Below are 238,499 nucleotides of genomic sequence, written 5' to 3'. Positions count from 1 at the left end.
CTCTGTGTGAAAAAAATCCTCCTCAGCTCTGTCTAAATGAGCGACCCCTTATTTTTAAACAGTAATCCCTAGTTCTAGATTCTCCCACAAGAGGAAACATCCTCTCCACATCCACCCTGTCAAGACCCCTCAGGATCTTATATGTTCCAATCAAGTCACCTCTTACTCTTCTAAACTCCAGCAGATACAAGCCTAGCCTGTCCAACCTTTCCTCATAAGGCAACCCACCCATTCCTGGTATTAGTCTGGTAAACCTTCTCTGAACTGCTTCCAACGCATTTACATCTTTCCTTAAATAAGGAGACAGATGCTGTACACAGTATTCCAGATGTGGCCTAACCAGTGCCCTGTACAACTGAAGCATAACCAATAAAAAAAGGGAGACAGTCCCAAAATAAAAAAAATTGTGCCTTTTGCGCTCCCTTGTTTTCTGTGCAGGACAAGTCCCTGGATGAAGAAGGTAAAATAAACCAACCGTACAAGTGCAGCCATCTCCCCCTTGGCACCTGTCCAAAGGGCCCAAGGCTCATCAGGAACTGGAGTTCCCAAGCTCCGACTTCAGGCTAAGGGAAGTATTTGAGTTTCATCATCTACCATCCACTGGAGCCGAGGAGGTGATTGTAGATCTCTCAGCTCACTTTGAAGACAGGCTAGAAGGCAGGGAAACAAAGGCACTGAAGGAGATGGCGACCCATCCACTAGAGGAGCTTCTAGACCGAGGGTGGCTCTTTCCTGAAGAAGATCATGAGAAAGAGGCCATTGTAGCAATGAGTGATCCGTTGGAAGATGAGGTCCTAGAGATCAGTGTACTCTTTGAATCTACTGCCAAAGTACACAGAGTCTCTCTCGTCTTTTCTGAGGAATCGGTTGTGTTTGCAACTGAAGAACTGAATTCAATATTGGTCCCACCGAACCCGCCAATGAGATGCCATGTATATCGCTGGCTGACCACACTGAGCTGCCCAGAGAGAACAAAACATTTCATTCCAAATTGGATCAAACTACTAGAGTTTCTGCAGACCAAAAACAAAAATACCTGGAAAAGCTCAGCAGGTCTGACAGCATCTGCGGAGAGGAACACAGTTAACGTTTCGAGTCCATCATCAGAACTGAGGAAATATAGAAATGAGGTGTAATATAAGTTGGTTGAGGGGGTTGGGACAGGTGGAGCTGGATAGAGGGCCAGTGATAGGTGGAGGCAAAGAAGAGATTGCCAAAGATGTCATAGACAAAAGGACGAAGGGGTGTTGACGGTGGTGATATTAGCTGAGGAATGTGCTAATGGTGACATTAAGGGTAGAAAGCAGGATGAGCAAGTGACAGATAGCCCTAGTGGGGGTGGGGGGAAGGGATTGAAATAGGCTAAAAGGTGGAGATGAAACAATGGATGGAAATACATTTAAAAATAATGGAAATAGGTGGGAAAAGAAAAATATATTTAAAATTATAAATTATTGGAAAAAGGGGATCAGAAAGGGGGTGGGGATGGAGGGGAGAGTTCATGATCTGAAGTTGTTGAACTCAACATTCAGCCCGGAAGGCTGTAAAGTGCCTAGTCGGAAGATGAGGTGCTGTTCCTCCAGTTTGCGTTGAGCTTCACTGGAACAATGCAGCAGGCCAAGGACGGACATGTGGGCATGAGAGCAGGGTGGTGTGTTGAAATGGCAAGCGACAGGGAGGTCTGGGTAATGCTTGCGGACAGACCGAAGGTGTTCCGCAAAGCAGTCACCCAGTCTGCGTTTGGTCTCTCCAATGTAGAGGAGACCATGTTGGGAGCAGCGAATACAGTAGACTAAATTGAGGGAAGTGCCATTTTAACACTCCACCCTGCTCTCATGCCCACATGTCCGTCCTTGGCCTGTTGCATTGTTCCAGTGAAGCTCAACGCAAACTGGAGGAACAGCACCTCATCTTCCAACTAGGCACTTTACAGCCTTCTGGACTGAATATTGAGTTCAACAATTTCAGATCATGAATTCTCTCCTCCATCCCCACCCACTTTCCGATCCCCCTTTTTCCAATAATTTATCATTTTTTTTAATATATATTTTTCTTTTCGAACCTATTTCCATTATTTTTAAATGTATTTCCATCCATTGTTTTATCTCTACCTTTTAACCTATTTCAATCCCTTCCCCCCACCCCACCCCCACTAGGGCTATCTGTACCTTGCTCATCCTGCTTTCTACCCTTAATTAGCACATTCCTTTAGATAATATCACCACCTTCAACACCTCTTTGACCTTTTGTCTATGACGTCTTTGGCAATCTCCTCATTGTCTCCATCTATCACTGGCCCCTATCCAGCTCTACCTGTCCCACCCCCTCAACCAGCTTATATTTCACCACATTTCTATTTCTATTTAGTTCTGATGAAGAGTTGTACGGACTCGAAACGTTAACTGTGTTCCTCTCCGCAGATGCTGCCAGACCTGCTGAGTTTTTCCAGGTATTTTTGTTGTTGTTGCGGTAATGTTCCCAGTACCTACAGAAAGTGAAAGAAGCATGATAAGGCTGTTGTATTGACTTGCTGTCCTGCCATGTCTACAGGAGTTTTGTCAGTTTTCTGCTCACCTTCCAGGTATATTCAAATCTCCGAGATTGAATACTTTTCCCATGCTGAGTGCAGCAGTGAACGATCTGGCTGTGTCATTCTTCATCAAAGCTGAAGATGCTTCTTCTTCTCAGACCTTTCCCCAGTTTGCAAAGAGCAAGCAGAAGATTTCAGAGAGAACGTTATTTTGCCCTCTTCCTATTCAAGACATTGCCCATGTCCTGAGGTCTTCTCTCTCGAATCAGCCTTTCATTGAAAACATTTCCTGACCCTTACAGTTCAGTCATCTCAGAGATCCCAGCCCAGTGAGCAGCAATCATGGAAAGCTGCTATCCCACTCCACCATTGTGCTTATCTTTCAGGGAAAGGAGGAGCAGCTGCTCATGTCTACAACACCCCCCTCCCAGAGGGCCCAGAACACTGTGTCAGATTGAAGCCCTTTACCACAGTGACTTGCGGGGGGGAGAGGGTTGGAGGAAGGGGAGGAGTTGGATAGAACCTGTAACAGTGAAGGAGATTTACAGGAGTTTGAAAACGTAATGTAAATAGTTTAAGAAAATAATTTAAGATTGCCATGAAAAAAGGTGACATTATACTTTGGGGGATGTAGAGTAATGGGTTAATAGTTATGGTAATGAGATGGTCATGTGTATCATGATGTACCAATGACATCGACAGTAATGTGCTAGAGACTGAGAAGAGCAGTCTGAATAGTCTGTACAAGGGAGAGGTGTACTTACCTCAGTAAGAAGCTTTTGAAAAAGCCTAAATCACTCACAAGTAGTGGGAAACCTTCCCAATCCAGATCAGGCCACGAGTTACCCAAAGACAGATCCAAATACTACTCAAAGTGGAAACCAGGTCACAAACCACTCCCCCAACATAAACATCCACTTCCTCCATCACCAACGCACAGTAGCAGCAGTGTGTGTACCATCTACAAGATGCACTGCAGGACCTCACCAAGGCTCCTTAGACACCATCTTCCAAACCCACGACCACTATAATCTAGAAGGACAAGGGCAGCAGATAGATGGGAACACCACCACCTGGAAGTTCCCCTCCAAGTCACTCACCATCCTGACTTGGAAATATATCACCGTTCCTTCACTGTCGCTGGGTCAAAATAGTGTCCCAGATGAATCCAATTAATAAATCTATGTCGGACTATCTGAATATATTTATATATAATCAGCTATTGCAATAACAATCCTGTCCATTGCTGGTTAGTAATTGACATGTCGATATTATATCGCTTAGTAATCCCAGATTCAGGCTCTCCGTGTGACCAGCTATGGTGCCATCATTTCGAGGAACTCAGCAGTGTGGATGATCAGGGTCACTCTACCTGGCATGTGCGCCATCCGACAGTGGCATTTCCTGACCACAGCCTCCTTTTCACAGTGGATGCGACAGGCTGTAAGACTGTAGTCATCATATCCAGGGAGAAGGTGCCCCTTTAAACTTGAGCGGCAGTCACCCCACGGCTGGGGCAAATATGTCAACTGAATAGAAAGAATGAGAGAAAGAGATTTACAGGAAAAGTGCAACCATTCAAACACTCCCAGGACAGGTACAGCACGGGGTTAGATAGAGAGTAAAGCTCCCTCTACACTGTCCCCATCAAACACTCCCAGGACAGATACAGCACGGGGTTAGATACAGAGTAAAGCTCCCTCTACACCGTCCCCATCAAACACTCCCAGGAAAGGTACAGCACGGGGTTAGATACAGAGTAAAGCTCCCTCTACACCGTCCCCATCAAACACTCCCAGGACAGGTACAGCACGGGGTTAGATACCGAGTAAAGCTCCCTCTACACTGTCCCCATCAAACACTCCCAGGACAGGTACAGCACAGGGTTAGATACAGAGTAAAGCTCCCTCTACACTGTCCCCATCAAACACTCCCAGGACAGGTACAGCACGGGGTTAGATACAGAGTAAAGCTCCCTCTACACTTTCCCCATCAAACACTCCCAGGACAGGTACAGCACGGGGTTAGATACAGAGTAAATCTCCCTCTACACTGTCCCCATCAAACACTCCCAGGACAGGTACAGCATGGGGTTAGATATAGAGTAAAGCTCCCTCTACACTTTCCCCATCAAACACTCCCAGGACAGGTACAGCACGGGGTTAGATACAGAGTAAAGCTCCCTCTACACTGTCCCCATTCAAACACTCCCAGGACAGGTACAGCACGGGGTTAGATACAGAGTAAAGCTCCCTCTACATTGTCCCCATCAAACCCTCCCAGGACAGGTACAGCACGGGGTTAGATACAGAGTAAAGCTCCCTCTACACTTTCCCCATCAAACACTCCCAGGAAAGGTACAGCACGGGGTTAGATACAGAGTAAAGCTCCCTCTACACTTTCCCCATCAAACACTCCCAGGACAGGTACAGCACGGGGTTAGATACAGAGTAAAGCTCCCTCTACACTGTTCCCATCAAACACTTCCAGGACAGATACAACACGACGTTAGATACAGAGTAAAGCTACACCGTCCCCATCAAACACTCCCAGGACACGTAAAGCACGGAGTTAGATACAGAATAAAGCTCCATCTACACTGTCCCCATCAAACACTCCCAGGACAGGTACAGCACGGGGTCAGATACACAGTAAAGCTCCCTCTACCCTGTCCACGTCAAACACTCCCAAGACAGGTACAAAACGGGGTTATATACAGGTTAAAATTCCCTCTACACCGACCCCATCAAACACTCCCAGGACAGGTACAGCATGGAGTTAGATACAGAGTAAAGCTCCTTCTACACAGTCCCCATCAAACACTCCCAGGACAGATACAACACGAGGTTAGATACAGAGTAAAACTCCCTCTACACTGTCCCCATCAAACACTCCCAGGACAGGTACAGCATGGGGTTAGATACAGAGTAAAGCTCCCTCTACACTGTCCCCATCAAACACTTCCAGGACAGATACAACACGAGGTTAGATACAGAGTAAAACTCCCTCTACGCTGTCCCCATCAAACACTCCCAGGGCAGGTACAGCACAGGGTTAGATACAGAGTAAAGCTCCCTCTACACTGTCCCCATCAAACACTCCCAGGACAGGTACAGCACGGGGTTAGATACAGAGTAAAGCTCCCTCTACACTGTCCCCATCAAACACTCCCAGGACAGGTACAGCACGGTGTTAGATACAGAGTAAAGCTCCCTCTATCCAACCGTTACTGAGGTTAAGAAATTCAATTAAAGGGGTTGAACGCAAGTGATAAGTTTGAAATACCCTTTGTTCCTGACAGGATACGAAGGTTTGGAATCCAGGGGGTACTCCAAATCCCAGCTGATGGATGTAGGGTGGTTCCTTCTGACTGTGAATCTGGACTCGAATTCCAGCCTCAAAAGAGGTTTCATCTGAAATGGAATGAATTGCAATTATCAGAACTGAGAATCAATTCCACTTCCAAACCCCCACTCCAATTCTCACTGGGGTATAGTTCCCACACATGCTGGTTCTCACTGGGGAATGGGTCCCACACACACTGACTCTCACTGGGGAATGGGTCCCACACACACTGACTCTCACTAGGGTACAGTTCCACACACACTGACTCTCACTGGGGTGCAGTCCCACACACACTGACTCTCACTGGGGTACAGTTCCACACACACTGACTCTCATTGGGGAACATTTCCACACACACTGACTCTCACTGGGGTACAGTTCCACACACACTGACTCTCACTGGGGTACAGTTCCACACACACTGACTCTCACTGGGGTACGGGTTCCACACACACTGACTCTCACTGGGGTACAGTTCCACACACACTGACTCTCACTGGGGTACAGTTCCACACACACTGACTCTCACTGGGGTACAGTTCCACACACACTGACTCTCATTGGGGAACATTTCCACACACACTGACTCTCACTGGGGTACAGTTCCATACACACTGACTCTCACTGGGGTACAGCTCCACTCACACTGACTCTCACTGGGGTACAGCTCCACTCACACTGACTCTCACTGGGGAACATTTCCACTCACACTGACTCTCACTGGGGTACGGGTCCCACACACTGACTTTCACTGGGGTACAGTTCCACACACACTGACTCTCACTGGGGTACAGTTCCACATACACTGACTTTCACTGGGGAACAGTTCCACTCACACTGACTCTCACTGGGGTACGGGTCCCACACACTGACTCTCACTGGGGTACAGTTCCACACACACTGACTCTCACTGGGGTACAGTTCCACTCACACTGACTCTCACAGGGGTACAGTTCCACACACACTGACTCTCACAGGGGTACAGTTCCACACACACTGATTCTCACTGGGGTACAGTTCCACACACACTGACTCTCACTGGGGTACAGTTCCACACACACTGACTCTCACTGGGTTACAGTTCCACACTCAATGACTCTCACTGGGGTACAGTTCCACACACGCTGGAACTCACTGGGGTACAGTTCCAGACACACTGACTCTCACTGGGGTACAGTCCCACACATAATCTCTCTCACTGGGGTACAGTCCCACACATACTGTCTCTCACTGGGCTACAGTCCCACACACACTGACTCTCACTGGGGTACAGTTCCACACACACTGACTCTCACCGGGGTACGTGTTCCACACACACTGACTCACTGGGGTTCAGTTCCACACACACTGACTCTCACTGGGGTACAATTCCACACACACTGACTCTCACTGGGGTACAGACCACTCACACTGAATCTCACTGGTGCACGGTCCCAGACACACTGATTCTCACTGGGATACAGTCACACACACACTGTCTCTCTCTGGGGTACAGTTCCACACACACTGTCTCTCTCTGGGTTACAGTTCCACACAAACTGTCTCTCTCTGGGGTACAGTTCCACACACACTGACTCTCACTGGGGTTCGGGTCCCACACACACTGACTCTCACTGGGTTACAGTTCCACACACACTGTCCCTCACTGGGGTACAGTTCCACACACACTGACTCTCACTGGGTTACAGTTCCACACACACTGACTCTCACTGGGTTACAGTTCCACACACACTGTCTCTCTCTGGGGTACAGTTCCACACACACTGACTCTCACTGGGGTACAGTTCCACACACACTGACTCTCACTGGGGTACGGGTCCCACACACACTGACTCTCACTGGGGTACAGTTCCACACACACTGACTCTCACTGGGGTACAGTTCCACACACACTGACTCTCACTGGGTTACAGTTCCACACACACTGACTCTCACTGGGTTACAGTTCCACACACACTGTCTCTCTCTGGGGTACAGTTCCACACACACTGACTCTCACTGGGGTACAGTTCCACACACACTGACTCTCACTGGGGAACATTTCCACACACACTGACTCTCACTGGGGTACAGTTCCACACACACTGACTCTCACTGGGGTACAGTTCCACACTCACTGACTCTCATTGGGGAACATTTCCACACACACTGTCTCTCTCTGGGGTACAGTTCCTCACACACTGACTCTCACTGGGGAACATTTCCACACACACTGACTCTCACTGGGGTACAGTTCCACACACACTGACTCTCACTGGGGAACATTTCCACACACACTGACTCTCACTGGGGTACAGTTCCACACTCACTGACTCTCATTGGGGAACATTTCCACACACACTGAATCTCTGGGGTACATTTCCACACACACTGACTCTCTCTGGGGTACATTTCCACACACACTGACTCTCACTGGGGAACATTTCCACACACACTGACTCTGACTGGGGAACATTTCCACACAAACTGACTCTCACTGGGGTACAGTTCCATACACACTGACTCTCACTGGGGTACAGTTCCACACACACTGACTCTCACTGGGGTACAGTTCCACACACACTGACACTCACTGGGGTAGAGTCCCACACACACTGACTCTCACTGGGGTACATTTCCACACACACTGACTCTCACTGGGGTACATTTCCACACACACTGACTCTCACTGGGATACAGTCCCACACACACTGACTCTCACTGGGGTACATTTCCACACACACTGACTCTCACTGGGATACAGTTCCACACACACTGACTCTCAATGGGGTACAGTTCCACACACACTGACCCTCACTGGGATACAGTTCCACACTCACTGACTCTCACTGGGCTACAGTTCAACACACACTGACTCTCACTGGGGTACAGTTCCACACACGCTGGAACTCACTGGGGTACAGTTCCACACACACTGACTCTCACTGGGGTACAGTCCCACACATACTCTCTCTCACTGGGGTACAGTCCCACACATACTGTCTCTCACTGGGCTACAGTCCCACACACACTGACTCTCACTGGGGTACAGTTCCACACACACTGACTCTCACCGGGGTATGTGTTCCACACACACTGACTCACTGGGGTTCGGTTCCACACACACTGACTCTCACTGGGGTACAATTCCACACACACTGACTCTCACTGGGGTACAGACCACTCACACTGAATCTCACTGGTGCACAGTCCCAGACACACTGATTCTCACTGGGATACAGTTCCATACACACTGTCTCTCTCTGGGGTACAGTTCCACACACACTGTCTCTCTCTGGGTTACAGTTCCACACACACTGTCTCTCTCTGGGATACAGTTCCACACACACTGACTCTCACTGGGGTTCGGGTCCCACACACACTGACTCTCACTGGGTTACAGTTCCACACACACTGTCCCTCACTGGGGTACAGTTCCACACACACTGACTCTCACTGGGGTACAGTTCCACACACACTGACTCTCACTGGGTTACAGTTCCACACACACTGTCTCTCTCTGGGGTACAGTTCCACACACACTGACTCTCACTGGGGTACAGTTCCACACACACTGACTCTCACTGGGGTACGGGTCCCACACACACTGACTCTCACTGCGGTACAGTTCCACACACACTGACTATCACTGGGTTACAGTTCCACACACAGTGACTCTCACTGGGTTACAGTTCCACACACACTGTCTCTCGCTGGGGTACAGTTCCACACACACTGACTCTCACTGGGGTACAGTTCCACACTCACTGACTCTCATTGGGGAACATTTCCACACACACTGACTCTCACTGGTGTACAGTTCCACACACACTGACTCTCACTGGGGAACATTTCCACACACACTGACTCTCTCTGGGGTACATTTCCACACACACTGACTCTCTCTGGGGTACAGTTCCACACACACTGACTCTCACTGGGGAACACTTCCACACACACTGACTCTCACTGGGGTACAGTTCCATACACACTGACTCTCACTGGGGTACAGTTCCATACACACTGACTCTCACTGGGGTACAGTTCCATACACACTGACTCTCACTGGGGTACAGTTCCATACACACTGACTCTCACTGGGGTACAGTTCCACACACACTGACTCTCACTGGGGTACAGTTCCACACACACTGATTCTCACTGGGGTACAGTTCCACACACACTGATTCTCACTGGGGTACAGTTCCACACACACTGATTCTCACTGGGGTACAGTTCCACACGTTCTGAAAGTGATTTGCACATTTACCCTCTATGAATGTTGATTGAAAGCCGAGCTCATGGCCCAGATCGAGGTGTTCGGAGCAGCAGTGGGAGTGGAATAGAGATAAACTGGGGTTGAGCTTCCCTAGTGGAGATTCTTATTAATGGTCTGCGGGTTAAGGCTGAGATTGAGCTGGTTGGAGCAGCAGCTAACGCCACCAATTACCCTGACAGCAGTTTATCCCAACAGTTACCCAGACACCAGCTAATCCCAACAGTTACCCAGACACCAGCTAATCCCAACAGTTACCCAGACACCAGCTAATCCCAACAGTTACCCAGACACCAGCTAATCCCAACAGTTACCCAGACACCAGCTAATCCCAACAGTTACCCAGACACCAGCTAATCCCAACAGTTACCCAGACACCAGCTAATCCCAACAGTTACCCAGACACCAGCTAATCCCAACAGTTACCCAGACACCAGCTAATCCCAACAGTTACCCAGACACCAGCTAATCCCAACAGTTACCCAGACACCAGCTAATCCCAACAGTTACCCAGACACCAGCTAATCCCAACAGTTACCCAGACACCAGCTGATCCCAACAGTTACCCAGACACCAGCTAATCCCAACAGTTACCCAGACACCAGCTAATCCCAACAGTTACCCAGACACCAGCTAATCCCAACAGTTACCCAGACACCAGCTAATCCCAACAGTTACCCAGAGAGCAGCTAATCCCAACAGTTACCCAGAGTGCAGCTAATCCCAACAGTTACCCAGAGAGCAGCTAATCCCAACAGTTACCCAGAGAGCAGCTAATCCCAACAGTTACCCAGACACCAGCTAATCCCAACAGTTACCCAGACACCAGCTAATCCCAACAGTTACCCAGACAGGAGCTAATCCCAACAGTTACCCAGAGAGCAGCTAATCCCAACAGTTACCCAGAGAGCAGCTAATCCCAACAGTTACCCAGACACCAGCTAATCCCAACAGTTACCCAGACACCAGCTAATCCCAACAGTTACCCAACACCAGCTAATCCCAACAGTTACCCAGACACCAGCTAATCCCAACAGTTACCCAGACACCAGCTAATCCCAACAGTTACCCAGACACCAGCTAATCCCAACAGTTACCCAGACACCAGCTAATCCCAACAGTTACCCAGACACCAGCTAATCCCAACAGTTACCCAGACACCAGCTAATCCCAACAGTTACCCAGAGAGCAGCTAATCCCAACAGTTACCCAGAGAGCAGCTAATCCCAACAGTTACCCAGAGAGCAGCTAATCCCAACAGTTACCCAGACACCAGCTAATCCCAACAGTTACCCAGACACCAGCTAATCCCAACAGTTACCCAGACAGAATTCGACAAGGGTGACATTAGTGACGTCAGGACAAGGGAGAGAGCTGATTGGTAGGTCATGGGTAAGTTGTTTTTTTCTGTTTTTAAGCGACGTTACAGGTCAGAGTTTCAGCATTTGTTTTTTTTTTAAAGATAAACTAGTTTTCAACTTGGCTTTAGTTTAAGGAAATAATCTTTTAATTAAAAACAAACAAGCTGCCTGGCTGAGGAGCACTGAGAGATGGACCGGAAATAAAGGTTCTGAATTGGGGGAGGGCTGATTTCAATATGATAAGACAGGATCTGGCCAAAGTGGACTGGGAGCAGCTACTTGTAGGAAAGTCTACATCAGACCAGTGGGAGTCATTCAAAAAAGAAATAGAGAGTTCAGGGCCAACATGTTCCCCTAAAGGTGAAGGGTGGGACCAACAAGTCCAAGGAACCCTGGATGTTGAGGAATGCACAGGATTGGTTAAGGAAAAAAGGGAAATTTATGGTAGATACTGAGGGCCCAAAACAGCGGAAGCCCCAGAAAAGTCTAGAAAGTGCAGGGAGTTACTCAAAAAAGAGATTAGGAGAGTGAAAAGGGGGCATCAATAAACACTGGCAGATAAAATAAAGGAAAGCCCAAAGGTATTCAATATGTATATTAGGGGCAAGAGGATAACCACTTAGGCCCATTAGGGACCAAAGTGTCAATCTGTGTGTGGAGCTAGAGGATGGAGGTGAGGTTTTCAATGATTAAGTTGCATCTTTATTCACTATGGAGAAGGACGATGTAGGTGTAGAAATCAGGGAGGGGGACTGTGATATACTTAAACAAATTAGTGTTGAAAGGGAGGAGTATTAGCGATTTTAGCGGGCTTTAAGGTGGATAAATCCCCAGGCCCAGGTGAGATGTATCCCAGGCTGCTATGTGAGACAAGGGGGAGATTGCAGGATTTAAGGTTCTGACACTAATTTTCAAATCCTCTCTGGCCACAGGAGAGGTGCCAGAGGACTGGAGGACAGCGAGTGTGGTACCGTTATTCAAGAAGGGTAGTAGGGATAAACCAGGTAATTACAGGCCAGTGAGTCTAACATCAGTGGTAGGGAAACTATTGGAAAAAATTCTGAGGGACAGGGTTAATCTACACTTGGAGAGGCATGGATTATTCAGGGATAGTCAGCATGGCTTTGTCAGGGGGAGATCATGTCTAACAAATTTGATTGAATTTTTCGAGGAGGTGACTAGGTGTGTAGATGAGGGTAGTGTAGTTGATGTAGTCTACATGGACTTCAGTAAGGCTTTTGACAAAGCCCTGCATGGGAGATTGGTCAAGAAGGTAAGAGCCCATGGGATCCAGGGCAATTTGGCAAATTGGATCCAAAATTGGCTTAGTGGCAGGAGGCAGAAGGTGATGGTTGAAGGTTGTGTTTGCGATTGGAAGCCTGTGACGAGTGGCGTACCACAGGAATTGGTGCTGAGACCCTTGCTGTTTGTTGTGTATATAAATGATTTAGACGTGAATATAAGAGGTATGATCGGTAAGTTTGCAGATGACACAAAAATTGGTGGTGTTGTAAATAGTGAGGAGGAAAGCCTTAGATTACAGGACGATATAGATGGGCTGGTAAGATGGGCAGAGCAGTGGCAAATGGAATTTAATCCTGAGAAGTGTGAGGTGATGCATTTTGGGAGGATTAACACAGGTAGATAAGGTGGTTAAGAAGGCATATGGGATACTTACCGTTATTAGCTAAGGCATAGAATATAAGAGCAGGAAGGTTGTGACGGAGCTGTATAAAATGCTAGTTGGGCCACAGCTGGAGTACTGTGTGCAGTTCTGGTCGCCACACTATAGGAAGGATGTGATTGCACTGGAGGGGGTGCAGAGGAGATTCACCAGGATGTTGCCTGGGCTGGAGGGTTTCTGATATGAAGAGAGACTGGATAGGCTGGGGTTGTTTTCCTTAGAGCAGAGAAGGTTGAGGGGGGACCTGATAGACGTCTACAAAATTATGAAGGGTTTAGATAGGAAGAAACTTTCCCCTTTAGCGGTGGTGTCAATAAACAGGGGACATAGATTTAAGGTAAGGAGCAGGAGGTTTAGAGGGGATTTGAGGAGGGATTTTTTCACCCAGAGGGTGGTTGGAATCTGGAACACACTGACTGAGGGGGTGGTAGAGGCAGGAACCCTCACAACATTGAAGAAGTATTTAGATGAGCACTTGAAACACCAGAGCATACAGGGCTACAGGCCAAGTGCTGGGAAATGGGATTAGAATAGAAAGGTGCTTGATGGCTGGCACAGACACGATGGGCCGAAGGGTCTGTTTCTGTGCTGTATAACTCTATCACTCTATGACTCTGTGACTCTGTGATGTGTTTCTCACTGTGAAACAGATTCCAGGACATTGCACCATGACAATGGGTAATCCTGAGGTTAACTCTCTACAAACCCCACTGCCCCCAACCCCTGACCACTTCCTGCAATGCTGACTGGATCTGTCGTTGATAGTCCTCTCTCTGACCCAATGGAACTGAGACCAATTGTAGCCCATCCCCCTTCCAGATGTGGACCAGGAACCCTCTCCAGTCTCGCAGCAGCTTTAACAATTTAATATTAGTTTATTGTTTCAGGTCAGGACAATATTGGGCTAAAAACGAACAGATATTTGTTTGCCCTGTGTGACTAACGCTTCCTTGGAGCCTAGTGCAGATATCACCAGCTTATATTTCATCGATAACATTCATCCCTGTCCCTGCAGCCTCTCTCTGCCTCTCTGAGCTGCCCTGCTCTCACCCAGCTCCCTGGGCAGGACATGGCGATATTCCTGTGGCCGGGAATGGAACAGGGAGAACCCACAGAGTCACCTCACCTGTCTCCTGCCAGATGGGGAGGTATTCATCCTGCTGAATATCTAACATAATCTCCAGTCCATTCCCCATTCCGCCCTGTTTGCTTTTCTTGATGTTGGTCTTGTTAGCGTTGAAGGTGTAGCATTTCCCATACCTGGTGAAGACCTGTAGGAAGAGGGCACACGTTAGACTCCGTCACTAGAATTTCATCATCCACCTGGTGTGAGGAGCCCATTCAACTCATTCAGAACTTGGCTGCCTGTCTCCAAACCCTCACCGCGTCCTGTTTCCCTATCACCCCCGAGCTCACTGACCCAGTCAAGCAGCACCTCCATTTTCAAATTCTCATCCTTGTTTTCAATCCCCCCTTGGTCTCACCCCCCCTCCCTATCCCTGTAATCTCCTCCAGCCCCACAACTCTCCGAGATATCTGCACTCCTCTAATTCTGGCCTCTTGTGCACTCACAGTTAGAATCACTCCACCATTGGCGGCCGTGCCTTCAACTGCCTGGGCCCAGAGCTCTGGGATTCCCTCCCCTCCGCCTCTCTACCTCACTCTCCTCCCTTAAGATGCTCCTTAAAACCCACCTCATTGACCAAGCTTTTGGTCACCTGACTAATATCTCACTAAGTGGCTCGGGGTCAGATTTTGTTCATTCACACTCTTGTGAAGCACCTTGGGGTGTCTTAAAGGTGCTAGATAAATGCAAGTTGTTGTTGGCTCTGATTGTCGTGTGATCCAACGGCAACTTTTTACAATGTCTGCAGATTGATTTTCCTTATTCAATCCCCCCACCCACACTCCCGCCTCCTTCCTTTAAACCCCGTCTCTCCCGAATTTGCCCCCGGAGCCCGTTCCCATCAGTCCAGCTGCTCCTGTAACCCCCTCACTGACAGCTCATTATTTCGGTCGGTCGCCATATTAAGTGGCAGGGGGATATTTGGCCATGGGGTGCCTCACACTCCCGCATGAATCTCACCTTAACAACCTTCCCAAATGCTGACCGTACAGGGTCCGGCAGCACAGAAGGAGTCCATTTGGCCCATCGTCCCCATACTGTCTCTGTGAGGGAGTCCTGTCCTCTGTCTCATTCTGCTGCCTCCCTATTTCCCAGAGTCTCCGCTGGGTGACACTGCCCCTGATTTCCGACTGCAATGACCCGGAGCTGGGGATTCTGCCAGTTTGTGGTGTTTGTGATGATTTGCTGCCCTCTTGTGCTGTGTTTATGAAATGCTGTAATTCACCCGATGTTAAAGCCATTGATGGGAGAGCAATGGGACATTTGGAAAGTTAGAGTTTCCACTTTCTCATCGGGCCAGGACTGCCGAGCGAAGGCAATCGCAGCGGGATTGTCCCTCCGCTCCGTCAGGAGCTGCACCTTCCTGACCCAACCTTCCCACTCGGAGCAGGTGAGGAGTGTGGGGCGCAGCAGATTCCCGATACCTTCAGCCAAGGGCAGCTGAGTCGGAGTGAAGGGAGCCACTTGCCCTCCTTTAGGGCACGAGTTGCCGTGACCCAGGTTGGTTTAAAGTTCCGGCCCCTTCCAGAAGCCAAGGAGGAGGTAAGTGTGTCAGGTGAGTGGGTAGGATGGGGTTTGGGGGTGGGCGGTTGGGTGAGGGGTAGGGTTAGAATGTGTCAGGAAGTTGCATGGGGCGGTGGGGTGGGTCAGGGGAGTCAGGAGGGCAGTCGGGGGGTTGGAGGTAATTGGGGGGTGGGAGGTAGTTATGGGGTTGGGGGGGCGGAGGGGGTAATTGGGGATGTATGGGGTGTAGTTGGGGGTTACTGGGGGGGTATTCAGGAGGGAGAGGGTAGCTGAGAGGGTTGGAGGGTAGTCGGGGAGGGGTGACAGGGTGGGGGTCTGGTCGGGGTCATAGTCATGGGTCCTGTGGGGGGGGTGGGGAGGGGGTCAGTATTATCGTTACTCAGAAGTTAAAAGCGGTTTTAATTTGTCTGGTTTCTGATGGTGAATCATTGGGGAGAAGCAGGAACAGGTCAGGGTCACTGTCAATCGGACTGCGGGGAGTGTGAGGCAGGAGGTGTAGGGGGGACATGAGGAAGAACTTTTTTATGCAGAGGGTACTGGGTGTCTGGAATTCGCTGCCCAAGTTGGTGGTAGAGGCAGAAACTCTAAACTCTTTTAAAAAGTACCTGGATCTTCACCTAAAGTGCTGTAAGCTGCAGGGCTATGGGCCGGGTGCAGGAAGGTGGGATTAGAAAGGGCATCCGGGTCTCCTCAGGCTGGCATGGACAAGATGGGCCGAATGGCCTCCTGTGCTGTAACTTTTCTATGGTTCTATGGCTCAAGATCACTGTGAAGCAGACCAGGGTCACTGAGTGAGGCAGAAAACAATATCAAACTGGGACATCACAGGAAGGCCGTGAGTTAGGAACATAGAAAGAGAGAAACTAGGAGCAGGAGTAGGCCATTCGGCCCTTCGAGTTGCTCTGACATTCAATATGATCATGGCTGATCATCCAACTCAACGCCATACTCCCGCTTTCTCCCTATACCCCTCGACACCTTTAGAGTCTAGAAATCTATCTGCTTCCTTTTTAAATATATTCAGTGCTTGGCCTCCACAGCCTCTGTGGTAGAGAATTCCACAGGTTCACCACCATCTGAGTGAAGAAGTTTCTCCTCATCTCAGTCCTAAATGGCCCACCCCGTATCCTGAGACTGTGACCCCTTGTTCTAGATTCCTCCAGCCAGAGGAAACATCCTCCCTGCATCCAGTCTGTCCATCCCTGTCAGAATTTTATATGTTTCAATGAGATTCCCTCTCATTCTTCTAAACTCCAGTGAATACAGGGCATAGTCAACCCAATCTCTCCTCATAAAACAATCCTGCCATCCCAGGAATCAGTCTGGTGAACCTTCGCTGCACTCCCACTATGGCAAGTATATCCTTTCTTCAAAACTGCACACAATACTCCAGGTGTGGTCTCACCAAGGCCCTGTACAGCTGCAGTAAGACATCCTTGCTCCTGTACTCAAGTCCTCTCGCAATGAAGGCCAACATACCATTTGTCTTCTTAACTGCTTGCTGCACCTGCATGCTTGCCCTCACAATAAACGATAACATTCTATTAGCTTTCCTAATTACCTGCTGCACCTGCATTCTTGCTTTCAGTGATTGGTGTACAAGGACACCCAGGTCCCTTTGTACATTAACATTTCCCAATCTATCACCATTTAAATAATACTCTGCCATTCTGTTTTACCTACCAAAGTGGATAACTTCACACTTATCCACATTATACTGCATCTGCCATGTATTTTCCCACTCACTCAACCTGTCTAAATCGACTTGAAGCCTCTGAACCCCCTCCTCACCGCTCACATTCCCAACAAGTTTCATGTTCTCAGAAAACTTGGAAACATCACATTTGCTTCCCTCATCCAAACCACATCCTCTTGTTAATCCCCCACCTCCCAGATTAACCAAATCCTCCTCCCCTTGAAGATAGGGACACTTGTTCTTGCCCAGTGACATTTCAATGTCACAGTGAGAGCTGAGCTGTTGCAAATCCAGATGTGGATGTATCCTCCTCGTGTGTTCACTCCACATTCACACATTTCAAACTTGTCCTAGTGTCCCACTGTCTCCAGCCTCGGTCCCAGCTCACTAACATTCGGCCCCTCAGGAACAGAGGGGTTTATATTGTGAGTCTCTACACAGAATCTATTGAAGGATACACAGGGTCTGACCTGTTACAGCATTAGTGCCTGTTCTGTAAAACAAAGGGAAGGTTCACATTGTGTAAAGATGCAGCAGGAAAGCCGAACACTGGAGTTTTCAGACAAAGTCTCCAAACCCAACAGGGAGAGACTGAGGACACAGCCGTTCATATATAAACGCAATCAATCCCAAGCAGAGCAGCCCACCCCCTGCCCATCCCACTCCAGCAGGTATGGAGCCGTGATTGGAGATTTGGTTCCCTTTCACCAAAGTTAGAATCGAAAGAGCTGGGAAATTAAAAACTTCAATATTTTTGTTAATAAGAGTCAAGTAAAGCATTTGGATTAACCTCGCTCTAGTTAAATGAGAACAAGAGATGGGAAGTGAGAAGCTGATGTTTTTTAGGTAGTAAGTTTTATTATCTGAAAGATAGAGGAGTGACCTGTCAGCTCCAAGCCCTGGAGTGCACATCCTGTTCCATGTGGGACCTGTGGGGTATTTCTTGGGCCCTGGTTAACCCTGTGTGTGTGAAGTATCATCAGTTGCAGCAGCTTGAGCTCTGGGTTTTCGAGCTTGAGCAGCTGTTGGTGGCTCTGCGCCGCATCCGTGAAGTTGAGGGCTTTGTAGATAGCACATTTATAAATGTGGTCACTCTGTATCTTTAGAGTATGTAGGGAGCGAGGGAATGGTGACCACAGGCAGTCAAGGAGGAACAGGCAGGTAGTACAGGAGACCCCCAAGTGCATCCCACTCTCCAACTAACATTCAGTTCTGAATACTGAGGAGGGGAATGGTTCATCTGGGGAGTGCAGCCAGAGCCAACCCCATGGCAGCACAGGTGTCTTAGCTGCACAGAGGGATACAGGGAAATCTAGAAGAACAATAGTGGTCAGTGATTCGATAGGGGAGCAAACAGGCACTACTGCAGCCGCAAAGGTGAATCCAGGATGGTTTATTGCCTTTCTGGTGCCAGGGTCAAGGGAATCACTGAGCGGCTGCAGAGCACTCTGAGGGAGGAGGATGAACAGCCAGTAGTTAGAGTCCACGAGGTACCAACGACACAGGTAGGAAGTGGGCTGTGTTCCTCCAGTCAGAGAGAGTTAGGTACAAAATTAGCAAGCACGACCTCGAACGTAGTAATCTCCGGATCACTCCCAGTGCCACTCGCCAGTGAGGACAGAAATAGGGGGATAAGACAGAGGAATGTGTGGCTGGGAAAATGGTGGAAGAGGGAGGGGCTTTAGATTCCTGGGACACTGGGACTGGCTCTGGGGGAGATGGAATCTGTACAAACCAGATGGATCACACCTGAACAGGACTGAGACCCACTTCCCTCAGGGCCGGTTAGCTATCGTTATTGGGATGGTTTAAACTAACTTGGCAGGTGTGTGGAAACAGGAAGTACTACTAGAGACGGATACCAAAGCACAAATAATATTGGGAGAAACAGGTGTGAATTTGGGGAGTGTGTAAATAAGATTGGTGAGCTAAAGGCACAGATTGGCATGTGGGTTTCAATGCTGCAGCTATAACAGAGACCGGGCTCAAGGAAGGGCAGGGCTGGGTGTTAAATATTCCCAGGTACAAGGTATTCAGAGAGATAGGAAAGGAAGGAAAGTAGGAGGGGTGGCGGTATTGGTTAAGAAGAGCATTGCAGTGCTGGAGAAAGAGGATGTCCCAGAGGGTTCAAGGATAGAATCAATTTGGCTAGAGCTAAAGAGCATTAAAGGTGCAGTTACATTGCTCGGTGCAGTCTACAGACCACCAACTAGTGAAAAAATGTAGAGGAACAAATCTGCAAAGAAATTACAGAGAGGTATAAAAAATTAGAGTAGTTATAATGATGGACTTTAATATCTGGATCTAGACTGGGATAGTAACAGTCACTTGGTTATACAGAGTTTGACTATTGCTGAAAAGAGAGACTTGTTGCTGAAGCTTTTCATCCTGTACTCATCGGGACAAACACAAGAACAACAAATTTCAAACAATCACATCAATTTATTTACAGAAGAAAAGGCTCCTGATTGGTTGACAAGTTGACTCTGGTTGGCTGAGGCGCTGCCACAAAGAAAGCAAAAGGGGAATGATGGACTCCCCAGGCTCCTGGCTAATTTAAAAAAGGCACACAGTTTGAATATATTCCTTCTGTTTGCAGAGAACGGGTCCTTGTGCATGAATGTGCGGGTGCTTCTAACAAATGTAAAACAACCACGTTATGAGCTCAACTGATTATCTTACATGAGTTGTTTGTAGAGCTATTTGTGCACTCGGGATTGTTCAGCAAGTGCTGCCCAATCACATCTAAAGCAGACATTTTGCTTTGGGATTTGAGAGTGTGGGCTGGTTGAGTGAGGTCTGCACTCTGCTTATTATAAACAACCAAAGGAACAAGCTGTTTGATTCAATCAGCCAGTCACTGGGATGTCCGTATCCAGCATTGCACCAGTACTGAGATTCACACACCAAGTTGCTGAATTGTGTGACAGGCTGAACGTCTTTTTTGGGCTGATGGCAGTTTCCTGTTAGTGGAAAATCCCACTCACGATGCTGTTGCATTGTAGCAGTGTGACACAGCTCCTTTAACCTGTTTGTTCACATGTTTGAGAGACTTTGCCTTTCCAGGGTAATTTTGAGGTGGACTAGACACTTTCCAAGTCCGAGAGTGGTGGCCTTTTGCCCACTTGCAAGTTTATACGATACACGGTGAACAATGATCTCACCAGGATGGCCATTATCCCGCAGGATCGTTTTGACCCTCTCCATTCCTGTCTCAAGCTTACAAGGTGAGCAAATGACTAGGTCCTATTTACAGAATAGATGATTGGTCACAAGGTCAATCTTATCACACAACACGTATACCGAGCACTTCAGGTAGGTTTGTGGCAGACAGTAGCAGAGAGCCCATTGGTGCATTTCTCAACTAGCACATTGAGTAGAGAGATAGTGTTAAACTGCTCAACCTCAACGGTGTGTTTGTGCTCGGGGTGGAGGAGATCCTTACATGTGGCTACAGATTCAAAGACCACGCATGTATCATCCACATATCGGAAATATTCGTGGGGTAGGAGGTTAGGGGTTTTCCATCGAAAACACGTTTCTCATGGAACCTGACAAAAACATCAGCGAGAGCTGGGCCTAGAGGGGATCCCATAGCAACACCATCTATTTGGACATATACGGAGCCATTAAAACTGAACTCTTTAGTGCAAGTTGCTAATTTCATAAATTCAATGAACACAGATTCACGCAATGGCGGAGAGTCTGGATATAGTGACATGGTACAAAGTCTGAGTTTCACCATGCAACACAAATACCTGCTGCTCTCCAATGCCTCAGGGCCAACCCAGACATGTATGTTCCCAAGCCTAACAAGGGACCAGAGCAGTCATTCTAAATAAGCATGATTAAATTGCCAAAATGCACACTTTACTTAACGAGGGGTCCAAATTGATATTATTGGATCTTCCCAAGCTTGACCATACAACCCTGCTCAAAGGCAAGTTACAAAAACACTTGTTAGACTGGAGTAAGAGTAACAAGATACTTTGCAATGTACATGACATTACCTCCTGACTCACTGCATCCACGCTTTTATCAGCCACCGACCACACACAGAGCGATGTCGCATTGTGCCCTAGTTTAACAATGACCGGTTCTGTCCTCAATGAATTGGCCAAATGGTAAGTGAATTACTGGAGTCAGGTCTTAGTGAGTTTTCCACATGCACAGCGGAGGATTCTTCCACCTTTACAAAGACTATAGGCGACCTACACATTGATAGTAATCTTTGTGCTCATTCGACACTGAGAACTTATCAACAAATAAAGCCACTGAAGGAAGCCATCGACAATTAATTGTGCCCCATCACCTCATGTGACATCGTCAACCCGCAGGACACGTCTCCGAATCCCTCCCCATGTGACTTGTTGCTAAAAATAAATCTGGATACTGGTGATGAGATAATAACTGGATCTGAGGAAGCTGACACGAGAAGTGACGTTGTGTTTGGAAAGATGCAAAGGTCCGTTTGGGAACAGTGTAATTAGTGAGGACAAAGCTGCCTATTAGATTGTCATTAAGATGTTGCAGTAAATGATGAATCTGTGAGATGTATTAGCAATGGGGAAGCAGGATTATCTAATACTTGTCAAATCTCTGCTCACCTCTTCGAACCTAAAATATTCTGAAGAAAACTGTCAAGGTTTATGGAAAGGTGTGTCGCCAGGGTGAATTTCCTGCTCACTTCACTAAAAAAACAAACCCTGGAAAAGGATCAGCAGAATCCCCCTCTCCTCCAGGCTGAGTTAACCCCCAGGGACACTGTGCTGCATTGGGTCCAGTGGCTGTGAACATTCTCAGTTCTAGTGTCGTATATTGTAAGATCCGAGCATTTTGTTATTCTGCCCCACCCACCCCCCACCCACTACAGCCCTCTCTGTTGGGGAGGTATAAATAAAGTTATCTCAGTAATGGCTGGCTGAAGCTGAGAATGGGCAATACACAACACAAAGATGGTGAGGAGGCCACAACCTGCGTGACTGACTGAGATCCCAGGCTGATAAAAGCATTCGCTCAGCAGGGAGTCTGTTTTGGCAAGCGAAGTGAATTGCTGACTTTACTTGACTGCTGCCTTTAAGTGGTTATAATAAGTTGTTATTTCTGTAATCTCTTTTGTCAATGTCTCAATGTTTATTTGGACAGGATTACTAGGTGTGAAATGTCTCTGCTATTGAGGCTTTAATGGTCTGTCTGATTGACATTTATTTAGGGTTGTAGGAACTGGGTTTTTTGGCAGCTTTTTTCAAAACAAACCTTTGATTTTTTTTTCTCAGCGGCTGCACACTTGCCATTGTTATTACACAGCTCATTGATTATGTACATAGTGCACACTGGGTGACTGGGCATGAGCTGGCTTTGGGTTTCCAAGGAGGGTATGAGGGACCATGGGGAGTGTCTGGGTGGAACTCACCTTTTCAAATGCCCCTGAATCCAGTCTCTGGTTTATGACTTTCCTGAGGGGTCATGAACCATGAACCATGGATGAAGTTAGCCAGACTCCACCAGAATTATGGAGAGCTAGGAGATGTTTATCCCGACAATAGAGCTGGCCAGGTCAGGAGTGCAGGGTGCAGACTCTCTACCCCATCCTTATGGTGAAAACTTTTTTAAAAACTGCAAAAAAACCCAGTTCCTACAACCCTAAAATCGGACAGACCATTAAAGCCTCAATAACAGAGGCATTTCACACCTGGTAATGTGTTGGGAAGTTGAGGGAATTCCTGGAACTGGGTCCACCTCACCAGTTTTAAATGGCTCTGGAGTCATCTTGACTTGGTGAAAGTATAACCCCTCCTCTCAGTAATGGTGATCATGAGATTACCATCGATTGTTGTAAAAACCCATCTGGTTCATTAATGCCCTTGAGGGAAGGAAATCTGCCTTCCTTACCTGGCCTGGCCTACATGTGACTCCAGTCCCACTACAACGTGGTTGACTCTTAACTGACCTCTGTAATGGTTTATTAGCCACTCAGTTGTATTCAAGAAGGCAGCTCACCACCACCTCCACAAGGGCCATTAGGGACGGACAATAAATGATGGCCTTGCCAGTGATGCCCACATCCTGTGAGTAATGAAAGATATGTCACAGGGTGTAACCAAACAATATTTGACACTGAGACAATTAAGGAGATATTAGGGAACAGTGACATTGTATCATTAAGGCTGAGGTTGGCTATGGAAAAGGAGAAGGAACAATCCAGAGTAAGAATAATTAACTGGGCCAAATAAATTGAAGTCAAAGGATGGCAGTAAAAATGGTAACTAATCAATGGGCTACCTTCAAAGAAGAGATTGTCCAAGTAAAGTCGAGGTATATTCCCTCAAAGGGGAAAGGCAGGGCAAACAAATCCAGGGCTCCCGGAATGATAAAAGAGATGGAGAGTAAGATGAAGAAGAATAAATGTGTTATGACAGATGTCAAAATACAGTGGAGAACCTGGCTGAATGCAAAACGTTCAGAGGGACTGAAAAAGCAAATAAGAGAAACAAAGAGAGTGTGTGAGAAGAGTCTGGCAGCGAACATAAAAGGGAATCCCAAAGTTTTCTGTGGGGTGGTAAGAGGAGGATTGGGGCTGATTAGGTACCAAAAAGTGGATTTAGGTGTTGAGGCAGAGGGTATGTCCGAGATACTAAATAAATACTTTGCATCTGTCTTTACCAGGGAAGAAGATGCTACCCAAGTGATGGTGAAAGAGGAGGAAATTCAGACCTAGAAGGGTTTAAATTTGTTAAGGAGGAAGTATTGGATAAGCGGGTTCAATCGAAGCATTCAAAAGGAAGTTAGATTTTTCGATGAAAAGGAAGAATGTGCAGGGTCATGGGGAGGAGGCTGGGGAGTGGCACTAAGGGAAAAGCTCATACAGAGATCTGGTGCAGAAAGGATGGGCTGAATGGCCTCCTCCTGTGTTGTGACAGTTCTTCAATTTTGTGATGAGGACTAGCGACCAAAATTTCCATGAAAGAGACAGGTTTGCGGAGGGAAGAGGGATGGAGAGGGTTAGGGAGGGAATCACAGAGTTTAGGGTCTCGGCAATTGAAGGCACAGTCACCAATGAGAGGGAACGATTAAAATCGAGGGTTCTCAAGAGGTTAGGAATAGTTGCGGAGATCATGGAGGGTTGTAGGTTTGGAGGAGATTACAGAGATAGGGAGAGACAAGCCATGGAAAGATTCAAAACCAAAGCTAAAGAGTTTTAAATTATGAAATGACGGGACTGGCTTTATCAGTGAGAAGAGGAGTTGTAGGGAAACAGGACTCAATGGTTTCCAAGAACATCCTGCAGAGATTGAACCCTCTCACCAAGCCCGTCCACCTTTAACACTCGGGGTCAGCGATCCACCCCTTGACCTCGGAGAGTTCTCACTGAGCTGTGCCTGGACTGTGCATTCTGGGGGCGGGTCTTTGTTCTGAATTGTGTGTGAGGCAGGTGCAGTTATTGATTTCCATTTGAATAAATTTGCCTTTTTCTTCTCACTCAGCAGTTCCCAGGGATTGGAGAGACAGCAAAGTGATTGAAGAGGAGGCAATGAATGGGATGTTGGTGTGATGGATGGGAGATGCTCGGAGTTCCCTGGCTACTTGCTCTTCACAGCAACTATCCCAGTGCCAGAAGAAATATTCATCGCTCAACCACCGCTAATTAGAATGAGATCACAGATAAAAGCTCAGACATTTTTGTTCCTGCCACTAAATTCATCTCTCGGGTTGAATCCTTTGGTGGATGCAGTTGGTGGGAGCAGCGCTGCCTGCGGTCTGGTGGGTGAGCTTAAAAATGATGAGGGGGGGTTTCCACTCCCCTCACCTCACTCCCCACCGCTTTAACTCACTCGAGTTGAGACACAAAGGTGCTGAGGTTAAAGGACAATTCCTGATGATCTCACCATTCATTAAGGCTGACACCAGACTGAACCCTGACAGTCAGAGCCGAATCCTCCCAGCTCCCTCACACAGCTCTCCAAGGGGAGAGAGAAAGATAAAACAATGGCCAATTCTGAGCCTTAGCCCACAGGGCGGAATTTCCCGTGCCCATTGGCATGAGGTGTGTTCGGTGGCGTGAGGCGTGTTCGGTGGTGTGAGGCGTGTTCGGTGGCATCAGGCGTGTTCGGTGGCGTGAGGCGTGTTCGGTGGCGTGAGGCGTGTTCGGTGGTGTGTTCGGTGGTGTGAGGCGTGTTCGGTGGTGTGTTCGGTGGTGTGAGGCGTGTTCGGTGGTGTGAGACGTGTTCAGTGGTGTGAGGCGTGTTCGGTGGCATCAGGCGTGTTCGGTGGCGTGAGGCATGTTCAGTGGCGTGAGGCGTGTTCGGTGGCGTGAGGCGTGTTCGGTGGTGTGAGGCGTGTTCGGTGGTGTGAGGCGTGTTCGGTGGCGTGAGGCGTGTTCGGTGGCGTGAGGCGTGTTCGGTGGTGTGAGGCGTGTTCGGTGGCGTGAGGCGTGTTCGGTGGCGTGAGGCGTGTTCGGTGGTGTGAGGCGTGTTCGGTGGCGTGAGGCGTGTTCGGTGGCGTGAGGCGTGTTCGGTGGCATGAGGCGTGTTCGGTGGTGAAAGGCGTGTTCGGTGGTGAGAGGCGTGTTGGTGGTGTGCGGCGTGTTCGGTGGCGTGAGGTGTGTTCGGTGGCGTGTGGCGTGTTCGGTGGCGTGAGGTGTGTTCGGTGGCGTGAGGCGTGATCGGTGGCGTGAGGCATGTTCGGTGGCGTGAGGTGTGTTCGGTGGCGTGAGACGTGTTCGGTGGCGTGAGGTGTGTTCGGTGGCATGAGGCGTGATCGGTGGCGTGAGGCATGTTCGGTGGCGTGAGGTGTGTTCGGTGGTGTGAGGCGTGTTCGGTGGCGTGAGGCGTGTTCGGTGGTGTGAGGCATGTTCGGTGGCGTGAGGCGTGTTCGGTGGCGTGAGGCGTGTTCGGTGGCGTGAGGCATGTTCGGTGGCATGAGGCGTGTTCGGTGGTGAAAGGCGTGTTCGGTGGTGAGAGGCGTGTTGGTGGTGTGAGGCGTGTTCGGTGGTGTGCGACGTGTTCGGTGGCATGAGGTGTGTTCGGTGGCGTGAGGCGTGATCGGTGGCATGAGGCGTGTTTGGTGGCGTGAGGCATGTTCGGTGGCATGAGGTGTGTTCGGTGGCGTGAGGCATGTTTGGTGGCATGAGGCGTGTTTAGTGGCATGAGGCGTGTTCGGTGGCATCAGGCGTGTTTGGTGGCGTGAGGCGTGTTCGGTGGCGTGAGGCGTGTTTGGTGGCGTGAGGCGTGTTCGGTGGCGTGAGGCATGTTCGATGGCATGAGGCGTGTTCGATGGCATGAGGCGTGTTTGGTGGCGTGAGGCGTGTTTGGTGGCATGAGGCATGTTCGATGGCATGAGGCGTGTTCAGTGACGTGAGGTGTGTTCGGTGGCGTGAGGCGTGTTCAGTGGCGTGTTCGGTGGTGTGAGGCGTGTTTGGTGGCGTGAGGCATGTTCGGTGACGTGAGGTTTGTTCGGTGGTGTGAGACGTGTTCAGTGGTGTGAGGCGTGTTCGGTGGCATCAGGCGTGTTCGGTGGCGTGAGGCGTGTTCGGTGGCGTGAGGCGTGTTCGGTGGTGTGTTCGGTGGTGTGAGGCGTGTTCGGTGGTGTGAGACGTGTTCAGTGGTGTGAGGCGTGTTCGGTGGCATCAGGCGTGTTCGGTGGCGTGAGGCATGTTCGGTGGCATGAGGCGTGTTCGGTGGCGTGAGGCGTGTTCGGTGGCATGAGGCGTGATCGGTGGCGTGAGGCGTGTTCGGTGGCGTGAGGCGTGTTCGGTGGCATGAGGCGTGTTCGGTGGCGTGAGGCGTGTTCGGTGCAGTGAGGCATGTTCGGTGCAGTGAGGCATGTTCGGTGGCGTGAGGTGTGTTCGGTGGCGTGAGGCGTGTTCGGTGGCGTGAGGTGTGTTCGGTGGAGTGAGGCGTGTTCGGTGCAGTGAGGCATGTTCGGTGGCGTGAGGTGTGTTCGGTGGAGTGAGGCATGTTCGGTGCAGTGAGGCATGTTCGGTGCAGTGAGGCATGTTCGGTGGTGTGAGGCGTGTTCGGTGGCGTGAGGTGTGTTCGGTGGCGTGAGGCGTGTTCGGTGGCGTGAGGCGGGTTTGGTGGCGTGAGGCATGTTTGGTGGCGTGAGGCGTGTTCGGTGGTGAAAGGCGTGTTCGGTGGTGAGAGGCGTGTTGGTGGTGTGAGGCGTGTTTGGTGGTGTGCGGCGTGTTCGGTGGCATGAGTTGTGTTCGGTGGCGTGAGGCGTGTTCGGTGGCGTGAGGCATGTTCGGTGGCATGAGGCATGTTTGGTGGTGAGAGGCATGTTTGGTGGCGTGAGGCGTGTTTGGTGGCGTGAGGCATGTTCGGTGGCGTGAGGCGTGTTCGGTGGCGTGAGGCGTGTTCGGTGGCATGAGGCGTGTTCAGTGGCGTGAGGCATGTTCGGTGACGTGAGGCGTGTTTGGTGGCGTGAGGCGTGTTTGGTGGCGTGAGGCGTGTTCGGTGGCGTGAGGCGTGTTCGGTGGCATCAGGTGTGTTCGGTGGCGTGAGGCGTGTTCGGTGGCGTGAGGCGTGTTCGGTGGCGTGAGGCGTGTTTGGTGGCGTGAGGCATGTTCGGTGGTGAGAGGCGTGTTCGGTGGCGTGAGGCGTGTTCGGTGGTGTGAGGCGTGTTCTGTGGCGTGAGGCGTGTTCGGTGGCGTGAGGCGTGTTTGGTGGCGTGAGGCGTGTTTCGTGGCGTGAGGCGTGTTTGGTGGCGTGAGGTGTGTTTGGTGGTGTGAGGCGTGTTCGGTGGCATCAGGTGTGTTCGGTGGCGTGAGGCGTGTTCGGTGGCGTGAGGCGTGTTCGGTGGCGAGAGGCATGTTCGGTGGCGTGAGGCGTGTTCGGTGGCGTGAGGCATGTTCGGTGGCATGAGGTGTGTTCGGTGGCGTGAGGCATGTTCGGTGGTGTGAGGCGTGTTCTGTGGCGTGAGGCATGTTCAGTGGCATGAGGCGTGTTCGGTGGCGTGAGGCATGATCAGTGGCATGAGGCGTGTTCGGTGGCGTGAGGCGTGTTCGGTGGCATGAGGTGTGTTCGGTGGCGTGAGGCATGTTCGGTGGCATGAGGCGTGTTCGGTGGCATGAGGCGTGTTCAGTGGCATGAGGCGTGTTCGGTGGAGTGAGGCGTGTTCGGTGGTGAAAGGCGTGTTCGGTGGTGTGAAGCGTGTTCGGTGGCAAAAGGCGTGTTCGGTGGCGTGAGGCGTGTTCGGTGGCAAAAGGCGTGTTTGGTGGCGTGAGGCGTGTTCGGTGGAAAAAGGCGTGTTTGGTGGCGTGAGGCATGTTTGGTGGCGTGAGGCGTGTTTGGTGGCGTGAGGTGTGTTCAGTTGCATGAGGCGTGTTTGGTGGCGTGAGGTGTGTTCAGTGGCATGAGGTGTGTTCAGTGGTGTGAGGCGTGTTCGGTGCCATGAGGCGTGTTCGGTGGCGTGAGGCGTGTTCGGTGGCGTGAGGCATGTTCGGTGGTGTGAGGCGTGTTCTGTGGCGTGAGGCGTGTTCGGTGGCGTGAGGTGTGTTCAGTGACATGAGGCGTGTTTGGTGGCATGAGGCGTGTTCGGTGGCGTGAGGCATGTTCGGTGGTGTGAGGCGTGTTCTGTGGCGTGAGGAGTGTTCGGTGGCATGAGGTGTGTTCGGTGCAGTGAGGCGTGTTCGGCGGCGTGAGGCGTGTTCGGCGGCGTGAGGTGTGTTCAGTGGTGTGAGGCGTGTTCGGTGGCGTGAGGTGTGTTTGGTGGCGAGAGGCGTGTTTGGTGGCGTGAGGCGTGTTTGGTGGCATCAGGCGTGTTTAGTGGCATGAGGCGTGTTCGGTGGCATCAGGCGTGTTCAGTGGCGTGAGGTGTGTTCGGTGGTGTGAGGCGTGTTCGCTGGCGTGAGGCGTGTTTGGTGGCGTGAGTTGTGTTTGGTGGCGTGAGGCATGTTTGGTGGCGTGAGGCGTGTTCAATGGCATGAGGCGTGTTCAGTGACGTGAGGTGTGTTCGGTGGCGTGAGGCGTGTTCAGTGGCATGTGGCGTGTTCGGTGGCGTGAGGTGTGTTCGGTGGTGTGTTCGGTGGTGTGAGGCGTGTTCGATGGCGTGAGGCGTGTTTGGTGGCGTGAGGCGTGTTTGGTGGCGTAAGGTGTTTTCGGTGGTGTGAGGCGTGTTCGATGGCGTGAGGCGTGTTTGGTGGCATGAGGCGTGTTTGGTGGCGTAAGGTGTTTTCGATGGCGTGAGGCGTGTTCGATGGCGTGAGGCGTGTTTGGCGGCGTCAGGTGTGTTCGGTGGCGTGAGGTGTGTTCGGTGGTGTGAGGCGTGTTCGGTGGTGTGAGGCGTGTTCTGTGGCATGAGGTGTGTTCGGTGGCGTCAGGCATGTTCGGTGGCGTGAGGTGTGTTCGGTGGCATGAGGTGTGTTCGGTGGCGTGAGGTGTGTTCGGTGGTGTGAGGCGTGTTCTGTGGCATGAGGCGTGTTCGGTGGCATGAGGCGTGTTTGGTGGCGTGAGGCGTGTTCTGTGGCATGAGGCGTGTTCGGTGGCATGAGGCGTGTTTGGTGGCGTGAGGCGTGTTCTGTGGCATGAGGCGTGTTCGGTGGCATGAGGCGTGTTTGGTGGCGTGAGGCGTGTTCGGTGGCGTGAGGTGTGTTCGGTGGCGTGAGGTGTGTTCGGTGGCGTGAGGCGTGTTCAGTGGCGTGTGGCGTGTTCGGTGGCGTGAGGTGTGTTCGGTGGTGCGAGGCGTGTTCGGTGGCGTGAGGTGTGTTTGGTGGCGTGAGGCGTGTTCGGTGGCGTGAGGCGTGTTCGATGGCGTGAGGCGTGTTCAGTGACGTGAGGTGTGTTTGGTGGCGTGAGGCGTGTTCAGTGGCATGTGGCGTGTTCGGTGGTGTGAGGTGTGTTCGGTGGTGTGTTCGGTGGTGTGAGGCGTGTTCGATGGCGTGAGGCGTGTTTGGTGGCGTGAGGCGTGTTTGGTGGCGTAAGGTGTTTTCGGTGGTGTGAGGCGTGTTTGATGGCGTGAGGCGTGTTTGGTGGCGTCAGGTGTGTTCGGTGGCATGAGGTGTGTTCGGTGGCGTGAGGTGTGTTCGGTGGCGTGAGGTGTGTTCGGTGGTGTGAGGCGTGTTCGGTGGCGTGAGGCGTGTTCTGTGGCATGAGGTGTGTTCGGTGGCATCAGGCGTGTTCGGTGGCGTGAGGTGTGTTCGGTGGCATGAGGTGTGTTCGGTGGCGTGAGGTGTGTTCGGTGGCGTGAGGCGTGTTCTGTGGCATGAGGCGTGTTCGGTGGCATGAGGCGTGTTTGGTGGCGTGAGGCATGTTCTGTGGCATGAGGCGTGTTCGGTGGCATGAGGCGTGTTTGGTGGCGTGAGGCGTGTTCTGTGGCATGAGGCGTGTTCGGTGGCGTGAGGTGTGTTCGGTGGTGTGAGGCGTGTTCGGTGGCGTGAGGCGTGTTTGGTGGCGTGAGGCATGTTCGGTGGCGTAAGGTGTTTTCGGTGGTGTGAGGCGTGTTTGGTGGCGTGAGGCGTGTTCGGTGGTGTGAGGCGTGTTTGGTGGCGTGAGGCGTGTTCGGTGGTGTGAGGCGTGTTTGGTGGCGTGAGGTGTGTTCGGTGGTGTGTGGCGTGTTTGATGGCATGAGGCGTGTTCGGTGGTGTGTTCGGTGGTGTGAGGCGTGTTCGGTGGTGTGAGGCGTGTTCTGTGGCGTGAGGCATGTTCTGTGGCGTGAGGCATGTTCGGTGGCGTGAGACACGTTTGGTGGCATGAGCCGTGTTCTGTGGCGTGAGGCGTGTTCGGTGGCGTGAGGCGTGTTCTGTGGCGTGAAGCGTGTTCGGTGGCGTGAGTGGAAAATATGGCAGAAAGGCCACAAATCGGTTTCACGCCATCATGAAACCAGTTTGTGATCGTCCGCTCCCCCCGTCAATGTCAGACCCCGTTTCCCACCCCCGCATGTTGGGAACTTCATGTTAATACATCTGCAGAGCATGAAAACCCCAGCTCACCGGAATCGTCCATCCCACATCAAATTTACCGCTCACGTTGGTGGGAAGCCCGCCGGTGTAGGACGCGGTTTGATAAGTGTGATGCACCAGGACCTCGCGGACACCTGAGGACCAATGGGACACTGGAGGATTATCCATCACAGGCTGGGTGGATTCTCATGGCCATGACTCCAGTGTGAAGCAGCTCACAGAATGTGGAAGGTCACCATTGAGGGTCAGCTTCAGGACATCAGTGTGTTGGCCATGATCTGCTCTGGGTGATCATGGAGGAGGTGCAGAGGGAGGTATAGGTTTGACCGGGAGGGGAAGGTGTGCCAGCAAAGGGAGGGGGTGAGGGTGTGGGGGGGAAACGATGGTGTCTGGGGGTGGGGGTGAGGTTGAGGTGGGGGACGATGATGCCGGGGGGGGAGGTTAGGAGGTGGGGGAGGGAGTACAGTGGGCAGGAGGGTGGAAAGGGGAGAATACAGCAACTCGAGAGGTAGGTGTAAGGGGGGAGGAAGGAGTAAGGGGATATCCGGGTGAGTGTGCAAGGGAGGGGTCTGTGGAGTCAATGACTGTCTCCTGGGGAGGGAAATGAGGGGAGGTGTAGTAAGAGAGAGGGCAGAGTGAGGCAATAGGTAGGAGGTTGAGGGTTCGATGGTATCGGGAGAAGGGATGGCGAGGGTGGTTGGTGGGGACTCTGAGGCAGACACGGACCCTGGGGTTGGGAAGGAGGAGGGTGGGAAGGTCATTGTGGATGGGGGTGGGATTCTCAGGAAGGTGGGGAACGTACACGTTCACCTGGACATCTCAGAAAGCCAAGGGTTCTGGTTGATAGGTGGGGAGGTGGAAGGTGATACCAGGAGGGTCGACAGTGATGGGGGAAAGGACATGAGTGACTGGGGGAGGGGAAAGGACAGAGGAGCTGATAAGAACCTTGACTACGGCATGTCATTCAAATCGGGGGCAGGTTATGAATGCGAAGGTGATCAGTGGGTGGGTGGAGATGCAGCTCAGATGGACATCGGAAAGTGAACCCCAGCAGCAGCAGTGAAAATGCTCGGGACAGTGAGGTGAGGGTGATGGATGAAGGCTCCGTGTGTGTGGGAGAGGCTTGTACGAGGCTCCGGAAGGTTCTACCCCACACACTCTCCCTCCGGAATCACTCTGGGGCCGGCTGTGTGCAGGGGGGGTGGGGGGGAATGCAGGGGGAGGACTTGCAAAGCCTGTCAATGAAGCTGAAAGATAACATTACACATTTTTCAGTGGAAGTGAATATATTTTCAGATTATAAAGTTACAAAATGTGTTCACCTAATGCAGCCACTTGTCATCAGAATTTCTTAACTTTTCTAGGCCTATCACTTCTTCTAGGTGCTGCCCTGACATCCGCAGTAGGGGTGGAGACAGCCCGTGCAATGATTGGTCCTGTTGCCTCTGATGACTTTGGTGTGTGTCCTCTGAAGAACTGAAGCTTTGAAGGCCCCGGATTGCTTTGGCTGTTCTCCTGTAGGCTGGCTGCTCCCTCTGCAATGACGGAGAACAAGGTTGAGGGAGGTCACAGGCAAAGGGGACTCGGAGGGAGTGGACAGCCTCTGAGATTCCTGAGTGGATGACCCAGAGGTGTCCACCTGCCGTTCCTCCTCCTTTCCTGTGCTATGGGCTCTGGCCTGACACCTTGAGGGGAAGGAGCACCTGGAGAGACATCGAGTGCCCCGTTTCCCTCTCGTGTTGCCACTGCAGAAACCCCTCCATGGCTGCCGCGATGGAGTGCAGGTCTGCACGCATCTCCTCATTCTGCTGGACCAGGGTCTCCAGGGTGTCTGCCACCCTCCCCATGGGGACCTCCATACGAGCACATATGGGCACCATTTCATCAGAAAGCAAGCGGAAAAACTCCTCTGCACACATGCCACTCTGTTGAGGGCTTCCAACAGCTCTGTGTGATGTTTCCCCGCCTTCTGCTGACTCTCCATGATGAGTTGGAAGTCCAAATCCAGAGGCTCGTTATCTGATTCGGACCTCACAGATGCCTCTTCCCCAGCAGTCCCCCAAGCACTGGGGAGCTCGGCTGAACCTGCCTCCTCCTGCTACAGACCCATGTCCATGCGGTGACCATCAGATTTTGAACCCGAGCCTGCTCTAGATCTAGGTCCCACTGAGGTGTGTGTCTCTGAGCTGGTGGAGGGTGTGGGTAAGCGCTGTGACAGGTCTTCCAGGCTGCTTCAGTGAAGGAGGTGTCGTCTTCACTGGAGCTGAGGGACTGGTTTGCTGAGGGCGTCGGTCGCTTGACAGAGCTCCCTGTGAACCAAATTAGAGATGATTAGTGCAGGCAACAGAATCAAAAGCAGGAGAGAGAGCACTCACAGTTGCGTTGAGAGAGGGATGATGTGGTGCAGGATTTTCAGGTGGGTATTTGCCGCTGACCTCACCGTCACCGCAGGCAGTATCTACATCCTCACCAGTCAGCGCGATGGCACACTCCTCAAAGTGAGTGAGGGGCCTAATGTGGGCCACTCCGCCCCTGGTCTGGGAACTGCCTCCCCTGATGTGAACCAGCTTCTCCTGCATGAAAACAGATGGAGAGAGTGTGAGCAGGACATGTGGCACTGTGTGGAATGTTTGTGTGGTGAGCGGAGCCATGGACGGGATGAGGACACGAGCTCCAGAGGATATGAGCCTGGTGGAGATGTGCAGGTGTGTGTGAGAGTTAGTGGTGTTGTCCCTTGAGGTGTGAGATCCCTGTGGGTGTGTGATGGGTTTGTGAGTGTGAGTTGAGGGTGATGAGAAGAGTGAGTTACCCTGGCAGAATGGATGAGACCATTCATCCTGTAGCGGCACTGGGTGGCTGTCCTCTTTTGCAGGGTCTTGGCGGTGACCAGCACTGCCCCCGCCCCCCAGGCTGGGTTAGTGAGGTTGCTCGCTGGTCTCTGCCCAGATTGGGAGTAGAGGAGTTTGTGGCAGGCTGCCTCTGCGCCCGGTAAGCACTCGAGGGAGGCAACTCCTCTCCTGCCTTTGGCAGCCATGACTTTGCTGCAGCTTCTTCTCACCTGAAGAGCGTTAGCGCTGGCCCTGGCTCTGGCTCTGGCTCTGGCTCTGGCTCTGGCGCTGGCGCTGGCGCTGGCGCTGGCCCTGGCCCTGGCTCTGGCCCTGGCTCTGGCTCTGGCTCTGGCTCTGGCTCTGGCTCTGGCGCTGGCTCTGGCGCTGGCGCTGGCTCTGGCGCTGGCGCTGGCGCTGGCCCTGGCCCTGGCCCTGGCCCTGGCCCTGGCTCTGGCGCTGGCTCTGGCTCTGGCTCTGGCTCTGGCTCTGGCTCTGGCGCTGGCTCTGGCGCTGGCGCTGGCTCTGGCTCTGGCTCTGGCTCTGGCTCTGGCTCTGGCTCTGGCTCTGGCTCTGGCTCTGGCTCTGGCACTGGCGCTTGCGCTGGCGCTGGCGCTGGCTCTGTGCAGGGACGGCCTTTAGATATGGCGACCGGTTTAGTGAAGGTGACTGCTGGGCAGGCGAATGACAGCCCATCCCACCAGCGCCCCGGCGTCTTTCCCAGGAATGCACGATCAGGGAAGATACCGTGTGAACATCCACCATTGTGGCCGGTGAGGACCATGTTTCCTTCTCGCCTGCTACTGCACTTAGGGCAAATCTGGGACAATTCCACCCATCGCGTTTAGTCCAAAACTTTATCAAAAGCTTTTCTAAACCAACATCAACCCAATGGGGTTTCCACATCCCAGTTCAGAAACCACTCACCCAGCATGGAAGAGTTTAGTTAATAAACCCATGCTGTCTACAGCAGGCAATTGCCACTTTTACCCTCATCGAATGACACAGAATATACACACAGAAACAGGATATACACACAGAAACAGGATATACACACAGAAACAGGATATACACACAGAAAGAGGATATACACACAGAAACAGAATATACACACAGAAACAGGATATACACACAGAAACAGGATATACACACAGAAAGAGGATATACACACAGAAACAGGATATACACACAGAAACAGGATATACACACAGAAACAGAATATACACACAGAAACAGGATATACACACAGAAACAGGATATACACACAGAAACAGGATATACACACAGAAACAGGATATACACACAGAAACAGGACATACACACAGAAACAGGATATACACACAGAAACAGGATATACACACAAACAGAATAAACACACAGAAACAGGATATACACACAGAAACAGGATACACACACAAAAACAGGATATACACACAGAAACAGAATAAACACGCAGAAACAGGATATACACACAGAAACAGAATATACACACAGAAACAGGATATACACACAGAAACAGGATATACACACAGAAACAGGACATACACACAGAAACAGGATATACACACAGAAACAGGATATACACACAGAAACAGGACATACACACAGAAACAGGATATACACACAGAAACAGGATACACACACAGAAACAGGATATACACACAGAAACAGAATAAACACGCAGAAACAGGATATACACACAGAAACAGAATAAACACACAGAAACAGAATGTACACACAGAAACAGGATATACACACAGAAACATGATATACACACAGAAACATGATATACACACAGAAACAGGATATACACACAGAAACAGAATATTCACACAGAAACAGAATATACAAACAGAAAGAGGATATACACACAGAAACAGAATATACACACAGAAACAGGATATACACACAGAAACAGAATATACACACAGAAACAGAATAAACACACAGAAACAGGATATACACACAGAAACAGGATATACACACAGAAACAGAATATACACACAGAAACAGGATATACACACAGAAACAGGATATACACACAGAAACAGAATATACACACAGAAACAGGATATACACACAGAAACAGAATATACACACAGAAACAGGATATACACACAGAAACAGAATATACACACAGAAACAGAATATACACACAGAAACAGGATATACACACAGAAACATGATATACACACAGAAACAGAATATACACACAGAAACAGAATATTCACACAGAAACAGAATATACACACAGAAACAGAATATACAAACAGAAAGAGGATATACACACAGAAACAGAATATACACACAGAAACAGGATATACACACAGAAACAGGATATAGACACAGAAACAGAATATATACACAGAAACAGAATATACAAACAGAAAGAGGATATACACACAGAAACAGAATATACACGCAGAAAGAGGATATACACACAGAAACAGGATATACACACAGAAACAGAATATACACACAGAAATAGAATATACACGCAGAAAGAGGATATACACACAGAAACAGAATATACACGCAGAAAGAGGATATACACACAGAAACAGAATATACACACAGAAACAGAATATACACGCAGAAAGAGGATATACACACAGAAACAGAATATACACGCAGAAAGAGGATATACACACAGAAACAGAATATACACATAGAAACAGAATATACACACAGAAACAGAATATACACGCAGAAAGAGGATATACACACAGAAACAGAATATACACACAGAAACAGAATATACACACAGAAACAGAATATACGCACAGAAACAGGATATACACACAGAAACAGAATATACACACAGAAACAGAATATACACACAGAAACAGGATATACACACAGAAATCCGATATACACACAGAACCAGGATCTACACACAGAAACAGGATATACACACAGAAACAGGATCTACACACAGAAACAGAATATACACACAGAACCAGGATATACACACAGAAACAGGACATTCAGCCTGTCAGTATTTATGCTCCATACCAGTCTCCTCCCAGCTTCTACATCTCAACCCATCAATATCATTAATGATTCCACTCTTAGAATACTAATACCTTCATTTTCACCTTTAATTTGACACAGAAACTCAAATCAAGTTGCAGCAAAGGACAAGAGATGGGGAAACAATACAGCCACTCTCCAATTCTCAAAATTGCCACAGTAAAATTTCCAAATTTGCTGATGATCCCAAACTTGGAGGTGAGGCAAACAGTGAGGATGAGACCGATCGACTACAACAGGACATAGATAGTCTAGCAGAATGGGCAGACAAGTGGCAGGTGGAGTTGAATATAGGGAAGTGTGAGGTGATACATTTTAGCATAAGGGACAGGCAGAGGCAATATAGGCTGAATGGCACAGTTCTAAAGAGTGTGCAGGGTCAGAGGGACCTGGGGGTACATGTACATCGATCTTTGAAGGTGGCAGGACATATTGAGAGAGTGTTTTTTTTATTCATTCAAGCGATGCGGTTGTCGCTGGCTGGGCCAGTATTTATTGCCCATCCCCAATTACCCCTTGAGAAGGTGGTGGTGAGCTGCCTTCTTGAACCGCTGCAGTCCATGTGGTGTAGGTACACCCACAGTGCTGTTAGGGAGGGAGTTCCAGGATTTTGACCCAAGTTAGCAAAACATATGGGATCTTGGGTTTAAATATTGCTGAAAACAGAGACATGTCAATGCTTTTCATCTTACACTCATCAGGACACTTCACAAGAATATTAATATAAGGGGAAAATCAACAATTTATGCTGCATGAGAATAGGGTGCTGATTGGTTGGCAAGTGGGACCTGTTTTTCCCCTTATTTTGAAGTTCTTGTGAAGTGTCCTGATGAGTGTAAGATGAAAAGCTTTGACATGTCTCTGTTTTCAGCAATACTCAAGTCCTGCACTACCAAACGGCTATCTTGGGCCTCATAAATAGAGGCATCGAGTACAAAAAGAGTTACGCTGACCCTTTATAAAGCACTGGTTAGAGTATTGTGTCCCCTTCTGGTCACCACACTTTAGGAAGGATGTGAGGGTCCTTAAGAGGGTGCAGAGGAGGGGTCAGTGTTGGGACCCTTGCTTTTCCTGATATATATTAATCAGCTAGACCTTGGTGAACAGGGCACAATTTCAACATTTGCAGATGACATGAAACTTGGTAGCATTGTGAACGTGAGATGGATAGTGTAGAATTTCAAAAGGACACAGACAGGTTGGTGAAATGGGCAGACAGGTGGTGAATTAAGTTCAAAGTGGAGAAATGTGAAATGATTCATTTTGGCAGGAAGAACATGGAGAGACAATATAAAATACAGGGTACAACTCTAAAGGGATCAGAGGGACCTGGGTGTATATGTGCATAAGTCACAGATGGTAGTGGGACAGGTTGAGAGAGTGGTTAATACAATGCATAGTATCCTAGGCTTTATCAATAGGGGCATAGAGTTACAAGAGCAAAGAGGCTATGTTGAATTTGTATAAGTCACTAGTTCAAACTCAGCTGGAGTATTGTGCCCAGTTCTGGGGGCCCTACTTTAGGAAGGCATTGGAGAGAGTGTAGAAAAGATTCACGAGGATAGTTCCAGGGAGAAAAGCAGGTTGAGAGGAGATTCGAGAGAGATATTCAAAATCATGAGGGGTCTGGACAGAGTAGACGGGGAGAAACTGTTCCCATTGGTGGAAGGATCGAGAACCAGAGGAAACAGATTTAAAGTGATTGGTAAAAGAAGCAGAAGTGACATGAGGGAAAACTATTTCAGGCAGCGAGTGGTCAGGGTCTGGAATGCGCTGCCTGGAGTATGGTGGAGGCAGATTCAATCGAGTCTTTCAAGCGGGAATTGGATTATTATCTAAAAAGAAACAATATTCAGGGTTACAGGGGACAAGGCAGGAGAATGACGCTGGCTGAAATGTTCATTCAGAGTGTCAGTGCAATGGCTGGATGGCCTCCTTCTGCATTGGAACAATTCTTTGAGTCCATAGTTGAGGGGTAAATATGAGCCAGGACACAGGGGGCAACTGCTCTGCTCTTTTTCGAAATGGCACCGTGATATCTTTTGCAGCCACCTGTATGGGCGGACAGTTTAGAGTCACATCTGAGAGATGGCAAATGGTCAGTGGGTGAGATCAGTCCATGAAATGAATCCTAAGACAAACTGTGGCAGAATCAAGGTGAAAGGCTTCTATAAATAGGATGTGTTTAAATGTGTGCTGTGTGACTGGTGATGGTGGAGGGCTTTATAAATGTGGAGGAGGGGTGAGGGGAGAGAGATTGCTGCTAGCTGTTCCTACTAACCAGATTTGACTGTAATTGCTAGTTATTCATCTTGCCGGCTGTAGGCTGTATAGAAAGCTCTCATTCCTCCATCAAAGGTTAATACTCAAAAACGGATTTTTCACACACACAGAATAGGTTTTGCTTTATCATCTGTGAGAAATAGAACATCTGTGAAAGGCTTCATGAGGTGCTTTCCGATTAGCATATTGCTCACTGCAGGTACAATGTGATAACAAGTTCCGTGCCTGGCCAACCCATGACATCTCATTGATCTAGAAAATTACTGGAGGCCCAGCCTTGAAATTGCTTCCAATTGGCACACAGCAAAGTGTTATCAGTTGCATAAACGATTCCTGTCTCACCCCTGCCCTTAATCTCCAGACCCCAGCCATGTCAGGAATTCACAATTCATTAGCCACTGATGCAGGTCTCACTGTGTTTGTGAAGGAGAAGAGGGAGGGAGCAGGACATCTCCAGACACTACACCTAACACACCCTCCCTCTCCCCATATCCCTCAATCACACCGACTCATCCTTCCTCATCCCATATCCCTCAATCCCAGCGACCCGCCCTCTCCCCATATCCCTCAATCCCACCGACCCTCCCTCTCCCCATATCCCTCAATCCCACCGACCCTCCCTCTCCCCATATCCCTCAATCCCACCGACCCTCCCTCTCCCCATATCCCTCAATCCCAGTGACCCGCCCTCTCCCCGTATCCCTCAATCCCACCGACCCTCCCTCTCACCATATCCCTCAATCCCACCTACCCACCCTTCCTCATCCCATATCCCTCAATCCCAGCGACCCGCCCTCTCCCCGTATCCCTCAATCCAACCGACCCTCCCTCTCCCCATATCCCTCAATCCCACCTACCAACCCTCTCCCCATATCCCTCAATCCCACCTACCCACCCTCTCCCCATATCCGTCAATCCCACCTACCCACCCTCTCCCCATATCCCTCAATCCCACCTACCCACCCTCTCCCCATATCCCTCAATCCCACCTACCCACCCTCTCCCCATAAACCTCAATCCTACCTACCCACCCTCTCCCCATATCACTCAATTCCACCTACCCACCCTCTCCCCATATCCCTCAATCCCACCTACCCACCCTCTCCCCATATCCCTCAATCCCACCTACCCACCCTCTCCCCATATCACTCAATCCCACCTACCCACCCTCTCCCCATATCCCTCAATCCCACCTACCCACCCTCTCCCCATATCCCTCAATCCCACCTACCCACCCTCTCCCCATATCCCTCAATCCCACCTACCCACCCTCTCCCCATATCCCTCAATCCCACCTACCCACCCTTTTCCTATATCCCTCAATCCCACCTACCCACCCTCTCCCCATATCCCTCAATCCCACCTACCCTCCCTCTCCCCATATCCCTCAATCCCACCTACCCACCCTCTCCCCATAAACCTCAATCCCACCTACCCACCCTCTCCCCATATCCCTCAATCCCACCTACCCACCCTCTCCCCATATCCCTCAATCCCACCTACCCACCCTCTCCCCATAAACCTCAATCCCACCTACCCACCCTCTCCCCATATCCCTCAATCCCACCTACCCACCCTTTCCCCATATCCCTCAATCCCACCTAACCACCCTCTCCCCATAAACCTCAATCCCACCTACCCACCCTCTCCCCATAAACCTCAATCCCACCTACCCACCCTCTCCCCATATCCCTCAATCCCACCTACCCACCCTCTCCCCATATCCCTCAATCCCACCTATCCACCCTCTCCCCATATCCTTCAATCCCACCTACCCACCCTCTCCCCATAAACTTCAATCCCACCTACCCACCCTCTCCCCATATCCCTCAATCCCACCTACCCACCCTCTCCCCATATCCCTCAATCCCACCTACCCACACTCTCCCCATAAACCTCAATCCCACCTACCCACCCTCTCCCCATATCCCTCAATCCCACCTACCCACCCTCTCCCCATATCCCTCAATCCCACCTACCCACCCTCTCCCCATAAACCTCAATCCCACCTACCCACCCTCTCCCCATAAACCTCAATCCCACCTACCCACCCTCTCCCCTTATCCCTCAATCCCACCTACCCACCCTCTCCCCATATCCCTCAATCCCACCTACCCACCCTCTCCCCATAAACCTCAATCCCACCTACCTACCCTCTCCCCATAAACCTCAATCCCACCTACCCACCCTCTCCCCATATCCCTCAATCCCACCTACCCACCCTCTCCCCATATCCCTCAATCCCACCTACCCACCACCTCCCCATATCCCTCAACACCACCTACCCACCCTCTCTCCATATCCCTCAATCCCACCTACCCACCCTCTCCCCTTATCCCTCAATCCCACCTACCCACCCTCTCCCCATATCCCTCAATCCCACCTACCCACCCTCTCCCCATAAACCTCAATCCCACCTACCCACCCTCTCCCCATATACCTCAATCCCACCTACCCACCCTCTCCCCATATCCCTCAATCCCACCTACCCACCCTCTCCCCGTATCCCTCAATCCCACCTACCCACCCTCTCCCCGTATCCCTCAATCCCACCTACCCACCCTCTCCCCGTATCCCTCAATCCCACCTACCCACCCTCTCCCCGTATCCCTCAATCCCACCTACCCACCCTCTCCCCATAAACCTCAATCCCACCTACCCACCCTCTCCCCATATCCCTCAATCCCACCTACCCACCCTCTCCCCATAAACCTCAATCCCACCTACCCACCCTCTCCCCAAATCCCTCAATCCCACCAACCCACCCTCTCCCCATATCCCTCAATCCCACCTACCCACCCTCTCCCCATATCCCTCAATCCCACCTACCCACCCTCTCCCCATATCCCTCAATCCCACCTACCCACCCTCTCCCCATATCCCTCAATCCCACCTACCCACCCTCTCCCCATATCCCTCAATCCCACCTACCCACCCTCTCTCCATATCCCTCAATCCCACCTTCCCACCCTCTCCCCATATCCCTCAATCCCACCTTCCCACCCTCTCCCCATATCCCTCAATCCCACCTACCCGCCCTCTCCCCATATCCCTCAATCCCACCTTCCCACCCTCTCCCCATATCCCTCAATCCCACCTACCCACCCTCTCCCCATATCCCTCAATCCCACCTTCCCACCCTCTCCCCATATCCCTCAATCCCACCTACCCGCCCTCTCCCCATATCCCTCAATCCCACCTACCCGCCCTCTCCCCATATCCCTCAATCCCACCTACCCACCCTCTCCCCATATCCCTCAATCCCACCTACCCACCCTCTCCCCATATCCCTCAATCCCACCTACCCACCCTCTCCCCATATCCCTCAATCCCACCTACCCACCCTCTCCCCATATCCCTCAATCCCACCTAACCACCCTCTCCCCATAAACCTCAATCCCACCTACCCACCCTCTCCCCATATCCCTCAATCCCACCTTCCCACCCTCTCCCCATAAACCTCAATCCCACCTACCCACCCTCTCCCCATATCCCTCAATCCCACCTTCCCACCCTCTCCCCATAAACCTCAATCCCACCTACCCACCCTCTCCCCATATCCCTCAATCCCACCTTCCCACCCTCTCCCCATAAACCTCAATCCCACCTACCCGCCCTCTCCCCATATCCCTCAATCCCACCTTCCCACCCTCTCCCCATATCCCTCAATCCCACCTTCCCACCCTCTCCCCATATCCCTCAATCCCACCTACCCGCCCTCTCCCCATATCCCTCAATCCCACCTACCCACCCTCTCCCCATATCCCTCAATCCCACCTACCCACCCTCTCCCCATATCCCTCAACACCACCTACCCACCCTCTCCCCATATCCCTCAATCCCACCTACCCACCCTCTCCCCATATCCCTCAATCCCACCTACCCACCCTCTCCCCATATCCCTCAATCCCACCTACCCACCCTCTCCCCATATCCCTCAATCCCACCTACCCACCCTCTCTCCATATCCCTCAATCCCACCTACCCGCTTGTATTAGTTCAATTCCTGCAAATCCTGCACGTGCCAATCAATGGATTAAAACCTGCTCCCTCACCCTCCGACTTGCGGCCCCTCCCCCTCCCTGACCCTCCGACCTGCGGCCCCTCCCTGACCCTCTGATCTCCCCCTGTGCCTAAGCTACCAACTTGACAAACCTCCTATTCCCTGACTCACCCCCTTGCCATTTCCCTGTGTTTCCACTGACAATCGGATGAGATCCGATGCCAGTTGTCCTGGGCTGTGAAAGGGTGGGGGGCGGGTTGCCATGGTGCTGACCTGGGGCCGGTGAGCCCTGGAACTCTCCGTTCACTTCGGAGGCACAGGAAGATCCCGCCGGTCTGAGGGACGGGATAATTCCAGCCCGCCCATGTGTTATTTAAAATGATCCCGCTCACAGCTTCACTGTCTGAGCTCTGGCTCTGATAGGGAACCCGGGAGCAGAGCAGGTGAGAGGCAGGAGGAGGAGAAGCTTTGAAATTCTTTTGGAAAGAAAACATGGATTAGAACTGCTCCGACGTAACACTCTAGAACCTTCTGGAACCAGACTTCCACATTCCCGGAGCTCTGACACCCGGTCTGGATCTTGACCGGGAACACAGATTCAGGGGAGGGAAGCAGTGAGAGGATGGGTCAGGTGAGAGGATGGGTCAGGCACGGGGACAAGTGAGAGGTGGGGAGTTGGTGATGGAGTGTATTGTCGCTTGACTAGTAACCCAGAGGCCCAGGTTTCAAATCCCAGAACGGCAGCTGGAAGGTGAAGCGAGTCTCAGTAATGATGGCCATGAAACCATCATCGATTGTCATATAAACCCATCTGGTTCACTAATTCCTTTAGGGAAGGAAATCTGCTGTCCTTACCTGGTCTGGCCTACATGTGACTCCAGACCCACAGCAATGTGGTCGATTCTGAAATGCCCACTGAAATAGCCTAGGCAGCCACTCAGTTCAAGGGCAATTAGTGATGGGTAAAAAACACTGGCCTTTTCAGTGACGCCCACATCCCATGAAGGAATAAAGTGAAAGGCTGGGCTGCTCCAAAATGCTGCTAATCAGGTCACGTATGAGAAACGTTAGAACCAACCTTGTATCATTCAACACGATTACAGGCCTCAATAACTTACCAATGTTAACGCAAAACAGCATTAACTAGGGCTACGGGAAATGGGGACTTGCTGCACAGACATGTACAAACCCACACACACAGTCACCTGAGACACATTTACACAGAGCCAAACACAGGCACTCACTCCCACACATACTCACATACTCACATGCACAGACAGACTCACACACACACACTAAGACACAAAAATATTCAATCACACACACACACACTGACAGAAGATCTGACAGTTGTGTTCAAGTTGCACCTGTGTAAAGCAAAATTAAACCTCAAGTCGTATAAGGCATGATTCAGGACGATGACCAAAAGCTTGGTCAAATTGGTCAGTTTTAAGGATCATGGTAAAGGAGGAGGGAGAGGCAGAGAGGTTTTGGGAAGGAATCCCAGAGCTTAGGGCCCAGGCAGTTGAAGACGGGACCACCAATGTTGGAGTGATTAAAATCAGGGATGGCGAAAAGGCTGGAATTGGAGGAGTGCGGAGATCTCAGAGAGCTGTGGGACTGGGTGAGGTTACAGAGATAGGGAGGGGGCAAAGAGATTGGAGGGATTTGGAGAGAAGGAGAATTTTAAAATCAAGGTGTTTGTTGAGCAGGGGTTAAATTAGGTCAGTGAGCACAGGGGTGATGGGGGATGGGCTTTTCTGTGAGTTCAGTCAAGGGCCACAGAGTTTTAGATGATTTCAAGTTTACAAAGGGAGAATGTGGGAGACCAGACAGGGGGAGCATTGCTGAGTCTGGAGGTAACAAAGGCAGGGATGAGGGTTTCAGTAGGATGATGAGCTGAGATGGGACAGAGTCGGGTGGTGTTATAGGCAGTCTAGGCGATGGTGCAGATATGAGGTAGAAAGCAGTTGTGAAAAGTCTGGTTCTACCTCACAGAACTGCCAGAGAGAGGGATGGAGTTGGAAGCAAGTGCCATAGTGGTTATGTCACTGGACTAATATTCCAGAGGCCCAGGCTCTGCAAACATGGGTTCAAATCCCACCCCGGCAGCTGGGATTCGATTATAAATAAAAAGTTTGGAATCTAAAGCGAGTCTCAGTGATGGTGACCATGAAACTATCATACATTGATGCAAAAACACATCTGGGTCACTAATGCCTTTTAAGGAAAAAATCTGCCATCCTCACCTGGCCTGGCCGACATGTGGCTCTTAACTGCCCCCTGAAATGGCCGAGCGGTCACTCAGACCGCTACAACGTCACAAAGGAATGAAACCAGTCGGACCACCGGCATTGACTTAGGCACCAGAAATGACAATGGCAATCTCAGCCCTGTCGGCCCTGCAAAGACCATTTCCTCACTAACATCTGGAGCCAAGTGCCAAAATTTGTGTGCTATCTCACAGACGAGTCAAGCAACAGCCTGACATCTCAGAAGGACAAGGAAACCTCCTGCTGATTACCACGTACCGCCCTCCCTCAGCTGATGAATCAGTGCCTCCTCCATGTTGAACACCACTTGGAGGAAGCACTGAGGGTGGCAAGGGCACAGAATGTACTCTGGGTGGGGGACTTCAATGTCCATCACCAAGAGTGGCTCAGTAGCACCACTACTGACCGAGCTGGCCGAGTCCTAAAGGACATAGCTGCTAGACTGGGTCTGCGGCAGGTGGTGGGGGAACCAACAAGAGGGAAAAACATACTTGACCTCATCCTCACCAACCTGCCTGCCGCAGATGCGTCTGTCCATGACAGTATCGGTAGGAGTGACCACCACACAGTCCTTGTGGAGATGAAGTCCCACCTTCACATTGAGGATACCCTCCATCGTGTTGTGTGGCACTATCACTCTGCTAAATGGGATAGATTTTGAACAGATCTAGCAACTCAAGACTGGACATCCATGAGGTGCTGTGGGCCATCAGCAGCAGCAGAATTGTACTCCAACACAATCTGTAACCTCATGGCCCGGCATATCCCCCACTCTACCATTACCATCAAGCCAGGGGATCAACCCTGGTTCAATGAGGAGTGCAGGAGGGCATGCCAGGAACAGCACCAGGCATACCTAAAAATGAGGTGTCAACCTGGTGAAGCTATAACACAGGACTACTTGCGTGCCAAATAGCATAAGCAGCAAGTGATAGACAGAGCTAAGCAATCCCACAACCAATGGATCAGATCTAAGCTCTGCAGTCCTGCCACACCCAGTCGTGAATGGTGGTGGACAATTAAACAACTCACTGGAGGAGGAGGCTCCACAAATATCCCCATCCTCAATGATGGAGGAGCCCAGCACATCAGTGCAAAAGATAAGACTGAAGCATTCGCAACAATCTTCAGCCAGAAGTGCTGAGTGGATGATCCATCTCGACCACCTCCAGAGGTCTCCAGCATCACAGATGCCAGTCTTCAGCCAATTCGATTCACTCCATGTGATATCAAGAAACAGCTGAAGGCACTGGATACTGCAAAGGCTATGGGCCCTGACAATATTCCGGCAATAGTACTGAAGACTTGTGCTCCAGAATTTGCCGTGCCCCTAGCCAAGCCGTTCCAGTACAGCTACAACACTGGCATCTACCCGGCTATGTGGGAAATTGCCCAGGTATGTCCTGTACACAAAAAGCAGGACAAATCCAACCCGGCCAATTACCGCCCCATCAGTCTACTCTCCATCATCAGTAAAGTGATGGAAGGGGTCATCAACAGTGCTGTCATGCAGCACTTGCTTAGCAATAACCTGCTCACTGATGCCCAGTTTGGGTTCCGCCAGGGCCACTCAGCTCCTGACATTACAGCGTTGGTTAAAACATGGGCAAAAGAGCTGAACTCCCGAGGTGAGGTGAGAGTGACTGCCCTTGACATCAAGGACGCATTTGAGTGAGTGTGGCATCAAGGAGCTCGAGCAAAACTGGAATGAAAACTGGGGGAAAACTCTCCGCTGATTGAGGTCATACCCAGCACAAAGGAAGATGGTTGTGGTTGTTGGAGGTCAGTCATTTCAGCTCCAGGACATCACTGCAGGAGTTCCTCAGGGTAGTGTCCTCGGCCCAACCACCTTCAGCTGCTTCATCAATGACCTTCCTTCCATCATTAGGTCAGAAGTGGGGATGTTCGCTGATGATTGCACAATGTTCAGCACCATTCACAACTCCTCAGATACTGAAGCAGTCCATGTCCAAATGCAGCAAGACCTGGACAATATCCAGGCTTGGGCTGATAAGTGGCAAGTAACATTCGCACCACACAAGTGCCAGGCAATGACCGTCTCCAACAAGAGAGAATCTAACCATCACCCCTTGACATTCAATGGCATTACCATCACTGAATCCCCCACTATCAACATCCTGGGGGTTACCATTCACCAGAAACTGAGCTGGACTAGCCATGTAAATACTGTGACTACAAGAGCAGGTTAGAGTCTGGGAATTCTGTGGAGGGTAACTCACCTCCTGACTCCCCAAAGTCTGTCCACCATCTACAAGGCACCAGTCAAGAGTGTGATAGAATACTCCCCACTTGCCTGGATGAGTGCAGCTCCCACAACACTCAAGAAGCTCGACATCATCCAGGACAAAGCAGCCCCGCTTGATTGGCACCACATCCACAAACATTCACTCTCTCCACCATTGACACACAGTAGCAGCAGTGTGTGTACCATCAAAAGATACACTGCTGTAACCCACCAAAGCCCCTTAGACAGCATCTTCCAAACCCACGACCACTACCATCTAGAAGGACAAGGGCAGCAGATAGTTGGAAACACCACCACCTGGAAGTTCCCCTCCAAGTCACTTACCATCCTGACTTGGAAATATATCACCGTTCCTTACTGTCGCTGGGTCAAAATCCTGGAACTCCCTTCCTAACAGCACTGTGGGTGTACCTACATCACATGGACTGCAGCGGTTCAAGAAGGCAGCTCACCACCACCTTCTCAAGGGCAACTAGGGATGGGCAATAAATGCTGGCCTAGCCAGCGAAGCCCACATTCTGTGAATGAATAAAAACAATGTGAATGGAGCTTGTAACGATGATCAAAAACAAAGGCGTTAGTTTTCCCAATATTTAACTAGAGGAAATTTCTGCCTATCCAGCGCTGGATGTTGGATAAGCACGCTGATAATTTAGAGACAGTGAAGGAGCGGAGGGGGTGGTGGTGATGGCGAGCTGGGTGGTGGTAGAGGATAACTAAGGAAAGAATAGGGCCCATAAAATACCAAAAAAGTGATCTGTGAGTGGAGGTGGAGGATGTGGGTGTGGTTCTTAATGAATACTCTGTGTCTGTCTTCACAAAACAGGGGGGCAATGCAGATATTGTAGTTAAGGAGGAGGAGTGTGAAGTATTGGATGTGATAAACAGAAGGAGAGAGGAAGTATTAATGGGATTAGCATCCTTGAAAGTGGATAAATCACCAGGGCTGGATGAAATCTACCCCAGGCTGTTAAAAGAAGCCAGGGAGGAAATGGCAGAGGGTCTGACCATCATTTTCCAATCCTCACTGGATACAGGAGAGGTGCCGGAGGACTAGAGGTCTGATAACATTGTACCTTTGAGTAAAATGGGAGCGAGGGATAGACCGAATAATTACAGGCCAGTCAGTCTGACCTCGGTGTTGGTCAAAGTATTGAAATCAATTCTGAGGGACAGGATAAACTGTCATTTAGAAAGGCAAAGATTAATCAGGGCAGTCAGCATGGATTTGTTAAGGGGAATTTGTGTTTGACTAATTTGAATGAATTTTTTGAGGTTTTAAGAAGGAGGATTGATGAGGGGAGTGTGGTTGATGTGGTCTACATGGATTTTAACAAGGCTTTTGACAAGGTCCCACATGGCAGGCTGGTTAAAAAAGTAAAAGCCCATTTGACCCAGGGGAATGTAGTAAACTGGATACTAAACTGGCTCAACTGCAGCAAATGAAGATAATTGTTGACGGGTGTTTTTGTGACTGGAAAGCGGTTTCTAGTGGGGTTCCGCAGGGCTCAGTACTGGGTCTCCTGGTTTGTGTGGTATATATTAATGATTTGGATGTAAATGTACGGGGAATGATCAAGAAGTTTGCAGACAACACAAAAACTGGCTGTGCAGTAGGTAGTGAGGAGGATAGCTGGAGACGGCAGGAAGACATCAATGGACTGGTCAGGTGGGCAGAAAAGTGGCAAATGGAATTCAACCCAGGGAAGTGTGAGGTGATGCATTTGGGGAGGTCAAACAAGGCAAAGGATTACACAATAAATGGGAGGAGACTGAGAGGTGTAGAGGGAGCAAGAGACTCTGGAGTGAAAATGCACACATTCCTGTAGGTGGTGGGACAGGTTGATAAGGTGGTTAAGAAGGTCCATGGAATCCTTTCATTTAATAGCCGAGGTATAGAATATAAGAGCAGGGAGGTTACGCTGGAACTATATAAATCATTAGTTAGTCCTGTGTACAGTTCTAGTCACCTCATTACAGAAAGGATGTAGTTACTGGAGAGGGGACAGAGGAGATTTACGGGGATGTTGCCAGGACTGGAAAATTGCAGCTGTGAGGAGAGATTGGAGAGGCTGGGATTGTTCTCCCTGGGACAGAGGAGGCTGAGGGGAGATTTGATTGAGATAAACAAAATTGTGAGGGGCCTGGATAGAGTGGATGGGAAGGGCCTGTTTACTTTAGCAGAGAGGCCAGTGACTGGGGAAGAATAGGTTTAAAGTGATTGGTAGAAGAATTAGAGGGGAGATGAGGAAAGATTATTTTCACCCAGAGGGTTGTGGGGGTCTGGAACTCACTGTCTGAAAGGGAAGTAGAGGCAGAAACCCCCAACTCATTTAAAAGGTGTCTGGATATCACCTGAAATGCTGGAACCTGCAGAACCACGGACCAAATACAAGAAAGCGGGATGAGGCTGAGCGACTCGTTTCTCGGCCGGCACAGACATGATGGGCCGAGTGGTCTCTTTCTGTGCTGTAAACTTTCTATGATTTGTAACAAGCTGGGCTAGGATGGTAATCCTGAGGTGGGCAGTGTGAACCCAGGCTTATCACAGGTAGCCCTGTAAGCAGTGTTAGCAATACACAATCTCTCATCAATGCTCGAGCGGGAGAGAGAAAGAGAGAGAGATAAAAGATGGTGCAATGAAGGGAAAAATAACAGTGAGACACAAAAAAGCAAGAGAGAAAGTTTCCGCAAACAACAGGGAGAGAAACAATTGGAGAGAGCTAGAAGCAGATATACAGAGAAAATGAGAGTGACATACACACAGACACAGACACACGCACACAGACACACACACAGACACACAAACTCACACACACAGACACACACACACAGACACACACACACTCATTCACTCACACTCACTCACACATTCTCTCACACACACACATTTTCTCACACATACACACATACATACATACATACACTGTCTCACACACACTCACACCCACACCCACACTCACACAGACACACTCTCACACTCACACACACTCGCACACCCAAACACATATTCTCTCACATACACACATACACACACTCACATTACACACATGCACACATGCTTACACACACTCTCTCACACACACACATACAAACACACTCACAGACACACTCACACTCTCTCACACATACATACATACACTCTCACATACACACAATCACACACACACTCTTGTACACACACACACTCTCACATACACACATACATACATACACTCTCACACTGACACACACACACACAGACACACACACTCTCGCACACTCTCTCACATACACACATACATACAGACACTCTCACACTCACACAATGTAAAGTAACTACTTGCTGGAAAATTCCGATGTGGATTACACTTGACCAACCAGTCCGGAGAACAGAATGTCGCACCCAAAAAGGTGTCAAGACCTTCTTTAGACAGATACATTTCAAAGGAAAAGATGCAATGCAAAAACTGAAGTATAATCTCCCATGGTTGTGGGAATAATGGAGACTGGTTACTATCTCAGCAGAAAGTGCCTCGTGTTGAGTTATATCCCAGACTGTGGACATGATCTGAGTTGAAAGAGAGCAGTTTCTGGGTGAAAGACACCTTTGTTTTTTTTCCTTTCCAGGGAAGAAAAGGGATTAAAAATCCAACTGCAACCCGGGTCTCTGAGTGCTGGTCTGGTGCTCTGTTCTGGTTCTAATGTGTGCTGCAAAGGTCAGAAGAATATCAACTCGGTATCCCTGAGCCTGCAGGTTTAAAAAAATCCCTCTCTGATCACTGGAAGAAAGTCACAAGTCAGCAAAGCTACAGTCGAAAAGGGAACAGGACAACTCCTTTCAGCTAAACTGTAGAATCAAGAATTGTAGAAGTAGAAGATTTTCTTCTAACTGGGTGCATGATTTTTAATATATATATTTCCTAGAATGTGTGTAATTTGATTATATTTGATCAGTAATCTCACAGGGTAGAAAGATCAAATGACTCCTGAGCAACAACACGGAATGACTAAACAACATAGGTCTTCACTGTCAGTGAGAAGTGTTGGAACCCTTCGGTGTCTCTGTGTGACACAACTTTTAAGGAGCCAGGGGACAAAGACTGAATTGTTCACAATTGTATCTGTGTTTTCTTGATTAGTATGTCTGAACATTCTGCTGTTTGCTGGTTCCCACTACAATATATTTTCAATATCTGCTATGCAACAAAAACTTTATCATAATATTTCAATACATCAAAAATCTCATAAAAACCACCAAGTTAGAGTGGGATAATAGGTAAGTAGACATGAAGACAATACTGAAGTCAATGGAAGAGAGTCATGTGCCGTGTAGAACAAGTTACTGATTCACTATGAGCCTGTTATGCATTCCTGTCCTAGTAATCTCACCCCACAAATCCCGCTCACAGTAAACTTCCATTAGCAACAAAATAAACAGAACTCCAGCCATGATTCCATCCTCTGTTCGTAAGATAATTATGGATGACAGAGGCCATCTAGTCCAGCTCATCTCATTCATCCCAGAATGAAATAGGAATTTTTGTATTATAAGCAAGAGTAGGCCATTCGGCCCCTCGAGTCTTCTCCACCATTTGATAACATTGCCTACATTATATCAGTGACTACAACTCAAACGTACTTAATTAGCTATAAAGCGATTTGGGACATTATGAAAGGTGCTACATAAATGTAGGTTTTGTCTTTCTTTCATTACACCTGTATACATTAGGCAGAGTGACGATAGCAATGGTGAAATTGGGGGCCTGATGCTGATTCTTGAAGGATAGTTAATCACAGAGAAATCAATTGTTAGGAGAGTGGCTACAAATAAATCACTAAATTTACTAAACAATTCAATGCTGTAGCTAATACAACCTTACCATTCTGAATTATCGGGCACCAACTGACTGTTGTAAAGTGTGACAGTAAAATCTCGAGAGAAATCATTTCTAGAAAAATACTGAAGTCTTGGACAGGGATTCTATCTGGGCCCTTTCTGGGAAAATCCCTTTATGCTCTTTCTCTAGGGATTTCAATTGATTTTTGTTTTGCCAAAGTTACGATGGATGATCAGGAATTCCTCCCCTCCCCCCAACCCCAGAGAAATTTTAGTCCCACAATGTGACCACCTTCTGCCCGGTTTTAAACAGGCTGGTGCAGGATAGGGTGAGTCTAGGCTGGAGTGGAGATTTCTAAAACCTTTCTTTGATCAGTCCCTTAGTGACAAATAAGGATTGCATTCGAGAGTAATAACCCGAGGGGTAGTGAGTCCACACCCTGTTTAGCCTCATTCCCAGTTTTTAGTTTCTTGCTTTTGTTTTGATGAGTTCCAAGGTTCCCAAGTCTCTGCTACATCAGCACAGAGCGTCATCAGAATTGTTTCTACTTTAGGGTAAAATAAGATTTAGATTGTTATTTATATCCTGATTTAAATTCTTAAAGAGAATTTTGGGATGTGTACAGTGTTTAATTTTGTGGTACTAAACCTTAAAAGTGAACCCCCCCTCCCCCTCACCGGACTCCTAACTGCCCCCCTCACACCTCCCTGCAGCCTTCACCCAATGCCCCTTCCAAGCCCCTCCCTCAACCCCCCTCCAACTCACTCAACACACACGCACTATCCAATTGGTTCTAAAATGTACCACGTACCATTACTCAGCCGAGTGCTCTCTCCTGACAGCGGCTCTGCTGCTGATGGACCTTTAAGCAGCTCGGTGACTTTCTGCTGGGCTTTGAAAAAAACAGTCAGAGAGATGGAGCTGCCCAGGGGTCAGAAGCAGCAGCTCAGTCAGACTGACCAGACAGGCTGGTTTTTCAAAACTCTGAGCTCTCAGCCTGACAGTTCCCATTTTTGAAAGCGGGTCTTTCAGGGCCAAAGCTCTGACTGCTCAGTGTGGACAACTTGAGAGCTCAGTTTGAAACACTGAGCCCGGACCACCCTTAGCCCCTGGGCCCTGCTGTCTGGCACCGTCTGCATCCCCCTCTCCCTGGCCCTGCTTGCACACTCACATGCACACTCAGCTCACACTCTTACACACACATTTACACTCACACAGACATACACACACGCATGCACACTCACACACACACTCAGACACACATGCACAATCACTCAGACACACACATACTCAGACACACACACACTCACTCAGACACACACACACTCACTCGGACACACACACACTCAGACACACACACACTCACTCAGACACACACACACTCACTCGGACACACACTCACTCAGACACACACACACTCAGACACACACACACTCATTCAGACACACACACACACACTCAGACACACACACACTCACTCAGACACACACACACACTCAGACACACACACACTCATTCAGACACACACACACACACATACACACACACACACTCAGCTAGACACACACACACTCACTCAGACTCACTCGCACACACACTCAGACACACACACACTCAGATACACGCACACACTCACTCAGACTCACTCGCACACACACTCAGACACACACATACTCAGATACACGCACACACTCACTCAGACTCACTCGCACACACACTCAGACACACACATACTCAGATACACGCACACACTCACTCAGACACACACACACTCAGACACACACACTCAGTTAGACTCAGACACACACACACAGACACACACACACTGACCTGAATTTTTGCGCAAATGAAAAGACTCTCCATCTGCTTGAAAATACCAGCAGAGGTTCGAATCCTGAAATCCCGCTCTCAAACCTGGCCTCTGCCATGTTCACTGAGGGGAAATGGGGATGGGTTATAAATCACATATTCTTGGTTCATGGAAGCAGCTGCCCATATCAATCAGCTCCTGCCTGTATTCACGTGTGATTTTGGTGAGGTAGGTGTCTGAAACGCAAAGATTTGACTTGGGAGGAACAGGTCTGACTCTGGTGGATTTGTTTGTAAATGAGGGTACCGTTTTGAAGGGGTAAAGATACCCCTTTGGCTATGATCCTGGGACACCTTTGGGAGAGGTCAGGTGCCCACTGAGATTGTGAGAAGTAGACATGATTGTGCGTAAAAAGTGCAACAACTCATTGGAACTGTTAAAGTTCCAAGAGATTTAACTTTGCCGGGCTTTAAATTAAAAGTGTGGAGTGTAAAAGAATAAATACTTGACATTTCACTCTTTCTGTTTACATAAGCCTGAGGGATATCATTATAGGATTTGTGCTGCATGACTGATTTTACAACTTAACATTATTAGAGTGGGGTGTTTGTTAAGGTTGATTCCCAGCTCCAGGTGGTTACAGAGTAGAAATGTTTGTTTTTATAAGAGAGAGATTTCAATATATTGAATGCTTATTTTTAATCAATTAGTTTTTTTTAAATAGTGATGTTACCCATAGACAAATAACTTTATTTTATGTCAGCATCCTTCCTGAGGTTAGCCCAAGGTGGATATTGGGTGAGTTTATCTGCACAGGGTAAAGCCAAAGGACAGTGGTGGGGCAATGGGTTGGCAGAGGGGCTATAAAAGGCCATGGGGATGTGTGGGGGACATACACACAGACACACACACACAGACACAGACACACACAGAGACAGACACACACACAGACACACACACAGGGACACACAGACACACACACACACACAGACACACACACACAGGGACACACACACAAACACACAGACAGACACACACACAGGCACAGGGACATTCACAGACACGCAAACACACACACAGATTCACACACACAGACACACACACACAGACACACACACAGACAGGCACACACACACAGACACAGATTCACAGACACACACAGACACAGACAGACACACACACAGACACACACACACACACAAACACACACACACAGGCACAGGGACATTCACAGACACACAAACACACACACAGACACAGATTCACACACCCAGACACAGACACACACAGACACAGATTTACATACACACACACATGCACATACACACACACACACAGATTCACATACACACACAGACACACAACAGATTCATAGACAAAGACACACACACAGACACACACACAGACACAGACAGACACACACACAGACACAGACACACACACACACAGATTCACACAGACGCAGATTCACATACACACACACACACATAGACACACAGATTCATATACACACACACAGACACACACACAGATTCACACAGACACACAGATTCACATACACACACACAGACACACAGACACACACATGCAGTAGGAGTGTATCTGCTGAGCATGTCACTGAGAGTGTCAGGGGCAATGTCAGGACCCATTCACACCGATTCGCTATTCATCTCTTCCCACTGTGAGCTATTTTTCACTCTAATCTCTCTGCTATTCACTTGCCTACAATAGCCTTTCCCTGAAGTCAACATAATGGAAAAGAAATTCTGTAAAATTACTCAATTTAAAAATTATAACATGCAGAGTGAGCAAATTTGCTTCTGCAGAATGTAAGGTTCTGTCAGCAAAATGGAAAGATTCTATTTTTACAGAAACCATTTCATTTACCTGCAGAGAAAAGGAGTTAAAATCCAATAGGTAGCAAAATGGCTCCTCGATAGTTCCTTCATGCCAACCAAGTAAATTCTGTTTTCGGCCCCTCAATGACATCATCTTTCTCCAGTGCTAACAAGGCAGAACCAGCAGGAATTTGTTACGGGGAAATCACGTTTAACTAACTTGCTGGAGTTTTTTGAAGAGGTGACAGAGAGGGTCGATGAGGGTAATGCTGTTGATGTGGTGTACATGGAAAGGCATTTGATACAGTGCTGCATGTGGTAAGGTTGTTTGGTGTCTCACCAAGAGGTCCAGAGGCTTGTATGGTTGAACATAGACTGTTTACTGTTAACCCATAACCATGTACATCCCCAAGGTCCACCCAGCATTGGGAGCTGCCTCCATTCTGGCTTCATCAAAAACTCTACCACGCACAGTCTACCACCAAGTGACTCTCTACATCACACTGTGGGTATTGCTGTTCACCAGTCCCACATTAACCCTTGCTCTGCCTGAACACCCTATACTGTACCACGCAACAGAGATGTGAGCAAAGTTATAGCTATGGGATAAAAGGGACAGGAGCAATATGGGGCAGGAACATGCGCTGAGCGGGTGGGCGCATACCCGACCTGCCTGAGTGTAAAATGCTGCACGATGCCGTTGGGACGCTTGCCCGATATTGCGCGATATTTCGGTCGGAGGGCACACACGGGACTCAGCAGCGCGCCCACCAACAATTTAAAGGCCTATTAAGGCCATTAAAGTAATAATTGACCTTTGGATTTTTTAGGAAACCTCATCCAAGGGCAGGATGAGGTTTCCAACAGCAAATAAAAATAATATATAAATGGTTAAATTTCATTCATAACATGTCCCTGCTGATGTGACAGAGTCACATGAGGGGACCAGTTTTTAACAGTGGTAAATGATTTATTTCTGAGTTTTTAAATCTTCAGCTCCCTGTGACAGGCCTGAGGCAGCCCTGTGCCTCAGGGAGCTCTCACTGCGCGCACTTGGACATACTGGCAGGAGGTGATGGCGTAGTGGTATTGTCACTGGTCTAGTAATCCAGACACCCCAGGGTAACTCTGGAGATCCTGGGTTTGAATCCCACCACAGCAGGATTCAATAAAAATCTGGAATTAAAAGTCTAATGCTGACCGTGAAACCATTGTTGATTGTTGTACAATTATTCACTCATTTAAAAAAGGAATGAACCTGGACGGACCACCCAGCATTGACCGAGGCACCAGAAACAACAACGGAAAACTCAGCAACTCAGCCCTGTCAACCCTGCAAAGCCCTCTTTACTCACATCTGGGGGCTAGTGACAAAATTGGGAGAGCCTAACATAGTCATCCTCACGGAATCATACCTGACAGATAATGTCCTAGACACCATCATCACCATCCCTGGATATGTCCTGTGACAGCACAGTGGTATACAGTCAGGAGGGAGTTGCCCTGGGAAACCTCAACATCAACTCTGGACCCCATTAAGTCTCATGACACCAGGCCAAACATGGGCAAAGAAATCTCTTGCTGATTACCACGTACCACCCTCCCTTAGCTGATGAATTGTTGCTTCTCCATGAACATCACAAGGGTGCAGAATGTACTCTGGGTGGGGACTTCAATGTCTATCACCAAGAGTGGCTTGGTAGCACCACTACTGGCCGAATCCTAAATGACATAACTGCTGGTCTGTGGCAGGTGGTGAGGGAGAAACATACTTGACCTCATCCTCACCAACCTGCCTGCCACAGATGCATCTGTCCAAGACGGTATCGGTAGGAGTGACCACCACACTGTCCTTGCAGAGATGAAGAACCGCCTTCACATTAAGGGCACTACAACCGTGCTAAATGGGATAGATTTCAAAATGATCTAGCAACCTAAGATTGGGCCTCCATGAGGTGCTGTGGGTCATCAGCAGAATTGTACTCAGAACCCAATCTCAGCAAACCTCATGGCCTGGCATATCACAACAATCTTCAGCCAGAAGTGCTGAGTGGATGATCCATCTCGGCCTCCTCCAGAGGTCCCTAGCATCACAGATACCAGTCTTCAGCTAATTTAATTCAATTCACTCCACGTGATATCAAGAAATGACTGAAGGCACTGGATACTGCAAAGGCTATGGGCCCTGACAATAGTACTGAAGACTTGTGCTCCAGAACTTGCCGTGTGTCTAGCCAAGCTGTTCCAGTACAGCTACAACACTGGTATCTAACCGGCTGTGTGGAAAATTACACAAAAAGCAGGACAAATCCAACCCGGCCAATTACCGCCCCATCAGTCTACTCTCGATTATCAGTAAAGTAATGGAAGGGGTCATCAACAGTGTTATCAAGCAGCACTTGCTTAGCAATAACCTGCTCACTGATGCTGAGTTTGGGTTCTGCCAGGGCCACTCAGTTCCTGGCCTCATTACAGCCTTGGACCAAACATGGACAAAACAGCTGAACTCTCGAAGTGAGGTGAGAGTGACTGCCCTTGACATCAAGGCAGCATTTGACCGAGTGTGGCATCAAGGAGCCCTAGCGAAACTGGAATCAGGGGGAAAACTCTCTGCTGGTTGGAGTCATACCTAGCACAAAGGAAGATGGTTGTGGTTGTTGGAGGTCAGTCATCTCAGCTCCAGGACATCACTGCAGGAGTCCCTCAGGGTAGTGTCCTCAGCCCAACCATCTTCAGCTGCTTTATCAATGACCTTCCTTATATCATAAGGTCAGAAGTGGGGATGTTCGCTGATGATTGCACAATGTTCAGCACCATTCACAACTCCTCAGATACTGAAGCAGTCCATGTCCAAATGCAGCAAGACCTGGACAATATCCAGGCTTGGGCTGACAAGTGGCAAGTAATATTCGCGCCACACAAGTGCCGGGCAATGATCATCTCCAACAAGAGAGAATCCAGCCATCATCCCTTGATGTTCAATGGCATTCTGAGGAACAAAGGGACCTTGGCATATATGTCCATAGATCTCTGAAGGCGGAGGGTCATGTTAGTGGGGTGGTGAAAAAGGCATATGGGACACTTGCCTTTATCAATCGAGGCATAGATTACAAAAGTAGGGAGGTCATGTTGGAGTTGTATAGAACCTTGGTGAGGCCACAGCTGGAGTACTGTGTGCAGTTCTGGTCGCCACATTATAGGAAGGATGTGATTGCACTGGAGGGGGTGCAGAGGAGATTCACCAGGATGTTGGCTGGGATGAAACATTTAAGTTATGAAGAGAGGTTGGATAGATTTGGGTGGTTTTCATTGGAGCAGAGAAGACTGAGGGGCGACCTGATTGAAATGTACAAGATTATGAGGGGCATGGACAGGGTGGATAGGGAGCAGCTGTTCCCCTTAGTTGAAGGGTCAGTCACAAGGGGGCATAAGTTCAAGGTGAGGGGCAGGAGGTTTAGGGGGGATGTGAGGAAAAACCTTTTTACCCAGAGGGTGGTGACGGTTTGGAATGCGCTGCCTGGGAGGGTGGTGGAGGTGGGTTGCCTCACATCCTTTAAAAAGTACCTGGATGAGCACTTGGCACGTCATAACATTCAAGGCTATAGGCCAAGTGCTGGTAAATGGGATTAGGTAGGTAGGTCAGGTGTTTCTCACGTGTCGGTGCAGACTCGATGATCTGAAGGGCCTTTTCTGCACTGTGATTCCACAATTCTGTGATTACCATCATTGAATCCCCCACTATAAACATCCTGGGGGTTCCCATTGACTGAACTGGGACCAGCCATATAAATAATGTGGCTACAAGAGCAGGTCAGAGGCTGGGAATCCTGCGGTGAGTAACTCACCTCCTGACTCCCCAAAGCCTGTCCATTATCTACAAGGCACAAGTCAGGAGTGTGATGGAATACTCCCCACTTGCCTGGATGAGTGCAGCTTCCACAACAGTCAAGAAGTTTGACACCATCCAGGACAAAGCGGCCACTTGATTGGCAGCACATCCACAAACATTCACTCCCTCAACCACCGATGCACAGTAGCAGCAGTGTGTGTACCATCAAAAGATACACTCACCGTGCCCACCCACCATGCCCGCCCACCGTGCCCGCTCACCGTGCCCACTCACCGTGCCCACTCACTGTGCCCACTCACTGTGCCCACCCACTGTGCCCACTCACCATGCCCACTGTGTCTGTCCAACCTGGTAACAATCCTGCCCATGGATATGGAATTGGCTGAGTGACAGGAAGCGGAGAGCAGTGGTCAATGGATGTTTTTCAGGCTGGAGGAAGGTTTGTAGTGGAGTTCCCCAGGGATCAGTGTTGGGACTCTTGCTTTTCCTGATATATTTTAATGACCTAGACCGTGGTGTTCAGGGCACAATTTCAAAATTTGCAGACGACACAAAACTTGGGAGCGTTGTGAACTGTGAGGAAGATAGTGTTGAATTTGAAAAGGACACAGACAGGTTGGTGGAATGAGCGGACAGGTGAAATCTAATGCAGAGACCAGTGAGGTGATTCATTTTTGTAGGGAGACCATGGAGAGACAATATAAAATAAAGGGTATAATTCTGAAGGGGGTGGAGGAACAAAGGGCCCTGGGTGTATATGTGCATAAATCATTGAAGGTGTCAGGACAGGTTGAGAGAACAGTTAGTAAAGTATATAGTATCCTGGGCTTTATTAATATAGACAGAGAGCACAAGAGCAGGGAGGTTATGATGAACTTGCGTAAGATTGCGTAAGCGTTTGGCCTCAGCTGGAGTATTGTGTCCAGTTCTGGACGCCACATTTCAGGACGGATGTGAAGGCATTGGAGAGAGAGCAGAAAAGATTCACAGGGATGGTTCCAGGGATGAAGAACTTCATTTATGAAGAAAGCTTGGAGAGGTTGGGACTGTTCTCCTTGGAGAGATGAAGGCTAAGAGATTTGATAGAGATGTTCAAAATCATGAGGGTGCTGGACAGAGTAGACAGGGAGAAACTGTTCCCTGGAACAGGATCAAGAACGAGAGGGCACAGATTTAAAGTAGTTAGTAAAAGAAGGAATGGCGAAATGAGGAGACACTTTTTCACGCAGCGAGTGGTTAGGATCTGGAATGCGCTGCCAGAGAATGTGATGGAGGCAGAGTTAACTGAGGTTTTCAAAAGAGAATTGGGTCCTTATCTGAAAAGGAAGAAAGCGTGTGAGGTTGCAGGGAGAAGGCCGGGAGTGGCACTAGGTGTATTGCTGCTTCAGAGGGCCAGCACAGACATGATGGGCCAAATGGCCCCCTTCTGTGCTGTAACCAGTCGCTGACTTTCTGATTTGGTAGTTTAGCTCTGCCAGCCCTGCCCCTCTGTTTTCACAGCCCTATCCTTCCTCAATAATGGGAATATTAAATGCATAATCCTCCCTTTCTTGGAACCAGGCTCTGGTATTATTAATATATCACAATTGCATGTGATGACTTAGGCCTATAACTCCCCAACCTTATTCACCATGTTGTGTGCATTTATGCACTCCCAACTCCTCGTAGACTGCCTCACATTTACATCCTTTTGGAACGTTCCAGAATTCATGTTATTTGTCCCTCTCGGTGTTCTGTGCATCTTATTTCTCTTCACAGTTTCACCCTGGTGTTGACTATCATCTTCTCACCAAATTATGTTAAAACTTCCCCCAGAGTACTAGTTAACTTTACAGTTAACATACTGACTAATAGACTAACCAACTAGCTAACTAATCTATCTCTTGTTTATTTATTCCCTCTCCCAATAACTTGGTCAGACCTGAGACTGGGACTAGGCAGGACAGGACTGGGCCTTTCCCGCACTGTGTGTGGGGCGTCTCAGTACCACAGGCCAGAGCCTGGGCCTTTCCTGCACTGTGTGTGGGGCGTCTCAGTGCACAGGCCGGAGCCTGGGCCTTTCCTGCACTGTGTGTGGGGCGTCTCAGTACCACAGGCCAGAGCCTGGGCCTTTCCTGCACTGTGTGTGGGGCGTCTCAGTGCACAGGCCGGAGCCTGGGCCTTTCCTGCACTGTGTGTGGGGCGTCTCAGTACCACAGGCCAGAGCCTGGGCCTTTCCTGCACTGTGTGTGGGGCGTCTCAGTGCCACAGGCCGGAGCCTGGGCCTTTCCTGCACTGTGTGTGGGGCGTCTCAGTACCACAGGCCAGAGCCTGGGCCTTTCCTGCACTGTGTGTGGGGCGTCTCAGTGCCACAGGCCGGAGCCTAGGCCTTTCCTGCACTGTGTGTGGGGGGTTCAGTACCACAGGCCAGAACCTGGGCCTTTCCTGCACTGTGTGTGGGGGGTTCAGTACCACAGGCCGGAGCCTGGGCCTTTCCTGCACTGTGTGTGGGAGGCTCAGTACCACAGGCCGGAGCCTGGGCCTTTCCTGGACTGTGCTTGGGGGGGCTGAGAACCAGACTAGTTAAGATCAGATTACTCAACACAGGCTGGAGTCTCACTGGATGAACACTCAGTCCCCAGGGGTTGAACACTAACTGCAGATGAAACTCATCAATTATCTCTGGTCAATACGTTTGGAATGTATTAATTGTTCGTTCTTATGCAATGATGCATCTCATTGAAGATTTAATGGGAATGGATTCTGACTGTTACAGTGACCATATTGTGTCACTTGATACTGTGAAGATATTTAGTGACTGTTAGTCCCAGAGTCAATCGTGTGCCTGCTAAAATAAGCAGGAGTTTTTACAGATGAACAAAGTCTTTTTCTTCCCTCAACTCTGTGAGATTTCAGGATTTGTTGCTTGATTTACTTCACTCAAATGGGAAAAGCAAGTCAATGATATCAGCTTCAACAGACACACAGAGTTCAATATCATCAAGATTCTGTCCTTTATGTGTGACTCCATCACACGCCTGTCCTTAATGTGTGATTTCATTGGAAACACCTTCAGCATCTGTGACTCCCTCACACAAATGGTCATTACTCACATGGGCTCATTAGACACAAGGTGCAAGAAGAGAGAGACCTGGGGCATCTGTGCGCAAATCTCTGAAGGTGGCAGGACAGGTAAGCAAAGCGGCGAATAAAGCACCTGGGATCCTGGGCCTCATAAATACAGGAATAGAGTGAAAACACAAGGAATTTATGCTAAACCTTTATAAATCACTGGTTAGATCCCAGCTGGAGGATTGTGTCCCATTCTGGGTCCCACACTTTAGGAAGGACATCAAGGCCTTGGAGAGGGTGCGGAGGAGATTGACAAGGATGGGAGCAGGGATGAGGGACTTCAGTTAATGTGGAGAGACTGGAGAAGCTGGGGTTGTTCTCCTTAGAGCAGAGAAGGTTAAGGGGGAGATTTAATCGAGATGTTCAAAATCATGAGGGGTTTAGACAGAGTGAATAAGGAGAAACTGTTTCCAGTGGTAGGAGAGTCGGTAACCAGAGGGACACAGAGTGAAGAGAATCGGGAAAAGAACCAGGAAATAGGAGGAAAAGCTTTTTTTACAAATGAGTTTTGGGATTTGGAATATTTTGCCTGAAAGTTCAAAGTTATGGATTCAATAATATCCTTCAAAGTGAAATTGGCTAAATACTTGAAGCAGGAAGATTCCAGTGATATGGAGAAAGAATGGGGATGGACTCACTGGATGCAGTTTGATAGAGCCAGCACAGACTCGACGAGCTGAATGGCCTCCACTTGAGCTGTTCTATTAAATGAGGCCATCAAGAGGTTTAAACAACAGCAAATTGTATTTATATATATCCTTTAAAATGTAAAACACCCCAAGGAACTTTACAGGCCTGTCATGAAGACACAGGTTTGACCCTGAATTACATAAGGAGATACTAGGGACAGGTGATCAAAAGCTGGGTCAAGGAGGCAGGTTTTATGGGGGAGAGAGAAGTAGGAAAGTGGACAAGTTTGGAAGGAGATTGCAGAGTTTAGGGCCCAGGCAGCTGAATGCACAGCCACCAGTGCGGAGTGATGGGAACCAAGGATGCACAAGAGGCCAGAATAGAGGGGTGCAGATATCTCAGAGGGCTGTGAGACTGGAGGAGGTGCAGATAGGGAGGGATGAGGACATAGAGGGATTTGAACATGAGGGCCAAGCCAGTATTAAAAGTTGAGGTAAATGCTGTAAAGGTTCCCAGAAGGGAAAAGAAAAACCAATAAAAACTGGGAAATAACTGGTCTGAACTATTTTTTCCTTTCTGGGTGGGAATGGGTTAAAATGGGAGAGTGCAGCGAGACTCTGAAAAAACATCCATCAACCTGCTAATGTGAGAGAGAGCGATAAAGAGAAAAAAATAGGAAAGTAATAAAGGTAATCCAGGCATTAAATCTGCAGGAAACTGGATGTGCTGTTATCTGGCCTGCTCCCAGTCTCACACACACACACACACACACACAGCATATTCAGGAGCTCCTACCTCCCTGCTCTCTCATTACTGAGAGTGCACTGCCAACAAGCTCTCAATCAAGATTCGGGAGGATGTGGAGAGCTTTCCTTAACCTGATAGCGCAATCAGTCAAAACTATCGTGGCCGGGGAGGAGGGGCCTATACATCAATGATAGTCTTACAGTTAGTCCATAAGCAGCAGTGTCCTGCCCACACGAGAGACTCCTGTCGTCATATAGGCTATTGATCCATCATCAGAGAGAGGGAAAGATCCCTGATCTGATTTTATCTGGGAATAGGTTTCCAATGAAGACACACGGCTTCAGGAGAGAGGTCAAGGCAAACTTTTTCACTGGCAGAGAAGCAGTTACCAGGGAAGGAGATTGAAGGGGACAGTGGGGTCAGGAGACAGTTAAATGAGTTTTTAGTGACAGATGGGAGCGCAGGGTTCCATACTGCATATCAGATTTATGAGTGAGAGTCGCTCGGTGAATCTGAATTCTGCCGGTAACTCTCATCCAGCTGTTGTTGGCCACATTTATTATGGAGACTCTTACCTCCATAGCCGTGCCTACTCCATCAGAAACCTGGTGATGAGAGAGTTCAGCCCTGACTGCGCTTATCCATTACTTGAGACGTATGAAATTTGACCTGTCCATGTCCTGAAGCATGGGGAGAATGTAGGAGGTGGGACTGAGGGATATGGGGAGAATGTAGGAGGTGGGACTGAGGGATGGGGAGAGGGTGGGTAGGTGGGACTGAGGGATATGGGGAGGAGGTGGGAGGTGGGACTGAGGGATATGGGGAGAATGTAGGTAGGTGGGATTGAGGGATATGGGGAGGAGGTAGGAGGTGGGACTGAGGGATATGGGGAGAATGTGGGAGGTGGGACTGAGGGATATGGGGAGAGGGTGGGAGGTGGGACTGAGGGATATGGGGAGAATGTAGGAGGTGGGACTGAGGGATGGGGAGGGGGTGGGTAGGTGGGACTGAGGGATATGGGGAGGAGGTGGGAGGTGGGACTGAGGGATATGGGGAGAGGGTGGGTAGGTGGGACTGAGGGATATGGGGAGGAAGTGGGAGGTGGGACTGAGGGATATGGGGAGAATGTAGGTAGGTGGGATTGAGGGATATGGGGAGGAGGTAGGAGGTGGGACTGAGGGATATGGGGAGAATGTGGGAGGTGGGACTGAGGGATATGGGGAGAGGGTGGGAGGTGGGACTGAGGGATATGGGGAGAATGTAGGAGGTGGGACTGAGGGATGGGGAGGGGGTGGGTAGGTGGGATTGAGGGATATGGGGAGAGGGTGGGTAGGTGGGACTGAGGGATATGGGGAGGAGGTGGGAGGTGAGACTGAAGGATATGGGGAGAGGGTGGGAGGTGGGACTGAGGGATATGGGGAGGAGGTGGGAGGTGGGACTGAAGGATATGGGGAGGAGGTGGGAGGTGGGACTGAGGGATATGGGGAGGAGGTGGGAGGTGGGACTGAGGGATATGGGGAGAATGTAGGTAGGTGGGATTGAGGGATATGGGGAGGAGGTGGGAGGTGGGATTGAGGGATATGGGGAGGAGGTGGGAGGTAGGACTGAGGGATATGGGGCGAATGTAGGTAGGTGGGATTGAGGGATATGGGGAGGAGGTGGGAGATGGGACTGAGGTATATGGGGAGAATGTTGGTAGGTGGGATTGAGGGATATGGGGAGGAGGTGGGAGGTGGGACTGAGGGATATGGGGAGAAGGTGGGAGGTGGGACTGAGGGATATGGGGAGGAGGTGAGAGGTGGGACTGAGGGATATGGGGAGAATGTGGGAGGTGGGACTGAGGGATATGGGGAGGAGGTGGGTAGGTGGGATTGAGGGATATGGGGAGAAGGTGGGTAGGTGGGACTGAGGGATATGGGGAGAGGGTGGGTAGGTGGGATTGAGGGATATGGGGGAAGGTGGGTAGGTGGGACTGAGGGATATGGGGAGAGGGTGGGTAGGCGGGATTGAGGGATATGGGGGAAGGTGGGAGGTGGTATTGAGGGATATGGGGAGAATGTGGGAGGTGGGGCTGATGGATATGGGGAGAACGTGGGAGGTGGGACTGAGGGATATGGGGAGAATGTGGGAGGTGGGGCTGATGGATATGGGGGAAGGTGGGAGGTGGGATTGAGGGATATGGGGAGAATGTGGGAGGTGGGGCTGATGGATATGGGGAGAACGTGGGAGGTGGGATTGAGGGATATGGGGAGAAGGAGGGTAGGTGGGACTGAGGGATACGGGGAGAAGGTGGTTACGTGGGATTGAGGGACATGGGGGAGGGCAGGAGGTGGGATTGAGGGATACCAGAAAAAGGTGGGAGATGGGATTGAGCGATACGGGGAGAGGGTGGTTAGGTGGGATTGAGGGATATGAGGAGAATGTGGGATTGGTAGATATGGGGAGAAAATGGGTAGATGGGGATTGAGGAATATGGGGAAAAGGCAGTAGGAAGGACTGAGGGAAATGGAGGGATAGGTGGATAGGTGGGATTGTGGGATATGAGGAGATGGGTAGCTGGGGATTGAGGGATTTTGGGGGACAGTGGGTAGGTGGGATTGGAGGATATGAGGAGGTGGGTAGGTGGGGATTGAGGGATATGAGGAGATGGGTAGGCGGGGATTGTGGGATATGAGGAGATGGGTAGGCGGGGATTGAGGGATATTGGGGGACAGTGGGTAGGTGGGATTGGAGGATATGAGGAGGTGGGTAGGTGGGGATTGAGGGATATGAGGAGGTGGGTAGGCGGGGATTGAGGAATATTGGGGGACAGTGGGTAGGTGGGATTGGGGATTTGGGGAGAAAGTGGATATGTGGGGTTGAGGGATACAGGCATCAATATATATAGTCAGATATATAGGAGTGTATAAAAAGTAAGAGAGTAGCTAAAGTAACATTGGTCCCTTAAAGGATGGGACTGGGGAATTAATAATGGGAAACAAGGAAATGACAGAGACTTTGAACAAGTATTTTGTATCTGTCTTCACAGCGAAAACACAGACAACATCCCAAGAATAATGGAAAATCAGATGGTAAAAAAGGGAGGGAAGAACTTAAAACAATCGCAATGACTAGACAGAAAGCACGAGGAAAGCTGATGGAACAAAAGACTGACAAATACCCTGGACCAGGTGGCCTACATCCTCGGGTCTTAAAGGAAGTGGCTGCAGAGATAGTAGATGTGTTGGTTGCAATCTTCCAAAATTCCTTAGTTTCTGGAACGGTCCCAGTGATTTGAAAAAAAAAATGTAACACCTCTGTTCACAAAAAGAGGGAGACAGAAAGCAGGAAACTATAGGCCAGTTAGTCTAACATCTACCATTGGGGAAATGCTAGAATCAATTATTCAGGAAGTAGTAGCAGAACATTCAGAAAATCCTAATACAATCAGGCAGAGTCAACATGGTTTTGTGAAAGGGAAATCATGTTTGATTAATTTATTAGAGTTCTTTAGGGCTGTAACAAGCAGGGTGGGTAAAGGGGAACCAATAGGTGTAGTGTATTTGGATTTCCAAAAGGTATTCGATAAGGTGCCACATAAAAGTTTCTCCACAAGATAAGAGCTCAGGGTATTGGGGGTGATATATTAGCGTGGATAGAGGATTGACTTACTAATAGGAACCAGGTTTGGGATAAATTTTCAGATTGACAAACTGTAACTAGTGGAGTGCCGCAGGGATCAGTGCTGGGGCCTGAACTATATCTAATCTATATTGATGACTAGGCTGAAGGGACAGACTGTACTGTAGCCAAATTTGCTGATGATACAAATGTAGGTTGGAAAACAAGTTGTGAGGAGGATACAAAGAGTCTGCAAAGGGATAGAGATAGGGTTCAGTAATAGGGCAAAAAATTAGAGGATAGAGTATAATGTGGGAAAATGTGAGGTTGTTCACTTTGGCAGGAAGAATAGAAAAGCAGAGTATGATTTAAATGGTGAGAGAGAGACGATGGAATTCTGTGGTACAGAGGGATCTGGATGCCTTTGTACATGATTTACAAAACGTTAGCAAGCAGATACAGTAAGCAGGTACAGTAAGCAGGTACAGTAAGCAGGTACAGTAAGCAGGTACAGTAAGCAGGTACAGTAAGCAGGTACAGTAAGCAGATACAGTAAGCAGGCACAGTAAGCAGGTACAGTAAGCAGGTACAGTAAGCAGGTACAGTAAGCAGGTACAGTAAGCAGTTAGGAAGGTAAATGGAATGTTGGCCTTTATCACAAGGAGGGTGGAGTATAAAAGGAGGGAAGTCTTGCTATAACTGTACACAGCATCAGTGAGACCGCACCTAGGGCAGAAATCTTTGCTCTGTGGGTGGGCGTGTGCCTGACCCACTCGAGTGTGACATGACGCGTGTTGACATTGGCCGAGTGCAGTCATGTGATAATTCGGTTGGCGGGTGTGCGCTGGAGTTGGCAGCGCGCCCACCAACAATTAAAAGGCCTGTTAAGGCCATTAAATAACTAATTAACCTAAATTTTCCGCTGCCTGTCCAACCTTACCGTTGTCGGGCAGGCAAAAAGGCCAAGCGGCCTTTGCATTTTTTTGGAAACCTCATCCACGGGCAGGATGAGGTTTCCAAAAGCAAATAAAAATCAAATGAAAGTTTTGAAATTGATTTAACAATATGTCCCTGCTCATGTGGGGATGTGTTTTATTACAGTTTTATTTTCTTTCTTTGCTTGTTTTAAGAATGCTCCATCCCCCTGGGGCTGCTCTGTGCCTCAGGGAGATTGTGCAGCGCTCACTCCCGCGCGTGTGTGAGGTTTGTGTTCGGCCCGCTCGCCCCCCACCCCTGCACAGGTAGCAATAAGCACTGCCCCTCGCATCTCACACCGGGCAGGCCTGGCTTGGCCTGTCAGCGTCAAACCGTGGTCCCAATTGCAAATGGCAGTCAGCTTCAGGACCACCCCCCAACCCCAAGCCCAGCCACCAGGGGTAAATTCCTGCCCCCACAGCACTGCATAGTCTTGGTCACTTTACTTCAGGAGGGATATATTTGCATTGGAAGCAGTTCAGAGAAGGTTCACTAGGCTGATCCCTGGGATGAAGGGGCTTATCTTACGAGGAAAGGTCGAACAGGTAGGGTCTGTACCCATTGGAGTTTAGGAGAATGAGAGGGGATCTTTTTAAAACATGTAAGATTCTGGGGGGACTTGACAGGGTCGACGCTGAGCGAATGTTTCCCCTCATGAGGGGAGTCTAGAACTAGGGGGCACAGTTTAAAAATAAGGGGTCTCCCATTTAAGACGGAGGTGAGGAGGAAATCTTTTCCCTCTGAGGGTCGTTAGTCAGTGGAATTCTCTGCCCCAGAGAGCAGGGGGGGTGGGTCAGTGAATATATTCAAGCCCGAGTTAGACAGAGCTTTCCTTGACAAGAGAATCAAGGATTATGGGGACAGACAGGAAAACGGAGTTAAGACACAACCAGATCAGCCATGATCTTATTGAATGACAGAGCAGGCTCGAGAGGTCAAGTGGCCTACTCCTGCTCTTAGTTCTTATCATCTTATGATGCTATAATCATACCCGTATACACCCACACATGGGGCAGAATCTTACACCCCGTGAGTGGTGTGCGACCCACCTGATCGAGTGTAAAATTGTGTAAGAAGGTGTCAGGTGAGCACCCCGATATCCGTGTGCGTTCACACGATATTTCACTCGGCAGACACACACCAAAGTCAGGAACGCACCCGCCCGCCAACAACTAAGAGGGGACTGAAGCCCATTAATGGTTCACTAGTCTCTGATGTTTTGTTCCGGTTGGTGGGGGGTGAATCGGCCGGGCGGCCTTTGCATTTTTCAGCAAAGCTCGTCCACGGGTGGGATGAACTTTCCGTGATGGAAATAAAACAAAAATAAATATCTGTGGACAGCATTTTAATCAGCGATATTTTCAGCTGATTGTTGCCTGGACACATTTTTCAGAGTTTAAAACCTTTATTTTAGCTTTTTCAGGCCGGCAGCTCCCTGAGGCTCTCAGACTTCAGAGAACTTTCTCTCAGCGCTCACCCCCAGCACACCCCCATCCACACCCCCACCCACACCCCCACCCACACCCCCACCCACACCCCCACCCACACCCACACCCACACCCCCACCCACACCCACACCCCCACCCACACCCCCACCCACACCCACACCCACACCCCCACCCACACCCACACCCCCACCCCCACCCCCACCCACACCCACACCCCCACCCACACCCCCACCCACACCCACACCCACACCCCCACCCCCACCCCCACCCCCATCCACACCCCCACCCACACCCCCACCCCCACCCACACCCCCACCCCCACCCCCACCCCCACCCACACCCACACCCCCACCCACACCCCCACCCACACCCCCACCCACACCCCCACCCCCACCCACACCCCCACCCACAACCCCACCCCCACCCCCACCCACACCCCCACCCACACCCCCACCCCCACCCCCACCCCCACCCACACCCACACCCACCCCGACATCCACACCCCCACCCACAGAAACATCATCACCCCCACCCACAGAAACATCATCACCCACCCCCACCCCCACCCCCACCCACACCCCCACCCACACCCCCACCCCCACCCCCACCCACACCCCCACCCCCACCCCCACCCACACCCCCACCCCCACCCACACCCCCACCCACACCCCCACCCCCAACCACACCCCCCCCGACACCCACACCCACACCCCCACCCACACCCACACCCCCCCCCGACACCCCCACCCACACCCACACCCCCAACCACACCCACACCCACACCCACACCCCCAACCACACCCCCACCCACACCCACACCCCCAACCACACCCCCAACCACACCCCCACCCACACCCACACCCCCACCCACACCCCCAACCACACCCCCAACCACACCCACACCCCCAACAACACCCCCACCCACACCCACATCCCCAACCACACCCCCACCCACACCCACACCCCCACCCAGACCCACACCCACACACCCACCCAGACCCACACCCACACCCCCACCCACAGAAACATCATCACCCACCCTCTCCCCACCCACATCCCGATACCCACACCCACACCCACACCCCCACCCACACCCACAGCGACACCCACACCCACACCCCCACCCACACCCCCACCCACACCCACAGCCACACCCACACCCCCACCTACACCCCCACCCACATCCACACCCACACCGACACCCACACCCCCACCCACACCGACACGCACACCCCCACCCACACCCACACCCACACCCACATCGACACCCACACCCACACCCCCAACCACACCCCCACCCACACCCACACCCTCAACCACATCCACACCCACACCCACACCCCCAACCACACCCCCAACCACACCCCCACCCACACCCACACCCTCAACCACACCACCAACCACACCCCCACCCAGACCCACACCCCCAACCACACCCCCACCCACACCCACACACCCAACCACATCCACACCCACACCCCCAACCACACCCCCAACCACACCCCCACCCACACCCACACCACCACCCACACCCCCAACCACACCCCCACCCACACCCACACACACACCCCCAACCACACCCCCACCCACACCCACACCCCCACCCACACCCCCAACCACACCCCCACCCACACCCACACCCACATCCCCAACCACACCCCCACCCACACCCACACCCCCACCCAGACCCACACCCACACCCCCACCCACACCCACACCCACACCCCCACCCACACCCCCAACCACACCCCCACCCACCCCGACACCCCCACCCACACCCCCCAACCACACCCCCACACCCACCCACACCCCCAACCACACCCACACCCACACCCACACCCCCAACCACACCCACACCCACACCCACACCCCCAACCACACCCCCAGCCACAGCCACACCCCCAACCACACCCCCAACCACACCCCCAACCACACCCCCACCCACACCCACACCCCCAACCACACCCCCAACCACACCCCCAACCACACCCCCACCCACACCCACACCCCCACCCACACCCCCAACCACACCCCCACCCACAACCCCAACCACACCCCCAGCCACACCCACACCCCCAACCACACCCCCAACCACACCCCCACCCACACCCACACCCCCACCCACACCCCCAACCACACCCACACCCACACCCACACCCACACCCCCAACCACACCCCCACCCACACCCACATCCCCAACCACACCCCCACCCACACCCACACCCCCACCCAGACCCACACCCACACCCCCACCCACAGAAACATCACCACCCACCCTCTCCCCACCCACATCCCGATACCCACACCCACACCCACACCCCCACCCACACCCACAGCGACACCCACACCCACACCCCCACCCACACCCCCACCCACATCCACACCCACACCGACACACACACCCCCACCCACACCGACACGCACACCCCCACCCACACCCACACCCACACCCACATCGACACCCACACCCACACCCCCAACCACACCCCCACCCACACCCACACCCCCAACCACACCCCCAACCACACCACCAACTACACCCCCACCCACACCCACACCCCCAACCACACCCCCACCCACACCCACACACCCAACCACATCCACACCCACACCCACACCCCCAACCACACCCCCAACCACACCCCCACCCACACCCACACCCCCACCCACACCCCCAACCACACCCCCACCCACACCCACACCCACACCCCCAACCACACCCCCACCCACACCCACACCCCCACCCACACCCCGAACCACACCCCTACCCACACCCACACCCACATCCCCAACCACACCCCCACCCACACCCACACCCCCACCCAGACCCACACCCCCACCCAGACCCACACCCACACCCCCTCCCACAGAAACATCATCACCCACCCTCTCCCCACCCACACCCCGATACCCACACCCACACCCACACCCCCACCCACACCCACAGCCACACCCACACCCACACCCCCACCCACACCCCCACCCACATCCACACCCACACCGACACCCACACTCCCACCCACACCGACACGCACACCCCCACCCACACCCACACCCACACCCACACCCACACCCACATCGACACCCACACCCCAAACCACACCCCCACCCACACCCACACCCCCACCCACACCCCCAACCACAACCCCACCCACACCCACACCCCCAACCACACCCCCACCCACACCCACACCCCCACCCACCGAAACATCATCACCCACCCTCTCCCCACCCACACCCACACTCACACCCACAGCGACACACACACCCCCACCCACACCCACACCCACACCGAGACCCACACACACACCCCCACCCACACCCACACCCAAACCCCCACCCACACCCACACCCACAGCGACACCCAAACCCCCACCCACACCCACACCTCCACCCACATCGACACTCACACCCACACCCACACCCACACCCACACCCACAGCGACACCCCCACCCACACCCCCACCGACACCCACACCCACACCTCCACCCACATCGACACCCACACCCACACCCAAACCCCCACCCACACAGCGACACCCCCACCCACACTCACACCCACTCCCCCACCCACAACCACACCCCCACCCACACCGACACGCACACCCCCACCCACACCCCCACCCCGACACCCACACCCACAGAAACATCATCACCCACCCTCCTACCACCCCCACCCTGACACCCACACCCACACCGACACGCACACCCCCACCCACACCCCCACCCCGACACCCACACCCACAGAAACATCATCACCCACCCTCCTCCCACCCCCACCCTGACACCCACACCCCCACCCACACCCCCACCCACACCCACACCCCCACCCACACCCCCACCCACACCCCCACTCACACCCCCAACCCACACCCACCCACACCCACCCACACCCCCACCCCCACCCACACCCCCACCCCCACCCACACACCCACACCCACCCACACACCCACCCACACCCACACACACACCCCCACCCACAACCCCACCCACACCCCCACCCACAACCCCACACCCCCACCCACACCCCCACCCACACCCACCCCGACATCCACACCCCCACCCACAGAAACATTATCACCCCCACCCACAGAAACATCATCACCCACCCCCACCCCCACCCACAGAAACATCATCACCCACCCCCACCCCCACCCCCTCACCCCCACCCACACACACACACACACCCTCACCCACACCCGCACCCACACCCCCAAACCCACCCACACCCCCAACCACACCCCCACCCACACCCACACCCCCAACCACACCCCCACCCACACCCACACTCGCAACCACACCCCCACCCACACCCCCACACCCACCCACACCCCCAACCACACCCCCACCCACACCCACACCCCCAACCACACCCCCACCCACACCCACACCCACACCCACAACCACACCCCCAACCACACCCCCACCCACACCCCCACCCACACCCACACCCCCACCCACACCCACACCCCCAACCACACCCCCACCCACACCCCCACCCACACCCACACCCCCACCCACACCCACACCCCCAACCACACCCCCACCCACACCCCCACCCACACCCACACTCCCAACCACACCCCCACCCACACCCCCACACCCACCCACATCCCCAACCACACCCCCACACCCACCCACATCCCCAATCACACCCCCACCCACACCCACACCCCCAACCACACCCCCAACCACACCCACACCCACACCCCCAACCACACCCCCACCCACACCCCGACCCACACCCACACCCCCACCCACACCCACACCCCCAACCACACCCCCACCCACACCCCCACACCCACCCACAACCCCACCCACACCCCCACACCCACCCACACCCCCAACCACACCCCCACCCACACCCACACCCCTACCCACACCCACATCCACACCCACACCCCCAACCACACCCCCAACCACACCCCCACCCACACCCCCACACACACCCACACCCCCACCCACACCCACACCCCCAACCACACGCCCAACCACACCCCCACACCCACCCACACCACCACCCCCACACCCTCACCCACACACACACACACACACACACCCTCAGCCACACCCCCACCCACACCCTCACCCACCCCCACCCACACCCTCACCCACACCCACACCCACCCCCACACACACACCCCCACCCACACCCCCACACCCACCCACACCCCCTACCACACCCCCACCCACACCCACACCCCCAACCACACCCCCAGCCACACCCACACCCCCAACCACACCCCCAACCACACCCCCACCCACACCCACACCCCCACCCACACCCCCAACCACACCCCCACCCACACCCACACCCACACCCCCAACCACACCCCCACCCACACCCACACCCACACCCCCACCCAGACCCACACCCACACCCCCTCCCACAGAAACATCATCACCCACCCTCTCCCCACCCACACCCCGATACCCACACCCACACCCACACCCCCACCCACACCCACAGCCACACCCACACCCCCACCCACACCCCCACCCACATCCACACCCACACCGACACCCACACCCCCAGCCACACCGACACGCACACCCCCACCCACACCCACACCCACACCCACACCCACACCCACATCGACACCCACACCCACACCCCCAACCACACCCCCACCCACACCCACACCCCCACCCACACCCCCAACCACAACCCCACCCACACCCCCAACCACAACCCCACCCACACCCACACCCCCAACCACACCCCCAACCACACCCCCACCCACACCCACACCCCCACCCAGACCCACACCCACACCCACACCCAGACCCACACCCGCACCCCCACCCACGGAAACATCATCACCCACCCTCTCCCCACCCACACCCACACCCACACCCACAGCGACACCCACACCCCCACCCACACCCACACCCACACCCACACCCACACCCACACACACACCCCCACCCACACCCACACCCAAACCCCCACCCACACAGCGACACCCCCACCCACACTCACACCCACACCCCCACCCACACCTCCACCCACACCGACACGCACACCCCCACCCACACCCCCACCCCGACACCCACACCCACAGAAACATCATCACCCTCCCTCCTCCCACCCCCACCCTGACACCCACACCCACCCCGACACGCACACCCCCACCCACACCCCCACCCCGACACCCACACCCACAGAAACATCATCACCCACCCTCCTCCCACCCCCACCCTGACACCCACACCCACACCCACACGCACACCCCCACCCCCACCCACACCCCCACCCACAACCACACCCACACCCCCACCCACACCCCCACCCACACGCACACCCACACCCCCACACCCACCCACACCCCCACCCCCACCCCGACACCCACACCCACAGAAAAATCATCACCCACCCTCCTCCCACCCCCACCCAGACACCCACACCCCCACCCACACCCCCACCCACACCCACACCCCCACCCACACCCCCACCCACACCCACACACCCAACCACACCCACACCCACACCCACACCCCCAACCACACCCCCAACCACACCCCCACCCACACCCACACCCCCACCCACACCCCCAACCACACCCCCACCCACACCCACACCCACACCCCCAACCACACCCCCACTCCCACCCACACCCACACCCCCACCCACACCCCCAACCACACCCCCACCCACACCCACACCCACATCCCCAACCACACCCCCACCCACACCCACACCCCCACCCAGACCCACACCCACACCCCCACCCAGACCCACACCCACACCCCCTCCCACAGAAACATCATCACCCACCCTCTCCCCACCCACACCCCGATACCCACACCCACTGCCACACCCCCACCCACACCCACAGCCACACCCACACCCACACCCCCACCCACACCCCCACCCACATCCACACCCACACCGACACCCACACCCCCACCCACACCGACACGCACACCCCCACCCACACCCACAACCCCACCCACACCCACATCGACACCCACACCCACACCCCCACCCACACCCCCAACCACACCCCCAACCACACCCCCACCCACACCCACACCCCCACCCAGACCCACACCCACACCCACACCCAGAGCCACACCCACACCCACACCCACGGAAACATCATCACCCACCCTCTCCCCACCCACACCCACACCCACACCCACAGCGACAACCACACCCCCACCCACACCCACACCCACACCGACACCCACACACACACCCCCACCCACACCCACACCCAAACCCCCACCCACACCCACACCCACAGCGACACCCAAACCCCCACCCACACCCACTCCCACAGCGACACCCACACCCACACCCCCACCCACACCCACACCTCCACCCACATCGACACTCACACCCACACCCAAACCCCCACCCACACCCACACCCACAGCGACACCCACACCCACACCCCCACCCACACCCACACCTCCACCCACATCGACACTCACACCCACACCCAAACCCCCACCCACACCCACACCCACACCTCCACCCACATCGACACCCACACCCACACCCAAACCCCCACCCACACAGCGACACCCCCACCCACACTCACACCCACACCCCCACCCACACCCACACCTCCACCCACACCGACACGCACACCCCCACCCACACCCCCACCCCGACACCCACACCCACAGAAACATCATCACCCACCCTCCTCCCACCCCCACCCTGACACCCACACCCACACCCACACGCACACCCCCACCCCCACCCACACCCCCACCCACAACCACACCCACACCCCCACACCCACCCACACCCCCACCCCCACCCCGACACCCACACCCACAGAAACATCATCACCCACCCTCCTCCCACCCACACCCCGGCAGCACCGAGCTTTTCAGTGCCTGGTTCACACTGGTATTTGTTAACTGGTCAGTGTGAATTCGCAGTGCGGGGCCGATCGCGATCAGTGGACAGTTTCCCGGACACTCCCAGTCCTGCCAAAGGTGTTTCCGCCAAAGGTAACATTCAGGCCATGGTCATTAACTTATAGACAGGAGTACACACTGTGCAAAAACATACACTATACAGACACACAGATGCACAAACATTACAAAGGACATTATATGGAAAGTTTAGCACAGAAGCAGGTCACTTAGTCTGAAACAAAACCAGAAAATGCTGGAAAAGCTCGGCAGGTCTAACAGCCTCTGTGGAGAGAGAGAAACAGAGTTAACATTTCGAGTCCGTACGACCCTCCTTCAGACAGAGTCAAAATATTAACTCAGTTTCTCTCTCCACAGAGGCTGTTTGACCTGCAGAGCTTTTCCAACATGCGCAGCATTTTGCTTCCATTTAGTCTGACTTGTCTTTGCCAATGTTTATGCTGCTCATGTGCCTTATCCATCTACTTTTCTTTATCTCTCTCCACCAGCTTATCCCTCTTCTCCCTCACCTGAACATATCCAGGCTACTGGCTTCAATCACTCCATGTGCTAGTAAGTTCCTCATTAACATCAAACTCCATATTTAAGAGCTGAATTTGTACAATTTGTCCATCCAATTCCTGCTCAGCCCAACACAGCTACCTGATCATCAGCATCAAAACCACATTATACTGACTGAACCACACAAGGGACTGCCGCACGAGTCAAGAAATAAGTTACTGCGGAAATTCAAGTTATCACGTCCAGTGCAAAAGAATCACAATCATTCCAAGGAAAGGCTGCTGTCCACATCCACTGGGAAACTGGCTGTTATTTTCTACATTGACCAAGCCTAGATTATGCAATACCTGAGACCAAACAGTCACAACACTCCAAAACCCTAATGAATCAGAGATTTATCACCCAAATCTGCAGCATTTCTTAATTTATCCAATTATATGGCAGTTTCTCTCAGGCTCGAGTTGATCTGCAGTATCATTTGTCACAAACAAATATATAGTTTCAAAACAAATCTGACATCATATAACAAATATTAATAACTGCATTGCAGATCCCGCTGGAAAATATATTCCATTTTTGGGTTTTGAGTAAGAGCATTTTATTAAAGGTGGACATTAATAGATGCTTTAAATATCTTAGTTAAACACAGCTAGTGCTACTTATCAAATATAGCCCAATTATTTTAGCATTTATGTTAGAGATCTCAAATCCATTTATAAGTGGGTCTGATACAATACTCAAAAGACATTACAATAGAAATAACGATAAACCAGACTGCTATGTGGCACACATAGGTGCACACACACACACACACACACACACACACATTGTAATGTGCCTTTAAGGGATTGCAGCATTGCCATCACGAGAAGGGAAGTGTGTCATGTGACCGAGTCTTAATTTCACTTTGGCCTGCGAGCAGAACACAACACACACAACTCTGCTGCTGATGCCTTCAAGCCTTGTATCCATGTATAACTATTTCCATGTCCTTAGTCCAAATAGATGAAACTGCAAGGTTTTTACCCAAGCCCTTATGTGTGATTGGTGCCTTTATAAAAACACAACATACACATAAATACACAATCACAAGTACACACATAAATACACAATCACAGGTACACACAAACACCAATACACATGCACATGCATGCACACACACACAAATTGACAGACATAGGTACACACAAACATACAATCACAGGTACACACAAATACCAACACACACACACACAGACACACACAAATCAACAGACACAGATACGCACATAAACACACAGCCAGAGGCACTGGTATAAACACACATACACATAAGTGGACTGACAAAAGCACACAGGCACACACAGCTGCACACTCACAAACATACAGGAAAACAGGCAAGTACACACAAAAACTTATATACACACACACGCAAGGACATAAGAACACAAGAAACGGGGGCAGAGTAGGCTATTCAGCCACTTCAGCCTTGCCCATGGCTGATCTGATTATGGTGTTAACTCCACTTTCCTGTCTGTTCCCATAACCCTTGACTCCCTTGTAGATCAATAATCTGTCTAACTCAGCCTTGAATATATTCAAAAACCCATCCTTCATTAATCTCCAAACATTAACAACCCTCTGAGCGGAGAAATTCCTCCTCATCTCTGCCTTAAATGGGAGGCCCTTTATTTTTAAACTGTGCCCCCTAGTTCTAGGCTGTACCATGAGAGGAAACCCTCTCAGTATCCACCCTGTCAAGCCCCCTCACAATCTTCTATGTTTCAATAAGGTCATTTTTCATTCTTCTAAACTCCAATGAGTTTAGGCCCAACCTGCTCAACTTTCCCTCATAAAACAACCCCTTCACCTCAGGAATCAACAGAGTGAACCTTCTTTGAACAGCCCCCAATGCCAGTATATCCCTCCTTAAGTAAGGAGGCCAAATCTGTACACAGTACTCCAGGTGTGATCTCACCGATGCTGTGTACAGTTGTAGCGAGACTTCCCTCCTTTTATAGTCCATCCCCCTTGCAATAAAGGCCAACAATCCATTTCTCTTCCTAATCACTTTGCTGTACCTGCAAGTGAACTTTTTGTGACTCATGTACAAGGACACGCAGATCCCTCTGTACCGCAGCATTCTGCAGTCTCTCTCCATTTAAATCATATTCTGCATTTCCATTCTTCCTGATAAAGTGAACAACCTCACATTTTCCCACTTTATACTCCATCTTCCAAATTTTTACACACTGACTGAACCTTCCTATATCTCTTTGCAGACTCTTTGTCTCCTCCTCACAATTTGCTCTCCTCCCTATCTTTGTATCGTCAGCTAATTTGGCCACAACACACTCGGGCCTGAATGTTACCTTTGGCGGGTATGGGTGATGGGCAGGTCCAGGAGTGCCCAGGAAACGGGCCCCTGACCGCGATTTCATGTTGGCCGGCCAATTATCGGCCAGCCGGGGTGAAACACGGGCGGTAAAGGTCTGCGCTGCCAGGGTTGGGGGCAGGAAGAGGGTGAGCGATGGGCACAGGTGAAGTAGATGCCTGAAAGCAGACAGACTCAGGGAGCTGCAGACCTGAAAACCATCAAATAAAGGTTTCAAAAGCTGCACAGAAATTTCCAGGCACCATAATCGATTACCTGAAAATATAGCTGATAAAAATGCTGACCGTAGATATTTATTTTTATTTTATTTCATAACGGAAACCTCATCCCGCCCTTGATGAGGTTTGATGGAAACTGTAAAGGCCGCCTGGTCGATTCACCCGCCCGCCAACCGAAAGGCTGGACAGGCCACGAAAATTCAGAGACAATTGCCCCGTTACTGGGCTGAGTTGCCCTCTTAATTATCTGCAGGCGCACTCCCGACTCCTGCACACCCCTGCCTGCGAAATATCGCGTGGGTGCGTGATGACATCAGGACGCTCACCTGACATCTTCTCGCGCCAGTTTATGCCCGATCGGTTCAGGTTTGCGCCCAACCGCCGGGCTTAAAATTCAGCCCTCGGTCCCTTCATCCAAATCATTAACATAAATTGTAAATAGTTGAGACCCCAGCACTGATCCCCGTGGGACCCCGAAAATGAACAACCTGCACTCTAATAAATCTGTACAACACCATTTCCCTTTCATAAAACCATGCTGACTCTGCCTGATTGCATTCTGATTTTCTAAATGTCTTGTTACTCCTTCCTTAATAATGGATTCTAGGCTTCCCTAACTGCCCTTGAGGAGTTGGTGGTGAGCTGCCTTCTTGAACCGCTGCAGTCCTATAGTTTCCTGCTTTCTGTCTCTCTCCCTTCTTGAATAGAGGTGTTGCATTTGTGGTTTTCCAATCTACTGTGACCGTTCCAGAATTTAGGAAATTTTGGAAGATTACAACCAATACATCCACTGTCTCTGCATCCACTTCTTTTAAGAGCCTGGGATGCTGGTGAGCAGATCCTGGAGAGTTCTTAGCCTTTAGTCCCATTCATTTCCTGGTGCTTTTCCACCAGTGATTGTGATTGTTTCAAATTTGTCCCTCACTTTCACCCCCTGCTTATCTCCTATTTTTGGAATGCTTTTTGTGCTTTCTACAGTGGAGACAGATACAGGATACTTGTCTAAGTCTCTGCATTTCCTTGTTTCCAATTATTAATTCACCATTCTCACCCTCTTGTTAAGAAACTCAAGTAATCGTTTGCTAGTACAGAACTTGAGTCTTGCCAATCAGGGTCAAGCTGCCTGGTTTGAATTTCGAACAATGCTTGGTAGTTAACTGTCAGTCACCATCACTGGTGCATTCTCCATGACAACGCCTCTACCAATCAGAGCCAACTTGCCAATCAATCAGCACTCCCTCCACACGTAGTGTGAATTGTTGTTTTCCCTCTATATTGGGATTATTGTAAACTATTGCTGTCCTGATGAGTGCAAAGTGAAAAGCTTCAACATGTCTCTTTTTCTCAGCAGTAACTCAAACTCAACTCCTTACCTTTAGTTCATAGTTCAGGAGCTCCAGTTCCTGACAATCCTCAGGCCTCTTGCACATGTGCATTCTTCAGGCTGGGAAGCGACCCTGTCACCAGCACAGCAGAGAAAACACAGAATGGTGCAAAAAGGCAGGTCAGATGACCTGATACCGAACACCATCATCTCGTCAGCATCCCAGGGAGCAGGGCATGGGAAGGGGACAGGGGAGATCCCCAAAGGCAGTCCCAGGCATGGGATAAGAGCCAGAAGACAGGGATAGGTCCCTTAAGTGAAGTTAAAGAAAGGAGCAAGCGTAATAGGCTCCAAATTCAAGAAAAAGCTGCAGGGAGAAGACTTTGAGTGAAACGAGTACCAGAAGCTTTTTAAACCTGTTGATGATTTTCAGGTCTGTAGCTCCCTGTCTGCCTCCAGGCAGCTGAAAGTTGGTGACTCTGTGCTGAAGGTCGTTGGGGCAAAGGTTCCCCTTTGGAGCAGTCCTTTTCTGCTTGGCATGTTCGAGGAGCTGAGATTGTACAAGGTAGGTGAAGCTTGAGTGTGCTCGGAGATCCCGTGGAAAGGAATCTCGGAAGGTGAGGTGGGTCATTGTTGAAGACATCTGAGTGGAAGCGACTTTTGAAGAGAATTCCAAGGCGAGATCTTCAAATGTGAAGATTGGAAACCCTTGTGAGGAAGGTGAAAACAGGGATTTTCCGGTCTCTGCTGCATTGGGAATCAGCACGGGTGGGACTGGAAAATTTGGGGAGCAGCCAAAAGTTATTTAATTTGGCCAGAATTTTCTGGTCCCACCACTGGCAGGAATGGGAAATCCCACCCGAAGTTTCAGTGAGATTGGTTGGTTCATAGTGTGACAAACACCTGGGTGGGTTGTTGAGAAATCTATGGAATCTGGTTTGGTCACATCTGTCATCGATTGTGTAGTGTGGAGTGTCTGACCACAGCTCACCTGCTCATTCATATCTACCTTGTACTTACTCTGAATGTTAGAGTATAAGATAGATATTGTAAATTGTTTTATCTTTATGAACTTGTCTAATAAAGTTTGTTTCTGTTTGTTGAAAACCCATAGAACCTTGTACCTTTATTTGCTTAGTGAGCATCTTTAATCTCAAACTTTATCTACTTTAAACAAAAGTTTAGGAGATTGGTCCCTAACCAGGTCTCCGCCCACATCCCTGGGTTCATAATGCTCTATTAGTTTGTAGTGGTTCTTCCTGTTTTTATATTTCTTGTTAGCTCACTCTCACAATCTAATTTTTTTAGTCATACTTGGCTGGTTTCTAAAATTTTCCCAATCCTCTGGTCTGGACGTCACCATTGCTGTAGTCCCAGATGACCATAGGCTTCTCTCTCATTAGAGAGGGAGAGACAACTGGTGGTGAGTTTAACCTGAGGATCACCATGCCTCAGATGAAGGGGCAAGGTTGAGAAGGTGGGGCCCTCATGGATGACCTCAGCCAGTACAGGAATTGAACCCGCACTGTTGGCATCACTCTGCATCACAAACCAGCTGTCCAGCCAACTGAGCTAACATACCCCAATAACTGCCACTAATCTGTGCAACATTGCACTAGTTTTCTTTTAATTCAATAGCACCTTTAACTTCCTTATTTAGTCATAGATGATGCATCTTTCTCGTAGAGTCTTTCTTTCTCAATGGAGTATATCTTTGTGGAGAGTTATGAAATATCTCCTTAAATGCCTGCTACTGCTCCTCTACTGTCTGACCTCTTAACCTATTTCTCCAGTTCACTGTGGCCAACTCTATCTTCATACTCTTGTAGTAACATTTATATAAGTTTAAAACACCAGTTTCAGTCCCATGTTTCTAACTCTTAAACTGAATGTGAATTTCCATCATGTTATGGTGACTTGTCCCTAAAGGATCCTTTACTATGAGATCATTAATTAATCTTGCCCCATTACACATTACCAGGTTTAAAATATCCACTTCCCTGGTTGGTTCCACAACATGATATTCTATGAAACTGTTCTGAATACACTCTACAAACTCATCCTCAAGTTTATCTTTGCCAATTTGCCAATGAAGTGTCTAATCTGTTGCTGCTGCTGTTTATGGTATTCACACTCACCTATTCACATTGCACCCTCCTCACACATCCACTGTAACTCATCTGTAACAGCTCTGTGACGTCTGTCACCCAATTACACCTCGATCGACTCCTCTTTGTGCTGCCGGCCACTTTGCCCTCTGGAAGAGATCCTTGTAGCTTTTCAGCACTGATCAAATGGCCAAAATACTGACCTTTACTTTTCTGAGTGTTGCTTTTTGTTCTATTTGCTTTTGCAATTTCAAACACCTTTTTGTTTGTCTTATGATCTTCTCGAATTTTAAGCATATATCTTAGCATCCACATTTCAAAAGCCTCTATTTTCTTCCACAGGTTTCTGAGGCGTACAGGAAAGTGGATAGAATATAGCATTTTGAGGTTTTTTTCCTTGTTACAAGCTTGAGTTTTCTTGTTGATTAAAATATCCCTCATCTTCCCAAAATTACTTCTGGCTATCTCTAGCCGCCTTCTGACTTCGACATCGCATCTACCATCTTTTGTTATAATTTGTCCTAAATAGACAGGCTTATCTACTTGTTCCAGTGTGACACCATCCACTTCAATCTTCGCTTTAGTTTCTTCTAATGTATTCCTTCTAACTACCATTGGTTTTGTCTTGTTCATGCTCAATCCATTTTCTAAACTTCTAGATTTTACTTTATGATATTTTGTAGGGCCTCTTCTGATTCTGCAAATAGTTCTGTGCCATCAACGAACCACAAATTTACGTTCTTGCCTCCAATTTTTACCCTTGGAAGTACATCTAATTCCCTGGCCTGAATCTCTCAGTTGGTGTGAATCTCTCAGTTGGCGTGCAGGGGCGGGGCCCAACACGCCCACATGTAAAATCACGCGTGATGATGTTGCCCGTGTGTCCTGACATCACCGCAATGTTCCATCCCCGCCCACCCCCGCCCACCCTGCCCACCCCCACCCCGCTCCGTCCACCCCCGCCCCGCTCACCCCGGCTGAGCCCGCCCACTCCCGCCAAGCCCCGCCCACCCCCACCCCGCTCCACCCACCCCCGCCCACCCCGCCCACTCCTGCCCACCCCGCCCAACCCCACCCCACTCCACCCACCCTGCCCACTCCCGCTGAGCCCGGCCACCCCGCCAAGCCCTGCCCACCCCCGCCCACTCCTGCCCACCCCGCCCAACCCCACCCCGCTCCACCCACCCTGCCCACTCCCGCTGAGCCCGCCCACCCCGCCAAGCCCCGCCCACCCCCGCCCATTCCTGCCAAGCCCCGCCCACCCCCGCCCACTCCCGCCAAGCCCCGCTCACCCCTCCCACTCGTGCCAAGCCCCGCCCATTCCTGCCAAGCCCCGCCCACTCCCGCCAAGCCCCGCCCACCCCCACCCACCCACTGAAAAATTCAGGCCTCTGAATATTTGTTTTATGTGCAGATTGGATAATGTTGGCGACAGTAACCCTGCCTTGTCGTACTCCTCTCTTCACCTGAAACATACCCGTCCTTCTTTTATCCTGATTCTCGCTATTAGGTCCCAATAATCTCACATTTTACCCTCATTATCATATTTTAGCAACACATCTGTTAGCTTTTGGTGATAACCATAAACAAACGCTTTGTCATAGTCCATGAAGCATATGTAAATGTTCTAGTTCCTTTCCAAATATTTAGCAAAGATTTATTCTTAGGTTAAATATTCCCTCTCTTCTTCCTGCTCTAGGTCTAAATCCAGACTGTGTTTCACCAATTTCTGCTTCAAACATATTATTATTATTGCTTTCTGCTATGATTTTCAAGATCACTTCTCTCTGAAATCCAATCTATATGAAGATTAAAATCACCAATTGCTGTATCTTTTTTATAAGCCTGCATTTATACTCTAATTGTAGTCACCATTAGGGGGCTTTTAAACCACACCCACAGTGACTTCTATCCCTTGATAATTCTTATTTCCAGACACACTAAAAGACACAAACTGTGTATATACAGAGATACACATACACACAGGTACACACAGATATCTAAATACACACACACAAACACAGACAGAAGTACATACAAAGACACAAAAATACACGTGCACGCTCACACACGTGCACACTCACATGGGTACGCATCTGTGTGCACAGGACACAGTGGCTTATGGTGATGTCACTGCAACGAGTAATCTCGAGGCTGGGAAACACGGGTTCAAATCCCATCATAATAACTGGTGGAATTTAAATTCAAATAATAAAATCTGGAGTTATAAAACTAGCCCCAGTAATAGGGACCATGAAACTATCATTGATTGTTGTGAAAACCCAAACTGGTTCACTACGGTCCTTTAGGGAAGGAAATCTGCCGTCCTTACCTGGTCTGCTCTACATGTGACTCCAGACGCACAGCAATGTGGTTGACTGTGAAATGGCCGAGCCAGACACACAGTTCCAGGGGCAATTAGGGATGTGCGTACCTGTCTGCGTTTGTATGTGTGTATCCAGCTCCGGATGATTTGTGGCCCAGACTGCTGAGGGAGGCAAGGGAGGAGATCGCAGGGGCTCTGACCCAAATTTTTAATTCCTCTCTGGCCACGGGGGAGGTGCCAGAGGACTGGAGAACAGCTAATGTGGTCCCGCTATTTAAGAAGGGCTGTAGAGATAAGCCAGGGAACTACAGGCCAGTGACTCTCACGTCAGTGGTAGGGAAACTATTGGAGAAATTTCTGAAGGAGAGAATCTATCTCCACTTGGAGAGGCAAGGTTTGATCAGGGATAGTCAGCATGGCTTTGTCAGAAGGAGGTCATGCCTAACAAATTTGATTGAATTTTTTGAGGAGGTGACCAGGTGTGTAGATGAGGGTAGTGCAGTTGATGTAGTTTATATGGATTTCAGCAAAACCTTTGACAAGGTCCCACATGGGAGACTAATAAAGAAGGCAAATGCACATGGGATGCAGTGTAATTTGATAAGGTGGATTCAAAACAGAGACAGAGGGAGATGACAGAAGGATGCTTCAGTGACTGGAAGCCAGTGTCCAGTGGCGTACCACAGGGATCTGTGCTCGGTCCCCTATTATTCGTCATTTATATAAACGACATAGATGACTATGTGGGGGGTAGGATTAGTAAGTTTGCGGATGACACAAAGATTGGCCGGGTGGTTAACAGTGAGGTTGAGCGTCTTGGGCTACAGGAAGATATAGACGGGATGGTCAAATGGGCAGATAAGTGGCAGATGGAATTTAACCCTGAAAAGTGTGAGATGATACACTTTGGAAGGAGTAATTTGACAAGGAATTATTCAATGAACGGCTTGACACTAGGAAGTTCTGAGGAACAAAGGGACCTTGGCGTGTGTGTCCATAGATCTCTGAAGGTGGAGGGGCATGTAGTGGGGTGGTGAAAAAGGCATATGGGACACTTGCCTTTATCAATCGAGGCATAGATTACAAAAGTAGGGAGGTCATGTTGGAGTTGTATAGAACCTTGGTGAGGCCACAGCTGGAGTACTGTGTGCAGTTCTGGTCGCCACATTATAGGAAGGATGTGATTGCACTGGAGGGGGTGCAGAGGAGATTCACCAGGATGTTGCCTGGGATGAAACATTTAAGTTATGAAGAGAGGTTGGATAGACTTGGGTTATTTTTGTAGGAGCAGAGAAGACTGAGGGGCAACCTGATCGAGGTGTACAAGATTATGAGGGGCATGGACAGGGTGGATAGGGAGCCACTGTTCCCCTTAGTTGAAGGGTCAGTCACGAGGGGACATAAGTTCAAGGTGAGGGGCAGGAGGTTTAGGGGGGATGTGAGGAAATATTTTTTTACCCAGAGGGTGGTCACGGTCTGGAATGCACTGCCTGGGAGGGTGGTGGAGGCGAGTTGCCTCACATCCTTTAAAAAGTACCTGGATGAGCACTTGGCACGTCAAAACATTCAAGGCTATGGGCCAAGTGCTGGTAAATGGGATTAGGTAGGTAGGTCAGGTGTTTCTCACGTGTCGGTGCAGACTCGATGGGCCGAAGGGCCTCTTTTGAACCGTGATTCTGTGAACAGAGGAGATTAAAGGGGGGCATGATTGGGGTGTATAAAATTATGTGGGGCATAGATAGGGTAGACAGGAAGGAACTTTTCCCCTTGGTGGAGGGATCAATAACCAGGGGGTATAGATTTAAGGTAAGGGGCAGGAGGTTTAGAGGGGATGTGAGAAAGAATTTTCTCACCCAGAGGGTGGTGGGAATCTGGAACTCACTGCCTGAAAGGGTGGCAGAGGCAGAAACCCTCATAACATTTAAGTAGTATTTGGATGTGCACTTGCGATGCTGTGGCGTACAAGGCTATGGGCCTAGTGCTGGAAAATGGGATTAGAATAGTTAGGTACTTGTTTGGCGCAGGCTCGATGGGCTGAAGGGCCTTTTTCTGTGCTGTAGACCTCTATGACTCTATAACTCTATGGTAACAAGTGCTGGCCTTGCCAGTGACACCCACATCTCATGATAGAATAAAGAAAAATAAACACACACAGGTACTCGCCACACTGTCGCTGGGTCAAAATCCTGGAACTCCCTCCCTAACAGCACTGTGGGTGTACATACACCACATGGACTGCAGCGGTTCAAGAAGGCAGCTCACCATCACCTTCTCAAGGGCAACTAAGGATGGACAATAAATGCTGGGCCAGCCAGCGAAGCCCACATCCCGTGAATGTATAAAAAAAACAAAGATAAACAAGTTGGGAGTTGGGGTCTACTGGGAATTGGGATTGGCAGGTTGTGATATTGAGTTTCTCAGCTTTTCAGAGCCCTCTTTATAAAATTTAAGCTACATATTGCAACAGTTAAACCACTAGTGTAAACTTGTCAGAGTGTTAAGATTATACCAGATATCTGCTGTATAACATTAACACTGACTGTCCAGACAGAAACCTCCTGTCAAACTCTGTGTATAAAAGGTGTATTTAAAGTGTATCTTTGTTCTCGTCTTGGCTGATATTGACTCAGAGCCTCCAGTGTTCTATCATCCTCGTGGTCTCTACATGATTATATCCTGTTTGAATCAAGTTGCTGGGAAATGTAATGATCATCATGGAAAGATAAATACGTCAGCTGGTTTATTTATATTAACATAATTATTTTGTATCTGTCTTTGCAGTAAAAGCACAAAGAGGATTCCAGAAATAGAAACATAGAAACTAGGAACAGGAGTAGGCCATTCGGCCCTTCGAGCCTGCTCCGCCGTTCAATATGGTCATGGCTGATCATCCAACTCAATGCCATACTCCCACTGTCTCCCTATACCCCTTGATGCCTTTAGAGTCTAGAAATCTATCTATTTCCTCCTTAAATATATTCAGTGACTTGGCCTCCACAGCCTCTGTGATAGAGAATCCCACAGGTTCACCACCCTCTGAGTGAAGAAGTTTCTCCTCATCTCAGTCCTAAATGGCCCACCCCGTATCCTGAGACTGTGACCTCTTGTTATAGATCCCCCAGCCAGAGAAAACATCCTCCCTGCATCCAGTCTGTCCATCCCTGTCAGAATTTTATATATTTCAATGAGATCTCCTCTCATTCTTCTAAACTCTAGTGAATACAGGGCCCAGTCGACCCAATCTCTCCTCATACAACAATCCTGCCATCCCAGGAATCAGTCTGGTGAACCTTCGCTGCACTCCCTCTATGGCAAGTATATCCTTTCTTCAAAACTGCACACAATACTCCAGGTGTGGTCTCACCAAGGCCCTGTACAGCTGCAGTGAGACATCCTTGCTCCTGTACTCAAGTCCTCTCGCAATGAAGGCCAACAGACCATTTGCCTTCTTAACTGCTTGCTGCACCTGCATGCTTGCTTTCAGTGATTGGCATCACTTACAAAAAATGTAAACAGTTAAGGTCCCAGCGCTGATCCCTGTGGCACACCCCTCGTCACATCCGGCCAACCAGAAAAAGACCCATTTATGCCTACTCTCTGTTTCCTGTTAGCCAGCTGGTCTGGAGAGTTTAGAACACGGGGACACAGCCTCAGGATAAGGAGCCGATCATTTGGGGCTGAGATGAGGAAACATTTCTTCGCTCAAAGGGTTGTGAATCTTTGGAATTCTCTATCCCAGGGAGTTGTGGATGCCCCATCGTTGAAGACATTTAAGGCTGGGACAGACAGATCTTCGGGTGTGAAGGGAATCGAGGGAAATGGGGAGCACGTGTGAAAGTGGAGTTGAAGTCCAAGATCAGCCATGATTGTTCTGAATGGTGGAGCAGGCTCGATGGGCCGAATGGTCTACTCCTGTTCCTATTTCTTACGTTCTTGTGTTTTTATTTTGTATGATCTTAGGTAATGTGCAAAACACGGCTGCAGGGATTACTGATATCACCTCATTTACAGATCAATTCAAAAACATGAATGATTTAAGCTTCTCTCTGTCTCTGTCAGTCTTTGTTTTAATATTATTGGTGTTTTTTTGTTCCAGCAGTTTGTATTGATGTTATCACCAGGAGATGGGACTTGGAGAAGTTACTGAGTGAGAAAGTGTGAAGGAGCTGAATTATCACCAATTGCAATAGTGAATAGTCCAGATATATAAACACTGTCACTTCAAATCATATTCCTCATTGATCTCTCTCGGTCTGCTAGACTCAAAACCTCCACCAAGCCTATCCCCACATGTGATGTCACCACTCAATCAACTGAAACACGCAAAAGAAATCAAGAATGAAGACACTCTTACTGCCTGGTTCTCAGTGCATCTGGCCCTTGTTCTGTTAACCTGACTGCCTGCTTATCTATACATTTTTCATTCCATCTATCCGTTATTTAATAAACATTTCAATAACTGTCCTTAGCTGCTGACAGCTGTCTGCCATTTTGTTAACATTCCAGATTTCTGGTCTTAAACACCATTGATAGAGATATTGGATCAAACCACCTGCTCAAACATCTGGCCAGAGGCTGATATAAGTTACCTTCTCACACTCGTGGGTTCCTCTATCACCGAGACACCCCCTGTCCCACTCTCAGTTGCCAGTCTTCAGTACAGCATCTGTGACTAATACCACCCTGCCAGTACTCACCCTGAAGAATTACAGCACAGGGCGAGGCCATTCGGCCCATCATTCCCATGCAGGTTCTTTGCAAGAGCAACCCAGCCAGTGCAATCCTCACCTTTTCAGCTTTGCCCTGCAATTTTTCTCTTGATTATTCAAATTACTTTTGAAAGCCCCATCTATGCTGTCCAGATCTCTCATGGTTTTGAACATCTCCATCAAATCTCCTCTTAGTCTTCTCCTCTCCAAAGAGAACAGTCCTAGCTTCTGCAATCAACCCACGTAGCTGGATCCCTGAAACAGGGAGAAAATATTCCTGTTGGCAGAGGGATCGAGAAACAGAGGGAAAGATTTAAGGTAATTGGCAAAAGGAAAGGATCCGGAATACACAGCCTGTGAGTTTACTGAGGCTTTCAAAAGAAAATTGGATAATTATCTGAAGAGAAAAAACATTACAAGGCTACAGGATAAAGGAGGGTGCCTGGGATTATGTGAGTTACAAATGCGGAAAGTATGCACAGACACAAAGACAGAGACAGACACAGACACAGAGACACAGACACAGAGACACAGACACAGAGACAGACACAGACACAGAGACACAGACACAGAGACAGACACAGACGCAGACACAGACACAAAGACAGTGAGCAAATGGTATCCTCCTGGACTGTACCCATTGTATAATTCGATGATATCTGAGGGACACTGGCATCATCAGCATTCCCCTCATCAACCCTCTCTGTCACCTCATTAAAAACACCAGCAAGTTAGTTAAACATGATTTGCCGTTTACAAATCTGTACTGACTTTCCTAAATGAATCTAAATTTGTCCAAGTGACTGTTTTGTCCCAGATGATCATTTCTAAAAGCCTTTCCACTGCTGAGGTTAAATGGACTGGCCTATAGTTGCTGAATTTTTCCTGTGAATCTTTTCTGCACTGTCTCTAATGTCTTCACATCCTTCCTAAAGCGTGATGCCCAGAACTGGACACAATTACCCAGTTTAGGCTGAACCAGGGTTTTGTAAATGTTTAAAAAGAGCAGGGGTCCTAACACCAGCCCTGGGGAGGTCCACTACAAACCTTCCTCTGATTTAAAAAAACAACTGTTTGCTACTACTCCCTGCTCCCTGCTACTTAGCCAATTTCATACCCATCCATACTGTCCCAGAATCACACAATTGTTACAGTTCAGAAGGAGGCCATTCAGCCCATCGTGTCTGTACTGGATCTCTGAGCATTTTAACTTAGTGCCAACCTCCTGCCTTTTCCTCATAACTCTACACATTGTTTCTATTTAAATAATCATCCAATACCCTCTTGAATGCCTCGATTGAACCTTCCTCCAATAACCTTCTAGGCAGTGCATTCTAGACCAAAACTACTCGCTGTGTTTTTCTCACCTCGCACTTGCTTCTTTTGCAAAACACTTTAAAACTGTGCCCTCTGGTTCTCGATCTGTTTACGAGTGGGAACAGTTTCTCCCTTTCGACTCTATCCAGACCCCTCATGATTTTGAAAACTTCTATCAAGTCTCCTCTTAGCCTTCTCCTCTCCAAGGAAAACAGTCCCAACCTCTCCAATCTTTCCTCATAACTGAAGTGTCTCATCCCTGGAACCATTCTCATAAACCTCTTCTGCACTCTCTCCAATACATTCACATCCTTCCAATAGTGTGGTGTCCAGAACTGTACACAATACTCCAGCTGGGGCCTAACCCTTATGGGTCCAACCCCTGGGGGTCTAACTGTCCTTTTGATTCCATGAGCTCTTAAATTTTCTGACAAGCCTGTTATGTGGCACTTTTTCACATGCCTTTTAGAAGTCCATGTACACCACATCAACAGCATTACCCTCATCATCCAGGAAGTTAGTTGGCGTTAGGACCCTGGTTCTGCATGATATATATTAATGAACTAGACTTGGGCATAAATGGCACAATTTCAAACTTTGCAGATTACTCAAACTGGAAACATTAGAAACCATGAGGAGGATGGTGTTAAACTTTAAGAGGACATGGACATGTTAATGGAAAGGGTGGACATGTGGCAGATGAAATTTAATGCAAAGAAGTGATTCATTTTGGTAGAAAGAGCATGGCGAGACAATCTAAAATAAAGGGTACAACTCTAAAGAGGGTGCAGGACCAGAGGGACCTGGGTGTATATGTGCATAAATCATTGAAGATGGCAGGACAGGTTGAGAGAGCGGTTAATAAAGCAAACAGTATCCTGGGCTTTATCAATATGGACATAGAGCACAAGAGCAACAAGATTATGTTGAACTTGTATAAGACACGAGTTCGACCTTAACTGGAGCATTGTGACACATCAAATTAATTTGCCCTCAACAAAGCTATGTTGTTTTTCTTTAATTAATCCACATTTTCCCAAGTGACCAGCAATTTTGTCTCAAGTTTTTGTTTCTAATTGCATTGGTTTGGAATTGTATTATTCGCTTGATACCTGTTGCATACTCATTTTCTGATTCATCTTACTCTTTATCTCTCTGGATTTCCCACTCCAGGGAATGTACCTCAACTCTCTCATCTAAAAGCAGCCCATGGTCTGTTACAGATTTTCCTGCCAATCTTTCATTTCTATTTAGCTGGGCCAGATCCATTCTCAACCCACTGAAATTAGCCCTCCCCCAGTTAATTATTTTTACTCTGGATTGTTCCTTACTTTTCAATAGTCAACCTAAACCTTATGATAATATCACAGAATAATGGAGAATCACAGGATTGTGACAGCTCAATGGGAGGCCACTTGGCCCATTGTGTCTGTACCAGCTCTCCAAATGAGCAACTCACCTAGTTCCATTCTCCCATTTTCTCCCTGTACTTCTGCACATTCTTCCTTTTCAGATAACAGTCTAACTCCCTTTTGAATACTTCAATTGACCCTGCCTCCACCACACTCTCAGGCAGTGTGTTCCAGACCCTAACCACTCGCTGTGTGAAAAGGTTTTTCCTCACGTCACTTTTGCTTCTTTTATGGATCACTTTAAATCTGTGTCCGCTTGTTCTTGATCCTTCCACCAATGGGAACAGTTTCTCCCCATCTACTCTGCCCAGACCCCTCATGATTTTGAACATCTCCATCAAGTCTCTTCTCAGCCACCTTCTCTCCAAGGAGAACAGTGCCAAACTCTCCAATCTAAGTTCATAAATGAAGTTCCTCATCCCTGGAACCATTCACATGAATTTTTCCTGCACTCTCTCCAATGCCTTCACATACTTCTTACAATCTGGCACCCAGAATTGGACACAATACTCCAGCAGTCCTCTTCACAGTTCACAACCTTTCCAAGTTTTGTATCATCTGCAATTTTGAAATTGTCCCCTGTACACAAAGGTCTGGGTGATTAATATACATCAGTAAAAGCAAGTGTCCCAACACTAACCTGTCAGGAACTCCACTACAAACCTTCCTCCTGCCCGAGAAACATCCATGAGCCACTTCTCTCTGTTTCCTGCCACTCAGCCAATTCCATATCCTTGTTGCTACTGTCCCTTTTATTCAATGAGCAGGATGATCAAGTAAAACTCTCAATTCCTTGGATTTTCTGTATTTTCTACTGGGAGCTGCAGTGTTGGGATTATTTTGGAGGTGGTTTCACTGAATCTTTTAACATCATTCTTGAGTTATGGGTGTTGCTAGCAAGGGTTCGGGCATCCATCGTCCATCCCTAACAAGTGAATGATAAAACTCTTCAATTCTCAAGCTGATTTTTCTTATGAGCAACATTATAAACCACGTTCTTTGATCTAATTCTATCTTTAATTTCTCTTGTTAGCCAGTGTTGGACTATATTTGTCAGTGGTAGTTTTTAGGCTTATATACTTGTATATTTGTGACAAATAAGGTATTGGTTCTTCAGATGCTAACCATTATTTGTCTGCCATCATATCCTTTAGTTTCCAATCGAGCTTAGTCAACTCATCCTCATACCTATGTTGGTTTTCTTTTGTTTCGATTAAAGGCCCTAATTTCAGACTTCACTAAATCACTTTTGAATTCAATATAAAATTCTATATTAATATGATCACTATTCCCTAGAGACCACTTTGCCACAAGGTTATTAATTAACCCTTTTTCATTGCACAATGCCAGGTTCAAAATAGCCTGTTCCCTAGTTGGTTTCTCAACATATTGATCTAGAAAATTATCTTGTATACATTCCATGAACTCATCCGCCACACTATTACTGCAACCTGGTTTGACCAGTCTCTAAGACAATTAAAGCCCTCCATGATGATTGTGTTACCCTTGTTACACTTGTCTCTAATTTCCTGATTGGTACACTGTAAGAGCCAATAGGTGGCCTCTAAACAACTCTCACAAATGTTTTCTCTCTTTTGCTGTTTCTTAACTCCATCCAAACTGATTCGACATGATTATTTCCTGAGGTAAGATCCTTTCTCTCAACTGTCTTTATCCATCCTTCACTATCAGGGATCCACCTCCTCCCTTTTCTCTTCTATTTAGTTCCCATTTCCATAATGGCAATTAAACGTATCAATGTCTTTCTGTGCTATTAATTCATCGAATTTGTTGTGAATGCTCCCCACAGTCCGTGCTGGAGATTTCAGAGCTAAAACAGCATGAAAGGGGAGATTGAGCCAGGTGGGGGGGTGGGGGTTGGGGTGGTGTGGGGTACAGGATGGGCGGGGGTAGGGGTGGGTGTTGGGGTGGGGTGTAGGATGGGGGTGGGGGTAGGGGCTGGGGTGGCGAGGGGTTTGGGGTGGGGGGGAGGTGGGGGTGGGGTGGTGGGGGAGGTGGGGTTTGGGGTGGGGATGGGGGTCGAGATGGAGGTTGGGGTAGGTGTTCGGATGGTGTGGAGTTTGGGATGCGAGTTGGGGTGGTGATGTTGTGGGGGTGGGGGTTGGGGTGGGATTGGGTGTTGGGGTGGGGATTGGGGTCACGGTTGGGGTGTGGGTTGGGGTGGGGGTTGGGTAGGGTTGGGGGTGGAGGTGGGGTTTGGGGTTCGGGTAGGGGTGGGAGTTAGGGTGGGGTTGGGGGTTGGGGTGGGGGTTGGGGTCAGGTTTGGGGTTGAGGTGGGGGTTGGGCTAGGGGTGGGGGTTAGGGTGGGGTTGGGTGTTGGGGTGGGGGTTGTGGTGGTGGTGGTGGGGGTGTGGGTTGTGGTGGGGGTGGGGGTGGGGGTTGTGGTGGGTGTGGGAGTGGTGGTGGGGTTGGGGGTGGAGGTGGGGGTCAGTGTGGGGGTGGGGATGGGGGTCAGGGTGGGGTGGGGGTGGGATGGGGGTCAGGGTGGGGGCAAGGGTGGGGGTGGGGGTGGGTGCCAGGGTGGGGGTGGGGTTGGGGGCCAGGGTGAGAGTGAGTGTTGAGGTGGGGGTGGAGTTGGGGGTCAGGGTGGGGGTGGGGGTGGGTGTGGTGGTGGGGGTGGTGGTGGGGGTGGGGGTGGGGGTCGGGGTGGGGGTCAGGGTGGGGTTGGGGGTCAGGGTGAGGATGGGGTTGGGGGTCAGGGTGGGGGTGGGGGTGGGTGTGGGGGTCATGGTGGGGGTCAGGATGGGGGTGGGGGTGGGGTGGGGGTCAGGGTGGGGGTCAGGGCGGTGGTGGAGGTGGGGGTGGGGGTCAAGGTGGGGGTCAGAGTGGTGGTGGGTGTGGGTCTGGGGGTCAGGGTGGGGTTGGGGGTCAGGGTGGGGGTGGGGGTGGGTGTTGTGGTGGGGTTGTGGGTCAGGGTGGGGGTGAGGGTGGGGATGGGTGTTGTGGTGGGGGTGGGAGTGGGGTGGGGGTCAGGGTGATGGTGGGGGTGGGTGTAGGGGTCAGGGTGGGGGTCAGAATGGGGGTGGGGGTGGTGTGGGGGTCAGGGTGGGGGTCAGAGTGGTGGTGGGGGTGGGGGTGTGGGTCAGGATGGGAGTCAGGGTGGTGGGGAGGTCAGGGTGGTGTCAGGGTGGGGGTGGGGTCAGGGTGGGGGTGGGGGTCAAGGTGGGGGTGGGTGTTGTGGTGGGGGTCAGGGTTGGTTTGGGTCAGGGTGGGGGTCAGGGTGTGGTGGGGGTCAGGGTGGGGGTGGGTGTTGTGTTGGGGATCAGGGTGGAGTTGGGGGTCAGGGTGGGGGTGGTGGTGGGTGTGGAGTTGGGGGTCAGGGTGGTGGTGGGGGTGGGGGTCAGTGTGGGGGTCAGGGTGGGAGTGGGGGTCAGTCTGTCGACTGGCCGATGTCTAAGGAAAATCAATGTGTGACATCACAGGGAAATAGCGAAGTGATTGGTTGGTGAGAATTTTTCTTGTTTATCTTTCAAAACTTAGGAAATCTGTTAGTAATTGGAAGGTTTAATTAGTAACAGTCAGGTTTACTAACAGTGGTAAATCTTATTGGGAGTGGTATAGTTTATTAATTATAAATTAACTGAGAATGACGGGTGTCCAGACTGACCATGCAGAATAGTACAGAACAGAAAGTGCTGGGAGTCGGAGGCAATAGAATCAGTTCTCTGCAGCCAAGAGCAAGAGTCCAGGCGGTCGACATCGCCAAAAACCTTCTCGAGCCTCCAGGTCTGCAGGCACCGACCCAGGCTGCCGCCAAACCGACCGACAGGCCCTGCCGGCGGCCATTTTTGGCCATTTTCGGCATTTTTCGCCTCTTTCGGCCGGGATGGAAAAGCGGCGGCCTGAAGCCCGGGCCTGCCCGGGGAGGCCTCCTAATCGCCCGGGGGACCGGATTTGCCCCGGTGAGAGCCCCGGAAACGTCCCGAAGCCGGCCGGGAAGGCGGCCAAGGGCGAAGCACCTCGGATTGCATTGGCAGGCCGTGCAAAGTGGCCTCCGGGCCCGCGAGACAATGCAGGGTGCCCTCGGTGTGCCCCTGAGAAATGGTTAACCAAACGAAGGACAATGCGCCTCGGATTGCATTCGCAGGCCGTGCAAAGGGGCCCCCGGGCCCGCGAGACGTTACAGATTGCCCTCGGTGTGCCCCTGAGAAATGGTTAACCAATTGGACTTAGTCTCTGGCAGAGAGGCAAAGTGTTTTCTCGAGAAATAATTAACCAATGAGGCCAATGGACCTCGGGTTGCATTGGCAGGCCGGGCAATGTGGCTCTTGGGCCCGCGAGAGCAAAATCCGTGCACAGACGGAAGTCCATGAGGTCAGATCCGAGGCCTTTACCCGGCACCCGGTGGGGGTATTCCCACAGAGAGTAGCGAATCTGCCCGGCGATGGGTCAAGTTGCAATTTCTGGCTTTGTTGCCTGCTCGGTGCCAGGGTTCGGTGCATAAAACCATAAGATATAGGAGCAGAAATAGGCCATTCAGCCCATCGAGTCTGCTCCACCATTCAATGAGATCATGGCTGATCTGATAATCCTCAACTCCACTTTCCTGCCTTTTCCCCATAACCCTTGATTCCCTTACTGATTAAAAATTTGTCTATCTCAGCCTTGAATATACTTAATGACCCAGGCTCTACAGCCCTCTGCAGTAAAGAATTCCACAGATTCACTACCCTGTGAGAGAAGAAATTCCTCCTCATCTCTCTCTTAAATGAGCGACCCCTTACTCTGAGATTATGCCCTCTGGTCCTAGCCTCTCCCACAAGGGGAAACAACCTCTCAGCATCTACCCTGTCAAGCCCCCTAAGAAACTTATATGCTTCAATAAGGTCGCCTCTCATTCTTCTAAACTCCAATGAGTATAGGCCCAACTTACTCAACCTCTCTTCATAAGAAAATCCCTCCATACCCGGGATCAACCTAGTGAACCTTCTCTGGACTGACTCCAAAGCCAGTATATCTTTCCTTAGATAAGGGGACCAAAACTGTTCACGGTATTCTAGGTGTGGTCTAACTAGTGCCTTGTATGGATTTGGCAAGACTTCCCTATTTTTACACTCCATTCCCTTATCTGCTCTGGGTGGGAGAGGAATGTGGTGTAAGGGCCTGTCAAACACAGGGTTAATGTGGGACTGAGCACTGCACCATTCACACAGTGACGTAAGTGTGGCCAAGACCTGCGGCCAGGGTCAGTGTGGTCTTGGACAGAACCGTCTGCAGGGCCTAAGCATGGAGACAGCTGCTAGCTTGTACCCTTTACTGTATAGTTGTAAATAGTTTTAGTAGCTAGTAAAGACTTACAGTTAACCAGCTAAAGACTACAAAGATTACCAACACTCACCAACATGGTGATAGCTGACGGAAAAAACCCAAAACACCGCTAAAACACAGAGACAAACTCAAATGCTGGAATTCTGAAAAAAAATCAGCAGAACATTCTAACTTGAAAAGAAGCTTCAGAAACAGAGACACAGGGGAAAAATCACCAGGAGAAAGCTCCAAAGAAAAGCTTGGAAGCTGAAGGCAGGGGTTTTAAAATTCTTTACTGCAGCAGAAGACTCCATTGCAGCTCCTTGGGATGTCTAGCTTCACATCTCCGAGTGCAGAGCCAGCAGGGTGAGCTAAACCTTTAAAGACCCCAGGCTACAGCAAGTCCTGAGGAATCTTTAAATAATTCAGTCAAGAGAGCAGTTTGAAAAAACCTGTCGCTTAAACCCAAGCCCTGAGTTGGCGCGCTTCTGACCTTTGCTTCAAAATGCAAAATATAGTGAGTTAAATATTTCAGGAACATTGCAACTGTTCAACTTGGTAACAGGTAAGCAGAAGCTAGAATCCGATGGACTTGTGAGTCAAAAAGTTAAAGTGCCGAAGAAGAGAAGTTTGCAGGCAGCTGACCCAGGCCACCATTGTTAATTTATTTTCAAGCTGAGCATCATCATCGTTGTTGTGGAACCCGCTAGAACTGGCAAGCACGAGAAATCCCTTTGTCTCCAAGTGAACGGCAAAGCCATCGTGAAATTCAGACAGCTCTTAAAGCAAAACATCCACTTTTAAAAATTTTGAACACGGATCAGAATTCCACACTTCCAAGTCAATTTGGACTAATACAAAGCCCAGATTAATCACAAAATTGGGGACTTTGTTGGAAAAGATGTTTAAGATGCAGCATCACTTCAGCTTTAAATAGAAAGTTAGCAGAAGAGCAGGTGAACACACTGCTTTACATGGTTGGCCTAATTGCAGATGACATTATTGCAAGACGGAGAATTAATGAAGTGGTACTAAAATCATTTGGCATTTATTTTGATCTAAGAAGGAACAAAATACTTGAAAGAGCTAAATTCAAGAAGAGAGTAAAACAGCCAGGAGAACTGTTGATTCATTCATTGATGACCTGTGCAGGATGGCAGAAGGTTGCGGGCATGGAGATTTAAAATCAGAACTCATCAGAGACAGAATAGTGCTAGGAGTGGTGGATGATACACTCTCTGACCTCCTGCAAGCAAAGGAAGATCCAACTCTGGAAAAAAACAATCCAGTTAGTTAGACAGTCAGAACTCTGTGAGCAGCCAGGATGATTTTAAGGGGTCAGAATAAACTGTGGTGCAGAGGCCAGTGAAGCAGCAAAGACACAGGGACACTTCAGCCCAGGGAAAGCAATACCCAGACTGGCCAGCAAAGTGACCACATGCAGCAAAGCACCCCCCACAGGTAAGGTCATTGTCCTGAATATCAGCCCCATGTTTCTAATGCAACAGGATTGGACACTGCGGGCAAACTGGGCAGGGAAAAAACTCGGAAATGCACGGAATGTCCAAAGATGATCCACAAGGTGGAGGCGGCAAACCTGGAAGACACACAGACATGTTTCTTGGGTGAGATCAAAGATCTTGGTTTCTCATTTCGGAATGTGATATTTCAGTCAAAGGCCAATTAACAAATTTCAAATTCGACACAGGAGCTAGCATAACAGTCCTGTTGGACAAAGGACCATGGCTAAAAGACCCCTGGCTTTGAACAACAGACACACCACATTATGGGCCCAGAACTTGAAGTATGATGGGGACAATTCACTTATCATGGTCCATGTGGGTACCAGTGACATAGACAGGACTAGGAAAGAGGTTTTGCCTGGAGAACATGAGCAGCTGGGAGTTAAATTAAAAAGCCGAACTTTAAAGGTAATAATCTCCAGAGCCACGAACAAATTGGCATAGGATAAATAAGATTAGAGAGATGAATGCGTGGCCCAAAGACTGGCGTGGGAGAAGTGAGTTTTGATTCATGGGCACTGGGACCAGTACTGGGGAAAATGGGGGCTGTACGGTTGGAATGGTCTACTGAACCGTGCTGGGGCCAGAGTTCTGGAGAATTGTGTAACTAGAACGGTAGAAAGGGCTTTACACTAAATAGTGGGGGTGAGGGATCAAGTGACAGGATTGTGACAAATCAAAGGGTAACAATGACCAACTAGAGCTGGGTAACGATCTGGGTAAAGATTACCAGAGTATGGCAGGATGGGATAGAGGGTACAAACTGAAGAGTGCAGCAGTAGGTAAGGCCAGATGTTGCAAAAGTGTTTAAAAGGCAGACTTAAAGGCTCTGTATCTGAAAGCATGTAGCATCCATAATAAAATGGATAACTTGTTAGTGCAGATAGAAATAAATATATATGACCTGATAGCCATTACAGAGACTTGGCTGCAGGGTGACCAAGCCTTTGACATTTTGAAAATTTGATATTTTGAAAAGACAAGAAACTAGGAAAAGGTGGTGGGGTAGCTTTGTTAATTAAGGATGTCATTAATACAGTAGTGAGAGATGACCATAGCTTGAAAGAGCAATATTTAGAATCAGATTGTGTAGAGATAAGAAATAGGGAAGGTAAGAAGTCACTTGTGGGAGTAGTTTATACACCCCACACAGGGGTTGCACTGTAGGATAGAGTATACAGAGTGAGAATTGATGCTATTATTTTAAAATACCTTTTGGGAATATGGTGTTATTCTGTGAAGAAGTCTGTGTATCAGCGTGTATATGTGTAAATAATTTAATTCAGCTGGGGAAAGGTTATTAGAGGCAGGTTATCTGGGATTTTTAAGATATGAAAGGATAGAGGTGTTAGGTCTGTGCATTTGTAATGAGATATTATGGGAAGTTTGAGGCACAAGTAAATAGGTTGGATCTAACATTTGCACTTTTAGATAAGTTTAGAGTTCGTTTGAATATCAAAGGGAAGTCAGAAACGACAAGGAGCATTTTTGCATCTTACAGGAGTTCCATGGGTAAACTGAAGAGGGTATATTACATTTTATTGACCTGAAAACAGAGACAAAGTAGAGACATGAAAGATTTTATATCTGGAAGGATTTTAGTTTCAAAGAGGTGTGAGACCAATTGAACCTGAGATGAAAGTAGGGGGAAGTATTTTAGAGTTACTTGGAGAGCTTAGGGGTTGGCTGTTGGCTGTGTCAGGAAGATCTCCTGGAAACAACTCTAGACTGGGAGAAGATGCAGTTTGAACCAGCCATCCAGTCAAGCAAGAAAAGCCTTGGGCTGCAAACAGCAGTCTTGCCCTGAAGTCTTGGATTTCCACAGCAGAGTGGAAGAGAGTTTAAGAAGTCATGTGGTATGCCTTTACTAAAGCTACAGCAGTTTGTCTTGGGTAATATTATTGGATTTTATAGTTCAACGTCTATATGGATCTGTTGCCTGGAGGGAGTTTGCTTGTGGGTCTGACCAAGTCAGGAATCTTTTGGGGGAATGTTTTGTAAGACTCATTTTAACTGTGTAATTGTAATCTTTTGTGCTTGAATTTTCTTTTCTTCTTGTTAATATAACTTATATTTTAAATTTTTATAATCCCAAAAGTGTTACTGGTTTCTTGCTGCTGAGATCAGTACATTTTCTTTTCATTTTCAGAATACAACAAAGGGGTGTGACCCTTAAGCTCAAGTTTCCATCTGGGATTTGGTTTGGTCAGCAATCACCTCTTGACATTCAATGGCATTAGAAGAAGCTTGACACTGTCCAGGATAAAGCAGCCGCTTGATTGGCACCACATCCACAAACATTCACTCCCTCTACCACCGACACACAGTAGCAGCAGTGTGTGTACCATCTACAAGATGCACTGCAGGAATTCACCAAGGCTCCTTAGGCAGCACCTTCCAAACCCACGACCACTACCATCTAGAAGGACAAGGGCAGCAGGTAGGTGGGAACACCACCACCTGGAAGTTCCCCTCCAAGTCACTCACCATCCTGACTTGGAAATATATCACCGTTCCTTCACTGTCACTGGGTCAAAATCCTGGAACTCCCTTCCTAACAGCACTGTGGGTGTACCTACACCACAGGGACTGCAGCGGTTCCAGAAGGCAGCTCACCACCACCTTCTCAAGGGCAACTAGGGATGGGCAATAAATGCTGGACCAGCCAGCGAAGCCCACATCTCGTGAATGAATTTTTAAAAAATTACCATCACTGAATCCCCCACTATCAACATCCTGGGGGTTACTATTGACCAGAAACTGAACTGGACTAACCATATAAATACTGTGGCTACAAGAGCAGGTCAGAGGCTGGGAATCCTGCAGCGAGTAACTCACCTCCTGGCTCCCCAAAGTCTGTCCACCATCTACAAGGCACAAGTCAGGAGTGTGATGGAATACTCTCCACTTGCCTGGATGTGTGCAGCTCCCACAACACAAGAAGCTTGATATCGTCCAGGACAAAGCAATCCACTTGATTCGCACCAAATCCACAAACATTCACTCCCTCCACCACTGACGCACAGTAGCAGCAGTCTGTGTACCATCTACAAGATGCACTGCAGGAATTCACCAAGGCTCCTTAGGCAGCACCTTCCAAACCCACGATCACTACCATCTAGAAGGACAAGGGCAGCAGATAGATGGGAACACCACCACCTGGAAGTTCCCCTCCAAGTCACTCACCATCCTGAATTGAAACTATGGACAAAGTTTTTAGCTCGCTGGGTGGGCGCGTGCCAGACCTACACGAGCGTTAAATGGCGTGCACTGACGTCTTGTGATATTTTGTTCGGTAGGCGTGTGCCAGAGTCGGCACTGAGACTGCCGGCAGTTAAAAGACTGTTAGAGCCATTGAACGATCAGTTGAATAGAGTTTTTCGCTGCCCGTCCAGCATTATGGTTGTCAGGCAGGTGGAAAGGCCAAGAGGCATTTGTACTTTTTAGTAAATCTCATCCACAGGCGGAACGAGGTTTCCTAAAGCTAATAAAACTGAAACACAAAATTCTAAATTTAATTAATGACATAGTCCTGTTCATGTGACAGTGTCACATGAGGGGACAAGTCTCATTACGTTATTTATTTCTTTATTAATTGTTTTGAAAATGCTTTATCTCCCTGAGGTAGCTCCGTGCCTGAGGGAGATTATGAAGCACTCACTCGCGCTCCATGTGTGAAGGTCACACTCGCCCCGCTCAGCCCTCCTCCCCACCGCCCGCACGGGCAGCACTGCCACTCGGGTTTCACACTGAGCTGGGCTGGGCCACCAGCATGAAGTCACCTTCCAGCCTCGATCTCGGGCGCCCGTCGGCTTCCCTTCCCTGCCCCCTCTCATCGATCCCGCCCGACAAGGGTGAAATCCTGTGCTATATCACGGTTCCTTCATTGTCGCTGGAACTCCCTCCCTAACAGCACTGTGGGTGTACCTACACCACATGGAATGCAGCGGTTCAGGAAGGCAGCTCACCACCACCTTCTCAAGGGCAACTAGGGATGGACAGTAAATACTGGCCCAGCCAGAGATACCCAAGTCCTGTGAAAGAATAATATAAAGGTTCAAAAGAAAAGTCCCAAAGAGGGGACAGGAACAGGGAAAGGTCCCAGTTCACTTAAAGAGAGAGGAACAGAGAAAGAAAGGTTCCAAATAGGGAATATCTGTGGGTAGCAGGCTTTAATTGAAGAGGGCACAGGAGAATCCCCGAAGATCCAAGAGGTAGCCGAAGGTTGGTGACTCCATGCTGTGGAGTAAAGGTACCCATTTGGAGCAGAGGTGTTCTGCTTGGCATGGCCTTGGATCTGAAATTGTGCTTGTGAGTTGGTGCTTGGGCACTTACTCAGGAATCCAGGGGAATGACATCTCCGGAGTTGAGATTTAAACGCTGCGGAGTGCACCATTATTAATGCCGGCCATTCTGGAGTGATTTTGGAGAGAATTCCAAGGTTAGATTTTCAAAAGTGAAAACTGCAATCCCTCGTGAGGGGGACAGAGTTTCACTGAGATTGGTTGACTCACAATGTTACTGATGTCTGGGTGAGTTGTTGAGAAATCCATGGACTCTATCTTGGTTGCATTTGTCATTTATTGTGCAGTATGATGTGTTCACTCACAGATTGCCTATTAATTCACATGTACCTCATATTAACCCTGAATGTTAGAGGATAAGATAGATATTGTAAATTGTTTTATCTTTCAGACCTTGTATAATAAAGTTTATATTTGTTTGTTCAAAACCCATAGAATCCTGTGGCTTTCTTCACTGAGCAAGTGTCTTAAACGTCTACTTCAAACAAAATGTTATTGGTCCTGAACTGGATCTTACTAACAACTTGGGGGTCTGGCTAAGGATCATTACAAGATACAGCAACTGATTAGGGGAGTAAATGGAATGCTGGTGTTTATTGCAAGGGGAGTGGAATATAAAAGTAGGAAGTTTTACTGCAGCTGTACAGGGCCTTGGTGAGACCACATCTGGAATACTGTGTACAGCTTAGTCTCCTTATTTTAAAAAGGATATAATTACGTTAGAAGCAGGGTTCACTCAGTTCAAGGGCAATTAGGGATGGGCAATAAATGCCGGCCTTGCCAGTGACACCCACAATCCCATTAAAAAAACTCCATGTGGAGTCTGAGGGAGCATCTCTCTTGTCTGAGGCACTACGAGAGGTGATACAAAGTTTGCACAATTGTATGTTGGGTGTTTTTAAATTTCTATTTATATATTAAAATTATTTTAAGGTTTATTATTCTTTCAAGTGAATTGAGTTCCTGAATACAGGACAGGAGAGAGGTCACACTGACGACGAAGACTCCCTGGTAACCTTCTGACAAACTGACATCAACCTGAAAGATGAACTCTTTCTCCCCACACGGATACTGCCTCTCCTGCTGAGGATTTTTTTCCAGCATTTTCTGTCCCAATTTTAGATTTCCAGCACTTGTGGTGTTTTGCTTTAATCCCAAAAAGAGCTGGTTCCATGAAATGAAGAGACAGAGAGCTGTGGCCATTGCCTCCTTGCCATCTCCTGATCTGTGGCCCCACTGGGATAAGGCTCCATGCTGGGAGCATACAGAGGATCTCTGCTTAACCATCTTGCAAGCCACTCTGTCACAGCCACCTCCTCTCATTCTCTCTGTGGGGAATAGACTCTTCTGTTAACGAAAGGACAGGGACCAGATTGTGCTGATCAGATATCTCAGCAGGGTAGACCAAGAGACACTCAGAGGCTCTGAACATACAAACTCCTTTCTATCCTTTTAATTGCAGCCTGCACCTGAGATCATAAAGCAACAATTATCACTTGTTCCTTTTAATAAATCTGTGTGGAGATTCTCTGTGTTTAGTCTCTGTTTTCTTAAGACTATTATTACACAGCTGTGACTCACTATAAGACTGGGAAACAATAACCCACCAGGAACTGACTGGAAAGCAGCCACAGAGTGACTATGCCTTCAGTTTTATGATGCATAATAGACTCTTTATGCCATTTCCATTTACTTAGGGCCCAATCAAGCTCGCTTAAATAGCAATAGCGTATTATTTATTAATAAGCAGAATCTATGCCGTGGAATTACTTCAGCATCTTTTCCATTCCCTGACCTTGCAGATGTGCCACCTTAATTTGCTACTAACACATTTAAAAAGAGCCTGCCGTTTTATTGCCAAGACGCGGAACCCATACTAATACCGTTATCAGCCCATCATTCACTTGTAAACTCCTCAGTCTGCCCTGAACTCTGAAAGGAGATTCAAAGCCGCCTGGTTGAACCTGGATTAAGCGCTATCTTGTTTTAACAGCCACTTTCCTGCTGTGGGTCAGACAAACACCTTTACACGTTTAAAAATTGAAACTGTGGCAGAAGCTGCAATTCAGAGAGAGGGCAGGCAGGATCAGCAGGGAAGGATAGGAGTTTCACAAGAGTATTCACTCTCGCCTGGCTCTGACAAGTAGTAATGCTGAGGAAAAGCATTAACACAGGAGCAGTATATTAATGTAGAGGCAGTGCATTAACCAGGAAGGTCGCGTGATAGTGTGGATGGGAGGTATTAATATTGAGACGCAGGGTTGAATTCTCCCAGCAGGTGGCAGGTTCTGTGGTGCCCGGGAAGAGCGGGAAGTCAAATTGCTCAATTCCCTGAGGCATTTCTGACATTGGGGAACTTTCCCAGGGATGGGCAGGAAGGCAGATTAGCTACCCTCATCCCAGAAGCAGGCAGGCACCTTAAAACCCCAATTGGGGGCAATTTTGTGACCTTGCTAGAATTTTATCAGTGGTCTATCTGCCACTACCCTCCCCCCTCACTATGTTCAGAGATCACCAGCACCTACAGCAGGTCAGCAAGGCTGTTGGAGCCCCCAATCCTGAAAGAGGGAGCTGCTGGTGGCAAAGGCAACACTCGTGGATCCAATGGGGGGCTTTCCCCTCTGATATGAGGGGCTTAATGCCTTCCCCTCTGATTTACTCATTTAATTTTGCCCCTTGGAGGACGCCTCCATGTTGAGATGCCCTCGCGTTCTCAGACATGACTCAGCCAGTGGGGCTGCCCAGACTCTGGAGCTGAGGGCCCTCTGGTTTGGTCAGCAGCATCGTTTTCCCACTGTCGCTCTTAATAAAACTGCAAATGTGGAGCTGAGCTGGTCTCCCTGTCCATACAAATTAGGAGCAGGAGTAGGCCATTCAGCCCCTCTAGCCTGCTCTGCCATTCAATAAGATCACGGCTGATCCATTTGTGGCAGTAACTTAATTTTCCTCTCTACCCCCGACACCCTTTGACTCCCTTGTCAATCAAGAATCTATCTAACTTTGCCTTAAAAATATCTAATGACCCCGCCTCCACCACTCTCTGGGGAAGAGAGCTCCAGAGACTGAGGCCCTCTGAGTGGAAATAAAAATCTCCTCATATCTGTCCTAAATGGGAGACCCCTTATTTTTAAACTGTGTCCCCTCGTTCTAGATTCCCCCAGGAGGGAAATCATCCTCTCAATTCCTACCCTGTCAGGTTCCCTCAGGATCTTATATGTTTCAATAAGATCACCTCTCATTCTTCTAAACTCCAATGTATACAGGCCAGGTCTGTCCAACCTGTCCCCCTATTCCAGGAATCAGTCGAGTGAACCCTCTCTGAGCTGCTTCTAATGCATTTATATCCTTTCATAAATAAGGTGATCAAAACTGTACACTGTATTCCAGATGTGGTCTCACCCACACCCTGTACAGCTGTAGCAAAACTTCCTACTTTTATATTCCATTCCCCTTGCAATAAACACCAACATTCCATTTGCCTTCCTAACCATTTGCTGTACCTGCATACTCACTTTTTGTGATTTATGTACCAGGACACCCAGATCCCTCTGTACCGCCGAGTTCTTCAATCTCTCACTATTTAAACAGTATACTGCTCTCCTATTCTTCCTGCCAAAGTGGACAAGTTCATATTTTCCCACATTATACTCCATCTGCCAAATTTTTGCCCACTCACTTAACCTATCCATGTCCCTTTGCAGACTCCTTATGTCTTCTTCACAACTTACTTTCCTACCTATCTTTGTAGCAAATTTAACAACCGTACATTTGGTGCCTTCATCCAAGTCATTAATATAGATTGTAGATAGTTGAGGCTCCAGCATTGATTCTTGTGATACTCCACTCATCACATCTTGCCCAAAAATGACCAATTTATCCCTACTCTCTGCTTCCTGTTAGCTAACCAATCCTTTATCCATGTTAATACATTACCCACTACACCATGAGCTCTTATTTTGTGTAGTAACCTTTGATGTGGCACCTTTTCAAATGCCTTCTGGAAAACTAAGTACACCACATCCATAGGTCCCCCTTTATCTATGTTGCTTGTTTCTTCCACGAAGAACTCTGATAAATTAGTCAAACATGATTTCTCTTTCACAAAACCATTTTGACTCTGCCTGATTGCATTGAGATTTTCTAAATGCCCCACTATAATCTCCTTAATAATAGATTCCAGCAATTTCCCAATGACAGAAGCTAGACTAACTGGCCTGGAGTTTCCTCCTTTTTGCCTCCCTCCTTTCTTGAATAGTAGGAGTCACATTCACTATTTTCCAATCTAATGGGACCTTTCCAGAAATTTGGGAATTCTGGAAAATTAAAACCAATACATTTACTATCTCAGGAGCCATTTCTTTTAAGACTCTAGGATGAAGTCCATCGGGACCTGAGGACTTGTCAGCTTTTAGCTCTAATAATTTTCTCAGTGCCCTTTCCTTTGGTGATTGTAATTGTTTTAAGTTCCTCTCTCCCTTTCACCTCCTGATTCACAATTATTTCTGGGATGTTGTTTGTATCCTCTCCAGTGAAGACAGATGCAAAATATCTGCTCAATTCATCTGCCATTTCCTTATTTTCCATTATTAATTCCCCATTCTCACTCTGTCGGGGACCAACGCTCTCTTTATTTGTTCTTTTCCTTTTTAAAAACTATAGAAACACTGTTTTTCTAGCTAGTTCTCTCTTGTATTCTAATTCACTCTTGTTTTTTAATCATTCTTTGCTGTTCTTTATATTCTACCCAATCTTCCGACCTGTCACTCATCTTTGTGAAATTAGGCACTTTATCTGTCAATTTGATGCTATCTTTAACTTCCTTGTTAGCCACAGATGGCGTGTCCTTCTCTTAGAGTCTTTCTTTCTCACTGGAATGTATATTTTCTGAGTATTCTGAAATATCTCCTTAAATGTCTGTCACTGCATCTCTACTGACCTATTCCTTAACCTAATTTCCCACTTCACTTTAGCCAGCTCTGACTTCATGCCCCCATAATTGTCCTTATTTAAATTCAAAATACTACCCTTAGATCCAACCTTCTCTCTCTCGAACCCAATGTGAAATTCAATTATGTTATGCTACCTAGGGACTCCTCTGCTATGGACTGCAGTGGTTCAAGAAGGCAGCTCACCACCACCTTCTCAAGGGTAATTAGGGATGGGCAATAAATGCTGGTCTAGCAGCGACACCCACATCCCGTGAATGCATTTTAAAAATCGATTAATTCTATCTCATTGCACATTGCCTAGGATTTTGCCCTCATCGGGCAGGCTCAGCAAGTGGGGGGAATGGGGTGAGAGCGGTTGAGAAGCTGACCACTGCCCGCCATTGGGGCTCAGACATGATTTCACGCTAGCGGGCCAATTAAGGCCCACCCAGTGTGAGACGCGCACTGCAGCACCGAGCGCTGCCTGTGTTGGAAGGCGGAGGGCGAGCGGGGCATTTTGCCCAGGGAAAGCCCCCTGAGGCTCAGAGCTGCCTCCGGGAGATGAAGATTTTGAAAAATAAAAAGGAAAGAATATAAAAACGTTAAAAACATTTCCCCTCATGTGACATCATCGCGTGTCATTTTACACTTGTTTGGATCGGGCGTGCGCCCTCCCAACGAACAGAAAATTCCAGCCCAGATCTAGTATATCCGGCTCTCTGGCTGGTCCTAAAACGTGCAGCTCTAAGAAACTGTCCTGAAAACACTCTATGAACTCATCATCCAGGCTACCTTTGCCAATCTGAATTGTCCAATCTATATGTAGATTAAAGTCACCAATAATTATCTCTGTACCTTTCTCACAAGCCCTCATTATTTCTTCTTGTATATACCCCATGCTACAGTGTAGTCACTGTTAGGGGGCCTATAAACCACTCCACAAGTGACTTCTTACCTTTACTATTTCTTATCTCTACTCAAACTGACTCTACATCTTGATCTTTAGAACGAAGGTCATAGAATCATTAAAGTTTATGGCACAGAGAGGCAACTCTGTGTCTGCACTGGCCAAGAAACGAGTCACCCCCAGCCTAATCCCGCTTTCCAGCATTTGGTCCATGGTCCTGCAGGTTACAGTGCTTGAGATGCAAATCCAGACACCTTTTAAATGAGTTGGGGGTTTCTGCCTCTCCACCCCTTTCAGACAGTGAGTTCCAGACCCCCACAACCCTCTGGGTGAAAACATTTTTCCTCATCTCCCGACTAATCTTTCTACCAATCACTTTAAGCCTATGCCCCATAGTCACTGGCCTCTCTGCTACGGGAAACAACCTTCCTATCCACTCTATCCAGTCCCCTCACAATTTTTGTACATCTCAATCAAATCTCCCCTCAGGCTCCTCTGTTCCAGGGAGAACAATCCCAGCCTCTCCAATCTCTCCCCATAGCTGCAATTTTCCAGTCCTGGCAACATCCCCGTAAATCTCCTCTGTCCCCTCTCCAGTGTAACTACATCCTTTCTGTAATGAGGTGACCAGAACTCAGTACACAGGACTCAATTTGTGGCCTGACTACTGTTTTATATAGTTCCAGCGTAACCTCCCTGCTCTTATATTCTATACCTCGGCTATTAAATGAAAGGATTCCATGGACCTTCTTAACCACCTTATCAACCTGTCCTGCTGCCTTCAGGGACCTGTGGACATTCACTCCAAGGTTCCTCCCCTCCTCTATGTTCCTCACAATAAGAGGCTCTGGTGGAAGAATTAATCCAGGCTGCTTTTTTGGTTCAAGCTGGTTTATTTTCAAGACAGCTTCTCAGTGCCACTGACTTCCAAGTGGCTTCCACACAAAGTGTTCCAGCTGTATCTTTTTATTCTATTTAGATGGAATAATCAATGCCCATCACTTGTTTAACTAGCAATTTGGGGGAGCTGATGGCACAGTGGTATTGTCACTGGGCTAGTAATCCAGGGACCCAGGGTAATGCTCTGGGGACCAGGGTTCGAATCCCACCATGGCAGATGGTGAAATTTGAATTCAATAAATACCTGGAATTAAAAGTCTAGTGATGACCATGAAACCATTGCTGATTGTTGTAAAAAAACTATCTGGTTCACAAATGTCCTTTAGGGAAAGAAATCTGCTGTCCTTACCTGGTCTGGCCTACATGTGACTCCAGACCCACAGCGATGTCATTGACTCTTAAATGCCCTCTGAACAAGGACAATTCAGGATGGGCAGTAAATGCTGGCCTAGCCAGCGACACCCACATCCCATGAATGAATAAAAAAAAACAAGGTGATTGCCGCATTGACACTCCACATCTCTCAGTATCCTCCCGTTTATTGTGTAATCCTTTGCCTTGTTTGATCTCACACTTCTCTGGGTGGAATTCCATTTGCCACTTTTCTGCCCACCTGACCACTCCATTTCTCTCTATTGTACTAACGTCATCCTTAATTAACAGAGCTACCCTCCACCTTTTCCTAACTTCCTGCCCTTCAGAAATGTCATATACCTTGAATATTCAGGTCCCAGTCTTTGTCATCCTGCAGCCATGACTCTGTAATTGCTATCAGATCATACATATTTATTTTTATTTGTGCTTCCAATTGATCTGTTTTGTTATGAATGCTACTTGCATTCAGGTAGAGTCTTTACTTTTGTCTTTTTATTATTTTTGCAGCCTCTGGCCTTACCTGGCTGGCATACTCGTTGTACACTCTGCCCCTTTCTGCCATGCTCTGATTGCCATTGCCCTTATTGCCACCGTGCTCTTGTGTCTTGTCCTTTCTCTTTAACTTATCACATCTTCCCTCATGTGATCCCTCCCCCCCACTATTTAGTTTAAATCCCTCTCTGCTGTCCTAGTTAAACGACTTGCCAGAACACTGGTCCAATCACGATTCAGGTGTAGACTGTCCCAATGGTACAGCTCCCACTGTCTCCAGTACTGGTGCCAGTGCCCCATGAATCAAAACCCACTTCTCGCACACCAATCTTTAAGCCACACATTCACCTCTCTAATCTGATTTACCCTATGCCAATTTACTCATGGCTCAGGTAATAATCCAGAGATTTTTACCTTTGAGGTTCTGCTTTTTAATTTAGTCCCTAGCTGTTCATATTCCCTAAGCAGAACCTCTTTCCTGGACCTGTCTATATCATTGGTACGAACATGGATCATATCAACTGAATCCTCTCCCTCTCACTGCAAGTTCCTCTCCTGCCCTCTCCTGTTCTGAACCCTGACACTGGGCAGGCAACAGAGCATCTGGACTCCCACTCTTGGCTGCAAAGAGCTGTCTATATCCCTGACTACACTATCCCTAACTACTGCTGGTCTTATTGCCAGCGAGTGCGAACTCAGAACCTCCATTAGGTGCCAAGGTTGGGGTCCTGAAGCCCTCAGGGAAATTCCTGCCCAGGGCATTAATGCCAGTGTGGAATTGTGGTGTAATAGCTACAGAATCTTCCAATTTTGCAGAACATCAGCTAATGGCCATTGTTGAATCTAGCAACGTGAGAATATAGATTCTGCTACAGGTCTGTAATCTGTCTGATAAATAAATAGAGCTAAACTAAGAAACACCCTAATATTTGAAACAGTTTAATGACAGTCTTCTGTTGCATGCCTGTAAAACCTATGAGCTCAGTAATTTGCAGTAATGACTCCCAGTCATTCCACCTTACACCTAACTCCCACACAAAATTATTACCTAGGTACATTTTGTCAGGGCTTTTGTCAGTGTGGGATTAGTATCTGTACCAGTATCAACGTCTAGCATCAATATTTGTGTTAGTAATGATATTGGTATTAACATTGGTATTAATATTGGTATTGATATTGGCATTGGCTTCAGTAATGGTGTCTTCAGGGCATGTGCCACTTTCACCCAGTGACCCAGCCTTGGAGACTGCTGGGAGCGATGACACCTTGAAGGAGTGCAGTCCAGACCATGGTGCCAATGGACAAGGGACTGCACAGAAAGGAACAGCACGAGTAGAAATGCAGGCCTTATAGACGATTAGTATTCAGTGAACAGACAGGCATTTCTGTAACTGTCATTGTGAGTCTCAGATGGTGCGTTGTCACACTTGTGCCAGATAAAGGACATCGTTCAGAGGGTGCAGAATATTCTGCAGCATGGAGGGAGTGGGCCAGAAGTTGTGGTACCAATGGCACAGAGAGAGCTGGTCCTATGGTCAGATTTTTAGGAGTTAGAACGGAAGTTAAAAAGTAGGACCTCAAGTGTAGTAACTCTGGATTCTCCCAGTGCCACATACTGGGTGAGAGTAAAAATAGGAAGAATGGACAGATAAGTGGCTGCAAAATGTGAGGTGATACATTTTGGCAGAGGAAGGGCTTCCAAACAGGAAGCAGAGTTGGGGAGTAAAGGGTCATTCTCCAGCGCGGCAGAAGGTGGGGAGCATTTTTTTATTCATTCATGGGATGTGGGGCTTTGCTGGCTGGGCCAGCATTTATTGCCCATCCCTAGTTGCCCTTGAGTAGGTGGTGGTGAGCTGCCTTCTTGAACTGCTGCAGTCCATGTGGTGTAGGTACACCCACTGTGCTGTTAGGGAGGGAGTTCCAGGATTTTGACCCAGCGAAAATGAAGGAATGGCGATATATTTCCAAGTCAGGATGGTGAGTGGCTTGGAGGGGAACTTCCAGGTGGTGGTGTTCCCATGTGTCTGCTGCCCTTGTCCTTCTAGATGGTAGTGGTCGTGGGTTTGGAAGGTGCTGTCTAAGGAGCACCTGGTGAATTCCTGCAGTGCATCTTGTAGATGGTACACACACTGCTGCTACTGTGCGTCGGTGGTGGAGGGAGTGAATGTTTGTGGATGTGGTGCTAATCAAGTGGGCTGTTTTGTCCTGGATGGTGTCAAGCTTCTTGAGTGTTGTGGGAGCTGCACTCATCCAGGCAAGTGGGGAGTATCCCATCACACTCCTGACTTGTGCCTTATAGATGGTGGACAGGCTTTGGGGAGTCAGGAGGTGAGTTACTTGTCGCATGATTCCCAGCCTCTGGCCTGTTCTTGTAGCCACATTATTTATATGGCTTGTCCAGTTCAGTTTCTGGTCAATGGTAACCCCCAGGATGTTGATAGTGGGGGATTCAGCGATAGTAGTGCCATTGAACATCAGGGGGTGATGGTTAGATTCTCTCTTGTTGGAGATGGTCATTGCCTGGCACTTGTGTGGCATGAATGTTACTTGCCACTTGTCAGCCCAAGCCTGGATATTGTCCAAGTCTTGCTGCATTTGGACCAGGACTGCTTCAGTATCTGAGGAGTTGTGAATGGTGCTGAACATTGTGCAAACATCAGTGAACATCCTTATGATGGAAGGAAGGTCATTGATGAAGCAGCTGAAGATGGTTGGGCCAAGGACACTACCCTGTGGTAATTCTGCAGTGATGTCCTGGAGCTGAGATGACTGACCTCCAACAACCACAACCATCTTCCTTTGTGCTCGGTATGACTCCAACCAAGGGAGAGTTTTTCCCCAATTCCCATCGTCTCCAGTTTTGCTAGGGCTCCTTGATGCCACACTCAGTCAAACGCGTCCTTGATGTCAAGGGCAGTCACTCTCACCTCACCTCGGGAGTTCAGCTCTATTACCCATGTTTGAACCAAGGCTGTAATGAGGCCAGGAGCTGAGTGGCCCTGGCGGAACCCAAACTGGGCATCAGTGAGTAAAATAGTATTTAAATAGTATATTGCTTTTATATTCTCCCTGCCAAATTTGGACAATTTCACACTTCCCCACATCATTCTCCATCTGCTAATTTTTTTTCCTACTGGCTTAACCAATCCATATCCCTTTGCAGTCTCTTTGTATCCGCCTCACAAGTTACTTCACTAACTAGCATTGTGTCATCAGGAAATTTAGCTGCCATACATTCAGTTCCTTCATCCAAGTCGTTGGTATGGATTGTAAATAGTAACGGCTCCAGCACCAATCCACTATTTACAACTTGCCAACCTGAAAATGACCCCTTCATCCCTACTCTGTTCCTGTTTGCTAACCAACCCTCTATCCATGCTGATACGTTACCCGCTATACCATGAGCTCTTATTTTGTGTTGTAACCTTTGATGTGGCACCTTATCAAATGCCTTTTGGAAATCTACATGCATCACATCTACAGCTTCCCCTTTATCCACCTTGCTTGTCACTCCCTCAAAGGACTTTAGTAAATTAGGCAAGCACAATTCTCTGATTATTGATATTGAAGGAGATTATTGATATTAAGATGATTGTTGGTATTGTTACATATGCCCTAATGTTGTAATTGTTTTAGAGGGAAAGCCTTTTAATTTTAGAAATTGAAGTGTAAATGTAAGTTCAGTAGGAAAAAAACATTGGTAAACATCGAGAGGCTGGAAAATTGCACCAAGTTAAGATAATTAAGATAAAAGGTAACTTGTGTTTACTGGATAAAGTCAGAGTAAAAAGGTTAAAGTGGTAAAATGGCAGGTGGGCTTACTTAGCTAAAGAACTAGAGACTTGACATCTGTAGTTATTCCAATAAAGGACATTAGCTAATCTTGTGATTTCCCAGAATTAAGTAAAGCTTTGGAATTAAAGTTAGTTGATTCGCGATTTAACTGGAAAAAGGCTGAGTGTGTCACATTGCCATGGAGGTGGGTGGAACTTAGTGAGGTTCTTTGTTTTGAGTTATCTGTGAACTTGGTTAGGACATAGCCAACAGTCAAGACGGCCTGATGTTTGGAAAAGCAGCTAAGAGACTGCGTCAGCTTTGGGTCTGATGTAGCTTGTAGCTGCTTGGAAGTCAAGAGATAAAGTCAGACCGACACCTGAAGCAAAATAAATGATCAGACTATGGGAGCTGGTCTTCATAGAAACATAAAAACTAGGAGCAGAAGTAGGCCATTCGGCCCTTCGAGCCTGCTCCGCCATTCATTATGATCATGGCTGATCATCTAACTCAATAGCCTGCTCCCGCTTTCTCCCCATATCTTTTGATCCCTTTCACTCCAAGAGCTATACCTAACTCCTTCTTGAAAACATAGTGTTTTGGTCTCAACTACTTTCTGTGGTAGCGAATTCCACAGGCTCACCACTCTCTGGGTGAAGAATTTCTCCTCATCTCAGTCCTAAATGGTCTACCCCATATCTTCAGACTGTGACCCCTGGTTCTGGACTCCCCCACCATTGGGAATATCCTTCCTGCATCTACCCTGTCTAGTCCTGTTAGAATTTTATAGGTTTCTATGAGATTCCCCCTCATTCTTCCGAACTCCAGTGAATATAATCCTAATCGACTCAATCTCTCCTCATATGTCAGTCCCGCCATCCCAGGAATCAGTTGGGTAAACCTTCGCTGCACTCCCTCTATAGCAAGAACATCCTTCCTCAGATAAGGAGACCAAAACTGCACACAATATTCCAGGTGTGGTCTCACCAAGGCCCTGTATAATTGCAGCAAGACATCCCTGTTCCTGTACTCGAATCCTCTGGCTATGAAGGCCAACGTACCATTTGCCTTCTTTACCACCTGCTGCACCTGCATGCTTACCTTCAGCGACTGGTGTACGAGGACACCCAAGTCTCATTGCACATTCCCCTCTCTCAATTTATAGCCATTCAGATAATAATCTGCCTTCCTGTTTTTGCTACCAAAATGGATAACCTCACATTTATCCACATTATACTGCATCTGCCATGCATTTGCCCACTCACTCAGCTTGTCCAAATCACACTGAAACATCTCTGCATCCTCCTCACAAGCTCACCCTCCCACCCAGCTTTGTGTCATCTGCAAATTTGGAGATATTACATTTAATTCCCTCATCTAAATCATTAATATATATTGTAAATAACTGGGGTCCCAGCACCGATCCCTGTGGTACCCCACTAGTCACTGCCTGCCATTCGGAAAAAGACCCGTTTATTCCTACTGTTTGTTTCCTGTCTGCCAACCAGTTTTCTATTCAGTATCAGACAAAGTTGGAAAGGGGTAAACATCTGGAAGATTTATTTAGCTGGAAGCGAAAGGAAGAAATCTACAATAATCCTCCATGAAAAGCATTTAATGTCGTTGCAGTTGGAGTTTTGGAAGTAATCAGCTTGGCTGCAGTTTGAAGCCAGAGCAGCTGGCGATTGGAGGGCAGGGCGTTTGCCGATGTCTCTCACTGCTGGAGTCTCAGGGAGGCTTCTGCATGATCTGTGGGATCCAGAGTTCTGAGGTCGATAAAGAAATGGAAGGATCACCTAGCCAAAAGCTAACGGAAAGACCACATGTCCTTGTACTGTGGCAAAAGTGGGAACAATGAAGAGAAATCAGAGTGAATTCCGGAAAACTGTGATATATCATTCCATTTGGTACGAGGAAAAGTGAATCAACCTTCAAGAGCTCACGAGATAAGGGAACACTTGGGAGGAAAGAGAAAGCCGAACTGAATTTATAGCCTCAGTCTTTAGAAACTATACCGAAGTAAGTTGCTAATTCGTACTTTGCTTCATTCTTTTTGATATATGATAAAGTTTGTTTTTCATTAAAAATGTGGAATTTTGTGACCTAGTTCCTTTGGTTAATTGCTGCGTGCTTGGATCTCTATTCTAAATATTAGGACCACTAATGGGATCGTAAAAATACTAAGGAGATTATTGATATTGAGCGCGATTACTGATATTGAGGGGGATTATTGATACTGAGAGAAATTACTGATATTGAGGTGGTTACTGATACTGAGAGAGATAATTGATATTGGGGGAGATTACTGATATTGAGGGAGGTTATTGATATTGAGGAGGTTAATTGTATTGATGGAGATTACTGATACTGAGAATGATTACTGATATTGAGGAGTCTACTGATATTGAGGAGATTCCTGATATTGAGGAGATTCCTGATATTGAGGAGGTTCCTGATATTGAGGAAGATTACACATATTGGGGGAGATTACACATATTGGGGGAGATTACACATATTGGGGGAGATTAGACATATTGGGGGAGATTAGACATATTGGGGGAGATTGCTAATACTAATGAGATTACTGATATTGAGGGTGATTACTGATATTGAGGGTGATTACTGATATTGAGGGTGATTACTGATATTGAGGGAGATTACACATACTGAGGGAGATTACTGATATTGAGGGAGATTACTGATATTGAGGGAGATTACACGTACTGAGGGAGATTGCTGATATTGAGATTAATAATATTGAGGAGGTTACTAATACTAAGGCAGATTATTGATTTTGAGGAAGATTACTGATACTGAGGGCGATTACCGATACTGAGGATGCCACTGATAGTGAGGGAGATTGATGATACTGTGGGAGATTACTGATATTGAGGAGATTACTGATATTGAGCTAATTGCTAATAGAGGTAGATTATTGGTATTGAAGCAGTTAACTGATATTGAGGGGGATTACTGATATTGAGGAGATTACTGATATTAGTGATTATTGACACTGAGAGAGATTACTGATAATGAAAGAGATTACGGGTACTGAGAGAGATTACTGATGTTGAGGAGGCTACTGATATTGAGGAAATTACTTACATTGAGGGAGATTATTGATATGAAAGGAAATGGTTGATATTGGGGAGATTACTGATACTGAAGGTGATTACTGGTTTTGATGGAGATTACAGATACTGAGTATATTGCTGATACAGATGGAGATTACTAATACCAAGGGATATTTATGATGTGAGGAGTTTACTGATAGTGAGGGAGGTTACACATACTGAGGGAGATTACTGATATTGAGATTAATAATATTGAGGACGTTACTTATACTGCGGGAGGCTCCTGATACTGAGGGTGTTTACTGATATTGAGGGAGATAAGTGATAATGAGGAAATTACTGATATTGAGGCAGGTTCCTGATACTGAAGGAGATTAATGATATTGAGGCACATTACTGGTACTGAGGGATATTACTGATATTGAAGGAAACAATTGATATTGAGGAGATTACGGATATTGAGGAGATTACGGATATTGAGGGGATTACGGATATTGAGGGGATTACGGATATTGAGGGGATTACGGATATTGAGGGGATTATGGATATTGAGGGGATTACGGATATTGAGGAATTTTTCTGATATTGAGGGAGATTGCAGACACTGAGGCAGATTACTGATATTGAGGGAGATTATTGACATTTAGATTACAGATCTTGAGGGAGATTATTGATACTGAGGAGGTTACTGATATTGAGGAGATTACTGTTATTGAAGACGTTTTCTGATATTCAGGGAAATTACAGATACTGAGGGAGATTAATGAGATTGAGGCACAACACTGATACTGAGGGATCTTATTGATATTGAGGGAAAGTATTGATATTGAGGACATCACTGATACTGAGGATATTACTGATATTGAGGAAGGGTACTGATATTGAGGGAGCTTAATGATATTGAGGAAATAAATGATACCGAGGAAGATTACTAATACTAGGGAGATTACTGATACTGAGGGAGATTAATGATATTTAGGAGATTACTGACATTGAAGAGATTAAGGATACTGAGCGAGATTACCGATGCTGAGGAGATTACTGATATTGAGGCAGATTACTGGTACTGAAGGAGATTACTGATACTGAGGGAGGTTATTGATAATGAGGGGATTACAGATATTGAGGCAGTGAACTGATATTGAGGCAGTGAACTGATATTGAGGGAGATTATGACTGAGGGAGGTTACTGATACTGAGGGAGGTTACTGATATTGAGGGAGTTTACTGATACTGAGGGAGGTTACTGATACTGAGGGAGGTTACTGATACTGAGGGAGGTTACTCATACTGAAGGAGGTTACTGATACTGGGGAGTCTACTGATATTGAGGGAGTTTACTGATGTTGGAGGAGATTACTGATATTAAATAGATTAATGATATTAATGGAGTTGACTGATATTAATGGAGTTGACTGATATGGAGGGAGTTGACTGATATGGAGGGAGATGACTGATATGGAGGGAGATGACTGATATGGAGGGAGATGACTGATATGGAGGGAGATGACTGATATGGAGGGAGATGACTGATATGGAGGGAGATGACTGATATGGAGGGAGATGACTGATATGGAGGGAGATGACTGATATGGAGGGAGATGACTGATATTGAGGGAGATGACTGATATTGGGGAGATGACTGATATTGGGGAGATTACTGATATTGAGAGGAACTACTGATCTAGAGAGGAATTACTGATATTGAGGCAGATTACTGATATTGAGGGAGATTAATGATACTGATCAAGATTACACGTAGTGAGGTAGATTAGTGATATTGAAGAGATTACTGATTTTAAGGGAGATAACTGATACTGAAGGAGATTACTGTTATCGAGGAGATTACTGATAGTGAGGGAGATTGAGAATATTATGGGGTATTGCAGAGGCTGAGAGAGATTAATCATATTGGGGAGGTTACTGATATTGAGGGAGATTACTTACACCAACGTAGATTCTAATATAAAGGGAGAATGCTGAGATTGAGGAGACTACTGATAGTGAGCAAGATTCATGATTCAGAGGGTGGTTAGTAACAGTGAAGAGATTACTGATGCTGAGGTAGATCAGTGATATTGAGGAGTTTACTGATATTGAGGGGATTACGGATATTGAGGGGATTACGGATATTGAGGGATAACGGATATTGAGGGGATTACGGATATTGAGGAATTTTTCTGATATTGAGGGAGATTGCAGACACTGAGGCAGATTACTGATATTGAGGGAGATTATTGACATTTAGATTACAGATCTTGAGGGAGATTATTGATACTGAGGAGGATACTGATATTGAGGAGATTACTGTTATTGAAGACGTTTTCTGATATTGAGGGAAATTACAGATACTGAGGGAGATTAATGAGATTGAGGCACAACACTGATACTGAGAGATCTTACTGATATTGAAGGAAAGTATTGATACTGAGGACATCACTGACACTGAGGATATTACTGATATTGAGGAAGGGTACTGATATTGAGGGAGCGTAATGATATTGAGGAAATAAATGATACCGAGGAAGATTACTAATACTAGGGAGATTACTGATACTGAGGGAGAATACTGATACTGAGGAAGATTAATGATATTTAGGAGATTACTGACATTGAAGAGATTAAGGATACTGAACGAAATTACCGATGCTGAGGAGATTACTGATACTGAGGGAGGTTATTAATAATGAGGGGATTACAGATATTGAGGCAGTGAACTGATATTGAGGGAGATTATGATACTGAGGGAGGTTACTGATACTGAGGGAGGTTACTGATATTGAGGGAGTTTAATGATACTGAGGGAGGTTACCGATATTGAGGGAGTTTAATGATACTGAGGGAGGTTACTGATACTGAGGGAGGTTACTGATACTGGGGAGTCTACTGATATTGAGGGAGTTTACTGATGTTGAAGGAGATTACTAATATTAAATAGATTAATGATATGGAGGGAGATGACTGATATGGAGGGAGATGACTGATATGGAGGGAGATGACTGATATGGAGGGAGATGACTGATATGGAGGGAGATGACTGATATTGGGGAGATGACTGATATTGGGGAGATGACTGATATTGGGGAGATGACTGATATTGGGGAGATGACTGATATTGGGGAGATGACTGATATTGAGAGGAACTACTGATCTAGAGAGGAATTACTGATATTGAGGCAGATTACTGATATTGAGGGAGATTAATGATACTGATCAAGATTACAGGTAGTGAGGTAGATTAGTGATATTGAAGAGATTACTGATTTTAAGGGAGATAACTGATACTGAAGGAGATTACTGTTATCGAGGAGATTACTGATAGTGAGGGAGATTGAGAATATTATGGGGTATTGCAGAGGCTGAGAGAGATTAATCATATTGGGGAGGTTACTGATATTGAGGGAGATTACTTACACCAACGTAGATTCTAATATAAAGGGAGAATGCTGAGATTGAGGAGACTACTGATAGTGAGCAAGATTCATGATTCAGAGGGTGGTTAGTAACAGTGAAGCGATTACTGATGCTGAGGTAGATCAGTGATATTGAGGAATTTACTGATATTGAGGAGTTTACTGATATTCAGCGAGATTATTATATTGAGGCAGATTACTGATACTGAAGAGATTAGTGATGTTTGGGGACTTAATTGATAATGAGAGATATTATTGATATCAAGCAGATTACTGACACTGAGCGAGATTAGTGATTTTGAGGACCTTATTGATATTGTGGAAAATTGTTGATACTGAGTGAGATTACTGATATTGTTGGAGATTACTGATATTGTTGGAGATTACAGCTAATGAGGGAGATTACAGATACTGAGGGATATTACAGATACTGAGGGAGATTACTGATATTGTTACATATTACAGATACTGAGGGAGGTTACTGATATTGTTGGATATTACAGATGCTGAGGGAGATTACTGATATTGTTGGAGATTACAGATACTGAGGGAGATTACTGATATTGTTGGAGATTACAGATACTGAGGGAGATTACTGATATTGTTGGAGATTAGAGATACTGAGAGAGATTACTGATATTGCTGGAGATTAGAGATACTGAGGGAGATTACTGATATTGTTGGATATTACAGATAGTGAGGGAGATTATTGATATTGTTGGATATTACAGATTCTGAGGGAGATTACTGATATTGTTGGATATTGCAGATAATGAGGGATATTACTGATATTGTTGGTGATTACTGATATTGTTGGAGATTACAGATACTGAGGGAGATTACTGATATTGTTGGATAGTACAGATACTGAGGGAGATTACTGATATTGTTGGATATTACAGATACTGAGTGTGATTACTGATATTGTTGGAGATTACAGATACTGAAGGAGATTACTGATATTGTTGGATATTACAGATAGTGAGGGAGATTATTGATATTGTTGGATATTACAGATTCTGAGGGAGATTACTGATATTGTTGGATATTGCAGATAATGAGGGATATTACTGATATTGTTGGTGATTACTGATATTGTTGGAGATTACAGATACTGAGGGAGATTACTGATATTGTTGGAGGTTACAGATACTGAGGGAGATTACTGATATTGTTGGAGGTTACAGATACTGAGGGAGATTACTGATATTGTTGGATATTACAGATTCTGAGTGTGATTACTGATATTGTTGGAGGTTACAGATACTGAGGGAGATTACTGATATTGTTGGATATTACAGATACTGAGTGTGATTACTGATATTGTTGGAGATTACAGATACTGAAGGAGATTACTGATATTGTTGGAGATTACAGATACTGAGGGAGATTACTGATATTGTTGGAGGTTACAGATACTGAGGGAGATTACTGATATTGTTGGAGGTTACAGATACTGAGGGAGATTACTGATATTGTTGGATAATACAGATTCTGAGTGTGATTACTGATATTGTTGGAGGTTACAGATACTGAGGGAGATTACTAATATTGTTGAATATTACAGATACTGAGTGTGATTACTGATATTGTTGGAGATTACAGATACTGAAGGAGATTACTGATATTGTTGGAGATTACAGATACTGAGGGAGATTACTGATATTGCTGGAGATTACAGATACTGAGGGAGATTACTGATATTGTTGGAGATTACAGATACTGAGAGAGATTACTGATATTGTTGGAGATTACAGATACTGAGGGAGATTACAGATACTGAGGGAGATTACAGATTCTGAGAGAGATTACTGATATTGTTGGATATTACAGATACTGAGGGAGATTACTGAAATTGTTGGAGATTACAGATAATTTAGGGATATTACTGATATTGTTGGATATTACAAATACTGAGGGAGATTACTGATATTGTTGGAGATTCCAGATACTGAGGGAGATTACTGATATTGTTGGAGATTACAGATAATTTAGGGAGATTACTGATATTGTTGGATATTACAGATACTGAGGGAGTTTACTAATACTGCGAAGACTCATCTCCGTGCTCACTTCTTTGGGCAGGAGTCCTCTCCCCATTCAACAGATCCTTTTACCCACCTCCAATATTCTCCCTCCACCTGGTCCCCTCCCTCTGGATTCTTACCTTCTCTTGATCTTTTCATTGAGAACTGTCGGCGTGACATTAGCCGCCTCAATTTCTCTGCTCCCCTCACCCATTCTAATCTGTCTCTCTCTGAATTTACTGCACTCCGTTCTCTCAGGTCCAACCCTTCATTGTCACCAAACCCACTGACAAGGGTGGTGCTGTTGTTGTCTGGCGCACTGACCTCTACCTCGCGGAGGCTGAGCGTCAACTCGCAGACACTTCCTCCTAGCTCTTCCTGGACCATGACCCCACCACTGAACATCAAGCCATTGTTTCCAGGACTGTCACTGACCTCATCTCCTCTGGAGATCTTCCTTCCACAGCTTCCAACCTGATAGTCGCCCAACCTCGGACGGCCCGCTTCTACCTCCTACCCAAAATCCACAAACAGAACTGTCCCGGCAGACCGATCGTGTCAGCCTGTTCCTGCCCCACGGTACTCATTTCTCGCTTTCTTGACTCCAATCTCTCTCCCCTTGTCCAGTCCTTCCCACCTACATCCGTGATTCCTCTGACACCTTACGTCACATCAACGATTTCCAGTTCCCTGGCCCCAACCGCTTCCTCTTCACCATGGACGTCCAATCCCTCTACACCTCCATCCCCCACCAGGATGGTCTAAGGGCCCTTAGCTTCTTCCTTGAACAGAGGCCCCAACAATCCCCATCCACCACTACTCTCCTCCGTCTAGCTGAACTTGTTCTCACACTGAACAATTTCTCCTTAAACTCCTCTCACTTCCTCCAAATTAAAGGTGTGGCTATGGGTACCCGCATGGGCCCCAGCTATGCCTGTCTCTTTATGGGGTATGTGGAACATTCCTTGTTCCAGTCCTACTCCGGCCCCCTCCCACAACTCTTTCTCCGGTACATCGATGATTACTTCGGTGCGGCTTCATGCTCTCGTCGGGACCTGGAAAAATTTATTAATTTTGCTTCCAATTTCCACCCCTCCATCATTTTCACATAGTCCATCTCTGACACTTCTCTTCCCTTCCTTGACCTCTCTGTCTCAATTTCTGGTGATAGACTGTCCACCAATATCCATTACAAGCCTACCGACTCCCACAGCTACCTCGACTACAGCTCCTCACACCCCGCTTCCTGTAAGGACTCCATCCCATTCTCTCAATTCCTTCGCCTCCGTCGCATCTGTTCTGATGATGCTACCTTCAAAAACAGCTCCTCTGACATGTCCTCCTTCTTCCTTAACCGAGGTTTTCCACCCATGGTCGTTGACAGGGCCCTCAGCCGTGTCCGGCCCATCTCCCGTGCATCCGCCCTCACGCCTTCTCCTCCCTTCCAGAAACATGATAGGGTCCCCCTTGTCCTCACTTATCACCCCACCAACCTCCGCATTCAAAGGATCATCCTCCGCCATTTCCACCAACTCCAGCATGATGCCACCACCAAACACATCTTCCCTTCACCCCCCCGGCGGAATTCCATAGGGATCATTCCCTCCGTGACACCCTGGTCCACTCCTCCATCACCCCCTACTCCTCAACCCCCTCCCCAGCGAACGCAAGATATGCAACACCTGCCCCTTCACTTCCTCTCTCCTCATCATCCAAGGGCCCAAACATTCCTTTCAAGTGAAGCAGCATTTCACTTGCATTTCCTTCAACTTAGTCTACTGCATTCGCTGCTTCCAATGCAGTTTCCTCTACATTGGAGAGACCAAACGCAGACTGGGTGACCGCTTTGCAGAACACCTTCGGTCTGTTCGCAAGCATTACCCAGACCTCCCTGTCGCTTGCCATTTTAACACTCCACCCTGCTCTCATGCCCACATGACCATCCTTGGCCTGCTGCATTGTTCCAGTGAAGCTCAACGCAAACTGGAGGAACAGCACCTCATCTCCCGACTAGGCACTTTACAGCCTTCCAGACTGAATATTGAGTTCAACAATTTTAGATCATGAACTCGCTCCTCCATCCCCACCCCCTTTCCGTTTCTTCCCCCTCCCTTTTGTTTTTTCCAATAATTTATATAGATTTTTCTTTTCCCACCTACTTCCATTATTTTTAAATCTATACCTGTAATACCCTGTCAGTCTTTCCACCCCACCCCCACTAGAGCTGTACCTTGAGTATCCTGCCATCCATTCTTAATTAGCACATTCTCTTAGACAATTTCACCACCTTCAACACCTCTTTGTTCCTTTGTCTGTGACATCTTTTGATTATCTACTCCTATCACTGCTTGCTTGTCCCTACAACCAACACCCCCCTCCCTTAAACCAGCTTATATTTCACCCCTCTCCTATTTTTACTTAGTTCTGTTGAAGGGTCATGAGGACTCGAAACGTTAACTGTGCTCTTCTCCGCAGACACTGCCAGACCTGCTGAGTTTTTCCAGGTATTTTTTTATTTTTTGTTCTGAGAAGTCTACTGATGACGAGTGGAATTCATGATTCTGTGGGTGGTTTGAGATTACTGACATTGAGGGGGGATTACTGTAATTGAGGAGATTCATGTTATTGAATGAGATCAATGATATTCAAGCAGATTACTTATATGGAGGAGGTTATTGATATTGAGGGAGAATACAGGTATAGATGGATTTTATTGACACTGAGGGAGATTACTGATACTAAGGAAAATTACTGATATTGAGGAGGCCACTGATATTGAGGTGATTACTGATATTCACAGAATCACACAGTGCAGAAGAGGCCCTTCGGCCCATCGAGTCTGCACCAACACGTGAGAAACACCTGACCTACCTACCTAATCCCATTTACCAGCACTTGGCCCACAGCCTTGAATGTTATGACGTGCCAAGTGCTCATCCAGGTACTTTTTAAAGGATGTGAGGCAACCCGCCTCCACCACCCTCCCAGGCAACGCATTCCAGACCGTCACCACCCTCTGGGTAAAAAGGTTTTTCCTCACATCCCCCCTAAACCTCCTGCCTCTCACCTTGAACTTATGTCCCCTTGTGACTGACCCTTCAATTAAGGGGAACAGCTGCTCCCTATCCACCCTGTCCTTGCCCCTCATAATCTTGTACACCTCGATCAGGTCGCCCCTCAGTCTTCTCTGCTCCAACGAAAACAACCCAAGTCTATCCAACCTCTCTTCATAACTTAAATGTTTCATCCCAGGCAACATCCTGGTGAATCTCCTCTGCACCCCCTCCAGTGCAATCACATCCTTCCTATAATGTGGCGACCAGAACTGCACACAGTACTCCAGCTGTGGCCTCACAAGGTTCTATACAACTCCAACATGACCTCCCTACTTTTGTAATCTATGCCTCAATTGATAAAGGCAAGTGTCCCATATGCCTTTTTCACCACCCCACTAACATGCCCCTCCGCCTTCAGAGATCTATGGACACACACGCCAAGGTACCTTTGTTCCTCAGAACTTCCTCAGTGAGATGATTAATGATTTTGAGGGAGATTAATGATTTTGAGGGAGATTAATGATATTGAGGGAGATTAATGATATTGAGGGAGATTAATGATACTGAGGGAGATACCCTCCCACAGTATCAGTAACCTCCCACAGTATCAGTAACCCCCCACAGTATCAGTAACCCCCCACAGTATCAGTAACCTCCCACAGTATCAGTAACCCCCCACAGTATCAGTAACCTCCCACAGTATCAGTAACCCCCCACAGTATCAGTAACCCCCCACAGTATCAGTAACCCCCCACAGTATCAGTAACCTCCCACAGTATCAGTAACCCCCCACAGTATCAGTAACCCCCCACAGTATCAGTAACCCCCCACAGTATCAGTAACCTCCCACAGTATCAGTAACCCCCCACAGTATCAGTAACCCCCCACAGTATCAGTAACCTCCCACAGTATCAGTAACCCCCCACAGTATCAGTAACCCCCCACAGTATCAGTAACCCCCCACAGTATCAGTAACCCACCACAGTATCAGTAACCTCCCACAGTATCAGTACTGATACTGTGGGGGATTACTGATACTCAGGGAGATTACTGATATTGAGGAGATTACTGACATTGAGGGAGACTAGTAATACTGAGGGAGATTAGCTATATGCGGGAGAATATTGATATTGAGGAGATTAATGATATTGAGAGAGATTACTGATATTGAGGGAGATGATTTATATTGAGGGAGATGATTTATATTGAGGGAGATTACAGATATTGAGGGAGATTACAGATATTGAGGGAGATTACAGATATTGAGGAGACTACTGATACTGAGGGAGATTAGTGATATTGAGGAGATTACCAATATTGTGGGAGGTTACTTATGTTGAAGGAGATAGGTGATAATGAGTTTACTGATACTGAGGAGTGTACTGATACTGCGGGGAATTATTGATATTGCAAAATTTACTGATATTGAGATTGCTGATACTGAGGGAGATTGCTGATACTGAGGGAGATTGTTGATACTGAGGATATTACTAATACCGAGAAGACTACTGATAGTGATCGAGATTCATGATTCTGAGGGTGATATTGAGGAGATTACAGATATTGATGAGTTTTGTGATAATGAGGAGATTAGTGATATTCAGGGAGTTTATTGATACTGAGGGAGATTACTTGATATTGAGTGAGTTTATTGATACTGAGGGAGATTATTGATATTGAGGTGATTATCGATATTGAGACAGATTACTGATATTGAGGGAGATTAATATGCTGAGGGAGATTACAGATAGTGGCGAGTCTATTTATCCTGAGGGAGATTAATGATATTGTGGAGATTACTGATTTTGAGGGTGATTATTGCTACTGATGGTGATTACTGATATTGAGCAGATTACTGTTACTGAGGGGGATTACTGATATTGAGGGAGATTGTTGATAATGAGGAGATTAGTGATATTGAGGAGATTAGTGATATTGAGGAGGTTAATTGTATTGACTAGACAACTGACAGAGAGTGATTACTGATATTGAGGAGGCTAATGATATTGAGGAGATTACTGATATTGAGGAGGTTCACAATACTGAGCAAGATGACAGATAGAGAGGGAGTTTATTCACATTGAGGCAGATTACTGATATTGAGTGAGATTAAGGGATACTGAAGATATTACTGTTATTGAGGCAGATTACCAAGACTGGGAGCTTTAATGATATTGAGGAGATAATTTATACAGAGGGAGATCACTGATATTGAGGAGATTATTGATATTGAGGGAGATTTGTGATATTGATGAGATTATTGATATTAACAAGATTACTGAAGAGATTAGGGATACCGAGGAGGGTACTGATATTGAGGGAGGCTATTGATATTGAGACGATTACTGATAGCGAGGAGATAACTGATATTGAGGGAGATAAAGATTTCTGATATTGAGGGGATAACTAATACTAGGGAGACTACTGATACTGAGGGAGATTACTGGTTCTGAGGTGATTACTAATATTGAGGGTGATTAATGATATTTAGGGAGATTATTGATATTGAGGAGATAACTGATATTGAGGGAGACCTCCTCAGTATCAGTGATTACAGATAATAAAGAGATTACTGATGTTGAGAGGGATTATTGATATTGAGGAGATAACTGATACTGAGGGAGATCACTGGTTCTGAGGGAGATTACAGGTAATAAAGAGATTACTGATGTTGAGAGGGATTATTGATATCGAGGAGATAACTGATACTGAGGAAGATTACTGATACTTTGGGAGATCACTGATGTTAAGTCAGTGAACAGATATTGAGGGAGATTACTGATACTGGGGAGACTACTAATACGGAGGGTGATTAATGATGTTGAGGAGATTGCTGATATTGGAGATTTTTGATGCTGAGCTGGTTTACTGATATTGAGGGAGATTACTGATATTGAGTGAGTTTACTGATGCTGATGGAGATTATTTATATTGAGGAAATTATTGATACGGAGATTACTGATATTGAGAGAGATTACTGATATTGAGGGAGATTACCGATATTGAGGGAGGTTACTGATATTGAGGGAGGTTACTGATATTGAGGGAGGTTACTGATATTGAGGATATTATTGATACTGAAGTATATTATTAATATCGATGAGGCTAATAATATTGAGGAGATTGCTGATATTTAAGAGATTGCTGATATTTAAGAGATTGCTGATATTTAAGAGATTGCTGATATGGAGGCAGATTACTGAGACTAGGGGGATCTTAATGATATTGAGCGGTTGACACCGGGGGCGATTACTGACACCGGGGGCGATTACTGACACCGGGGGCGATTACTGACACCGGGGGCGATTACTGACACCGGGGGCGATTACTGACACGGAGGGAGATTACTGACACGGAGGGAGATTACTGACACGGAGGGAGATTACTGACACGGAGGGAGATTACTGACACGGAGGGAGATTACTGACACCGGGGGCGATTATCAGTAATTAGGCAGATTATTGATTGAGGAAAGTTACTGATGCACGAGGAGTTTACTGATACAGTGAAAGGTAACTGATATTGCTGGAGTTTATTGAAACTAAGGGAGATTTCTGATATTGAAGGAGATTATTAATACTGAGGGACATTACTGATATATTGAGAAGATTACTGATACTGAGGGAGATTCATGATTTTAAGGAGATTAAATGATACTGAGTGAGATTACAGATATTGAGGGAGGTTCCTGATACTACAGGAGATTACTGGTATTGAAGGAGTGAACTGATATTGAGGGAGATATGATGTTGCAACAGTAACTGTTACTGCGGAGTCTACAGATGCTGAGGGAGGTTCCTGATGTTGAGATTCCTTATATTGAGGAATATTTTTGATGCTGAGGAGGGTACTGATATTGTGGACATTACCGATATGGAGGGACATTACCGATACGGAGGGAGATTACCGATACGGAGGGACATTACCGATACGGAGGGAGATTACCGATACGGAGGGACATTACCGATACGGAGGGAGATTACCGATACGGAGGGAGATTACTGATACGGAGGGAGATTACTGATACGGAGGGAGATTACTGATACGGAGGGAGATTACTGATATTGAAGATATTACTGGTACTGAGGGAGATTTGTGATATTGAGGAGATTATTGATATTAATGAGATGACTGATATTGAGGACATTGCAGTTATTGAGGAGTGTAATCATATTGTGGGAGATTAGTGATATTGAGGAGTCTACTGATATTCAGGGAGAATATTGATATTCGGGGGATTACTGATATTGAGGATATTAGTGACATTGAGTAAGATTATTGATATTGAGGCAGATTACTGAAAATAATGACATTATTGATATTGAGGGAGGTTACTGATACATAGGGAGTTTACTGATGTTGAGAGAGATAACTGGTATTGCTGGAGTTTATTGAAACTAAGGGAGATTACTGATATTAATGGAGATTACTGATATTGATGTAGATTATTAATATTGAGGGACATTACTGATGTTGAGATTACTGATACTGAGGGAGATTGATGATATTGGGGAGATTATTGATATTAACGAGATTACTGAAATAGAGGAGATTACTGATATTGAAGGAGATTACTGATATTGAGAAGATTACTGATATCGAGGGTGTGAACTGATATTCAGGGAATGAACTGATATTGAGGGAGATTATTTTACTGAGGGAGATTACTGATTCTGGGGCATCTACTGACACTGAGGGAGGTTACTGATACCAATGGTGATTACTGATATAACCAGGTTACTGATACTGAGGGGGTTTACTGATATTGAGTAAGATTGTTGATACTGAGGGAGATTAGTCATGTTGAGGAGTTATTGATGCTGAGGGAGATTACTGATATTGAGGGAGATTGTTGATATTGAGGGAGATTAGTGATATTGAGCAGGTTAATGACACTGATAGAGATTACTGATATTGAGGGGATTGCAGATATTGTGGAAGAATACTGATGTTCAGGGAGAGTACTGATATTTGGGGGATTACTGATATTGAGGAGATTAGTGACATTAAATGAGTTTTTTGATATTGAGGCAGATTACTGATAATGATGAGATTATTGATATTGAGGGAGATTATTGATATTGAAGGAAATTATTGATATTGAGGGAGATTATTGATATTGAGGGAGATTATTGATATTGAGGGAGATTATTGATATTGAGGGAGATTGTTGAGGAAGAATGCTGATACTAAGGGAGATTCCTGATACTGAGGGAGATTGATGATACTGGGGAGATTAATTATGATGAGCGAGATTACAGACAGTGAGAGAGATTACTGATACTGAGGGATATAACTGATGTGGATTTTCCTGATACTGAGGGAGATTTGTTATATTGAAATTACAGACACCGAGGGGGGATTACAGACACCGAGGGGGGATTATTGATACTAAGGGAGATTTGTGATATTGAGTGAGGTTATTGATGTTGAGGCAGATAACTGATAATAATGAAATTATTGATATTGAGGGAGACTACTGATACATAATGAGTTTCCTGATGTTGAGAGAGCTAACTGATACTGAGAGTGATTACTGGCATTGAGGAGGTTACTGATATTGAGAGGGATTATTAATACTGAGGGAGATTACTGATGATACTGAGGGATATTACAGATTCAGGGGAGTCTACTGATACTAAGGGAGATTTCTGATATTTAGAAGATTGCTGATATTGAGGAATGTTACTGATGCTGAGGGGAATTACTGATATTGTTGAGATAACTAATATTGAAGGAGGTTATTGATACCAATGTTGATTACTGATATGAGATTACTGATACTGAGGGAGATTATTGATATTGAGGAGACTACTTATATTGAGGTTATTGATACTGATGGAAATTATTGATATTGTGGAGGCTAATGATATTGAGGCAGATTATTTATATGGAGGAAGATTATTGATATTGAGCAGATAACTGGTACTCAGCAAGATTATTGATATTAAAGAGAATACTGATATTGAGGAAATTACTGATATTGAGGATTCTACTGGTATTGAGGGAGATTAGTGATATTGAGGAGGTTACTGATACTGTGGGATGTTATTGATATTGAGGGAGATTAAGGATACTGAGCGAGATTACAGATACTGAAGAGATTACTTGGATTGAGGCAAATTACTCATGCAGAGGGAAATTGTTATTGAAGTGATTACTGCTGTCGAGGGAGATTGTTGATATTGAGCAGATTACTGATACTGAGGGACATTACTGGTATTGAGGGAATACAGATATTAAGGGGATTACTGATATTGAGCGAGGGTATTGATATTTTGAGAAGATTACGGATATTAAGGGAGATGAAATATGGAGGGAATGAGCTGATATGTGGGAGGTTATGATACTGAGGGAGATTATGATACTGAGGGAGATTACTGATTCTAGAGAGTCTACTGATACCGAGGGAGGTTAATTATGTTGAGGAGCTTGGTGATATTGAGGGAGATTATTGATAGCAATTGTGATTACTGATATGAACAGATGACTGTTACTGAGGGAGATTGTTGATACTGAGGGAGATTGTTGATACTGAAGGAGATTAGTGATATTAAGGAGGTTAGTGATATTAAGGAAGTTAGTGATATTAATGAGATTACTGACATTGAGGATTCTACTGGTATTGAAGGAGATTATTGGTACTGAGGGAGATTTCTGATATTGAGGTGATTACAGACATTGGGGGTGATTACTGACATGGAGTGAGGATATTGATATTTTGAGGAGATTATTAATATTGAGAGAGTGAACTGATATTGAAGGAGATTATTGATACAGATGGTGTTACTGATATGATGAGATTACTGATACTGAGGAGATTCATGATATTGAAGAGATTATTGATACTGATGGAGATTAATGATATTGTGGAGGCTAACGATATTGAGGAGATTACTGATATTGAGGTGATTCCTGATAATGATGAGATTATTGATATTGGGGGAGGTCACTGATATTGATGGAGATTACTGATACTGAGGGAGATTACTGATATTGAGGAGGCTGCTGATATGGAGGAGATTAATGATATTGAGGGAGATTACTGATATTGAGAGAGATTACTGATATTGAGGGAGATTACTGATATCGAGGGAGATTACTGATATCGAGGGAGATTACTGATATTGAGGGAGATTACTGATATTGAGGGAGATTACTGATATTGAGGGAGATTACTGATATTGAGGGAGATTATTGATATTGAGGGAGATTATTGATATTGAGGGAGATTACTGATATTGAGAGATTGTTGATAGAGGTAATTACCGATACTGATGGATAACACTGATATTGTGGAGATAATTGATACTGAGGGTGATTTGTGATAATGAGGAGACCATTGATATTACTGATATTGATGATTCACTGATATTGAGGATTCCACTGGTATTGAGGGAGATTAGTGACATTGAGGAGATTACAGATATTGAGAAGATTGCAGATATTGAGAATATTACAGGTATTGAGGGAGTGAACTAATATTGAGGGAGATTACTGATTCTGGGGAGTCTACTGATACTGAGGGAGGTTGCTGATGTGAAGGGGATTGCTTATATTGAGGGAGATTATAGATGCTGAGGGGGACTATTGATAATGAGGAGGTAACTGATATTTTTGAGATTACTGATAATGAGGGAGATTATTGATACCGATGGTGATTACTGATATAAGCAGATTACTGATGCTGAGGGAGATTACTGATATTGAGGAGGCTGCTGCTATTGAGGAGATTAATGATATTGAGGGAGATTAACGATTCTGCAGGCAGTTGCTGATATTGAGGCAGATTACTCATTGAGGAGATTATTGATATTGAGGGAAGTTGCTGATACTTAGGGGGTTACCGACATTGATGGAGATTACTGATTTTGAGGAGGCTGCTGATATTGAGAAGATTACTGATATTGTTGGAGATTAGTGATACTGAGGGAGATTGCTGATACTAAGGAGATTACTTATATTGAGGAGATTATAGATACTGAGGGAGATTATTGATACTGAGGGAGATTACTGATATTGAGGGAGATTACTGATATTGAGGGAGATTACTGATATTGAGGAGATTACTGATATTGAGGGAGATTACTGATATTGAGGGAGATTACTGATATTGAGGGAGATTACTGATATTGAGGGAGATTACTGATATTGAGGAGATTACTGATATTGTGGAGGCTAATGATATTGTGGAGATTACTGATATTGAGGGAGATTACCTTACATTGAGGAGATTATTGATACTGATGGAGATTACTGATATTGTGGAGGCTAATGATATTGAGGAGATTACTGATATTGAGGGAGATTACTTATATTGACGAGATTACTGATATTGAGGGATATTACTGCTATTGAGGGAGATTACTGCTATTGAGGGAGATTACTGATATTGAGGAGATTAAAGGATACTGAGGAGATTACTGATATTGAGGAGATTAAAGGATACTGAGTGAGATTACAGACACTGAAGGGATTGCTGATATGGAGGGGGATTATTGATATTGAAGATATTACCGATGTTGAGGGAAGTTTGAGGGATATTATTGACATTAACGAGAATACTGATATTGAGGAGATTACTGATACTGAAGATTCTACTGGTATTGAGGGAGATTAGTGATATTGGGGAGATTACTGATACTGAAGTAGATTACTGATATTTAGGGGATTGCAGATATTGCGGAACACTGAAATTCAGAGAGAGTCGGGACATTCGGGGGATTACAGATATTGAGGAGATTCCTGATAATGATGAGGTTGTTGACATTGAGGGAGATTGTTGATACTGATGGATATCACTGATATTGAGGATTCCACTGGTATTGAGGGAGGTTAGTGATATTGAAGAGATTACTGATACTGAGGGAGTGAACTGATACTGAGGGAGTGAACTGATACTGAGGGAGTGAACTCATACTGAGGGAGTGAACTGATACTGAGGGAGTGAACTGATATTGAGGGGGATTATGTTACCAAGGGAGATTACTGATATTGAGGAGATTACTTATATTATTGGAGATTACTGATATTGAGGAGGTTAATGATAAGGTTACAGACAGTGAGGGAGGTAACTGATATTGTGGAGTTTCCTGATACTGAGGGAGATTTCTGGAATTGAGTAGGTTGTCATTGGTGAGATTACTGATATTGATGAGATTATTGCAATTCAGGGAGATTACAGATAATGAGGAAGATTACTCATTCTGAGCAAGAATAAAGATAGAGAGGGAGATTACAGATATTGAAGAAGATTACTGATATTGAGGGAGATTATAGATGCTGAGGGAGATTACTGATATTGTGAAGGCTAATGATAGTGAGGAGATTACAGATATTGAAGGAGATTACAGATATGGAGGGAGATTATTGATATTGAAGATATTACAGATGTTGAATGAGATTTTAGGGAGATTATTGATATTAACAAGAAAACTGATATTGAAGAGATTACTGATAATGATGATATTGTTGATATTGAGGGAGGTAACTGATATTGAAGGAGATTGCTGATATTGAGGAGGCTGTTGATATTGAGGGAGATTACTGATTCAGAGAGATATTCCTGATATTGAGAGAGATGACTGATATTGAGGGATATTACTGATATTGAGCTAATTGATACTGAGGGAGATTTGTGATAATGAGGAGATTATTGATATTAATGAGATTACTGATATTGAAGATTTGCTGACATTGAGGGTTCTATTGGTATTGAGGGAGATTACAGATACTGAGGAAGTGAACTGATATTAAGGCAGTGAACTGATATCGAGGGATTTAACTGATATTGTGGGACCTATGTTACTGCGGAAGATTACTGATGCTGGTGAGCTCACTGATACTGAGGGAGATTATTGATGTTGAGGGAGATAACTGATATTGAGGAGGTTACTAATATTGTTTTAGATTACTGATATTGAGGGCAATTACTGATATTGAGGAGGATTGTTGATACTGAGGAGATTAGTGATATTGAGGAGACTATTGATACTGAGAGAGATTACTGATATTGTGGAGGCTAATAATATTGAGGCAGATTACTGATTTTGAGGGAGATTACTGATATTGAGGAGATTAAGGATACTGAGCAAGATTACAAATATTGAAGAGATTTCTGCTATTGAGGCAGATGATTGATACAAATTGAAATTATTGATATTGAAGATATTACTGATGTTGAAGGAGATTACTGATATTGAGGAAATTACTAATATTGAGAATCCTACAAGTATTGAGGAAGATTAGCGATAATGAGAATAATGATACTGAGGGAGATTACTGATATTGAGGGGATTGCAGATATTGCGGAAGAATACTGATATTCAGGGAGAGTACTGATATTCGGGGAATTACTGATATTGAGGAGATTAGTGATATTGAATGAGCTTTTTTTATATTGAGGCAGATTACTGATAATGAAGAGATTATTGATATTGAAGGAGATTACAGACAGTGAGGGAGGTTAGTGATACAGAGGCAGATAACTGATATTGAGGGTGGTTACTGATATTGATGAAGATTACTGATACTGAGAGAAATTATTGATATTGAGGAGATTAATGATACTGAACGAGATTACAGATGGTGAGGGAGGTTAGTGATACTGAGGGAGATGACTGATATTGTGGAGTTTCCTGATACTGAGGGAGATTTATTATTTTGAGATTATTGTTATTGATCAGATTACTGATGAGATTATTGCAATTGATGGAGATTACTGATATTGAGCGAAATTGCAGACAGAGATATTGCAGACACTGAGGGGGATTAATGATATTGAGGCTGATTCCTTATACTGAGGGAAATTACTGATACTGAGTGAGATATGTGATATTGAGTGAGATTATTGATATTGAGGCAGATTACTGATAATGATGAGATTACTGATATTGTGGAGGCTAACGATATTGAGGGAGGTTAGTGATATGGAGGAGATTAATGACACTGATGGAGATTACTGATATTGAGGGGATTGCAGATATTGCGGAAGAATACTGATATTCAGGGAGACTACTGATATTCAGAGGACTACCGATATTGAGGAGATTGGTGACATTGAGTGAAATTACTGATATTGAGGCAGATTACTGATAATGATGGTATTATTGATATTGAGGAAGGTTACTGATACATAGAGAGTTTCGTGACATTGTGAGAGCTAACTGACATTGCCGAAGTTTATTGAAACTAAGGGAGATTAATGATATTGATGGAAATTATTGATATTGAGGAAGATTGCTGATATGTAGGGAGATTACTGATATCGAGGAGATTACTGATATCGAGGAGATTACTGATATCGAGGAGATTACTGATAGAGGAGATTACTGATACTGAATGAGATTACAGACAGTGAGGGAAATTGATGATACTGAGGATATTACTGATTTGGAGGCAGATTACTGATCCTGAGTAATTTTATTGATATTAAAGTGATTACTGATATTGAGATTACTGATGCTGAGGGAGATTTGTGATATTGATGAGATTATCGCAATTGAGGGAAATTACTGATACTGAGGGAGATTACTGATACTGAGGGAGATTACTGATACTGAGAGAGTTTACTGTTATTGAGAGAGTTTACTGTTATTGAGGGAGATTAATGATATTGAGTGAGTTTATTGATACTGTGGGTGTTTATTGATATTGAGGAGATTATTGATATTGCAGAAGAATACTGATATTCAGTGAGAGTATTGATATTCGGGAATTAATGATATTGAGGAGTTGTGATATTGAGTGAGATTATGAAACTGAGGGAGATTACTGATACTGGAGAGTCTCCTGAGACTTGGGAAGATTACTGATGTTATGGGGATTTCTGATATTGAGGGAGATTATTGATATTGAGGCAGATTACTGATATTGAGGCAGATTACTGATATTGAGGCAGATTACTGATATTGGGAGAGATTAATGATATTGGGAGAAATTAATGATATTGAGGGGGCTTAATTATATTGAGGAGATTAAGGATACTGAGCAAATTACAGACATTGAGCAAGATTACAGGTACTGAGAATATTACTGATATTGAGGGAGATTGCTGATACGGAGGGGGATTATTGATATTGAAGAGATTACTGAGGTTGAGGGAGATAATTTATATTGAGAAGATTACTGGTGTCATGGAGATAACTGATACAGAGGGCAATTACTGATATTGAGTTGATTACAGATATTGAGGGTGATTGTTGATACTGAGGTGATTACTGATATTGATTGAGGTATTACAAATATTGAGTGTGACTGTTGATTTTGGGGGAGGTTACCGATATTGAGGAAGGCTACTGATAAGGAGAGAGATTACTGATATGGAGGAGATTAGTGATATTGAGACAGTGAACTAATATTGAGTGAGATTATGATACTGATGGAGAATACTGGTACTGAGGAGATTACTGATATTGAGGAGTTTACTGATATTGAGGGAGATTATTGATAGGAGAGATTATTGATATTGCAGAAGAATACTAATATTCAGAGAGAGTACTGATATTCTGGGGATTACTGATATTGAGGAGATTAGTGATATTGAGTAAGATTATTAATATTGAGGCAGATTACTGATAAAAATGTAATTATAGATATTGACGGAGATTACTTATATGAAGGGAGTTTACTGGTATTGAGAGAGATAACTGATATTGCTGGAGTTTATTGAAACTAAGGGAAATTACTAATATTGAGGGGGGATTGCTGATTCCGAGGGAGATTATGGATACTGAGTGAGATTACTGAGAGCGTGAGAGATTACTAATCTTGAGGAGAATTTACTGATATTGAAGGAGATTATTGATATTGAATGGGTTAGTGATATTCAGGGAGATTATTATATTGATGCAGATTATGGATATTGAGGAGATTGATGATATTCAGGGTGTGTATTGATACTGAGAGAGATTATTGATATTGAGGAGATTACTGAAACTAAGGGAGATTACCAATATTGAGTTAGATTACTGATATTGAGGGATATTATTGATGTTGAGGCAGGTTACTGATATGAAGAGAAATTACTGATGTTGAGGGAGATTAAAGATATTGAGGGAGATTACTGATATTGATGCGATTAATGATACCGAGCCAGGTTGCAGATAGAGAGGGGTATTGGTGATACTGAGGAGATCACTGATATTGAGGCAGATTACTGCTGTTGAGGGAGATTATTGATATTGAAGAGAATACTGATATTGTGGGAGGTTGCTGATACTGAGGAGGTAACTGATATTCAGGGAGATTATTATATTGGCACCGATTACTGATATTGAAGAGATTAGTTATACTCTCGGGTGTTAGTGATACTGAAGGAGATTATTGATATTGAGGGAGATTACTGATATTGAGTGTATTAGTGATATTGAGGGAGATTACTGATACTGAGAGAGATTGTTGAGATTGAGGAGATTAATGATATTGAGATAACTAAATGATACTGAGGGAGATTATTGAGCGAGATTACAGCTAGGGAGGGACATTAGTGATACTGAGGGAGATTATTGATACTGAAGAGATTACTTATGTTGAGAGGATTACTGATGTTGAGAGGATTACTGATACTGAGGGGATTACTGATACTGAGGGGATTACTGATACTGAGGGGATTACTGATACTGAGGGGATTACTGATACTGAGGGGATTACTGATACTGAGGGAGATAATTGATATCAAGGATTTTACTGAAACTGAGGGATTTTGTGATATTGAGAAGATTATTGATATTGATGAGATTACGCATACCGAGTTTGCTGATATTGAGGAGATTATTGGGGGACATTACTAATACTAGGGAGGTTACTGATATTGAGGGAGGTTACTGATATTGAGGGAGGTTACTGATATTGAGGAGCTAAATGGGACTGAGGGAGATTACTGATATTGCATAGATTACTGATATTAAGGAGATTACTGATATTGATTGTATTACTGATACTGAGGGACATTAATAATATTAAGGAAGATTACTGATACACAGGGAGATTACTGATATTGAGGGTGCTATGTGATATGGAGGGAGATTACTGATAATGTGGAGGTTGGTGTTATTGAGGGAGATTACTGATATTGAAGAGATTACTGATATAGAGAGAAATTATTGATATTGAAGAGATTAGCAATATTCTGGGATTTTAGTGACACTGAGTGAGATTAGTGATATTGAGGTAGATTACTGATGTTGAGAGGATTACTAATATTGAGGGAGATTATTGATATTGAGAGAGATTAATAATATTGAGGGAAGTTATTGATATTGATAAGATTAACGATGCTGAAAAAGATTACAGGTAGAGAGGGACATTAGTGACACTGAGGGAGATTAATTATATTGAGGGAGATTACTGATGTTCAGGGGATTACTGATACTGAGGGAAATAATTGATAAAAGATTTTACTGATGCTGAGGGATTTTGTGTTATTGAGAAGATTATTGGTATGGACGAGATTACTCATACCGAGGTTACTGATATTGAGGAGATTATTGGGGGAGATTACTAATACTAGGGAGTTTTCTGATATTGAGGGAGGTTACTGATATTGAGGGAGATTACTGATACTGAGGGAGATGACTGATATTATTGATATTGCATGGATTACTGATATTGAGATTACTGTTACTGGGGTGGTTACTAATATTGAGTGTATTACTGATACTGAGGGACATTAATAATACTAAGGGAGATTATTGATACATGGGGAGATTACTGATATTGAGGGTGCTATGTGATATGGAGGGAGATTACTGATAATGTGGAAATTGGTGTTATTGAGGGAGATTACTGATATTAAACAGATTACTGATATTCCGGGTGGTAATGATACTGAGGGAAATTATTGATATTGAGGAGATTGCGGATATTGAGATTGCTGATATTGAGATTATTGATATTGTGGGATTACTGATATTGGAGATAATTTAAATTGAGGGAGATTACTGACAGTGAGGGAGATTACTGATACTGAGGGAAATTACTGATACCGAGGGTGGTGGAGGTGGGTTGCCTCACATCCTTTAAAAAGTACCTGGATGAGCACTTGGCACATCATAACATTCAAGTGCTGGTAAATGGGATTAGTTAGGTAGGTCAGGTGTTTCTCACGTGTCAGTACAGACTCGATGGGCCGAAGGGCCTCTTCTGCACTGTCATTCTGTGATTCTGTGAGATTATTGAATTTGGAGTCTACTGATATTGAGGAAGATTACTGATACTGAGGGAGATTATTTAAATTGAGGAAGATTACTGATACTGAGGGAGATTATTTAAACTGAGGAAGATTACTGATGCTGAGGGAGATTATTTAAACTGAGGAAGATTACTGATACTGAGGGAGATTATTTAAACTGAGGAAGATTACTGATACTGAGGGAGATAATTGAATTTAAGGAGTCTACTGATAATGACGAGGTTGCTGATACGGAGGGAGGTTGCTGATACGGAGGGAGGTTGCTGATGCGGAGGGAGGTTGCTGATACGGAGGGAGGTTGCTGATACGGAGGGAGGTTGCTGATACGGAGGGAGATTGGTGATACTGAGGGAGATTGGTGATACTGAGGGAGATTGGTGATACTGAGGGAGATTGGTGATATTGAGGAGATCAGTGACGTGGGAGATTACTGACATTAATGGAGATTATTGAAACTAAGGGAGATTACTGATTTTGATGGAGATTACTAATGCTGAGGCAGGAGGCTACTGATATTGAAGAGTTTACTGATATTGAGGAAATTAATGATTGAGTGAGATTACTGATATCGAGGGTGATTACTGATATTGAGGGTGATGACTGAAATTGAGGGAGATGACTGATACTAAGGAGATTACTGATACTGAGGAGTTTGCTGACATTGAGGGAGCTGAGTGATACTGATGAGATTATTGAGATTGCAGTGATTACTGATATTGAGGAGATTACTGATACTGGGGGTGATTACTGATATTGAGTGTATTACTGATACTGAGGGACGTTACTGATACTAAGGGAGATTACTGATACACGGGGATTAATGATATTGAGGAGATTGCTGACACTGAGGGAGATTACTGATATTCAGGGGGTTTAATGATAATGAGGGAGATTTTCGATATTGAGGTGATTATTGATATTGGAGCAGATTACTGATATTGGGGGGGTTATTGATATTGAGGGATTTTACAGATACTTAGGGAGATTACTGATATTGAGGGAGATTACTGATATTAAGAGAGATTATTTAAATTGAGAGAGATTACTGATATTGAGGAGTCTACTGATATTGAGAGAGATTAGTGATTCTGAGGGAGATTACCAGTATTGGAGATTACTGATACTGAGGGAGATTACTGAAATTGGTGGAGATTATTAAAACTAAGGGAGATTACTGATATTGAGGTGATTACTGAAATTGGTGGAGATTATTAAAACTAAGGGAGATTACTGATATTGAGGTGATTACTGAAATTGGAGATTATTAAAACTAAGGGAGATTACTGATATTCAGCACCTGCAATCTCCCTCAGCACCTGCAATCTCCCTCAGCACCTGCAATCTCCCTCAGCACCTGCAATCTCCCTCAGCACCTGCAATCTCCCTCAGCACCACTAATCTTCCTAAAAACCAATAGACTCCTCAATATCTATCTGTAGACACCCTCAGTATCAGTAATCTCCCTCAATGTCAGTAATCACCCCCAATAACAGTAATCTCCCTAAATATTATAATCTCGCTCAATAACAGTAATCTCCCCCAATATCAGTAAACTAATATCAGTATTCTCCTCAATATCAGAAATTTGCCTCAATATTATAGTCTCCTCAATGTTACTCATCTCACTCAATGTCACTCATTTCTGTCACTATCAGCAATCTCATCAGCATTAATAATCTCCAGAGCATCAGTACTACAATCGGTAATCTCCCTCAGTATCGGTAATCTCCCTCAGTATCGGTAATCTCCCTCAGTATCGGTATATACCTCCAGTATCTCCCTGAGCATTAGTAACAATCAGTATCAATAATTTCCCTCAGTGTCAGTAATCTGCCTCAATTTAAATAATCTCCATCAACATGTGCAAAATCCCTCAATATCAATAATATTCTCAATATCAGCACCCTTCCTAATATCAGCAATCTGCCCCAATCTCAATAATCTCCAGAATATCAGTAACCTCCCTCAATATCACTAATATCCTCAGTATCATTAAACTCCCTGAACTTGGAAAATTGCCCTCAAAATCAGTAATCTCCCCGTGTATCAGTAATCTCGCTTAGTATTAGTAATGTTCCTCAATATCAGTAATCATCCCCAGTATCTGTAATCTCAATGTCAGTAATCTCCTCAATGTCCGTAATCTCCCTCAGTATCACTTAGCTCCCTCAATATCATTAACCTTTCCATGTTTCAATAATCTCCCTCAGTATTAATAATACACTCAATATCCATATTCTCCTCAATAAGCAGGAATCTCTGCAATATCAATTATCTCTGCAATATCTCCATCAGCATCATGTAAATCCCTCAATGTCACTAATCTCCTCAATATCAATCATCTCCCTCAGTATTAGTAATCTCCCTGTCTCAATAATCTCCGCAATATCACAAAATCCCTCAATATCAGTAGGTTCCTCAATAACAATTCCCTCAAGATCAGTAATCTCCCTCAATTTCAATAATCTCCCTCAATATCATCAATCTGCCTCAGTATCATCAATCTGCCTCAATATCATCAATCTGCCTCAATATCATCAATCTCCATCAATATCAGCAATCTACCTCAATATCAACAATCTCCTTTATATCAATAATCTACCTAGATATCAGTAATGCACCTCAATTTCAGTATCTCCACAATATCAGTAATGTCCCAAAATCAATAATCCGCCTAATAACAGGAAACTCCCTCAGTATCAGTAATCTCCTCAATATCACTAATCTCCCACAATACCAGTAGGCATCTCCATATCAGTAATCTCCCTCTGTATCAGTAATCTGAGGGAGATAATTGATATTGAGGACTTTACTGATGCGGAGGGGTTTTGTGACATTGACGAGGCTGTTCATATTGAGATCACTGATATTAAGGAGATTATTGAGGGAGATTACTAACACTAGAGAGGCTACTAATATTGAGAAGTCTTCTGATATTGAGGAGCCTACTGACTCTGGGGGCGATTACTGACACTAAGGGAGATTACTGATACACCGAGATACTGATTTTGAGGGGGATTACTGATATGGTGGAGATTAGTGGTGTTGAGGAGAGTACAGATATTGAGGAGATTTTGAGGAGATGAGTGAATATTGAGAGAAATTACTGATACTGGGGAAAGTTAGTGACACTGAGGCAGATTACTGATACTCACAGAATCTTAACGTCAAAGAAGGAGGCCATTCGGGCCATCTTGTCTGCTCTCCAAACAAGCATTATGACCTAGAGCCATTACCCTGCATTTTCCCTGTACCCTTGCACATTAAATGATTATTTGAATAGAAACAATATCCTTTTGAATGCCTCAATTGAACCTGCCTCCACCGCGCTTCCAGTCAGTGCATTCCAGACCCTAGAAGTTTTTTCTCACATCACATTTGCTTCTTTTGCAAACCACTTTAAATCTGTGCCCTCTCATTCTTGATCCTTTTATGAGCAGGAACAACTTCTCCCTGTCTACTCTGTCCAGTCCCCTCATGATTTTGAACATTTCTATCAAATCTCCTCTCAGCCTTCTTCTCTCCAAGGAGAACAGTCCCAACCTCTCCAATCTATCCTCATAGCTGAAGTTTCTCATCCCTGGAACCATTTTTGTAAACCTCTTCTGCTCTCCCTCCAATGTGTTCACATCCTTCCTATAATGTGGCACCCAGAACTGTACACAATATTCCAGCTGGAGTCTAACAAGTGTCTTATATAAATTCAGCATAACCTCCCTGCTCTTGTACTCTATGCCCCTATTAATAAAGCCCAGGATACTATATGCTTTATTAACTGCTCTCTCCACCTGTCCTGCCACCTTCAACAATCTATGCACATACACACCCAGGTCTTTCTGCTCCTGCACCCCCTTCAAAATTTCACCCCTTATTTTATATTGTCTGCCCATGTTCTTCCTACCAAAATGCATCACCTCACACTTCTCCACATTGAACTTCATCTGCCACCTAACTGCCCACTCCACTAACTTGTCTATGTCCTCTTGAAGTTCTACACTGTCCTCCTCGAAGTTCACAACGCTCCCAAGCTTCGTATCATCCGCAAACTTTGAAATTGTCCCCTGCACACCAAGATCTAGATGATTAATATATATCAGGAAAAGCAAGGGTCCCAATACTGACCCCTGGGGAACTTCACTACAAACCTTCCTCTAGCCAAACCTTCCTTTTTTAATAAAAGCAAAATACTGCAGATGCTGGAAATCTGAAACAAAAACAAAAATTGGTGGAAAAACTCAGCAGGTCTGACAGCATCTGTGGAGAGGGAGACAGAGTTAACGTTTCGAGTCCGTATGACTCTTCTTCAGAACTAAAGAGAAGTAGAGATGTGGTGAGATATAAGCTGTTTAAGGGGGGGTGGGATAGATGAAGCTGGATAGAGGGCCAGTGATAGGTGGAGGCAAAGGAGAGATTGCAAAAGATGTCATAGACAAAAGGTCAAAGGGGTGTTGATGGTGGTGATACTGGCTAAAGGAGGTGCTAATGGTGACATTAAGAGTAGAAAGCAGGAGGAGCCAGTGACAGATGGCCGTTGGGGGGGGTGTGGTGGGGGGGAGGGGACAGTGTGGGAGCAAGGATCAAAAGAGGCTGAAAGGTGGGTATGAAACAATGAATGGAAATGAATTTGAAAAATAATAATAGAAATAGTTGGGGAAAACATATATATATAAAAATTTAAAAATAAATATTGAAATAAGGAGGATCGGAAAGAGGGTGGGGATGGAGCAGAGAGTTCATGATCTAAAATTGTTGAACTCAATATTAAGTCCGGAAGGCTGTAAAGTGCCTAGTCGGAAGATGAGGTACTGTTCCTCCAGTTTGCGTTGAGCTTCACTGGAACAATGCAGCAGGCCAAGGACAGACATGTGGGCATGAGAGCAGGGTGGAGTGTTGAAATGGCAAGCGACAGGGAGGTCTGGGTAATGCTTGCGGACAGACCGCAGGTGTTCTGCAAAGCGGTCACCCAGTTTGCGTTTGGTCTCTCCAATGTAGAGGAAACCGCATTGGGAGCAGCAAATGCAGTAGACTAAACCGAGGGAAGTGCAAGTGAAATGCTGCTTCACTTGAAAGGAGTGTTTGGGCCCTTGGACGGTGAGGACAGGGGAAGTAAAGGGGCAGGTGTTGCATCTTCTGCGGTTGTATGGGAAGGTGCCGTGGGAGGGAGATGAGGTGTTGGGAGCGATGGAGGAGTGGACCAGGGTGTCACGGAGGGAACGATCCCTGTGGAATGCCGCCGGGGGGGGTGAAGGGAAGATGTGTTTGGTGGTGGCATCATGCTGGAGTTGGCAGAAATGGTGGAGGATGATCCTTTGAATGCAGAGGCTGGTGGGGTGATAAGTGAGGACAAGGGGGACCCTATCATGGTTCTGGGAGGAGGAGGAAGGTGTGAGGGCGGATGCGTGGGAGATGGGCCGGACACAGTTGAGGGCCCTGTCAACCACCGTGGGTGGAAAACCTCGGTTAAGGAAGAAGGAAGACATGTCAGAAGAACCGTTTTGGAAAATGGCATCATCGGGACAGATGTGATGGAGTCGAAGGAACTTAGAGAATGGGATGGAGTCCTTACAGGAAGCGGGGTGTGAGGAGCTGTAGTCGAGGTAGCTGTGGGAGTCGGTAGGCTTGTAATGGATATTGGTGGACAGTCTATCACCAGAAATGGAGATAGGAGAGGTCAAGGAAGGAAAGAGAAGTGTCAGAGATGGAGCACGTGAAAATGATGGAGGGATGGAAATTGGAAGCAAAATTAATAAATTTGGAGGAAGTGAGACGAGTTTAAGAAGAAATTGTTCAGTGAGAGAACAAGTTCAGCCAGACGGAGGGGAGTGGTGGTGGATGGGGATTGTTTGGGCCTCTGTTCGAGGAAGAAGCGGAGAGCCCTCAGACCATCCTGGTGGGGGATGGAGGTGTAGAGGGATTGGATGTCCATGGTGAAGAGGAGGTGGTTAGGGCCAGGGAACAGGAAATTGTTGATACGATGTAGGGTATCAGAGGAATCGTGGATGTAGGTGGGAAAAGACTGGACAAGGGGAGAGAGAAGGGAGTCAAGATAGGAAGAAATGAGTTCCGTGGGGCAGGAACAGGTGGACACGATCGGTCTGCCCGGACATTCCTGTTTGTGGATTTTGGGTAGGAGGTAGAAGCGGGACGTCCGAGGTTGGGAGACTGAGGTTGGAAGCTGTGGAGGGAAGACCTCCAGAGGAGATGAGGTCAGTGACAATCCTGGAAACAGTGGCTTGATGTTCAGTGGTGGGGTCATGGTCCAGGGGGAGGTAGGAGGAAGTGTCTGCGAGTTGGCACTCAACCTCTGCGATGTAGAGGTCAGTGCGCCAGACAACAACAGCACCACCCTTGTCAGCAGGTTTGATGACAAAGTCAGGGTTGGACCTGAGAGAACGGAGTGCGGCAAGTTCAGAAGGAGACAGGTTAGAGTGGGTGAGAGGAGCAGAGAAATTAAGATGGCCAATGAGACGCCAACAGTTCTCAATGAGATGATCAAGGTCAGGTAAAAAGCCAGAGGGAGGGATCCAGGTGGAGGGAGAACCCTGGAGGCGGGTGAAAGGATCCGTTGAACAGGGGGAGGACTCCTGCCCAAAGAATTGAACACGGAGACGAAGGCGGCGGAAGAAGAGTTCAGCATCGTGCTGAGCCCAGAATTCATTGAGGTGAGGGCGTAAGGGTATGAAACTGAGTCCTTTGCTGAGTACAGAACATTCAGCATCAGAGAGGGGAAGGTTAGAGGGTATAGTGAATACACGGCCAAGGCTGGGATTAGAAGATGGGATGGGGTCAGAGGGATGGGAACGGGTGGAGGGTCCTGGATGGGCGTTGGTATCAATGAGTTGTTGGAGCTTGCATTCCTTAACACCTGAAAGGAAGAGACAAAGCTTCTTGTTAAGGCATCGGATGAGACGAAGAATAAAATGAAACCGGGGATAGAGATGGGTGAGTCGGTTCTGCTGGAGGGAGAGGTCAAGTGTGTTCATATAGCGGCGTGTGACACTGAGTGTGGATCTCAGGATGTGACGAGAATGGCAGTTCCAGGAGCGTTGTATGTCCCAGAGATACCTGTAATCCTGGGTGGATTTGAAATGTGAGGGATGGAACTTCAGTTGGAATCCACGTGGAGTAAGTTGGGGATAGAGACAGTCACTGAGGAAGGAAATACGGCTGTGAAAGTGAGTTTTGGTAAACACCAGGAGGGAAATGGAAAGCAATGAAGGTGAACAGGGCAAAAGAGACAAGCGGGAATCCTGTCTCATAGGAGAGCAGTACTTCTTCAAGGTAGGCATTCCTGGAAGAGAAGTGGCAGTCAATTCAACACTAAGATAAAAGCAAAATACTGCAGATACCAGAAATCTGAAACAAAAACAGAAAATGCTGGAAAAGCTCAGCAGGTCTGACAGCATCTGTGGAGAGAAAGACAGAATTAACGTTTCGAGCCCTATTTTTCAGCCAATTTTGTATCCACGTTGCTACTGTCCCTTTTATTCCATGAGCAATAACTTTTCTCACAAGTCTGTTGTGTGGCACTGTATTAAATGTCTTTTGAAAGTCCATGTACACCACATCAACAGCATTACCCTCATCGACCTTTTCTGTTACCTCTTCAAAAAACTCCAGCAAGTAAGTTAAACACAATTTCCCCTTTAGAAATCCATGCTGGCTCTTCCTTATCAAACCATATTTTTCCATATGACTACTAATTGTATCCCGAAAAATTGTTTCTAGAATCTTCCCCACCACTGAAGTTAAACTGACTGGTCTGTAATTGCTGGGTTTATCCTTACAACCTTTTTTGAACAAGGGCATAATGTCTGCAATTCTCCAGTCCTCGGGCACCACCCCTGAGTCCAGGGAAGACTGAAAGATCCTGGCCAGTGCTCCTGCAATTTCTACTCTCACTTCCTTCAATATCCTTGGATGCATCTCGTCCGGTCCCGGTGCCTTGTCAATTTTAATTACCGACAGTCTATTCAACACTTCCTCCTCATCAATTTTGAACCCTTCTAGCGACAGAGTTTTCTCGTCTGTCACCGTGGCCTGGGTGGCATCTACCTCCTTGGTAAAGACGGAAGCAAAGTATTCATTTAATACCTCAGCCATGGCCCCTTCACCCATGTGTAAATTCCCTTTTAGGTCCGTAATCGGCCCTACTCCTTTTACCACCCTTTTACTGTTTATATGCCTATAGAAAACTTTGGGATTCCCCTTTATGTTGGCTGCCAGCCTGAAGGAGATTAATGATATTGGGGAGAGTACTGATGCTGAGGGAGAGTACTGATGCTGAGGGAGAGTACTGATGCTGAGGGAGAGTACTGATGCTGAGGGAGAGTACTGATGCTGAGGAGATTAAAAATACTATTACTATTATTGAATTTGAGAGGGGTATTGACATTGTTGAGATTATTGATATTAATTCCCAGTTTTGACTGTTCCCTCTGCTTAGTTTGAGTCCTCTTTTCTGCTGAGACAATGCTGTAAGAGTTTTATGTGAGTTGAATTGAACACAGGTCAAATAGCACAAGAGAATGGAGCCATTCACTAATCGAATGTGACACTAAGGCCACTTTAAAGCCAATGGTTTTGGAGTTGATGAGGAGTGTCATTGTGTAGGATATTAGCAGCTTCAGGTTGTAGAACAAGAGCTTGTCCAATAAAAATCCCAAAGAATGACAAAGCCTTCGGCTGTACAATTGACTTTGATCTCAGATGAGCTATTAGAATTGGAGAACGGTGAGAGTTTTAACCCCTGATTTGTTCCATAAGTGTCAGGCATTCTGCAGATTCAACCAACCTTTAATTTCAGGAATACCGCCCTTTCCCCGTTACTGAGTCCCGAAGCTCTCAGACAGACATTGTCCCCTGGTCATCGTCCACATCTACATTTCACAGTAGGGAGGCTGCCACAGGAGCAGTGGGTAACCCCGGAGTCAGGGCCGAGTGGGCCTGTCTTTGCAACAGAGATACCCAAGGAATTGCCCAACTGGTATCTGCAGGGAGCCTGCAGACTGAGCATTAGGAGTGTCAAAGGCTAGGATGGGATGTATTGGGATTTAGGGGAATGGTGAGGAATGACATCACTTTGCCTCGGAACTCAATAAATGCAGCTGTTGAGACTGGACTTGTTAAAAAGTTAATAACAACAGAAAATGCTGGAAATGTTCAGCAGATCCTCAGCCTCTGTAGAGAGAGAAACAGAGTTAATGATACAATCACTGACCTTTCATCGGAAAGCACGATGAAATCTCATCGACCTAAGACACTAATCCTGATTCTCTCTCCTCAGATACTGCCAGACCTGCTGAGTATTCCCAGCATTTTCTGCTTTGATTTCAAATTTCCAACATCTGGAGTATTCTGCTTTTATTTAAAGTGTGAATCAGGTTTTGAATCCTCTTGTTTTTCAACTTATAAAATTAGTCTAACGGCTCAGTTTTTTGAAAGGGGGCAGGCCTAATTTCCAGAACTTTCCATAACACTGGACTTCCTGATAGTCAAAACATTCTTGTTATTTCAAATAGATAAGCTGTAAAGTACTCAGAGAGTCCTACCTGATCTCGCTCCAATTCTATTTAGACCGGAAGTATTTCCATCTGCCCTGGTTTACTTAGGAATAATTAAACCTTACCTTTTATGAAACTATAATTTCTTTACTAATCTTTATTGTCTCCTATTAGCCAGACGCATCTCTTGCTCCCAGTGCCTAATAACCATGATACATCTCAACATCAAAGGAAACCGCTCTACCTCTTTATCTTTCTCTTTCTCTCTCTCATTGCCACTCTTTCACTCTGTTTCTCCCACACTGTCTTGCTTTCTCTCGAACTCTCCCTCACTGACTGCATCTCTGTCTACCTCAGTGTCTCTCGCACAACATCTGTCCCTTTCAACCTCTGTCTCCCCCTCACTGGCTCCCTCTCACCGCCTCTACACTGTCCCCATCAAACACTCCCAGGACAGGTACAGCACGGGGTTAGATACAGAGTAAAGCTCCCTCTACACTGTCCCCATCAAACACTCCCAGGACAGGTACAGCACGGGGTTAGATACAGAGTAAAGCTCCCTCTACACTGTCCTCATCAAACGCTCCCAGGACAGGTACAGCCCAGCTTAGATACAGAGTAAAGCTCCCTCTACACTGTCCCCATCAAACACTCCCAGGACAGGTACAGCACGGGGTTAGATACAGAGTAAAGCTCCCTCTACACTGTCCTCATCAAACGCTCCCAGGACAGGTACAGCCCAGCTTAGATACAGAGTAAAGCTCCCTCTACACTGTCCCCATCAAACACTCCCAGGACAGGTACAGCACGGGGTTAGATACAGAGTAAAGCTCCCTCTACACTGTCCCCATCAAACACTCCCAGGACAGGTACAGCACGGTGTTAGATACAGAGTAAAGCTCCCTCTACACTGTCCCCATCAAACACTCCCAGGACAGGTACAGCACGGGGTTAGATACAGAGTAAAGCTCCCTCTACACTGTCCCCATCAAACACTCCCAGGGCAGGTACAGCACGGGGTTAGATACAAAGTAAAGCTCCCTCTACACTGTCCCCATCAAACACTCCCAGGACAGGTACAGCACGGGGTTAGATACAGAGTAAAGCTCCCTCTACACCGCCCCCATCAAACACTCCCAGGACAGGTACAGCACGGGGTTAGATACAGAGTAAAGCTCCCTCTACACTGTCCCCATCAAACACTCCCAGGACAGGTACAGCACGGGGTTATATACAGAGTAAAGCTCCCTCTACACTGTCCCCATCAAACACTCCCAGGACAGGTACAGCACGGGGTTAGATACAGAGTAAAGCTCCCTCTACACTGTCCCCATCAAACACTCCCAGGACAGGTACAGCACGGGGTTATATACAGAGTAAAGCTCCCTCTACACTGTCCCCATCAAACATTCTAGGGCAATTCCAGTTCCCGAATGGACTCCTGGATTCTCTTGTGAAAGACACTATCTGGATTGTAGTAGATTGGTTACAGCCTTCTCCTGTTCTACTCCCATGTCAAGCAGTCAGTTAAAGGAGTTTTAAATTAATGTTATAGTCAGCCTCCCTCCTTTCACCTTACTTAAACTTTTAAATCATTTCTGTTTTCCTTTATTCTATTTTTAACCAGTAAAATCTGTGTTTGATATTAACTTGTGCCTGCTGTTTTCTAATATAATCGATTTTTCCCTCTTCAATATCTCAGTGTGATTGTTCTATTTTTCTAGATGCAGCTTCATGCTCAGAGACAATGGAGCCTTCCAGCTTCAATATCTGTGGCTCCTGTAATCTTGCTGTTGATTTCATTATGTCTTATATTCACACTGAACACAATATCAAGCTGAATGTTTTCAGCTTGACTGAGGCTTCTCCAATCTTACAAACCACATCCAGGCACCCGCGGAACTGAGAAACAGACAGTGAAATGTAGCATCCAGAGGACAGGTCGCCAATTGGGTTATAACCTGCAGCAAAGACAGCTGTGCCAGCACCAGTGAGAGATCACAACCTCAGCCCCTCAGCCCCTCAGCCCCAGCTGTCACCCCCCACACTCACCCCTTGTCCCTCACACTCAACCCTCATCCCTCAATCGTTGTTCCTTGCCCCTTACCACCTCACACTCACTCTGATCTCACATTCACCCCTTGCCTCTTACACCCACCCCTCACCTTCACACCCTCCCCACACTCAACCCCACCCTCACATTCACCACTCACCCCTCACAGCCAACTCTCACCCTTGGCCCTTACACTCACCACCAGCCCCTCACCCTCACTTCTGTCATCTCTGACGCTTACTCCCATCCTTCACACTCGTCCTTCACCCCTCACTCACCCCTCATACTCACTCCTCACCACTTACACTGCCTTCCAGACCCTCACACTCACCCTTCACACTTTGCCACTCACACTCACTCCCAGGCATTTACACACACTCCTCACCCTCACCCCTCACATTTATCCCCACAACCAACATCCTGACTTGGAAATATATCACCGTTCCTTCACTGTCACTGGGTCAAAATCCTGGAACTCCCTCCCTAACAGCACAGTGGATGTACCTACACCACATGGACTGCAGCGGTTCAGGGAGGCAGCTCAGCACCACCTTCTCAAGGGGCAATTAGGGATGGGTAATAAATGCTGGCCCAGCCAGTGAAGCCCATACCCCATGAAAGAATAATAAAAAGATGGGGATGGTGAGTGACTTGGAGGGGAACTTCCAGGTGGTGGTGTTCCCATGTGTCTGCTGCCCTTGTCCTTCTAGATGGTAGTGGCCGTGGGTTTGGAAGGCGCTGTCAAAGGAGCCTTGGTGAGTTCCTGCAGTGCATCTTGTAGATGGTACACACACTGCTGTGTTATCAGACAGGAGTTTGGTAAAGCTCAGTTATTTTTTAAAATCCCAGAGGGAAACTTTAAACAACTGTCATAACCTATAATTTTAAGTGTTATGTTTGAGATGCAACTTTAAATTCAGGAATCAGATCACCAGTTCAAGAGGTTTTATATTAAACTAAATGAAACATTTTACTAATTTACACAAGTTAAATATATACACATGGCTACAAATTACCACTATCATAACTTTTAACAAATTCCCAAACTAATCTCCAGTAAGGCAACAGCAACCCATAGACTTAACCAGACACTGGGCAAAGCATTTTCACCTTACAAATTCAAAATGAGGTTCTTTTCACTTTGGTTCCTGTGGGGCCAGTTGGAGGCTTACAGCTGCCTTATGATCACACATTGCCTCTGCTCTGCACACCCGAAAACTACTGAAGTTATACCTACCACCACGGATTGTATCATCAACCTCTGAACTAAACCTCTCTATCAATAAAATCCCATTCATTGTACCAGTTAAACATATTGCTTGGTAGCTGCTAGAAAGGTGTCAGTTTTCACCCCACTTCTTGATTGCTCTATTTAAAAAATGCAAATTCATTCTACCTCTGTTTACATCTCAAAACTAATACACATCAAAGCACCCAGACTAGCTGGTTTTAATCCAATTAAGACACACCCACATACTAAACCTCTATTTTAAAAGAAAAATACTTTCCAATAATATTGTATATTAATAGCTTCATGACAGCTGCCACAGCGCGTCGGTGGTGGAGGGAGTGAATGTTTAAGGTGGGGTAGGGAGTGGGTGCTTAAGTTTCGGGAAAGAGTGTGTGCTTAAGGCTAATGGATAGTCACTGAACCCAAGACCTTATGTGTTAGGTGAGGGACTGGAGGGTGACCTTTGGAGTTCGGGCTTTATTAAGTCATGGCACTATCATTGCACCAGGTACTGGAAAGTACCCATTGAACTCCATACCGTGTGACGAAGTCAACACTTTGAAAAAAGGAGGGAGAAAACTTACAGGGATCATTGGAATTTTTCAGCCCAGTTTCACACCCAAGGACATGCAGCCTTGATTATAATTTTCAACAGATAGCACAATGTCCCCAGCAGCAGTTAATTCTCAGTCATGCGATTGACGCTATAAACCTCATTCCTGTTCCAAACCAACATTTAACTTGTTTTGCTTTTGGAGGCTTTAATCCAGAAATGTCAATTCTGTTTAGTGGAGTCCTGCTCCATATAGGGTTTTATCAGGGTGAGAATCACCCTCCTTTGAAATTCAGGCCTGTTCACCTGCCCAGTGCCTCCTTCTGTTCTCAGTAAGTAATCTACTAACATCATCCCAAACTCTTCAGCCTCTCAGCTGTTGAGTCTATAGAGAGCAGGTACTGATATTGCTCCTTCAGTGATTTATCATTGAGATACGTCCACCAAAAGTAACCTGCTCAGAGGATACTCCAGCCACTCTGTGATGTGAACTGGTGACGAATCCATCAGGAGCTGCATCCGAGGCTCATGTCAATTGCCTTCCATTTCACCTCGTTACAATCCGCTCACCATTCTTTATTCTAATCTGATCATAGGTCAAGAAACTTTGAATGCTCTTCACCTCTTGTGAACTCCATAAAAGGAGTCAGAGGACAGGCTAAATGGGGATTAAACTGGTTAACATCCCTCCTCCCCCAAAAAGGGTGTGAGGGTCACAACAGGCGATTGGTCTCTGTGCTCACTGCAATGCAGCACAGTAAATTCTTGCTGCCGGCTGTTTAATTGTTTCTTGTATCTAATCAGTGCTAAGTCCACTGTTCCTTCACATCAGCAAGGGACCCAATATCCACTGTCGCGTCACTGCGCGCATCAGCAAAGTCCCAATATCCACTGTCCCTTCACTGCACGCATCAGCAAGGGACCCAATAACTACTGTCCGGTCACTGCACACATCAGCAAGGGACCCAATATCGACTGTCCCATCACTGCGCGCATCAGCAAGGGACCCAATAACCACTGTCCCGTCACTGCACACATCAGCAAAGGACCCAATATCCACTGTCCCGTCACTGCACACATCAGCAAGGGACCCAATATCCACTGTCCCATCACTGCGCGCATCAGCAAGGGACCCAATATCCACTGTCCCTTCACTGCGCGCATCAGCAAGGGACCCAATATCCACTGTCCCGTCACTGCACACATCAGCAAAGGACCCAATATCCACTGTCCCTTCACTGCGCGCATCAGTAAGGGACCCAATAACCACTGTCCCGTCACTGCACACATCAGCAAAGGACCCAATATCCACTGTCCATTCACTGCGCGCATCAGCAAGGGACCCAATATCCACTGTTCCTTCACTGCGCGCATCAGCAAGGGACCCAATATCCACTGTCCCTTCACTGCGCGCATCAGCAAGGGACCCAATATCCACTGTCCCTTCACTGCATGCATCAGCAAGGGACCCAATATCCACTGTCCCTTCACTGCACACATCAGCAAGGGACCCAATATCCACTGTCCCGTCACTGCGCGCATCAGCAAGGGACCCAATATCCACTGTCCCGTCACTGCGCGCATCAGCAAGGGACCCAATATCCACTGTCCCTTCACTGCGCACGTCACCAAGGGACCCAACATCCACTGTTCCGTCACTGCACACATCAGCAAGGGATCCAATATCCACTGTCCCTTCACTGTCCGCATCAGCATTGACCCAATATCCACTGTCCCTTCACTGCACACATCAGCAAGAGACCCAATATCCACTGTCCCTTCACTGCACGCATCAGCTAGGGACCCAATATCCACTGTCCCTTCACTGTCCGCATCAGCAAGGGACCCAATAACCACTGTTCCTTCACTGTACACATCAGCAAGGGACCCAATATCCACTGTCCCGTCACCGCGCGCATCAGCAAGGGACCCAATATCCACTATCCCGTCACTGCGCACATCAGCAGGGACCCAATATCACACGTGTCCAGTGCTACGTAAAGACAGTTCGCACCCCTTATAGAAGATACTTTGATACTTGAGCAATGGCTGAGCATGTGAGAGAGTGAGTATCTCAAGGGTTTAGACAGTGTGCTGAAGCTCTTGGAGCAAGAAGTAGAAAGTAGCTGAGATGTTCTGTATCCTCAGAGGGGGTAGAAGGATATCAAATCTCTCCTCAATTTCCCTTACTCCCCAGAGATCAGCTTCAGCTTCTCGAACCTAACCTGCTGGCTAACATCCCTCATCCTTGGGGTCATTCTGATAAAGATCTGCAATGCACTGTGGTGAAGGGAGGTTCAACTGAGGTATTCAGGAGGCAATTAGACCATTATCTGAAAAGAAACAGTCTACAGGATCCCAGGGAGAAAGTGGGAGAAGGACACTGAGTGAATTGTTCATTCAGACAGCCGGTGCAGACCCGATGGGCCGAATGGCATCCCGCTGCAATGTAACATTACTGTGATTGTGGGAAATCTCCTCTGCACCCTCTCAAGGGCCCTCACATCCTTCCTAAAGTGTGGTGACTGGAAATGGATGCAGTGCTCTGTGGAATAATCAGAGTTTTAAAAAGGTTCAGCATAACGTCCCTGTTTTGTTCTCAATGCCTCTATTGATAAAGCCCAAGATCCCATATCCTTTGCTAAACACTCTCTCAATATGTCCTGTCACCTTCAAAGATCGATGTACATGTACCCCCAGGTCCCACTGTCCCTGCACACTCTTTAGAACTGTATCATTCAGCCTATATTGCCTCTGCCTGTCCCTTCTGCTAAAATGCATCACCTCACACTTCCCTGTATTCAACTCCATCTGCCACTTGTCTGCCCATTCTGCTAGACTATCTATGTTCTGATTGGTTTCATCCTCACTGTTTGCCTCACCTCCAAGTTTGGGAACATCAGCAAATTTGGAAATTTTACTCTGTATTCCAATATCCAAGTCATTTCTATAAATCAATAAAAGCAGCGCTCCTATCACTGACCGATGGGGAACACCACTGTCTACCATCCTCCAGTCTGAAAGACAACCATTTACCATCACTCGCTGTTTTCTGTCCTTAAACCAGTTTTCTATCCAAGCTGACACTGACCCTTCTATTCCATGAGCCTCAGTTTTATTAACCAGCCTTTTATGTGGTACTTTGTCAAAAGCTTTCTTAAAATCCATATAGACAACATCCACTACAGTCCCTTCATCAACCTTCTCTGTTACTTCATCAAAAAATTCAATTCGATCAGTCAAACACAATCGGCCTTTTACAAATCCGAGCTGACTCTCCTTAATTAATTCAAATCTCTCCAAGTGCTTGATTTTTTGTTTGGTGCCTTATTGTTGTTTTTCAGGTATCTCCCTGTATCTAGGGAAGATTAGAAAACTATGACAAGCTCTTCCACTATCTCAGGAACACAACTACCTTCATTCCCTTCAGCAACCTGGGATGTAAACCATCCGGAGCAGGTACTTATCCACTCTACGCAGAGCCAGCCTTTCCAGAACCTCCTGCCTATCGATGTTCACCCCATCCATTATCTCTACCATCAACACTTCTACTGGTCAGCATCCACTTCCTTAGTAAACACCAAAGTACTCATTAACTATTTGAACTTTTCTCTGTGCCTCTAACCACATATCACCAATGTTGTCCCTCATAAACGCCACCACACCTCTTACTAGCAGCCTACAATTTAGATACCAGGAGAAGGTTTTAGGATTCCCTTTTACATTAAATAATGTCCTATTCTCATTTCCTCTCTTTGCCAGTCTCATTTTCCTTTTCACTTTGCATCTCAACTTATTGTATTTGACCTGGTTCTTACTTGAAGAATTCACCGGACATGCATCATATACCCTCTTTATGTCATCCCATTCTCTATCTCCCACAACATCCAAGGAGTTTTAGCTTTGGTTCCCCTGCGTTTTTCTCTTGTTGGGATATTCCTATCCTGTACCTGAAGCATCTCCTCCTTAAGATCACCATTTTTCCATTACAGTTCTTCCCGTCAGTCTCTGGTTCTATTTTGTTTTGGCCAGATCCCTTCTCATCCGATTGGAGTTAGCCTCTTCCAATCTAGATTGGGTATTAGATTGTTCCTTGCTCCTGTCCATTACTAATCTAAACTTTCATGATTCAATATTGCTCTTACCCAATGGGAACACTTGGTCCACTCCATTCCCCAGGCCCAGCATTCCCTCCTTTCTAGCTCGATCATACTGATCAAGGAAATTCTCCTGAACACATTTCAAAAATTCCGCCCCCTCCTTACCCTTAACTCAAACATTGGGCAGGGATTGCCATCCCACGGGTGGGCACATGCCTGGCCCGATTGGGCGCATTGATGTCGGGCGAGTGTCCCGATGTTATTGCGCACTCGGGTAATCTTTCAGTTGGCAGGCGGGGGTGAGAGTTGGTGCTGCCCCAATGACAGCTCAGAGGCTGTTAAAGCTCTTAAGCAAGTCAGTAATTGATATTTTTTGCTGCCCGCCCAACCTTACGGTTGGCAGGTGGGGGAATCGGCCAGGTAGCCTTTGCATTTTTTACAAAACCTCATCTACGGGCAGGTTGAGGTTTCCAGAAGTAATTTTTTAAAAAATTTTTAAACAACATTTTAAGCCTGTCCCTGTTCATGTGACTGAGCAACATGTGGGGACATGTCTCTCTCATTTTTAAAATGGTTAGTTGTGTGTCCATGATTCTTCAGCTCCCTGCCCCTGGGAAGCCTCAGTGTGTGTGCTCCCCCTGCACGTGCGCACACCTCTGTGCTCACACTCCTCCCACCCCCACCCCGGCAGTGCTGAGATCCTCAGCATTCATTTAGCGCCGGCTGGCCATTGATTGGCCAGTCCGTGTGGCATGGCGGCTGGGGCCGATGGAAGGTGGCGGTAAACTGTCTCACAGCCGCTCCCAGGCCCGGCCTCCAAGCCTGCCTGACAACCAGAGAATCCTGCCCATTGTCTCAATTGAAAGTTGGCCAATTAGAGTTCTCCAGTATCATCTCTCGATGTTTTTCCATTGATTTGAGACCTATAATCTCTTGTTATTGATCCACTCACCAGAGGGAATCGTTTTTCTCGATCTTCTCCATCAAAACCTCTCATCATTTTGAAAACCTCATTGGGTCACTTCCTGACCTTCTCTGTTCCAAGGAGAACAGTCCGACCTTTTCCAATTTCTCCTCATAGCTGAAGCCCCTCATTCCCGGTAACATCCTGGGAAACCTCCTCTAGATAAAATAAAAATCCTGCAGATGTTGGAAAACTGAAATAAAAGCAGAAAACACTGGAAAAACTCAACAGGTCTGGCAGAGTTAACATTTCGAGTCCGAATGGCTGAAGAGGAGTTTCTCTCTCCACAGACACTGCCCGAGCTGCTGAGCTTTTACAGCATTTTTGGTCTTGATTTCAGGTCTCCGCTGGACCCTTTCTTCAGCTTTTATATCTTTCCTGAAGTTTGGAATCCATAATTCTCCCCAATCTCTAGCTGAGTCCTAACCAGTGATTTTATAAAGTTCGAGTGGGATCTCTTCACTTTTACATTTTATTTGCCTATTTCTAAACCCAAGTAACCCATGTACATTTTGAACTGTCACCTGAGTCTCGATGCCTTACATAAAATGAAAAGAGAAGAGAAATGGACCTAAAACTGACTCTGGAGTAACACCACAATAAACCACCCCCACCAGCCTGAAAAACAGCCACCCACCATTATCCTGTGCTCTGTTACTGAGCTAATTCTGTATCCATACAGCCACTACCCCCTCATTTACATGGATTTAAAAAGTAAGAACATAAGAAATAGGAGCAGGAATAGTCCATAAGATCCACCCAGGCTGCTCCGCCATTCAGTATAACAATGGCTGAACTTCGAAAGCATCTCCAGTCTCCAACCCGATATGTGCATCCTTTGATTTTTATTCCCATAGTGTCCATAAATTTATTGACCTCAGTCTTGAATATACTCAACAACCGAGCATCCCGAACCCTCTGGGATAGAAAATTCCAATACTTCACAACCTCCTGAGTGAAGTAATTTCTCTTCATCTCAGTCCTAAATGGTTGCCCCCTTTGTAATAGCACCTCATTGTGGCCATTAGCGTGCGAGTGCGCGCGCGTGCGAGTGTGCGAGTGTGCGCGTATGCGCGCGTGCGAATACCAAAACTGGAATAAACCAGTGCAGTTGGGTACTAGAACTTTATGGGAAGAATTTTCCCCCCATCAGGGGGGCGGGGAAGTGTAGAAGCGGGCACGTGCAGGTGCGCCTCCGATCAGCGTCCCCAATTGGGGGCGCGCTGCCATTTTAGGTGGGCAGGCCAATTAAGGCCGCCCAGTGTGACATCTGACTGGAAGCACTTCCTGTGCGGGCGGGGGGTATTCCCTCAGCCGAGAGTGCGCTCTTTCGCGCATGCGCATGAAAGACTGCACTCATCTCCCTGAGGCTAAGTGTTGCCTCAGGGAGATCGGCGCCAAATTTAAAAATGGTAAATGTACAAAAACAAAAGTTCCCTGACATGTCCCCTCGTGTGACACTGTCACATGAGTTGGGACATGTCCATCACTTTAAATCAAATACTTATTAAATTTTTAAATACCCTCATAAACCCTGACCCCGCCTGTGGATGAGGTTTGATGCTTTTTCTGAAGCCCGCCAGGGCTCCCGGCCTGTCCGCTAACCTGAAGGTTTGGACGGGCAGGTCCATTAATGAGGTTACTGACTTTGTCAATGGCCTCAATAGGCCGTTGACAGGTTAGGAGGCGCACAGCTGATCCGGCTGCGCCCCCGCCAACCTAACAATGGAAATGACGCGGGGTGAGGTCGGGAGTTCCACCCGACTTCATCCCGCATCATATTACGCGTCGGCGAGCGGGCCTAAAGATCCTGTCCAATGTGTATGTACCAGTGTTTCTGCCCTGCCAAGATGTCACAGTCCAGCAACAAGGTGGGATTGTGGATTCCCCTAGCTGAACAAATTTGGGTTGGAGAAGTTTCCAGTAAACCCGCAGAAGAACTGAGGAGTTTTTGGCTGAGAAATAAGCTTAAAAATCCAGTCTTAGAAAAAGAGCTGTTTGTACACATTGTACACATGGGTGGACTGACTTTCAAAGATGGCCCCATGAACAGGTCCTATTGGGTGGCTGGAGAGTACAGCCTTGACCGAGAGCCTTTCGGTGGGTATGTAGAGTAGCTCAAGGTGTTCTTCATGCTAATAATATGCTTAAAGATCCAAATAATGAGACTGTTAATCAGGCATTGGGAAAAAGGAAAAGGGTGATCTTCTCGGAACCTGGAAGTGTCTGAAACACTCAGGAAGTTGCTCATCCCACTAAACAAGAAGAGACTGTCAGGCATTTTGTGTAACTTGGGCAGCATTACAGTCCCAGGCCATTGGAGATTGCAGAGAGCTATCGGTTTGGAGAAAGGAATCAGTCACCCAGTGAGGAAATTGGAGTATTTATCCTGGCTTTGAAAAAACTGTCCATGCAATGTGATGTTGGAGAATTTCAAGAGAGAACATTGTGGGATAGAACTGTGCTGTTTAAAAACTGAACGTATTTGCAATAGCTTTCTGACATGGCCAAGATGAACTTTTGACATAACGTGCCAAACAGCATTGTCCATGCGCCTAGTGGAATGTGACTGGAGGGAAACCAGAGTTAACAACATCCAGTCGTCCGCTGAAGTAAATAAACTGTAACTGAGTGAGCAGAAGGCGTTAATGACAACAGTTAGTGGTAGCACAGGCACCACAAAGTCCTGTTACTGGTCCTTAGACCAATATTGGGCACAGAATTATCCATTTGTGAAGGCAGAGTGCTGTAGATCTGAGAAGAGTGATCCTGCTGAGGAATTTTGGAAGATTGTAAACAGGAAATGCTGGCGAGAGGAAACGGCAGCCATTGTGTACAGTTATTGAACAGCATAAGGTCGATGAGGGGTCAGCCGTTGAACAGCGCCAGGTCGATGAGGGGTCGGTTGAGGTCGATAAGGTCTGAGGCTCAAGGATGTCCAGTGGAAATTCACAAGGCATTGTGGTCCAAGCGGCATTGCATGGAGTTCCGGTAAAGATGGAGCTTGACATGGGTGCGTCAGTTAGTGTGATCCCTGAATCACTGTATCATGAATAACTGAGTCAACATCAGTTGGAACAATCGTGCATAGAGTTGAAAGGTTATAGAGGAGAGAAATTTCCCAAAATGCGAAATGTGTCAGTTCCAAGTCACATACAAGAGCAATGTGCAAAACTGCCCATCATTGTGCTGAGAAACCAGACTCGTTAGGAAACGATGATGAACAACACTGAAGTTAAATTGGAACAAGTTTCCTTGTGTTGGATCAAAATTCACAGCACAAGCAGACATGATGGCCAAGCACCTTGTGTTTCGTGTAGCCGGCAAACCAATTCAAGGGTACAAGACTAATGTACGGGTTCAAAGGAACACAAGACCAGTTTATTGCAGGCCTCGTCTAGTACCCTACATTCTAACGGAGAAGATAGAGCAAGAGCTGAAAAGGTTTGAGACTGGGAACATTATCTGTAAAGTTGAACAGAGTAATTGGGATATTCCCAAAGTCAGATGGCAGTGTAAGAATATGTGGGGATTACAAGACAATTGTAAACCGATTCTTTACCAAACATACCACAATATTGTGAGGAGGCCAGATTTTTTCAAAGTTACTTTGGACAAACACTCACCTGCAACTTGAATCAGATGACAGGTCGAAGAGATAGTCGACTATTAATATACACATGGGTCTACCTTCCTCAGCCCCTAGAATTTCCCAAGGGGTGATGAACCAACATTTGAAAGAGATTTAGGGGGTAGAGTTATTCGGATAACAGATTTATTTCAGCTCCAAACAGACAGACCCATGATGACCAGCTGAGTAAGGGGCTCCAGTGTTGGAAAAGCAGGGAGTTTGAGAAAAGGAACACAAAATGTGAAGCGTTTAAAAACTCTGTAGAGTATTTGGGTCACAGAGCAGACAAAGATGGGTTACATCTTACCAGGAGTGAGGTTCAAGAAGTAAGAAGTGTGCCACACCCTCAGGATGTCTCTGAGCTCCGGTCTTTTTGGGGCCTAGTCAATTACTACAGTAAATTTATACCAAATTTGGCAAACTTTTGCATCCATTGGATGGACTCTTGAGGAAGCAGTGGTTGCAATATGCCTTTAAGGGATAATGCATGACATTTCCAGAAGGGATGTGTAACATGCAATCCAGTCTTAGCTTCACTTTTGCTATTTTGAGCAGGACACACACACACACACACACAGCTCTGCTGCTGCTGTGTTCAAGCTTTCTCTCCATGTATATCTGTTCTCATGTGTCTGATCTAAATGAGTGAGCCCACAACATGTTTACTTAATCCCTTAAGAGTGATTGGTGCCTTTCTAGCATTATAAAAACACAAAATGGTGCTCAGCAGTGGTCAAGCAGTGTGGCAGTGAGATTCAGTACAGCCACGACATAGTGAACAGTTTACATCATGCTACATGGTGTGAGACAACCCTCAACGTTCTGGTCAGACTGTAACGGAATCGCAGGGTCAGCGAGAGTGTAACCGCAGCATGGTGACGTCACAGGAAAGCTTTGCAGACACGGTGACTGAGCGAGTGTTCAGTAAGGAGCTGGTGAGCAGACATGTCCCTCGTGGTGAGATTGCAGCGTATAGCCTGTCAGTTCAGTGAGTGGGACAGGGCACCGAGAGGACCAGCCCGGGGTTATCTCAGTGGGAAAGGCGAGTGACCAGGATTGGACTAGAGAAGGTTGTGGTTATAATGGGTGGAGCTTCGGGAAAGCGTGCGAAAGCGGCTGCAGTGACACTCATCCCAGGTATTATTGGAGAAGGAAGATCACAGGGATATTGGCAAAGTTCCCCAATTTGAATTGGGATGCAGCTGACCTACTGTCCAAATTCAAAATGTTTAAACAGCGTACAGACCTATGGTTTCTCAATTTAGGTGTGTTTGAACCAGACAAACAAGACATAAAAATTCACATGACAATAGGGAATGAAGGTCTACAGAGGCTGAACATGTCAGGGTTAACAGCGGAGGAGCTAAAGGACCCTAAAAGATATGGACTACATTGGAAGACTAGTTCAGAATCAGATTAAACTTTTGTAATCATTGACTAGAGTTCATGTCATTTCGAGAACAGCCTACAGGATCTATAGACCATTCCGTCAGCAGATCCAGAGACAAGGGGACGTACTGTGATTTTTTTCAAACGCAGAGTTAGCAGACAGAATTGTGGAGTTGGTGATCACATCCACTCCCCTGGAAGAGTTCAAGAAAGGTCTGCGAGACAAGCCTAAAACGTACAGCATTGAAGAGCTACTCAATGATGGACGTAAGTGTGAAGTGACCCTCGCAGGTCAGTGAAGATTACAGGTCCTAAATACAACCCCAATTGTTGACGCACTCACTGGAACACTCCAACCTAGCCAGACACGTGCAAGGTGTGGCCTCTGCATGCACCAAGAAAATGCCCAGTTTTCCAGTAATTCTGTAAGGCATGTGGCAGAAAGAGCTATTGGCAGTGGCGGTGCACAAGAGCAAAGGCTGATGAGGCTACAAAGAACCACACACGGTTCCAAACGGACCACACGCAACGGGTTCCAAACAGACCGCACGCAACGGGTTCCAAACAGACTGTCCGCAACGGGTTCCCAAACGGACCGCACGCAACGGGTTCCCAAACGGACCGCACGCAACGGGTTCCCAAACGGACCGCACGCAACGGGTTCCCAAACAGACCGCACGCAACGGGTTCCAAACAGACCGGACGCAACGGGCTCCAAACAGACCGGACGCAACAGGCTCCAAACGGACCGGACACAACGGGCTCCCAAACGGACCGCACGCAACGGGTTCCAAACGGACCGCATGCAACGGGTTCCCAAACGGACCGGATGCAATGGGTTCCAAACGGACCGGATGCAACGGGTTCCAAACGGACCGCACGCAACGGGTTCCAAACGGACCGCACGCAACGGGTTCCCAAACGGACCGCACGCAACGGGCTCCAAACGGACCGCACGCAACGGGTTCCAAACAGACCGCACGCAACGGGTTCCAAACAGACCGCACGCAACGGGTTCCAAACAGACCGCACGCAACGGGTTCCCAAACGGACTCTACGCAACGGGTTCCCAAACGGACCGCACGCACTGGGTACCTTCAAATAATACGAATAACCACCCAGTAACCTGTCAGAAACATATCCATGAGGTGATTGACAAACAGGAAATGATGATAATGTGCACAATGAGACCATGAGCGGGGATCATGTTTCACACTGTCAATCTCGTGGAAAACATAAATACCATCACACCGTCCGAAATGTTCGCCAAGATTCAAATTACCTCTCCTAAGAAAGTTGGCAACTACTCGTTATTGGTCAAGATTGACACAGGGGCAAGTGCCAACATCTTAACCCTATGAATTCCAGAAGACGTGTCGGCAGACATGGAGGACCATGGGAAAACCTATTGCAATGAAACTCTCAGTGTCCAACAGTTTACTCATTCCATTTGCTGGATCCATTGTCCTGGAGTGCAAGCACAATCAATCCTCCTGGGTGTCATTGATGTTCTACATTGAAGAAGACTATAGGCCCAGTGATCGCAGATCGTCAGCATGCCGTGATCTCACACTAGTGATGATCCTTGGAATCAATCAGATCTCACATGGCTGATCAACCTCAGAAACTACTCCTAATGTCTCAGTTCATGACCTAACATCAAAATATCTAGAATATTTAGACAAAATTGGCAGTTTCAAGGGAACTGCAACGTTACACTTGCAGGAGAATGCATGCCTGTCAATTGATCCACTATGTAAGTGTGGCATCCACTTACAAGACAAATTGAAGGTCAAACTAGACAAAATGGAGAAAGGTGAACTCAGTATAAGAGTGCAGGAGCACATAGATTGGTGCAGTTCAATTATGTGTGTAATTAAGGAAGACAGATCATTGTGAGTATGCCTCGATCCACAATGTTTAAATGTAGCTTTGAAACTTTGTCGTTACAAAATACACACATTAGAAGCATTAAATCCGAGAGTTGCAACAGCAAAGATTTTCTTGAATCTTGAAGCCCAAGCATGGTTACTGGTCAATACATCTCACAGGTAATTCCCAGGAGCTTATCACATTCCCTACCTCGTGTGGGCTTCTGTTTTCAATGACTTCCTTTCAGGCTGTTAGCCAGGATCTCTCTCAAGCTCAAATGGACTGCATTATATGCATTGTGTCAGGTTGCATCTGTATCACCAATAACATAGCAGAATGTGGGCAGAGCAAAGCAAGAATATAACTGTAATCTGCATTTATTGATGTGAGCAGCACGTAGTAAAGGATTGGTTTCTACAGTCTGAAATGTGACTTCAACGTGAAGCAGGTCAGTTTCCTTGGTTCTATTTATTCCAGTGCTGGGATATGCCCGATCCAAGTATAATTGAGGATATTAAAGCCATATCAACATCAAGATAAGGATGACCTTCGAAGGTGTCTAGGTCTCTTTAATTTCCTCTCTCCATGCATTCCCAATTTCACTCAAAAATTGTCTTCACTAAGGGAATAGTTGAGAAAGGGTGTGTCTTTCCTGTGGTACGAAGATCATCGATACCTCTCCGAAGCTCTGAAACAATCATCAGAAACATTGACCTTACAATTTTACCATCCTAGGGAGACAATAATCCTGGAGATAGATGCCTCACAGAAAGGCCTGGGAGCGTGCAGACTACAAAAAGGCAAACTGATTGCATTTGCTTCAAGATCTCTGTCGGTAACGCAACCCAACTACTCCACGATCGAGCGCAAAACATTAACCTTAGTGTTTGGAATCTTGCGTTTTCATATCTATCTATTTTTCAAAATGTGTGCGGTGAAGACTGAACACATCCACTGGAGATGGTTTATGAACATAAGAAATAGGAGCAGGAGAAGGCCACTCAGCCCCTCGAGCCTGCTCCACCATTCAATAAAATCATGGCTAATTTGTTTGTTTTGAGTTCCACATTCCCATCTACCCCCGATAGCCTTTGATTCCCTTGCCTAACAAGATTCTATCTACCTCCGCCTTAAAAATATTCAATGACCCCACTCCCACCACCTTCTGAGGCAGAGAGTTTCAAAGTCACACAACCCCCAGAGAGAAACAAAGTCTCCCCTTCTCTGGTAAAAACCATTGACCAGTGCACCACTAAGGTTGCAATGTCTCTTGATAAAAATTCAAGGTTACAACTGTGGGATTAGGTACAAGCCAGGTAACTTGATGGTCACATCGGACGCACTGAGCAGATTGTCCAACCCAGCGAAACAGAAGATATATCCTGAGATCTACAAGTTGGCTTCATTGACGTTGAACTTGAAGATGTTCTCCAAAGTGATCTGGTACATTTTGCACAACGCAAATACCAGCAGCTATAAGAAGAAATGCAAAAGTTCCCACACTACAGAAACATTGGAAAACCATCATTGAAGGATGACCTGATTCAAATCAACATGCCCACGAACACATGGGACCATTTTGGCCTTACCAGGATGAGCTAGGCATCTCCCGCAGAGTTATTTTTAAAGGCAGGCAGGTCATTCTACCAGAATCGATGCGATCTGATATTCTTCAACAACCTCATCACTGGCACATGGGTAGTGATCGGACAAGAAGACTCGCAAGAGAGACACAGTCTGTTGGCCGGGTATGGACAATGACATTGAAGTCATCGTCAAGAATTGAAAGGCATGTCAAGGGCACATTCCAAGTCAGCAAAAAGCACCACAGGTTTCACATGGAGTTCCTACCCATCCTTAGTCCAAAATTGCTTTGGACCCCTTTCATGTCACTGACTTCATCGCCATCGTTGACTACTTTATCAAGTACCTCATTATTCAGGAATTGAACAATAAGTGAAGCACAAATGTCATGCACACTCTATGTGGTATTTTCAGTTTATTTGGTGTGCCTAGAGAGATCATTCTGGATAACGGTCAGGAATTTATTGGTAAGCCATTTCAGGATATGTGTAAAAAGTGGAATATTGATCACAGTACTTCTCCTCCTCATTACTGCAACCTGGCTGAATGAACGACTCACACACTGAAATCCCTCATTCTCAAATGTAGACAGACCAAGCAAGATCTACACATTAGTGTTACCCAAGAGCGACACCTTTAAGCAAAACTATTCCATCACCAGCAGAGCTTATGTTCGGCAGAGCAATGTGTACTAATTTACCTACTCATACCTATTGTGCTCTCTCAAACGGAAGAGAAACTTCTAAAACTGTAAGAGAAGTTAACCAGCGTGTATGATAAAAATGCAGGTACAAAATTACCAAGTTTACATTTGGGACAAGTTCACATCCAGGATCCCACAGAGGGGACATGGTAACCAGCTGAGGTGACAAGGATTTGTTCAGAACCAAGGTCCTTTGAAGTCATTACACACAAAAGGCACAACAGTGGGACGTAGCTGAGGACAAATCAGATCCATTCCAACTCCTCAACCACCGTACAGTCCCATTGCATCAAGGGTCAGATCCCAAATGCAACCAAAAATAACATCCAAGAATGACAATCCCAAAGATCACCATGAGCAATTAAAGAAACCTCCAGGCAAGGTTACAATTACGGGATCTGGGTGGACCAGCAAATTACCCCTACACATTAGACTCATAGATTCACCAGTTCTTTACATTTATGTAATAGTAACTAAACATGAACATGTATTGTGAATAGTTATACTTCTTTGGAAGGGGGAAAGTGTCTTTAAAAAGGGGAATATTGTAATACACCTTTAAGGGATAGCAGCATGACATCACTAGAAAGGAAGTATGTCATGTGATCCAGTCTTAGTTGCACTTTTGCCTTTGAGCCAAGGAGACACACACACACAGACACATGTGCTGCTGATGTTTTCAACCTTTTTATCCACGTATACCTATTCTTAATAAATAAACCCACAACATGTTTACATAATCCCTAATGAGTGATTGGTGCCTTTATATCATTATAACACAACCAGCTGTTCCATGCAATTGGACAAGGAAATGTGACAAGGGCATTCCAGCTGTGCAAAAGTCAGTTGGTAGATGGTACAATGCTTGTACATTATGAGGTGTCCAAAAAGATTAAGCTAGTATGTGATGCCTCTCCATTCAGAGTAGGTGCTGTGATATGTTGGATAATGGGGAGGAGAGACCGATTCCATTTGTCTCAGGCACCCTTGGTGCCAGTGAGCGGAATTATGCTCAGATAGAATGTGAAGCATTGTCTCTGATTTTCGGAGTAAGAAGATTACATAAATAATTGTATGGTCGCAGTTTCACAATCAAAACTGATCATTAGCCACTGACGGTTATTTTGAATCCAAAGTCTCCAGTACCCACTCTAGCTGTAGCCCAAATACTGAGATGGGCTTGGATTTTGCCTGTTTATCAGTACAAATTAAATAGAAATGATCAGAAGATCATTGTAATGCTGATGAGATGTCGAGATTACCGTTCCCATCAGAGGTAGAGGCAACAGGGAGGGTGTCTTTCTTTTCACACATGGATGAGTTGCTAGTTACAGCAGATGACACTTGGAAAACAATTCGTAGGGACCCCTTATTGGCAAGAGAGTATATATCATAAACAAGTGGTCAACACAGGTACGGGATTTAGAAATCAGGCCATATTTTATGCGTAAAATGAGTTGTTAGTTGATAAAGGCTGTGTTATATGGAGAGCCAGAGTTATAAGTTATGAAAGGGCATAGATCATAGTTGCTGTGTGATCTCCATGATCAACACTTAGGGATGAGCTTGACAAAGAGTCTAGATGGTGGACAGGGTTTGGGGGGGTCAGGAGGTGAGTTACTCGCCATGGGATTCCTAGCCTCTAACCTGCTCTTGTAGGCAGTGTTTATTTTTTTTTTTTAATTCATTCACAGGATGTGGGCATTTATTGCCCATCCCTAGTTGCCCTTGAGAAGGTGTTGTTAGTTATATGGCTAGTCCAGTTCAGTTTCTGGTCAATGGTAACCCCCAGGATGTTCATAGTGGGGGATTCAGTGCTGTTAATGACATTGAACGTCAAAGGGCTATGGTTACATTCTCTCTTGTTGGAGATGGTCTTTGCCTGGCACTTGTGTGGCGCGAATGTTACTTGCCACTTGTCAGCCCAAGCCTGGATATTGTCCAGGTTTTGCTGCATTTGGACATGGACTGCTTCAGTATCTGAAGAGTTGTGAATGGTGCTGAACATTGTGCAATCATCAGCGAACATCCCCACTCCTGACCATATGATGGAAGGAAGATTACGGATGCAGCAGCTGAGGATTGTTGGGCCGAGGACACTACAGCCACTGAGTAAATATGTCAGATGAATTCTGTCACAGACAGTGATATAGAGATTACTATCATCACAGAGGAAATACATCAGAGTAATAGCATCACACAGGGTGAATGCATCAGATTGATACCATTATTATTCAAGAAAGGAGGGAGACAGGAAGCAGGAAACAGGCCAGTTAGCCTAACATCTGTCATAGGGAAATTGCTAGAATCCATAATTTAGGAGGTTACAGCAGGATACTTAGAAAATCATAATGTGATCAGGCAGGGTCAACATGACTTTGTGAGAAAGGAGGTCATGTTTGACTAATTTATTAGAGCATTTTGAGGAAGTGACAAGCAAGGTGGATAAAGGGGAACCTGTAGATGTGAAGTACTTGGATTTCCAAAAGGCATTTGATAAGGTGCCACATCAAAAGTTACTACACAAAGTAAGATCTCATGGTGTAGGCGGTAACACATTAACATAGATAGAAGATTGGTTAGCTAACAGGAAAACGAGCAGAGCTAAATGGGTCTTTTTCGGGTTGGAAAGTTATAACTTGTGGAATGTCACAGGGATCAGTGCTGGGGCCTCAACTATTTACAATCTACATCAATTGCCTGGATGAAGGGGCTGAATGTATGGTAGCTAAATTTGCCGATGACACCAAGATGGGTAGGAAAGTAAGTTGTCAAGGGAAGGTAGAGAGTCTGCAAAGGGATATAGACAGGTTAAGGGAGTGGGCAAAAATTTGGCACATTGAGTATGTCAAGAAGAGATATTAAAGTCTATATTATTTTCAAATTGGAATAATAGGGTATGGTGTGTGTCTGTATTGGATTAAAGCTAGTCTGAGTGCTTTGATCCAATTTGATAGTTTTGAGATGTTAATTAGATAAATGTAAGGAAGTTTAAAGATAAAGTGTAAATTTGCATTCGTTGAATGAAGCTTTCAAGAGTGGGAGTAAAATCTTGCACCTGGCTGGGAGACACCAGGCAATGTGCTTATATTACTAATAAAATCAATGAGGTGAAAATGTTCTTGGTAGAAGATGTGACTTTAAAAGCCGAGGATACAATGGAAAATTTACATTCAAAGGGGAAGCTCGGTATAAACAGAAAGGAGTTTCTGTGTGAGTCAGAGGCATCTAAGATCTCACCAGCCTGTAAACCTATAAATGCATCTGCAAAGTACCTTATTTTGAATTTGTAAGGTCAAATGTGCTTTGCCTAGTGTCTGTTCAAAGTCTATGGGATACTTTTGCCTTGAAGATTTACCTAGGAGTGATTAATTTGGGGATTTGTTTAAAAGTTATTATGATAGTAATTTGCAGGCATGTGTATGTGTTTAATTCGCTGTATATATAAAACTAAATTAAAACATTTATTAATTTAAGAACCTCTCAAGGCTCAGTGGTCTTATTCCTGAATTCAGAGCCGCATCTCAAACATACCAATTGAAAATATAGGTTATGACAGTTGTTCAAGTTTCCCTCTGGGTTTCAAATAACTCAGCCTTTACCAACTTGTGTCACAACAAGTAGAATGTGGGAAAATGTGAACTTGTCCACTTTGGCAGGAGGAATAGAAAAGCAACAAATTATTTAAATGGAGAGAGATTGGGGAACTCAGTGGTACAGAGGGATCTGGGTGTCCTGGTACATGAATCACAATATGATTGTCTTTCAAAATTCTATACATTCTGGAACAGTTCCTACAGATTGGAAGATGGAAAATGTAACTCCATTATTTAAGAAAGGAGGGAAGAGAGAAAACAAGGAGCTACAAACCTGTTAGCCCAACATCAGTAGTAAGGAAAACATTCAAATCTGTCATAAAGAATTTGATAACTGGGCACATAGAAAATAATGGTGAGATTGGGCAGAGTCAACATGGATTTACAAAATGGAAATCAGGTTTGACAAACCTGTTGGAGTTTTGAGGATGTAACTAGCAGGATAGATAAGTAGATGTGGTATCTTTGGATTTTCAGAAGGCTTTCAATAAGGTCTCAAGAGGTTAGTAAGCAAATTATGGTACATGGGATTGGGGGTGATATACTGGCACAGGTTGAGAATTAAGAATTGGTTAACAAATGGAAAACAGAGCAGGGATAATTGGATCATTCTCAGGTTAGCAGGCTAAATTTGGATCAGTGCTCGGGCCCCAGCTGTTCACCAAATGTAATGTTCCTGAAATCTCTGATGATACAAAATTAGGTGGTGATGTGAGTTGAGGAGGATGAAAAAGAGGTCAAGGAGATTTAGACAGACTAAGTGAGTGGATAAGATCATGGCAGATGGAATGGAATGCAGAAAAATGTGAAGTTATCCACTTTGGTAAGGAAACAGGAATGTAGAGTATTTGTTAAATGGAGAGAGATTGGGAAGTATTGATGTCCAAAGTGACCTGGGTGTCCTTGTTCAAAAATCACTGAAAGCTAACATGCAGGTGCAACAGGCAATTAGGAAGGCAAATGGTATGTTGGCCTTTATTGCAAGAGGAATTGAGTACAAGAATAAGGCAGTGTGGCTGCAGTTGTATAGCGTCTTGGTGAGACCACACCTGGAGTGTTGTGTACAGTTTTGGTCTCCTTGCCTAAGGAAAGATATATTGGCCATAGAGGGAGTACAACGAAGGCTCACCAGACTTGTTCCTGGGATGTTGGAACTGTCCGATGAAGAGATTGGGGAAACAGAGCCTGCATTCTCTAGAGTTTAGAAGAATGAGAGTAATCTCATTGATTTTAACTATGCAAATATTAACTGGGATAGTTTTAGTGTACAAGTTAGGGAGGGAGCAAAATTCTTAAATTGCATCCAGGAGAACTTTTTTTTTAAGCCAGTACGTAGAAAACCCAACAAGGGAGGGGACAGTTCTGGACCCAATATTCGGAAATGAGCCCGGGCAGGTGGAAGGCATATCAGTAGGGGAGCATTTTGGAGATAGTGACCATAACTCAGTTAGATTTAGGATAGTTATGGAAAAGGATAAGGTTGGGCCAGGAATAAAAGTTCTAAACTGGGGAAAGGGTAATTTTACTAAGATGAGATACGATTTGGCCCAAGTGGACTGGGAGCAGCTACTTGCAGATAAAACTGTGTCAGAGCAATGGGAGGCATTCAAGGAGGAAATAGTGAGAGTACAGGACAAATATGTTCCCATAAAGATAAGGGAAGGAGGGACCAAGTCCAGAGAATCCTGGATGTCAAGAGACATAAAGGTTAGGATTAAGAGAAAAAAAGAGAAGCTTATGGCAGATAACGAGGGCTCAATATGACAGTCTCGAGACAAGTATAAAAAGTGCAGAGAGGGGAACTTAAAAAGGAAACTGTCTATGTAATTTCAGATGATCTTTTTGTCCACCAAATTCTTATTCTCAGCAGTTAAGGAAACTTCATGAACCTTGTTGAGAAATCTCTGGCTTCCTCATTGGCGAGCAGTAATGGCCTGACTGAGTAAAGTGTAGACCCACATTTTTTCCAAACACGACTGCTCTATCATTCTTCATAACTAGCATCATCTGATCCTTCTTCATCGCAGATCAACACAACAATAACGGTATCTCACTAGAAACCACATCAGTACTGAAACAGATTGATCCCTGCTATCTTACGAGGGAGGACTACCCGTTTGGAGGATGTTAATGTATTGCCATCTCCGAACCTGAAGCAGGTAGAGCTTTCATACTCCTCGAGCTTCCGCCAGTCTGCCTCATCAAGAGACTCCAGATAGCGGTCAGGCCAGTCCATGCCTCACACTGTAGAAATGCAACCACTGTCCAGAACCGCACAGGTGAAGGAATCTATCATCAAGATACTCCTCACTGGATTTAAACTCTCAGTGATCAGTACAATTCCATCAGGCCAGTAACGATCATCATTTTCAGATGAAGCCGTCTCGTGGGTCACTTCAAAAACACGATTCCTTCGCTGTGGGAAGTTCATCACATAATGACACTGGGAATCACACCGAAACACTGATTAACCATTCCCCCTGCATTTTTTGGGTTTAAACACCTACAGTCACCATCCCAGACACACTTGTCCCGACTCTCAAATTGGCTAGGGTTGTGACCATTTTCAGATCTCTGGTCATTAACCCCAACTTTGTATTGGAATCTTCGTCTAATATTTGGTCGACTGTGAAATTCAGTCACCATTGAATCCTCGATCCTTTATTTTACAGCTTAGTTATTCACATTTGTTAAAAAAAATGACAGGGACCAAGTGTTTCCCCAGAAATGTTTTCAGGGCAGCAGCCATGTGATCTAGGAGAGGGTCTTTCCCCCAGGAACTGAACCCCTGTTAGTACTAAAAGACTATCAATGTGGGAAATACGAGTCCAGTAATTTAAATGCCAATACCGATTCTGGAATTTCAAGTTCAAATCTCTGGAGTCTCCTGTACCATTTATCAAAATCCATGATATATTCTTCCGTGGACTGATCATCTGATTTCCTAAACCTATCAAAGATCATCCAACCTGCATACTCTTCCAATAACTCATCCTTTTCATAGAACTTATCCAAAAATTATATCAGACGGTTTAATCCCTCTTCATGATCCAAATCATCCACTTTCCACTCTGAAAATACCTTACTCCTTATCTTACTTTTGGCTGGTAATGATACCACCAAAGCCATACCTTGCTTCTCCCTGGGTATAGCAGTGACCCGGGTCCACATTTCAACTTCAACCTTCCATTGCTGGTAAGGTTCAGAGTCAGAAATAATTGGTGGAGAGTCAACGCTTGCAATTTTGTACTGTCCTTCCACCATTCCATAACTTAAATTGTCAGCAACAGTGCACTTCCTTTCCCTCAGAGGACTGAGGCAGAAATCTTCATATACAGCAATAAATCAGCAAAGCTTAAAGTTCATCCTCTGCCACTATGTTACTCCCAATAAGAGGTTGTGGTGGAAGAATTAATCCAGGCTGGTCTTTTAGTTCAAGCTGGTTTATTTTCATGACAACTCTTCAGTGCTACTGACTTCCAAGTAGCTTCCCCACAAAGTGTTCCAGCCGTATCTCTTTATTCTGTTTAGATGGAATAATCAATGCCCATCACCTGTTTAACTAGCAATTGTTTTTAACAAGGTGATTGCCATATTAACACATGAGAAAACATTGGCGGGTAGAATAAAGGAAAATCCAAAGTGGTTTTTAAATATACAAAGAGCAAGAGAATAACTAGGGAGAGAGTCGGGCCAATTAGGGACCATAGGGGTAATCTGTGTGGACCCGGAAGACATGGGTACAGTCCTCAATGAATACTTTGTGTCGGTCTTCACAATGGAAAAGGACGACACAGGTATAGACATTAGGGCAGAGAACTGAAATATTACAGGAAATTAACATAGAGAGAGGAGGTACTAGCAGGTTTAGCAGCCTTAAAAGTGGATAAATCTCCAGGCCCGGATGAGATGTATCCCAGGCTGTTGAGGGAGGCAAGAGAAGAGATATCAGGGACTCTGGCAGTAATTTTCAAATCCTCTCTGGCCACAGGTGAGGTGCCAGAGGTCTGGAGGACTGCTAACATTGTCCCATTATTAAAAAAGAGAGGAAGAAATAGAGCAGGAAATTACAGGCCAGTCAGTCTAACCTCAGTGGTGGGGAAGTTACTGGAAAGAATTCTGAGGGACAGAATATGTCTGCACTTGGAGAGACAGGGATTAATCAGGGATAGTCAGCATGGATTTGTTAAGGGAAGGTCGTGTTTGACAAATTTGATCGTGTTTTTTGAGGAGGTAACCAGGAGTGTTGATGAGGGTAATGCATTTGATGTGGTCTACATGGACTTTAGCAAGGGTTTTGATAAGGTCCCTCATGACAGACTGGTCAAGAAAATAAGAGCCCATGGGATCCAAGGCAAAGTGGCACATTGGATCCAAAATTAGCTGAGAGGTAGGAAGCAGAGGGTGATGGTAGAGGGATGTTTCTGTGACTGAAAATCTGTTTCCAGTGGGGTTCCACAGGGCTCGGTGCTGGGGTCCCTTGCTGTTTGTGGTGAACATAAATGATTTGGACTTAAATGTAGGGGGTATGATCAAGAAGTTCACGGATGACACAAAAATTGGTAAATAGTGAGGAGGATAGCTGTAAACTGCAGGAGGATATCAATAGACTGGTCAGGTGGGCAGAGCAGTGGCAAATGGAATTCAACCCAGAAAAGTGTGAGGCAATGCACTTGGGGGAGGGTAACAAGGCAAGGGATTACACTATGAATGGTAGGACCCTGGAAAGTACTGAAGATCAGAGGGACCTTGGTGTGCATATCCACAGATCCCTGAAGGTAGCAGGGCGGGTAGATAAGGTGGTTAAGGAGGTAAATGGGATACTTGCCTTTATTAGCCGAGGCATAGAATACAAGAGCAGGCAGGTTATGCTGGGACTGTATAAAACGCTGGTTAGGCCACAGCTGGAGTACTGCGTGCAGTTCTGGTCACCACATTATAGGAAGGATGTGATTGCACTGGAGAGGGTGCAGAGGAGATTTACCAGGATGCTGCCTGGGCTGGAGGGTCTGAGCTATGATGAAAGATTGGATAGGCTGGGGTTGTTTTCCTTGGAGCAGTGAAGGTTGAGAGGGGACCTGATAGAGGTGGATAAGATTATGAGGGGCATAGATAAGGGTTTTTTTTATTCATTCAGGGGATGTGGGCATCATTGGCTAGACCAGCATTTATTGCCCAAACCTAATTGCCCTCATTGAGTGGGCATTTTTAAGAGTCAACCACATTGCTGTGGATCTGGAGTCACAGGTCCCAGGAGCACTATGCTGGGTCTCTGGAACACTACTCCAGTGACAATACCACTGAGCCACTGCCTGGGTGGGTAGCAAGGCACTTTTTCCATTAGTAGAGGGGTCAATAACCAGGGGGCATAGATTTAGGTAAGGGGTAGAAGGCTAAGAGGGGAGTTGAGGAGAATTTTTTTTACCCAGAGGGTGGTGGGAGTCTGGAACTCACTGTCTGAAAGGGTGGTTGAGTCAGAAACTCTTGTAACATTTAAGAAGTATTTAGATATTCACTTGCGTTGCCATAGCCTCCAGGGCTATGGGCCAAGCGCTGGAAAATGGGATTAGTGTAGTCAGATCTTTGTTGACTGGTGTAGACATGATGGGCTGAATGGCCTCCTCCTGTGCTGTAGACATTGATTAGGCTATGGTCAGGATACTGAGGCCAGCGAGCGGTGGGGGGTCGGGGGGGGAGCGGGGCCCGCTCACCAATGTGTAAAATGACGCAGGATGAAGCCGGGCGGAATTCCCGACCTCATTTCCATTTTCAGGTTGGCGAGGGCACAGCCCAATCAGCTGTGTGCCCACTGACCTCGGGTTACAGGGTGAAGGAATCAGCTGTGTGCCCACTGACCTCGGGTTACAGGGAGAAGGAATCAGCTGTGTGCCCGCTGACCTCGGGTTACAGGGAGAAGGACTCAGCTGTGTACCCGCTGACCTCAGGTTACAGGGAGAAGGACTCAGCTGTGTGCCCGCTGACCTCGGGTTACAGGGTGAAGGAATCAGCTGTGTGTCCGCTGACCTCGGGTTACAGGGTGAAGGACTCAGCTGTGTGCCCGCCGACCTCGGGTTACAGGGTGAAGGAATCAGCTGTGTACCCGCTGACCTCGGGTTACAGGGAGAAGGACTCAGCTGTGTACCCGCTGACCTCGGGTTACAGGGAGAAGGACTCAGCTGTGTGCCCACTGACCTTGGGTTACAGGGAGAAGGAATCAGCTGTGTGCCCGCTGACCTGTCAAGGGCCTATTGAGGCCATTGAAAAAGTCAGTAACCTCATTAATGGACCTGCCCGTCCAACATTAAGGTTGGTGGACAGGCCGGGAGCCCTGGTGGGCTTCAGAAAAAGCATCAAACCCCATCCACGGGCAGGATGAGGCTTCATGAAGGTTTTAAAAAGTTTAATAAAAGTTTGATTAAAAATGATGGACATGTCTCAACTCATGTGACAGTGTCACACGAGGGGACATGGTAGGGAAATTTTATTTTTATTCATTGACCATTTTCAAATTTGGCGCTGATCTCCCTGAGGCAGCACTTAGCTGAAGGAGCGCACTCTCGGCTGAGGGAATACCCCCCACCTCCCCCACCCCACCCCCCCACCACCCACCCTCCCACCACCCACCCTCCCCCCCCACCCTGTCCACACAGGGAGCGCATTGCGCTTCCTGGCAAACGTCACGCTGGACAGGCCTTAATTGGCCCACCCACGGCAGCTCCTGCACTTCCCCCTCAACGGGAGGGAAATTCTTCCCTGTGAGTCTATGACAAGAAAATGCCAATATCGGGCAAACAACAATTTGTACTGTAAGAGAAGAGAGTGCTGATTGGTTGGCAAGTGGACTCTGATTGGTAGAGGTGTTTCCATGCAGAATACACCAGTTGATGGTGACTGACAGTTAACTGCCAAGCATTTTTATAATTGAAACCAGGCAACTTAACTCTGATTGGCCAAGACATTGCCCTGGGGAATGAGTCAGCGAATTGCTGTCACCTATTTTGTTTAGCTGAAACAGGCACAATGTGTGTACATGTTCTTTCTGTCTGCAAAGAACAGGGCTCTGTGTATTAATATATGTAGCTTCCAGTACACGCAAATGCACCACACTGTGAGCCCCACTGACAATCTTAAATTGGTTGTTAATATAATTCTTAGCACACTGAGGGTTATTTAGCAAATGTAAAAACAGAAATTGCTGGAAAAACCCAGCAGGTCTAACAGCATCTGTGGAGAGAAAAATAGAGTTAATGTTTGGAGTCCGTATGACTCTTCTCCAGAGCTCAGACCTGCTGAGGTTTTCCAACATTTTCTGTTTTTGCTTCAGATTTCCAGCGTCTGCAGTATTTTGCTTTTATCTTTGTGTTTAATTGGCTGCCACTTCTCTTCCAGCCATGCCTACCTTGAAGAAGCACTGATCTTCTCTCCAACAGGATTCCCGCTTGTCTCTTTTGCCCTGTTCACCTTCATTACTTTCCATTTCCCTCCTGGTGTTTGACGAGGTGTTTACCAGGCTCTGAGGAAGAGTCATATGGACTCAGAACATTAACTCTGCTTTCTCTCTCCACAGATGCTGTTAGGCCTTCTGAGCTTTTCCAGCATTTTCTGTATTTGCCGTTATTTATTAAATGTTGTCCAATCGCGGAATCACATCTAACGTTGGACTCTGTGTTTTGAGTTTTGCAAGTACGGGCTGGCTGGGTACGGTCTGTACCCTGCCCGATATGAACAGCGGCTGAGACCTGCTGTTTGATATGATCCGCCAGTCTTTGGGGACATACGGCCTACATACCTAACATCACACTAACACTGAAATTCATATACCACATCACTCATTTGTGTGATAGGCAGAACGTCTTTTAGGCTTGACGGCAGCATCCTGTTCATTCGCTTGTTTATTTCCCAGGGCAATGTTTTGACCAATCAAAGTCAAGCCGCCTGGTTTAAATTCTTGCAGTTAACCGTCAGTCACCATCAACTGGTGCATTCTTCATGGCAATGCCTCTACCAATCAGAGTCAGCTTGCCAACCAATCAACACTCTCTTCTCACACAGTATAAACATGTTGTTTCCTCTGAACATAGGTATTTTCTTGTGAATTGTCCTGGTGAGTGCAAGACAAAAAGTTTCAACTTAAAGAAGAGGAGGCACTGGGAATGCAGAGGCCCAGGGTAATGCTCCGGGGACTCGGGTTCAGATCCCACCACGGCAGATGGTGGAATTTGAGTTCAATAAAAAAAATTGGAATTAAAAGTCTAATGATGACCAGGAAACCATTATCGTAAAATCGCATCTGGCTCACTTATGTCCTTTAGGGAAGGATATCAGCCGCCCTTACCTGATATGGCCTACATGTGACTCTCAAATGCCCTCTGAAAATCCCATGAATTAATAAAAGAAACAGTGTTTCTTTATTCAGCAATACTCAAGCTCTGTCTTACCAAACCGTTCCTTCACTGTCGCTGGGTCAAAATCCTGGAGCTCCCTCCCTAACAGCACTGTGTGTGTACCTACAGCACACGGACTGCAGCGGCTCAAGAAGGCAGCTCACCACCACCTTCTCAAGGGCAATAAACACTGACCTAGCTATAAAGAGCACATGCCACGAAATAATGAAAAAGATGAATACAATCACACATTGGGAATATATCAGGCTAATAAATGCTTTCACAGTGAAGATATCTGATTAATACATGCACACAGATTGATACAGTCACAACTGAGTGAATATATAAGATTGTTAAAGTCACAAATGGAGTGCATATTTCAGATTGATCCAGTCACATAATAAGTGAATATATCAGATTGATCCAGTCACACAATGAGTGAATATATCAGATTGATTCAGTCACACAATAAGTGAATATATCAGATTGATACAGTCACACAATGAGTGAATATATCAGATTGATCCAGTCACACACGAAGTGAATATATCAGATTGATACAGTCACAATGGAGTGAGTATATCAGACTGATTCAGTCACACATGCAGTGAATATATCAGATTGAAACAGTCGCACATGGTATGAATATATCTGATTTACCCAGTCACACAATGAGTGAATATATCAGATTGATCCAGTCACACATGGAGTGAATATATCAGATTGATACAGTCACACAATGAGTGAATATATCAGATTGATTCAGTCACACACGGAGTGAATATATCAGATTGATACAGTCGCACATGGAGTGAATATATCAGATTGATACAGTCGCACATGGCATGAATACATCTGATTTACCCAGACACAAAATGAGTGAATATATCAGATTGATACAGTCACAGAATGAGTGAATATATCTGATTGACCCAGTCACAAAATGAGCGAATATGTCAGAGTGATACAGTCACACATGAAGTGAATATATCAGATTTGTTCAGTCACACTCAGATTGACTATATCAGATTGATACAGCCACACAGAACAATTATATCAGATTAATCGGCATAAAGACTGAATATATTGGAGTAATACAGTCACACAGAATGAATATATCAGACTCAATGTGAAAAAATCAGACTGACATATTCACACAGGGTGATTTTTCAGATTGATATCACCACACAGGCTTAATATAATTGGGTGATACAATCATTGTGTCACTGTATGGATTTGATATAGTCACATAAATTAAATTTATCATATTGGTGGAGTCACGTAGCAAGAAAACATCAGATGAATCATCGCAAAGACTGAAAATATCACAGTCATAGAGAGTGCATATTTCAGATTGATACCATCAGTGTTCAAATAATAGGACATTACAGTCATACACAGAGTGAATATATTAGATTGATACAGTCACACACAGAGTGAATATATCAGACTCAAATAGAAGTATAATGTGAAAATAAAAATCAGTTTGACGTAGTCACACTGAGTGATTTTTCAGATTAGTATAGTTACACAGTTTGAATATGTCAAGTTCAACATCCTGGGGGTTACCATTGACCAGGAATTGAACTGAACTAGCCATATAAATACCGTGGCTACAAGAGTAGGTCAGAGGCTGGGAATCCTGCAGTGAGTAACTCACCTCCTGACTCCCCAAAGCCTGTCTACAAGGCACAAGTCAGGAGTGTGATGGAATACTCTCCACTTGCCTGGACGAGTGCAGCTCCCACAATACCCAAGAAGTTCAACATCATCCAGGACAAAGCAGCCTGATTGTTTGGCACCACATCCACAAACATTCACTCCCTCCACCACCAACACACAGTAGCAGCAGTTTGTGTACCATCTACAAGACGCACTGCAGGGATTCACCAAGGCCTCTTAGACAGCACCTTCCAAACCCACAACCACTACCATCTAGAAGGCCAAGGGCAGCAGGTAGATGGGAACACCACCACCTGGAAGTTCCCCTCCAAGTCACTCACCATCCTGACTTGGAAATATATCTCCGTTCCTTCACTGTCACTGGGTCAAAATCCTGGAACTCCCTCCCTAACAGCACGGTGGGTGTACCTACACCACATGGACTGCAGCAGTTCAAGAAGGCAGCTCACCACCACCTTCTCAAGGGCAACTAGGGATGGGCAATAAATGCTGGACCACCCAGTGAAGCCCACATCCACAAAAAGAGATAATTATTTTAAAAATTAAGACAGTCACATATTGTATCAATGACAATCACATGCAGTGAATATATCAGATTAATATAGTCATGCAGATTGGATACATTGGATTGATATAGTTACACAGTGTGAATATATCAGATTGATACAGTCACATATGGAATGAGTATATCAGCCTGATACAATAAATCTGATTGATACAGTCAAAGACAGCGTGAATTTATCAGATTGATGCAGTCATACATGGAGTGAATCTATCAGGTAGTTACAGCCACACATGGAGTTCATACACCAGATTGATAAAGTCACACAGAGTGAATATATCAGATTGCTACAATCACTCATGGCGTGAATATATCAGATGGATATAGAGTCACACATGGATTGGATATATCAGATTGACACAGCCACACACAGAGTGAATGTATATCGGATTGATACAGTCACACATGGAGTGAGTATATTAGATTTATGTAGTCACACACACAGTGAATATATCAAATAGATTCACAGAGAGTGAATAGATGAGGTTGATACAGCCACACATGGAGTTCATAAATCAGATTGATACAGCCACTCAGAGTGAATACATAAATTGATACAATCACACACAGAGTGAATACATCAGATTCATACAGTCATCAGCGGTGTGAATATGTCAGATTGATATAGACACATGCAGATTAATATATCCAATTTATTGATCGATACAGACTTACAGACTGAATATATCAGCTTGATACAGTCACACAGAGAGACATTAGACTGATACAGTCACACATGGAGTGAATATACCAGATTGATTCAGTCACACTTAGAATGAATATATCAGCTTGATACAATAAATCAGATTGATACAGTCACACAGAGTGAATTCATCAGAGTGGTATAGTCACACACAGAGTGAAAATATCAGATTCATACAGTCTCATACGGTGTAAATATACCAGATTGATAGAGTCACACAGAGAGTGAATATATCAGATTGATAGTCTCACAGAGTGAATATATCTAATTGATACAGTCGCACATAGTGTGAATATATCAGACTGATACCATCACACATGGCGTGAATATATCAGATTGATACAGTCTCACAGATTGAATATATCAGATCGATGCAGTCACACATGGAGTGAATATATCAGATTATACAGTTAAGCAGAGTGAATACGTTAGATTAACACAGTCTCACAGACTGAATATCTCAGATTGATCCAGTCACTCAAGGAGTGAATATATCAGACTGATGCAGCAACACATGGAGTGAATATATCAGATTGATTCAGTCACACATGGAATGAGTATATCAGCTTGATACAATATATCAGATTGATACAGTCAAAGATGGTGTGAATATACCAGGTTGATACAGTCACACAGAATGAATATATAAGACTGATACAGTCACACATAGGGTTCATATACTAGACTGATGCAGTCATACAGAGTGAATATATGAGACTGAAACAGTCACTCAGAGTCAATATATCAGATTGTTACAATCACTCATGGTGTGAAAATATCAGATTGATACAGTCACACATAGAGTGAATATATCAGATTCATACAGTCTCATACAGCATCAATATATCAGTTTGATGGAGTCACACACAGAATGAATATATCAGACCGATACCATCACAGGTGGCATGAATATGTCAGATTGGTACAGTCACACAGGCAGTGAATATATCAGATTAATACAGTCACACATGGAGTGAATATATCAGCTGATTCTGTCAAGCAGAGTGAATTTATCAGGTTGACACAGTCTCACAGACTGAATATATACAATTGACTCAGTCACACATGGAGTGTACATATCAGATTGATACAGTCACATGTAGAGTGAATATGCCAGATTGATTCGGTCACACATGGATTGAGTGTATCAGCTTGATACAATAAATCAGACTGATACAGTCAAAGGTGGAGTGAATTTATCAGACTGATACAGTACATATGAAGTGAATATATCATGATGATACTGTCACACATGGAGTTCATATACCAGGTTGACGCAGTCACACAGAGTGAATATATCAGATTGCCACAATTACTCATGGCATAAACATACCAGGTTGATGCAGTCACACAGAGTGAATATATCAGATTTACGCAGTCACACACACAGTGAATATATCAAATAGATTCAGTCACAGTGAGTGAATAGATGGGATTGATACAGTCACATATGGAGTCAACATATCAGATTGACACAGTTACACATGGAGTAAATATATCAGACTGATACCGTCATGTATATTGACACTGTCACACAGGGAGTGAATATATCAGATTGATACAGTTGCACGAGGAGTGAATATATCAGATTGATCCAGTCACAACATGTGAATATATCAGATTGATGTAATCACATAGAGTAAATATATCAGATTAATAGATCAATACAGTCTCACAAAATGAATATATCAGATTGACACAGTTGCACACGGAGTGAATATATCAAATTGATACAATCACATGGAGTGAATTTATCAGATTCAAACAGTCAGATACAGCATTAATATATCAGATCGATGCAGTCACATGTTGACTGACTATATCACATTTATAGATTGATACAGTCTCACAGGCTGAATATATCAGATTGGTTCAGTAACATATGAGTATATCAGTTTCATAGAATATATCAGATTGATACAGTTAAAGATGAAGTGAATATATCGGACTAATACAGTCACACATAGACTGAATATCTCGGATTTATACAGTCACACATAGTGAATATATCAAGTTGATAGATTGACACAGTCATGCAGACTGAATAAACGAGATTGACACAGGCACTCACTTGGGACAATACATCAGATTGATACAGTCACATGAGGAATGAATATATCAGATTGACACAATCACACATGGAGTGAGAAGGAAAAGAGTGGCTTTTAGCAGGTACAAGGGAAGCAAGTCAGCGGGGGGCATTAGTGGAGTACAGAAAGTGCAGAGTGGAGCTTAAGAAAGCAATTAGGAGAGCAAAGAGGGGATATGAGAAATGTCTGGCTGGTAAAAGTAGGGAAATTCCCAAGATATTTTATAAGTATATCAATGGGAAGAGGATAACCAGGGAAAGAGTAGGGCCCATAAGGGACCAAGGGGGCAATCTATGGGTGGAGCCAGATGACATCACTAGAGTGTTGAATGAATACTTCACATCTGTCTTCACCCAAGAGGATGAGGATGAAGATATCAAACTCGGGGAGAGAGACTGGGAGGTTCTTGAGCAAATTGATATAGGGAATGACAAGGTATTGGAGGTGTTGGCAGGCTTAAAAGTGGACAAATCTCCAGGTCCAGATGATCTGTGTCCCAGACTGCTGAGGGAGGCAAGGGAGGAAATAGCAGGGACTCTGACCCAAATTTTTAATTCCTCTCTGGCCACGGGGGAGGTACCAGAGGACTTGAGAACAGCTAATGTGGTTCTGCTATTTAAGAAGGGTTGTAGAGATAAGCCAGGGAACTATAGGCCAGTGAGTCTCACGTCAGTGAGACTATTGGAGAAAATTCTGAAGGAGAGAATCTATCTCCACTTGTAGAGGCAAGGTTTGATCAGGAATAGTCAGCATGGCTTTGTCAGAGGGAGGTCATGCCTACAAATTTGAGTGAATTTTTTGAGGAGGTGACCAGGTGTGTAGATGAGGGTGGTGTAGTTGTAGTTTATATGGATTTCAGCAAAGCCTTTGATAAGGTCCCACATGGGAGACGTATAAAGAATGCAAATGCACATGGGATACAAGGTAATCTAATGAGGTGGATTCAAAATTGGCTTAGTTGTAGGAGACAGAGGATAATGACAGAAGGATGCTTTAGTAATTGGAAGCCAGTGTCCAGTGGCGTACCACAGGGATCTGTGCTGGGTCCCCTATTATTTGTCATTTATATACACGACATAGATGATTATGTGGGGAGTAGGATTAGTAAGTTTGCGGATGGCACAAAGATTGGTCGGGTGGTTAACAATGAGGTTGAGTGTCTTGGGCTACAGGAATATATAGACGGGATGGTCAAATGGGCAGATAAGTGGCAGATAGAATTTAACCCTGAAAAGTGTGAGGTGATACACTTTGGAAGGAGTAATTTGATAAGGAAGTATTCAATGAACGGCATGACACTAGGAAGTTCTGAGGAACAAAGGGACCTTGGCATGTGTGTCCATAGATCTCTGAAGGCAGAGGGGCATGTTAGTGTGGTGATGAAAAAGGCACATGGGACACTTGCATTTATCAATCGAGGCATAGATTACAAAAGTAGGGAGGTCATTTTGGAGTTGTATAGAACCTTGGTGAGGCCACAGCTGGAGTACTGTGTGCAGTTCTGGTCGCCACATTATAGGAAGGTTGTGATTGCACTGGAGGGGGTGCAGAGGAGATTCAACAGGATGTTGCCTGGGATGAAACATTTAAGTTATGAAGAGAGGTTGGATAGACTTGGGTTGTTTTCGTTGGAGCAGAGAAGACTGAGGGGTGACCTGATCGAGGTGTACAAGATTGAGGGGCATGGACAGGGTGGATAGGGAGCAGCTGTTCCCCTTAGTTGAAGGGTCAGTCACAAGGGGGCATAAGTTCAAGATGAAGGGCAGGAGGTTTAAGGGGGATGTGAGGAAAAACTTTTTTACCCAGAGGGTGGTGACGGTCTGGAACGCGCTGCCTGGGAGGGTGGTGGAGGCGGGTTGCCTCACATCCTTTAAAAAGTACCTGGATGAGCAATTGGCACATCATAACATTCAAGGCTATGGGCCAAGTGCTGGTAAATGGGATTAGGTAGGTAGGTCAGGTGTTTGTCACGTGTCAGTGAAGACTCGATGGGCCGAAGGGCCTCTTCTGCACTGTGTGATTCTGTGACTCTGTGGTTCTATGATACAGTTGCACAGAGTGAATATATCAGACTGATACTGTCACAAATGGACTGAATAAACCAGATTGGCACTGCCACACTTGGGAGAATACATCAGACTGATACAGTCATACATGGAGTGAATACATCAGATTGATACAGTCACACCAAGTGAATATATCAGATTGATGTAGTCACACAGATTGAATATATCAGCTTGATTGATGCATACAGTCTCACAGATTGAATATATCCAATTGACATAGATGCACATTGATTGAATATCTCAAACTGATAAAGTCACACATGGAGTGAGTATATCAGCTTGATACAGTCACACATTGAGTTAATATATCAGATCAATAGATTGACACATACTCACAGACTGAATAAACAAGATTGACATTGTCATACATGGAGAGATTATATTAGTCACAGTCACACCCAGTGAATATATCAGATTGATGTATTCACACAGAGTGAATGTAACCGATTAATAGATCAATACAGTCTCACAGAATGAATATATCAGGTTAACACAGTCACACCAGGAGTGAATATATCAGGTTGATACAGTCACACACAGAGTGAATATATCGATTGATATAGTCACACATGGAGTGAGTATATCAGATTTACACAGTCACAGAGAGTGAAAATATCAGACTGATACAGTCACACATGGAGTTAATATATCAGATTCATACAGTCACATATGGCATGAATATATCTGATTGATACTGTAACATGCAAAGTAAATATATCAAATTTATTGATCGATACAGTCTCACAGACTGAATATATCAGACTGATACTGTCACAAATGTATTGAATATATCAGACTGACAGAGTCACACATGAAGTGAATATGTCAGATTGATTTAGTGACACAGATTGAATATATAAAATTGATTGACGCATAGAGTCTCACAGAGTGAACATATCCGATTGACACAGTCACGCATGGAATAAATATATCAAAGTGAGACAGTCACACATGAAGTGAATATATCAGCTTGATACAGTTATACATCGAGTGAATATATCAATTTGATACAGTCACACCGAGTGAATATATCAGATTGATGTAGTCACACAGAGTGAATATGTCAGATTAATAGATCAATGCAGTCAAATTTATAAATCAATACAGTATCACAGACTGAATATATCAGATTGATATAGCCACACACTGAGTGAGTATTTTGGATTGATACAGTCACACTGAGTGAATATATCAAATTGATACAATCACACACAGTGTGAATATATCAGATTGATACAGTCAAACTGAGTGAGTATGTCAGATTAACACAGTCACACAAGGAGTGAATATATCAGGTTGATACAGCCATGCACAGAGTGAATACATCAGATTGATACAGTTACACACGGAGTGAGTATATCAGATTTACACAGGCACACACTCTGTGAAATAACAAATTGATGAAGTCACACAGAGAATGAATAGTTGAGATTGATACAGTCACACAAGGACTCAAAATAACATATTTACACAGCCACGCATGGAGTAAATATATCAAATTAATACAGTCACATATCATATTAATACAGTCACACAAGGAGTGAATATATCAGATTGATACAGCCACACACAGAGTAAATGTATCAGATTTATGCAGTCACACATGGAATGAGTATTTCCGATTGATACAGTCACACAGAGAGAATATATCAGATTGATACAGTCACACTGAGTGAATATATCAGATTGATACAGTCACACTGAGTGAATATATCAGATTGATACAGTCACACTGAGTGAATATATCAGATTAATACAGTCACACAAGGTGTGAATATATCAGATTGATAGGGTCACACACAGAGTGAATATATCGGATTGACACCGTCACACGCAGAGTGAGCATATTAGATTTACACAGTTGCCATACAGTGAATATATGACATTGATACAGTCATGCACAGTGTGAATATATCATATTGATACAGTCACACACAAAATGAATATATCAGATTGATGCAGTCACACTGAGTGAATAGTTGAGATTGATAGTCAACGGACCGAATATGTCAGACTGATACACTCACACATAGAGTGACACTGACACATAGAGTGAATATATCATATTCATACAGTCACATACAGCATGAATATATCAGACTAATATAGTCACACAAGGTGTGAATATATCAGATTGATACAGTCACATATCAGATTGTTACAGTCACCAGAGTGAATATATTTTGCCTTTATCAGACTGATAGTTCGATACAGTCTCACAGACTGAATATATCGAGATTGATACAGTCACACAGGGAGTGAAAATATCAGATTGACATATTCACACAAGGAGTGAATTTTTCACATTGACAGTCGCACACAGACTGAATATATCAGATTTATACAGTCACACATGGAGTCAATGTATCAGATTGTTACAGTCACACACTTCATGAATGCATCAGATTGATAGATTGATACAGTGCACAGAGTGAATATTTCTGAATGATAGTCACATAGGATTGAAATATTAGATTTATACTGTCACAACACGAATATATTATTGGAATACAGTCATACAGAGTGAATATATTGAGATTTATACAGGAGCTTAACGTGAAAAAACAAGTTGATACACTCACACAGAGTGAATTTATCAGATTGACACCATCACGCAGGGCTAATAGAATGGGGTGAAACAGCCACACACAGTGAATACAGCAGATTGATAAAGTCAAAATGAGTGAATTTTCAGATTGATATAGTCACACAGAGAATATGTCAAATTGATACTGATAAACAGAGCAAGCTTTTCAGATTGATACAACCACAGTGTGAATATACCAGATTTACAGTCACAGAGAGTGAACATATCAGATTGGTACAGTCACATAAAGTGAAAATATCTTATTCATATAGCCAAACTGATTGAATATACCAGATTAATGGAAACACATGTGTTCTAAAAACACCATATTTCCCTGTTTTTTTTACTATTGTACTTTTCTGTGTTTTTTTTGTAAGCTCTATTATATACAACGTCGCACAGCAACCAAGTGGCAGAATGTGTACTATTATCGATAGCTGGAGTGAATGATGAAAGGACACTCAGTGTCCAACATCACCAGGCACTGGCTGCCTCATTGTCCTGTCAGTCTGTTTGGATGGCTTTACTCACATGAAGGCAGTGAGGGTCAACCTCCACCCTCCTTATCCAGGCTTCTCTTGGGAGGTAACCATGCATATTACTGGACACTGAAGAGGAACATCTCTTTAACCCTTTCCTCAATCCTAACCCTCAATGTACAGCTCACTCCGATTGACCTCTATATACTGGAGGTGACTCACTGTAAATGATATAATGATATATATCGGAGAAGCTGACATATTCAGTATGCTTGAAGAGCCATTCAGGAGCTTATAACTGTCTGCGTTTTAAGATTGGAATAGAGTTTCCCCACACCCCCAACCTCACTCCTCCTTTATCAAAAGCAATTTGTCTCTCTGGGAAATTCAGGGGAATTAGTTCCATATCCTCATTAAACCTTTAGCCGACTCATAGTCTCCCAGGGAGCCAAGCAGCTGTAAAATCATAGACATTTTTCGAAAGCCTTCTTCTGTTTCTAGCCTGGCTTTTTCCTTATCAAAGGTAGGTTGAATTCTATCCCGAGGAGAAGGGATTTTAGTTGATTCAGCTGCCCCCCAGGGGATTTAGGGAACAGTTTGTTTGAAGGGTTAAATTAAAGACAGACCTACCACTGAGAAGTTGTGAGCTGAGCAGTTGGAGCCGCTGAAGTTACAGTTTTTCAGCATCTCTTCGATCTGGTGACCTGTCCTGTTGAAGATGTCCATCATGTCTGCAACGGGGTAGCCCTGGCTTGCAGCCCGGTGGGCATCCTTGCTCTTGGGGGGCAATCCGGTCATGTTGGCCAGGTGGTGAATATCAGCATCTGTTAATGCCGTGTGCCGGAACCTGTTCATGTTACAGATGGTGATGGCGGGGAAGGGGATCTCATGGTCAGACTCTTCGTCCAACGCTGTCACGTGATGATGCTCGAGGTAGTACATGGTGCAGTTCACCACCTGGTAGAGGAAGAAGAACAACGAGGAGAGGAAAGCGAACGCCCAGAGACCCTGCTTCACACCGCAGCCGCCCGGCACAAAGATATGGTTAATGCCGTGCAATGAGCAGGTATCAGCAAAGGTGACCAGGTCAGTTGTGGTGGACTGACAGCCCTCTTCGATCAAGCTCTTTTTGTCGCATTCCACCGTCCCTTTCTGTTTCTCATCATCCTCCGAAAATGCAATTTTGCAAACGATTTCAATCGGCATCTGGGTTGTGTGTGCAAATGCCTTGTACAGCAGAGACGCCAGAGTCTTTGAGCAGAGGACTGGCTGTGTGACAGAACTTACTGAGAGAAAGAGAGAGAGAGAGAGAGAAAAGGAAGGAGAAAAAAGAGAGAGAGATACAGAGAAAGAAAGAGGGAGCCAGAAATCAGCTTACAAACCACAGTTTCGACTTCCTGTCTCTGCTGGCTGTTTGATCAGTGTGCTGTGTACTGCTTATCAGCAGTAATACAGCTGTCAGAGAGCGCACTCCTCTATACACCAGCGTATAAAATGCAGCGTTTACACAAGTGCTAATAGAACTCAGGGCTGCTTAATAATTCATGAGGGAGGTCCATCATCATCACCCTCTTCTTCCGCTGGTGATGCAACAACTTTGAAGCCACTTGTTTGAGTGAGGAGTTTTCCTTTTCCCTCATCACCTTTCCAGGAAAATGAGAATTCATTAGAAGTTTTTGTCACCCTTTGTTCCTCTCTCAGTCAGTGTCCTTGGACAGGGGTTTGTAGGGAGTGAAGAGGGGCAGAATGTTTTAATTTTATACCAGGTTTTCAACTGCAATCGCTCTCCCTCCCTCTCTCTCTCTCTCTCCAGTCTATCCATACCCGGCCATTGATTAATTGCAGCAATAATGGACAGTGAGGAGGAGCAATCGGCACCACTCCACCTCCATCACTCAGTCTCCGTGACATAGAAAAGAAGTGAAAGGCTATTGATCTCTGACTCCATCTATCTGGATCAGCTCTGATACAACACACATCCGGATTCCCTCCTCTCCCTCTAGAGCAGACACTAATGAAAATACTTCACAACCTGTAAGGAATTTTAATGACTAGTTGTATTGTGTACAAAACAGGCAATTACTGTTTGCCTGCCTTATCCCCTTCTTCTGACTCTAAAGGTTCTGTACCCATGTAGAGCTGATGTCTTAAGAGTGTATGGCCAATGGTAATAGTGTGACACTCTGCAGGCCCTCACCTCTTACTGTAATCAATAAAGTGTCACCATGTGAAACATTCTATCCATGCGAAACATGCTTAATAAATGGCTAAGGAAAGCCTTCCAATTCACTTTTAGTAATCTACTTTTCCCATTTATTTGTTCTGGCTATTTTTTCACTTCTTCCATGTCTGTTATTCACCTCATAATGTCTCTGCCCTTCAGTCTCTTCTAAAATGGTGGGACCACTCCCTGTCCCTCATTCCGCCTTTCCTCACTCCCCTCTTCCTCAGTTGCCCCTCAAACTGTAGAACTCCACAGAAAGGATCTTCTAGCAGTGTGTAAGTAGCAAACAGGTAGTAAGAGGTGGAGTGGGTCCTATTAGGCACAAAGAGGGTGAAATATGCTTAGAGATGCAGGACAAGGGCTAATATAGTTAATGAGTACTTTATATTGGTGTTTACTAAGGAAGTAGATGCTGACAAAATACCAGTAGAAGCAGCGATGGTAGAAGCAATGGATGGGGTGAACATTGATAGGCAGGAGGTTCTGGAAAGGCTGGCTCTGCTTAGAGTGGATAAGTACCTGCTCCGGATGGTTTACATCCCAGGTTGCTGAAGGGAGTGGGGGTGGAGATAGCGGAAGGACTTGTCAAAATCTTCCCGAGATACGGGGAAGGTGCCAGAGGATTGGAGAGTGGTAAATGTGACACTCTTATTCAAGAAAGGGTGTAAGGACAGTCCGAGTAACTACAGAGCAGTCAGTTAAACATCAGTGGTGGGTAAGGTTTTAGAAACAATAATCTGGGAAAGACGGAGAGATTTGTGTTAATTAAGGAGAGTCAGCTCGGATTTGTAAAAGACAGATTGTGTTTGACTGATCTCATTGAATTTTTTGATGAACTAACAGAGAAGGTTGATGAAAGGGATGTGGTGAATTTTGTCTATATGGATTTTAAGAAAGCTTTTGACAAAGTACCACATAAAAGGCTGGTTAACAAAACTGAGGCTCATGCAATAGATGGGTTGGTAACCAATTGGATAAAAAAATTTGGTGCAATAGCAGAAAACAGTGAGTCATGACAAGTGGTTGTTTTTCGGACTGGAGGATAGTAAACAGCGGTGTTCCCCTTTGGTCAATGATAGGACATAGATTGAAGGTTTTGGGTAAGAGATACAGGGGGGATGTGAGGAAGAACGTTTTTACACAGTGAGTGGTGATGACCTGGAACTCGCTGCCCACGAGGGTGGTGGAAGCAGAAAAAATCAATGATTTCAAAAGCAAACTGGATGGGAGCCGGAGGGAGGTAAACTTGCTGGGCCACGGGTTAGAGTGGGGAGAGTGGAACTGACTGGGTTGCTCTAGAGCCAGTATTAACTCAATGGGCTGAAGGGCCTTCCTCTGTGCTGCAAATGATTTATGACCCCTCCCTGTTCTCAGTTCCCCTGCAAACTGTGGCAATCCTGTGAGGTGTTGCCTCTGGATTAACAATGTGACAGGGGGACACATTCATTATTTTAATTTTATGCACTTCTCCCGGGCAGAACAGTGTGAAACTGCTTGAAGCTTCGCAGGCTAATCCAGTTTTCATCTGAGAAAGATAAACAGGAATATTTCGGAAATGGTGAGAAGCTTGAAACTGTGTAGGAGCACAGAGAGATCTAGAGTTTTATGAAAACAAATCGTTCAAGGCCAGTAGGTAGCTACAAAAACACATTAAGAAGCTCATGGAATGTTGTCCTTTACCCCAGGGGCTGGAATACAAAGGGGAGGAGGTGAGATTACAGTTATATAAAGCTCTGGTCAGACCCCATCTGGAGTAACTGGGTTCAGTTCTGGGCCCCGCACCTCAGGAAGGAGTGTTGGCCTTGGAGGGGGTACAGCACAGATTCACCAGCATGATACCGGGGTGGAAAGGGTTAAATTATGAGGACCGGTTGCACAGACTAGGCTCCCTCGAGTAAAGGAGATTAAGGGGTGATCCAGTTGAGGGGTTTAAGATGATTGAAGGATTTGAGAGGGTCAAGAGGAGCTATTGCTTCTGGTTAGTGAGTCAAGAACAGGGGGAAGAGCATCAAATTAAAGGCAGGCTGTAATGTCAGGATGTACTTTCCCACACAATACCCTGCCTCATCCCCCTCTATCCCTCAATCCCACCGACCCACCCTCTCCCCATATCCCTCAATCCCACCTACACATCCCTCCCCCATCCCTCAATCCCACCTACCCACCCCCTCCCCATCCCTCAATCCCACCTACACACCCCCTCCCCATATCCCTCAATCCCACCTACACACCCCCTCCCCCATCCCTCAATCCCACCTACCCACCCCCTCCCCATCCCTCAATCCCACCTACACACCCCCTCCCCATATCCCTCAATCCCACCTACACACCCCCTCCCCATCCCTCAATCCCACCTACACACCTCCTCCCCATCCCTCAATCCCACCTACACACCCCCTCCCCATCCCCCAATCCCACCTATACACCCCCTCCCCCATCCCTCAATCCCACCTACCCACCCTCTCCCCCATCCCTCAATCCCACCTACCCACCCTCTCCCCCATCCCTCAATCCCACCGACCCACCCCCTCCCCCATCCCTCAATCCCACGTACACACCCCCTCCCCATCCCTCAATCCCACCTACACACCTCCTCCCCATCCCTCAATCCCACCTACACACCCCCTCCCCATCCCCCAATCCCACCTATACACCCCCTCCCCCATCCCTCAATCCCACCTACCCACCCTCTCCCCCATCCCTCAATCCCACCTACCCACCCTCTCCCCCATCCCTCAATCCCACCGACCCACCCCCTCCCCCATCCCTCAATCCCACGTACACACCCCCTCCCCATCCCTCAATCCCACCTACCCACCTACACACACCCTCCCCATCCCTCAATCCCACCGACTCACCCCCTCCCCCATCCCTGAATCCCACTTACCCACCCCGTCCCCCATCCCTCAATCCCACCGACCCACCCCCTCCCCCATCCCTCAACCCCACCTACACACCCCCTCCCCATCCCTCAATCCCACCTACCCACCCTCTCCCCATCCCTCAAACCCACCTACCCACCCCCTCCCCATCCCTCAATCCCACCTACACACCCACTCCCCAATCCCTCAATCCCACCGACCCACCCCCTCCCCCATCCCTCAATCCCACCTACCCACCCTCTCCCCCATCCCTCAATCCCACCTACCCACCCTCTCCCCATATCCCTCAATCCCACCTACCCACCTTCTCCCCGTATCCCTCAATCCCACCTACCCACCCTCTCCCCATATCCCTCAATCCCACGTACCCACTCTCTCCCCATATCTCTCAATCCCACCCACCCACCCTCTCTCCATATCCCTCAATCCCACTACCCACCCTCTCTCCATATCCCGCAATCCCACCCACCCACCCTCTCTCCATATCCCTCAATCCCACCTACCCACACTCTCTCCATATCCCTCAATCCTACTATCCACCCTCTCTCCATATCCCTCAATCCCACCTACCCACCCTCTCTCCATATCCCTCAATCCCACTATCCACCCTCTCTCCATATCCCTCAATCCCACCCACCCACCCTCTCTCCATATCCCTCAATCCCACCCACCCACCCTCTCTCCATATCCCTCAATCCCACCAACCCACCCTCTCTCCATATCCCTCAATCCCACCTATTCACCGTTTTTCAGTTGTTCACAGTTTGGATATTAAGTGGTTGTAAAATAGGGGATATTACATGAAAGATATTTTCAGGGGGAGGAGACACAGCCCAAGACAGAGGGGAAATTGCAGGGCAGGGAGGGAGGTCAGAAGCTGCTGCCAAGGCTGGGGGCTTTCTGAGGGGTGGGTATCTCTAGATGGTGCTGCCAAGGCTGGGGGCTTTCTGAGGGGTGGGTATTTCTCGATGGTGCAGCCGGGACTGGGAGGTTTCTGAGGGGTGGGTACCTCTCGATGGTGCTGCCAGGGCTGGGGGCTTTCTGAGGGGTGGGTATCTCCAGATGGTGCAGCCGGGACTGGGCAATGAGAAGTGATGGACGCTGGAGGAGATGTTAGGGTTGTTGACTGGGGTAATAAGAACCTGTGGGGATAGCAAGGACAGCCAATGTAGAGTTAAGGGGCACACGAGTGCTGCATGTTGGATATCTACACCAAGAAAAGAGCAATCTGATTATCACAGAGTAAACCACTGAGACAGACATGGAATAGACTGGTGCCCAGCTCATGGGCTGTGATTTGGACTCAAGCAGTTAAGGAGGAGGTGGATTATTCCACAGGGATTTGGATGATAAGGGTTTGGAGATGAAACAACAGGGAGGTGAAGCTGTGTGAGTCTGGACTCCGACAATGATTGAGAAGTCTTTGTCGCTTGTGTCATACACAGGTTCACTGAGAGTGTACAATGTGTCTGTCAGTGCTCATCACACACAAGCTTCAGACTGAGACCGTGCTTGGACACAGGAAAAGACCAAACAGATCCAGACTCATGAATGTACCAATAGGATTGATCCTTATTTCAATGAACATCATTAAGAGAGCCCAACAGTCTCTGTTCTGTGAGGTTACAGACTGGCTAATTCTGCCACAATACACTCTTTCAATCAATGGCCAAGGTGGGGTTTTTCATTTAACTGTCAGGGAAACTCCACTTGTTGTTCATCTTGTTGCTGTTATATAATCTATTGACTGAGCAATCATTCAGTAAAGACCCAAAACAGTAATTGTATTTTCACTCACTCTGCTTCTCTTTCATTCTCTGGCGTACTCTCTTTTTTATCACTCGTTATCTCTCTTTCACAATTCCCTTCCCATTCTGACCATCTCAGTGATTCTTCATTTTTCATTCATACCCAGGGCTGTCACAGCAAAACAATATTTAGGAAGGAGAAAAATCATTTTGAGTCTAAAAAATTCCTCACTGAAAAATCCCACCTTCTCCCCATATCCCTCAACTCCACCCACCCTCTCTCTCCCATATCCCTCAATCCCACCTACCCACCCTCTCCCCCTATCCCTCATTCCCACCTACCCACCTTCTCTCAATATCCCTCAATCCCACCTACCCACCTTCTCTCAATATCCCTCAATCCCACCTACCCACCCTCTCCCCATATCCCTCATTCCCACCTACCCACCTTCTCCCCATATCCCTCAATCCCACCTTCCCACCTTATCCCCATATCCCTCAATCCCACCTACCCACCCTCTCTTTATATCCCTCAATCCCACCTACCCACCCTCTCCCCATATCTCTCAATCCCACCTACCCACCCCCTCCCCATATCCCTCAATCCCACCTACCCACCCTCTCCCCATATCTCTCAATCCCACCTACCCACCCCCTCCCCATATCCCTCAATCCCACCTACCCACCCTCTCCCCATATCCCTCAATCCCACCTACCCACCCTCTCCCCATATCCCTCAATCCCACCTACCCACCTTCTCTCAATATCCCTCAATCCCACCTATCTGCCTCCATCTCTGTCTGATTGCCCCTCAAGCCCATTGGTACTCTCTGATTCAATGGTTTTCCCTGGGATCTTGATTCATAATTTGATTCCTCCATTTTCCCTTCTTAATCCCAATTTAGCGTGTCCTTGGCACTTCTCACTTTCAATTATTCTTTGTCTAATCTCCTTTCTTAAGCTTGAAACCTCTAATTAAATTGCAAAATAATATTGCTTTGGAATTCATTAAATACAGAGGACTGTCTCAGAGATTTCCACAGTTTGGATATTAAGTGGGTGTAAATCAGCAGGAGCTGTTACAGGAGAGGTGGAGACACAGCCCAAGAGAGTGCAACCATTGCAAGACAGAGAGGGAGGTCAGAAGGTATTGGCAGGATTGGGGGGATCTTGAGGGGTGGTTGTCTCAAGATGGTGCAGCAGGGACTGGGCAATGAGAAGTGAGAGGAGATGTTGTTGACTCTCTGGGGTAATCGAATTCTGTGGAGATGACAAGGACAGCTAATATAAAATTAATGGGGAACATTGATCTCATACTGAAGACTGAAGACTTGTGCTCCAGAACGAGTTGCACCCCTAGCCATACTGTACAGCAACAACACTGGATCTACCCGACAATACAGGAATTGCCCACAGACATCCTGCCCAAAAGAAGCAGAAAAAATCTAACATTGATTTGAATGCCAATTACCGCCCCATCAGCCCCCTCTCTATCACCAGCAAAGTGATGGAAGGGATTGTCAACAGATCATCATGATCATCGTGTCAACACGTCATCCTGACTTGGAAATTTATCACCGTTCCTTCACTGTCGCTGGGTCAAAATCCTGGAACTCCCTCCCTAAAAGCACTGTGGGTGTACCTACTCTCCCTCTGTTTAAATTTACAGATTCAGTATTTACTCGTGTTAAGTGTAACACACGGTCTAACTGTACAGAATCACTGTTTATTCAGGATATTGGTCTCCCTCTGTTTAAGTGTACAGACTCACTTTATTCATGGTATGTGTAACACACTGTGTAACTGTACAGAGTCACTGTTTATTCAGGTTAAGGATCACTCACTGTGTAACTGTACAGAGTCACTGTTTATTCAGGTTAAGGATCACTCACTGTGTAACTGTACAGAGTCACTGTTTATTCAGGGTAAGGGTCACTCACTGTGTAACTGTACAGAGTCACTGTTTATACAGGGTAAGGATCACTCACTGTGTAACTGTACAGAGTCACTGTTCATTCAGGGTAAGGGTCACTCACTGACTCACTGTGTAACTGTACAGAGTCACTGTTTATTCAGGGTAAGGATCACTCACTGTGTAACTGTATGGAGTCACTGTTTGTACAGGGTAAGGATCACTCACTGTGTAACTGTACAGAGTCACTGTTTATTCAGGGTAAGGGTAATTCACTGTGTAATTGTACAGAGTCACTGTTTATTCAGGGTAAGGATCACTCACTGTGTAACTGTACAGAGTCACTGTTTATTCAGGGTAAGGGTAATTCACTGTGTAATTGTACAGAGTCACTGTTTATTCAGGGTAAGGGTAATTCACTGTGTAATTGTACAGAGTCACTGTTTATTCAGGGTAAGAATCACTCACTGTGTAACTACAGAATCATTGTTTATTCAGGCTAAGTATCACTCACTGGGTACCTCTACAGTCACACTTTATTCAGGGTGAGGATCACTCACTCTGTAGCTGTACAGAGTCAGTTATTCAGGGTAAGGATCACTACCTGTTTAACTGTGTACATGTACAGAGTCACTGTTTATTCAAGTTAAGGGCCATTCTCTGTGTAACTGTGCAAAGTCAGTATTTATTCATGGTAAGGATCACTCACTCTGTAACTGTACAGAGTCACTGTTTAATCAGGGTAAGGGTTACTCACTGTATAACTGTACATAGTCACTGTTTATTCAGGGTAAGGGTCACTCACTGTGTAACTGTACAGAGCCACTGTTTAATCAGGGTAAGGGTAACTCACTGTGTAACTGTACAGAGTCACTGTTTATTCAGGGTAATGATCACTCACTGTGTAACTGTACAGAGTCACTGTTTATTCAGGGTAAGGACCATCACTGTGTAACTGTACAGAGTCAATGTTTATTCAGGGTAAGGATCACTCACTGTGTAACTGTACAGAGTCACTGTTTATTCAGGGTAAGGGTCACTCACTCTGTAACTGTACAGAGTCACTGTTTATTCAGGGTAAGGATCACTCACTGTGTAACTGTATGGAGTCACTGTTTATACAGGGTAAGGATCACTCACTGTGTAACTGTACAGAGTCACTGTTTATTCAGGGTAAGGGTCACTCACTGTGTAACTGTACAGAGTCACTGTTTATTCAGGGTAAGGGTCACTCACTGTGTAACTGTACAGAGTCACTGTTTATTCAGGGTAAGGGTAATTCACTGTGTAATTGTACAGAGTCACTGTTTATTCAGGGTAAGGGTAATTCACTGTGTAATTGTACAGAGTCACTGTTTATTCAGGGTAAGGATCACTCACTGTGTAACTGTACAGAGTCACTGTTTATTCAGGGTAAGGGTAATTCACTGTGTAATTGTACAGAGTCACTGTTTATTCAGGGTAAGGGTAATTCACTGTGTAATTGTACAGAGTCACTGTTTATTCAGGGTAAGGATCACTCACTGTGTAACTACAGAATCACTGTTTATTCAGGCTAAGTATCACTCACTGGGTACCTCTACGGTCACACTTTATCCAGGGTGAGGATCACTCACTCTGTAGCTGTACAGAGTCAGTTATTCAGGGTAAGGATCACTACCTGTTTAACTGTGTACATGTACAGAGTCACTGTTTATTCAAGTTAAGGGCCATTCTCTGTGTAACTGTGCAAAGTCAGTATTTATTCATGGTAAGGATCACTCACTCTGTAACTGTACAGAGTCACTGTTTAATCAGGGTAAGGGTTACTCACTGTATAACTGTACATAGTCACTGTTTATTCAGGGTGAGGGTCACTCACTGTGTAACTGTACAGAGTCACTGTTTATTCAGGGTAAGGGTCACTCACTGTGTAACTGTACAAAGTCACTGTTTATTCAGGGTAAGGGTCACTCACTGTGTAACTGTACAGAGTCACTGTTTATTCAGGGTAAGGGTCACTCACTGTGTAATTGTACAGAGTCACTGTTTATTCAGGGTAAGGGTAATTCACTGTGTAATTGTACAGAGTCACTGTTTATTCAGGGTAAGGATCACTCACTGTGTAACTGTACAGAGTCACTGTTTATTCAGGGTAAGGGTAATTCACTGTGTAATTGTACAGAGTCACTGTTTATTCAGGGTAAGGGTAATTCACTGTGTAATTGTACAGAGTCACTGTTTATTCAGGGTAAGGATCACTCACTGTGTAACTACAGAATCACTGTTTATTCAGGCTAAGTATCACTCACTGGGTACCTCTACGGTCACACTTTATCCAGGGTGAGGATCACTCACTCTGTAGCTGTACAGAGTCAGTTATTCAGGGTAAGGATCACTACCTGTTTAACTGTGTACATGTACAGAGTCACTGTTTATTCAAGTTAAGGGCCATTCTCTGTGTAACTGTGCAAAGTCAGTATTTATTCATGGTAAGGATCACTCACTCTGTAACTGTACAGAGTCACTGTTTAATCAGGGTAAGGGTTACTCACTGTATAACTGTACATAGTCACTGTTTATTCAGGGTGAGGGTCACTCACTGTGTAACTGTACAGAGTCACTGTTTATACAGGGTAAGGGTAACTCACTGTGTAACTGTAGAGTCACTGTTTATTCAGGGTAATGATCACTCACTGTGTAACTGTACAGATTCATTGTTTATTCAGGGTAAAAATTATTCAGTCTGTAACTGTTCAAGATCAGTGATTATTCAATGTTAGTGTCATTCACTGTGTAACTGTACCGAGTCACTGTTTATTCAGGGTAAGGGTCATTCATTGTGTAACTGTACAGAGTCACTGTTTATTCAGGGTAAGGATCACTCACTGTGTAACTGTACAGAGTCACTGTTTATTCAGAATAAGGGTCACTCATTGTGTAACTGTACAGAGTCACTGTTTATTCAGGGTAAGGGTCACTCATTGTGTAACTGTACAGAGTCACTGTTTATTCAGGGTAAGGGCCACTCATTGTGTAACTGTACAGAGTCACTGTTTATTCAGGGTAAGGGTCACTCATTGTGTAACTGTACAGAGTCACTGTTTATTCAGGGTAAGGATCACTCACTGTGTAACTGTACAGAGTCACTGTTTATTCAGGGTAAGGGTCACTCCCTGTGTAACTGTACAGAGTCACTGTCTATCCAATGTAAAAATCATTTACTGTGTTTACTAACCATATGGCCATAAGACATAGGAGCAGAAGTAGGCCATTCCGCCCATCTAGTCTCCTCCACCATTCAATGAGATCGTGGCTGATCTGATAATCCTCAACTCCACTTTCCTGCCTTGTCCCCATAACCCTTGATTCCCTTAATAATTAAAAATCTGTCTATCTCAGCCTTGAATATACTTAACGACCCAGCCTCTACAGCCCTCTGCAGTAAAGAATTCCACAGATTAACTACCCTCTGAGAGAAGAAATTCCTCCTCATCTTCGGTTTAAATGGGCAGCCCTCTCAGCATCTACCCTGTGAAGTCCTCTATTGATCTTATATGTTTCAATAAGGTCGCCTCTCATTCTTCTAAACTCCAATGAGTACAGTCTCAACCTCTCCTCATAATGAAATCCCTCCATACCCGGGATCAACCTAGTGAACCTTCTCTGGGCTGCCTCCAATGCCAGTATATCTTTCCTTAAATAAGGGGACCAAAACTGTTCACAGTATTCTAGGTGTAGTCTAACTAGTGCCTTGTAGTTTTAGCAAGACTTCCCTATTTTTATACTCCAATCCCTTTGATTTTTTTTTATTCATTCGTGGGGTGTGGGCTTCGCTGACTGGGCCAGCATTTATAGCCCATCCCTATAAAGGCCAACATTCCATTTGCCTTCCCTATTACCTGCTGAACTTGTATGCTAGCTTTTTGGGATTCATGCACGAGGAGCCCCAAATCTCTCTGTGTTGCAGCTTTCTGCAGTCTTTCTCCACTTAAATAATATTCAGCTCCTCTATTCTTCTCGGCAAAGTGCAAAACTTCACACTTTCCCATGTTATATTCCATCTGCCAAGTTTTTGCCCACTCACTTAACCTGTCTATACCCCTCTATGGACTCTTTGTGTCATCCTCACCACTTGCCTTCCCACCTATTTTTGTGTCATCCTCAAACTTGGTGATAGTGTGTTCACTTCCTTCATCGAAGTTATTGATATATATTGTAAATAATTGTGGCCCCAGTACTGATCCCTGTGGCACTCCACTAGTTACAGGTTGCTATCCTGAAAATTCCTCCTTTATCCCAACTCTCTGTCTTCTATTAGTTAGCCAATCCTCTATCCATGCTAATATACTACCCCCAACACCTTGGGCTCTTACCTTATTAAGTAGCCTTACCTGCGGTACCTTATCGAACGCCTTTTGGAAATCCAAATATATTACATCTACTGGTTCCCCTTTATCTATCCTGCTTTTTACCTCCTCAGAGAATTCTAATAAATTTTTCAGGCATGATTTCCCTTCATGGAGCCATGCTGACTCTGCCTGATTAGATTATGCATTTCTAAATGCTCCACTATTACATCCTTTATAATAGACTCTAACATTTTCCCAATGACAGATGTTAAGTTACCCATATTTTGTCTTCCTCCCTTTTTGAATAAGGGTGTTACATTGTCTGTTTTCCAAGCCTCTGGGACTTTTCCAGAATCTAAGGATTCTTGGAAGATTACTACCAGTGCATCCACTATCTCTGTAACTACTTCCTTTAATATCCTAGGATGCAACCCATCAGGTCCAGGGGACTTATCGGCCTTTAGCCCCATTAGTTTCCCTCGTACTTTTTCTCTAGTGATAGTTATTGTATTTATTTCCTCCCCCCCACAACCTTTTGCCCCTTGATTATTTAGTATTTTTGGAATGATATTAGTACCTTCTACCATGAAGACTGATGCAAAGTATTTATTCAACTTCTCTGCCATTTCCTGGTTCCCCATTATTATTTCCCCAGCCTCATTCTCTAAGGGGCCTATGTTGACTTTGGCCTCTCTTCCTGTTTATATATTTAAAGAAGCTCTTACTGTCAATTTTTATATTACTTGCTAGTTTACCCTCAAAGTTTATTTTCTCCCTCTTTATTTTTTATTTTGGTTATCTTCTGTCGGTTTTTAAAACTTTCCCAATCCTCTGGCTTACCACTAATCATTGCCACATTGTATGCTTTTTCTTTCAATTTGATAGTGCCCTTAACTTCCTTGGTTTATTCCCTTCCTTGAGTCCTTCTTCCTCACTGGAATATATCTTTGTTGTGAGTCATGAACTATTTTCTTAAACATCTACCATTGTTCATCAACCCTCTTTTCTGCTAAACTCCTTTCCCAGTCCACTCCAGCCAACTCTGCCCTCATTCCTTTGTAATTACCCTTATTTAAGTTTAACTCAGTTGTTTCCGACCCAAGTTTCTTACTCTCAAACTGAATGTTAAATTCTACCATGTTATGGTCACTGTTTCCTAGGGGATCTTTTACTCTGAGATCATTTATTAAACTTGCCTCATTACACATCACCAGATCCAAAATAGCCTGATCCCTGATTGGATTCACAACACATTGTTCTAAGAAACTGTCCTGAATACACACTATGAATTCTCACTCGTGGCTACCTCTGCCAATTTGATTTACCCAAGCTACATGAAGATTAAAGTCACCCATGATTAATGTACTGCCTTTTTTACATGCCCTCATTATCTCCTGATTTATTCTCTGTCCTACTGTATAGCTACTGTTGGGGGCCTATAGACTACTCCCACCAGTGTCTTCTTCCCCTTGTTATTTCTTACCGCCACCCATATGGACTCTGCATCTCCCGATCCAAGATCATTTCTTACTATCGTACTTATTCCATCTTATACTAACAAAGCTACCCCACCACCCTTTCCTTCCTGGTTGTCCTTTCGAAAAGTCACATACCCCTGAATATTTAGTTCCCAGCTTTGATCTCCTTGTAACCATGTCTCTGTAATGGCTATAAGATCATACCCATTAACCTCTATTTGTGCTGTTAATTCATTTATTTTGTTTCGAATACTACGTGCATTTAAGTAAAGAACTATTAATTTTGCCTTTTTACCATTTTCCCCCCTTTGACTCTATTTGCTGCTGTTTTTTACGTTTGTACTCCGCCCCTTCCTATCACACTCTGGGTGTCATCCCCTAAATAGCTGCCCTGCAATGCTGCCATGTCCTTTCGCTTTATAAGTCTACATATCCCCTTTCCAAACCCTCCCCCCCACTATTTAGTTTAAAGCCCCCTCTACAGCCTTAGTTATTCGATTCACCAGGACACTGGTCCCAACACGGTTCAAGTGAAACCCCCCGTCCCACTGGAAACCCCCACCCCCCGAACCCCTCGATTAGATTCCAGTTTGTAACTCACTCATGGGTATCTCTTATTCTATATGTAAACTTCCCCGAACCTCTTGATTAGAGCTGATTGTTGTTTTCTGTAAAGGGACTCCGAACTGACTGTGGCGGTTTCTTGATTTATTCCCTGCGGTGTAGAGTGAGATGCTGAGATTGACTGTAACCACCTCCGTTCTGCTATTTGCAACTCAGTTACAACTGACGGGAATGGGATATTTAGAATAAAAACACAGGATATCATTAAAAGGAAATTAAATTACTTTGAGAGAAAAAAACAAATCAGAAAGTATAGAGTGAAGAATTTCATTCCAAGTTTAAAAAATATCTTCTGCCTTTCAATGTAAAATGGGAGCGTGTGAAGAGAGGAGAGTTCTGGGGCAGTGTTTATCACTCAGCCAAAATCACTGAATAGATTATCTGATCATTACCACATGGCTTGCTGTAGGAGCTTATGTCCACAAAATGACTGCTGCTTTTTCTTATGCAGTAAGACCAGGGGAATGTGCTGTAAGATTCCATGATTTTTTGATGAGAATGGGGGCTACACTTCACGGGTACCTCATCTGTTTAAGGCACTTTGGGACATCCTGAGATTGTGCAAAGCACTTGGGAAATGGCAGTTGATTCTCTTTCTTGGAGCTTAGAGTGTCCTGACACCACCTGTGTGGTATAAAAGGATGAGAGATGGGATATGTTAATGTATGATGTAGATGATGATGTATCACTGACATTAGTAAGTCATGTGTTAGCCTGCCTCTCTCTTGAGAGGTTGGAATCATGCCTAGGAGCAACATGCCTACTCTGTAACCGGGTTTGATGTTGCTCCTATAAACAAGTAGATGCCAGAGTTTGTCTATAGTCTGTCTAAGAACCAAGGCCCACGCCTAGAGTCCAAGACAGAAGGACTACCCCAGAACAACCAGCTCTTCAGTAAAAATCCAACTGGTCATCAATCTCCCTCTGGGGAAGGAAATCTGTCGCCCATACCCGGTCAGGGCCTATATGTGACTCCAGTCCCACACCAACCTGGTTGACTCTTAACTCCATCCAAAGCAAACACTCGGTTTGAGTCAAATCAGTTACCAGTGATTTGAAAAGGGAACTCAGCACCTTCTCAGGACAATTAGGGATGGATAATGGAATGGATAATTTGGGATCGAAGGTTCACTAGACTGATTCCTGGTATGAAGAGATTGTCTTTGGAGGAAAGGTTGAATAGCTTGAGCCAAGACACATTGGCGTTTAGGAGAATGAGAGGTGATCTTATTAAAACATAAGATTTTGAGGTGGCATGACAGGGAGATGCTGAGAAGATGTTTCTCCCCTTGAGGGGAGCCTAGAACTAATGGATACAGTTTAAAAATAAGAGCTCTCCTATTTAAGACGGAGATGAGGAGGATTTGTTTCTCTCAGAGGGTTGTTAGTGTTTCGAATTCTCTTCCCCAGATGCAGTGGAGGCTGGGTCGTTGAATATATTCAAGGCTGAGTTAGACAGATTTTTGATTGATAAGTGAGTCAAGGGTTATGGGGGGCAGACAGCAAAGTGGAGCTGAGACCACAGCCAGATCAGCCATGATCTTACTGAATGCTGGAACAGGCTCGAAGGGCTGAATGGCCTCCTCCTGGTTCTAATTCTTATGTTCTAATAAAGACTAGTCATGTCAGTGACAACCAAATCAAGAGTATTAATTATTAAAGGAACTTAAACTGTTTTCAGATGTTCTTGGAGAGTTGTGGTGAGGTGCAAAATGACAAGTCTGAATCACTTTGGCTCATCCACAGTCTCATAGACAGTCTCATAGACAGCCTCATATGGATTATCATACACAGTCCCATGCATCTTCTCAAGCACAGTCTCATACACAGTCTCATAGACAGCCTCATATGGATTATCATACACAGTCCCATGCATCTTCTCAAGCACAGTCTCATACACAGTCTCATGGACAGTCTTGTACACTATCTTAAAGACAGTATCATATAAAGTCTCATACAAAGTCTCATTACACAGTCTCACAGACAATCTCATAAACAGTCTTATACACAGTTTCATAGACAGTCTCATAGACAGTCTCTTACACAGTCTTAAAGACAGTATCATATAAAGTCTCATACACAGTCTCATACACAGTCTCATAGACAGCCCCATAGACAGACAGTCCCATAGACAGTCTCATAGACAGTTTCATACACAGCCTTAAAGACAGTCTCATAAAGTCTCATAGAAAGTCTCATATGGATTATCATACACATAGTCTTAAGCACAGTCTCATACACATTCCCATAGACAGTCTTATACACAGTCTCATAGGCAGTCTCATATGCAGTCTTAAAGACAGTATCATATAAAGTCTGATAAACAGCCTCATAAACAATGTCATATACAGTCTCATATTCTGTAATGTACACAGTGTCAAGCACAGTCACATAGACAGTCTTATACACAGTGTCATACACAGCCTCATAGATAGACTCGTAGACAGATTCATAAACAGTTTCATGCACAGTCTCGGAGACAGTCTTACACACAGTCTCATATGCAACTCATACACAGACTCATACACAGTCTCATATGTAGGCCTGTAGAGAGATTCATCAACAGTTTCATACACAATCTAATAGGCATTCTCATACACAGTCTCATAGACAGACTCATACAGTTTCATACACAGTCTCTTAGACAGTCTCATAGAAACTCTCGTAGATAGACTCAAAGAGGGTCTCATATGCAGTCTCATAGAAAGTCCCATACACAGTCTCATAGACAGTCTCATAGTCAGTCTCATATGGATTATCAAACATAGTCCCATGCATAGTCTCAAGCGCAGTCTTATACACAGTCTCATAGACAGTCTCATACACAGTCTCACACAAAGTCTCATAGACAGCCTGAAAGATAGTCTGAAAGACAGTCTCATTGACAGTCTCATACACAATTTCATAAACAGTCTCATAGACATTCTCATACACAGACTTTAGTTAACCACGGATGGTGGGTCCTCCCCTTAGAATTTTTCTTTATAGTAGCAATGTTCTTATTCTGAATACTCTGAAATATCCCCTTGAATGTTGCCCACTGCTGCTCAAGAAAGTCTCATAAAATCTCAAAACCAACCTCATGCACAGTCTTAGAAACAGTCCCAGAGACAGACTCATATTCAGTCTCATATACAGACAAATAGACAGTCATATAGTCTGTAATATGGACAGCCTCATAGACAGTCTCACAGACAATAAAATAGACAGTCTTATACACAGTCTCATAGAAAGTCTCATAGACAGTCTCACAGGCAGTCTCATAGACATCTCAGGAACAGCTTCAGATACAGTCTCAGAGACAGTTTCAAACACAGTTTCATATACAGTCTCATTCACAGTCTCATAGACAGTCTCAGACATTCTCATAGACAGTCTCATACACAGTCTCATTGACAGATTCATCTACAGTCTCATATATGGACAAATGGACAGTCATATAGTCTGTAATATAGACAGTCTCATAGACAGCTTCATAGACAGTAAGACAGGCAGTCTCGTTGACAGTCTCATAGACAGTAAGACAGACAGTTTTGTTGACAGTCTCATACACAGTCTCATAGAAAGCCTCATTGACAGGTTGACAGACAATCTCAGACAGAGGTTCTGCATAGTCAGTATGATGAGTTAGGTCCCAAATTAAGAAGCAGAGCCTCGAAGGTAATAATCTCTGGATTATTACCTGAGCCACGTGCAAATTGGCATAAGGTAAATAAGATTAGAGAGACGAATGTGTCTCTCAAAGGCTGGTGTGGGAGAAGTGGGTTCTGGTTTGTGGGGCACTGGTACCAGTACTGGGGAAAATGGGGGCTGTACCATTGGGACAGTCTACACCTGAACCATGCTGGGACAATTGTCCTCGCACATCACATAACTAGGGAAATAGAGAGGGCTTTAAACAAAACAAGAGGGGTGAGAGATCAAGCTTGGGCAGACATAGCAATTCAAGGTGTAGAGTCAAGACAGGAGAGCAAAATAGTAACATGAGAAATGAGGGTCAGAGAATAGCAGGAAGGGACAGAGAGAAAAAAACCTAAGAATACATCAATAGTCAAGGCTAGATGTTACAAAGGTAACAAAAAGACAAAACTGAAGGCTCTCTACCTAAATGCCCATAGCATTCATAACAAAGTAAATGAACTGATGGCCCACATTGAAGTAAATAAATATGATCTGACAGAAATTACGGAGATGTGGCTGCAGGACGACAAAGATTGGGTCCTTCATATTGAGGGGTACATGACATTGAAGAAGAATAGGAAGCTAGGTAAAGGTGGAGGGGTAGCACTGTTAATCAAAGAGAGCATTGGTGCAATAGTTAGAGATAACCTTGGTTCAGGAGATCAGGATATAGAATCGGAAACTAGGCTAGGAGATAGATCAATAGCAAAGCAGTGGCCGATATTCAAGCAGATATTTCAGAGCATTCAGAATAAGTACATTCCTATCATAAAGAACAATTCCAAGGGGAAGACCCAACATCCATGGTTAACTAAAGATGTTAAGGAAAGCATCAAACTTCAGGAAAAAGCATACAACTCCGCAAAGATGAGTGGCAGGACAAATGATTGGACAGAATATAAAGGGCAGCAGAAAATGGCTAAAAGGTTAATCAGGAGAAAGAAATTAGAGAATGAGAGGAAGATAGTTAGAAATGTAAAAATGGATAGCAAGAGTTTCTACAGATACTTAGAAAGGAAAAGAGTAAGTAAAGTCAAGAGTAAGTAAGTAAAGCTCTGAAGAATGATCATTCGGACTTGAACCGTTAACTCTTTCTCTCTCCGCAGATGCTGCCAGACCTGCTGAGCTTTTCCAGCATTTTCTGTTTTTGTGAAGCAAAGTGAGTCCTCTAGAGAGTGACAGTGGGGAGTTAATAGTGGATAATATGGAAATGACCTAAGAAATGAACAAATATTTTGCTTCTGTGTTCGCTATAGAGGATGTTATAGAGGTGGCTAAGGAGGTAGTCGATGTTCCGGCATTAATTTTCCAAAATTCACTAGATCCTGGAAAGGTTCCATGGGTAAAACTTCCTGCTGCGTGGGCAGCACACAACCGACCCGAGCGAGCGTAAAATAACACGCGATGACATCAGGCGAGCATCTCGATGTCATCGCGCACTCACACGGTATTCGGGTGGGCGGGCGGGTGCCAGAGTTGGCAGTGCACCCACAGACAATTAAAAACCGATTAAGGCCATTAAAAAGTTAATTAAACAAAATGTTTCACTGCCCGTCCAACCTAACAGTTGTCGGGCAGGTGAAAAGACCAAGCGGCCTTTTCACTTTTTTGGGAACCTGATCCACGGGTGGGATGAAGTTTCCAAATGTGGATAAAAATAAAATAAAACTTTAATTTTTCATTAATAACATATCCTTGCTCAGAGTCAAATGAGGGGGCATGTTTTATTACATTTAAAAAAAATTATATATCTCTTCATCTCCCTGAGGCATTTGATAAGGTGTCACATCAAAGATAATTATGGGAAAAAATGCGCACGGTGTAGGGGTAACTTATTAGCCTGGATAGAGGATTGGCTGGCTGCAGAAAACAGAGAGTATGCATAAATGGGTCTTTTTCTGATTGGCAGTCCCACAGGGGTCTGTACTGGGGCCTTAACTTTTTACAATTTACATCAATGACTTAGATGAGGGGAGTGAAGACATGGTAGCAAGATTTGCAGATGACACAAAGATAGGTAGGAAAATATGATGTGAAGAGAACATGAGGAGTTTGCAAATAGGTTGAGTGAGTGGGCAAAGATCTGGCAAATGGGCTAAACTGTGGAAAAATGTTAAGTTGTTCACTTTGGCAGGAAGAATAAAAAAGCAGAGTATTATTTAAATGGAGAACAGCTGCAGAATTCTGAGGTGCAGGGGGATCTAGGTGTTCTAGTGCATGTCACAAAACGTTAGTGTGTAGGAACAGCAAGTAATTAAGAAGGCTAATGGAATGCTATTGTTTATTACGAGAGGGATTGAATCAAAAAGTAAGGATGTTATGCTTCAGTTATACAGGGCATTGGTGAGACCTCATCTCGAATACTGTGATAAAAACAAAAAACTGCGGATGCTGGAAATCCAAAACAAAAACAGAAACAGAAATACCTGGAAAAACTCAGCAGGTCTGGCAGCATCGGCGGAGAAGAAATCAGTTAACGTTTCGAGTCCTCATGACCCTTCAACAGAACTAAGTAAAAATAGGAAAGGGGTGAAATATAAGCTGGTTAAAGGGGAGGGGGGTGGTTTTGTTGGGACAAGCAGCCAGTGATAGGTGGAGATAACCAAAAGCTGTCACAGACAAAAGAACAAAGAGGTGTTGAAGGTGGTGATATTATCTGAGGAATGTGCTAATTAAGGGTAGAAAGCAGGACGAGCAAGGTACAGATAGCCCTAGTGGGGGTGGAGTGGGGGGAAGGGATCGAAATAGGCTAAAAGGTAGAGATAAAACAATGGATGGAAATACATTTAAAAATAATGGAAATAGGTGGGAAAAGAAAAATCTATATAAATTATTGGAAAAAACAAAAGGGAGGGGGAAGAAACGGAAAGGGGGTGGGGATGGAGGAGAGAGTTCATGATCTAAAATTGTTGAACTCAATATTCAGTCCGGAAGGCTGTAAAGTGCCTAGTCGGAAGATGAGGTGCTGTTCCTCCAGTTTGCGTTGAGCTTCACTGGAACATTGCAGCAGGCCAAGGACGGACATGTGGGTAAGAGAGCAGGGTGGGGTGTTGAAATGGCAAGCGACAGGGAGGTCTGGGTAATGCTTGCGGACAGACCGAAGGTGTTCTGCAAAGCAGTCACCCAGTCTGTGTTTGGTCTCTCCAATGTAGAGGAAACCGCATTGGGAGCAGCGAATGCAGTAGACTAAGTTAGGGGAAATGCAAGTGAAGTGCTGCTTCACTTGAAAGGAGTGTTTGGGCCCTTGGACGGTGAGGACAGAGGAAGTGAAGGGGCAGGTGTTGCATCTTCTGCATTTGCATGGGGAAGTGCCGTGGGAGGGGGTTGAGGAGTAGGGGGTGATGGAGGAGTGGACCAGGGTGTCCCGGAGGGAACGATCCCTGCGGAATGCCGCCAGGGGGGTGAAGGGAAGATGTGTTTGGTGGTGGCATCATGCTGGAGTTGGCGGAAATGGAGGAGGATGATCCTTTGAACGCGGAGGCTGGTGGGGTGATAAGTAAGGACAAGGGGGACCCTATCATGTTTCTGGGAGGGAGGAGAAGGCGTGAGGGCGGATGCGCGGGAGATGGGCCGGACACGGTTGAGGGCCCTGTCAACGACCGTGGGTGGAAAACCTCGGTTAAGGAAGAAGGAGGACATGTCAGAGGAACTGTTTTTGAAGGTAGCGTCATCAGAACAGATGCGACGGAGGCGAAGGAACTGAGAGAATGGGATGGAGTCCTTACAGGAAGCGGGGTGTGAGGAGCTGTAGTCGAGGTAGCTGTGGGAGTCGGTAGGCTTGTAATGGATATTGGTGGACAGTCTATCATCAGAAATTGAGACAGAGAGGTCAAGGAAGGGAAGGGAAGTGTCAGAGATGGACCATGTGAAAATGATGGAGGGGTGGAGATTGGAAGCAAAATTAATAAGTTTTTCCAGGTCCAGACGAGAGCATGAAGCAGCACCGAAGTAATCATCGATGTACCGGAGAAAGAGTTGTGGGAGGGGGCCCGAGTAGGACTGGAACAGGTATTTCTGTTTCTGTTTTTGTTCTAGAATGCTGTGTGCAGTTTTGGTCTCCTTATTTAAAGGAGGATGTAAATGCATTGGAGGCGGTTCAGAGGAGGTTTACTAGATTGATACCTGGAATGAGTGGGTTGTCTTATGAGGAAAGGTTGGACAGACTGGGCTTGTTTCCACTGGAGTTTAGAAGAGTGAGGGGTGATTTGATTGAAGTTTACAAGATCCTGAATGGCCTTGACAAGGTGGATGTGGAAAGGATGTTTCCTCTTGTGGGTGAGTCCAGAACTAGGGGGCACTGTTTTAAAATTAGGGGTCGCCCTTTTAGGACAGAGATGAGGAGAATTTTTTTCTCTCAGAGGGTTGTGCTACTTTGGAATTCTCGGCCTCAGAAGTCAGTGGAGGCGGGGTCACTGAATATTTTTAAGGCGGAGGTAGATAGATTCTTGTTAGGCAAGGGAATCAAAGGTTATCGGGGGTAGATGGGAATGTGGAAATCGAAACACAAGAAGATCAGCCATGATCTTATTGAATGGCAGAGCAGGCTCGAGGGGCCGAATGGTCTACTCCTGTTCCTATTTCTTATGTGTTTATGTTCTCATCCACAATCACATTCAATGTCACATACACAATCTCATGCACATTCACAAACACAGTCTCAGACACAAATCTCATACACAGTTCAAAGCACAGTCTCATGCACAGTCTCATGCGTAATGTCAATCAGAGTTTCATACTGTCAATGCACAGTCTCATGGAGTCTCACAATGAGCCTCATGCACAGTCTCATGCACAGTCCCTTACACTGTCACTCACACAGTCTCACAGAAAGTCTCATACATAGTCTCATAGACAGTCTCATACATACTCTTATAGACATTCTCATAAACAGTCTCATATACAGTCTCATACACAGTGTCATACAAAATCTCATACAGAGTCCCTTACAGTCTCACAGACATTCTCATACATATTTTCATACACAGTCTCATAGACAGTCTCACAGACAGTCTCAGACACAGATTCACAGATCTTCTCATAGACAATTTCCTACAGTCTCAAACACAGTTCTACAGGCTGCCTCATAGACAGTCTCATATACAGTCTCATAGAAAGTCTCATACACCATCGCACACACAATTTCATATACGGCCTCATACACAGTCGCATGGACAGTTGCACACAAAGTCTCATTCAGTCCCATAGACAGTCTCTTACACATTCTCATAGACATTCTCAGAGACAGTCTCATAGACAGCTTTATAGACAGTCTCATACAGAGTCTCATACACAGTCTCATAGACAGTCTCATAGAAAGTCAAATATACATTAGTGCTAAAAGGTTAGTTAAGGAAAAAGTGGGACCTATCAGAGATGAAGATGGAACCTTGTGTGTAGATGCAGAGGCTGTGGGAAGGGTTTTGAATGAATATTTTGTCTCCGTGTTTACAAAGGAAAGGGAGGATGTAGATATAGTCCAGGAGGAACACTACGAGATATTGGACGGGATAGTCAGAAAGAGAGAGGAAGTACTCGAAGGGTTGAAATCCTTGAAAGTTGATAAGTCACCAGGGCCAGATGGATTGTTCCCGAGGCTGCTGAAGGAAGTCAGGGAGGAGATTGCAGATGCTCTGAGGATGATTTTCCAATCTTCACTAGATACAAGGGAGGTACCGGAGAACTGGAGAAATGCAAACGTAGTTCCATTGTTTAAAAAGGGATCAAAGGAAATGCCAAACAATTATAGGCCAGTTAGTCTTACATCGGTGGTGAGCAAATTAGTAGAATCAATCCTGAGAGTTAGGATTAACTGTCATGTGGAAAGGCATGGACCAGTCAGGGATGGTCAGCATGGATTTGTTAAAGGAAGGTCTTGTCTCACAAATTTGATTGAATTCTTTGAGGAAGTGACAAGAAGGGTTGATGAAGGTAGTGCAGTGGATGTTGTGTACATGGATTTTAGCAAAGCATTTGACAAGGTCCCACATGGCAGATTGGTCAGGAGAGTAAAAGCCCATGGGATTCAGGGAAATGTGGCAAACTGGATAAAAGGTTGGCTTTGTAACAGGAAACAAAGGGTAATGGTCGATGGATGCCCTTGCGAATGGAAAGTTGTCTCAAGTGGTGTTCCACAGGGCTCGGTTTTGGGACCCTTGCTGTTTGTGTTGTATATTAACGATTTGGACATGAACGTGGGGGGCACGGTTGGGAAATTTGCAGATGACACAAAGATTGGCCGAGTAGCGGAGAGTGTAGAGGATAGTCATAATCTCCAAAACGGTATAGATGGGTTGGTGGAGTGGATGGTAAAGTGGCAGATGGATTTTAACATAGAGAAGTGTGAGGTCATACATTTAGGGAGGTCAAACAGTTACAGGGATTACACAATAAATGGGAATGTACTAAGAGGGGTAGATGAAGTGAGAGATCTTGGCGTACAAGTACACAGGTCCCTGAAGGCAGCAGTTCAAGTAGACAAGTTTGTAAAGAAGGCATATGGAATGCTCTCCTTCATTGGCAGAGGTACAGAATATAAAAGTAAGGATATAATGTTGGAATTGTATAAAACACTGGTGAGGCCACAACTGGAGTATTGTGAGCAGTTCTGGTCACCACATTACAGGAAGGATGTAATAGCTCTAGAGAGAGTGCAGAGGAGGTTTACAAGAATGTTGCCAGGGTTAGAAAAGTGTAGGCACGAGGAGAGATTGGATAGGTTGGGGTTATTTTCCTTAGAACAAAGAAGGCTGAGAGGTGACTTGATTGAGGTGTACAAAATTATGAGGGGAATAGATAGAGTGGACAGGATAAAATTGTTTCCCTTGGTGGAGAATTCTAGAACCAGGGGACATAGATTCAAGATAAGTGGCAGAAGGTGTAGGGGGGACATGAGGAAGAACTTTTTCACGCAGAGGGTAGTGGGTGTCTGGAATTCGCTGCCCAAGTTGGTGGTAGAGGCAGAATCTCTAAACTCTTTTAAAAAGTACCTGGATCTGCACCTTAAGTGCTGTAAGCTGCAGGGCTATGGGCCGGGTGCAGGAAGGTGGGATTAGAAAGGGCACCTGGGTGTCCTCGGGCTGGCATAGACAAGATGGGCCGAATGGCCTCCTTATGTGCTGTAATTTTTCTATGGTTCTATGGTTCTCAAAGACAGTCTCATACACAGTCTCATAGACAGTCCCACAGACAGTCTCATAGGCAGTCTCATCTATAGCCTAATATGCAGGTTCACATAAAGTCTCATAGACATTCTCATACTCAGTCTCATACACAGGCTCATATACAGTCTCATACATCATCTAATACACAGGCTCATATACAGAATCATACACAGGCTCATAGATATTCTAATGGGCAGTTCCACAGAAAGTCTCACATACAGTCTCATAGGAAGTCTCATAAACAGCCTCATACACAGCCTCATACAAAATCTTGTACAGAGTCCCATACACAGTCTCACAGACATTCTCATACACATTCTCATGCACAGTTTCACATACATTCTCACAGGCAGTCTCATACACAGTCCCACAGATATTCTCATAGAAAGTTTCCTACAGTCTCATACACAGTCCTACAGGCCGCCTCATAGACATTCTCATAGACAGTCTCACACACAGTCTCATAGACAATCTCACACACATTCTCTAGATAGTCTCACACATTCCCATACACAGTCTCATAAATATTTTCATAGGCAGTCTCATATACAGCTTCATTGACAGTTTCACAGACAGTCTCATACACAGTCTCATAGATATTCTCACAGACAGTCTCATACACAGTCTCATAGATATTCTCACAGACAGTCTCATACACAGTCTCATAGATATTCTCGTAGATTGTTTCCTTCAGTCTCATATACAGTCCTACAGGCTGCCTCATAGACATTCTCATAGAAAGTCTTATACACAGTCTCATACACAATTTCATACACAGTCTCATACACAGTCTCATGGACAGTCACACAGAAAGTCTCATTCAGTCCCATAGACAGTCTCATACACATTCTCATACACAGTCTCATAGAAATTCTCACAGCCAGTCTCACAGACAGTTTTATAGACAATCTCATATAGAGTCTCATATGCAGGCTCATAGACAGTCTCATAGAAAGTCAAATATACAGCCTCGAAGACAGTCTCATACACAGTCCCATAGACAGTCTCATACACATTCTCATACACAGTCTCATAGACATTCTCACAGACAGTCTCATAGGTAGACTCATAGATTGTCTCATACAGAGTCTCATACACAGTCTGATAGATAGTCTCATATACAGCCTAATACGCAGGCTCATTTAAAGTCTCATACACATTCTCATACTCAGTCTCATGGATTTTCTCATAGACATTCTCATGCTCAGTCTCATACACAGTCTCATAGACAGTCTCATAGACAGTCAAATATACAGTCTCATAGACAGTCCCATACACAGTCTCATACACAGTCTCATAGACAGTCTCAAACATCCTCATAAACAACCTCATACACATTCTCATAGACAGTCTGATAGAAAGTCTCATTCCCAGTCTCATTCACTGTCACATACACAGTCTCATAGACATTCTCATACACAGTCTCATACTGAGTCTTATAGACACTCTCATACACAGTTTCATAGACAGTCTAATGCACAGCCTCATAGACAGCCTCATGGAAATTCTCATTCACAATCTCATAGACAGTTTCATATACAGTCTCCTATAGACTCTCATACATGGTCTCATAGACAGCCTCATAAAAAGTCCCATACACAGGCTCATACACGGCCTCATAGACATTATTTTAGACAGTCTCATACACAGTCTCTTAAACAGTCTCACAGAAATCCTCATAGGCTGCCTCACACACATTTTCTAGACAGTCTCATATACAGTCTCATAGGCAGCCTCATAGACACTTTCATAGATAGCCTCATACACGGTCTCATAGATATTCTCATAAACAGTCTCATACACAGTATCATAGACAATCTCATACACACTTTCATGGAGAGTCTCATACACATTCCCATACACAGTCTCATAAACAGTCTCATATACAGTTTCATACACAGTCTTATACAAAATCTCATACAGAGTCCCATACACAGTCTCACAGGCATTTTCATACATATTCTCATACACAGTTTATAGACAGTCTCATACACATTCTCATACACATTCTCATACACAGGCTCATGTAACGTCTCATACACAGTGTCAAATGTGTCTTATAGAAATTATCATACACAGTTTCATATATAGTCTCATAGACAGTTTCTTAGACAGTCTCAAGCAGAGTGTAATTCACAGTCCCTAGACAGACTCATAGATATTCTCATAGAAAGTATCATAGACATTCTCACATGCAGTCTCATAGACAGCCTCATACACATTCTCTTACACAGCCTCATACACACTCTCATACACAATCTCATAGACAGTTTCATAGAAAGTCACATATGCAGTCTCATAGACAATCTCATACACTTTCACATACACAGTCTCAAAGAAATTCGCATAGCAAATCTCATGCATAGTCTCATTGGCAGTTTCAAACACTGTCTGACATACAGTCTCACCGAAAGTCTTGTACACAGTCTCATAGAAAGTCTCATAGACAGTCTCTTACACAGTCTTATAGACCGTGTCATAGACATTCTTATTGACAGTATCATACACGGTCTCATACACTGCCTCATACACAATCTCTTACAGAGTCACATACACAGTCTCATAGACAGCCTAATACACATCCCATAGACTGTCTCATACACAGTCCCATGCACATTCTCATACACAGGCTCATATAATGTCACATACACAGTCTCATCGACATTCTCATGGACCTTCTCATACACAGTCTCATTCACAGGCTCATATAACGTCTCATACACAGTCTCATAAATATCCTTATACACAGCCTGATACACATTCTCATAGATAGTTTCACAGAAAGTCTCACACAGAGTCTCCTACAGAATCTCATATACAGCCTTATAGATAGTCAAATATACACTCTTATATGTAGTATCATACTCAGTTTCATACAGAGTCTCAAAGGCAGTCTTATAGATATTCTCATAGACATTCTCATAGACATTCACATACACAGCCTTATACACAGTCTCGTACATAGTCTCATTGACAGACTCTTAGATATTCTCATAGACAGTCTAAATACACATTCTCAAACAGTCCCATACACAATCTCACACACTCTCATAAACAGCCTCATAGAAAGTCACATATGCAGTCTCATAGACGATCACACACAGTCTCATACACAGTCTCATATACAGTCTCATGCACAGTCTCATATACTGTCTCATTGAAAGTCACATATACAGTCTCATAGATACTCCCATAGACAGTTTCATACACAATCTGATACACAGTCTTAAACACAATCTCATAGACAGTCTACATAGAAAGTCTCATAGACTGTCTCATAGAAAGTCACATATACAGTCTCATATACAGTTTCATACACAGCCTCATACAAAATCTCATACAGAGTCTCATAGACAGCCTCTTATGCAGACTTATAGACAGTGACATAGAAATTCTCACAGACAGTCTCATCCACAGTCTCATTGAAAGTCTCATCCACAATCCGATAGACATTCTCACAGACAGTCTCATACACACTCTCATAGAGAGTCTCATACACATTCCCATACACAGTCTCATAAACAGTCTCATAGACAGACTCATATACAGTCTCATAGAACATCTCTTACACAGTCTCATAGGCAGTCTTACAGAATACCCTCATTCAGTCTCATTCACAGTCTCATAGACATTTTCACAGTCTCATAGACAGTGTCATAGACTGTCTCATACACAGTCTCATACACAGCTTTGTAGACATTCTCATACACAGTCTCATACACAGTTTCACAGAATGCCTCATTCAGTCTCATAGACAGACAGTCTCATACAGAGTCTCATACACAGTCTCATGGACAGTCTCATAGACAGTCTCATACACAATCTCATACACAGTGTCAAATACATTCTCATAGAAATTCTCATAGGAAGTTTCATACATGGTCTCATTCACCGTGTCATAGACAGACTCATAGATACTCTCATAGATACTCTCATAGATACTCTCATAGATATTCTCATAGATACTCTCATAGATACTCTCATAGATACTCTCATAGATATTCTCATAGATATTCTCATAGATATTCTCATAGATATTCTCATAGACAGTCTCATACACAGTCTCATACACAGTCTCATACACAATCTCATACAGAGTCTCATGCACAGTCTCTTAGACAGTCTCATACACAGTCTCATAGATATTCTCATAGCCAGTCTCATACACAGTCTCATACACAATTTCATACACATTCTCATACACAGTCTCATAGACAGTCTCATTGACTGTTATACTCAGTTCTCATACACAAAGTCTCACACATATTTTCATAGATATTTCCTTAGACAGTCTCATACACAGTCTCATAGACGGTCAAATATACAATCTCATAGACAGCCTGATACACATTCTAATACACATTCTCAAACAAAGCCTCATGGGAAGTTTCATAAACAGCCTCATTCACTGTCTCATAGACAGGCTCATACACAGTCCCATAGGCATTCTCACAGTCAGTTCCCTAGACAGTCTCATAGACATTCTCACAGACAGTCTCATACACAATCTCATAGACAGTCTTATGGAAAGTCAAATATACAATCTCATAGACAACCTCATACACATTTTTATGCACAGCCTCATAGAAAATCTCAAACTGATCCTCACACACAATCTCATACACAGTCTCATAGACATTCTCATAGAAAGTCTCATAGGAAGTTTCATACAGAGACTCATTCACTGTCTCATAGACAGGCTCATAGATATTCTCACAGATATTCTCACCGACAGTCTCATATGCAGTCTCATACACATTTCCATAGACATTTTCACAGTCAGTCTCAAAGAGTGTCTCATAGAGAGTTTCATAGACAGTATCATGCACAGTTTCATACAGAATTTGATAGGCAGTCTCATAGAATATCAAATATACAGTCTCATAAACAGTCTCATACAAGGTCTCATACACAGGTTCATACAAAGCCTTAAAAATATTCCCATAGATGTTCTCATAGACGTTCTCATAGACAGTCTCATACACAGGCTCATACACAGTCTCATGCACAGTCTCATACACAGGTACATATAACGTCTCATACATAACCTAATACACAGTCTCATAGAAATGCTCATACACAGTCTTATACAGACTCTTATAGACAGTTTCTTAGACAGTCTCATAGAATGTCAAATATAGAGTCTCATATATAGTCTCATACATAGTCTCACAGACAGTATCATAGGCATTCTCATAGAAAGCCTCATAGGAATGTTCATACACAGTCTCATTCAACATCTCATAGACAGACATAGATATTCCCATAGATATTTTCATAGGTAGTCTCATACACAGTCTCATACGCGGTCTCATATACAGTTTTATAGACATTCTCACAGTCAGTCTCATAGACAGTCTCATAAAGAGTTTCATAGAGAGTCTCATACACAGCCTCATACACAGCCTCATTGACATTCTCACTGACATTCTCATACACAGTCTCATACGCAGTCTCATACACTGGCTCAAATAATTTCTCATACACAGTCACATAGATATTATCATACACAGCCTCATACGCAGTCTCATACACAGGCTCAAATAATGTCTCATACACAGTCACATAGACATTCTCATACACAGCCTCATATACAGTCTCATACACAGTCTCATAGATATTCTCATACACATTCTCATACACAGTCTCATACACAGCCTCATACACACTCTCGTACACAGTCAGGTATATATTCTCACAGACAGTCTCATAGAAATTATCATAGACATTCTCATACATAGTCTCTTAGAGACTCTCTCATTTATATTCTCATAGACAGTCTCATAGGCATTCTAATAGACATACTCATAGACAGTCTGATAAACATTCCCATACAGAGTCTCAAAGATAGTCTCTTACACAGCCTCGTACACTCTCTGATTACAGTCTCATAGACATTCTCATAGATATTCTCATAGACAGTCTCATACATATTCCAACACACACTGTCTCTTAGGCAGTCTCATAAACAGGCTCACACAAAGTCTTATACACAGTCTCAGTGACATTCTCATACAGAGTTTCATAAAGTCTCATACACAACCTCATATACAGTCTCATACACAGGCTCATATAGCATCTCATACACAGTCTCATACATGGTCTCATAGATCTTCTCATACAGAGTCTCATACACAGCCTCATGTACAGTCTCATACACAGGCTCATAGATTTTCTCATACACAGTCTCATACACAGTCTCATTCACAGTTTGATAGACAGTCTCATACACAGGCTCATACATGGTCTCATATACAGTCTTATGTACATTCTCACAGTCAGTCTCATAGACAGTCTCATAGAGAGTTTCATAGAGAGTCTTGTACTCAGCCTCATACACCATCTCATACACAGCCTCGTAGACATTCTCATAGACAGTCTCATACACAGTTTCATAGACACTCTCATACATAGTCTCATCCACAGCCTCATGTACAGTCTCATACACAAGCTCATAGATTTTCTCATACACAGTCTCATTCACAGTTTGATAGACAGTCTCATACACAGGCTCATATAATATCTCATACACAGTCTCATGGACATTCTCATACACAGTTTGATAGCCAGTCTCATACACAGGCTCATATAATGTCTCATGCACAGTCTCATGCACAGTTTCATTGACAGTTTCATAGACAGTTTCATGGAAAGTCAAATATACAACCACATATACAGTATCATACACAGTCTCATACACAGTCCCATTGACATTCCCATAGATATTCTCATAGAAATTCTTATACACAGCCTCATGCACAGTCTCATAGACAATTTCACAGACAGTCTCATGGAGAGTCAAATATACAGTCACATGTACAGTATCATACACAGGCTCATATACAGTCTCATACACAGTCTCATACACAGGTGCATATACAGTCTCATACACAGTCTCACACACAGGTGCATATACAGTCTCATACACAGTCTCTTACAAAGGTCCATATAACATCTCAAACACAATCTCATAGAAGTTCTCATACACAGGCTTATACACAGCCTCATAGACAGTGCTTAGACAGTCTCATAGAATGTCAAATATACAGTCTTATATACAGTCTCATACACAGTCTCATAGACAGTCTCATAGAAATTCTCAGACATTCTCAAAGATATTCTCATAGACATTCACATAGACAGTTTCATAAACAGTCTCATAGATAGGCCCACACACAGTCTCATAGACAGTCTTGTACACAACCTTATACAAAGTCTCATACACATTCTCATATACAGTCTATAGGCATTCTCATGCAAGTCTCATAGAAAGTTTCATAGACATTCTCATACACAGTCTCATATACACTTTCATATACAGTCTCATAGACATTCTCATAGACAGTCTCATACACACTCTCATACACAGTCTCAAAGACACTCTCATAGACATTCTCATAGACAGTCTCATACACAGTGCCACACAGACATTATCTTAGACAGTTCATACACAGTCTCATAGACACACATATACAGTCCTTAGACAGTCTGATACACATTCCCTTACACAGTCTCATATACAGTCTTAGACTCACTCTCATACACAATCTCATACACAGTCTCATAGACAGTCTTAGACTCACTCTCATACACAATCTCATACACAGTCTCATAGACAGTCTTATAGACAGCCTCATAGAAATTCACACATACAGTCTTACAGACTGTCCCATACACAGTCTCATAGAAATTCTCCTACACAGCATCATACACAATCTCATACACAGTCTCATACACAGTCTCAAAGGCAGTCTCATAGATAGACTGATATAAACTCTCATGCAGAGTTCATACACAATCTCATACACAGTCTCCGACACATTCTAATAGACAGTCTCATACACAGTTTCATGCACAGTCTCATAGACCATCTCATACACACTCTCATACACAGTCTCATAGACAGACCCGTAGACAGTCTCATATACAGTCTCATAGGCAATCTCACAGACGTTCTCATACAGAATCTCATGCACAGCCTGATAGACAGTGTCATAGACATTCTCATGGACAGTGTCATAGAAAGTCACACATACAGTCTTATAGACTGTCCCATACACAGTCTCATGCACAGTCTCATAGACCGTCTCATACACAGTCACCCAGACATTCTCACAGGCAGCCTCATACATTCCCTTACACAGTCTCATATACAGTCTTATACTCACTCTCATACACAATCTCATACACAGTCTCATAGACAGTCTTATAGACAGCCTCATAGAAATTCACACATACAGTCTTACAGACTGTCCCATACACATTCTCATAGAAGTCTCATAGAAAGTATCATAGGCATTCTAATAGACACATTCATAGACATTCTGATAAACATTCCCATACAGAGTCTCAAAGACAGTCTCATACACAGTCTCATGTGCAGTCTCATACACAGGCTCAAATAATGTCTCATACACAGTCACATAGACATTCTCATACACAGCCTCATATACAGTCTCATACACAGTCTCATAGATATTCTCATACACGTTCTCATGCACAGTCTCATACACAGCCTCATACACACTCTTGTACACAGTTAGACATATATTCTCACAGACAGACTCATAGAAAGTATCATAGACATTCTCATACATAGTCTCTTAGAGACTCTCTCATATATATTCTCATAGGCAATCTCATAGGCATTCTAATAGACACACTCATAGACATTCTGATAAACATTCCCATACAGAGTCTCAAAGACAGTCTCATACACAGCCTCGTACACAGGCTCATATATTGTTTCATGCACAGTCTCATACACAGTTTCATAAATATTCTCATACATAGTCTCATACACAGTCTCATCGACAGTTTCATAAACAGTCTCATAAGCATTCTAATAGAGACACTCATAGACATTCTGATAAACATCCCCATACAGAGTCTCAAAGACTCTCTTACAGAGTCTCTTACACAGCCTCATACACAGTCTCATACACTCTCTGATTACAGTCTCATAGACATTCTCACAGACGTTCTCATACAGAATCTCATGCACAGTCTGATAGACAGTGCCATAGACATTCACATGGACAGTCACATAGAAAGTCACACATACAGTCTTATAGACTGTCCCATACACAATCTCATACACAGTCTCATACACAGTCTCATAGGCACTCTCATGGACGTTCTCATAAACAGTCTCATACACAGTCCCACACATTCTCTTAGACAATGCATACAGTCTCATAGATGTTCTCATATACAATCTCATAGACAATTTATTAGATAGTCTCCTACAGAGTCTAATATGCAGTCTCATAGACAGTTTCATAGAAAGTCAATTATATAGCCTCATAGGCAGTCTCATACCAGCCTCATAGACAGTCTCACAGACAGTCTCATAGACAGACTCATACACAATCTCATACTTGTTCTCATACACTGTCTCATAGACATTCTCATGCAAGTCTCAAAGTTTCATAGACATTCTCATACACAGTCTCATAAACACTCTCATAGATATTCTCATAGACAGTCTCACACACAGTCTCATAGAGACTCTCATTAATATTCTCATAGACATCCTCATACACATTACACACGCCGAGTCTCTTAGACAGCCTCATACACAATCTCATAAACACTCTCATATACAGTCTCATAGACATTCCCATTGACAGACTCATAGACACACTCATAGGTATTCTCATAGTCAGTGTCATACATATTCCAACACACACACTATCGTAGAAATTCTCATACACTGTCTCACAGACACTCTCATACACAGTCCCATAAACATTCCCATACGCAGCCCCATAGATAGTCTCATATACAGTCTCATGCACAGGCTCATGTAAAATCTCATACACAGTCTCATGCAGACTCTCATAGACAGTCTCATAGAAAGTCACATATACAACCTCATACACAATCTCATACACACTCTCACAGACAATCTCATAGACATTCTCATACACGGTCTAATAGACAGTTTCATAGACAGCCTCATAGACAGACTCATACACAGCCTCATAGACAGTCTCATAGATATTCTCATAAACATTCCAATACACAGTCTCATAGACAGACTCATAGACAGTCTCATACACAGTCTCATAGTCAGTCTCATGCACAGTCTCAGACATTCTCATACACAGTCTCATAGACAGTCCCTTGGATATTCTCATAGACATTCTCATACACAGTCTCATAGACAGACTCATAGACAGTCTCATAGATATTCTCGTAGACATTCCGATACACAGCCTCATAGACAGTCTCATACACAGTCTCATAGGCACTCTGATAGATGTTCTCATAGACAATTTCATTAACAGTTGCATAGACAGACTCATAGACAGTCCCATAAACACTCTCATACACAGTCTCATACACATTCTCATACACAGTCTCATAGACATTCTCATGCAAGTCTCAGAGAAAGTGTCATAGGCATTCTCGTACACAGTCTCATACACATTCTCATACACAGTCTCATGGACACTCTCATAGATATTCTCATACACAGTCTCATACGCAGTCTCATAGACAGTCTCATAGGCACTCTCATAGATATTTTAACAGACTGTCTCATGCACAATCCAACACAGACATTCTCTTAGACAGTTGATACAGTCTCATAGACGCTCTCATATACAGCCTCATGGACAGTTTCATAGACAGTCTCATACAGAGTCTCATATGCAGTCTCATAGACAGTCTCATAGAAAGTCAAGTATACAGCCTCATAGACATTCCCATACACAATTTCATACACATTCTCATACACAGTCTTATAGACACTCTCAAACACAGTCCCATAGACACTCTCATCAATATTCTCATAGACAGTCTCACACACATTCCACACATAGTCTCTTAGACAGTCTCATACATAATCTCATACACACTCTCATATACAGTCTCTTAGACATCCCCATTGATAGTCTCATAGACATTCTCATAGTCAGTCTCGTACATATTCCCTAACACACAGTATTGTAGACAGTCTCATACACAGTCTCATAGACACTCTCATAGACAGTCCCATACACATTCCCATAGGCAGCCCCATAGATAGTTGCATATACAGTCTCATACACAGGCTCATACTGAGTCTTATAGAGAGTGTCATATACATTCTCAAAGACAGTCTCATAGAACGTCACATATACAGCCTCATACACAATCTCATACACACTCTCATACACAGTCTCATTGATATTTTCATAGACAGTCTCATACACAGTCCGAAAGCCAGTCTCATAGACAGTCTTATGCTCAATCTTGTAGAGATTGTCATAGACAGCTTCAGAGACAGTCTCATTAAAAACTCACAAATAGAGTCTCATACACAGTCTCATGCACAGTCTAATAGGAAGTCTCAAACACAGTCTCATAGAAAGTTTCAGAGATAGTCTTATACACAGCCTCATTCACAATTTCATAGACAGACTCACAGGCTGTCTCATACACATTCTCATACACAGTCTCAAACACAGTCTCGTACACAGTCTCATAGACATTCTCATAGACAGCCTCATACACATTCTCATTAACAGTTTCATAGACAGACTCATAGACAGTCCCATACACACTCTCATACACAGTCACATACACAGTCTCATAGGCACTCTCATAGATGTTTTCATAGGCAATCTCATACACAGTCCCACACAGACATTCTCTTAGACAGTTCGTACAGTCTCATAGACACTCTCATATACGGTCTCATAAACATTCTCATAGACAATCCAATACACATTCCCATACACAGTCCCATATACAGTCTCATATAAAGTCTCATACTCTCTCTCATACACAATCTCATACACAGCTTCATACACAGGCTCATATAAAATCTCATACACAGTGTCACAGATATTCTCATGGACAGTCTCATAGAAAGTCACACACACAGCTTTATAGACCGTCCCATACATAGTCTCATAGAAATTCTCCTACACAACCTCATACACAATCTCATACACAGCCTCATACACAGTCTCATAGACAGTCTCATAGAAAGTCTCATAGAACTCTCATGCAGAGTCTCATACACAATCTCATATACAGTCTCCTACAGATTCTCATAAACAGTCTCATACACAGACACATACACAGACTCATATAATGTCTCACACACAGACTCATAGACAGTCTCATATATATTCTCATAGACATTCTCATACATAGTCTCATAGACAGTCTCATGCACAGTCTCATCGACATTCTCACAGTCTCATAGGCAGACTCATACACAAACTCACACACATTCTCATACACAGTCTCATAGACATTCTCATGCAAGTCTCAGAGAAAGTATCATAGACATTTTCATACGCAGTCTCATAGACAGTCTCATACACAGCCTCATACACAGTCTCATACACAGTCTCATAGGCACTCTCATAGATGTTCTCATAGACAATCTCATTAACAGTTTTGTAGACAGACTCAAGGCAGTCCCATAAACACGCTCATACACAGCCTCATACACAGTCTCATACACAGTCTCAGAGGCACTCTCATAAATATTCTCATAGACAATCTCGTACACAGTCCCACGCAGACATTCTCTTAGACAGTTTATACAGTCTCATAGACGCTCTCATATACAGCCTCATAAACATTCTCATGGACAACCCGATACACATTCCCATACCAGTCCTATAGACAGTCTCATATACAGTCTCATACTCACTCGCATACACAATTTCATACACAGGCTCATATAAAACCTCAAACACAGTCTCATAGACAGTCTCATTGACATTCTCATGGACAGTCTCATAGAAAGTCACACATACAGTCTTATAGACCATCCCATACATAGTCTCATAGAAATTCTCCTACACAACCTCATACACAATCTCATACACAGCCTCATACACAGTCCCATAGACAGTCTCATAGACATTCTCATAGAAACTCTCATGCAGATTCTCATACACAATGTCATATACAGTCTCCTACAGATTCTCATACACAGTCTCATACACAGTCACATAGAAAATCTCACAGAAACTCTCAAGCAGAGCCTCATACACAGTCTCCTACAGATTCTCATAAACAGTCTCATACGCAGACACATACACAGGCTCATATAATGTCTCAGACACAGTCTCATAGACAGTCTCATACACACTCTCATACACAGTCCCATATTTACTCTCATCAATATCCTCATAGACAGTCTCATATATATTCCGCACACAGTCTCTTAGACAGCCTCATACACAATCTTATACACACTGTCACATACAGTCTCATAGATATCCCCATTGATAGTCTCAGAGACACTCTCATAGATATTCTCATAGTCAGTTTCATACATATTTTCTAACACACAGTATTGTAGACAGTTTCATACACTGTCTCACATAAACTCTCATAAACAGTCCCATACACATTCCCATATGCAGTCTCATAAATAGTCTCATATACAGTCTCATACACAGGCTCATTTAAAATCTCATATACAGTCTCATACACAGTCTCACACAGAGTCTTATAGAGAGTGTCATAGACAATCTCATAGACAGTCTCATAGAACGTCACATATACAGCCTCAATCACAATCTCATACACACTCTCATACACAGTCTTATTGATATTCTGATAGACAGTCTCATACACAGCCTGAAAGCCAGTCTCATAGACAGTCTCATACTCAATCTTGTAGAGTGTGTCATAGACAGCTTCAGAGAGTCTCATAAAAAGTCACAAAAGAGTCTCATAGGCAGTCTCATACACAGTCTCGTACACAGTCTCATAGAAAGTTTCAGAGAAAGTTTCATACACAGCCTCATTCACAGTTTCATAGACAGACTCATAGACAGTCTCATACACATTCTCATACACAGTCTCAAATGCAGTCTCATACACAGTCTCATACACATTCCCATTAACAGTTTCATAGACAGACCCATAGATAGTCCCATTTACACTCTCATACAGACTCTCATGCACAGTCTCATACATCGTCTCATAGAAAGTCTAATACACGGTCTCAGACACAGTCTTCAAGAAATTTTCATAGCCAGTCTCATACATAGTCTCATAGACACTCTCACACACCATCTCATACATAGTCCTATATACTGTCTCATAGACATTCTCATAGACAGTCTCATACACTGTCCCATTCATAGTCCCATTGACACTCTCACACACAGTCTCATACATAGTTCTATATGCTGTCTCATAGACATTCTCATAGGCATTCTCGTACACAGTCTCACAGGCAGTCTCAGATACAGTCCCATGCACAGTCTCATAGACATTCTCATAGACAGTCTCATACACATTTTTATTAACTGTCCTATACACAGTCTCATGAACAGTCTCAAGCACTGTCTGATATATATTCTCATAGACACTCCCATAGCCAGTCTCATTCACAGTCTCATAGACAGTCTCAAGCACAGTCTGATACAAAATCTCATACACAGCCTCATACAATGTCTGATACAAATTCTCATGCACAGCCTCAGACAAGTCTCAAGCACTGTCTCATAAATAGTCTCATACACAGTCTCAGGGAAGGCAGCGGTGGGTGGTATTGTCACTGGGCTGCTTATCAAAAACCCAGGGTAATGCTCTGAGGACCCAGGTTCGAATCTCACCACGACAGATGGTGAAATTTGAGTTCAATAAAAATCTAGAATCATGAAACCATTGCTGATTGTTGTAAAAACCCATCTGGTCCATCAACGTTGTTTCGGGAGGGAGATCTGCTGGCCTGGTTCTCACGTGACTCCAGACCCACAGCCACGTGGCTGACCCTTAAATGCCCTCTGAACAAGGGCAGTTAGGGATGGGCAATAAATGCTGGCCTAGCCAGCAACACCCACATCCGATTGATGAATAAAAAAAAGCACAATCTCATACAAAGATTCACACACACTATTTTTTTATTCATTTACGGGGTGTGGGCACTGCTGGTGAGTGAGAAGGTGATGGTGAGCTGCCTTCTTGAACCGCTGCAGTCCGTGTGGTGTAGGTACACCCACAGTGCTGTTAGGGAGGGAGTTCCGGGATTTTTGACCCAGCGACAGTGAAGGAACGGTGATATATTTCCAAGTCAGGATGGTGAGTGACTTGGAGGGGAATTTCCAGGTGGTGGTGTTCCCATCTATCTGCTGCCCTTGTCCTTCTAGATGGTAGAGGTCGTGGGTTTGGAAGGTGCTGGGCTGCACATGCACAGTCTCTGAGCAAGTGGCTTGAATCAAACCCTGTCTACTTTGGACAAAACATTATTGTCCCCTAACAGAATATTATCAGCAACTAGGGGTCTGGCCTGTCCGAATACATAGGCCCCTGTCCAAATACACAGACCCCTGTCTGTATACACAGGCTCCTGTCCGAAAACACAGACCCCAGATGAACACTCAGACCCCCTGTTCAAACATACAGACCCCTGTCCGTATACACAGGCCCCTGTCTGAATACACAGCCCCTGTCCGAACACACAGACCCCTGTCCGTATACACAGACCCCTGTTCATAAACACAGACCCCTGTCTGAAAACACAGACCCCAGATGAACACTCAGACCCCCTGTTCAAACATACAGACCCCTGTCCGAGCACAAGGCCACTGTCCATACACACAGACCCCTGGCCATGCACACAGACCCCTGTCTGAGAACACACATCCCTGTCCAAACACAGAGACCCCTGCCTGAACACACAGGCCCCTCTCCGAACACACAGAGCCCTGTCCGAAAACACAGACCACTGTCCATAAACACAGACCCCTGTACATGCACACAGACCCCTGTCTGAGAACACACATCCCTGTCCAAACACATAGACCCCTGTCCGAACGCATAGACCCCTCTCCGAACACACAGACCCCTGTCCATACACACAGACCCCCGCCCACACACACAGACCCCTCTCCGTACACACAGACCCCTGTCCAAACACACAGACCCCCGCCCACACACACAGACCCCTCTCCGTACACACAGACCCCTGTCCGAACACACAGACCCCCGCCCACACACACAGACCCCTCTCCGTACACACGGACCCCTGACCTATCCTGCACAGTGTGTAGGGAGTGCCTGCTCTCCTGGTGGAAACCCCAGTCCCGTTAATTCTGAAACAGCAGATGCAATTGGCTCCAAGTTCTACACCAACATGTCACAGAGTGAGGACAGTGAAGGCATCTACAGGGTAAATGGAGAGGAATGATCTCATCTGGGAGTCCAGGAGTTGGAGGCAAAACCTTTGATTGAGAGTCTGGCCATTCAGGGGTGATGTCAGAAAGTACTTCCTCCCACAGAGAAGTAGAAATCTCAAACTGTCTTCCCAGAAATCTGTGGGTGCTGGGTGATAATTGGAACTTTCAAAGTCTACTCCGCCACACCCTCCTGTTCCTGTGTAACAGGCTCAAGGGGCTGAATGGCCTCTTCCTGTTCCTGTGTAACAGGCTCGAGGGGCTGAATGGCCTCTTCCTGTTCCTGTGTAACAGGCTCGAGGGGCTGAATGGCCTCCTCCTGTTCCTGTGTAACAGGCTCGAGGGGCTGAATGGCCTCTTCCTGTTCCTGTGTAACAGGCTCGAGGGGCTGAATGGCCTCTTCCTGTTCCTGTGTAACAGGCTCGAGGGGCTGAATGGCCTCTTCCTGTTCCTGTGTAACAGGCTCGAGGGGCTGAATGGCCTCTTCCTGTTCCTGTGTAACAGGCTCGAGGGGCTGAATGGCCTTTTCCTGTTCCTGTGTAACAGGCTTGACGGGCTGAATGGCCTCCTCCTGTACCTGTTTAGTTGAGAGGGAATTAACTGAGGGAATTGTTAACACTGTGTGATTTGCCTGGTGGGTTTGCAGTTCTCCAGTGGGGACAATTATTACATATAAGAGATGTCACTGTTCAAGGAGCCTGAGATTGAGCAGACTCTGAGATGCAGAGTGTATCGATTTCACATCAAGCCACAGAAACAAAGAGCTGGCTAAGGATGTTATCTTTATCAGTATTCACTTGTTAAGGTGACAGATATCAAGGCCCAGGGGGAAAAGCTGGAGCCTAACTCACTGTCGGCATCAAGGGAATCTGTAGAAACGGTTCTGCTGAGTCAGTGCCTCTGTTCAAACTGTGACCCAGGAGTATCCCAAAACAATCAGTCCTTTTATAACTTGGTTACGCGGGATCATGTTCAGAGTGAAGCAAACCGATGCAAGATTAGTCAGTACAAACTCCTTCTAGCTGAAAATCTATCTCCAGGGAACCTGTATCATCGGGATCAATCTCTCAGCCTGTCACTGGCTGGTCAGCGGGCTAGATACCCACACCAGCCCCTCAGGTTACTCAATCTCTCAGCCTGTCACTGGCTGGTCAGCGGGCTAGACACCCACACCAGCCCCTCAGGTTACTCAATCTCTCAGCCTGTCACTGGCTGGTCAGCGGGCTAGACACCCACACCAGCCCCTCAGGTTACTCAATCTCTCAGCCTGTCACTGGCTGGTCAGCGGGCTAGACACCCACACCAGCCCCTCAGGTTACTCAATCTCTCAGCCTGTCACTGGCTGGTCAGCGGGCTAGATACCCACACCAGCCCCTCAGGTTACTCAATCTCTCAGCCTGTCACTGGCTGGTCAGCGGGCTAGATACCCACACCAGCCCCTCAGGTTACTCAATCTCTCAGCCTGTCACTGGCTGGTCAGCGGGCTAGATACCCACACCAGCCCCTCAGGTTACTCAATCTCTCAGCCTGTCACTGGCTGGTCAGCGGGCTAGATACCCACACCAGCCCCTCAGGTTACTCAATCTCTCAGCCTGTCACTGGCTGGTCAGCGGGCTAGACACCCACACCAGCCCCTCAGGTTACTCAATCTCTCAGCCTGTCACTGGCTGGTCAGCGGGCTAGACACCCACACCAGCCCCTCAGGTTACTCAATCTCTCAGCCTGTCACTGGCTGGTCAGCGGGCTAGACACCCACACCAGCCCCTCAGGTTACTCAATCTCTCAGCCTGTCACTGGCTGGTCAGCGGGCTAGACACCCACACCAGCCCCTCAGGTTACTCAATCTCTCAGCCTGTCACTGGCTGGTCAGCGGGCTAGACACCCACACCAGCCCCTCAGGTTACTCAATCTCTCAGCCTGTCACTGGCTGGTCAGCGGGCTAGACACCCACACCAGCCCCTCAGGTTACTGTCAGTGTTAGTGTTGACAAACAGACCGCGCATTACATTTCACACATTGTGCAGGAGATGTGACATTCGACCATGATATGCGTCAGCATCCAGAAGTCCACAGTGAGCTGGAGGGACAGATGGGTTTGGGGCAAACTGGGGGGATGGGGTGAGGTGGGGGATGAGGTGAGGTGGGGGATGGGGTGGGGTGGGGGATGGAGTGGGGTGGGGGATGGGGTGAGTTGGGGGATGGGGTGGGGTGGGGGATGGGGTGGGGGTGATGGGGTGG

General features: G+C 45.9%; 1 protein-coding gene across 1 annotated transcript; it reads right to left on the bottom strand.

The window, feature by feature from the left end:
* Positions 1-3,846: 3,846 nt before the first annotated feature.
* asic4a (acid-sensing (proton-gated) ion channel family member 4a) lies at positions 3,847-195,285 on the bottom strand. Its single transcript, XM_078535404.1, has 4 exons — positions 194,710-195,285; positions 14,302-14,446; positions 5,816-5,943; positions 3,847-4,059 (listed from the first exon to the last, which is right to left on the bottom strand). Exons 1-4 carry the CDS (start codon positions 195,283-195,285, stop codon positions 3,847-3,849), a joined length of 1,062 nt encoding a protein of 353 aa, XP_078391530.1.
* Positions 195,286-238,499: the final 43,214 nt, after the last annotated feature.

The sequence above is a fragment of the Cetorhinus maximus genome, unplaced genomic scaffold, assembly GCF_964194155.1.
Source record: "Cetorhinus maximus unplaced genomic scaffold, sCetMax3.hap1.1 HAP1_SCAFFOLD_434, whole genome shotgun sequence".
NCBI classification, from domain to species: Eukaryota; Metazoa; Chordata; class Chondrichthyes; order Lamniformes; family Cetorhinidae; genus Cetorhinus; species Cetorhinus maximus.
The sequence above is the reverse complement of the archived record's forward strand: the minus strand, read 5'-3'. Positions and strand labels throughout refer to the sequence as shown.

Bases quoted from the DNA above. Each gene is read 5' to 3' on its own strand.
- asic4a (XM_078535404.1), bottom strand. From the start codon at position 195,285: ATGCCGATTGAAATCGTTTGCAAAATTGCATTTTCGGAGGATGATGAG. The intron at 5,944-14,301 runs GTGAGGTGACTC...ATTCCATTTCAG, and splicing joins CCCCATCTGGCAGGAGACAG to ATGAAACCTCTTTTGAGGCT. The intron at 4,060-5,815 runs GTATTTCAAACT...CTTTCTATTCAG, and splicing joins TATCCTGTCAGGAACAAAGG to TTGACATATTTGCCCCAGCC.